Source organism: Zychaea mexicana (genome assembly GCF_025766255.1).
Source record: "Zychaea mexicana strain RSA 1403 chromosome Unknown BDB00scaffold_3, whole genome shotgun sequence".
NCBI lineage: Eukaryota > Fungi > Mucoromycota > Mucoromycetes > Mucorales > Lichtheimiaceae > Zychaea > Zychaea mexicana.
In genome coordinates, this window is record NW_026516666.1 from 363,477 (window position 1) to 631,371 (window position 267,895).

General features: G+C 43.4%; 69 protein-coding genes across 69 annotated transcripts in view; 29 read left to right on the forward strand and 40 right to left on the reverse strand.

The window, feature by feature from the left end:
* Positions 1–3,019: 3,019 nt before the first annotated feature.
* BDB00DRAFT_783541 (uncharacterized protein) lies at positions 3,020–4,301 on the forward strand (the record flags this gene model as incomplete). The annotated part of the gene is made up of 4 exons (XM_053120388.1): positions 3,020–3,113; positions 3,236–3,764; positions 3,851–4,008; positions 4,138–4,301. The coding sequence occupies 4 exons, from the start codon at positions 3,020–3,022 to the stop codon at positions 4,299–4,301; spliced, it is 945 nt and encodes a 314-aa protein (XP_052985193.1).
* A 1,126-nt stretch (positions 4,302–5,427) lies between these two features.
* Positions 5,428–6,107, reverse strand: BDB00DRAFT_326325 (uncharacterized protein). The gene has a single exon (XM_053116954.1). The coding sequence runs from the start codon at positions 5,984–5,986 to the stop codon at positions 5,561–5,563; it is 426 nt and encodes a 141-aa protein (XP_052985194.1). The 5' UTR covers positions 5,987–6,107; the 3' UTR covers positions 5,428–5,560.
* Positions 6,108–6,681: 574 nt separating this feature from the next.
* BDB00DRAFT_326343 (uncharacterized protein) lies at positions 6,682–10,233 on the reverse strand. Its single transcript, XM_053116955.1, has 12 exons — positions 9,730–10,233; positions 9,578–9,654; positions 9,407–9,511; positions 9,008–9,319; positions 8,534–8,910; positions 8,358–8,378; positions 8,110–8,269; positions 7,835–7,972; positions 7,592–7,735; positions 7,369–7,501; positions 7,153–7,261; positions 6,682–7,043 (listed from the first exon to the last, which is right to left on the reverse strand). Exons 1-12 carry the CDS (start codon positions 10,178–10,180, stop codon positions 6,869–6,871), a joined length of 2,202 nt encoding a protein of 733 aa, XP_052985195.1. The 5' UTR covers positions 10,181–10,233; the 3' UTR covers positions 6,682–6,868.
* A 3,930-nt stretch (positions 10,234–14,163) lies between these two features.
* On the reverse strand, positions 14,164–15,520 carry BDB00DRAFT_797369 (uncharacterized protein). The gene is made up of 5 exons (XM_053121541.1): positions 15,442–15,520; positions 15,281–15,331; positions 15,137–15,199; positions 14,834–15,072; positions 14,164–14,723 (listed from the first exon to the last, which is right to left on the reverse strand). Exons 1-5 carry the CDS (start codon positions 15,475–15,477, stop codon positions 14,324–14,326), a joined length of 789 nt encoding a protein of 262 aa, XP_052985196.1. The 5' UTR covers positions 15,478–15,520; the 3' UTR covers positions 14,164–14,323.
* A 538-nt stretch (positions 15,521–16,058) lies between these two features.
* On the reverse strand, positions 16,059–18,441 carry BDB00DRAFT_783545 (uncharacterized protein; the record flags this gene model as incomplete). The annotated part of the gene is made up of 5 exons (XM_053120389.1): positions 16,059–16,100; positions 16,194–16,254; positions 16,335–17,454; positions 17,716–18,103; positions 18,376–18,441. 5 exons carry the CDS (start codon positions 18,439–18,441, stop codon positions 16,059–16,061), a joined length of 1,677 nt encoding a protein of 558 aa, XP_052985197.1.
* Positions 18,442–18,538: 97 nt separating this feature from the next.
* On the reverse strand, positions 18,539–20,331 carry BDB00DRAFT_797374 (uncharacterized protein). Its single transcript, XM_053121542.1, has 4 exons — positions 19,899–20,331; positions 19,458–19,734; positions 19,018–19,280; positions 18,539–18,942 (listed from the first exon to the last, which is right to left on the reverse strand). The coding sequence occupies exons 1-4, from the start codon at positions 20,055–20,057 to the stop codon at positions 18,598–18,600; spliced, it is 1,044 nt and encodes a 347-aa protein (XP_052985198.1). The 5' UTR covers positions 20,058–20,331; the 3' UTR covers positions 18,539–18,597.
* Positions 20,332–29,169: 8,838 nt separating this feature from the next.
* On the forward strand, positions 29,170–30,228 carry BDB00DRAFT_745825 (kinase-like domain-containing protein; the record flags this gene model as incomplete). The annotated part of the gene is made up of 2 exons (XM_053118537.1): positions 29,170–29,472; positions 29,563–30,228. Coding segments are annotated over 2 exons (969 nt in total), but the record flags the coding sequence as incomplete, so codon positions are not given.
* A 1,083-nt stretch (positions 30,229–31,311) lies between these two features.
* On the reverse strand, positions 31,312–32,055 carry BDB00DRAFT_797408 (uncharacterized protein). Its single transcript, XM_053121543.1, has 4 exons — positions 31,837–32,055; positions 31,655–31,729; positions 31,508–31,550; positions 31,312–31,416 (listed from the first exon to the last, which is right to left on the reverse strand). Exons 1-4 carry the CDS (start codon positions 31,957–31,959, stop codon positions 31,343–31,345), a joined length of 315 nt encoding a protein of 104 aa, XP_052985200.1. The 5' UTR covers positions 31,960–32,055; the 3' UTR covers positions 31,312–31,342.
* A 5,395-nt stretch (positions 32,056–37,450) lies between these two features.
* BDB00DRAFT_797415 (uncharacterized protein) lies at positions 37,451–38,904 on the reverse strand. Its single transcript, XM_053121544.1, has 5 exons — positions 38,882–38,904; positions 38,519–38,801; positions 38,317–38,393; positions 37,987–38,234; positions 37,451–37,875 (listed from the first exon to the last, which is right to left on the reverse strand). The coding sequence occupies exons 2-5, from the start codon at positions 38,634–38,636 to the stop codon at positions 37,554–37,556; spliced, it is 765 nt and encodes a 254-aa protein (XP_052985201.1). The 5' UTR covers positions 38,637–38,801; positions 38,882–38,904; the 3' UTR covers positions 37,451–37,553.
* Positions 38,905–43,673: 4,769 nt separating this feature from the next.
* BDB00DRAFT_797442 (glycoside hydrolase superfamily) lies at positions 43,674–46,572 on the reverse strand. The gene is made up of 6 exons (XM_053121545.1): positions 46,006–46,572; positions 45,729–45,866; positions 44,892–45,659; positions 44,578–44,825; positions 44,264–44,480; positions 43,674–44,186 (listed from the first exon to the last, which is right to left on the reverse strand). Exons 1-6 carry the CDS (start codon positions 46,462–46,464, stop codon positions 43,845–43,847), a joined length of 2,172 nt encoding a protein of 723 aa, XP_052985202.1. The 5' UTR covers positions 46,465–46,572; the 3' UTR covers positions 43,674–43,844.
* A 5,236-nt stretch (positions 46,573–51,808) lies between these two features.
* BDB00DRAFT_783550 (uncharacterized protein) lies at positions 51,809–52,871 on the forward strand (the record flags this gene model as incomplete). The annotated part of the gene is made up of 6 exons (XM_053120390.1): positions 51,809–51,818; positions 51,922–52,044; positions 52,260–52,376; positions 52,467–52,528; positions 52,612–52,701; positions 52,782–52,871. The coding sequence occupies 6 exons, from the start codon at positions 51,809–51,811 to the stop codon at positions 52,869–52,871; spliced, it is 492 nt and encodes a 163-aa protein (XP_052985203.1).
* Positions 52,872–53,164: 293 nt separating this feature from the next.
* On the forward strand, positions 53,165–54,389 carry BDB00DRAFT_783551 (integral membrane protein DUF92-domain-containing protein; the record flags this gene model as incomplete). Its single annotated transcript, XM_053120391.1, has 6 exons — positions 53,165–53,353; positions 53,463–53,653; positions 53,722–53,749; positions 53,818–54,054; positions 54,122–54,244; positions 54,324–54,389. The coding sequence occupies 6 exons, from the start codon at positions 53,165–53,167 to the stop codon at positions 54,387–54,389; spliced, it is 834 nt and encodes a 277-aa protein (XP_052985204.1).
* A 41-nt stretch (positions 54,390–54,430) lies between these two features.
* Positions 54,431–55,670, reverse strand: BDB00DRAFT_797471 (proteasome subunit alpha type-4). The gene is made up of 4 exons (XM_053121546.1): positions 55,580–55,670; positions 55,273–55,435; positions 54,734–55,152; positions 54,431–54,613 (listed from the first exon to the last, which is right to left on the reverse strand). Exons 1-4 carry the CDS (start codon positions 55,623–55,625, stop codon positions 54,489–54,491), a joined length of 753 nt encoding a protein of 250 aa, XP_052985205.1. The 5' UTR covers positions 55,626–55,670; the 3' UTR covers positions 54,431–54,488.
* Positions 55,671–57,854: 2,184 nt separating this feature from the next.
* On the forward strand, positions 57,855–65,815 carry BDB00DRAFT_867011 (uncharacterized protein; the record flags this gene model as incomplete). Its single annotated transcript, XM_053126291.1, has 6 exons — positions 57,855–58,617; positions 58,735–58,805; positions 58,907–59,410; positions 59,504–59,576; positions 59,643–61,497; positions 61,555–65,815. The coding sequence occupies 6 exons, from the start codon at positions 57,855–57,857 to the stop codon at positions 65,813–65,815; spliced, it is 7,527 nt and encodes a 2,508-aa protein (XP_052985206.1).
* A 641-nt stretch (positions 65,816–66,456) lies between these two features.
* Positions 66,457–68,903, forward strand: BDB00DRAFT_935199 (uncharacterized protein; the record flags this gene model as incomplete). The annotated part of the gene is made up of 4 exons (XM_053129183.1): positions 66,457–66,664; positions 67,320–67,640; positions 67,860–68,525; positions 68,854–68,903. The coding sequence occupies 4 exons, from the start codon at positions 66,457–66,459 to the stop codon at positions 68,901–68,903; spliced, it is 1,245 nt and encodes a 414-aa protein (XP_052985207.1).
* A 1,015-nt stretch (positions 68,904–69,918) lies between these two features.
* Positions 69,919–70,682, reverse strand: BDB00DRAFT_867013 (ATP synthase complex subunit H-domain-containing protein; the record flags this gene model as incomplete). Its single annotated transcript, XM_053126292.1, has 5 exons — positions 69,919–69,993; positions 70,100–70,153; positions 70,274–70,329; positions 70,452–70,515; positions 70,638–70,682. 5 exons carry the CDS (start codon positions 70,680–70,682, stop codon positions 69,919–69,921), a joined length of 294 nt encoding a protein of 97 aa, XP_052985208.1.
* Positions 70,683–71,339: 657 nt separating this feature from the next.
* On the forward strand, positions 71,340–72,927 carry BDB00DRAFT_797479 (DHS-like NAD/FAD-binding domain-containing protein). Its single transcript, XM_053121547.1, has 4 exons — positions 71,340–71,673; positions 71,786–71,829; positions 71,901–71,987; positions 72,068–72,927. The coding sequence occupies exons 1-4, from the start codon at positions 71,451–71,453 to the stop codon at positions 72,758–72,760; spliced, it is 1,047 nt and encodes a 348-aa protein (XP_052985209.1). The 5' UTR covers positions 71,340–71,450; the 3' UTR covers positions 72,761–72,927.
* A 231-nt stretch (positions 72,928–73,158) lies between these two features.
* BDB00DRAFT_783556 (PLU-1-like protein-domain-containing protein) lies at positions 73,159–78,477 on the forward strand (the record flags this gene model as incomplete). The annotated part of the gene is made up of 7 exons (XM_053120392.1): positions 73,159–73,649; positions 73,759–73,945; positions 74,059–74,266; positions 74,338–74,737; positions 74,919–75,375; positions 75,479–75,853; positions 75,928–78,477. 7 exons carry the CDS (start codon positions 73,159–73,161, stop codon positions 78,475–78,477), a joined length of 4,668 nt encoding a protein of 1,555 aa, XP_052985210.1.
* Positions 78,478–79,690: 1,213 nt separating this feature from the next.
* On the forward strand, positions 79,691–84,679 carry BDB00DRAFT_327152 (uncharacterized protein). The gene is made up of 9 exons (XM_053116956.1): positions 79,691–79,840; positions 79,922–80,017; positions 80,139–80,202; positions 80,291–82,295; positions 82,361–82,484; positions 82,594–83,424; positions 83,533–84,129; positions 84,242–84,409; positions 84,455–84,679. Exons 1-9 carry the CDS (start codon positions 79,783–79,785, stop codon positions 84,502–84,504), a joined length of 3,993 nt encoding a protein of 1,330 aa, XP_052985211.1. The 5' UTR covers positions 79,691–79,782; the 3' UTR covers positions 84,505–84,679.
* A 1,571-nt stretch (positions 84,680–86,250) lies between these two features.
* BDB00DRAFT_797499 (transcription factor IIA, alpha/beta subunit) lies at positions 86,251–88,136 on the forward strand. The gene is made up of 6 exons (XM_053121548.1): positions 86,251–86,352; positions 86,482–86,622; positions 86,691–87,050; positions 87,131–87,346; positions 87,452–87,553; positions 87,641–88,136. The coding sequence occupies exons 1-6, from the start codon at positions 86,314–86,316 to the stop codon at positions 87,746–87,748; spliced, it is 966 nt and encodes a 321-aa protein (XP_052985212.1). The 5' UTR covers positions 86,251–86,313; the 3' UTR covers positions 87,749–88,136.
* A 250-nt stretch (positions 88,137–88,386) lies between these two features.
* BDB00DRAFT_753864 (26S protease regulatory subunit 10B) lies at positions 88,387–90,102 on the forward strand (the record flags this gene model as incomplete). Its single annotated transcript, XM_053118717.1, has 6 exons — positions 88,387–88,504; positions 88,610–88,729; positions 88,849–89,301; positions 89,402–89,520; positions 89,610–89,811; positions 89,912–90,102. The coding sequence occupies 6 exons, from the start codon at positions 88,387–88,389 to the stop codon at positions 90,100–90,102; spliced, it is 1,203 nt and encodes a 400-aa protein (XP_052985213.1).
* A 966-nt stretch (positions 90,103–91,068) lies between these two features.
* On the reverse strand, positions 91,069–92,801 carry BDB00DRAFT_327331 (uncharacterized protein). Its single transcript, XM_053116957.1, has 2 exons — positions 92,444–92,801; positions 91,069–92,329 (listed from the first exon to the last, which is right to left on the reverse strand). The coding sequence occupies exons 1-2, from the start codon at positions 92,707–92,709 to the stop codon at positions 91,378–91,380; spliced, it is 1,218 nt and encodes a 405-aa protein (XP_052985214.1). The 5' UTR covers positions 92,710–92,801; the 3' UTR covers positions 91,069–91,377.
* Positions 92,802–97,287: 4,486 nt separating this feature from the next.
* On the reverse strand, positions 97,288–98,141 carry BDB00DRAFT_327342 (uncharacterized protein). Its single transcript, XM_053116958.1, has 2 exons — positions 97,475–98,141; positions 97,288–97,396 (listed from the first exon to the last, which is right to left on the reverse strand). The coding sequence occupies exon 1, from the start codon at positions 98,135–98,137 to the stop codon at positions 97,481–97,483; it is 657 nt and encodes a 218-aa protein (XP_052985215.1). The 5' UTR covers positions 98,138–98,141; the 3' UTR covers positions 97,288–97,396; positions 97,475–97,480.
* Positions 98,142–99,219: 1,078 nt separating this feature from the next.
* Positions 99,220–99,901, reverse strand: BDB00DRAFT_924746 (uncharacterized protein; the record flags this gene model as incomplete). Its single annotated transcript, XM_053128786.1, has 2 exons — positions 99,220–99,823; positions 99,881–99,901. 2 exons carry the CDS (start codon positions 99,899–99,901, stop codon positions 99,515–99,517), a joined length of 330 nt encoding a protein of 109 aa, XP_052985216.1. The 3' UTR covers positions 99,220–99,514.
* Positions 99,902–101,769: 1,868 nt separating this feature from the next.
* Positions 101,770–103,823, reverse strand: BDB00DRAFT_783561 (uncharacterized protein; the record flags this gene model as incomplete). The annotated part of the gene is made up of 4 exons (XM_053120393.1): positions 101,770–101,858; positions 102,107–102,304; positions 102,552–102,761; positions 103,736–103,823. The coding sequence occupies 4 exons, from the start codon at positions 103,821–103,823 to the stop codon at positions 101,770–101,772; spliced, it is 585 nt and encodes a 194-aa protein (XP_052985217.1).
* A 262-nt stretch (positions 103,824–104,085) lies between these two features.
* Positions 104,086–104,586, reverse strand: BDB00DRAFT_327477 (uncharacterized protein). The gene has a single exon (XM_053116959.1). It carries the CDS (start codon positions 104,504–104,506, stop codon positions 104,231–104,233), a length of 276 nt encoding a protein of 91 aa, XP_052985218.1. The 5' UTR covers positions 104,507–104,586; the 3' UTR covers positions 104,086–104,230.
* A 2,822-nt stretch (positions 104,587–107,408) lies between these two features.
* Positions 107,409–113,213, reverse strand: BDB00DRAFT_754139 (male sterility protein-domain-containing protein; the record flags this gene model as incomplete). Its single annotated transcript, XM_053118738.1, has 14 exons — positions 107,409–107,759; positions 107,868–108,338; positions 108,449–108,601; positions 108,690–108,847; positions 108,931–109,002; positions 109,062–109,459; positions 109,517–109,925; positions 110,065–110,194; positions 110,290–110,466; positions 110,548–111,678; positions 111,779–111,981; positions 112,069–112,203; positions 112,283–112,547; positions 112,656–113,213. The coding sequence occupies 14 exons, from the start codon at positions 113,211–113,213 to the stop codon at positions 107,409–107,411; spliced, it is 4,611 nt and encodes a 1,536-aa protein (XP_052985219.1).
* Positions 113,214–113,516: 303 nt separating this feature from the next.
* BDB00DRAFT_797552 (histone acetyltransferase subunit NuA4-domain-containing protein) lies at positions 113,517–115,107 on the forward strand. The gene is made up of 5 exons (XM_053121549.1): positions 113,517–113,539; positions 113,620–113,981; positions 114,056–114,442; positions 114,518–114,694; positions 114,777–115,107. The coding sequence occupies exons 2-5, from the start codon at positions 113,955–113,957 to the stop codon at positions 114,975–114,977; spliced, it is 792 nt and encodes a 263-aa protein (XP_052985220.1). The 5' UTR covers positions 113,517–113,539; positions 113,620–113,954; the 3' UTR covers positions 114,978–115,107.
* Positions 115,108–116,437: 1,330 nt separating this feature from the next.
* On the forward strand, positions 116,438–119,238 carry BDB00DRAFT_797553 (glycoside hydrolase). The gene is made up of 6 exons (XM_053121550.1): positions 116,438–116,645; positions 116,765–117,732; positions 117,797–117,861; positions 118,047–118,548; positions 118,694–118,823; positions 118,915–119,238. Exons 1-6 carry the CDS (start codon positions 116,556–116,558, stop codon positions 119,035–119,037), a joined length of 1,878 nt encoding a protein of 625 aa, XP_052985221.1. The 5' UTR covers positions 116,438–116,555; the 3' UTR covers positions 119,038–119,238.
* Positions 119,233–121,375, forward strand: BDB00DRAFT_797555 (casein kinase II alpha subunit). The gene is made up of 7 exons (XM_053121551.1): positions 119,233–119,432; positions 119,602–119,815; positions 119,931–120,041; positions 120,122–120,205; positions 120,326–120,639; positions 120,755–120,903; positions 120,979–121,375. Exons 1-7 carry the CDS (start codon positions 119,326–119,328, stop codon positions 121,026–121,028), a joined length of 1,029 nt encoding a protein of 342 aa, XP_052985222.1. The 5' UTR covers positions 119,233–119,325; the 3' UTR covers positions 121,029–121,375.
* A 1,830-nt stretch (positions 121,376–123,205) lies between these two features.
* Positions 123,206–123,761, reverse strand: BDB00DRAFT_754222 (uncharacterized protein; the record flags this gene model as incomplete). The annotated part of the gene is made up of 2 exons (XM_053118747.1): positions 123,206–123,360; positions 123,551–123,761. The coding sequence occupies 2 exons, from the start codon at positions 123,759–123,761 to the stop codon at positions 123,206–123,208; spliced, it is 366 nt and encodes a 121-aa protein (XP_052985223.1).
* Positions 123,762–127,570: 3,809 nt separating this feature from the next.
* On the reverse strand, positions 127,571–128,572 carry BDB00DRAFT_797560 (uncharacterized protein). Its single transcript, XM_053121552.1, has 2 exons — positions 128,336–128,572; positions 127,571–128,266 (listed from the first exon to the last, which is right to left on the reverse strand). The coding sequence occupies exon 2, from the start codon at positions 128,138–128,140 to the stop codon at positions 127,763–127,765; it is 378 nt and encodes a 125-aa protein (XP_052985224.1). The 5' UTR covers positions 128,141–128,266; positions 128,336–128,572; the 3' UTR covers positions 127,571–127,762.
* Positions 128,573–129,625: 1,053 nt separating this feature from the next.
* Positions 129,626–132,824, reverse strand: BDB00DRAFT_797561 (10 TM acyl transferase domain found in Cas1p-domain-containing protein). Its single transcript, XM_053121553.1, has 2 exons — positions 131,771–132,824; positions 129,626–131,614 (listed from the first exon to the last, which is right to left on the reverse strand). Exons 1-2 carry the CDS (start codon positions 132,618–132,620, stop codon positions 130,068–130,070), a joined length of 2,397 nt encoding a protein of 798 aa, XP_052985225.1. The 5' UTR covers positions 132,621–132,824; the 3' UTR covers positions 129,626–130,067.
* A 724-nt stretch (positions 132,825–133,548) lies between these two features.
* BDB00DRAFT_327915 (exocyst complex component Sec10-like protein) lies at positions 133,549–138,262 on the reverse strand. The gene is made up of 16 exons (XM_053116960.1): positions 138,127–138,262; positions 137,915–137,993; positions 137,676–137,842; positions 137,375–137,587; positions 137,232–137,291; positions 137,019–137,117; positions 136,764–136,891; positions 136,488–136,662; positions 135,977–136,297; positions 135,457–135,848; positions 135,304–135,381; positions 135,097–135,208; positions 134,810–135,022; positions 134,604–134,716; positions 134,421–134,483; positions 133,549–134,256 (listed from the first exon to the last, which is right to left on the reverse strand). Exons 1-16 carry the CDS (start codon positions 138,214–138,216, stop codon positions 133,875–133,877), a joined length of 2,685 nt encoding a protein of 894 aa, XP_052985226.1. The 5' UTR covers positions 138,217–138,262; the 3' UTR covers positions 133,549–133,874.
* Positions 138,263–139,214: 952 nt separating this feature from the next.
* Positions 139,215–139,928, reverse strand: BDB00DRAFT_754155 (uncharacterized protein; the record flags this gene model as incomplete). The annotated part of the gene is made up of 1 exon (XM_053118740.1): positions 139,215–139,928. The coding sequence occupies one exon, from the start codon at positions 139,926–139,928 to the stop codon at positions 139,215–139,217; it is 714 nt and encodes a 237-aa protein (XP_052985227.1).
* Positions 139,929–141,956: 2,028 nt separating this feature from the next.
* BDB00DRAFT_741588 (uncharacterized protein) lies at positions 141,957–143,126 on the reverse strand (the record flags this gene model as incomplete). Its single annotated transcript, XM_053118463.1, has 1 exon — positions 141,957–143,126. A coding segment is annotated over one exon (1,170 nt), but the record flags the coding sequence as incomplete, so codon positions are not given.
* A 1,096-nt stretch (positions 143,127–144,222) lies between these two features.
* BDB00DRAFT_935217 (uncharacterized protein) lies at positions 144,223–145,403 on the reverse strand. Its single transcript, XM_053129184.1, has 2 exons — positions 144,367–145,403; positions 144,223–144,298 (listed from the first exon to the last, which is right to left on the reverse strand). The coding sequence occupies exon 1, from the start codon at positions 145,345–145,347 to the stop codon at positions 144,454–144,456; it is 894 nt and encodes a 297-aa protein (XP_052985229.1). The 5' UTR covers positions 145,348–145,403; the 3' UTR covers positions 144,223–144,298; positions 144,367–144,453.
* Positions 145,404–153,534: 8,131 nt separating this feature from the next.
* Positions 153,535–154,430, reverse strand: BDB00DRAFT_797579 (uncharacterized protein). Its single transcript, XM_053121554.1, has 2 exons — positions 153,890–154,430; positions 153,535–153,782 (listed from the first exon to the last, which is right to left on the reverse strand). The coding sequence occupies exons 1-2, from the start codon at positions 154,278–154,280 to the stop codon at positions 153,655–153,657; spliced, it is 519 nt and encodes a 172-aa protein (XP_052985230.1). The 5' UTR covers positions 154,281–154,430; the 3' UTR covers positions 153,535–153,654.
* Positions 154,431–163,297: 8,867 nt separating this feature from the next.
* Positions 163,298–164,998, forward strand: BDB00DRAFT_881055 (60S ribosomal protein L35; the record flags this gene model as incomplete). Its single annotated transcript, XM_053128049.1, has 3 exons — positions 163,298–163,312; positions 164,516–164,652; positions 164,767–164,998. The coding sequence occupies 3 exons, from the start codon at positions 163,298–163,300 to the stop codon at positions 164,996–164,998; spliced, it is 384 nt and encodes a 127-aa protein (XP_052985231.1).
* A 597-nt stretch (positions 164,999–165,595) lies between these two features.
* BDB00DRAFT_797589 (uncharacterized protein) lies at positions 165,596–167,057 on the forward strand. Its single transcript, XM_053121555.1, has 2 exons — positions 165,596–166,242; positions 166,336–167,057. The coding sequence occupies exons 1-2, from the start codon at positions 165,848–165,850 to the stop codon at positions 166,856–166,858; spliced, it is 918 nt and encodes a 305-aa protein (XP_052985232.1). The 5' UTR covers positions 165,596–165,847; the 3' UTR covers positions 166,859–167,057.
* A 68-nt stretch (positions 167,058–167,125) lies between these two features.
* Positions 167,126–169,561, forward strand: BDB00DRAFT_754193 (heat shock protein 90-1; the record flags this gene model as incomplete). Its single annotated transcript, XM_053118744.1, has 3 exons — positions 167,126–167,212; positions 167,416–167,877; positions 168,005–169,561. 3 exons carry the CDS (start codon positions 167,126–167,128, stop codon positions 169,559–169,561), a joined length of 2,106 nt encoding a protein of 701 aa, XP_052985233.1.
* A 1,496-nt stretch (positions 169,562–171,057) lies between these two features.
* Positions 171,058–176,978, forward strand: BDB00DRAFT_867040 (SNF2 family N-terminal domain-containing protein; the record flags this gene model as incomplete). The annotated part of the gene is made up of 20 exons (XM_053126293.1): positions 171,058–171,852; positions 171,962–172,203; positions 172,287–172,551; positions 172,625–172,682; positions 172,774–172,841; positions 172,940–173,437; positions 173,505–173,595; positions 173,698–174,170; positions 174,275–174,518; positions 174,596–174,630; positions 174,697–174,760; positions 174,847–174,914; positions 174,986–175,203; positions 175,288–175,569; positions 175,663–175,672; positions 175,758–175,851; positions 175,944–176,081; positions 176,178–176,412; positions 176,526–176,637; positions 176,751–176,978. The coding sequence occupies 20 exons, from the start codon at positions 171,058–171,060 to the stop codon at positions 176,976–176,978; spliced, it is 4,218 nt and encodes a 1,405-aa protein (XP_052985234.1).
* Positions 176,979–177,171: 193 nt separating this feature from the next.
* On the reverse strand, positions 177,172–178,972 carry BDB00DRAFT_754026 (Metallo-dependent phosphatase-like protein; the record flags this gene model as incomplete). Its single annotated transcript, XM_053118728.1, has 5 exons — positions 177,172–177,637; positions 177,756–178,254; positions 178,329–178,410; positions 178,560–178,760; positions 178,844–178,972. The coding sequence occupies 5 exons, from the start codon at positions 178,970–178,972 to the stop codon at positions 177,172–177,174; spliced, it is 1,377 nt and encodes a 458-aa protein (XP_052985235.1).
* Positions 178,973–179,385: 413 nt separating this feature from the next.
* BDB00DRAFT_328666 (uncharacterized protein) lies at positions 179,386–182,591 on the reverse strand. The gene has a single exon (XM_053116961.1). The coding sequence runs from the start codon at positions 182,270–182,272 to the stop codon at positions 179,579–179,581; it is 2,694 nt and encodes an 897-aa protein (XP_052985236.1). The 5' UTR covers positions 182,273–182,591; the 3' UTR covers positions 179,386–179,578.
* Positions 182,592–186,291: 3,700 nt separating this feature from the next.
* BDB00DRAFT_935222 (uncharacterized protein) lies at positions 186,292–187,663 on the reverse strand (the record flags this gene model as incomplete). The annotated part of the gene is made up of 3 exons (XM_053129185.1): positions 186,826–187,663; positions 186,459–186,727; positions 186,292–186,365 (listed from the first exon to the last, which is right to left on the reverse strand). Exons 1-3 carry the CDS (start codon positions 187,611–187,613, stop codon positions 186,292–186,294), a joined length of 1,131 nt encoding a protein of 376 aa, XP_052985237.1. The 5' UTR covers positions 187,614–187,663.
* A 472-nt stretch (positions 187,664–188,135) lies between these two features.
* On the reverse strand, positions 188,136–188,887 carry BDB00DRAFT_328847 (Ctf8-domain-containing protein). Its single transcript, XM_053116962.1, has 2 exons — positions 188,667–188,887; positions 188,136–188,542 (listed from the first exon to the last, which is right to left on the reverse strand). Exons 1-2 carry the CDS (start codon positions 188,802–188,804, stop codon positions 188,285–188,287), a joined length of 396 nt encoding a protein of 131 aa, XP_052985238.1. The 5' UTR covers positions 188,805–188,887; the 3' UTR covers positions 188,136–188,284.
* Positions 188,888–189,794: 907 nt separating this feature from the next.
* On the forward strand, positions 189,795–191,974 carry BDB00DRAFT_797613 (WD40-repeat-containing domain protein). Its single transcript, XM_053121556.1, has 9 exons — positions 189,795–190,082; positions 190,214–190,324; positions 190,399–190,479; positions 190,557–190,633; positions 190,726–190,846; positions 190,917–190,997; positions 191,085–191,307; positions 191,402–191,557; positions 191,631–191,974. Exons 1-9 carry the CDS (start codon positions 189,938–189,940, stop codon positions 191,908–191,910), a joined length of 1,275 nt encoding a protein of 424 aa, XP_052985239.1. The 5' UTR covers positions 189,795–189,937; the 3' UTR covers positions 191,911–191,974.
* Positions 191,975–192,370: 396 nt separating this feature from the next.
* Positions 192,371–194,765, reverse strand: BDB00DRAFT_867046 (PSP1 C-terminal conserved region-domain-containing protein; the record flags this gene model as incomplete). The annotated part of the gene is made up of 6 exons (XM_053126294.1): positions 192,371–192,404; positions 192,469–192,570; positions 192,696–193,604; positions 193,754–194,481; positions 194,634–194,681; positions 194,757–194,765. 6 exons carry the CDS (start codon positions 194,763–194,765, stop codon positions 192,371–192,373), a joined length of 1,830 nt encoding a protein of 609 aa, XP_052985240.1.
* Positions 194,766–197,007: 2,242 nt separating this feature from the next.
* On the forward strand, positions 197,008–197,268 carry BDB00DRAFT_867047 (uncharacterized protein; the record flags this gene model as incomplete). The annotated part of the gene is made up of 2 exons (XM_053126295.1): positions 197,008–197,025; positions 197,107–197,268. 2 exons carry the CDS (start codon positions 197,008–197,010, stop codon positions 197,266–197,268), a joined length of 180 nt encoding a protein of 59 aa, XP_052985241.1.
* Positions 197,269–199,290: 2,022 nt separating this feature from the next.
* Positions 199,291–201,209, forward strand: BDB00DRAFT_329058 (WD40-repeat-containing domain protein). The gene is made up of 7 exons (XM_053116963.1): positions 199,291–199,446; positions 199,512–199,548; positions 199,639–199,726; positions 199,805–199,890; positions 199,993–200,231; positions 200,306–200,399; positions 200,488–201,209. The coding sequence occupies exons 1-7, from the start codon at positions 199,381–199,383 to the stop codon at positions 200,856–200,858; spliced, it is 981 nt and encodes a 326-aa protein (XP_052985242.1). The 5' UTR covers positions 199,291–199,380; the 3' UTR covers positions 200,859–201,209.
* Positions 201,210–202,141: 932 nt separating this feature from the next.
* On the reverse strand, positions 202,142–203,131 carry BDB00DRAFT_867049 (uncharacterized protein; the record flags this gene model as incomplete). Its single annotated transcript, XM_053126296.1, has 2 exons — positions 202,142–202,222; positions 202,331–203,131. The coding sequence occupies 2 exons, from the start codon at positions 203,129–203,131 to the stop codon at positions 202,142–202,144; spliced, it is 882 nt and encodes a 293-aa protein (XP_052985243.1).
* A 1,275-nt stretch (positions 203,132–204,406) lies between these two features.
* BDB00DRAFT_797628 (uncharacterized protein) lies at positions 204,407–205,845 on the reverse strand. The gene is made up of 2 exons (XM_053121557.1): positions 204,965–205,845; positions 204,407–204,872 (listed from the first exon to the last, which is right to left on the reverse strand). The coding sequence occupies exons 1-2, from the start codon at positions 205,763–205,765 to the stop codon at positions 204,837–204,839; spliced, it is 837 nt and encodes a 278-aa protein (XP_052985244.1). The 5' UTR covers positions 205,766–205,845; the 3' UTR covers positions 204,407–204,836.
* A 1,778-nt stretch (positions 205,846–207,623) lies between these two features.
* On the reverse strand, positions 207,624–209,377 carry BDB00DRAFT_797630 (uncharacterized protein). Its single transcript, XM_053121558.1, has 2 exons — positions 208,051–209,377; positions 207,624–207,948 (listed from the first exon to the last, which is right to left on the reverse strand). The coding sequence occupies exons 1-2, from the start codon at positions 209,356–209,358 to the stop codon at positions 207,841–207,843; spliced, it is 1,416 nt and encodes a 471-aa protein (XP_052985245.1). The 5' UTR covers positions 209,359–209,377; the 3' UTR covers positions 207,624–207,840.
* Positions 209,378–210,185: 808 nt separating this feature from the next.
* On the reverse strand, positions 210,186–216,328 carry BDB00DRAFT_867052 (uncharacterized protein; the record flags this gene model as incomplete). Its single annotated transcript, XM_053126297.1, has 14 exons — positions 210,186–210,537; positions 210,609–210,775; positions 210,909–211,067; positions 211,150–211,319; positions 211,454–212,717; positions 212,805–213,090; positions 213,180–213,337; positions 213,438–213,842; positions 213,944–214,020; positions 214,087–214,216; positions 214,306–214,392; positions 214,477–215,152; positions 215,310–216,170; positions 216,291–216,328. 14 exons carry the CDS (start codon positions 216,326–216,328, stop codon positions 210,186–210,188), a joined length of 4,830 nt encoding a protein of 1,609 aa, XP_052985246.1.
* A 267-nt stretch (positions 216,329–216,595) lies between these two features.
* BDB00DRAFT_944207 (hydroxyacid oxidase 1-like protein) lies at positions 216,596–218,369 on the reverse strand. The gene is made up of 7 exons (XM_053129485.1): positions 218,163–218,369; positions 217,920–218,071; positions 217,778–217,833; positions 217,271–217,711; positions 217,026–217,187; positions 216,877–216,946; positions 216,596–216,779 (listed from the first exon to the last, which is right to left on the reverse strand). The coding sequence occupies exons 1-7, from the start codon at positions 218,297–218,299 to the stop codon at positions 216,694–216,696; spliced, it is 1,104 nt and encodes a 367-aa protein (XP_052985247.1). The 5' UTR covers positions 218,300–218,369; the 3' UTR covers positions 216,596–216,693.
* Positions 218,370–220,266: 1,897 nt separating this feature from the next.
* On the forward strand, positions 220,267–220,982 carry BDB00DRAFT_797639 (uncharacterized protein). The gene is made up of 2 exons (XM_053121559.1): positions 220,267–220,499; positions 220,629–220,982. The coding sequence occupies exons 1-2, from the start codon at positions 220,343–220,345 to the stop codon at positions 220,682–220,684; spliced, it is 213 nt and encodes a 70-aa protein (XP_052985248.1). The 5' UTR covers positions 220,267–220,342; the 3' UTR covers positions 220,685–220,982.
* A 751-nt stretch (positions 220,983–221,733) lies between these two features.
* On the forward strand, positions 221,734–222,393 carry BDB00DRAFT_753966 (protein tyrosine phosphatase type IVA 3; the record flags this gene model as incomplete). Its single annotated transcript, XM_053118726.1, has 2 exons — positions 221,734–221,979; positions 222,124–222,393. The coding sequence occupies 2 exons, from the start codon at positions 221,734–221,736 to the stop codon at positions 222,391–222,393; spliced, it is 516 nt and encodes a 171-aa protein (XP_052985249.1).
* A 678-nt stretch (positions 222,394–223,071) lies between these two features.
* On the forward strand, positions 223,072–223,749 carry BDB00DRAFT_797644 (uncharacterized protein). The gene has a single exon (XM_053121560.1). The coding sequence runs from the start codon at positions 223,095–223,097 to the stop codon at positions 223,416–223,418; it is 324 nt and encodes a 107-aa protein (XP_052985250.1). The 5' UTR covers positions 223,072–223,094; the 3' UTR covers positions 223,419–223,749.
* Positions 223,750–224,253: 504 nt separating this feature from the next.
* BDB00DRAFT_924775 (uncharacterized protein) lies at positions 224,254–227,606 on the reverse strand (the record flags this gene model as incomplete). Its single annotated transcript, XM_053128787.1, has 8 exons — positions 224,254–224,338; positions 224,459–225,348; positions 225,416–225,454; positions 225,585–225,848; positions 225,915–225,931; positions 226,018–226,644; positions 226,714–227,304; positions 227,372–227,606. 8 exons carry the CDS (start codon positions 227,604–227,606, stop codon positions 224,254–224,256), a joined length of 2,748 nt encoding a protein of 915 aa, XP_052985251.1.
* An 873-nt stretch (positions 227,607–228,479) lies between these two features.
* Positions 228,480–229,443, forward strand: BDB00DRAFT_329278 (uncharacterized protein). The gene is made up of 2 exons (XM_053116964.1): positions 228,480–228,946; positions 229,096–229,443. The coding sequence occupies exons 1-2, from the start codon at positions 228,665–228,667 to the stop codon at positions 229,399–229,401; spliced, it is 588 nt and encodes a 195-aa protein (XP_052985252.1). The 5' UTR covers positions 228,480–228,664; the 3' UTR covers positions 229,402–229,443.
* Positions 229,444–231,556: 2,113 nt separating this feature from the next.
* On the forward strand, positions 231,557–233,613 carry BDB00DRAFT_797654 (Extradiol ring-cleavage dioxygenase, class III enzyme, subunit B). The gene is made up of 7 exons (XM_053121561.1): positions 231,557–231,689; positions 231,760–231,900; positions 231,991–232,118; positions 232,241–232,410; positions 232,500–232,713; positions 232,824–232,968; positions 233,120–233,613. The coding sequence occupies exons 1-7, from the start codon at positions 231,656–231,658 to the stop codon at positions 233,263–233,265; spliced, it is 978 nt and encodes a 325-aa protein (XP_052985253.1). The 5' UTR covers positions 231,557–231,655; the 3' UTR covers positions 233,266–233,613.
* A 627-nt stretch (positions 233,614–234,240) lies between these two features.
* BDB00DRAFT_949498 (chitin synthase-domain-containing protein) lies at positions 234,241–239,819 on the forward strand. Its single transcript, XM_053129569.1, has 5 exons — positions 234,241–234,325; positions 234,475–236,314; positions 236,384–236,528; positions 236,616–239,146; positions 239,227–239,819. Exons 2-5 carry the CDS (start codon positions 234,503–234,505, stop codon positions 239,812–239,814), a joined length of 5,076 nt encoding a protein of 1,691 aa, XP_052985254.1. The 5' UTR covers positions 234,241–234,325; positions 234,475–234,502; the 3' UTR covers positions 239,815–239,819.
* A 438-nt stretch (positions 239,820–240,257) lies between these two features.
* On the reverse strand, positions 240,258–240,644 carry BDB00DRAFT_742358 (RlpA-like double-psi beta-barrel-protein domain-containing protein-containing protein; the record flags this gene model as incomplete). Its single annotated transcript, XM_053118475.1, has 2 exons — positions 240,258–240,328; positions 240,419–240,644. Coding segments are annotated over 2 exons (297 nt in total), but the record flags the coding sequence as incomplete, so codon positions are not given.
* Positions 240,645–244,403: 3,759 nt separating this feature from the next.
* On the reverse strand, positions 244,404–246,164 carry BDB00DRAFT_797671 (uncharacterized protein). Its single transcript, XM_053121562.1, has 2 exons — positions 245,919–246,164; positions 244,404–245,757 (listed from the first exon to the last, which is right to left on the reverse strand). The coding sequence occupies exons 1-2, from the start codon at positions 246,030–246,032 to the stop codon at positions 244,696–244,698; spliced, it is 1,176 nt and encodes a 391-aa protein (XP_052985256.1). The 5' UTR covers positions 246,033–246,164; the 3' UTR covers positions 244,404–244,695.
* Positions 246,165–248,695: 2,531 nt separating this feature from the next.
* Positions 248,696–253,118, reverse strand: BDB00DRAFT_867061 (uncharacterized protein; the record flags this gene model as incomplete). Its single annotated transcript, XM_053126298.1, has 7 exons — positions 248,696–248,874; positions 248,955–249,087; positions 249,168–249,392; positions 249,470–250,232; positions 250,353–251,416; positions 251,553–252,519; positions 252,616–253,118. 7 exons carry the CDS (start codon positions 253,116–253,118, stop codon positions 248,696–248,698), a joined length of 3,834 nt encoding a protein of 1,277 aa, XP_052985257.1.
* A 1,673-nt stretch (positions 253,119–254,791) lies between these two features.
* On the reverse strand, positions 254,792–256,649 carry BDB00DRAFT_329478 (uncharacterized protein). Its single transcript, XM_053116965.1, has 5 exons — positions 256,187–256,649; positions 255,989–256,097; positions 255,652–255,839; positions 255,427–255,544; positions 254,792–255,354 (listed from the first exon to the last, which is right to left on the reverse strand). Exons 1-5 carry the CDS (start codon positions 256,356–256,358, stop codon positions 255,063–255,065), a joined length of 879 nt encoding a protein of 292 aa, XP_052985258.1. The 5' UTR covers positions 256,359–256,649; the 3' UTR covers positions 254,792–255,062.
* BDB00DRAFT_329483 (uncharacterized protein) lies at positions 256,610–258,277 on the forward strand. The gene is made up of 4 exons (XM_053116966.1): positions 256,610–256,745; positions 256,969–257,654; positions 257,801–257,889; positions 258,028–258,277. Exons 2-4 carry the CDS (start codon positions 256,983–256,985, stop codon positions 258,176–258,178), a joined length of 912 nt encoding a protein of 303 aa, XP_052985259.1. The 5' UTR covers positions 256,610–256,745; positions 256,969–256,982; the 3' UTR covers positions 258,179–258,277.
* Positions 258,278–258,855: 578 nt separating this feature from the next.
* Positions 258,856–261,553, reverse strand: BDB00DRAFT_867064 (uncharacterized protein; the record flags this gene model as incomplete). Its single annotated transcript, XM_053126299.1, has 14 exons — positions 258,856–258,990; positions 259,098–259,244; positions 259,321–259,421; positions 259,501–259,610; positions 259,705–259,803; positions 259,890–260,019; positions 260,112–260,234; positions 260,310–260,358; positions 260,500–260,681; positions 260,762–260,778; positions 260,853–261,080; positions 261,151–261,185; positions 261,280–261,374; positions 261,448–261,553. 14 exons carry the CDS (start codon positions 261,551–261,553, stop codon positions 258,856–258,858), a joined length of 1,557 nt encoding a protein of 518 aa, XP_052985260.1.
* A 1,278-nt stretch (positions 261,554–262,831) lies between these two features.
* Positions 262,832–267,895, forward strand: part of BDB00DRAFT_753869 (uncharacterized protein) — a gene marked incomplete at both ends in the record, with an annotated part of 8,305 nt that continues 3,241 nt past the window's right edge. Inside the window, 10 exons of the mRNA XM_053118718.1 lie at positions 262,832–264,077; positions 264,204–264,739; positions 264,986–265,373; positions 265,458–265,613; positions 265,743–266,435; positions 266,501–266,633; positions 266,735–266,864; positions 266,976–267,287; positions 267,393–267,552; positions 267,724–267,842. Coding sequence (XP_052985261.1) covers positions 262,832–264,077; positions 264,204–264,739; positions 264,986–265,373; positions 265,458–265,613; positions 265,743–266,435; positions 266,501–266,633; positions 266,735–266,864; positions 266,976–267,287; positions 267,393–267,552; positions 267,724–267,842 — 3,873 coding nt within the window. The remainder of the gene's footprint in view (positions 264,078–264,203; positions 264,740–264,985; positions 265,374–265,457; positions 265,614–265,742; positions 266,436–266,500; positions 266,634–266,734; positions 266,865–266,975; positions 267,288–267,392; positions 267,553–267,723; positions 267,843–267,895) is intronic.

The following is a 267,895-nucleotide window of genomic DNA, read 5'->3' on the forward strand; positions in this document are numbered from 1 at the left end:
TCCGCAGAGTTTAATGTTGTTGCTGTCTGTTGATGATGACTACAACGCCAAGTCTGTCATGCGCGCCATATGTGATACACCCACGTCTGTGATTTCGGTAGCGTCAACTCGAGCACTCGCAAGTTGACACATGGTTGAGCAAGGTGATAGCAATACCTTTGATACCGCTAACGTTAGACAAGGTGATGAGTGATGAATCGAGGTATTAAGTGCGTGGCTGTTCGCAGCGAAAGCGTGTCGCGTCCGACTAAGGTGACAGCGCCATGAGCAGCACCAATCCTTTCATGAATGACTTGTTGCGCGATTCTTTTTCACCGATCGCACGAACTATGTCCAGTACAAACGGATCGAGTGGACTGTCACTTCATTCAATAATGTACCCGGCGTGATCAGCAACTGTTCCTAAACAGATAGTGTAAAGTGTTTGCATAAAAGAAAAACAGTTGGCAGGAGAGAGAATAATGATAGGAATGCCACATTGAGAGAGCGCAGTATGCACTGTTACAACTCTGCATGTGGGGAGAAAGAGCGAAAGAGTGATAGGTTGGTGGGATTTACGGTGTCACACCCACTGCAGAGAGAGATGGGGGCTCGAGCATTACTTTTTCATCGCGCAGGCGCCTCTCAAAAAAAACTCAATGACTCGGATACTGTTCCGAAAAAGAAAAGCAAAAAGATCGGAGCATAGCACAGTGTCGTGCAAGAAAAAAAAAGGTTGGCAGTGTAAAAGGATACCATCTCCGCTTTTTAACAACACCTTCCACCGTATCATCGTGCAAAGAATTCCACGGTGTGTGAATCCGCAGTGTTATAAACGCGCTTGTTGTAAGAAGATGTTGCACTCGTCACCCCCAAAGAAGATTTGATAGGTGGGTGATTGATGATAGAGAAAGCGATCACGTCCCCTTACTTGAAAAACCTTACTTATTAAACTACCTACTAACTGATGACGTTGTTAGTAGTCTTCTATTCTACGCTGTTTCATGGGAACGCAGGTCTTCTCGACCTAATTTGATAGAAATATACTTTTACTGATATCGTGTACATATATAGCATACATATAAGGTGCAACAATGGATATTATACACTTCGTTCTCGCATGTGTTCACGATCGATATTACGCACCTATATTATATGTATCTGACTAATACACGTGCCATTCCCTGACGATAGGCATAGGAGCCGGTAGTTTATTTTAGTGGCAACTTATTATCCGTCTACTCGTAATTACCAGAAGTGTCATAAAAGGATTAAAGACGGTACACAGCAACAGTGTAATCTCAGCGTCTTGCGTCGTCCGAAATTGTGGAGCCGGTACGTCGATGTTCAACTACAGCATAACAGTAGCTCTTGTTTTGTCTCTTTGCTAGATCGGGGCTCCGTGACAACTTTTAAATCTGTTGTCTTTTTTTGTGTAGTAGCAAGGTATGATGTGTGAAGTTTTTTGCATAATAGCTGGAAGAAAGAGCCAGACATTCATGTACTATCACATCATCAAAATGTTCTCATGGAATACTAGAAAAGGCACCAGCGCAGGAAACGGAGAGTTGTCCATCATACACTGCTACTATCCATGTACTTACCGCTATTACCCTGCTTCTCCTAGGCTAACTCTTCTCCTTATCATTTCTCTACCCGAAGAAAGGGAACTTTAGCAGAAGAAGCTCCGCTGATAAGCGACGATTTAAGAAGAGCGAAAGACGACAGGCACAAAACGGACATAACATGAGGAAAAACAATAAGAGAAGAGAAATAAGCATTGATATTGGATATTAGCAAAGGGTAAACAAATTGACGATCCCATTGCTGACTTTTTTTTCGATGATTGCTTCTTTCATGCTTTTACATATCATATAGTGACGACGCGCGCGGGCGGGATGATAGTTGTGAACCTTTAACAAAAAGGAACTTACACATCACAGGCATAGTAACCCTCCTTAATTCACAATTATTTCTGGGGAAAACTTTTTCTGGAAAAGGGGGTGGATATGATTTAAGTAATAATCTCTCTTGCTTACACATACACAACTTACCAAAAGGCCAAGGAATAGAGAGAGAGAGCGAGACAAAAAATTTAAAGTTCTCTGGCTATGTACAGGCGCGGAAGAATTGGTTATGGTTACACTTTGGGGGCTCGGACCGATTACAAAAAAGAGAACGGCAGAGGGCGAGCGAAGAGAGTAAAAAGGGGGATACAGTGTATATATCGAGATAGGCGGAGGGGAACAAGTTTCTCTTTACTGTAACATTATTCATAAGAGTCTCACATAACGTATTGGATAGTAAAATAATTAGCCATGTCGGTTTCGGTGGCATAAGTAGCGCACACACGCACACAACACATACTCTCTTTTGGGAGGTCAAAAGAGGACACTATCTCGCAGAGAGACCTACTATCCATAGTCTATGAAATGTCATGGAACCAGGTTCCGGGGCGGACTTGAAGGGTCGGAACCCAACCGTTGCACTTGTAGAACCTCACTGACGAATGTCGGTGCATGAGAAAATACAGACCGTCCCTTTAAAAGTGAAGCACTTTTTTCCCTTTCCTTGCTTGCTAGTAACGTACACATCTGCGTTAGTTAAAATAAATAGCTGCACTGCACTACAGAGAGCGTAGCACTCGCCGTAGCACATTTTTTTTTTGCCCGTCCAACACCCACTCACACACACATCACATCACTTCACATCACACCCACAGCACACATAACAGTAAGCATCATCAGGAAATCCTTTTCACTTCATTCTCTTTCCTTTATCCTTACCTTTTTACACACTCACACTCTCCCCAAACCGAAAACCGCATCGGCGAACCCTTCTTCTCTTACCTTCCCGCCTCTGTCTTCCTTCTCTTCCTCTCTCCTCCAACAAACAACAGAGCAGCAGCAAACCCACTCTTTTCCCTTCACTTTCGAATACATTGAAACCTTTTCGCAAAACATCTTTATACACAAACACATCTTCATCGTTTCGTCTCCACCTCCTTTAGAACATCTTTCCCCCTTTTGATCGTATAAAGATGAACAACCTTGTCTTGAATTCCGAGTATATGAGCGACTACCATCAACACTATCATAAAATGACGACGGATCAGCCCATCATGTATCATCCAGGTAAAGAAAAAGAAAGAAATATAGGTTACTATGTTGAACCGGGAGGAGCGTTGCTATGATGATACCCCAGATCGATGTAGTAACCATGGCAACCTATTATATATCTATTTCTGTATGTAAAGGCTCTCCTTCGTTTTACATGCATCCAATGACGACGACAACCGCTACTTCGTCGCCCCAGTCTATTGCCACTGCCCATACTGGTGCAGCGGGACCAATGTACTACGATCAAGCGGTGATGGGAAGTCCAGACTCGTTCATGTCCGGCATGTCACCATCGACCCCGCCGTCATCGATGCAACCGTCGTCATCCGCCTTATCGCACAAGCCTGCCGAACCCCCCATGCTGGTGGCTTCGTCTTCGTCGTCGACGACTGCCTCTTCATCATCGTCCTCGGCGTACTTGAATCAGACCATTGCCAAAGCGGCATCGCTTCCGGAATCATTTTATCCCGAGTTCTTGCAGTACTCAAAAGAGTCGTTCGAGCAGCCCCAATGTTCCGTGCAGAATCGTAAAAAGCGACGCTGTATGGAAGAAGGAGATGGTTCCGAGTCGCCTCGGTCCGATGAAGACTCACAGCAGCAGCTTGAGCACGCAGTAGATCAACATGAACAGCATCAACAAGCTGTTATTGATGACGAGGCAGCTGCGTATGTACTTTATTTTCCACGTTTCTCAACTTACTTGAGGAGGGGATTTTTTTCCCATGCTAACAAATTAGAAACATAATGTATAGTCAGGGCAACATGTCAACTGCCGAGATGCGACGACAGATTCACATCCAATCTGAACAGAAACGCCGTGCCCAAATCAAAGACGGCTTTGAGGATTTGCGAAACGAACTTCCTGCTTGTCTCAACAAGAAGATGAGCAAAGTAGCGTTATTGCATCGCAGTAAGTCATTTTCCATTTTTAAACAAGGGGATTTCTCTCTTAAAGAAGGGCATAATCGATCTATTTGTTACCACTTTTCATCATGCTTACCATACACAATCATGACCGGCTCTCTTTTTTTTTTGCTAGCTGTCCAACACATCCAGCATCTCAAGAGCACGCAGATGACCATCTTGGCCGAGCTTGAGCGATTAGTGCACGAGAATGAGCAACTGCGCAAGTTTCAAGAAAGCGTGTTGCAAAAGCAGGCCTTGGAGAACATGAACATGTACTCCTCCATGGGCAATATGTAAATTATATATCATGCACAAAAACACTTTTTTGTTATTTCCACCCTCACATTGTAAACCCTTTTCCCCACCATAACCTTGCATTTTTTCCGCTATCTTCTTTTCAAATATTGGAAGAAACCTATCACACCATAACACACCCACACAATTCCACAAGCACTTTTCTATTTTTACTCTATATCCATCTCTCATGCCCCCCTCTCTCAACTTTTTTATATAGCAAAAACAACCCATATCACACACACTCAAGCACCTTGTCACAGTTTTTTTCCCGCCGATGATAACCACTATTTTACTATCATCTAAGCAAGCTCAAACATTCAACGCCCTCCACCCCAACAAGTACTTTTATTTTATTTTCTTTTCTTGTTTTTATAGATCCCCCTTTTCTTTTTCTTCTCCCAAGATATTCTTCTTTCTCTCTAAAATCTGAGAGAAAGGAAAAGTAAGATTGAAGCATTTTGCTATTGTTTTTTCTCTGACTCCCTTTTCCACACTATCCCCTCTTCCCTCCCCTCGCCCCTAATTTAAGTTGGACATAGTACCATTTTCTTACGCATTTTCTTTTTTGATTACAGAATAAAATGGAACTTTTTTTCTCGCAGAAAGAGAAATTCTTACTCAGTTCTTTGTGTGTGTGTGTGCGTCGCGTGGTAGTTGGTATTACATATATCGTATGGGAAATATGTGGATTGACTGGTTGGTCAGGTTTGCTAATTGACTATTGCTGGTGACACCTAGAAAGTAGTAGAAGCTGTTTGACAATCAACATCCTCTCCTCTATAAGCTTACAATTCTATTTCGCGCTCCGTTGATTACTTGTCATTACGACTTACTTTATATATATACTCTATGCTACTTTATAATTAACATTTTATCATCCGTCTATATCGGTTCCACCGAGAAAAGAAAGCTACTGCTGCTAATTACTCGGGCTTCTAGTCGGAAAAAGAAGAAAAAAGAAGAGCGAAACTTGGCTAGTTCATTTACTATTTAGAGTGGCGGGCAAGTAAAATTGGTATATAATACGCATGCATTATAAATACTACTATAACCATCAATATTGCATCAATTATAGCGTCCCCCAACCTGCCCAAGGTACTGATATACGTACAAAGTGTCCTCCTTAGTTACCCGTCTAACAGGTCCAGTTTATTTTGGGAGTCAATTGATCGTTTTCATTTAGCTTGTCTCTTTGAGCACCCATCATGGGATTAGTATCATACTTATTAACATTGATCCAAACGAGCAAGGTATAAGCATTATAGTGCTATGTTAGTCCACTTTTTAGAGTCATGGTTACCAATCAATGTGCTAATGTTTATACTTCTGATATATCTTACTGACACGTATACGAGTTTTACTAACGCGAAAAGGTCAAAGAAAATCATCGTTACGCGTCGTAATTGCGACATATTGATTGATTCCTCGGGCGATTGCGCAATCAGTAATGATTTCGAATAGTTTTCATATCCGAGCTCGTATAGAAGGCTCTTTGTGGGCAACAGGAATATACCCAAGTTTAAACATGTAAGTAAAAAAAGTATTTGGTCATTCGCTACCTTGGGAATATCTGTACCAATGTAATATAAGAGCATCACAAAAAATAGCTGAAGCATTGTTCGGCAATGATAAATGGCGTTGATGTAGACACGCACGAATAGTAAAGGTATGTTACACCTGGCCATCCAGGCAGGTATATTAAAACGATTGTACGATGTTGGCTAATCACCAGACATTTAATATAAAGGTGGTTAAAGAAACATATAAAGCAACCGATTCTTAACTCGCAAATATTCAAGTACTCTGAAGAAATCACAACCGTATGTGCTCGGAAGGCGTCTTATACTCTGAATGTCTGATGCGCCAACCAGAAATTCTCTTGGTAAGCATATCCCTGATTACCTACGACAATCTGTCAGAGCACACATCATATCATACTGTCATGTTGCTCTCGTCGCATACAGCATAAAAGTTGAAACAATGTATGTACAATGATCTCTGAAAGCCAGTAAAAAGATAATAATGAACGAACATACACAGGACGTGGCGCTAAGGACAGACAGACAGACCAAACCCTGAAGGCATTTCTTAAAGTCCAGTAAATCACGCCTAAAAAGGAGGTGGCAAAAACCTTAAAAAGAAGTAGATGATGACTGCATGCTCTGCAGCAGTAGTACCAATGAGAGAATATCATATGATCAGCGAGCTACTTTCTTTTTTGGATGTTCTAGATAATTTACGATCGTCTCAAGCATCCATTACTGGCAAATGTACATATCTCAAGGGGAGCATGGAAAAAGGAAATATATCGAGTAATCCCGTAAAATACAACAGCAACAATATCCTGTCGTCCATTCAATAACGAAGTCTTAAACCCTCGATTCGGTATTGATACATAGTCTCACCTCCACATATATATATATATAGAGGACATCAAGCACCACAGCATATGGGCAGCAAAAAATAACCAACAAAGAAATCTTTTTTCCTCATATATTCAATATGTACCGCTATCATTAACTTTTTTACAGGATCCATGTACGTGTTGTTGTTATTTTCTTTTTCGGCTACATCACGCTAACTGTACCAGACGAAGAAGGGCCATCAGCGGCTGCTGTATTGTTTTCGTGCATCAAAGCACGCAAGTTGTGGATCAAGTTCAGCATATGTTCAGTGACAAGTGGAAGGTTCGCTCGTGATGAGGCAATAACCTTATCCATCCGCGCATCGAAATCTGAATCACTTTTAAAAAACGATATAACAAAAATATAAACATCGGTGAATCAGTATGATAAATATATATAAAAATGCCAAGTTAGAAGAATGGATATTACTATTATGATAGACCTACGTTTTGGAGCCAGTTTTGAATTGGAGTACCAGATTGGTCATTTGCTCAACGATTTCTCCAGGCAAGATGTCACTTGAAAGAATGGTATATGAACAAGCGAATGGAATAGCTGCTTGTTGTTATTGGACCATGTGTCATTAGTATCATTTGAGAAAAATCAGAGTATAGTAAGTAAAGCTCGATTTATGGGTCGACAATAAAAAAGGGAATACTTACGTTGGTTCTTTTGGTTTTGATCAATATGAACATATTGTATTCGCGAAATGTCACCACCGTCAAAAGTAAATGAAGGGTTTACAATGATACCAATGAATGGCTCAATGCCTGTTGTTTCATCTCGGAAAAGTGTCTAAAAACAATGTTAACAAACAAGTCATGTCATGTTTCTCTCTCTCTCACTTCTTATCCTTCAAAAAATATGCCATCGTTCATGTATTACTTGATAGAGTCGTTGGTATTCGATATCGCGGACGCTTGGATTGGGTTCAAAGGTTGGATGGGAATGGTACCACCCGACGACAGAGAGACCTTTTTGTGCAAACATTTCTCGTGCTTTCATTTCTGATTCTGGATCCATTTCGCACTAAATCATAGCATGATCGAAGATATAGCAGTAAAAGATATGAGTACATCGTATAATGAGATAAATCTGGAAAACTTCTCTCTAGAAAATAGACATTACCTCAATATCCGTGCTACTGGTTCCTCGACAAGGAAAGACGCAATCCACGTAAAGTTTCCGTTCGTCATGCACATAGCGACCTCCGAGCAAGCCAATAATTTCAGTATAGGACAAGTGTGAATGGAAGTCCATCACAAACTGCGTGGTTATCAGAGAGGGGATGGGAGAAAGAAGAAAGAAGATGAGTACTAGTCATAATGAAAATGGATTTACTACACAAGAGCAGCTAATACCAATGCATTGCTAGCAATATCAACATGGAACGGTGGCTCCACGTCAACATAATCCTCCACAGGCACTAGGCAGAATGGGTCATCAGGATCGCGCGTGTCTTCGTCATAGTAATGCTGTGGTTTCTTGGTAACTCGTTTCGGACGCGGTCTGTTTTTGCGGTTGCCACCTTTACTACTATGTCCATCATAGTCATCGTCGGGTCTAGAAAAGTATGCAGTGGAAGAAAGTGTTTGGCAACATATCTAAGCAATTTCTTCTTTTGCAAAGGAAAGGGACCGAACCTACTAACCTTGATTTACGCTTCTGGGTACTATGCACATAACAAACGAAGTATATTAAGAGATATGTCATTATCTTGCAGCGGAAAAAAAAAGAAGTATATTCATGACAACACATAGCACGGCACATAGACACACACAGAAACGCACGCACGCAAAATAAACAAACAATACAAAATTCTCTTACGTTTCAACATTTTCATCGTCGTCGCTTTCTTGGTAGTAAAAGTAGCTGCGCCGCGATGATGATGTTGATGGTGCGCGTCTCGTTGCAGGTGCTCGTGGTTTAGCAGGTGGACAGCCAACATTGATTGCTTTGGCTTGTTCCAAATATGCGTGTACGCGCCCAACAGCGTTGACATCACCACAGTCTTTCAATCCTCGGCGTGCAGCGGTTTTCGTCATATATTCTGGCTTGTAGACATTGTGCCAAGTGTCCAGAATATGATTGCGGATTTTCATGTAACGTTCAGGCGATTTGGCGATCGATTTCGAGTCACAAAACCATTCAGGGTTGTGTTTTTTTTCATCGTCTGTGATAACGTCTCTGTCAAAGTGTTTGCACTATATACGTATCATATTAGCATTATACGCTTTAAGTGCAACTAGGGTGAAGGAAGCGGAAGTACGTGCTATAAATGAAAAGAGAACCTCAACGTACATCATCTTCGGTTGTAGCTGTTGGGGCAGTAGTAGCAGTGTCTGCCGGCACAACAGAGGCAACATCGTTGTCAGTGACTGTAGCAAAGTGCTGTTGATCGGCTGGTGTTGGATGAGGATTGAAGAAAGACGCAGGCTGAGGGGAAGGTGGTTGACTGGATTCCGTCATCATCATTGCTGTGTCTGAGGGAGATTTGACGCTTCTTGCTACTGCTTGTTTTTGCTCTCCTTGCTGTTCATCTTTCGCGGGAGTCTCGTCTTCAACAGTGCCGGGTTTTGTTATTGTTGGTTGATTTTGTACATTTTCATCCATCTTTCAGTAAAGGGAAAAGAAAGGAAAGGAGGAAAAAAAGGTTGTTAGCCAGCATCCATCGTAAAGTAGTCAGGTGCAACTCTTTACCTTGTCGGTCAAAAGCCAGTGACGCGCATGGTTTTTACATTGGAGCGAGTTTCGCGTTTTGACAAGCTCAGAAATAGCTTTCCATTTCCCATACCCGAACTTTAACTATAAATTAAACGTGTTTTTAAAAGTCAAGCGAGAGGTTTATCGCAACAACAGCACCCTGCTTACAAGTCCTATGCGCAAAAGTTCGTCTTCTTCATCCGTCCAGCGCATGTTGTGAGAAGGAAGTGACACTGACGATGTTTCTAGTATGTTATCATATGAGGTCAACTGGCGTTAAAAGAAGTGTGTATGATGCGTGGTATATGTTGTAAGGCTACCTTGCTGTTTCCTACCCCCTGGAAGCCTCTCTTCAAATGGTTCCTGCTGCTGACTTGACGATGACGTCGGCGACTCTGTTGTTACTGTCGCTATTGTGCTGCCGGTAGGTGTCGGGTGAACAACATGCTCGGGACGCTGGTGCAGATGCTGTGGGTGCTGTGGTACTAGCGGCATTGGTGGTTCAGGAGGAGGCGGGGGTGGAGGATAAAATATATGGTTCATAGAGGGGACAGTAGCAACTGGCACGTCGTCAACCATGGGAGGAGCCATAGTAGATGACGGCGGTGGTGGTGGCATCTCTATATTAGCTATTTGTGGAGACGATAGCTTCGTAGGGCCGGGCATCATAGCTGCTGTGGGAGGGTGTGGGTGTGATAGAAGGTCCTGCACACTAGAACAGCAGTAACTGTGGTCTTCCATTATGTGGGTAAAAGGGTCGGTGTTCTCCATAGTGTTTTACAGCGAGTAAAAAAAAGTTTTGTTGCAGAGAGAAAAGAGAAGAGGGAAAGGGTGTTTGACAGTAACAGAGGGCAAAAGGTCTTTTTTTTTACTGTGGACAGGGTAGTACAATGCATACAACAATGGGGTCTAGGCAAATCATCTGGCGCATATACCAATCATAGGCACAACACCATTTACAAAAAAAACCTGTTTCCGCCAATGAGCATTGAAACAAACAAACAGGGCTCACACTCTGAAGCAATGTGTGTACAACAACAACAACAACTGTTGCGCCCAGCAGCAGCGTTTGTTTACCCAATTTCTTTTGCAACCACCGTCGTCTCCTTCTGCTGTTGGCCAAATACAACTATCCAGCTTTGTGCAAGACTAGACCTGTCGAATAACCCACCATTTTATCAAAAAAAAAAGGTGCGTCTATACAAAAAAAAATAGTTACCGCAGTATTAGATCATTGTACCAGCACTTCAAAAGACTTGATTTCTGCCTGCTTTTGGATCCGAATTATGTCATGCTTGATGCAGGCTCCGGCTCTGCCAATATCAGCCTGGTGCGAATTGTTCCGGTGATCTGGATCAACACTGAAACAAAAAAGCGAATAGCATACACTGCTCGGTGAATATTCTTGTTGCTGCTACAATAGGCGCCCCATGTCCCATGTTTGTTTTTTAATTTTCCTTTAATCTCTTTTCTTCAATAGTTTTTCGCTCGATCCTAAAGAACAATAGAAAGTCCACATGTCGGGCGATCCCGAGAAAGAAAACACACGACCAGTATACGATAGTAGCGACCAACATCCGCGCGAATCGACTGAAACGAACACGCCTACGTTAGGATCCGCCAACAATCAGCCCAATGGTGGTTCAGATAACAATGCGAAGCAGTCGCTCAATGAGAAGTTGGCAGGCGGTGGAGGTGCAGTAAACGGTGCTAACGGCAACTTTGCACCGCTGAAGGATATCCCTATCGATGAGCTTTACAATCACGAGCACTATGACTTATCCACAATGGAAGCAACGCAGATCTTTCGTCTTTTAGAGTAAGTTACAGCTCGCTCTTTGCATTAATGTTTGCAATCAACAAAGCACAGTGAGATATGTCCTAACCTACGGGTATCTGCCATTTAGGACAAACACAGATGGATTGACTACGACAGAAGCTGAAGCACGCATACAGCATTTCGGTCCTAATAGTATCCAACACAAGGAGCAGAACCCCATCCTTCAATTCTTGGGATTCATGTGGAATCCGCTTTCATGGGTCATGGAAGCTGCCGCTATCGTTGCCATTGCTTTGTCCAACGGTGAAGGCCGGCCTCCGGACTGGCCCGATTTCGTCGGTATCATTGTGCTACTGCTCGCCAACTCAATCATTGGATTTCTGGAAGAACGACAAGCCGGCAATGCTGTAAAGGCCTTGATGGATTCCTTGGCTCCAGAATCCAAAGTGAAACGCGATGGTGAATGGAAAACGATCGAGGCATCAGAACTAGTCCCTGGCGACATCATCTCAATCAAACTGGGTGATGTCATTCCTGCCGACGGTCGACTGGTCCGTGCACATGGTGAAGTATCGATTGACCAAGCTGCATTGACGGGTGAATCATTGCCTGTTACAAAAGACGCCGGCGACGAAGTCTTCTCCGGGTCTACCATGAAACAAGGTGAAGCAGAGGCGGTTGTCATTGGCACCGGCTCAAACACATTTTTCGGTCGCGCTGCACGACTTGTAGGCGAAGCTGGCGAAGGCATGGGCCATTTGCAGCAGATCCTTGCCAAGATTGGTAATTTCTGTTTGTGCAGCATTGGTATTTTCTTGGTAGTCGAAATTTTGGTCATGTACGCCGCGTTTAGATACAGATACAGACGAGGCATCGACAATCTTTTGGTGTTGCTCATTGGCGGTATCCCTATTGCCATGCCCACTGTCTTATCTGTCACCCTCGCCATTGGTGCCAAGCAATTGGCTGAACACAAGGCTATCGTCACGCGTATCACTGCTATTGAAGAAATGGCAGCTGTCACTATCCTCTGTTCCGACAAGACTGGCACATTGACGCTCAACAAACTGATTGTCGACCAGCCGACCCTGCGAACCTATTCAGATGAGTACAGTATCGATGACGTGATGCGTATTGCCGCCTATGCCTCGCGCATGGAAAATCAAGACGCCATTGACCTGTGTATCGTCAATGCTCTCAAGGATCCCAAAGCCGCGCGCCAGGGCATCGATGAACTCGAATTCAAGCCGTTCAATCCAGTCATCAAGCGCACAGAGATCACATATAAACGCGAAGATGATGGCAAAGTATATCGCGCCACCAAGGGCATGTCACATTTTATTCTGGACTTGTGCACGCGCGGCAAAACAGAGGAGCAAATCAAGGCATTAAACGACGACGTAGACGAGTTCGCCAGACGTGGTCTTCGAGCCCTTGCTGTCGCTATAGACGAAGTGCCATCCGGTCGAGTTGAAGACGAAGGCCTTGGCTTCCAGCTTATTGGTTTACTTCCTATTTATGACCCGCCCCGATCCGACACTAAGGAAACCATTGACCGCGCTATTGAATTGGGTGTTCAAGTTAAAATGATTACGGGTGATCAGCTTGCTATTGCCAAAGAAACCGGTCGTCGACTTGGTATGGGTGACAACATGTTTCTCTCAACTACGCTCAAGGATGGTCCGCCACCTGGCAGCGGTTATTCCGGTGTCGATGAGCTGGTAATGGGTGCTGATGGCTTCGCAGGCGTGTATCCAGAACACAAGTACGAGATTGTCGAGCGATTGCAAGGCATGGGCCACATGGTGGCCATGACGGGTGATGGTGTCAACGATGCTCCTGCTCTTTCCAAAGCCAACGTGGGTGTTGCCGTCGCCGATGCCTCTGATGCTGCTCGTTCGGCTGCTGATATCGTCTTGACTGAGCCGGGTCTATCCGTCATCATTGAAGCCTTGATCAACTCGCGTCAGATTTTCCAGCGTGCACGAAATTACTCCATGTACACCTGTTCGGTAACTATTCGTATCGTTGTAGGCTTTGCCATCATGGTGTTTGCCTTCCAATTCGACTTTCCGCCATTCATGGTTCTGATATTGGCTATTTTGAACGACGGCACGATCATGACGATCTCCAAGGACCGGGTCAGACCATCACCACATCCAGACCAGTGGAACCTCTTTGAAATTTTTTCGTATGCCATCGTTTATGGCCTGTATCTCGCTGCATCTACGATTTCCTTTTTCGCTGTCATCTACAAGACTACCTTCTTTAACCGCAAGTTTGGCCTGCAGACATTCACCGATCCGAATCATCCAATCCTTCACTCGGTTATTTATCTCCAAGTCTCAACAATATCGCAAGCATTGATTTTTATTACACGATCTCACAGCTGGTTCTTTATGGAACGGCCGTCCGTAATTTTGATGTGTGCGTTTATCGTAGCTCAATTGGTGGCGACGTTCATTGCCGTGTATGCCAACTGGGGATTCACTAACATTCAAGGCTGCGGATGGCAGTGGGCCGGTGCTGCTTGGGTATGGAACTTTATCTGGTTCGCTCCTTTGGATCTGATCAAGTTTGGTATGCAGCGTGTCTTTGACCGAAGAAAAGCCGGTCCTGCAGAACCAGGTCGTCCACCCTCGCGTCGTTCTTCAATGGTATCGACAACGACCTCTTCCCGCTACTATGCTGGCCGCTTGCGCTCTCTGGCCAACCTTGAACGACCGCGCTTGTCCAAGGAACAGACGCGTCGACTCAGTCGACAGATCAGTAGCCGTAGTGGTGTACCTCGCGTCCCGCAAAACAAACAAGGAACAATGTCGGCACAACCTGCACAGGCGGGTCAACGTCAAAGCATTTCCGCTTTAACTTAAAGGATCATAACGAATGACGACATATACCAACAGCGCAACTGATGGGTACACACAACTGCTCTGTTTTATATTGTAGTAGCTGCAAAAATTATAGGTTTTTGGTTCATAATTATGAATAGAGATATTTTCACGATACATAAAATATGTCTTTTTTATTTTATTTTATTCTTCCAGTGATGATTGGAGGAGGCAAAATGAGGGTAATCAAAAGAAAAAACGGTAGTTGGATTATACAATTACAAAAACAAGGTTGCAGCCGATTTAAAGGTTGGCGGAGACAGCAGCACCACCGTCAACAGTGATGACAGCACCATTGGTATATTGACCAGCACGAGAAGCCAAGTAGATACATGTGCCAGCAATATCCTCAGGCGAACCAATGCGACGGACGGGGATCTTAGACTTGATGATATCTCCAAAAGCATCCAAAGTGGCCTTCATCATCTTGGACTGGAAAGCACCGGGGGCAATAGCATTAACCAGAATACCGTCGCCACCCAACTTGCCGGCCATATGGCGGGTTAAATGATGCAAGCCGGCCTTGGAGGCAGAGTAGGCATAGGTGTCCTGAGGGGGAACACGGATACCATCGATCGAGCCAATGTTGATGACCGAGGAGGGGTTTGCGTTAGACGCCTTGGCTGACAACAAGGGCAAGCAGCTAGTATTGTGAGATATGTAAGCTCCCCATTATAATTGTGTCCGTCTGCATATAACATTTGCATTCGCATTGTGTAATATTCTGTATCTATAAACCCATAGTAGACTTACGCTTGCGACAAGGTAAAGATACGCTTCAAGTTCAAGCTGATAACCTTGTCAAAGGCTTCGTCAGGGTAGTCATGGAAACTGCCGTTCCAGTTGGCACCGGCATTGTTGACAAGCACATCCAAGTGGGAGTCCTGCTTGCTGATCTCGGCTACCAAACGCTTGATTTCGTCAACGCTCTGCAAGTCGGCTGGAATGGGAACACATTGACCGGGACCACGTGCATTCAGTTCTTTAGCGACCTATACATTCAAGTTAGGGCCGTGCAAATGGAGGGTACGTTTTATGCATTGCGAAACAATATACCTTGTCACAAGCGTCGGCCGATCGGCTGGTAATGTACACTTTGGCACCACCGCTGACAAAGCCCTAATACAATTCGTCCTACCCCCATTAGCTTATAGCCCTTCCTAAGATTCCGTTCATCCTTATTCAACAAGAAAAACTAACCGTTGCAATCATTTCGCCAATACCACGAGAGCCACCTGTCACTAGGACGACCTAGGTGTCACATACAGTAACCAAACCATACAACAGCAACGATTAAAACCGGGCACTTTTTGTCTTTTTTGTCAATGATATGAGTGCGTATAATGCCCTTGTATGTTTACCTTGCCATTCACGTTGAATAGGTTCTTCAAATCCATTTCAACTCTGAATATTAATAAAAGGAAAAAGGGTGAAACGAAGATTTGGTAATCCCTTCAATTTAAAAAGGAAATTCACGTATGCGCTGACAAAGTGACAATACTTTCGGGGTTTAGTGCTTGTTCGCGGGGTAACGGCTATTGGGGTTTATATAATACACATTTATCCAACAGAGTACTGCGACGTGCTGCCATACCATCCACATCATTTCAGACTCGAGCGCTGTATGCAGCGACTTACACTCAAAACTACTGTATATCCTCTTCCTGCTACAAAACAGTAATACATAAGCGCTGTGTTCATTATCGTCTGCTGCAAGCACACTAGATGTCAATATAGCTTTCCGCCATAACTTAGCTATCATGTACATGAAGGATATCTTCGATGTGTTGACCAATCTCACGTTATGGTTCCGTGCGTACATGCTCTATGATTACACAAAAGTCGACTTTGACGTGCACCCCTAGATTTGATCACATGTTTACTACAAATACAGTATATATAATGTTTCGGTGTTTTATTCACTTCTTAAAAGACACCTTTCTTTTTCGACATGTACAATTTCGAGTGGATTATCCTACTACACCACAAACTTCAATGACTTTTCGTAAAAATCAATCAGCTATTACACATATAGCAACATGTAGATATTAGAATTGAGTAAAGTTCATTTTGTCTTGTAGCAGTAGATCATGTTAGCATAAATAATATTTACCTGACTTGGACAATGTTTCCGAGCATTTTCATTTGGATGCAACGACAAGACATCATTGGCCCTATTCCCATACATCATCAGTAAAAAAACACCAATACACTTTATATGTTCAGAAAAGCGCACAGAATCATTTAAACATACCATCGAACTACAACATATAAGTCGCCATCCAAGCCATCATCATCTGGGACTCGTGTAACCGTAGCCACTTCTTTCACATTCACCCAATCCTCTGGGCTCGCAGGGAAATTGGCATCATAGATCACCTCGTCTGTGTTGAGTTCAGTAAGCCCTTTCACGTTGCTGTCGTAAGGTGAGATATGGCTCAAAAGCTTATCATCACCACCTCTGAGCATGTCTGTGTCCTTTTCCAAAACACGAGGTGGTATCTTATCCTCAGTCATAGAACGGCCCTTGTTCTCCTTATTTGCTGCTGCTGCTGCTGCTAATGATGTGGTGCTCAATCCTGCAGTTGTTGTGCTACTGTTCCCATTGTCATACGCGGGACTTATATCAGATGACTGCTCTTCGTTTTCGTCATCCAACATATCCAATAGCAACGTCGCATCTGCCAATGTCGTCGGTGATGCAGCAGGTTTATCCATTACATCGTCCATGAAAAGATCTTCGTCATCTTGAGTGATGCCTGCATTTTCTTTTTCAGCGACAGACGTTCGTTTTTGTCCTTTTGTAGCTTCGGTAGTAATAGTAGTAGCAACAGCAGTATCGAGATCATTTGCGATGTCACTAATTGACGAGTTCCGCTTTGTTGTGGGATCAGAATCAACAATTGTGGCGCTGATTGGTGTGTCTTTTCTTGCTGATAGCCGTCCTTCTGTAGTAGCTGCTGCTGCTGCTGCTTCTCCCATCCCGATGTCCGTTGAGGCATCAGTGATGGTATCGCCAAGGATAGCAGTAGGAGCAGGTAGAGAGCTGGTTGATGTCCGAGTGCCATCATTTGCTCCGTCAGTTACTGCTAGTTTGTCGTTGTCCTTCGATAGCGGCAATGACGAAGAAGATGATGATGGCGATGGGGCAGAAACAGCAGCGACAACCTTATTTTGTTGCTGTTCTGTTGTGTCGACTTCAACCTGTGTGGAACTGATCTCGTCTGCAATGGCATCCGTGGCATTGATTGTCGCATCCAGCTGAGACAGTACTGATGAAGATGCCGTTGCGTCGACCTCAGCAGCGGGTGTATCCTTTCCCATGATCGTCGTGCTTTCTGTTGCAATTTCGGTTTCTTTCAGCACTTCATCCTCTTCCATTGCATCGGTTATAGGCACCAACACTTTGGTCACTTTTTCTGCTGTTGCTGTTGCAGCTGATGATGATGATGGTTGCAATGATTGCGATGAAGTTAGAGAAGATGCTGGTGATGTCGATTGCTTTTGGGTATCTTTTGCTGCTGGTGTTGTTGTTGTAGCCAATGACGTTAGTGAAGGCGCTAAAAACAACTTTAATTTCGGGTTTCCCATTGCTGCAAGTTTCACAGTACAACTATTAAATGTCAAGACCTTACCTTTGTCGGTTTCACTTGGCAAGCGTGCACGTTTGGACGAGTCGTTATCGCTAAATTCCATATAAGTCTCGAGATTTCTGTCGCGTTTGGTTGGTACCGAAGATAATGATTTTGATGATGATGCGGGTGATGATGAATTTGACGCCACGGATGCTGGTTGCTGCTTTTTGTTTATTTCTTTGACATGCGATTTGCTGCTGCTGCTGCTGCTACCAGTGGCCGCCGTGTTACTATTTTTCTTGGTGTCCTTCTTTGCAGGTTTCAACTTGTTTAACTTTTTGCTATTGCGTGCAGCTTCCAAAGCTTCGCTTCCACCATGGTTGTCCCAATATGCGTCAACCAAGTTTGACGCGAATCTATACAATTTATGAGTATATTGGAATCGGTGCTACCATTTAGCTTGCATAAATTCATTCCACAGTCGATCGCTCTATAAGTTTTACAAGGTGAAATAAGCCTTACACGTTGGTTTCGGATTCCCAAGTATTATCTTCATCGTTGTAATCTTTCCACTTAATCAAGTATTGTAGCTATAAATCATTCCAAAGAAAAAGAGTTAGACGTTTTCAACTTGAATTCACTCCTTTTATTTCGAGACGTGTTTGTACGCGACTTTATCGTCGAAAATAAAATAAAAACATCACTGTTGGTGAAACTAACTTTCCCGGTCACATTACGGTGCTTCACAATGCGTTCCACCTCGTATTCCTCTTCGGAAGATGACATTGTAGGTGCTTGTATAGATAGTTGGAGGGGAAAGAGAGAAAGAGGATTTTAAAAAAGACAATAAATTTTGGCGCAGTTTCGTTTCCCACTCCTAGCTTTCTTTGTGTGTTTCAAGATAAATGGCAAACGTATTTTATTAAAATTAGGTTATCATCTTTAAGCTTTGGTGGCGGCGTTATTTAGAGAAATGTTAGCGACACCATTGTTGATATCAGAGGAGGCGCTAGGTGCAATGCTTTCTTCTTCGTCATCAGAATCTTTGCGCTCGTACATGGACAGATCCAACGCATCATCATCCTCGTCTTCATCAAGAGCCAAGTCAGGGTTAAAGTCAAACAGATCTCTACCAGACATGCCTTGAGATCGGCCAGCCTTCACACGGTTCTCCTTTGCCTTGCGGTCTGCTGCTTCTGCAGCATCCTTCTTTGCCACACGGTTCTTCTTCCATTGGTTGAAAGACTCAAGAGTAACCGGCGTCAGATTTGGTCCAAGTTTATGACGCTATAAATATATATCGGATTAGTAAAAAAAAGCTAGCTAAAGAGACCCAAGAATGTATAATGCTTTTCTTTTTACCTCTGTGTCTAAAAATTCTTCCAGCGAAATCTCCTGTTTGTCGTCTGTCTTGGCCTTCTTCGACTTCAATACGAAACCAGGTGGCAGAGCATGGCGGTATTTACAGTTCACACCGCCATTTGGACATTCCCAGAACCAACCATACTTGTTGGACTCGATCGCTTCCAAAAAGTACTTGCACACAATATCGGTAGGTGGCTGCTTGCCTGCTTTGCTCTGGACCACTTCTTCCAGCTTCTTTTGATCCCAACTCTCCATTGTGTCTATAATGTCGTGTTACGTTAGTTATAGAGCGACACATATAGCTTTTTTCCTGGATACGGGTGCTTATGTATGTATGTACCTGAATATATATTACAGCAGGTAGATGCACACATACATAAAGAAACACATTATCCCGTCATTGTTATTGTGAGCACTAAAGAGAGATAGACACTCACCGTTTGTTTTGTCCTCTCGAGCATCCGTATACACATCCTTCTTTTGCGACTTGCGCTCAATGTTCAGATCGTGAGAGAATTTACACTTGGCTCCTCGCTCACAGTGACCAGCCTTGAAATACTGACAGATCACAGACTTTGGATCAGTGCCAAAAGGTACCTTCTGTGGTACTTGCACTGGTTTGAACAGCTCCTCCAATTCCAATTTTCGCTTCGCTTCGGCAGCCTTCTTTGCAGCGAGTTCTTCCTTGGCTTTTGCCTTGGCCTTTTCTTTGTCCTATTCATTAAGTGATTTAGTAAGTAATGATATACATCTTCGGGGCATATATCCATTCACCAACAGGCACACTCCTTTGCACTATTCCCCAGCCCACACATGCATATACCCGCCCTCACTGGTTATAAGAAAAAAATATTGCTGCGTCTCTTTGAGATATTTACAGTTTGGGAAGCATTGTGTTGAGCTTGGTGCGTTACTTGTTGAACATAACGTTGAACCTTTGCTGATTTGTTCTTGTTCTTCATGCCAAAGGTTTTATCATCGGCGGCCTTTTGAGCCTTCTTTTTGTCACCCTTTGTCTTTTGCTGTTTTGGTGGCATTGCGTCGTTATAGTTTTTCTTTTGTTTGCTGTTGGAGTTATGGAAACAAAAAAAAAGGCTAGCAATAAAATAAAGATATACGTAGCAGCAGAGATGGCTTTTATGGCGGGAAAAAAATGAGTGTGTGTGATTTTCCCAAATGCTTTAAGAGATGGATTCAGTAGAACAATTTCTTCTCTTGTTAAAAAACACACCAAAAAAACGGAAAACGGCTTTTAGCTCTAGTGACTGCGGCAAGACTTTATGTCGGATCATTGATTTTTCAAAAATGGAGGTCAAAGAAGCTCAGACAGACAGTTTTTCGTTCGGGAACCAAACTCAACAAAGCAGTAGCATATGCAAAAATGATCTGTTCATAGTAAAGAAACATCACAAAACGTGCGTACCTAACATGCAAAAACCGCTGGCTTGATGATCCTTTCTCTCATTAATTGTGCTTGGAAAATCATATTCGGGAAGTCTGCCGCTGTTGTCAACCCGCAGTAGTGGTAGTGATAATGTTTAAGTTATCCGCTGCTTAGCAGCTTATAAATGTAAACCAACAGAGTAGACTTGTCATTCCTTTTTTTCGCTAATCGAGAGACACTAACAAAAGCTCTCGAGTACGGCATAATCATAGGAGTATCCATTTTCTTCTTCATGGTTACTGAGGTATTATTATCGTTGACGTCTTGGCAATCGTAAATGGTAAAGCGGGCAGTGGTAATAATGACAGTACGGAAGATAGGTACTGGCGAAGGCAGACAATAACTTTAGTTATCGAAAACATAAAAAGCTCTGCATACTCGACAAAGCTGATATTATCTATCGTGGCAGGGATGTTTTGTTAGTTCAGTAACGAGCTACGATGTGCTGTCGGTTCTTTCGGAACCAGCAGCAGAATCAATCAACGGACCGCACATCAGTTTTCGCAGCATATAAAACTGATATCAAAAAATTAAAGAAAGTACTTTTGTATTTTTGACCGTTCGATTTTTAGCATTCTCGCTATGATTAATCACAAGATAGATGGCAGGCGCCAAAACTAGCAAATTTATTCAACAGGACATGTATCGCAGTCAACCGAACACTCACCTTGCTTCTTACCCGAGTGTACTAGCGAGCCAATGTAAGCATCTTGCTCTTGTCCTGCCACAGTAGACGTTTGATACACTGTCACGTATATACCGGCCTCCGTATAGCTAACCCCGGTTTTTTGCAACCTTTGGTTTTACAATAACTCACACATACTGTAAACTGTAATCTAAGTAAATCCTGGTTCTCCTTTCCAATATAGCTAAGTTCTTTCGGCTTCTTGTTGTTGATATAAATGCATGTGAATACGTTTCTAGTCACTCTGCAAATATTCCATATACCACTAATATTTGAGAGCTGATATATTGTTTCCGTTCAGGCTCTTCATCAATTTCATTGATGTTGTAGATTGTTACAGTAATGTTACTATATAACGCAGCACAAGTTCAGCGCTAGCTGCCTGTCAGGCGTATGAAACACATTATCGGTATCAGCCATCTGTGGCTGGAGGATATAATTGTGGCCTAGAAGTATACTCAACCTGCAGATGAGCTTTATGCTGCCTTCATGTCGACACACGAGTAGAGCTAGACACGGTGGGCTTTTCTTGAAGAACTGAAGCGCAGATTTTACGAAAGTAGTCGTCCGTTCCAGTGGCTCAAGGGCTCGATCAGTACCTTAACATCTCAAAGAACGAGAAATCGATGAAGAAGCAGCTGAAGGAGACATGCAGGAAAAAGACGTAAGTCTTTAAGAAATAATAGAACTAAAGCTTGACTCATATACACTATTGTCTTGTAAATATCTGCAGTTTTGTTTGAAAACTTCAAAATTCGCACATGTGCAACTTGCAAATAGGTTTTACGATCTGCACGCTATCATATCGAGGTGAAAACAGCTTTTGCTTTTGTGATATCAACTGACAGAAGCATGCTTTGCGTCTTATTGAGATATAGAATGACGTGGTTACTGTAAGATGAATATTTAAGAAAATATATAGAAGTGAAATAAAAAAAGTTACAAACTGGTAGTTGAATGGCCAGTAGAATGGGGAAACACCGAAACCTATGTTGAGAGATTATTTCCAGGGAATGTATCGTACATCATCTCTGACAGATAAATTACGAAGCAGTACTATGTACAGGATGACCTCAAATGTTTATGTGAAACAAAGCCTGTTAGTTGCAAATCCTCACTTTTTGCAAATAGGAATCGGTAATACCTCGGTCGCAAAAAACCGGGGTACAACTGCAGTCAATAGACGATTAGTCAATCAAGCAAATGATGCATTCAAAAGAGTATCAAAAGAATGTGGGAGCGTAATTGGGTTGGTTTTCAGAAGCAAGAGAATTAATTAACATGTCATCACAAAATGCTGGAGGATTCGTTCACGTCTTGTTCCCATTGGATCGCATTCAAAACTCATCATGCAGTGCAAAAAGATATGCCGCATCCATTGGGGTGGGGGAAGGCTACGTGAAATCTTCCGTGAAAGGAATCCAGGGTGCAGGGAAACGATGTTTGAATCATAAAACAACAAGCGCAAATCCAGCTACTCTATATTGCGTTCCTCGAAATTACGCTCGGTGGGAAGTAGTAAGAGCGCTCGAATTAGCAAGAAATGTCTATGGATATGATCTCAGCTTTTGTTACTCACCATATCACACACCACTTACATGTCTCGAATCCCTGCTAGTGCCGCAGAAGAATATTTGAATACACAGTTGTTGAAATAAATGCATCATTGCTCCCCGCCCATTGAAAAAGTATTGGTGTTTTGCAATTCTGTGTGAGAGGAACAATACCTAATGCTTGTTACAAATTTATCATCAGTAACAAACAAATATTCTAAACGATAAGAACGGATACAATGAAAGCATCCGAGTCTGATACGTCTCTTTTATTGGCATACAACAAAGAAATATTTTGAAATCGACCTCTTCTTTGGTGTTCTTGCAAAATTAGCGAAAAACCTTCAGATACTGCGTAATCGTATCTGCGCTTCTGGTGAATGCTTCACTCATCATTCCTTTACCATTGAAGCAACGTTCAAAAATTATGTAGCGCAATCATGATGCTGTGAAGTATGCATATTATCGATAAATAGCTCGAATCTAAGAAGAACACATAGTGCGTAGGATTGTTTACTATGCTCCATGAAAAGAGCATGATTAACCGTGTCATTTTACATCACGACTCCGAGTTGTTTCATCAATTACCGCTCAAGTCGATTTCTCAAAATGTCTTGGCCCGCAACTGACTATTCTCACCGATAATAAACGCGAATAAAGTAAATGTCGCTCAGGTGATTGTGCACATGTTACGTCAAAAACGAACAGAGAGAAAGAGAGTAATTACTGCTCATTGCTACAACAGCATCTCTAATGTTTCTATCATAAAACTGCTATATCCATTTAGAGAAGAAGAAGAGTGTGCTAGTTAGAGGAAGCCGCGGAAAACGGATGCCAAGTTTTTGTGCTCTCCCGAAAGAGGATGATCGGGTTCACACCTCCACCCATCCATATCTGGAGCACAAAAGCTTATTGTGAAATCGTGTAACGGTATCACTATATTTACGTGTAATGAGAGTGGAGTTTTTCTTGTAGCGATCTCATTATATATAGTAACAGCCAAGTAATGTAGTAGTAGGTGGGAGTATTATATAGAACACTATTATAACATCAGCAACAGCAACACAAATTCTTGGCACAGGTGATGAGTCGTCTGCTACTCCAGATGCTTCAGGGAAAACCGTAATGATACATAGGTATATAGAAGGATTTTTTCGGAGGGGGGGGGTTCTGTATCATATATCAACTGCTAATTTTGAGCTTTTTCTTCTTTCCGTAAAATGCTCAACCGCTGTGGATGGCATTTCGATGGGAATAAAAGTTTTTTTCAGGTAACCAGAGGAACATGTGTCTTGAGAATGTGAGCTAGCTAACAACACATCAGAAATATGCTTCTATACTAGAATCCCTAAATAAGATGGTCTGCACATCAACAAACGACACAACTGCTGAAAAACTTATCCTTAATCTGTTCTCATCAAATGATATGGTTAATATACGCACAATCATAGGTGACATGCATGCTTCCTTTCTATAACATAGATACAGCTCAGGAAAGCGAGGTGTCGGGGTTGCAGCATCTTGCAGTTATCAGCTTCCCACTTCAAACGTTTGATCGACGGGTTATGTACATTAAGTGAATAAGCCGAATCGCATGGGTTCCCGGTAATTTTCTTTGTTGGGGGAGGAAGGGCTGCAAAGGGGCTGTGATAAGAGGAGGATAAAAATAAGGAATCTAATGCACGTCGTAAACGCGGATCTTTTAGGAATACGAGGGAGAGAAACTGCTAGCTATATACAAGTTTTTTGCATTGTATAGTACATTACATTTACATACATGAATTAAGATGCCAAGCAAAACTCAGAGAGAAATATGTCAAGATCTTTCCTTTGACCACCGCTTCCTACCCTATCTCTCATGCTTTTTCGTCAACAAGTATGCATAAGCGATCCGAAAGAGTTTCTTAGAGTCCGCCTTACCCATCCTTGTGATCCGGTTGTTTTGTTTTGTAATCTGCACACAAGAGAGTTGTCATTCCGATGTCATGTAGATATCAGATCGACGATCACACTATGTAAGCTGGAAATGGCATCAAGTCATTGTGTCTCAGGTATTACGACTTGTTATTGACTTGAGAGCTGGATAAACTATTCTTCTTCTTTGGATATTCTGTTATGCACTATAATTATCGTTCCAAAGAGGAGGGATAATCTGCGCCACGTATAAGATGTACGATATCCGATGATGAAATATATCATTGCTGTCCTCTTCATTCTTTGCCAAGACAAACTGCTCACCGATGAGAGCAAAATACAGTAGTGGTCATATTAGGCATAAACGGTCATTGTGTTTTCTTGGCAACAAAAACGCACGATTAGTAATAAGACAGAGAAGAAAGGTAAGTCATGGTGCACATTCTTTCTTGGCAAAAACATAGAACCAACTGTTGTTGTTGCAGTAATGCCGATTTTTTCTTGATTTTAAATAATGAAAGAGCAGACAAATCCGAAATTGGTAGAGCCAATACAATGTTCTCGCATGATGTGATGATGATCTTCATCACGTTTTCCTGTATGTACATATGTAATAGTCAGAAAATCATTTCTATAATTTTTTTTTGAGGTTAAAACTACACACACCACAAAAAGTTTACATTATGCCTCTAGTACAAAAGGTTATTCAATTCTGGACTAACCGTTATAATAATGCAAATATGTTTCCCTGCCTGCTCTGTTGCTGTTGTTATCTGCAATGGCGATCATATCTAGAAGCGAGTTGGTGGGGTGGGGGAGGGAAGGCCATTGGAACGGCAAGAACTTTCTATTCCCACAAAGCAATGAGTGATGAAAAGCTTTTTGCTCTTTCCAAAGCTCTAAGCAATATGATTAGCTGAAAATAATACTAGCAATATAACGCCTTGACATACTAATCAAGATCTCCTTTCCTCCCGTGCTTATTGACCTGACAATTTATCCTAGTTGTTTGCTTGCATGGAACATTTGATTTTTAGTTATTAGGCAGGGGGAGGAAACATGATGCGTCGTCACTGAGTAACTTTCGTGATACATCAAAAGATATAATTAGGGACAAAACCAGCAAGTTGAATCAAAATAAATGAATATTTATAGTAACAACTTTAATGCAACGAGAACCTTGCAAGTGCGATAGGTATGTATGTGCAAGAAAACTTGAAGGCCCGAAAGTACCGAATTTCGATTATTGTTTGGTGCTGTATTTCTGTACATTAGTAGCTGGTTTCTTAAAGGAGGACACAGACGTTGTCCGGCCTTTGTGTGCTACGATATATGTAATTACATACACACGCGCGCCATGTTGTGGGGCACTGGGTAGGAAACGAACAATAATGACAAGAAGAAAAAAAAAGTAGCAGCGAGGGTTATGAAATTGTCAACTAGCGAGTGGATAGGTCAATTGGGGAGATTGCCAAGAGAAGAGAAGTATCTTTTATGTTCATGCATCCATCTTTCATCTTCCTTGATAGACAGGAACAGCATGTCTTTATTACTGTGTATAGCCGGGCAGAAAGAAGATGTAACAGAAGGATTCCTGTTTACCCTTGAAATTGAAAACAAATTCACACACTCTATCTTGGATACACAGTTTTTTTGTATCACCACAACAATCGTTCCAGCGGAAACAAGAATTCCATATTTCTTCTTTCAAGAAATAAACTAGGAACATGATGATACATGCTGGTAGCAGGCATGTAGCAGAAGAAGCACGCGAATGATTTATTGGTATTAAAGTGAGAGCATTACACGATGATGAAAGGAGCTACTAATAATCTAAAGAGGCGGCTTGCGGAATCGAAGAACATCTGGTACGTAACAAGAAAATGTGCACAGTGCGCCCCTTTTTTCTTTTGTAGAAACTTCAGATTTCTATCTCATGGCACCATCTTCCTCCGTGTTTTGGTTTATCAGCAGCAGCAACAACAACAACAGAGATAAAGGCCCTGAATTCTGTAGCCGTCATTCGAAACGACGGCGATCTTCCAAGTGTCGCTGCTTTTTAAAGCTCGAGCATCGCCATTCTTGTGAAACCATAGCGATGCACTTTACAGCAACCGTGCCATAGCAACCGTTGCCTAGTTACGTGACCGTAAGTTACCTAGCTCATATACTCTTCACGGTTACCCTCAATGGAAAATCTTCTCCTTGCTTCCAACTGCTTCACGGAGATGATACTGATGATTGATGATTATTGATTATGGGGTGGGATGAGGTGGGGGGGGGGGGACAAGACAAGTATGTACATGTTGGTGCAATGGTACGTAATGTAAGGGTGCTAAGTTACAAAACTCCCTTTTCAAGTTTGGACCACAGTTCAGACGGGTAATATTGCTGGAAATCAAATTTTGTGGAGTTGTCGGGTAACTTTACTGCAAATGATGTCGTTGTCGGTAAATTATAGTAGTGGTGTCGTCGTCGTCGTCGTCCTTGAAGTGGGGGCATGTGGTGGAGGGTTACCATATACGCTCTTTTGAGTGTGTGTTGTCATGAGTTGTTAAAATTCCCCGTCTCTTCTTTATAAAAAAAATTACCCGCAAACGGAGAAGAGTTTCATTGTAAACGTATACCCGCTTTTTTAGTTGCATGTATATTCATCCTATGGACAAAGCGGTATTAATTGGGTAGTAATAAGAATGGATAAAAAGGATATTTGCATATTATGCATAGTAATGATGAAACATCCATGAACTGTTCTTTTCTTTTTTTGCTACGTTTTATTTGATAAATAAACATATCATTTGCCTCTATTTCTCTCTCATAAAATTACATTGATTCTCTTGCCCCCCCCCCCAAAATAAAAGAATTTCTTGTGATAAATTGCGTCGTTTCTCCCTTTTGATCAGCAGCAGCGGTAGCAGCAAGTAGCAATAAAGTTTTCCTTTGGATCGATATAGAATTGTTTATTGAATGTCGGGGTAAAGAGTGGGGGAGGGGCATTGGTTTGATCAGAATCCATACTACAGAGTGCGACAGAGAGCACGGAAAGGCAGAATTATATATATGCGGGTATACAGAGCAGGGCACGTGGTTGGCGCTGACGGCTTGGTGGTTGGTTCACAGACAGGCAGGAACCCAGAGCGAAAAAAAATTGTAATGTAAAACCCCATCAGATATCATGAGTGGTTTTGGCTGAGCCAACCAACCAAAAGCCTTTGGTCCCTTTCTTCTCTTTCTCACTTTTGAAAGGGAACCCAAAAGGAAAAAAGTTTTTCTTTGGACGTCGAGTCCGGTTTGTGGAAGAGCGAAGCAAAAAGCGCTTCCCGGTTGACGTCCGTATTTGGGATGACACTAAATGCGCTGGGCAGAGCTAATTATAACAACCCTTGTGGCATCGTGATGGACGTCATTCATTCGGGCAAAGGCGACCCTCACCCACCCACCCACCCACCCACCCCCAGAAAATCCCCGCATGGCAATGGAAAGCGAAAAGAAAAAAAAAAGTTTCGAAACTCAGAGAGACACCCACACAGTCCAAAAGCAGATGGGTTTTTTCTTCTTTCTTTCCCTTGTGTCGCCACACACACTGGTTCTCCCTCTCTCCTCTCCTCTCCTCTCCTCTCCCCCCCCTTGCTTTGCTAGCGCATAGATTATCACACACACACACACACACACCCTCTCTTGCCTAGTACAAAAAGTCATTCGCCACACCTTGAATCTGTTCGACAATAGTTTCTTTTTTCTTATATAAACAGACTCTTTTTTTGACTTCTCCTTCTCCCCTTTTTTCCTTCTTATCTCAAGCTTGATCTTATACCCCCCCTTCCCTTTCCCCACTCCATCCATTACATGTACTATTGAATATGTCGGTTATCTCACACAAGTACTCTGACGATGGGAATTGGCTGATGATCCCTCGTTCCAGCTCACCCGAAGCCATCGATCCCCTGCACAACGACGACAACCGTCCACCCGGTCTGTCTTCCTCCATCTCCACAGGCGATACCAGGAGCAGCAGCTGCTCGTCTGTGTCTACAACTGCTGGTGCTAACGCACACCAAGTACCGCTCTCATCACCACAGTCACCGCAATCACAACAAGACCATCATCATCAACAACAACAACAACAACAACAACAACAACAAAAGCATCAACCGCAACAGCAACAACCCGTAGTGGCCGAGCCGATGAAAAAGTCGCATGGCCGCTTTCACAACATGCTGCACCATGCCGGTGGCCATATCCGAGCCGGTCTTCGCATGACACCCTTGGCCCACCATCATCAAACCAGCAAAGACAACAGTGATGATGAGGACCGCAAACGACGAGCCAGTGCAGCATCCACCAAGAGTCGACGCAGCAGTGCATCGAGCAGCTTACACAGCTACGGCAGCTCAGTGAGCAGCACTTGGAACAAGTTCTCGTCGTCATGGAAACAGCATACTATGACTACTGGCAGCAGCAGCAGCAACAACAGCTACTACAGCGACAGCCCGACCTCGCCGTCCTCACCCTCGTCCTCCACCTCTCAGCTGCAGCAAAAGAAATACGCAAAGCTGGCAGACAAGTACGGACCCTATGTGAAGCCTGAGCACAGCTGCAAAGGCATGGGCGCCACTTCTAAAAAAAATGTAGCCAGCGGTGCTACAGCGGTGATCCGACTGGTGCGCGCCAATGGCCAAATCCTCGCTGTGAAAGAATTCAAGAAACGTGACAAGAGCGAATCGGAATGTGATTACAATAAGCGGATGCAGAACGAATACTGCATCAGCAAGACCGTTTCTGGTCATACAAATGTGATTGACACGCTAGATCTCGTGAAAGACGAGCACGATCGATGGTGTGCTGTTATGGAATACGTGAGTTTCCCTCTTTTTTAATATTCACACGTTAGACTATCATTTTAAGAAAAGAAAAATACTGATATGTGTGTGTCTTTATCTAATAAGTGCTCTGGGGGCGATCTCTTCAACCTCCTGCAAGAACGACCCTCCATGTCGCTCAACGAACAAGGCTGCTTGTTCAAACAACTCTTACTGGGTCTACAGCACATCCATCAACTCGGCATCGCGCACCGCGATATCAAGCCTGAGAATCTTGTTCTTTCACAGGGTGGAACGCTCAAGGTTGCCGACTTTGGCACGGCAGATGTCGTACAGAGCTGCTTCGAGTCTGGCTCTCGTCCTTCCCACAAATGGTGCGGCTCTGAACCCTTCTGGTCTCCTGAAATGTGGCAGCTCAAAGACGAGAACGATGGCTACGACGGCCGTGCATTCGACGTATGGAGCGCAGCCGTCACTTACTTTTGCATCCGCACCCAAATGTTGCCGTTCCGTGCAGCGTTTTATCGCGCTAAACCTGTGAACGGTGCAAAGCCCGGCTCGCCGGCTGATGTGGCCGCTCATGCCAAAGATGGCGGCGACGAGGAGTTCGGTCTGTACTGCCAACAGCGCCACGATAACAGCAACCACCTAGAATGCCAGGTCTTTAAAGATCTCACTGCGCCAGAAATTGAATGTCTGTCCGGTATGCTCGACCCTAACCCAGACACGCGATATACCGTTGCTCAGGCACTAGAGACTCCGTGGATGAAGTCCATGGAAATGTGCAACGACGGTGAATTGGATAATGGCTGGCGCCACTACCATTGTCGTCCCAAGCAGCACAAGAAGAACAAAAAATAGACAGTAAATAATATATTACACCAACACCAATAACGTATATACACTATATCCCATTTTTCCTCTCTCCTCCTATTCAATTCCCTTACTCACACACACACACACACTCTCTCTCTTCGTCCAACACTGTACAATAGTCTCAACTTCTTCCTATGTCTTTTTCACTCTCACACTCTCGCTATTTCTACTATATATCTGTATTTTGTATATTTTAAAAACTCTTCTAGACAAACACTTCTTTCAAACTAAAAATATATATCTATTATCGAAAGGATCTTTTTAAACAAAACCCTGAAAGCTGTCTTTGTTTGTATCTCTTTCTCCCTCTTTCTCTCATGCACACGTTCCGAATCACGCCTCTTTGTTGTTTGTTGAAAATATTAACCTTGTGCCATGTGGCTATCATGACCTGAAAACTGGGGGAGAGAAAACAAAAAGAAAAAGACGCACGTTATCATGGTGCCACAAAAGAGTGGGTGGAACCTTTTCCCGCAACAACACATCTCATCCCGCGCGTGCATCCATTTCATCTTCGATGAGACGAACAGCCAAAGGAACAAGTTACACCCGGACAAACGACCATAATAGGCGATAAGACCTCGCTATATTGTACACTTGTGATATTGGTTACTGCTGCTACTTATCCACGTGTGGCGTGCTGCTGTGCTGAGTACGCAGTAGCATGCACCGACATATCTTCCTCTATCTCTCTACTTATCAGTTAACCAACCCTCCGTATCAGGTGCCTTCCATACCACCTCTAGTATCTAATCTTTGGTGAAACGTTATACCATTCGTTACATATTTCCTTAATATCCCTCCCACACACACTCTCTTTCTCTCCCTCACTCGGTGCGCAATTTCTCACTCAATGCCCGAATAGTTAAAGACGAAAAAATAAAGCAGCAAATTCAATGAACATATAATGAAACACCCTGCAGGTGTATTAACAAGATTGTGTGCATGCTTTGCTGCCGCTGCTTCTCTGCTTGCTGCACGGCCATTTCAAAATCATACGATTCCTTTTCTGCAATCCCCTTATTTTATTTTATGCATAGAGTTTCCATTTATACTTTAATCCTCCTCTAATCTCTACTGGTTTGCCGTTTTCCATCGTTCGACCTAGGAAGTGTATTGGGGATAATTAGTACTCTATCTAAATGAAGAAATTTTCCATCTTTTTCCCTTTGATTATCTAGTACAAATCAAATACCTTTCAGGACTTGAACGCCCCATGCGCGGCCGTGCTTCAATCCCTGGCAAAATACATATTCGATATCAGATCAAATGACAAAAAAGTATAATCATCATATTGTTATTATTAAGGGCCGCCACCACAAACCACTCGTATTGAACCTACAGGTTTCAAATGGACTTTGGTCACTTCATAAAAGCTTTCGTTTAAAGTTGGGTTGTTGGCGATTTTAGTTGGTGTCTAAAGTGGGGTGTTAAAGTTCGCCGAGGGAGAAAGAGATCATTTGATCGTTAAAAGTCTTAACATTTTTGACATGCGTGGAAAAAAAACTAAAGTAAGACCATTACCACGCGACTTCCAACACCAAATTCCGGAAGCACACTTAAAACTTCATAAAGATTTTTGCCGCCTTTTGAGAATACAGAGGGCTTTGGTGTCAATTTGGACAATGCTTCCCGAGCGACATTCATTTTAAGGTGTGTATGTGTGTGGTGTATATAGGGAGTCCACAGAAAAACGCAGACAAAAACAAATCCAGGCAGCGGAGTTTCACTCACCAGAGTGTATGTAGTTGAATATAAGCCGTCTACTAGCAACAACACAAATAGGTATGAAAATTAGTACACGGGCTGTAGTAATCAGCCCGCTTTGTTAATGTGAAGGGCTCGAGCACTACGCGGGCTGAATGGTCATATCCATTTCTGTGACATATTCCTTATTTTATAGTAGAATATGTAGCACCTATTCACGCTTACTTAAAGTGTGTGTCCTATGTCCAGCAACTCTGATTTGATAGTACATCTCTTATTATTCAATAATTCTCAATGGAATGCACAGCCAGAACGCTCAATATATGTTACGCTAGATAAATAATGTATGTTTAGAGATAAATCTGATGGCTCGTAAAGTACTGGCATCGAGTAACACCACAGTAGGTTCAAATTAACGAATGTAATCATACACCAGCACCTAACGTCTCCTTCATTACTCTTCTTTCGTATGTCCCTTTTCAATTAAGTCTTGATCGACCGCTAAACGCTCATTACATATTGGCATTTTTCTTTTCTCTGATGAACTTGATCACTGTTGATACGATTAAATTGCTCCAGTTAGAAGTGCAGTGGCTAAGTATGTACTGGATGCATTCACTGCCAAATGTCACATTCAGCTGGTCATCGCGATGCTTCTTTATTAAAAGATTGCTCTCATTAATAAAATTACATTGGCCAAGTAGAATTACTGTTGGCCATCCACTACTTTTTTTATAAGCTTGCTCTCATTGCTATTACGGTGGCCCAGACCAGAATCGCTTTGGCCACATAAATTTGTCCTTTGCATGACTGTAAGCAATAAGCTTATTTTAATTGAGATATATATCTGTATCACATATCAAGGTGGTGTAGCTTGAAGACAATACATCATATATAAGATCCTTCAGCCCGCGTAGTGCTCGAGCCCTTCACATTAACAAAGCGGGCTGAATACTACTAAAATGCCAGAAATTTTTCAGTCCGTCTGTTCTCAATTTTTCAGCCCGCGTACTAATTCTCATAGGTATTGTTAATACCTGATACGGACTACCATTTTATAGCTACACTCATTGACTACAATGTGCTTAAAGAGCAGAGCTTTTGCTGCTGGTAATTTATTAGCATATTAACAACTGGTAGCAAGTACAGTTTGGTGAAGATACTAACCATTTCGTTAAAGAGTAGTAAAAATAAATTTTCACAAAAACGAAAGGGGAGAGGGTCCTTGTTGTTCGTCAAGAGGGAACATGGTACGGCTATGCTAGTGTTAATTTCCATGTTTCTATTACATCTTTGAGCCTCCAAAAAGTTTTGAGAAAGCTGTTAGAAGTAAATCCACTTTTACTGCAGTTTTATATGACTCGTGGAATACAGTACCCGCTCGTTAAACCGATCACCTCTGTTTTTCGAGAAAGTGATCGGTTTAACAAATGATCGGTTTAAAGATTGAGGGTCCACTATATGACATACATACTGCTTACCAAGCCGGTATTTTGGGGAAGTGGTTGGTTTAACGAAATATCGGTTTAAAGGTGATCGGTTTAACGAGCGGGTACTGTATAGGAAACATTTTGACGACAATCTCTTTAGCAGCATCAAATTACCTACCCCGAAAAATTGTTTTGAGCACTGATAATAACATCAAGAAACAGCATCTCGGAGCGTGCATGTTAATTGAGTCTTTGTGATCTCCAGTTTCTGTCTAGGCGAGTAGCAAAAGGTACCGTACATCATCTTTGCCTTTTTGTCGGAGGATCCAATATGTAGATAATGTAAATCGAAATTTAACCAGCAGCGTATCATAGAAATTCATGACACAATTTCTTACTATTCCCGAATGTTTACTTCCACACATAACCATGATTATACTGTGATAGACCTTTTATGTGCGCGTGGTCAAGCTCTACTCCCTACGCTGCAGTAACCAATTATATAGCTAAACATGCTTGCGTCTTAAATTGTAGAAAGCTATCATATCTCAACTCGATCCAACTTGTTTATTGATCCATGGGCTACTGTTTTAGGTAAAGTGTATATGTATATAAAAGTGCTTCTCGGTTTCCGATCTGTATCTATATCATGCTGTAGATGTTGCTACTGCAATACTTATCCAAAAGACGGCTACAACAACATGATCATCATCTTCATTACCCGATGAACGAATCGTCCATATTTGTGATCTTGCCTGTTTTAAAGTTGTTTTTATATTTTTTAATGCACCCTCACATCACAATTACTAAGAAAGGAAGAGATGGTGAAATAGAGAGAAAGAAGTGGGGGAGCTTTCTTTGTTTGACTGCCTCATCTGACCCGAACTTTCTGATTTCGTGGTCCACTATGTGAAATTTGGACTAGCAGGTGACCTCACTAGTACTTTGTAGGTAATACGATCAAATTTATACTATACCCTTTCCATCCATCTTCAGGGACAACAGAAAGAGGCGTTCTCATTTGTTCAGGTTCTAAAAGACCCACATAATCACACTGCATAAATTACCGATGAAACGTACATATCTATCATCCGATACAAACAAAACGTTATATCTGTGTAAGATATAACCTGCCTGTTTAAGCTTAAGTATTGTACATATACAACAGCAACACACAAACAGATCATCATAAAGATAAACACATATTCTATCACTCATCTTTCTGATTCACAATATAAGCAGAATAGCTGTATCGCTCGTTTTGTTTCCATATGCATCCTCAATTTTCGTAATTGCATTCAGCTGATGACATACTATTATATAAACGCGTGAACGTGGTGTTTGTCAGACATTTGATTGATTCTCTACTGTGTGAGATTTCGCTCCTTTCCGAGTCGATGGTTCCGAAGTGTACATGTGAACCCACACCTGAAAGTAGTCAAGTTTTATGGTTATGATGGAAAGAAGACGATGGTAAAGGCGCCACGAGTGTTACCCGACAACATGAGTGAGAAATTTTCAATAAATCACAACACAAAAGCCTGAAGGATCATGATTTTTCTCCTTCGTTCTCACACTGTCCGCAGAGAAAAAAAGGCTGTTGTGACCAAGCTTCTTTCTAGTATTTCTGACGCCGTTGCCAAAGTGTATTTAAGGTTTGATGTAACGAAAGAAGTTCTTTTTGAGTATAGTTCTCATAATTGTCATCCCTACAGCAGTACAAATTTCTCACGAAGTTAAGAAAAAAGCTGTTTGGTATTACGCGCATAATACAGGAAAAACAATACCAACTAGATATGCATGCAAGTTAAACATGTTGCGTTCTGTTGTGTACCATTTAAAAATGTCATATTTACTACATTTCTGCTTTCAACCTGCGTGCAACTACGCTTTTGCTGTTAAAGCATCATTACTGTCGATCTTTGACTTGTGTAAAGCGCAGTAGTATTATCTTGATGCTGAATATATGTAACAGATCATCCTGTAGTACGGACAACAGCAGTAGTAAGTTTTTTCGAAATTCAGTTGATGCCGACGAGACCGTTAATATGCAAGCTCTTTTTTTTAAGTAACTGCATGTATACCTTACATTATCATCGTAAGCTTTTTGATTTATATTGATGAAGTCCCATATGACATGCATGCTAACTGACCGCCGCGGACGTGGTAAGGAAGGAGCCTCATCGGCAGCTGAGGGTATATATACGACTACATATTCAGCAGAATGTATAGCCTTCGACAAAAAAAAAGCTACATAGTGTTCGTATGATGATAAAACAAAGCGAGCGCCCTCCGTGCCAATAGAATGGACAACCAAATTTGCTTCATGGCTCCATCCTGATATACCGAGAGACAAAAGATCACACTCAGTATAATAGCTTATTAGGCGTATGATTACCACAAAAGTGATTTGGCTGCCACTTTGTATCAATTACTTGACTACTGTAGTTTACTCTGAGCATCACCGCGCCAATAACCGAAGGCCGTATGCTGTTGCAGACCAATCGACCTGAACCAAGCGCGCAATCCAACTTTCATAGTCAATGAAGACCGGTAATCCTGTTCCTGCATATTATAGCTATTGACATGACTTGTTTGTCACTATTGGCTGTACATGCTGCTGCGACACGCTGCGATTGATTGTTGTAAAAAGCTCCACATTTCTCGACTGATTTGAACGTTGGCTTTTTTAGTCACCTACTAGAACCTCTTCCTTAGTCTCCGCATCGTTTCACAAAGAAGGAATATCTCACGTCGCAAATTTTAGCAGTTTCCATGTTTATAAAGACAGACGCCATTTGGCAAAATCCAAAGCTTCTTTCTCTCTCTCTCTCTCTCTCTCTCTCTCTCTCTCTCTCTCTCTCTCTCTCTCTCAGTGTTTCATAACGACTTGTAGTTCACTTTTGGTTTTCCTCAGATGTTTATCGCCCCATCCGGAAATGAACATGCAACGTTTAAGCGCCAATAGCTTCTTACCACGCACGGAAGTAATGGTATTACAAAGCTTTTTACACACCATCATCCTGTTATACTTATATGTTGCCAGGCATATAACTATAATTATGTTAATGAAAAAAAGAAGCATTGCATCTGGAAAAGTTACTAACTTCCATGTCAGCTATATGATCGGTTGACTTTAAGTAGTAAAACCTTTTACTCTCATTATGACAGTCGCGACAACAGCATTGTTAAACCAGTTAGTGCTTCGTGGACCCGGTCAAGGATCCAGCCAAGTTGACCACAAGGTCAAGCTGCATTACATTCCTCAATACAGTCCAACCAAGTCAAGTCCAACTGATTTTCTCGCAGTCTATAACAATTCCGAGGAGAGGTCTCTGCTGAGTGATGAATACTCTGGGTTTATCCCTCGGGTAGCACATGAGGTATTCCGAAACGCAATCGTTGAAGAGTCAAGAGACTTATTTCCTAACATCAAGACTATTTTTAATAGTTAATGCCCTTATCTGTGTCAAATTGCTTCGCGCTTTTCAAAGAGGTATATACATATAACATCAAACAGTAACACTTTCGAGCCTTTTCTTTTATTAACGATTATGGGTATTAGAGTTGATGATATTTTACTAGACAACGCTCAAGGGGAGAGGGGAGCAAAGTATGAATGTAATACATCCGGCGCCTCCCCTCTCCTATATTGGACACCTTTTCGATATATATGATATTCGATAACCAGTTTTCCAGTACATAGTGATTCTTGATGTCAATTCCTTATGAAAATAGCAGCGTTGATTTGCGAAAACAACTTGAACATACAGTATGGAAAGAGTGTCGCTGTTGCTACCACTTCATATATCATTACTTTTCTTCAGTGGGTGGCGCGTATAGACTTTTTTTACGAAGCTTGTGGAACAGCATTTTGTACTGACGAAGCTACTAGCTTTTCTATTCGCTGCTTTTAACATCCTAAGCTACCGGTAATGCGATCATGTTTGCCGTCATATCTATATTGAAAAACACTGCTTAAAAATAGCACACGTTCGGTCGACGTATTGCGCCAAAGTATGTAAACATTTATTGAACAGAAACTTTTGGAATCAAACATAGAGGGAGAAGGGAGAAAGAAAAAACTGTGTGTAAGCTCTTTTCCTAAAAACCATCGTTGAGCAGGTCAACCTTATTGAACGACTTTGTCGGATCGCCATGGAAACTGGACTTTACTGTTAGTTGTTCCAATGCCTTTAAAAGCCTCTCCTTACACAGGAGAAGATCGTGATAGAAAGCTATGAACTCATCGCTTGTCAAATCACCAATTTTCTTCATGTCGATGAATTCTGTAAAACAACAAATTTCGTCTCCCAAAATATCCGCCACCCGTAGGATGCGTTCCCGCTTCTTTGGCACGAACGGAGCAAACAAGTCAAAAAACTCATTGTCAGTTGTAATACCAAATGCGTTTTTAGCGTGAATGCTATAAGATGGAAGTAGAAGTGTTACATATGCTATCTAACTGACAACTTATTCAGGCGCACGCTTTTTCTGCTCCACTATTTTTATGTTTATACAAAACGAGTTTACTTACGACCATTTAACTTTCTCAGCTGCTTCCATTATGATCTTTCGGCGTAATTGTTCTTCATAGTGCTCTTTAAACTCTCTTTGAAAGCGCACTTCGGCAAGTTTCATTCTCCTGCAAAGGTCGACGAGCACCCAGTTGTAGTAGGGTAAGCACGAGGAACGCACTGAGTGCACTTGAGGATTGCGGATACGTATAATATTGATGATGCTGTTGCTCAAATCGGCTGTCGTCAGGTTTTGGAGCTCCTTTTGCTACGAGAAGTTAGATAAAGTTTCCAGTCAGCATGAGCATCCATGCAATATCAATACACGGTAAAAATGAATATGCACATACAGTTGTCACGGTAGAGAGCTGCATTGGTTTAATTTGCCCTTTCTCTGCTTCAACTTTTTCCATTCTTTTTTTCATCTCTTGTGCAGAGCATAAGAATATATGTATATTTGACCGGAATGCTACTTCAGCTATAATATATCATGTATGTGTACATCGCCGATGACTTTCTTTCTTGAAAAATTCGGATCATTAAAGTGCTCACCTCTTGCTGATCCATTGTCAGTAGTATTCCCATCGTCTCTTCCGCTATGAGTGGCAGGTGGACTACTATCTTTCAGCGATAAACCATTAAAGTCTACATATATAATATATACGCTCATATCAGGAACTACTTTTCATATTTGATAGAACTAAAGAGCTTGTATTGTTGTCACCTGCGCAAGGAGGAGGGCGGGTTGCTGGCGAGTCCAGTTCGCTGTCAAGCGTTGGCATCTTGTACCAGCTTCCATTTTGCAAACTGTCAATGTCAGACATAATCTCGTTATCTGTTATGACAATCAGTAGAAATTATTTGAAAATGTAACGCAAAATCTTATTGGAGTATATTGAAAACGTACACGCGTACCTGTATTGTTTGTCATGGCTCTTCTGTAAAAAAAGAGAGGGCAATAAGGAGCGCGGTTTTTCCTGCTGCTGTTTGCTGTCTGCATTACGAACAGGCCACCCATATTTGGAATCATCGCACAAAATTACGTCAACCATGACGCGGACCGAAGGTACGTAGAGCAAGGACAAGCAGATAAATTAACTTCATACACCATCCCCTTCCTCCCCACAAATCGGAAGCAAGAAATGATAAATATCAGACAGGCTGCTACAGACTCACAACGAACATTCTGGTTGAGAGGATCTCATCGTCCTCTACACTTTTTGGTCGTCGCTATCCTGCTTCTTTATTTGTTTTCTCGTTGAGGTTTCAATGGCATTACCTTGTGAAAGGGGGTTACAGAGTCACTTTTGCCAAACACGGAACGAACAGTTTCCATCCGAGGTGTTAGGGATGTTAGACTAAGTTCCAAGTCATGCAAGAATTCTTCGAACTATTGCCCCTCCGTATCGCCAACTGCCTTCAATTCACTGGATTCAGTGAAAAAGTGAATTTTGCCACCACAACGATTCACAATGTCAAGGAGACGCAGTTTTTTGCTTCAACAAAAGGGGTGAAATAATTGGCGTATTCACCGGCGTCGGTTTTGGCCAATATGGTTTTTGGACTACCCGCAGTGATACTATCATAGTTTCAAACAATAATAGTAGAAAAAAAATCTCAAATTATTAGCTCCTTGTTTACAGATATGGTATAGGTACAGCTCAAGTACTTACCCAGCAATGCATTCGTTGTACATAGTACAAGTTCTCGATTACATTGAAAAGCAGTTTTATCTCTGCATTGCGGCTACCATAGTGTCCGATAGCACGTTGTTGCAGTATGTTTAAACGACGGCAGGAATCCACAATAATGCAGTTGTAGAATGCAGGTGATTTGATGCGGTTGGCTGTTAAATGTGGGGTTGTTGCCACAAATATTTCTTGATGCTATCGATGAGATTTACAGTCATGATATTGTTCAGTTGAGATATGATACCTATGACTAGGAGGTTTACTTACCAAAAGAACCAACAGGGAGGAGTATGTGTGTACACCAACTCTTACAAATGTAGCAGTTTAAATCTGATGGGACGTCACTTGTCACATTTTACCAAATATTAGCGGTGCTTCGCTCGGATGAATGAGCCCCTCCGCTTCGCTCCGTGTCATTCAACGGAAAACCCCCCTATGGAGCGAGGTTGCATCATTGTTTTAATATTACATAGATGCTTATTGTCTGTTTTCAAATTCAAAAGCAAGATCATTGTGCAGTGAGAAGTAGCCTATCATAGAAAGTCGTCAAAGTTGAACACTTAACTATCTCCAGTTTAGAATGCAATGCGAAAAGAAGTGTTGACAAAAATGATGTAGTGATATTGATAAAGAAGAGAATAGGTGATAATAAAGAGAATAGAAGATAAAAAGAATTAGAGAAGGACTTCATGGAAAACAACATTTCGGGTGTTTTAGCCTTGCTGACCCGCGATACTTAAGTTCACGGGAACTAACTTGATTCTGATGGATGAAGGGGTGCGGACGCGTGATATGGCTACATGAAGTAGACCGTGGGTGAAAGGAGGTTTAGGCAAGTAGAGGCCAACAGTGTTGAAACCCTGTGCCTTATTGATGGTCATTGCAAATGCCAGGCGAACAGGGAATTGCGTGTTTTTAAATTGGATGGAGGAGCGTGTCTGTGAAGGTGTGAGTGTTATGCGGGGGATCAAGACGATGTTGCCTGCTTGAGGTCCAGTGGCTATTTCAATTTCAAGTACATATTGTTGGAAAGAGCGTACAATCAGCCGTGTCCTATTGCAGAGACCACTTTGGGTGTGTAAGTTCCGCAAAAGCATGATTGGGCAGCCGACTTTGGGTTTCAGCGAGTGTGGTGGAAGGTCGGATGGATTCATTATCTTTAGAAGCTGTGGTGGGTATGTGATTTGATCTTCTACATCGTCCACTGTACCAGCGCTCTGGAATTCATGTATGGTACCTGAAAAATGGTCGAGTATCAATTCGTTGATTGCTGTAACGTCGACATTCTTTGGAGTCATATAGAGCGATTCATGAGGTATCCACGATCTACGTGTGATGCGTTGAGATCGCCGTAAATAGTTGTTATGAGCTCGTACATGTTGTAATATGACATGAGGATTCGATCTGGAAGCCGGACTTTGTCATCAGTGGTTGGCACGAACAGCCCAGCACCATCACCAATGCGAAATTAAAATATTGCGCAAACTCGCGAAGCTCATTTGCATCATTGGTGTTGGCAGCTTGTTGGACGCGCATATTGAAGGTGGTGGATGGTGACGCTGGGCCAAATGGATGAGCGATTTAAACACTACTGTACGATTTGCGAGCGCGACGCATTTGGTATCACAGGAAGGATCTATTATCATATACTTTACTGTGAGTACTACCGCTTAATAGTATAAAACATGCAAAGTAGAAGAGAGGATACAATGTTGGATACCTGGCGAAAGTCACTACCAAAGACCATGATCTTTCCACCAAATGGAACATTGGCAAGTGTGGGATGATCATGTCTCATGAGATCTTAGATACTCTTGTATACGTTGATACTTGTATTGATACTTTTATTTAACGTGTTTGAAGCGATGGCACTTCTCAGATGATGAAGGGATTGAAGTGAGCTTCATCGTGTTAATGACGGTTATCCCCTTGAGTCTTTCCTCGATGCAATATCCGTCTACTCACAAAGTCGTACATTCATGTAGAATAAATTCTCTGATCTGGAGGAGCCACACACCTCGGCGCGTCATAATAGTGAGAGAGTAACCCGATTGGATAGAATGAACTGGCTCAAATGCCGCGTAGCATGTGTGTTCATGACTACTATATAACCGCGCGGCCGCAGCAACCATGCCGCTCTTCTTCCTGCTCGTCAACTTTTCTAAACCAAAGCTATTCAATGTGAGTGTCATTGGAACGGATTAGAGAATCGGGGAGTGTATGGTTATAGTTGTGAGTGAGAGGAGCGTATGCAACCGGTTGTGAGTACATACCAAGTTCCGTTAAATCATTTTCTTTCTCGTCTTAACCTGGTCCATATCCCCCTCACGTTGGCTCTCAAAGCACAGATGCAAGAGTAAGTACAATATGGAAAGTGTGAAGTGTAATTTGAGGCTTTGCATGTGGATTTGATATACGAAAGAAGATCTGAATTTCGACGTGTCTAAAGAAGTGTATGTACAGCATACGGCCGCTAATGTTATCCTCCTTTCTTCTCTGCTACTACTGTAGGATTCTGACTTTTTGAAATGGTTAGTTCGGTTTGGTGTTTGCACCCCACCCTTAAGCACAAGCAACAACTGTAAGTACGGTAGGGAGTGAAATGTGAGCATGAGCTGGAGAGAAGTCGAGTGTCTGTTGGAGGTGCTGATGCCATGACGTGTCAAAAGTAGCTGCATCTTTAGAACTGCCTGCTTATGATCTTTCCTACTTCGGGTTCCGCTTTATGCTGGTTGGGTTGATCGTGTCCGACGGACAAGTAACATATAGTAAGGATAAGCAAAAGGGGACTTGAACATTGGTATGATAGGTGAGTAGGATGGCCTGGGTGCTGGAGATGACGTGTCAAAGGTGTGCAGTGTGTACAGCAGCGTGACGGGAAAGGGTTCCTGACCATGACGTGTGCAGTATGGAACCAGGAAGATGTGTGCCGTGACATGTCAAAAAGTGTATGCAGCTGCTCATAGATGTTTTCTTTTTTCTATTAGAGGATGGCTCTGCGGTAATCTGTTTGGACTTGGATTGGCTTAGACCCCATCTCTCTCTGTCTATAACTTTGCTGTAAAAGACAAAACAAATGTAAGTCAGCTTGGGATGGAGGAGAATGGTTATGCCGTGTCAAATATAAAGATAGCACAGTGGGTGCAGTCCTCTAATGATCTTTTTTTTCTCAGCTAGAAGAAGTGTTTCTATCTTGGATGCGATTCTCTGCTCTGCTCTGGCCGTGTGTTCGGTTCTCCTGTGTCTCATCGTAAAAGTATGGGTAAGTATAGCACGATAGAATTTTTTGTGTGCGTGTGTGTGTGTTTTACTAACTCCCCATTATCTGTTCGTCTCTTTTGTTTCTCGGAATGGCGATAGCGCACAAACACATCCACGCTGGTCAAAATCGATGCTCTGCTGTCATCCCGCTTAAAGAAGCCGACCTGTCAAGTAGCCCATCGGCTGTGGTCAAGATCTATCCATCCATCTCGACGGTGGCGTGTGCTTTTTGCTTTGAATGGACCTGGAGGAAGTCGTTAAAAGCCTCATATTCTTCTTGCGTTGTTATATATATCCTCCCCTCCCCTTCCCCTTGCTCTGACCCAGGAAGTCGTTAAAAGCGTCTATTGCGTTCTTTATATAGTTTATCCCCCTCCTCTCCCCTCCCCCTTTGCTTTTCTCTTACAGTTCCAAGTAGCCTCTGTCTCGACCCATCTTCGGATGTTGCATCGTTTCACGCGAACGGCTGTTTTTTTACTCAGGCAGCCTCCGGGCGTAAGTCCTGCTTCATCTTCAACTTCCCCGCGCCCACGGGTAAAAAGTGCGGCCGAGGTCCCCATGAATTTGGGAATGCTTTGCGTAAGTATTTACTTTCTCTTTTTCTGTCTGTGAATTTACATGGATGAGAGTTTCCTTTTTTGGATTTTTCAGCTAACTTTTAAAGATTTTAATAATAAAGATCTGTGAATTTACATGGATGAGAGTTTCCTTTTTTGGATTTTTCAGCTAACTTTTAAAGATTTTAATAATAAAGAAGATTAAGATGGCCAAAGTCCCTGGCAACAACTGGAGTAGATTCCATGCGTCATTTGAAGAATTTATGCATAGTAGTAATGACAGCTAGTGGATATATAGTATGTGTATCCATATAAAGACAGCAGATGGTTACAAATACACATAGCACAAAAAATTATTACACTCTATGTTTACATGACGGTGCAATTGAAGCTGTTATTAGCATTGCTTTTCATTGCTTCAGCACTGTTTATACGGATCGTAATGGATTTTTCACCACCGTTGGAGCTATCGTAACGGTGATATAGCGATTGCGTTTCTGGATTGTACTCCCAGGTGCCTGCCGAGGCGTCGACTTGTAAATTCGCCTTGGTCGATCCATAATGATAGTGGGGTATGTAAAGCTCCGTAGTAGTTGTTCTGGCACGATCTTCCTGTTTCTTGAATGGCTTGAACGCAAACACGTATTCAAGCGTATCTATATTAAATTCTGATTTTTCGGGTGTACCTGCCACCTTAGATGCATAGGGCCGCTATATATGACCGGTATAATTTAGTGCTAGTTCTATGGATGATGCCGCGCTTATTCTAGTTTAGACATTTTACTTACAATAGCAGCTTTCAATACGCGACCTCCATCATGCAAACGGCCAATATCATCACACAGGGTATTTGGAGACTCATCCGTATCCAGCGATGCTAAATCCTCCTTCTTTTCTTCGCTTGCTATAGCTGCCGCGATCAACTTGGGCGAGAAAATAGAAAAATTTTCACCATTCCAGTGATCGCCATATTCGTCGTCGTTGCAAATATCGTAGTTCCATAGCCTAAATAAAAAAGAAGTAATTGTAATTACAAAACCGTGTCATCGTTTTTGCACCCAAAACACATAGTTTAGGTGTAGGATATAGTCCAATGACTTACGTAAAGTTAACAAGATTCACTTCTAAGGCATTAATCATGGCATCCATAAAGTGGATATGGTTCGTGTAGTCACCACTCATAAACGCAGCCCGCTGGTTTAGATCCATAGGAATACCCACTTCACCAAGAACACAAGGTTTTTGCCCCATATTATTTAAGCCGCTCTTTTTGATATTCTTGATTTGCCCTCGATAGTTCTTTTTGGCACCATTGCGGCCGAAATACGTGGCGCTAATGACATTGACACCCTAGATCCATTGTGTCAACTGTCAGAAATTTGATTATTATGCCCTATTCTCGGACTTCATGCTTACATTCTGCAATGCCTGAACATCATGGGTAATACGGCCATCAAATTTCTTGTAAAAGACACAATTCAAATCATACCAATGTGGAGCAAATACCATATTGTGATGATGATCCGTATCCGAATACACAGGCGATGCCTCATTCGCCAATGGTTCCACAAAACAAAACCAGTCAGGATTGACTTTTTGAATCGCCTGCGCGTACTTGTTGACAAACGGCACGTAGAAATCTCGGTAAAAATCAACCTTGTTTCCAGTTTTTGGGTCCTTGGAAAAATATGAGGAGTTTTTCAGAATTGGTTTGCCCTTATTATTTATGTCCCACACGCCATGCTGACGCCATATGCATGATGTTCCTGACAACCAGGCACTCCGCTTGTTCTCATTTATCACGCGCATATGTGACTTTTTGGTAGGGAATGGCCATGACTTGATATATACACCGACTTTTTGTGGAACGCCCTCACCTAGGGCAAAGCATTGTAGAGGCGTTGGCGAGTCGCCAAAGATCAAGTTGACTATGGGATCGAATGCTTTGAGTGTATCCAGACCAATATAGCCTGGATGCGGCTCGTTCATGAATTCGAATCCAATCACCGCTTCAAGATCCACAAGACGTGAGGCCAAATGTTGGAAAGCGTTTATAAAGGAGTTGGTCAGAAATTGCTGAATCGATTCGCCTTGGTATGTGTGTTTGGGAGCAAAGGTATCACCGGCAAAGAACAGGGTAAACATAGTACAGCTTGCAAGCTTGGTATAATTGGTTGGCCAGACCTTTATGCAGTTGTTATTGTCTTGTTGTTAGCCGTATCATCATTATTCTCTATTGATCTCTCTACATACCATGGGTAGTGGATCGCCAGGAACAGCATTCGTATTGTGAACATAAGCCGCACCGGTTTCTTTGAATGCACGTATATCCATCCCTGCTATTTCAAATGTCCATCCTGGCGCACCGGATCCACCAGAAAATCGTGACCACTATGTAAGTAAATACAAGTCAACAGATCAGTAATTTGGATAAATCACTTCTCTTTCTCCTTTTCCTTTTCCTTTGTCCTTTCTGCTAAGCGCAGCAAACAACAAACAATTACGTGCATATTTCTTATATTTTGCTTACCGTATCCTGATGCGGATCAATGAAGCATTTGATACCATATGCAGGCATCATCCCGATCAGTTCTCGCAGGTAGTCGATATATTCTTCATCGTATTCGCCAGGATTAGCGTGCTCAATACTTTCCCAAGGGATCAACAATCGAACCAGGGTCAGGCCCCAGGCACGCAGGCGCGCAAAATGCATAGGCGCGTCGTTTAGTGGAAACGGTCGTCCGACAAAGCTGACACCACGATGATCCCAAAACAACTTTTCATCGTACAAATGGGTTGACCCAGGATAAGGCCGCGTAGGCAACTTTGATGATCCGCATAAATTCACGCCGCGCATCAAGAGTGTTCGACCATGCTCATCTGTGAACCATTGAGCATCGTGTGTAATGTTACTTGTCCATTCATGTGCTGCTGCTGCCGCTTCAGTTGAACGCACTTTGGGATCTTCTTCCAAGTGGGTGGTGACCATGGAGACGTGTTTGTTTTGAATTAAAGTATAGTGGAGGAAGGTGGAGAAGGGAAGGCTGCGTTTATAGTCTTTACGGAGCTTTTGGGAGGAGGAGGAGGAGGAGGAGAGGGTTTTATATAGTACTAGAAAGTTTGATAGATATGTGCCGAAAAAATTGGTACCTGTCCCTGAATAATCCTGAACTAGACCAATTGCTATGGTCACACGCGAGCTATTTATCGCCTGAAAAACGTACTACGCATTTGCATTCCAGTTGGGCGTTCCTAAATAACGGCTTACTCTAATCATGATGTATCCATATAGCCCTCTCTTAAAATATAGCCATGAAGAACTAACAAACAGTTGAATGCTTTCCTTCATCAATGCGCTGGTGTGTACTCATGGATATAACGCTTGTATATCTCGAGAATTGATTTACTTAGTAACAGTAGTCATCGACATATATCTCTACTTGCTAACGATGAATGTAACTTATGCCAAGATGTAGAGTATGGGTAATCAAGGGTCGATGAGTAGCATATGTATGGTGCTGCAATGATTCCTGGAAGAAAAAAAAGTTGCTGTCATATCACGTTACAGGTTATGCAGGTTGCTTCGACAGAGCAATGTGAGAATAATACAAGATTGTATAGTTGAAGGCAAACGTATATATGTCGCAATGAAATACAAGGTATGATCTGCTCACTATGTCAGCTATCATAGCCGTTTTAGCAGCTGATGCAAGTTCCCTTGCCCTGCGCATGTTTATTACTACAAATGCGATTTCATGCGAAAGACGGAAGAAAGTCATGTATAGCAGCAAAATAGAAGGATCACGTTCTTTACAAGGAACCAAGGTGACCGACTTATCAAATAGATTTTACATGCAATGAAAAAGGCAACTATCTAACTTTGCATTTCAACAGAGACGTCCATTAAGTGTATATAGATAATCAGCTGATAGTATATCGTTACTGTGAGTCACTTCTTGCGATTTGTTGCTCAATACTACCCACAGCGACAGCCGAAGGTACATATCATAGCGTCAAAAGATATGTCCATCCTAATTGCGACTGTATATTGGAGTTTGACAATAACGTCATAATTAGAAAGTTACTTCCTGTTGTAGCAATTGGTTGTCGTTCCTAACCCAATCGTGGTTGCCTCCATTCCGTCCTCAGATGTGGTTGGTTAACGCTCTTCTAGCCGCGCTTTTATTCTCAGATAAACAATAAAAGAAAATTCATTCTACAATCTAGTACTTTAGTTCTTTCTAAGCCGCGCATTCGTGGTAAATGAGTTCAAATGAAGAAACCTACGCACAAAGACTCCAAGTACTTGAAGAATTGGAGCAACGCCTTCGCACAAAACTCGAGGAACGCGACCGAGGAGACAGACCAGAGTTGCCCATCGACATTAGAAGTGAACTCGACGACTCGACCCAACTTGACTTGGACGACAATTTCAAGATTTTCAAGAGAGACCTCATTAAGTATGACGGCGATAAATGGACCCGATCAGGTGCTGTCAACAAAGTATTTGTCCACGAACTCAAAAAAGCGACGTTGGACGCCAATCAAACAATCAATGGCAAGTACAAGGACGCAGACCGGATGCGAAACGCGGCTCGAGCTGCAACAGAGATCTTTGACAACTTGCAACAACTTATCGAGCGAGGTGGTAGCGACAACGATGAACAAGACCTTAGGCAGATCATGGAAAAAGCTAGACGACTTGCAGTTTATGGTTTCGCGACAGGAAAACAGCAAGAGCGAGAGGCAAGAACAGCAGTTTCAAAAGCCCTCAAGTTACCAGCAAGTGTCCGGTATATGGAGGAAGACGACGAAGCAGGCAAAGACCTGGCGTTCAGTCAAGACATGGTGCAAAAAATTGAACAAGCCAGATACGATCAACAAATTATCAGAGCAGCCATCAACAGAAACCGCAATGGATATAACGGATATAACAATGGTGGAGGCCGAGGCCGGGGCCGCGGATTCAGCAACTTCGGCAGGGGTGGCTACAAGTCCAGCTCTTTTTTTGGCAGACCGAAACCCAACAACAACTACAGCCAAAACAACACCAATCAGACCAATCCCGATCCCAGACAGTAGTGCCGCCGTTGACGGAACAACACTACACAATTCCCCCCGATGGTATTCCACCGGGGGCGCGCCTATTATATTTTGCCGATCAATGGAAGAAGATAACGAACCATCCATGGCCTTTGTCTATCGTCCAAGAGGGCTACAAAATTCAATTTCAAACGCAACCACAACCATGGTTTTCCAAGAGGGTGACACAGGATGCGGCAGCACAGACCAGGATCGACCAGGCCGTGGCACAGTTTCAAGTAGCACAAGTGATAGAGAGATCACCTACCCAAGACCGCCGGTTTTTGTCGACATTGTTTACCATCCAAGAACCTACGAAGATTCGACCGATTATTGATGGCCGCAAGATAAACCGATTCATCCAGTATCAGAAATTTCGGATGGAAGGTTTGCCAGCCCTACGGGATTTGATCGAAGCCAAGGATTTTATCTGCAAAATCGATATGAGAGATGCGTACACGGTGGTTCCGATCCACCCCGATTCGCGAGACTTTTTGACATTCGAGACCAAAGATGGTGTAGTGATGCGGTACAGGTCGCTCCCCTTTGGGGCAAGCATGGCGCCACGAGTGTGGTCGAAACTACTTCGATATGCCCTAGAACCACTCAGACGCCAGGGGATGCGCTTTTGCTACTACATCGACGACGTGTGTCTATTGAATCAATCGGCAACCAGCTTGAAACAAGATTGCGAGAAAATGATCAACCATCTCACGTCCTTGGGTTTCATCATCAACCACAAGAAGAGCGACCTCAAACCGAAACAAGTACAAGAATTCTTGGGTTTTCAATTCAACACGATCACGGGACTTATCCAAGTGCCAACACACAAACTGAACAAGCTGGTGCGACGCATCAAGCAAGCCAAAAACCAAGTGTTCTCGTGCCGATGGATCGCCGGATTACTTGGCAAGATGACAGCGATGATTCCAGCAATTGGCGATGCCCTACTCCATATACGACACATACAGCGTGCATTGACCACAACATTGCAACAGACACGACAAGGGTGGGAGGCTCCATGCCAATTAACCACACTGGCAATACAGGATTTGAATTGGTGGCTCACCCTCGCAGAGAGCCGGAATGGCTTACCTATCCATCGACCACCACCAGAATTACCGGCAGTAACCATCCATACAGATGCGGCGGCGTCTGGGTGGGGAATAGCATCCGAACTAGGCGAATTCGCAGGATATTGGCGCACCGACGAAGAATCCGAATCGATAAATGTTCGAGAACTAGCAACGATCAAGATAGCGTTGGAGATCCATGCAAAACGGTTTGCAAACTCAACAATACACATCTACACCGACAACATAACAGCGCTAAAATATGCAAGCAAGGCAGGCGGTACGGCATCCATATCACTGCAGCAACTCGCCTTAGACATTCAAGATATATGTCTCGATTACAACCTCACAGTCAGATTCTCTCATATTGCGGGCGTGAAGAACGTGGCGGCGGATCGGCTCAGACAGCGCAAACCAATTTACGAATGGACGTTGCCGTACAACAAATTCTACAAGATTCTACAGCAATGGGGACCGCTAACGATCGACGCTTTTGCAGGGAGGCACAACAATCGACTTCCGACGTATTGGGCGAGACAACCGGATGGCAATCAAGCAGCAGTAGACGCTTTCCAACAACCATGGCCGAAACGCGGATTGTACCTTCATCCACCATGGCAACTGATTCCGAAAGTCATCCGCAAATTCAATCAAGATCGAGTGCAACAAGCCGTGTTGGTCACTCCGATGTGGCCAACCCAGTTTTGGTGGCCGATGATTTTGAACCAAGTACGGGACCCACCATTAATAATGCCGATCAACCAACGAATCAACCTAGTCGCATGGCGATTATTGAACGCACATGGCACAAAGAAGGCTATAGCAAGGAAACGAAAAAATTTTTAACAAAAGCCACCCGTTCATCAACAAGAAGGAAATACAATCATTATTGGATTCGTTATGCCAAATGGTGTCGTGATCAGGTTCCTATTCAAGACCCGGAACAATATAATCCCAAGATGCTGGTAGAGTTCCTGGAAGCCAACGTAGACTTAGGATATGATTCCCTCAATGGAATGCGATCATCGATTGCGTCAGTGTTTGGCGTCACACATCCATGGCGACAGCCCATTGCTGAGCACCCAGACGTCAAACGGTTCTTTGCTGCTAAAAGACGCACAACATTCAAGATGCCTAATATTAGTCAAGAAATTTGGGATACGGACAAGGTGATAACCTTACTGAAGGAATGGGGCCCAACGGAGCAACTGCCGATGGACAAACTCCAAAAGAAAACCATCATGTTACTGTGTTTGGCAACCATGTGGCGCACAAGATCGGACATTGGACGCTTGCAACTACGAGACGTGCATATACAATATGACAACGGAGAATGTATTGGCATGACCCTCATTGCTCGAGAACCAAAAGAGAGCCAAGTCAAAGATTCAAAAATTGGTGTCATTGCAGACCAATCCATATGCCCTGTCCGCACCTTACACACTTGGATGAAGAAATCACAACCGTTGCGCTGCAATTTACCTACAGATCAAACACTCTTTTTAGCCAACATTTACAAGACTCCAAGAGTAGCAAGTCCTGTAACCGTTGCGAACTGGGTTACTAAGGTCATGGCCGAGGCAGGCATTGATACTACCATTTTTAAGGCACATTCCACGCGTTCGGCGGCGAGTACAAAGGCTGCTGAAAAAGGCATAGACGTTGATATGATCAAGGAACATGGCCATTGGAGCAAGAAGAGCGAGACGTTTGAACATTATTATTATCGCCCTCGCGACCAACATGCACGTGGCAGACAAGTAGTTACGACAATTTTTTCGTCCACGGAGAACACACCAACCACATCTGAGGACGGAATGGAGGCAACCACGATTGGGTTAGGAACGACAACCAATAGGCTAGTTGCCGGAATGGAGTCCGATGATGTGGTGGGGACCCGCCCTTGGTATCAACGCTTGATTTGGCCCTTCCCATAATATCATATACTTAGACAAAAAAATTGTAATACATAGCTTAGAAAGAACTAAAGTACTAGATTGTAGAATGAATTTTCTTTTATTGTTTATCTGAGAATAAAAGCGCGGCTAGAAGAGCGTTAACCAACCACATCATCGGACTCCATTCCGGCAACTAGCCTATTCAAGCACCTCGGAGGTTGTGGCAAAAATTGGACAAAGGCGTCTCCAAATTTTCCTTCTCTCTCTTGTGAATTTTCTCATGGGTGATCGTAAAGGTGCCAATGCCTTGTATTGAGGCTATCCCACACTCATAATTCTGCTTACGAAGCTTATGTACTAAATTAGTGCGTGTGTATACCTTGTTTCCTATAGAACATTCTTCACGCAGCGATCGCCATAAGAGAAGTCGTAGTCGATCGCCGCGTCCTCGATCGGAAAGCACCCGTTCAACGTCGCATCGACGGCACGAAAGCCCTGACAGCAAGGACAGACATAGTAAGAGAAGAAAAAGTGGTATGTTACCCCAAGCGTTATGCTGTCAAAAAAGCAAATGGCATCTCCTTATACGTTGTCTTTTTTTTTCTTTTTTATTGGCCTTTATCATTTTCCATTGTCATGGGGGTAAACCAAACCCACCTCGACCAACCAACCACTACACAACAACGCCATGGAACGTGGGGTATGGGTTGTGTGGGGATCTGAATGTGTAGATCGGCGCTCGAGATCACCATCACATCGTCGTTATCATAGCAACCGCCACCGATCTCCTTCACCATCTTCAGAATCTTCTTCAGAAGACGAAAGCAGTTCAGCTTCAGAGTCAGAAGGTATTTTATTCTTGTATTTGTATGTGTATGGTATGCTAGATCACATGGAAGAGTTATTAATTCCATTCGCTTTCTTTTTGCCTCTTATAGATGAAAAGCGACGACGACGAAAGTCCAAGAAACAGCATCGAAGCAAAAAGCATAAGAAAAGCGTAAGTTTGATCGAAAATGATATATGCTAAAGAGTGTGTGGCGGTGTAGGCTAACAATGAGAGGTTTAATGCTATACTTAAAGAAAAAACATCGAAAGAGTCGGAGGAGTAGCGATGATGTTGGAAGCAGTGATGAGGACGCTAAAAGAAGAAGCGCAATCACTGGTAAAAAGGTAATAAATGATTTGTAAATAGAGGATGAGAAGAAGAATGAAGCATAGAAAAGGGTGGTTAAACAGGAATTGTATCATAGATCAAGCTTAAGGTCCACAAGTCTTCAGATGACAAAGTGCGTGACGAAAACCGCTCAAACTTGTTGCACTTTCTGAACTCTGCGTTCTAAAGCGCACAAAATATATCGCATTATCTTCCAATGTACTGGGGTCTTTTCTAATGAGTGCATATTGCTGCTTGGATGCTTTTATAAACTGTAGCAATAGTGTCAGATTGCCGCGCAAACTAGAAGAAGTTTGAGCATCATTACGCCCTGCGCATAAGTTTCGTTCTGATACTCGATCCTGTGAAACCTGGTAACTAGCGGGTCAAAATCCTTACTGTCGATCCACTCCTTTTCTTTTCTTTGTTTGCATATTTCACGTAGAAAAGAGGGGGCGAACAAAAAAAAGAAGAAGCACCATGCCAAATTATCTGTTTGCTCTTGGGTTATCTATACTTTTAGTGATTCACTCTCGACGTAAAAAGTCATTGTCGCCTAATGGCGCTGCTGGTGCGTTCATTCTTGGGATGGCCACTTTTACGTCAACGTATGCGTACTTTACAGTCGTGCTTTTGACATTTTTCCTCGCGAGTTCAAAGTTGACGAAGGTAATTAGCACTACACTTGCTGTAATTCGCTCGGCAAAAATCAGTGTTTGCACCAACAATTCTGTTAAAAAAATTGCCATCATGTCTCTCTCTAACTTTTCGTGTCTAGTTTAAAGCAGAACGGAAGCGATTGTTGGAGGCAGACTATGACCATTCAAGCGAACGAACGCTGATTCAGGTCGCATGCAACGGATTGACTGGTGGTATTATTGCCGCGCTATTTCAAGTTCTGTATGAAGGCAACTTGTCGTGTTTCGATCAAGACCGAAATAGTTTGATACTGTTTTGGGCATACATGGGGTAAGCTTTAGATATTGCATGAGCAAGAGTAAGGATGTGCTGACCTAATATTATTTGATGAAAATAAGTCATTACGGCTGTTGTGCAGGCGATACGGTACGTAACAATATAAGAGAAGATCCGCGGTGGTGATCCTGGTGACTCACTGAATATTGCGTATATAGTGGGCAAGTGAATTGGGTATCCTGAATCGATCCTGGCCTATCTCAATTATCCGGTTCAAAAAAGTGCCTCCAGGAACAAACGGCGGCGTGTCGCCATTGGGCCTGGCCGCATCTATTGCTGGGGGCGCGGCTGTTGGATTGGCCGGTGCCATCACATTGTGGATTCAGCAACCGTGTCATGGCACTCCATGGGATATTGTGCTTTTGGGTGCTTTGGCTGGTCTCGGCGGTTCTTTGGTTCGTATATTGAGTAACGTCATCGTGTAAGATGTTGAATCGGCATAAACTGACTTTCGAAACACAGATCGATTCCATTCTCGGCGCAACTGTTCAACGAACCTTATACTCTGAGAAGCAAAAAATGGTCGTAGAAGATGAAAAGGATGCCTCAGTGATTAGCGGCTTGAACATTTTGGATAACCACCAGGTAAGTAACATGTCTACTGCTGTACAAGCATTAATCTATCTTTACGCAAATTGACAAACTTTACTGCCCCATCATATAGGTGAACTTTGTCTCCTCGGTTCTTACATCTGCAATTTGTGGTGCAGCAGCATATTACATGCACTAGATACCTCTTCCACCTTCATGTAATATCTGTTGTTTTTGCCCCCTCGTGATGTTTTTTTAATTGATATATATAAAGTTGCTTTGTATATCAACATGAATATTATTGACCCTCCTCCATTGCTTCGCTTCCTACATTCTGCTCCTTCAACAATGCATTGATTTCTTCAGGTTTGTAAAGATCGTACTTGATTTTGCTGTCCACCATACGGATGGTAGCAAATTCCACTAAATAGAGCACGCAGGTTCATATATGAGTTTCTTTCATTTTCCTTTCAATTGTCGCCGCCATATCTATGACTCAAAACTACCAAAACTCAAGTTCAAATGAAATTATAAGGAACTTACGTTTCTCGCTATTCAGAGTAGTGCTATCCATGGTCTTGCTCAAAACCTTGATAGCCAAAGCCTTGGCCTCTTCCACGGTCATATCCTCCTTGTGATCCTGCTTCAGAATACTTTGTGCGGTCGCATTGTTGGCACCGATACACGTTGCCTTCCAACCGCCATAGTTGCCAGAAGGATCGGAATGGTACAGCTGGAATCCGTAGTGGTCGTCATAACCAGCAAAGATAAATGAAACACCGAATGGACGCAAACCACCATACTGTGTGTAGCCTTGTTTCAAATCGCACAGACGCTGGACGAGCTGTTCGACAGGCATCTCTTCGTTATAAGTGAACAAGTATCGTTGTGCGCTTGACCGAGCCCAGTTGATTAGAATATTTGCGTCTGCTGTCATACCAGCTACACCACAAATCATGCGGCTATAATTTGTTTGATAGATACATGTTGGATAACGTCAAAAACACTGTTTGCATGGTCGAACGTATTGCCATTGTCATACAGAGAAAGATTATAGGGCGTAAAGATAAACAGGTGCTTACTCGTTGAGCTTGTAGATCTTTTCGGCGGATGCAGATTGTTCCAACAGTTTGGACGTCACTTTCTTTTCGGCAGCAATAACAATACCGTCTTTTGCGAGAATGCCTAGCGCAATGCCGGCATGCGAAATGGCTTCCATGGCATATTCGACTTGGTATAAGCGCCCTGTATATATGTGTCAATGGTTGGTTGCGTAATGGACCGAAGAAAAAAAATATTTAATATTTGTCAGTAAGTAAATCTCAAAGTATGAATTCCTTTAGAAGAATGATGCCCAATTGTCTCTCTCCTTTGCGCATGCTTTAATACCTTCGGGCGAAAAGATGGTTGTCCGTGAATCGTATCTTCGAGCCATTGTTAAAGTAGTAAAAACGTAAAGAACGAAAAAGTCGCGTACCTGTCTGGCGCGGCAGGAAAAGGAGATTGCGTGAGCGGGGAGCCCATTACGTTCATGGCATTTTTAGGGTCTCGCTATGTCACTGACTGTTGTAAAGGGAGCACTTGGGTGTCCAATTAAGGTAATTCTTATTAAAGTTATTTTACTTGACACTAATTCGATAATTATCGGTCATGAAAGGAATAGATACAGGCAAAATTTTGAAGCTGTTGAAATGTAAGTAATAGGAAGAGTAACAGGCTCTAAAAAGACACAACTATCGTAATAGTCGCGACAGTAATCAACGTAAATAACTTCCAAAGAGGCATTGAAATGTGCTTTTCGATAGTCGTTCACTTAGTTAGAGCAACCACCAAAAACAATACAAAGAGGATGTAACTTTTGCCGTTTTCTACCCATAACCCTCATTGCATAGAAGGCCACAGACTGTAAAACGTGTGCTAGGCATTGATTGTGTAGCATAACTATTGATCAGCGATCGTCTTACTCGGGATGGAGGATTTTACTTTAGCAGCAGCAGCAGCGCCACATAGTATATATGCGCATAGAATGTTGAACGACGACGATGAGAGTTGCCGGAGTAGAAGGGTGCTTCGTCCGTTAGTTCGAAGGATTGCTTTATCTACTGCACTATTTATCCGTTGCCCGCCTCTTGACGTAGAAAATGGGATGCTGCTTCATTGCAGCAAATGGTTGTCAGATCGAAGCCAATTTGTGGTCCTAGAAACACCTCAACAGTGTGAGTTTCTTGGAAAGTATCGCATCTCCGTCGTCGTTGTTGTACGAGGATCATGTTAATGGTATCATCGACTGCTGAACAAGTCACAAAGTGATTGTCTGTCATTGTTCTGATCCGCGTTAGGTCGTGATCGCTTGCCATGATTCGAGAACAAGAAGTGAGCTTATATTTGCAGTTATCTGTGTGTTTGATAGAGTGTCAATTGCAGCTTTAAATAACACCGTTCTGAACAAAGATGCGACCAACGGGTAAACGCGTTGGGCCTAGTCTATAGTGCATACTCATCGTCTCCGCATCAATATCACTAATCTCTTGATAACAATGCCGGGTATATACAATATGTAATACCGACAAAGCTGTCGAATGCCGCATAACGGTCGGTTTACCTCGGGATCTTGGCATTATGAAACGCGGCTCCATCATGCAAATAGAGTACGCGTTTCGTTCGCCTCCTTTTTATTTAATAAACTGGCTAGTTTTATTTTCTATTATATAAGCGTACTTTTTGAATACCCTGCGTTCTTTCCTCCGAAAGTTGATCGTTGCTTCTTCTAGGCAGCCACTAAAGACGTACGCGTTGGCGATTGTTTCGACCGCGTCATCTAGTCTGAAACGGCTGTTAATTAGTGTTTCTTTTTGAATGCACTGATTGGTTTAAACGGCTGACAGTATTGAGCTGCGATAGAGAAAGTGATGTCAAGTCCATTGAGTTACTTCAAAAAAAAAAGTCGAAAATGCGTATTGTGTGAAAAGTGAGCACAGGTTGTCGAACAAAGTTGCTATTGAAAATGTAAAACTTTCCGAGAATATGCGGCGGGACCTGAAGGGTCGCAAAACACCGTTTAGGGATAGTTATGGAAAATGCGAGGTAGTGATACGCGAAATCTAGCAAAATACAGTGCATGACTTATAGAGTTTAGATGTGTGATGTGGACCTAATAGCACGGCTTACTGTATCGATCCTAGCAAGGAGTGCATGAGTATAAGAAGCTTATCATGCGCATGTATGTACTGATGCAAATCAAATTTGAAACACAAACGGAATCAGATAGCTAGCATATGCGTCCGTTCCAACCGGTCCTCTATTTCTACAGTCCATGGAAAGAACCCGTTTGTTAGATCTTCTGAGCCTCCATAACTCATAAATATAAGGACTACCACGATGAACAACGCCAACAAGAAGGGCGTTTTCCGTTTTTGCCACATAGAGTCGGAGTGTGCGTCATAGAAAGGGAAATTTGATCCTTTTAGGCAAAAAAAAGATAGTTGGCAACTCTTTACTTCTTTTTTCGACTTTGCTGATCTCTTCTAATAAAAGAAAAGAGTGGGATAATAGTAACAGGTAATAATACCCGGCTCACATTGCACAGAGGGTACCAATAATTCTTTGTTATTAACAAGCACCGATTGCACTGTTTTAGTAGTTTGGCAATAAATCCCGCAATACCATGTCGAACGACCATAGGGGCAATGGAAGTTCAACCTCACCACCACCACCACCACCCTCTTCACAGTCGCCATCTCCCGTCGCGTCTCAGCCCAGGTTATTGCCACCACTACGCAATGCATCACTTCATCACAGAAACAATCACCAGCAGTCTGATGGAAGTCGACCGTCTATGCCAGCGACAGCAACTGCAGCAGCTGTCGCTGTACGTCTAGGTCGCGGACACAATCTGTTTTTGCGGAATCAGCCGAGTACCAGCAGTAGCAGCACGACCAACAGTAGCTATATGACACAGCCCACAAGTGTGGTACCGAGTACGAATGGCAGCTCTGCTGGTGGCGGTGGCGGATATCACCGGCAGCATTTACGCGCGCGAGGCGGTATCTATGCAACAACCACGACGGCCCAACAGGATATCGTGCGCCTCGAACGTGATCTCGAGAAAATACTGCTACGACCGCATGGACGCCACCGCCAAGCGAGCTTCTCTGGGTCACACAACACGCCGGATACAAATGAGGAGACGACAGCGACGGGCGGAGGTGTTAAACGGAACTTGTTTATGCGATACTCGAGAGCCGACTTGATGAGCGACAATAATGGTCCCATCAATGAAGACATGCGGACTGATCAGAGCCGAATAGCCGCCATAATGAGCTCTATAATGGAAGTTGTGGAACGACACAAGCTAGCGACACAATTGCCTTTTGCCGGCGATATTCTAGGCGTTTTATCCGTTCCTTTTAGTCAATCGCCTGTCAATGGTAAATCGAAAAAAGAAAGTGAAAGAGAAGCGTGGGACATACTGTATAAGAATACATCTCGCATACACTCTAGATAATAAGGCTCACTAACTCAAAAAACTCTTCCTGTTTCTAAAGTGAGCGACTGTCAGCAGGCCCTGGATATTTTTGATTATATTCGCGAGCGCTTCAAACATTTGGATCCCATCGTAAGTCCCCTTTTTATGCTTCGTTTGTGTGTGCCTTACAGTCGGCTAAAAGGGATATCTTTCGTCTTTCAAATCAATAACTTACTATTGCATTTACAAAGGACAACTTTGAGCAAATCATGTTTTGCTGTAGACTATTGAAACTGGGCCAACTCAAACTCAAAATGCGGCTCATATCTACGTTGAAGCTGATGCTGGCACCTTGCATGGGCAATCCGAACTTTTTACCCTCGTCGTTTGCGGCGTTCCATGCTCTTGTATATACCCTCGTGGATGCTCTAGCATCTGCCTCCACCTTTTCAGCAAACGCCACATTTGAACGCCCACATTCGCGACATGAAGAAGAGTTTGACCATATTCAGTCTAGCATATTGGATTTGTTGGATAAATTGGCAAACGGTAATCTCATTCCGCTCGTCGGCGGTACGGATTGGGACCGATACTTTATACCCAATGGCGATAGCGGCACGGTTCCTGTTCAAGTTGCACGATACTGCGTCGTCGAAGCTCTTTGCAAATCGCTCATGCCTAATACACATACCGACAAATTGGATCCACTGTCAAAAGCTGCGGTTGGAAAGCTCGTTATCCAAAAATTACTGCCAGTAAGTGCTCAATACATCATTCAAATTAAATATCGCGTTTTGTGGCACCTAGCAATTTCTGAAGTCTTTGTGTTACCTTCTGTGTTTCTATAGCGCTACTGGCAAGAGCCGGATACTCAATTAGCACCTGCTTATACCATTGTATTATATGTTTTATCAGAAAGTGGTAAGTCTATACTAAAAAAAGGCGTAAGAGTGGGAAAAATTTACTGAAAAAATGAGATAATTATAGCCACGGACTGGTTTGTAAATGCATCCGACGAGGATCTTCGACTGTCATCATCTGCGGTATCCCTACTACTGACATTTGTGCAGGAAAAGCTGACTGCATCTGGCTTGCAGACATTCTTACCTGACTGGCACGACAACAGCAACCAGCGATCCGTATATGCAAACACAGTCAGCATGCTTCTTTCCGTCATGGCTGTGACGAGCTTCAAAGAACCGCAGCCCAGCAGCCGCCGTTCGTCACCTTATCACAGCCCACGGCCATCGTCCGCTTATAATTTTAATGAAGTGTGGCCCGAGGACTTGCGTGACCAGCTAAGCACACAGAGCGGTAGTATTGGTGGGGGAGGCGACAAATCGGACATGCTCGCATGGCGACATACCGTCAGCACATTCAAATCATACTTTGAAAGTTTCTGGAACTCGCCTCTCAACGACCTTGTTGTTCACGTCATCACTGAAACCATTAGCGATGGCAACTGGACTCAGATCACGCAAATGTACGAGAACTTGTCGCTCAACATGGACGACGACATTAGCAATAAAATCGTTACAGCCACATTACCCGCACTCATTGATAGACTGGTGAAAAGCTACCCGCCGCCTACGCCAGCACTATCTCAACTTTTGTTTCGATTATCCCAGGCGTATCGTACCGTATTCTATCGGCTAGTAATTGCATGCGCAGCCTCGGACGACGAGCACAAAGTTTCGACTAAACTAACCATGATCAGCTGCTTGCGAAAATACCTCTCTGGTGTACAATTCTGGATGCATGATGCAGAAATGATCAATGTGGTTCTGCTGAGTGATCTGGGCAGCAAGAAGGCTAAGGAAAAGGCAAGCGAGATGGATGACGGTGAGATCAAATGGGGAAGCAGCACAATCGGCCAATGTGCAATTGCCATGGAGTTCATGTGGGCCATCAAGGAGCTTCGCGAAAAGCAATCGGATCCAAGCCGCAACATGGAAGAGGACGAGATTGCCAAAAAGTTTTTAATTGACCTGGAACGACGCTTGGCCGTGTTCATGACTGCCAAAGAGAAACTTGTCCTGATCCCTATTCCACTGCGCGTGATTCTGTGTAACATCTTTCTCGACGCACGATTCTTCTGCAACACGACGCACAGACCAGGCTGGCTGTCACGAGCTCTCGACTGGGCAACACAGCCGGTCGCCACCTCTGAATTTTTTCGCGATGCTAACAGTAACAACAACAATGACGATGCATCGTCTGAAAAGAAGGCCACAGCACGCACATCAACCATCTTGCATCACCACTTCCTTGACGATGTCACGCTCATGTTCCAGCGGATACGTATTACCTATGCCATGACGGTCGACCAACTCGAAAATGAAACGAATGAGGTCACGGATTTCGGTGATCGTCCAGTATCTACGCTCGCACGGCCATCGCCGCCCACATCTTCTTCTCCAACGGAGGACTTGATCGAAATCCTGGCCACTGAAGACAACAGCAACAGCAACTTTCCAGTTCATACCAAGCGACGGCAATGCATGGCAGAGATGTATCCCATCAGTCGAGCTGCTGCTGCATCTCTTGATTTAAATCCGCCCCAGTCACCCAACATTGTCCTGGCCTCAAAATTAGCAAAGAAACGGCTCGAAGAAATGCCGTCGGTCCATCAAGACCCGTTTGGTGCGATTTTTTCGCTATTGGTCGCCGTTTTCACGTCGCTGACGACTCAAGAGTTTTCCCGCCTCGTTTATCCGTTATGGGAGCGATTCATTGACGATCGAAACCCACGCGCCTTTGTACCTGCTGCGTTCCTTCTGATGCAATGTGCTGAAAAGGTTCCCAAGTCTGTCGTCGAGACTTTTACACACGATTTCTATAGGTAAGATGGTGGATTATGTATAAAAGATTAGTACACGAATACTTACAAATTCTATAGCAGCGATCCATTCCGGCGACTCTCAGCAGTTGAAAAACAGGCTTCTCTTGCTGGATACCGCTTCAACATCCTTGCCCAAGAGTATATTCAAACATCCTCTCGCAAGCGTCCTTTTCGAGGCGATGGTGGTGCATTCTCAACGCCATTCGTGCCGACAGATCTGGGAAGCAACCGGTTTACTCTGGACGAGCCACGGTGGATGGCCAAGTTGAAGCACGCTAGCAACTTTCCTATTGAATTGAAGCGGCAGATCCAGGAGTTGGGATGGGACGATGACGATCAAGGGGAAGAGCACGAGGCCCTGAAGAAAGTGCTTACTCCCTTGGCCCTCCTGCCATCTCTGTACTTGGAGGAGGAGGAAGAGCCCATGAACGATGGTGGTGATGGCACAGGCCTGGGACGCGGTGGCGAGAACGATTCAAGACACATCAGTGTTAGCAAAATTATTGCGCGTCGCAAACGAGCTGCCACTGTCCACGCACTCACAGCTGCAAATCTCAGCATGGTCGATCTACTTGGCGACGATTTCGGTGGTGTTTCAAGTGCTCTACGTGAATTGCTGGAAACTTTCCTCCGAGACGATCCAGCACTCTTTTTGCGACCCTTTCTGGGTGATTTGGGCAAGTCGAAAATCAACCATCAGCGCGAGCTGCTCACACGTCTTCGGTACCTCGTCGATCTACGCTCTAAACTCCCCCCTGGCTTCAGCTACATTCTATTTAACTACCTGTCCGGCATGCTGAAATGGCTTACCCGCGAAAGCAAAGAGGATGGCCTTGTCCTGATGACCTTGATACATCCTATCCTGGCCGAGCTAGCAATGTCGACCAACGAGTTATCAACCCGAGATTTACGCAAACACAAAATTGAACACTTGCTGGTGAGCACGGGTCGCTTCTGGTTCACGAATGAACAGCCTGCAAGCATGTTCCCGCGCGGATTGACCGATGCGAAAACGCCATTCAGTATCCTCGATATTCCCTGGGAGATTTTTAGCGTCGCCATGCTACGTATCAGCCATATCCAATTCTTGACCAACTTTTTGGCACGGTATCCTCGAGAAGTGTATGCCGTCAAAAAGACGCTTCAGGACTATGAGCCTTTGTCATCTCAAGGACCCAAAAAACGATCTTCGTTCCAACCGGGAGCTTTCGAAACCTATTTTCCCGATGTGAGCTTCCGCATGCGTCGAGACACAACATTTGTTTTTGAAGAAGTGAAACGACAAGAGAACGAGGACATTGGCGGTTTGAAGCCAACACCACGGAAATCGCAGCAAGAAGAAGATGTTGCCATGTTGTCTGCATTGCGGGCCCGTGTGTGGCTACGATTTATCGACACACTCCTCCTTGGTTTGAACAAAAACTACAACGACCGCAGTGAGCTTGAGCGGATCCTCAAGGGAGTCAATATGATCATCATGGAGCACAATATGGACTTTGAAATAATCGGACAAGCACTGATATTATACACGCGCATCGTAACTCGGTTCAAACGCCTGTTCCTTGGCAACCGTGGCCATGGTATCTTCTTGCCTGCTTTATTCAAGGTCTTTTGCGAAGTCGAGCGGTTCCCTCATGTGCGGTCAGCCATTACGTTTGCCTGGTGTCGGTTCTATGCTGTGCATGAAGAGACTTTTGTTTTCCAAATGCTGGGTACCTTAGTGCCTATCATCCTCAACGCCTACACAAGATCCACCTCCTTGGGCGCTTGGATGACCGACAACTTATTTGGCCTGATGCAAGCCATGCACCATCCTCCCCGTCTGGGTGCCACGTCAGACGTGTTGGGTCTTCAGCTTCAAGTCGAACTGGACGACCACGAAAGGAGTATACAAGAGCGAATCGATGCTGCCAGCAACCCCATGGCAATGCCCCTGTCAACCACCATCTTGAAGCCTCTGACCAGAAGTGTCACTGCGCCCATTGTTCCACTCGTGATCAGCGACTATGACAACCGGCCGTTTTTTCTGCAAAACTTTGTTAAACTGTTCTTAACGATTATTGCCTATGACCCCGGCTCGCTACGCGCAGAACAATTTGTCAAGATGATGCGCCACATGTTACCCCGCTTCTGTGTTCTCGGCAATCTGACCGGCCTTGTATCTGAAGGCATTGCTGCTCTGATCGAAGTATTTGCCAAATTTAGCAAGAATGCCAAACCGGCAGCGGCAACGGCCAACACAGGCGGCCATTCGGGTGCACCGCATATCAACATCACGATTCCGCACCTGTTTGACGATCGTGGTAACAATCTGAATGACGAGGGAAACCCTACGGTGGGAAACAGTAGAACAGAATCCACCCAGCATGCATACGGAAAACAGTGGCAACAGAACGATCGATTGACAATCAAGAAAGAGTTTGTTCTCCTCGTGAACGAATTCTTCAAATGCCATGGCGTGCTCAGCGAAGCCAACCACGAAAAAATGGCCAACATTATCCGTATCATTATGCGTGATTATGCATCGATTCGCGGTGCCATCTGTCCAACAGACTGGATCAAGAGTTATTTGGTGGACTCACTGCAATCGATGGTCGACATGCGCAACTACACCAGGCCCTTCAAGACGATGCTGCTCCAAATTTACAGCCAGCTGCGCACTCAGTGGAAAACAGCAGAGATTGCAGACCTGTATGAAGGTTTTGCGATTATGCTGGAGAACGGTCAAGGCAAGGCAATCAATATGAACGATATTGCTGGCTTGATGGTGGAACGCTATGTTGCCTTTGGCATGTCTATTGCCACGCGTCTCTCAGACTGGGAATCCAGTCAGGACGCACACACCAAGTTTTGCAATGCTCTGGTGCGGCTTATTGTGGCGATCATGGAGAATTCGACCCAAGACGTACTCCGAGAACTCGAGCAGATGCAGCCTTCTGTACTTTTGATAGGCAAGATCCTTATACCCATGTGCTTGCAGTATGATTTGCGTCGGGACTACAACCCCATTTCTGTCGTACGAAGATATCGACCTGAGCCAACAGCCAATTGGATGCGATTGATGGCCTACGTCTCAAAGTGTTGCAGTCAGGCTTCATTGTTAAAGTCCAAATCCAGCGGATTCTCCTTGTCGGCACTGACGTCTAACATTGGCCAAAATGCAGGCGGCGGTTCGGGACAAGACGGGACGGCGGCAGAAATGGGTGAAGTTCTCTCTGATCCAAAAGACAAGAAGCAGCAAACGCCAACCGCGATAGCACATTTATTTTCGCTCAGCATCGTCGCCATGAAAATCATTTTGTTACGTGGAGCGAAATCGCTGGACAAGGTCAAAGGCTCGTGGGTTCAGGTTGCCTATTTTATTAAAGGCGCATTAATATTTGGTCAAACGTTGAAAACACTAAAGCCGCGCACATCCGGTCGATCCTCACCTCGAGTGCCTTCTTCGCCAGGATTAAGTCCACCGAACCAAAACTTTAATCCGCCTGCAAGTCCCTTGACGCCCGATTCCGGCCATACAACTTTTCTTCAACAAAGCAGTAGCAACGGTTTGCCGCTTTCGACAGCTGTCCTTTATGACTATGCAACTTGGTGCTTCCTCGAGTTTGTCGTTTGCTACAAAAGCCCATTAATACTGTTTCTGCACAGTTTCCTGGACGAGAAGCTTAGTGAAATGGGTGGTCATGTCTCACCCTCAGGTGCTCGGTCACATTCGATGCTGAACACACCATCAAGCATGGGTAGCCGACGATCACGATGGAGAAGTTGGCGTCAGGATACAGGTGAATCTTCTGCAGAGCAGCAGCAACAGCAGCAAGCTGAAGGTAGCTCGCCCACATGCGGCCTTGGTTTACATATACCCAACAACAACAACAGCAATGCACATCCACCACCAGCATCCCCGTCTTTATCTATACATCCGCCTAGCATTGATCTATCCTTTGACTCTCCTAAAGAAGGATTTGGATCGCCACGTTCTTCACGCCGAGGATCCAACCAGCAGCAGCAGCAGCAAAGACAACGTCCAACTTCAGGTGGAGCTCCGGCATCGACGGAATTACATGTAATTCATGCAGAAACGATCACGGCCTTGATGAATATCCAGAACACGTTAGGATACAAGACAACGTTGCCTTGGGGCACTGACCATTTGCAAAGTCATTCGCAGCAGCAGCCGAGACCATGGACTTACCGATCCGCTGTAAGCAAAGTAACATATGAATGGCGGCTGATTATGCAGTTGTATTACCAGTTGGTGGATGCTTCAAGTGCCAATAACATTAACAAAATACCTACCACGCCGACCACGACCAATTAAAAATTGTGCCTGTATAAAGAAACCCCCCTTCCTCGCTTCTAGTCTTCTTTTCTCTTTTATTCGCTCTCCTTGTTCCTGTACATACATATACATAAAAGAACGTTTTTTAATATTCCTGACGTTTGTTCTGTTGCTTGTCAAGCCAGTTACTGAGTATTGAGGACTTACAGTAGCGCATCTTTAAAATAGGCATCGGAAAGACTCTTGTGTTTATGGCACAGGGAAGGTGGAACGCCTGGATCAAGGCGGTGGAACGCTTATATGTATATGATGCTTGGCTTTGCAGAGAATTTCATAAGATGTTGCCAAGCTTTTTTTACTTCAGTAAGGTGCCACCTACAATCTCTTAGTCTCACTTAATCAATGATACATCAAACACAATGAATGGTTGCCTTTTAGAGCCTTCTTTGGTTGTATGCTATGTACGCTACGTGCGTGATATACTGCTATTGACGACATCTTCATCCTCTTAAGTATATCGTTTTGTCATTGTTGCTAGACACCGATCTATTTCTCTGCATGCTATCATAGTCTATAAATACGAGACAGAATCTCCACTGTTTCTTTCTTTTTCACTAATTCTTTTCACCATCTTATTCACTGATATCGACAAGACGCTACGCGCCGCAACATAGATACTCATGAAAGAAGCCACATTGAATACACCACCGACATATCCTACCGATTTACTACATTACTTCCAATGGCTCGTCGGACAACTCAACAGTGCCATGGCCGTGCGAAACTTCGAAGATGCAGTCATATACGCATCTGCTGCGGTGGATCATATGTCTCACCAGCAATTTGTTGTCTTTAACGACATCCGCGCATACGCTTATGCCAAACAAGGTAGATTCTTGAAAGCCATTGGCGAGGCAGATAAGATGATAACATCTGCACCAGCCTCTCCTTCTGGGACCCTTCGAAAAGGCAACATACTTGCGCTATATGGATACCAACGCCAAGCAATTGAAGAGTATACGCGAGGCCTTGAAAAAGTGACAACGGTGATTCCTCAATCTCAGCTCCACCAATTACTCAAAGCAAGGAGAATGGCAATAGCAAAAAGTCAAAAGCGCATCGATATCATTGTGTCCCTTCCAATTGAAATTGCCAATGACATTCTGATACGCCTTTCACAAGTAGACCACGTTGCATGCTTGCATGTTTCGACACAATGGCGTCAACGAGCCTTGGGGTGCGCTGCCCGTATATGGAATAACATGGAACTTGCCAACAACCACGAGGGAGCCAGAATATTGAGCGTAGCGCGATATACGGGTTCTTATATCAAGCATCTAACTATTAACTCACACATGGACGCGGTTCTCGGCCCCTGTTTAGAGGGCATACAGAAAGGATATCTCAATAGCATCCAGTCGCTCAAGTCTACCGGTAGATACATATGTTTCATAGTAATTCTACTATGTCTAATCTTTTCTATCTTAAATTGCACTGTCATTATGTTAACGTTGCTAAATTTCTTTTATGACATTTTTCAAAGGGCTCTCGACCAGAAATCCATTCTTGCTATTTGAAATGGTACCGGGACTTTTTCATAGTGCCTCAAAATTGAGACGCATTGACCTTGATTTGGGTACCACGGCTCCCGTATTTACAATTGTCGACATTCTCGAAGCATGCAACAATTTAACCGAGTTGGCTCTTTCATCCGCTGTGACCATCAATTCGATAGCAGGGAACTTCTCAAGAAGATCCCGTCCTTATCAATTGAGCAAACTACAGCTCACGTTCAGCAATATCTCAGCACAGTACGTTCGGAATTTTTTATGCTCATGCCCACATTTACGACGCCTGGCCATCAGTACGTGCGACAGCTCCATTTTTACGCCTGTATATCAACACGGATACAACTTGAAAATACTTGCATGCAACGTCCCAAATGATGAGATTCGATTTTGGGAACGACGCCTATTGGAGCGAGGAAGGAGAAACAGTAGAACAGCAACAATGCAGTCAACCCCAGCAAACCGAGGGTTAGAAATGCTCGTAGCGAAAGGTGCTACAAATGCGCCGACTTTAGACGTTATACCCCTTTTATACAAGAACATGGGGACACTCAAAGTGCTTCGCATGGATATGCCGCTGTTCTCAGGAAGTCAAGCATTGCATGTATCCTATCCACAGTTCAACTTGAGCAATCTAGACAAGTTGAGCATTACCTTGACTTCCGATACACAGTCGTTTATGCTAGATGCTATCCGAAATGCATCCAATCTGGAGAGCTTTTTCGTGGTCAACCCACCCGACACGAATCTTTTGGTCAACACCATTCTGACGAGGAGTCCGAGGTTTCCTCTTCGAAAATTCGGTATTACCTATGAGCAATCCTACCACGAAGCAACAGCAGCCTCTAACCTACACCAACCCAACAATTGCGTACAACTGCTCACATACTATGCACAAACATGCAGAAACTTACTGTCGTCTACGTCTCCACCTTTGCTAAAATCTGTGTGCTTTCGCCGTTATCCGGGAGTAACCGATGCCACACTTGCAGCATTGACGAAAATTGAAACATTACAGCACGTTGAATTTCAGTATTTGACCAATGTATCACCCTCGGGCATTTACTCGTTTATTACTTCCTCGGTTGTTGGCAACGGTCTGTCAATGATCGACCTCGTAGGACTTGATCAAATTACAAGCAAAATTGCTGGATCTCTTGGGTTGCTTAATAATGTGAAAAGTATAAAACTCCAAGATTTACCTGGAGTGGGCGATGAAGGCATACGCGAACTCGTCACTAACCAAACTAAAATTAAGGGGAAGCTGGAATATTTTAGGATTAGAAATTGTACCTTAGTTAGTGAAGCATGTATACTTTATGCAAGACAAAAAATAAAGAGAGTTTTTACATAATCATTGATGGTAAGTAATAATATGACTGTAGTTTATATACAATTGTATGCTTGTTTTTGAAATTCGTGTATAATAATGGATATATGAGTCAGTCTTTTATCGCTGCAGTATGTTGTCGATCTCTGCAAAATGTGTACGATGGACATGATACATAGGGCATGTGATACCAGGTTTTCGATTTTTAAAAGAACCTGTCAAGAAGTAATTTCTTTTTTTTCTGTGGGTACAGTGCATATAACCGGCAATAATCTTGCATAACGTAGTTCTATATATGAGTAAAATCATAAGGAATGAAGGACATAAATAAGATATACACTTAGTATACCATAACGAGATCATTCGATAAGCTATCATATCACAAGTGCTACCCAAACGAAAGTTTGCAAAACACCTTTCCTTTATTCGCTTGTTCAGTGTTTCAAAAAGAGGTAGATTATCGCTTACTCGGCAGCGGGGCGTATAGATATATGCTATAAACTACCAGGTGTCAGTCCATACTGTACAGTTCCTATGTTGTAACTGTACTAGTTTGAATATGTAGCGGCCTAGAGGTGGTCTTCACCAATACATGCAAATCGGGTAATGAGAAACAATATTGCTGTGGACAGCCAAGCGAATAACTACACAGAGAGAATTGTTGGCTGATATCATTCACATTTGAAGAGATGTGCCTCTACAGACCTAAATGCTATAGCCAGTGCGCAAACCAGTAATAACTTCATGACAAGATGTTTGCCCATGAACATACCGATGTAGCCTTACAGGGTAATACCGTAAGTGTTCACTTTACTTATAGGAGCACCGTTGTTAAACCGCTATCGTGTACACATGATATTTATGCTTGTCGACAAAGTTTGCTTCAAATCAAAGCTCTACTCAAATAACTTGTTAAGACAATTTTTTTTACTGCTTGATAGCGTTTCCTACTTGAACCATCACTCGCTTAAACTTCTCCTCGTATACAGTAGAGCTCCTGCAGCGTTTCTTTATGTGCATGTAAACCAGCCCCATCCCCATCCCTCTGTTCACCGATATCCAATATCAAAAAAATAATAATAAATCCGTGTTCCTCCCACCAAAACTGACAACCATCCAATATCCATAAGCACGCAATTCACCCCATAGTTAAATGTGTGAAACAAAAGAGATAAACCATGCACTTTTTTTTAAATGATTGTATCTAATAAAACAAACTGTTCATATAATGTTTTGTGGTTGTTTTACTGGGTAGCCTCCTCGGGTTCAGCATCGTACTTGGCCAATTGCTCAGCAAGGTCAGCATCGACAGAAGGGGCCTATATACAAATATACTGTTAGTTAACAAAGAACACCCTCTATTCTCTTTCTCTCTTTTTTTTTTCTATCAAAACACTCAATGAAAATTTTCATAGTATTAATTACCTGAGGAGCAGCGGGAAGCTTCAATTCCTTGACCTGAGACTCATCAGCCTGGGACTAAATATTACACAAAAAAAAGAATTTTGATTAGTTTTGATTTCATTACCACTGCTCATGCTCGTTCGAGACTCTTTTTTTTTTTTTTCGAGAATGTAATTGATAGAACCAATAACTTACAGCAGGAGCGGGCTTGTAACCCTTCAACTCCTTGAGGTACAATTCTTGAACAACGTCTAAATAACAAAGGGGTGGGGTATGAGTGACTCATTTCTCGAAAATGCATCGTGTATAATAAAAGACGCGGAAAAAGGGTGGCGAAGAATGGGTAAGTACGATCAATGGAAACACTATTTACCCTTCTGCATGACAGCAGAGGTGGCGACGCCACGAGCAGCCATGGCACGGACGGTGAAAGGAGCCTACATGACAATGTAATTTTAGTTTTCTTTTCTCGGTATAACCAATATAAGCCCGAGGCATATATTCTTTCGTTTGTCCAAGGTCACAACAAAGAAGAACATATAAGAAAGTTAGATATTACCTTGGAGGCAATAGAGCCGAGAGCAATGCGGGCGACCGACGACATGTCAAATATAGTGCAAAGGGTTATATTGGAAGCTGGGGTGTGGTTTCCGATGGCAAAAAAACACAAAGCGGTGCTTTCTGAATGGGGGTGACATCACCCTGGACCCGAATTTTTTTTTCTTTTCTTTCTGAGAGGAGGGGATCCTTGTAAGCCAATCAGGTCCGAGTCTAATTTATTACCCGAATAAACTTCGTTATTTTTTTTTGAAGCATCCGCTGTACGCTTTGATGCTTGACATTGTATCTCGTATGTTGTGTCATTAGATAGTGCCAGTATCTGGTTATAAGGGGTCAGGAAAGAAAAGCGCAAGTAGTGAATTTACATCTACATTACGTTAAATGATACGAGATTTTGTTCAAGCTTTGAGAGTGAGTAAAAACGTTCTTGTATGAATAAATGCTATCAGAACGCCCAGTTTGACAAAAGGGAAGAACAGCTTGGGAATTAGCAAGTCTTTAGTTTGTATAACCAAGTGTCCTCGTGAGCAGCTGCATAAATTTAAGCAGTTGCTGTATAACAGCAACGGTATAACAACGCCGTTGTATAGTAACTAATTATTCGTTTAAAGCCATAGCAATAGTTGGTAGAAAATAAACTTAGTTACGGCATACACCTAGCTTACTTGCTCGTCTATATGTCTATTGTATATTTGTCCATAAAAAGTACAGAACTCAGTCCTATATAAACGAAGGCAGGAGACGGGACTACCCGATTTTCTGCTCGTTATAGACCAATATACACACATACATATATAGATAATACCACTTTATGGTGCGTGCTTCACCATTAACCCTTTTCCAACGCTGTTTAGCAGTTCATGGTGCTGCAGCTAATAAAGTATGGACGGCTACTATCAAAATACCGGAATTAAAAGAAACAGTAGTATCGTCCTCCATTCCGGACATTCGTGAAAACTTGGACGAAGCTGCTCGATTAGTTGCCGATTACCTCAAAATGTATAAAGGGCGAACATTGGTGATCACAGGTGCAGGTAAAATAAAAACAACAAAATGCGATATGGCCCGAACATAATAAAAGAATGGCGTAATGTAATTGAATTGAGCTAATTAACAATAAGAGTCTGCTATTGATTAATATTATAGGCGTATCGACGGATTCCGGCATACCGGATTATCGTGGTGATGAGGTGCGTGGTGTACATTGACCAGCAACTTTTGAAGCAAACAATGTTGTTCAAACTAAACTCATTACAACTAGGGAACTTATATAAAAAACCCCAAACATCGTCCTATCCTTTTTCAAGAACTTGTGTCGTCGGATATGTTTCGCAGGAGATACTGGGCTGTGAGTTTTAGGCAACAGTAGGGCATACTGCGTATCTGTGGCGCTGACTCGCTGTGTATCATTGCGATTATTGTTGATAGAGAGCATTTATGGGATGGGGAGAAATGGCCAAAGCACGGCCGAATCCAACACACGATATCCTTGCATGGCTCATGCAACACAATTACGTCCCAGACCTTATAACACAAAACGTAGACTACTTACATCGACGAGCAGCAGCAGCAGCAGCACTCGAGCATAGCAAAGAACGTAGCGACCGTATTGTAGAGCTACACGGCACATTGTTCCGTGTCGAATGTCTCGACTGTCACAACATGGTGGATCGACAGGATTACCAACGCCGACTGTTTTCACGCAATCCATCGTGGGCAACACTGTTGACCAGTGGCGAAAAGCTCAAGGTCAATCCAGACGGCGACGTGGAATTATCAGATAGCATGTCGTATGCCGATTTCGATATCCCACCTTGCACAAGCTGCGCCAGCCGTCGCATGAAGCCTCAGGTTGTGTTTTTCGGTGAGAATATCAAGCCGCATGTCACAAGTGCAGCCGAAGCGATGGTGCGGCAGTCGGACGCCGTATTCATCGTTGGGTCGTCGTTGGCAACGTATTCGTCGTATCGATTGGTGCGTCTGGCAAGTGAACTGCAGAAGCCAGTGGGCATTCTTTGTAAAGGCAGCACTCGAGCGGATGCCCTGGCTGCTTGGAAAGTCGGCATGGGGTGCACGCCGGTGTTGCAACGAGTGCAACAGCTATTAAAAGAGCAGGAATAAAGAAAATAGACCTTTGTTTTGGGGCCATTGAGAGGATGATACACGCACACACACAATAAAAAAAGTAGCGAGCTGCAAGCCCTTAAATTCGATTGGGCGGAAGTTTGAGGTTGAGTGGATGAGAGAGAAAGCGAGTGAGTGAGTGCGAGTGAGTGAGTGAGTGAGTGGAATAAGTTCGTTCGAATAACGGGCGAACACATCCAAAATCTCTGTCTCTCTCTCTCTCTTTTTTTCTTCTTTTCTCTCTTCCACTCTTTCACACTCTTTTTTTCAATTTTTATATTCGGCTAACCCTGCTGGTCTCAACAACTGGGAATTTCGCTTGCTACATTTGCGTCTACGAATTTTATTGCAATCTTTCTCTTCTCTTTCTCACTTTCTCTCCTGTGTGATGCGCAATGAAGTCCATCAGCAGCAACAACCACCACCAGCACGATATTCTTTATAATACCAAGACAGCACCACCAGCTGCTGCCACTAGAAATGCAGCAGCAGCAGCAGCACAAGCAACAGCACAAACACTAAAAGCACCAACCACGGGTGCTGCTGCTGCTGCTGCTGCTGCCAATAGTGATCATCGCAAAGGCATTGCGCTTGATCTCAAGACTGTCAAAACCACGTCCGAAGAACCCGAACGCACTCGCTCACGTATCTTTGGACTTCAGGAAGCCCCTACCTACTATCCCTCAGAAGAAGAGTTCAAAGAACCCATCAAATACATCCAGCAGATAAGACCAGAGGCTGAAAAATTTGGCATCGTCAAGATTGTTCCGCCAAAGAGCTACAATCCAGCCTTTAGTTTGAATACAGAGGCAAGTGGTCTTGAACATACATACCGTCTCTCTCTCTCTCTCTCCCCTCATTTCGCAATGCTGTTTGCGATTAGCCTGTATGTCCTACATGTTTTGGTCAAACTAAATTTTTCTTTCATCTTTGTTTATCTTAAAAATAATCCCCCACCCATCATTTTCCCCATTTTACCAGGAGTTCCGGTTTAGAACTCGCATTCAGAAGCTCAACAGTATGGAAGGCGAAACAAGGGCCAATGTGAATTATCTGGAACAGCTCTACAAGTTTCATCGACTCCATGGCCATCCGGTGAACAAAGTGCCTCAGCTGGACAAGCGACCCATTGACCTCTTTAAACTGAAAAAGGAGGTTGCCCAGCGGGGAGGCTACCACATTGTACGTTTGTGTGTGGAAATTTTTATATGAGAGAAAAAAAATCGCCTGACAATTTTCCGTTTCTCTCCATATCTTACATACTTCTTCCTACTGTTTATTGTTGCTTGTTCTAGGTTACCCAGCAGAAGAAATGGGCAGAGATCGGACGTATCCTTGGATACACGCGCAAACAATGCACGTCCATGTCCAATGCACTCAAGTCGGCTTACAACAAGGTGATCTTGCCCTATGAGGTGTGGCTTGCCCAGCACAAGCAAGACAGCGGCAAGCAGCCATCATCCTCTAGCGTTGGTATGCGACGACAACCGTCTGATCAAGAAGGTACGAATGCCAGCAGCTAGACGCAATGACACGAAATAATATACAGGTTGACTAATCTCACTAATAAATAGAAGCATCCGCTTCGTCTCCTAGCAATGGCGGTCAAGCCTGTGAAATTTGCAACAGTGGCGAGAACGAAGAGGAAATCCTGCTTTGCGACGGATGCGACCGTGGCTATCATATGTACTGTCTGACGCCAGCGCTCAACGCCGTTCCGAAATCAGATTGGTACTGTTTCAAATGTCTGACAGCCGCGGGCGGTGACTATGGCTTTGAAGACGGCGAAGAGTACACGCTCCAGGCTTTCCAAAAGGTGTGTGACAAGTTCAAGAGCGAATGGTTTGGCTCCAAGGGCCAGCACCCTACCTCCGAAGAAGACTGTGAGGAAGAGTTCTGGCGGCTTGTCGAAAATCCCCATGAAACTTGTGAAGTCGAGTACGGCGCAGATCTTCATAGCACTCAGCACGGCAGGTAAAATGGTGCCCCCTTTCCACTACACCCCCACACCCCCTCCCCTTCTCCCCCCCCCCCAGGAAACACAAAATTCAGCTCAGTGTAACCTGTTTTGGCAAAAGTCGTCACACACACACACACACACACACACACACACACACACACACACAAACACTCACTCACTCACGTTCTATCCTAGTGGATTTGCGCCACTGGAAAGACGGCCGGATGGTCGATTTGTCAATGAACCGTGGAACCTGAACATGATCCCGATCCTGCCCCAGTCGCTGTTCACGCACATCAAGACAGACATCAGCGGCATGATGGTGCCTTGGCTGTACATCGGCATGTGCTTTTCGGCGTTTTGCTGGCACAATGAGGACCACTACACCTATTCCATCAACTACATGCATTGGGGCGAGACAAAGACATGGTACGGCGTACCTGGAAGCGACACTGCCCAGTTTGAAGAGACAATGAAGGCCGCAGTGCCCGAATTATTCGAGCAACAGCCAGATCTGTTGTTCCAACTCGTGACCATGTTGAGCCCTGAGCGCCTGTTGAAAGAGAACGTCAATGTTTATGCAGTGGATCAGCGTCCTGGCCAGTTTGTGGTCACTTTTCCGAAAGCATATCATTCCGGTTTCAACCATGGTGTAAGTTTTTAACTGTAGCTGTTCCTGCTTCGTACTGCATCCATCCATCGATCGATCACGCTTGTACTCATCCATCGTCGTTGTCTTTTCTCCAATGGAATAGTTTAATTTCTGTGAGGCCGTCAACTTTGCCCCAATGGAATGGGTCGACTCCGGTCTGGAATGTGCGAAACGCTATCAGCAGTACCGCCGCCAACCATGCTTCTCGCACGACGAATTGTTGGTGACAGCCATGCGTGAAGACCACTCTATCGAAACTGCTAGCTGGCTCAAGGACGCGCTCGTAGACATGCAGCAGCGAGAAATGGCATTGCGTAATAAATTATTGAAAAAGTATCCCAAGATCCACACCATCATAGAAGACGTCGAATTACCCGAAGACCAGCAGCAGTGCGTCTTTTGTAACGCGTATGCGTACCTGTCGCATATTACTTGTGAATGCACGAACAAAGTCTCATGTCTTGAGCATCTTACTGATGTAAGTTTTCCCTTGTGTTACCGATCTCTAAAACACAAAAAAGTTTAATTCCTTACTTGTTCTATAAACAACAGCTGTGCACGTGCGACCCGTCAAAGAAAACACTCTGCCTTCGCTTCTCGGAAGATCAGCTGAACGAGATGGTCCAAACAACTGCCAGTCGTGCATGTGTTCCCTCCGCTTGGAGTGACAAAGTGCGGGAAACGTTGAGCACCCAATCTGCACCCACATTGAAAACCCTTCGACAATTCGTGACCGAAGCCGAAAAATTATCTGTCCCGAACGAGGAAGCACGCTGGCTTCGCGAGTTTTTGACTCAGGTCACCCATTGGTTGGAAGAGGCTAGCAAGTACATTATCCGTAAGCACCAGCATCGACGCCGTGACAGCAGAGACCACAACAACAACAACAACAACAACACAAAACTCTACACCGGCGAAAAGTACAACCGTATCAAGCATCTTCTCGAACAAGTGTCAAAAATGTCATTTGACGCACCCGAGATCGGCATGCTTGAAGATACGCTCAAGACCCTGACGGATGCAAAGAATACGGCAACGCATGTACTCAACGACCCTTCTGCATCGCTGAAAGATTTCAAGGAGGCGTATGAGTTTGGACACAATCTTGGTGCTGATTTCCCTGAGATGCAGCAGCTAGAGTTGAACGTGAAACGGCGTGAATGGAACGAACGTGCGCCTGCAGCGGTCAACAATCCTGCGACAGAGTATACTGAGTTAACAGAGCTGATCGAACAAGCGAAGCAATGTCATGTGGCCGAGAACGATCCCACGTATCTCGCTTTGGTTGCCAAGGAAAAGCGCGGCATGGAATGGATCCAGCAAGCCGAACCTTTGTTGAAAGCGTCCAAGACAACCATCACCATGGAAAGCATTCAAGATGTAATGCATGCTGCGCATCAAAACGACGTTCCCCGCGTACCGCATCTGTACAGCGCAGTACACGACCTTGCCACGCGAGCAACCGATACTGTCAAAGATGTCAATCGGCTTTTGGAACGCGCCCGCACAGCACTGACACTAAGCGAACGACCCTCAGCAACGGAACTGCACCGTCTATTGAAATCAATCCGCACGCTCCCTATTCGTGTTGACGGTGCTGAAACATTACAGGCTGAAGCCGCCAAGATCGATGCGTGGCTGGTGCAGGTCAAGAAATCGTTCAACATGACGTCGCGCACGCAACAAAAGAACTCCTTGGAGCCCCTGTTGGACGATATTCTAGAAAACGTCGAAACGATCACTGACAACAAGGAAAATGACGTGTACTGCCTATGCCGCACGCCCGAATCAGGTCTGATGATTGAATGTGACTTGTGTCATGAATGGTACCATGGTCCGTGCGTCAAAGTGTCACGTCGTGAAGCCAAGGCACAAACTTCATATGTGTGTCCCGTTTGCGACGGCAGCCAGACAATTCCCCATGCATCCAAGGAACGTGCTCGATTAGAAGATGTGTTGCAATTGCTTGAAGAAGCTGGGAAACTGTTGTTTGTGCCCAAGGCACATGCCATCTTGGCCGATATTGCCAGTCGCATGCAGGCTTTCCGAAGCAAGGTTCAGGCATTCTGTCGATCCAAGACGCACCTAGGTATAGAAGATATTGACATGATCAAGAAGCATCTGCGTGAACTCGAAGGTCTTGAGATTGTGTTGCAGGATGAAACCGAGTTTTTGCGGCGCAAGGTACAATCATTATCGCCCGTGTCACCTCAGTCGTCGTCGATATCGTCTTCTTCATCATCACCCGTGGTACAGCGTGTGCCATCCTTGACAGCTGCAAGCTGGACAAATGGCTCAACAACAACAACAACGACGACGACGACATCTATGGAAATTGACACCCAGGATCACGATCGCACAGTACCGTCGGCGACCTCATCACCAACAGCAGCAACAACAGTTGCATCGCCGTCATTAGCACGACCCTCACCTCAACCCGATGCCGTGTATTGCATCTGTCGACAGCCAGCTACGAACTCTCAAATGATTGCTTGTGACACCTGTCATGATTGGTTCCATCTCGGCTGTGTCAACTTGACAAGCTCTATGCTACCCAACATTGATCGTTACGCATGTCCAAACTGCATTGCCAACAAACGATCCAGTAATGGCAGCAGCAACGGCAGTAGGCCTATTATTAAACTGACCGTCAAACCACCAGCGCCCCCATCGCCAACCAAACAAAAGCGCAAGTTGACAGCTATCACGAGTGGTAATGCTGCAGCACCTTGTGAGAATGGACGATCACCAAAGCAACAAAAGCGAAGGTCTGTTAGCGTTGATTTGCTGCCTCAACAGCAACAACAACAGCAGCAGCAACAACAACAATTGCAACCACAGCCTCAGCCATCACCATCACCACAACCGCAGCATCGTAATCATAACCATCATCCACACCATCCCCATCACCATAGTCGCAATCATTACAACAACCTATATCAATCGTCACCAGCACCAGCATCGGCTGTACCGACCCCTATAGCAGCTGCTGTTACACAATCCTCAGTACCACAACCATCCTCAACAGAGCAACAACAACAACAACATGCTGCATGGCTTGCTTCAAGCATACCATCAGCCTCTACGCTGGCCGAACAATAAAAGCCTTAGTAGCCTATATAAAACCCTCCAACCAAAAAAAAAAATTAATAGTTCCTGTCTCTCTCCCTCACTTATTTTTTCCTCGTACTACTAAAATCTTCTTCCTCAGTCACTCTCCCTCCTCTCTTGTGTTTTTTTTTGTCCCTCTCGTCCACTCTTTTCTTATACTGTTCTATCCCTTTCTTCTTTGTTTTTGTTGTCTCTGTATATACGTAGTAGTTTTCTATAATCCGGTGTTGGCGGTCTCTTTTGGAATAATTTACCTTGACGTTTGGGTCTTTTAACAACATGATACTTCATATAAATGTAAAATGGGTTTTATTTTGCAAAGCTCGTTCAGACATACTAAATCCTTCATAATAATGGTACATATAGTGAATATTATTGGCAAAGATAGATCCAGAAATAGTGGCTTTTGGCTACATGTTTCGATACAAATGATGCCGTCCATATGTAGCATGTGGCCCAAAAATGATATAGACATCATACTGTACTATCGTACCCGCTAGTCTGAAATGTCTTATGGACTTTTACTGCACTCAAAGGTTAAGCTTATCACTGATAAAAACCAACAACTGATCCTCCCGCGACACAGTTGTAAGTAAATAAGCTTATCTGTAGCAAAGCCTGAACAGCCTGTTGTTAATACATACTGGCACTTTACAAAAGAAAATCTTAGAGAATTACCATTCACTGATTCTCTACTACATATCTGATTGTGCAATCAGTATATTAACAGTATATACACGGTCTTTTACTATGTAGCCGTACTAAGAGAGTCGACGCCAAGTTCGAAATATACGATCGTTCTCGGAAAAGCAAAGCCATTACTATTATGACTCAACCGAGACATGACCAAGCATGATGTTTTTAAGAGTTGACTGAATAAATCAGCGGTGAACAAGCACCTGCATACTTTACGTTGCACAAAACAACGACAAATTTGCGCAACAATAAAACGGAAACACAATGATCATGCTCTGGACCGTGCACCACATCAGTTTATTGTCACTAGAAATCATTCATTAGAATGATAGCTGATGGCAACAAGCTACTTCAAAAGTATAAACACAAGTTATGTCTTCTCTAGTGTGGTTATCGTGTACTGTGACCGATGCTAATGTAGCAACGTGGTCCTCACCACTATAAACTAATAAGTAAGAACCTTTGCAGCAGGCCCCAACTCCAAATGCGGAAATTCAACATGCTGTGCTAATAATCTTGCACTAACTCCATCGCATTTCTCTAATAGCAGTAGTCTTTTTTATTTTCGCTTTTTATTCTTTCCTGTCAAAAGAATATACAATGTATACCACAATGGGGCAATCTGCCCCTACCATGGGCGCATCTAATCCTTCCGGAGGTTTCCAATCGTTCCTACAACTTTCTTTTTTTCTTGATACAGCTGTATGTTTTTTTCTAAACTAACGGCCACTGAATGTAGGAATCCGCCTTAGCTTCATTAACCCTGCCGACCAAGCAAAGTTCGAAGACCTGTTTACTCGTGCAGCAGCATCCTCCGGAGGCAACAATTTGCCCGGTAAGTGGGTTATTGTAGTTTGGACGCAATCTCCAAGTTCTGCTTTTCAGTTTATGGTTTCCTCGTACGTCTCGTTTTTTTTTAAAGCTCATCATCTTTTTTTTTATTGGGTTAATACCAGCCATGGCTGCACGCGACATTCTTACTCGATCGAGACTCGACAATGACTCCCTCGCCAAAATTTGGTAATTACGCCATTATGATTCTTAAACATCCTTTTTGAGATGTCCGGTGATAAAGCGTGAATTAAGAAACTGAACGTGGGGTTAATAGGGATTTGTGCTCGATTGCGAATGCGCCGCACTTGACGTTTCCTGAGTTCGCAGTAGCAATGTACTTGACGTCCGAAAAGCTTAGGGGGAAGCTAGTTCCGAACGCGCTTCCACCTGCTATCCGTGAAGAAACCGAACTGGCCATGGCAACACTTGCATCCAAGCAAGGTTCTACTCCATCGACACCACAACAAATCCAACCGCTACATACTTCGTTCATGCAGCCACAGCAGCCTATGATGACAGGCATGCCACCGCCACAACCACAACAGTCCATGATGACCGGTATGCCACCACAGCATCAACAACAACAACAACAACAACAACAGCAACCATTTTCCAACGCGTCGTTCCAGAACCTGATGCACCCATCCAATTTGTCGGTACCGCTTCAAACGCCACTTCGCACTGGTATTGCACCTCCAATGCACAGCAACAACAACACACCAAGACTTGGAAACCAGGACTTTGCGAGCAAAATGATGCCCAATCAATCGGGTGGTCTGCCCAACTTCCTGGGTGGACGGTCCTCAGCATCAGGGTTTTCATGGAAAATCAGTCCAGAGGAGAAGCAACGTTACCGCGAGATTTTCCGGGCATGGGTTGTTCCTGGAGAAGACTACATGTCGGGCGAAGCTGCAAGAGGTGCATTGATGCAGTCGCAGCTTCCGGAACAGGATCTGATGAGAATCTGGGGATTGGTGGACAAGGATAACAATGGCAGTTTGGACGAGGACGAGTTTGCGATTGCTATGCATTTGATCTATCGCAGATTGAATGGTTTTGATATCCCTTCGGTATTACCCACCGAACTCGCGCCCCCATCAAGCGTTTTGAAAAAGTTTGTCTTGGGTCGTCAAGTGAATCGCCCAGCCCCGTCATTTTCGCGTGATTCACCTCAAGAACAGCAACAACAACAACGCTCTCCAGCAACTTCGCCACAGCAAGATCGTGATGGTGGCCAGGGTGGATATGTCTCCAGTGCACGTAGAAAGGGCCCTGCCAGCCGCTTTATGTCTTCCGCCGCAGCGCGTCCAAGAATGCAGTCGTATGATGAAGAAGACGAGGATGATTACAGAGAACAAGAGGACCCAGCATTGGAGGAGCTGCGTCACCAAATTGCAGAAACGAAGGTGGCATTGGATAGAGCGACGCGATCTAAGGCATCACGGCAACAGGAGTATTCGAGCAGCCGGTACTCGACCGAGGAACTGAAAGAAAAGATCCGCAAGACGCAGGAGGAACTTACTCGGGCATCAAGATCTAACCCCAAATACTTTGAGAACCAAGAGATTTTGCTGGATTTGTTGGAGTCACAAAAGACTCTTCAGGACGAGATTCAATACCTGTGCAACCGTGACATTCCGGTGCTAGCACGACAGCTTCGTGGCGCTACGGCCGAACTCCGTGATACAAAGGTACGCTATGCCCGCAAGAACGACGGGTCCCAGGATTTCATGGCTTTTGTCGAGCCTACAGGCCCTGGTGGCATTGTCACCGAAAGTGATCGTGTGCGTGCCAAGGCCAAGGCGATGATGGCGGCCCGCAGAGCCGGTACTTCCAGCACCAAGGATACGCAGTTTGAATTGCGTAAGGCTGAGCAAGAAAAAGAAGACTACGATCGCCAAGCCGATACGTATGAACGTGATATGGAACGAGCCCGTGATTCACTCCGTGATCTGCGTGGCGATTTGCGTTATCTCAATACGTTGGTCGAATCGAAAACCGTTGTGAATAAGAAGCGTTTTGACAAGGGACATGAGCTGCCTTATGAACTTCGACGTTTTGTTGAGCAATTGGAACGCGACTCTGCTTTGGATATCGCTACTTCGCCACGATTCACGCCTTCAACGGCTAGTTATGGTGGTGGTGGTGGTAGCAGCTCCCACATTAAGTCAGCCGCCAGCCCTGCTGCCAGTAACCCGTCTACAGCGTCACGGAGTATGAGCAGCCCCAAACCAGCAGCTCCTGCTAAGCCAAGAACGGCTGAAGAAATTAAAAAAGAGGTAAATTGATGCTGAACGGGAGGGAAAAACGTCAAGTTTGCTAAGACTGAAACATATGTTTGCAGGCTGAACGACGTGTGCAAGAGCGTCTGGCTGCATTACAAGCAAAGAGATCCCCATCGCGCTCGCCCAGACCTTCCGCGGCTAGCACCCCGTCACAAGCCAACGAGGATGCGTTGGCTGCGCAGAGTAAGTTGGTTTTATTTCCCGTATGAGATCCTATGATCCCATCAACATAAGGGGTGTATTCTATCGTGTAAAAATTCATTCGATTGCTATGTTTTTGTATGGATAATAGGACGGTTACGTGATGCAGAGCAACAAGCACAGGCCAAGATCCGTGAAGGTGAATCGAGACGGGATGAAACCGAACGACAGCCTCGGGATTATGAGCGTGAGGCACGCGAAGCCGAAATGCAGCGTGTACAAGCTGAACGTGAGCAAGACGAGCGACGCATCCAGGAAGAGCGAGATTATGAGCAGCGAAGAATTGAAGAAGAAAAGGAGCTTGAAGCTCGACGACAGGCAGTGCTCCAGAAGGAGGAGCAAGATCGACTGGCCCGTCATGCTGCTATTCAAAAGGCCGAAGAGGAACGTGAAGAGCAACGACGACGCGAACAGGAAGCGGAAAAGAAGGCTATGGATCCTCCTGCTGCGCCTTCAGCATCGATCCCCACACCACCTCCCCCACCTCCCCCAGTTGCTCAAGAATCATCGATACCACCTCCACCTCCACCTCCACCTGCACCCGAGGCACCTGCCACTGATGCAGCCGCAGCAGCTGCTGCTGCTGCCAACAAGATGAGCAGCAACAACCCATTTGCTAAACTACAGGGCCAACAGCAAACAGATAAGCAACCCGAAGAGGACAAGAAGGAAGAAGCCGCACCAGTAGTAGCAGACGAGCCAGAAAAGCAGCCAAAATCCAAGCGAATCAGCTATAATCCATTCGCCGCCTTTTCTGCATTTTCTGCTACCAAGGCCAATGATGACGAGAGCGACTCTGATGATGATGACGGCTGGGACGTTGTTCATCATGACGATACGGATGACGAAAACGAATTCCCTGCCGCAGGCAGCGCAAAGAACCTCGCTGGTATGCTGTTTAATGCCATGAGCCAGCGCAAGAGTAAGTTACAGTTAAGCAGTAATAGCGATGGTGACAGATCCAGTGCTTGGTGGGTAATAACAACGCAACATTGTCAATTAACAAACACAAACAAACCATTTTATTTAGGTCCAATGATGCAGCCACGCGAAATAGCATCGCCTGCAGCACCAACAACTCCACCTGCACCTGCACCTCCAGCCGCTTCTGCTGCTGCTGCTGCTGCTGCTGATGTTCCTCCTCCACCTCCTCCTCCACCAGCTGTCGGCGGTGTTCCTGCTGCACCTCCACCACCTCCCGCACCTGCTGCACCATCAGCACCTGCTGCGCCACCAGCACCTCCTCCATCGTCCGATATTCCAGAGCCATCTACAGGACGCGGTGCTTTGCTTAGCCAGATCCAAATGGGTACAAAGCTACGAAAAGCGGCTACTAATGATCGAAGTGCTGCATCTGTATCTGGAAAAGTAATTGGTGGCGGCGGCGGCGATTCATCTCCAGCTCCATCCTCAGCCCCATCACAACCACCAATTTCTCAGCAACCGTCGTCTCCTACGCCTCCACCCGCTGCAACACCAAGCAGCAACTTCCTTGCCGAATTACAAGCACGCACAGGCGGTGGTAGTCCTGCTCCAGCAGCAACAGAAGCAGCTCCTGCCCCCGTTGCTGCCCCTGTTGCTGCCCCCGTCGCTGAGCCTGTTCAACAACAGGCGCAAGAAGGCAAAGGTATAGATGGAATAGAAGGATTTGGGATGGAAAGATTCAGTGGAAAGCCTTTTTATATGAGTGTTTAGCGTAAACAACATCATTCCAACCTTTCTAACCAACCTGTATATAGAATACATTGCACAGTGGGCATACACTGGCCAAGGAGATGGTGACTTATCATTTGAACAAGACGCTACCATTGTCGTTCTCAATGATTCTGATCCGGACTGGTGGTACGGAAGTGTGAAGGGCTCGAACGAAACAGGTTATTTCCCTAAAGCCTATGTTCAGGAACCAGGTAAGAAGAACAGGAAGAGATAAACCAACTTGAAATCCTAAAAAGCTGTTGTTGTTGTTGTTGTTACTACTATTAGGTGCAGCAGCTGTTGCTGATGCTGCCATTTCTGCCGAACCAGCGGATAAAGTACGATTGCCTGCCAAGGCACTATATGATTTTGAAGGACCTGCAGGACAAGAAGATTGTTTAAGTTTTGAAGCTGGTGCGTCGTTGGTTGTTCTTGACAAAGATTCGGACGATTGGTGGCGAGCCGAGTTAGCAAGCACAGGCAAGAAAGGCCTTGTACCCGCCAACTATGTACAACTCGATTAGATCGGAGAAACGAAAAGACCCATCATTGATTTCCTTGCTTTTATTCTCTCACAAACACACACACACACACACCTAACCAACCTCGCCCACATTATTTCACTTTTCAAAAAAAAAAAAAAAACTCGCACATTCTCACAAACACGCACAGTAATAATACATATTCCCAGCAATCGTTCTAAAGTCCCTTATTGCTGTGTTGTCAGCGAGCCACAAGGATGCGCTCAGGTCTCGTGGGGAAGGGGAGAATGAATATGAAATGAGGGAGGGAACAAAGGCAGAAGAATACTTATTCATGAAGGGACGGGTATAAGATGATAGTGTAACGTCGTAGTGGATATCAAGGTAGTGATACAGGGTCATAAAGAATGAGACGTCAATACAAACTAATAATCACATGCAACAGCAAAAACAAATAGAAACGGCAATGCATTCAATGCAAACAGGCCAAACAATACGTGAACTACAGAGGAAAGAATTGCGCTCTAGTCTATTTCTTGAGTGAGTTTGGTTTATATACAGTAGTATCGTGAGCGACTCTTTATGTTGCACACACTAGATGGTAGAAATATCTGAGATAATATCAAGTTTTGCAGGTATTAAATGCCTAGAAAATGTCTCCTGCCTAACCAAGAATTGACATACTCATTCTGCCGTCATGAAATGACTTTGAGTCGTTAAAATCATATGAAAACATTGGTAATAGTCTTCGTCGCTGTCTTGGATATTGGTGTGAATAAGAAGACCTTGCCTCTCGGCTTGGTCACAATTATCAAGCACCTACCGTCTATGCTTAATGGTTTGATCGCAGATTATTTTTTCGCGCTCTGTATAGCGGTCGGTGCATGCTCAGTCAATAATATATCATAGATAGAAGAGAGAAGTGTTGGTGGGTGTTTCGAGGCGTCAGATTGCAAGAGAAAGAAAGTTTACGCTTATTGGTTGAATTTCGCAGTCACTTTGGTATAAATAGGAATTTTGGTAAAACCAGCAGTATAAAAGCAGCGCTTCTTTTACCGCTAAACTTCTTTCAAGGTGAGCTTACAAATGGCCCTTCTCTTCTTCTTGTGTTTTTGTTATTAGTATCCTAGTACACCCTTTTGCCATTAGAGTAGTATAGCAACAAAAAGAAAAGAGTTTTTATGTGTTTATGTACACATAACATGTATTTGTTGTATTTATTCAATCGGTCACTAACAATGATATTTATTTTATATTCTATGAATAACGAATATGGGTCTTTTTTTTATCTTCTTTTTTTAATATCTTTCATATGTTGAACCTGATTCGTGGGGTACTATTATACTACTCCATGTACGACAAACTACCATCTTTTTGGAATCCTCAACGATTATGCATCATTTAGCTCCAATAAACGCCTCCATCATTTATATTTCCAACCATATTAATCATCAGCCAAAATGTCTAATGCCATTGTGGTGAGTTTCTCAGTTTATTTTGAGGGTGTTTTCTCTGTTTTATACGTACTCACATATCGTTCTGTGCTTTTAATTTTTCTTAAAAAAATGAAGTCGAATGTATACCGTTACGTAATTGACGAGGTCATCAGTCAAGTGCGTGGTGAGTTTGAAGACATGGGCATTGACGAGGCGGTTTTGCAAGAATTACAACGGGTAAGAAAATGAGAGAAGAGGGTGGGGGGGGTTGGGGAAACGACAGGGAGAAGCGATTTTTACCATATCACCCAAAAAAACCCCCTCCATTCGAACAGCTGACAAATCCATTTTGATAAAATGAAATAGTCTTGGGAAGCCAAGGTAGCTCGGTCACGAGTAGCAAACTTTGGTTTCAGCGATGAGGCATATTATGATGAAGACGGGGAGGAGCAACACAATATAAATATGGCAGCTGGAGGTGACAACGCACAACTTCAGTACCCTACCGTAAGTCTTTTCATTTTTATTTTTCCGTGCTCCTGTTTTCCTGCTCACTAAAGGAGCGTCCACCTTAGCCTTACGCACAAGGCGCTACAGCAAGCTTGCCTGCTTTAGCTGCTGGTGGTATTCGGCAACAACTTCCTCAACAACAGCAGCAGCAGCCGCAAATGTCTCAACCGCAACAATCACAACTAACACAACAGCAAGCTGACTCGTACAATCCATCCACGTTAAACGCGAATGGCCAACAGCAGCAACAGCAGTATACTTTGATGCAACCCAACACAACCCAAGCACAACAAACAAAATCCACTAATGCTAACACCCAGGATATCCAGCTGCCTGGTGGTGGTGGTGGTGCTGCTGCTGCTAACAATTCACGACCCAATATCCCTCAAAATGATGGCTCAGCCGATGCAGATATGACTACTGAGGTATATTTAAAATCCTGTATTACAAAGGTGACATTCAAGAGGGTTCAGAGAAACTTACGTTTTTGTTTTCTACTATTTAGCAAATCGATGCACAGATCGCCGATATGTGCAAGAACGCTGACGCGTCCAGCTTGTCATTCACAGCCACTTCTTCCGCAGGAAACTCCATACCACTGAACGCTTTACCTGACGATGTTAAAGTCCTTATGCGTGACGCACGGGATCGTGCTGTGAAAGCCGGTGCCATCAAGCCAAACACACGGATTCCGCAACTTGACGGTGAAGGCGACACAGGGGTAAGAGAGGCCGTCGTTTTTGCTATTAGTACTGTCTATATAATGAGAAGGTTTAGCTGTTTTTCTAACTTGAACTGTGGTTGTTGTTGTTGTTGTTGTTTGTAGGATGACGATATTAATTCCGATCTTGACGATTCAGATGATGCTGATGATGACGCTGATGGTGGAGAGGAAATCGAGCATATCATTCTGTGCTTGTATGATAAGGTAAAGAAGAGAGCTACACGCAATTTTACTATGTACTTGCGTTTGAACTTTTTATTTTTGCTGACCATTTTGCATCCCACACAATAGGTCACTCGTACAAAGAACAAGTGGAAGTGTGTGTTGAAGGATGGCATCATGCTTGTAAACGGAAGAGACTATTTGTTCCACCGTGCCAGCGGCGACTTTGAATGGTAATAGCATCACAAAGAAAAACGACGTTTGATTCAAGGAAGTGACGAGAATGAAGGGAAGGATCATGACGCTGCTCCCTTTGAAACGAAAAACACCACCAAAATCTCTATGTATTCCTGTATACAATTTCGTACTCTTGTTCTCTCTCTCAAGATTAGCATAATAATCAACTTTTATCTACCTCAACAAACAAACAATTAACCAATCTCCCATTTGCTCTTCGTATATATAAACACAAATACTACACTCTGTTAAAAACCGCATATAAAATGTTCATGTTACTATGTGACACAACGTATACATAGCAACGGCAAAGCACGGGGCAACAATCTAAAGAACTTAAGCTTCTCTTTTACAAGAACAAGGCCACCAGATATAAAATCCAATAATGCTCGAATAAGTGCTGTTGATGGCTATAAGGTCACTAAGAAACCAGCGTTTTGAAGGTGTACGTGTATGCCAAAGCATGTCACCAGCACCAATAGCAAGGCGGAGTTGCCTTATTGCGATAAAAAAATTGGGTCGGTGACGTTGCGGAAAGGACCTAAGATTAAGCAGGACGCGTATACGTCTCTTTCTTCCAACCTCTATTTCTTTTCTATATACAACGCAACGCTATTGCCAATAAGCAATAAGAAAAAATGACATCAGTACAAGGTTCTTCTTCACAACCCGAAGCAGATCCTAAGGCACGAGCTCTCAGTGGTTACAAGCGACGATTGCTGGAGCATCGCGAACTGGATGCAAAACTCAAAGATAGTACGTCACCTAAATAACCTGTCTCGCCCTCTATGAGTCATCCATTCCAAGGAACATGAAAGATGTAAGGGGGACTTATTTTAATGACTCGTAATCATTGTATAGTGCGTCTCGGATTGCGATCGCTTGAAAAAGAATACGACCGTTCAGAAGATGACATTAAAGCATTACAAAGTGTCGGCCAAGTCATTGGCGAAGTGTTGAAACAACTCGACGAAGAACGATGTAAGGCAAACAAGCAAAGGAAAAGGGGAAATTCAAGGGATGGGAAGTTGTGAATTTAGTGAATATCGAATTAAATGAGCTGCTTCTTGACATTGGTATATTTTTCGAATGCTATATAGTTATTGTAAAAAACACGAGTGGACCACGATATGTTGTTGGCTGTCGTAACACAGTGGATAAAGACAAGCTCAAGCAAGGTGCACGTGTGGCATTGGATATGACGACTCTCACAATTATGCGCATCTTACCTCGTGAGGTGGACCCACTTGTATACAACATGTCAATGGAGGACGCAGGCTCTGTCAGCTTTGCTGGTATCGGTGGTTTAGGAGAACAAATCAGAGAATTGAGAGAAGTGATTGAACTGCCCTTGTTGAACCCTGAGTTGTTCTTACGTGTTGGCGTCAAGCCTCCCAAGGGTGTGCTTCTTTATGGTCCTCCTGGTACTGGTAAAACTCTCCTCGCAAAGGCAGTGGCAAGCACATTGTCCGTCAACTTTTTAAAGGTGGTGTCAAGTGCAATCGTCGATAAATACATTGGTGAAAGTGCTCGATTAATCCGTGAAATGTTTGGTAAGTTTCATTTTGGGTGTTTGGAGATAAAGGTTAACTTCATTCAGGTACCAAATGGAGAGATTGATTTCTAATGCTTTGAGTGCACGATTGTATATAGGCTATGCAAAGGAACATGAGCCTTGTATTATCTTCATGGACGAAATCGATGCTATTGGTGGCCGTCGTTTCTCTGAAGGCACTTCTGCAGATCGTGAAATTCAGCGTACTTTAATGGAGGTAAAAAAAAAAGAACGATGATTAACAAAGAAATAAAGCAAGGTGATAAAAATCTTGAGGTGAAAAGAAAAACTAAACATGGTTTGTAGCTCTTAAATCAAATGGATGGCTTCGACTATCTCGGACAAACCAAGCTGATTATGGCAACCAACCGTCCTGACACGTTGGACCCTGCATTGTTGCGACCAGGTCGTCTTGATCGTAAGATTGAAATTCCTTTGCCCAACGAACAAGGTCGCTTGGAAATTCTCAAGATTCATGCTGGCCATATTACGAAGCATGGCGAAATAGGTAAAAAAAATTATTATTTAGAAAGGGAGGATGGTATTTTCTTACTAGCTACGTGTTACTTGATAACTCATTTTGACATACTGGTAAACCACTGTTACAGATTATGAAGCTATTGTCAAGTTATCAGATGGATTCAACGGTGCTGATTTGAGAAACGTCTGTACGGAAGCTGGTATGTTTGCCATTCGAGAAGAACGTGATTACTGCATCCAAGAAGATTTTATGAAGGCCGTTCGTAAGGTCGCAGATGCGAAGAAATTGGAAACCAAGCTGGACTACGAAAAGATATAAAACAATACACGGATACATTTCTACTATTACCACACCAACCACACCCCCAACCTTTTTTCTTCTTTTTGTTTACCATCAAAAACAAGCACTTTCCTCGAACGCACTTTTCAGAAGCAACCCATAAAAATATAATAAAGTATGTAAAAGAAAAAAGAAAAAGAAAAGCGGAAATGGTGAGAAGGAAAGAAGGATGGTGAGTGTTAAGAGTACAGCGTTGGTAGTTTTGAAAGTTGGCAAACTAGAGAGTTTTTTAAAGATATCCAATAACGGTTCGAGATTGTCAAAGATATGCATAGATGCTATCCACACGCTTGACTACCGATATATTGACGTAGGATGGTTTTGCTGCTGCTGCTAATAGTTTAGTAAAATTATCGCATCTCGGAAGCTGAGAATTTGGGGAACTGTTTCGCGAGACTTCTTATATCGACCGGGCACATTCAACGAGAGATATTCGAACCCAAGAACCATCATGTCGTGAAAACTATTCAAACTTCTTTTCCTTGGCTATTAAAAGCTGCTAAGAACATCCAATCAAGACATATACGAAGCTATCTTTACCTGGTTTTAGGACAACAAATGCTCTTGGTTGATTTGCGTCTAAGTTAGCGCTGAGCAGAGAACATGGTCCCTTGCGAATATAGTCTCTACTGCTCTGTCGCTTTTCAGAAAGCGAAAGATTCTCGAATAGCTTGATACTTCAACGTCGTGATCGACACACTTCTTCTCCACTAAAACTCGGGTTGTGTTACCTTACAAATTCAAATGTTAATAGGGCCAATTCTATTGAGAATAAACAGATTATCATAGGTATTTGCGCTCTCATATGTATAACATATATATATTGCCCTCACATGTTAGTAAAGAGGTGTACATAACCAAATTCCAGTGGTTCCCCGTTTAATTCCATTCATAATAAAATCAACCTTCCGTTATTTCAACATTCTTAGTTTACCCTATTACCTCATATATCATACATACTGATGCTTAAAACTCTCTCATTTCACGTAAATCTTCAGCTCTTTTAACGCAGCACCTCTTTTCGGTTCGAATTAAGTGAAGAATACTGTATACACAAGAGCGAGCCCAACATCGTGAGTATCAACAAATGAATGCTATCGACATAAACAAAACTGGGAACTGGCGTGAACCAAGATATTTGCGTAGAAAAGAGCTGGTGGCTAAGACGATTTTGAAGTCAAGTGGGTACGAGTCATTGGTACAATTCCATGTCTTGTTTTTACTTTACACGGTCAAAGCCAACGCTGTAAATTATTATGAGTTACTCCTATTACGATTATGGTTCATTCTTTCACGGAGATGCCGTGCTTTTCGAACACTCCGTGGTTCTTGACTAGGATATGTACTTAATTTCCAGTCGGCCGCACGATATACCATCCAAGACCCTTCCAAAACCAGGTAACTGACAACAATCTCGACGACCAAGCCGCCCCAACCAGGGAAAAATGCCTTCCATCCGCCTTCCATCCAAGTTTGTTTGACGCAGTCAAAGAACCCAGTATAGTATGTAGGAATTGGCTGCATTCCAGTGTCTTGAAGCATCAGCTTAAATACGACCGTGTCGACGGGGAAACTTATGGCTCGTGTGATAATGCTGCTTGCTATACCGGACACCATTTCTGGATAAAATGTCCGTAATAGTTTGGCGTCTTCTCGTCTTCGTCCACTACTGCTACCACCGCTCGAAGAAGAAGTTGCAGCAACAGCAGCAGCGGCTGCTGCTGATGATGGATTGACAATGTTACCACTACCACCAACAACACCCGTTGGATCGAGATCGGCGAGTAAAGTCGATTCCAAGGCGATCCTTGAATCTTCTACCGCGTGGCGTCGTGATCTACGGTGATGATGATTTTGTTGCTGCTGTTGAAGTAATCGTGACCGTCGCGATGACCACGAATTGAATGGTTTTCGAAAGGAGACAAAGGGGTAAATCCGTTGGTATAAGAAAAGCAATAGTTTTTCGGTCAAAATCTGGGTCAGACAGGACGGTATAAAGACAGACAAGATATGTAGAGGTTGTTGTTGTTGTTGTTGAGAATGGCTGATGCGTCGAAAAGTGAAAAAGCGTGCAAGGCAATGTGTATATGAAAAAATGAAATCCTTGACACCTCGTATTAACTTGTGAGTGCCCGCTGCCTGGACTCGAACGATTAATGCACTTCGATAAAATGGATATAACAGGACAAACAATCCTGTTCCTAGACTACATCATTCCATTCCATCATAATTTCGTATACCAAACCAGTGTTAGCAAATATCCGTGAGTTTTTTTCTACCATATCCTTGTTTTTTTTCCCTCCATCGCTCGTCCTCGTACCATGTCTTTGTTACAAATGGAAGAATCCCAGTCCCCCGGGGTTTGCCATAATACGAATCATATGCGCCTGTAACTGCCTGGCTGAGGAGACCGAAACCAATACCCGAATACATTGATGGAAGGCCTCGTGTACGATACATGCGTCGAAATGAACATACAAACGCCAGTGGCGAGTCACTACGTCCTGGTATTGGGAAAGCTTGTAATCGGTGTCGCGCAACGACGATCGGGAAACACAAAATGTAGTTGGCCACCATAGTGCCCATGGTCAAACTTACAGCCACTGTACTCTCTCGTGCCTCTATAAGGATACGATCGGGTGAGGAAGAGACCAATCAGCCTTCGAGTCTTGTCTGTAATGTTGTGCCGGTGTATGAAGAGTACCTTTTTCTTCTGCAGGGGCACTGTGCTGACTGACGGCATTAACAACGTCGACTTGAGCACGCGACAATGCTGAATCCATCCGGCATAAATGATACACCTGTTCCTCGCGTTCAAAGCTGTCACTGCTCGACCGTCGTTGAATGCTGCTTCCGAGTGATAATAGACTCAAGTATGCCGTCAACGTCATGTCGCAATAGCAAAATGTTTGATATAGTTACAACTGGTCTTAAATAGAGACAACATTAATTTAATTTTTTTAAAATAGCACCAGTTGCTGTGTATAAAGTATAGGCCATCAATAATGCAACCTTTAAATTCTGCCTTTTCAAGACGCGTTACAACTTACGAAGAACAAGAAGAAATACGAGCGCAAGTGTACCTAGTAATATTGGTACCCATTCCCTTTACGTCAACACTCTGAAATTACGAATAATAAGAAGCGATCAAAAGAAACCGTGATAGACATAGTTCTCCCCTTTGTTCTTTCATTGCACCTAAACTTCTATCTGCAGAAGAGTACCCTATTTTCCTCTAAGGCTTATGGTTTTTTTCAACCAGTCATTGTGGAAAATTAGACTTTAGCGCATATGCGATTGTCATGCAAGCGCTCGCATGATATACAAAATCGAAAAGGCATTAAAGCTTAACCCAGTCAAAGAAGAGGCGATCCTCCCAGTAAAATATTTCACGCTTAAAAAAACGATCTTCTATTAAATTGGAATGTAATCCGTTCCTTCTTCCTAATACGATCTACATTATCTCTGACACAACTACGGCAATTATAATATGACGTATGGGAGAGTGCAGATTCGGCGGGTATATTACCTGTGGCGAAGAGCAAGTGCACACGTGTTTAGTATCGCTTGTTATCTAGTGACAGTAAGCTCGGGTATATATGCTGGAGAACTTTGAGCTCGTCGATGATCGATCTAAGGTATGAGCGAAGCTTCTTGGCCTTGTTAGATATAACGGCGACTTGAAACATGTTGACATCTTTGGTATTTAAACGGGTGAAAGTGTTAACAATAATGAAGAAGCAACGACCCAATAGCAGTCATGCATTTATAAAAAGACATTATTGAGGGTCAATCCAGATTAACAAGGTATATGATTGTCATTGAATTGGTATTGAGTAAAATGGTTGAAAACCATGTCGGCGTATAACACCAAGGCAACATCGTGTATCCTTCGAAAAGGCTCTTGCGAAGATATGCCTTAGGCAGAGCCATTTTTAAATCTCTGTTGACTACATAGTAATTGGTGGCGGTATAACGTCCTCTCCCCAATAGAATCAAATGACAGTGTCGCGGCAACGAGACCGCTGACCGGGAGCATTTCGAAAATGAATAAAGGTGCCGGGCGCTTGATTATATCGTCAATGGATTGCTTACATTCCGGATAATACGGAGGGGCATCGAGCAGAAGAGAGCTGCCGTCGTAGCTGGTGGTATATGTCTTGGGTCGTACCAGGTAATTATTGGTAATAGCGTTTCTCTAACAATATAGATAAAGTAACTCTTTTTATGACCGTCTTCTCTTTTACAAGCCTTTTTCTTTCATATATTCGCATTGGCGAGTCGCCCGACTTTGTCATGGTATTTCCTTGGCAAATTCCGGAAATTAACAATATGTCAAGGAGATCCAAGGATGCTTTCTCTGCTGGGGCTTGACTCGGGCTTTTTTTTCTCATGGGTAAAGGTGTAGTTAAGGTGCCTTGAATAGCTAATTTCCTAGTAGAAAACTTGCTATTACTTGATGGTCGTTTTTTTTGAAGAGTCTTTTTATTATATACTCAAAGTTGCTGCAGAGGCAGGCTGACACAGTGAGGATTTGATGTCACATTTTCTGATAATAACGGTTGCTGCTGGCATAAGTCCGTTTGCGGGCGCGTTTGATCTTGTTACTGCTAAAGTCAGATGCAACGCGACGTGTAGTCAGTGTCTGGCTACTCGACAACTGTTGCTGAACTCCAGCGACCTGCATACGCGCCGTTACGAATTGCCGCTTAATCAAGAAAACACCATAGAACTGGTAAATACAACTGCGTCTATCATACAAAAAAATAGACGCTCTCTGCTCTTGATCTTATTTCCAGAATACAGTACTATTGCTGTGCCTTCTAATTCTGAAGGCTCTAAAACCGACTTGCTGCTGCTATTTACAGTCAATAAGTTATATCAAGCAACGCATTGATGCATTATCACTTTAGCCAGCGTGGCGCATATACCATACACACATAGGTTTTAAGTCAATACTGGCACTTTATATCTCAAATACTGTATCTCAGGTACAGCCAAAAGTAAAAATGTAAGTGAAATAAGAGAAAACAGAATTTTTGTTATGCAATGCTTTATTATTAAAAATGAAATGTAATGCATCGCGGAGCAGGCGGACATGACCAAAGGTATTCATGTTGTAGTATTTATGACTATGAACGTTTGCAGTAAAAAAAAGATGGTATGTTAGTCGCTTCCATCCAACATTTTTCAGCAGACTCTGTATTCGCAATCCATACGTACCTTTTGTATATGCTGCATCTCACTATGCGGTGTTTGGGAGGGTAATATCATGGATTGGAAAATCACACTGTAAATCTGTCGGTGATTCCATCCTATTGGATCGTAAAGCCGCACTGTATATGCGTCGGCAGCTCCATCCTTTTCTGTTTTTTGTTTGTTTGTTGTTTTCCCCTACAAGATTAATACAAACATAGCGTTAGATGATCAGTCAATCGAAACTTAAAGTGGCGTTAAACAATGCAGAAAGTGACTTACCACTGATATTGTTTGTAGAAGGTGTTGATAATGTGATGCATAATATGATTGATGTTAAAGAGATTTCCTTGGTTCATGTCCGCTGCTCATTCAAGTATCGCAATTGTATGGTATGGTATTTCTTTTGCTAAATGCTCGACCGCAATCAGCGACGCGATCCTTGGTTGTGTTCTCAGAGAGTGGCACCATGAGACCACCGACCCGAAGAATATAAACTCGCTGCCTTCACCAGAATAGCACACGCGTGCTACACTGGGCTTGTGGGCCACCATACACCCACCCATGGCCTGCAAGGCCATCATAGGCGCCCCAGCAGATGACCTCTAAGGCACATGGCAAGTGTTGCGGTGGTGAGCATTGGCATTGACGTTTGTGCTGTATGCATCTCAGCGTGTCTTTGAACTGTGCGGTAAGTGCATGGCAGTGGAGATATTGACGGTGTCATTTGGGAACTGTGTCCTGCAGAGAGAGTTGAGGGGTGTGAGAACAATGCGGCTTGGATCTGAGGGGGTTGGGGCAGTGGAAGGCAATGTGATCTGGTGTGGTTATCTGGGCTTTGGGATGCAACATCATCTGTTTTTGTAGGTAGTCCAAGACCGGGAATCGGGAAAAATCTACACATGGCTAGAATGGCTTGAACATCCTAGCCAGAACACTCATCCCTTATAACGACTTTTTTTTCCCGAGCTTCAGCTGCGAAGAAAGAAGAGCCGCTATAAGGGATGCTTCCAGAACATCTATCGTTAGTGATTTCTGAATGTAATACCGATAATAGTACAGATCCACACGTTTTTCTATAGTTACCAACCAAACAAATAAGTCTGTACATACCATCATTGTCGCCAAAGGACTGTCTTGTATATCTCTGCTGTTCTTCTTATCTTGGACTACCTACAAAAACAGATGATGTTGCATCCCAAAGCGCAGATAACCACACCAGATCACATTCCCTTCCACTGCCCCAACCCCCTTAGATCCAAGTCGCATTGTTCTCACACCCCTCAACTCTCTCTGCAGGACACAGTTCCCAAATGACACCGTCAATATCTCCACTGCCATGCACTTACCGCACAGACACGCTGAGATGCATACAGCACAAACGCCAATGCCAATGCTCACCACCGAAACACTTGCCATGTGTCTTAGAGAATCAACTACTGAGACGCCCGTACTGCGCCGCACACTGGTCGGCCACCGCTGCTCCTATATAGAGTACAAAGAGTGAAGGGTGAGGAAACTATTATGAAGCGATGTTCTGGTATATTGAAATTTGAAAAATATATACCTCACACCATCAAAACTTCAAAACTTGTCTTTGCCACTTGAAGACGCTTCTCGTCTAATGAAAAAATGATATGGCAAACATTAGCTATTCATCTCTTGTAATCATACCAGGTAACAACGGAGTGTATCGGATGTACGTACCTTATTCTGGGCATGGAGTCCAGCTAAAGCGCACGAAGGCGCTTTGTCAAATAAATAGGGCGGAAACGGAGGAAGTTTTGATCATGGCGGAGGCAGAGTGGCGGTAAAAAGGACAAAAGGGGAATGACCTGTCAAAGTCAACGAAACGCAGTCAGTACCCATGATACACGCTATTACGCGCCACAGCCAATAAATTAAGTGTGAGAGATAAGCTTACCAGTATTTTTTATGTTTTTAAAATGTTTTTGTGTTTTTGCTTTTGTGGTTTTTTTTCAGAGGTTTTGTAATGCTTTTTTGCTTTTTTTTTCGGGTTTTCTGGTGTTTTCTCGTCGTACGGCACTGCAATAAAAAAAGAAAAGAGGAAAAGAGCCTAAAAGAGTCAACAATTAGTTTATAACAGGTACTCGTCAATCTAACCAAGACTGATAAAACAAGGTCAAGTACTTACTTTTTTTTACCACGAATAAACCGGCCAGTAGATTACCTTGAGGGGCGGGGTGGGTTCCCACTCCATCTCATCTCCTTCACCGGTCTTCCACTCCGTATCCACCGACTGCTCCTCAACGTCTTCCATTTCAACATCTTCGTTGAAATCAAGCAAGGTGGGAACATATTGTTCCTCCTTCTGCTGTTGCTGCGGTGGTATTGTTGGCAGAACATCCTCCATTTCAACATCTTCGTCGAAATAAGGCTGTTGCTGCGGTGGTGGTGTTGGTGTGGGAGGGGAAGGGGAGAGTGGCGGTGGCGAGACATGCAACCATTGTTGCTGCACCTGCTGTATTTTCTCAATCCGCAACTGCTTGCGCTCACTTTCCTGTTCATTTCTCTTTGCCATCAACTTTCCAAGCACGGTATTGATTGGCGTTGGGGCAGCCGAGGGCTCCTCACGCTTTGCGGGAGCTGCAGGTGCTGATGGAACTGCAGGTGGTGGGGTAATTGCGGGTGCGAGTGATGTAGGAGGTGGCTGCAATGATGCCGTTAATGCTCCATGTCGAGCTCGATTGAAGCGTCTGACAGGCTTTTTAAAGACTCTGTCAGTCATGCTTTGCGGTTGGGGTTGCTGCTGTTGCGGTTCCTTGTGGATGAGTTGTAGCTTTGTGGGCGGGAACATTATGGTAGCGAGCTAAAGAAGAAGAAAAAAAGAGGCACGCGTCAATCTCGAAATTTATTGCCCCGCTGTTTGGGCAGACGGAGCTTCAACCCTTTTTTTCTTGCGCATTACCATTACCTCACGCTCCCTAATGTGTTCTCTGTAAGAGCTATTTTGCGACACTGAGCTCCCTTGTCTATGCTGTATACGTAAAGTAAGCTAGTCACTGGTACATAATTAGCAGCTCATTGAGTTCTCCACATCACAAGGCGAAATGGTGCCTTTTTTTCTTTTTGCGCGGCGATGATATCTTTTGTCCAATGAAAGTTCCGTTCATGCAAACGGAGGTTGGACCTGCAGTAACATAATGATAAGATACTCTCGACATATAGACTAGCCAAGAATACAAGGCCGTGTATCTCAAAGATATGGCCCAAGGTCTATGTTATATTTGGACAGTGAAGGCTTAGGAATGGGATCGCGACAGTTTAGCTAATAGCGCAACTTGGGCTATGCGAGATAATGCTGTGATAAACTACACTACTTTGAGATTGATTCGGACAACTCAACACTGTAGGAAAATTCTTGTGAATTTTAAATTCTTGTAAACACTAAGTAAAGTAACAAGAATTCTTGTGGATTCTTGTGAATTTAAATTAGCGATAAAGCGGTCACGCGTTCACAAGAAAATCAAAGCGGTCACACGTTCACAAGAAAATCACAAAACGTTTTGTGGAATACCAAAGCGGTCACACGTTCACAGGAAAATCACAAAACATTTTTGTGGAATATTCATTATATAGATTTTAAAAAATAGCTTTATTCAATTACATGATACTAGCTAAGGTTTATTGATTGATGGAATACTGGTCGAGCGTATACAGATGAAAACCACCCCTTTCTCTCTCTCTATATATCACATACACTCTCGCTATATATATACGTGTATGTGTGTGTGTTTATACAATAATCAACTTTCTGATACTTTAACTTACCTTTTAATTATGTATATTTTTGTGGGGGGAGCAGCTCCGAGCCGCTTTGTCGTACGGCGTCGTTTGGTAGACTGCGTGGACTGGGCAGGAGCAGGGGCAGGAAGAAAAGCAGAAGCAGAAGCAGGAAGAAAAGCAGAAGCGGAAACAGGAAGAAAAGCAGAAGCAGGAAGAGAAGCAGAGACAGGAATAGCAGAAGCCGGTTCTTGTTGTCTACCTGATAGTTAATATATATTTGATTGTGGTTGCTCTAGTGTAGTAGTTATCATACCTAGAAACCGCTCTCGACTTGCTGGATCTGCCGTAGTTATGCCAGCATTCCTGGAGGATATGGCGAGCTGCCCACTGGCCCTGGCAGACAGCAAAACCAATGCCCTGCTTTTTTGCCAGGTTCATGAAAAGGCTATTAGCCCAGTTGCCTATCTTTGCTTTGTAGCTTAGCAAAGTAGTGGGTCACGCTGTTGTCAGCACGATTCTGCAATCTTTTCACCAGATCGACCACAACACGTTCGCTAATGTGCTTGATGTCGGTCTGGGCTTTGATCAAGGCACCTCCTTCATAATGGTGGTAGCCTTGAAGGAGAAGGCGCTCAACATCATCCTTGCTCGCTTTCTTTACCATCTTCCCCTTGGCATTTAGAGTCATTGGGTGGGGAATGAGGGAAACCGTCTCAGCAAGTTCTGCTTCATCGACAACTGGTACCTCGACTAGGGACTACGCCGTTAGCAGTTGGTCGAGCTTCTCCAGAATGACTGCTTGATTTGTCTCTACATTAATAAGACGATGCTCCATACGAGTGAAGACTTAGGAGATTAAGGTTAGCGTTGGGAGGTGTTTGGTTAGTATTTGCGAAGAAAAGAAAGAAAAAAAACTTTTGCGGTAATATAAAAGTATTTGTCACCCTGGTTAACCAGGTGGTTATAACAAGAGAGTACTGTTTAATCACAAGAATCCACAAGAATCCACAAGAACCACCAAAAAAAAAATTGGCGACCAGAGCAGGCAGTGACAGACGTCACAAATTTACAAGAAATCCACAAGAATCCACAAGAATGAGGCCGGCGGGGTCCAAATTCACAAGAAATCCACAAGAATCCACAAAAACCAGGCGACCCAGAGCAGGCAGTGACAGACGTCACAAATTTACAAGAAATTCACAAGAAATCCACAAGAACCACAAGAATGAGGCCAGCGGGGGTCCAAATTCACAAGAAATTCACAAGAACCACAAGAATTTTCCTACAGTGTCAACACACTTCGCCGCGTTCATAAATATTAATGTGTTTTTGTGGATTCAGGGATTTCGCAGTACCGCCTCACTTTCAATTTGAATCTACCCTTATTCTACATCCATTTCTATATTATCTCTTATTTTCTTCCTACACCAAAACACCTCTGTCCTCTCTAAAGTTTACTTATATTATTTCTTATATTTCTCTGCTTACCGTTCATACCTGGTTACTTTTATTGTTCTTGCAGTGCCCATATGCTTATTCAAACTCTCTAACTAGCTCTTTTGATCCATATAAGCCTTTCTATCAGTTTTATCCATATCATTTATACCCGTTCTCTCTTTTATAACCGTCAAACAGCCATCTTTTGGTGAGTATTTTATCCTTATCATCATTTTAAAACTATGACCTAACCTTTGTCATAAAGACGGTTTTTTAATATATATACAGTAAATGCTTTTCACAAGTGTGGGTTGATTCAGTCATGGTTGCCTTTTGCATATTACTTTTCAATAATTCGTTTGCATCTCTTTTTTTCTTTCTTTGAAAGTAAGGAAGACTGAACTAGCTTTTGCTCTCTATGTTGCTATTGCCAGGATGACTTTAGTTATATAATCTAGACATCCTGAATGCTGTTGTTTATTCGTTACCGCATCTGCAGGGTATTACAATGCTATCCAATCCATTGAGCGGAGTTGGGATCCAGGAAGCTTACTAGGGTGATGTTTATATCTTGGTTGACAGCACACAGTAGCACTCCAGCGTCTTGTATCAGGCTTGCCTTTTCTCTGGCGTTTTGAGCTTGCTATCGTATTGTTGTTCGTTTGGTAAGCATCAAGCTTAAGACACTGGGTTCATTTACTGAACAACTGCTCATGAGTTTGTTACATATAGAGTTTAAACAGACAAAGTACTGTAGTTAGAATTTGCCCAGAAAATATGAGGAACACTTTCCGGGAATCGCTATATTTCAAGATGTTCTTGATCCCGTATATATCCTAGCATGTGGAAGATGATAATGTTCCCGCTTACCATAAATATTGACCTTTGTCAGTAAACTTGACTCCAATAAGTCCTCTGCGTAGTATAACTCTCAAAGCGGTTCGAGTATAGTTGCAGCAGCACGTTGGCCAATGAAATCCAAATACCGGGCATTAAAAATCCACTGCCCGACATGAACAGGAACGCGCGTATGCGCATACATACAGCATACAGACTGCTTTTTTTTGGTCATAAAGGGAGAGGGGAGGAGGCGACGATGGTCTTTCTATTCAACAACGGAAGAAAGAATATTCTCACTTCATTTTTTTTTCTCTCTTCTGTCACAGAGACTATATCATATAGAGTGCGAGGTGATCCCTTTTGTGACGAAAAGAGGTACACAAGCATTTCTGATATATAAGGAAAGCATAGGGTAACCAAAAAAAATTAGTCTGTGCTTTCGCTCAGGTTTGAAAGGGCACCAGACTCGCTGCCGACCAGATCCATATCGTGCTGCCTTTCCATCAATCCTGGATCTAGTAAGTGTATATGTAAACATTTCAAATCGATGCTTGACTATACAGATATCACAACAATCCAACCTGGAAAACTGATTAATTAAACATGCTGCCAATATTGTTTATCAGCTCATTATAGATAAAAGTACAAGCCAGACTGCAAATATCACCGCAATGGTACTCAATTATTAAAAATATGTTGTATGGCATACGAAGATCATCTGTCCGAGATAATCCTGAACACCCCACGACTTCAATCTTTTTACTAGATCCTTCAATGATACGAAAAGCATTGATGCCTGCATTGGTGAGACTATAGATCCGTGAAACACGCAATAGCACCAAGCTTTCGACTTGTTCAAAATGCTCAAGGACAGCACCAGTAACACCTTTCACGGCTGTCAGTTCCAGATTCAGTATTTTGGTTTCCTCAAGTCGTTGTGCCCACACAATCCATCCTGCCTCTGTGAGAAAGTCGTCGACACTATTACTGTACGGTGATGTGCGGGTTCAAGCTTAATCTCCTGACTAGTGGGTGCTGTGATGGTTCGCACAACTGCATTAGACCTTGGTTGTCGATGGGTATGTTCGTGAGACGCATTTTTTCAAGCTGTTGCAAACGTCGAAGCGGAGTAAGATCGCAAAGAGGATTCTCGCTGAACATGTGAAGGAAATTTCGCAAGGAAAGTATACGGAGCCGTTGCAGCGTACCGATGGTTGCGATAATGCTGTTCAGATACTGCGTTATTCCAGCGCGATTTCCAACTTCCAAGATCTCATTTTGTTGCTGCATGAGCAAAATCTGGGACCAATCTTCGCTTGACATACCAGTGATGTCCGTCAACCCCAAACTTGTCAGCTGTGTGAATTGGTTGCGTGCCAAGACATCCCAGCAATGAATATCAGAAAGACCACAGGCGACTATACGTAAATGTTCTAGTATCGGCTGCGATTTTACTACTATTGGCATGATCCTCTCGTGTCCCTTGCCGTTGAATAGCAGTTCATAAGCCATACTGCCTTCCTCGCCATCATTCGATGCTTTCCTTTCAGTTACTTAATATAAGCACTCGTGCTTCTTGATAGTGAAATCCATCTGTCTGCTATGACTGGTTCGCTGCATTCCCACATAATGTAGCGTAATAGAGGGCACAGCTCATAAGCTGTATAGATGTTGGTTGGAGATACGTTGTTGAATCGTGAGTAAGGCGATAATATCAAGTACTTGATGTGGGAGCAACGCTGCAATAAGGGACGGATCCGGTATTTAAAACTGAGAACACCGTCCAGTCTTAAGAAGATAATGTTGTGTATCGGTGGCCTTTTGTGTCTGCTTCTGCCATCAACTTGTTCAAGAGTAGCGTCTGATAAGTTAGTGCGGCCATCAAACATCACTGAAAGATGCGTTAATGACGGCAAGAAGTCCAGTAGCATTGGCAGCGAGATATCGCAAGTGTGAAATAAATCGTCAGAGCAGTTAGCGTATGCGAGAAATATCCGATGATACCTGGCAGTAACGTGCTACTGTCGAAAATAGGTTGTAATTGTTTGCTATGCACATGGTTGCTAATGTCTTATTGAAAACAAAGAAAAAGCTTTAGTATATCTTTTGCGCATAAGCAGTAGTAAGTACTACCGAATACGCGATCCTCTTAACGCAAAAAAAAAGAGTATCGTTTTACTTCACCAAGGAAGCGAATGCTGTATCTTCGCCAAGCAAGTCGTTCCAGTACTTTATACGTGGCTTGAGATTTGATGTATACTGATTCGACTTGTTGTCCCAAACATTGAAGCATCGCGTCGCTCCTTTTGTTCCATGCATCAGGCGAGATTCCCACCAGTGTCCACAGGGCTGTCTGGTAAGTGGGGATCGCGTATAACCAGCGGCGACATACTTTCACACATTCGACACAGCCCGCTGTCCGATAAACGAGAAGATGTACTGAATGATTCGGGAGGCAAAATCGAGATCAAATCAGTCATATTACGTGTATGTGAAAGGGGACGCGCGAAAAGAAATTTGGCACGAGGCTTTTAATCGAACAAAGCCTGTATAACATAATCCGGACTCGTGAATAGTATGTCCGACAAAGGAGAAGCGAGTCGAACCAGGTAGCTCACCTGAATTTTATGCTATCATAGCGATACGCAGATACACATTAGAACAGGGCTCTTTCTAAAAGCATCGACTTCTCGATACGAAGCAAAAGGCTTCAGTGAACACTCGCGTTTATTGTTTACAAACCGCAAAAGTCATATATGAGTAACGAATCGCTTGGCCTGGAAAACACAGCATCCCTGTGTGTGTGGGTGCGTGCATGTTTTGGTAGAGCAAATATATCATATCTTCAACAGGTCCCCCTGATATCTTTGGTGAGCGATCATCACTTTCAAATAGGTAACGCATACCTTGAAAATATGTAACGAAGTAAAGTTAAATAAGAAAAGGAAGAGAGAAGTGAAGGTGTAAGGGGAGGGAAAGAGCTGTTACAAGAATCACGCTTTAAAAGCAGGCACATCGGAAAGATCAGTGCAAGCTTTTCGATCCAGGTAAAACCCAAAATGATAAGAAAATTGTGTTGTGATAAGCTACGTGCAGGAAGAGTGAGAGAGACGAACAGCTGAAAAAAAAAACTTTCCAATTTACAGATCTGGCAATTATACATGTCTGCTGGCGTATGCTCTAGCGTTGTCTCTTATAAAATAACCTCTTTCTAAAGGAGGGTCCTCGGTAACAATTTTTTTCTTGACAGTTACTTTGGCAATTTAGGCGAACACAGAAGGTGAAAAAGAGTGCCAAAGCATTGTGATCGTGTTACTTTCGGCTACGATACAGAGCCACTGTCACTGTTCCCCGCTTTGGTTTAGCACGGAGCTGTGAATGGATGGAGGGGGGAGTAATTAGCTTTTTGTTCGCGAAAAAAGAAAAAGGAACTTGTCGTGCACATAAAAAAAAGGCGAGGCAAAAGCGGTAAAACGTTTATGCGGAAAGTGCGAAAAAGAAAAATATATTTTTTATTTGTTTATCATTTTCTTATTTGTGTGTAATAAATAATAATAAAAAAGTTCGTTTCAATTATCCCAACATATACCGTTGGCATCACATGCACCCGAAGGTTCACGATCGGCTGCCGGAGTATATGACCACATTCCCACTGGTATATATTGCAAATTTTCTTCAGGGCGCGGACCACTGAATCTGCCGATCATCAGAAGAATTATGACAATAGCCAGCACAAGCAATGACCCGATCATGGCACAGAGCAGTGCATCTGTACTACAGACCAAAGCTGTACCAAAACGAACTGAAGAGAAGAGAAAAAAGAAAGGCGAAATTGCTCGCTTTATATAGACATTTTTCTCGTTCGGGACTTCAAATCCCCGTGAATTCTCATTGGCCCAGATAACGGGTTGCGTATCAACTTGTGGGTTGCCTACTATGGCATAACAAAAGATACAGCACCAAAGGAAATGAAAGGAGGAGTGGTACCTGATGGTCAAGTAGACAAGCGTGCTTCGGCGGTAGTGGTACGTGTCTCTCACCATGGGCTGCTGTACCTCCGATGCTGTCGCCGCTTGGTTGTGAGGGGGGCCGTGCACGGCACCGTGTCAAGCGAAAACAAAGACACGAATGTGAATGAGCATGTAGATTCACGGAAGAAATGCTTTTCTGTGAGCAATCAAATGGCAATATAGAATTGTCTGACAAGGTAAACAACTTAACAGATTCTACGGCATCAGTTGCTTAGTAAATATCAAGGACACGATCCTCCCAGCAGCCAGTTTCCATTTCACCCAACAAGATAAACAGTATAAAGCGTAGTCCACAGACGATTCCATTTTGCTAGTATCTTTTGACTGCATGTGCGGTGTGCGGGAATAGATACAACACACACTTGACTCCAACGCTGCAGTGTATCAAAGATCGTTATCTTTTATTGTGAAGCGTGCTTGTCTACTGTTGCTTTATAATTTTCGCCATCCGCCAACAGTTCTCTGAACTACGCCGTGTAACCTCCCTCCATCCATTCCGAATTCATACTCTATCCAAGTATGTATGTGCTGCCGCAGATAAGCTGTCCGCTCATGGTAAGTATACGCTGCCGCTAGTGAAACTGACTCACCCTTCATTGATTTTCATTGCTGCTGATAAAGTTAATCGGTTCGTTTGTTTTTGTGCGATTCTACGTTCTTTTGAGCAGCTTTCAAGATCCATTGGGACGATCAGAAGAATAACACCATAAACGATGACTTCCTACTGTACATCTTTTGACCCTTTTGCGCGTAACTCGTTGCTCCATTGATCACCTTGTTCACCCGCCATTCCTTTGTGCACTTTGAGTACCAAGTAAATTGGCCAAGCGTTGCGTAACAACAATGCGCTTTCACTCTACGGAGTTTTCATTTCAAGGGAAAGCTGTTGGAACGTTCGAGGTTTGACACACGCATCACTTGTCACTATCCAAAGAAGAAAGATCTGTGTTGCGCTCTTCCTGAGCTCCTCGTTCCTAGACTACCTTTGCTTCCTGCTGACTCACGTCAGTAGGTATTTCTCACGGATCAGTATTATAGTGAAGTAGAGCGAGCACCACACACACGGATGAGCCAATATCGTTAATTCATGGACAGCACCATAACAATAAAGTCTCAAGAATAAATTGCAAGTTGAGAATACTGTATGTACACGGTTTACGATTAAAGGCTTTTCAAACTTATAAATACAAGAAAGCTTTACCGATTGAAACGGCATTGATATACAGTAGCACTATACAGTCTCGCTTGCTGTGTATTATCAATTACATCTATTGCGCTCACTTTCCATCCTTGTTGCAAGGGTATCTACCGCATGGGGAACAGTAAGCATACTTATCGTGTCTCTTCAAGATTTACACAGGTTGCATGTCCACATTGAGAAGACGAGATAATTCATTAGAGAAGCAAAGAGAATAAGAAACGAAAAGAAAACAGACATGGTCATATACAAAAAGATGCTGTATATACGCGAAAACGGAAGTATCTTTATTAACCTACCAAACAACGCATTTCCAAATATATAGTATACAAGCAGTAAACCAGAGATCACCGCCCAAAGAATCAAGTTAGAATTGTTCCTGTTTGTCTTCTGATGTTTAATGTCGATATCAAAGGAAAAGTAGTTCGTTCATGCCGAAAGAGCCATACAAGTGGAAGATGTCCGTATGGTCGTGTCTGATTATTTGCATCCAAAAGAAAAAGACATCGAGTTATGTTTATTCACAGTGGGTGATAGTATCAGTATGAAGACCTTGGCCCTATAAAAAGTGGAAACAGTGAATTATGAAGACATCGATGCTTATTGTATACATAATACGGTTGGCACTTAGCACCAGCAATAATCATATAACCGAATTTTTTGGCGAAGGAGATAACATGAGGCATGTGTAAAGTTATCTGAGAATATGTGCATATTTTCTTTACCCGTCTTTTCTTTTTGTGTTTATACGCAACGTATATTATACAATAACAACAAATATGAGAAGAATAACATATTTAGCAAGAAAAATTCATATACAAATACAACAGCAATTACTAGTTTTTGGGGCTATTTAGTAGATTGTATGCTTCCGAAACACGCCTGGGATTACGTGATGCTGGAACACCGCCGGTACGCTCAACTCCTGATGCTGCAGTTTTTAAAGAGTAGACGAGCTGGATCATTTGATCCTCATCCTTGCTGAGATCCATACCATGGATGGTTGCATAGCTCTTTCCGCCAGAACGCAAGATCGTACGGATCTGGTTTTGGCACTTGTCAAACACTTGCGCATTACTGCTCCGATATGCCTCTAATTGTGCTGTCGTGCCAAACCGATGTTTTTCAATGTTGTGGCATAATGATGCAATATCTTCCAATCGGCCCAGCATATCACCGTCGTCACACTATATAAATAAAAACAATACGACATCAATAAATAAACTTTATAGCCTCTTGTCCTCTCCTCTCTTGCTCATGGATATCAATATTAAGCCATGTTTTTTTTCCTTTACCTCTGCATTTTCCTGACTTTTTCGGCGAGGAGCCACCATGACCAGATCCTCGTTGGTTGTTACACCGAGTTCCAAGAGCAAAATTTGCGCATCAGGGGATAACTTTGTCTTTGGGTGCACTGCTTCAATGAAGCCAATGGCCAAAAAGTTGTCAACGGCATTCTGACTTGCTTCAGTGGATAGAACTTCGCGATAAATGGTGCGACGGCCGCTGATCAAGTGTGCTGCAATCCATTGCGCGAGAACAGGAACAATCTTGCGAGGCATGTAAGGGAGATCCCGCAGGGCTGAAAGAGAACAAGAAGTGATCCAATATGCGTCGAGAGTAGGATAAAGAAGGGATGCCAAAAGACAGATATGGGTATATGTGGTGGGGTCGTTTTTGAGTGTTGCTCTTTTCACAAATGTGTCGCTGCCGGTTTCAACGAGATGGCCCTTTTGTAGGAATCGACTTAGGAGTTGAGAGAATTTCTATATGGCAATAAAGTGAAATATATTAGAAAGAACATTAGCGACAGTTGTTTACCCCAGAGACAATCCCGATTTATGTAATGCTGCAGTCATGATCTTTGTTTCTGTACCTCTTGTTGATCCCATGGATAAATAAACTCGTCCTTGAATAGCTGAATCAAAAATTTGAAGCTTCCATACAACTCATGCCTTGAAACCTCGTCAGTGCCCGTGGAAAAGTAACTGATGGCAAACAACGCGTCTGGTAGGAGCATTTCAACCAGCTAAAAGAAAGCATAACGTTCGAAAATAAGTGTAAGTCCCATGAAAGAGGTAGTACTAGGGGATAAAAGAAATTGAGCTTATAATTACCGCATTGGCCATGTAAGACAATGCCATCACATTGTCAGCATGTTCAACTACACGAACGTTAGAGTATTCAGTAACGCGTTTTCCCTCAATAGTGATATTTTGTCGTGCGTCAAGCAGATTCAATGAATAGGCGACCATAGCATCCACATCTTCATCATCTAATGCAGAAAAAAATAAAGATAGGCGTAAGTTCTTCGCGCATCTCTCATGATGATGTTTACTAAATAATCTATTGGCTTACCCTGCCAGTCAAGAGGAATGCTTTTGGACTTGAGCTCATCGCGGAACCATGTGACATGTTCATAGATAGCACCTAGAGAGTCTAATATGAGATACGTGTCATACGTAGACACTCGTGTTATTACAACTTACCCATCGTGATTCCGTTGGATGTACGACCGAATAGCACGACGGCTGCCACCAATGATACTGGACTGACTGCAGAAGCTTCATGGTGTCGCTTTTGAATAGTTCGTGCCACCGTGTTTGCAAACTCATGCTGATTTTCGTCCTCATCTCTAGAATTTAAAATATATGAGTTGGCATATGGTTTCCGAAAGAAAAAGAGATGGGATACACACCTTTCCTCCGCCATCTTCCTGACGTCAATGACGTTACTAATACCAATGTATACTCGGCCATATTTGCCCTTATCGTTGACACCGTTGTCTTTATTTGCTGTTCGTCCTGCCATAGAAGCACTTGGTCGCAAAAAGGATGATGATCGAGCAAGCGTCGACATGGTACGCTGTGGTCCAGATTCCGAAGGTCTTGCCTGCTGTTGCTGTTGTTGTTGTTGCTGCTGCTGTTGTTGTTGAGATGCTGACTGTGAATGGTGCTTTTGATCAAGGACTTGGTCTATGAGCATGTGTAATTCTGGAATTTTCTCATAGGTGATGTTGAGTGGCACAAAAACTGTGTCTTTTCGAACTTTTTGAGACAGACTATTGCGGGTTTTAGATGTTGGTGTTGATGGGGCAGACGGCTGATGTTTTTCAAGGCTTGCGTCCAACACCATATCTATCAATCCATCCGAATATGCATTGTGCAATCTTCCAGTCCGAGAACGCGTCTTTTCAATCAGCATGGATAGCGCTCCGTGGTCGTGCAACATGGCTTCGGTATAGGCTGCTGTAACGGCGGTACTAAGAGGAGATCGTGTGGTCTGATCGCGTCGTACAAAGTACGCTCCAGCAATTCGGAATATGTCTGAAATTGGACCAAGTAATGCCAAGGCTTTTTGTATAGTAAACAAGTTATTGTCATGTTAGCACGGTTTTCGTTATTGGTGTTGTCACACATTGTAAAATACAGAGAAACAGATGTTTGGAGGAGAAGACAATAGGCGTTATAAGTTCCTAACAATAAGTGTTACCTTCGTCACAGATAATGGCTGGCATCGGCAAATGGTACCGCAAACAAACGTACCAGACTAAAAGCTGGTCTAGGATCGTTCTAGAAACCGGAACGTATACGACATTTTTTCCACGAATTTGATCTTTTAGCTAAGATGATGAAAGACAGTACGTTAGTCAAATATTCTTAGCATGAGAGAAGAATGGGAGGGAAAAAAAGTTGATTTTCGTTGACAGACGCTAACCTTATTTAGATCGCTTTCCTGTATCCGGATGCTTGTAAATAATCGCTTAAATAAACAATCCAGGAAAGCGCCAGCGAACCACACATATGGCAATTGTGTGCGTTCGCGCATGCGTTGCAGGAGCTTCATTGCTTCACCCACGACCGTTCCCTGAGGAACTCCAGAAGAGCTGATAATCTGTTATCAAACCCAATAAACAGCGCATTGTCAAAACAAAAAAAAAATAATTTCATCACATTGTTTCGAGAAGAACCTTACCTGCTCCACACTATCTCGGACTCGCTTATCATTAAGCACAACCACCTTGATGGCCTCATCATTTTCTCCCAACACCTTTGACCAACGACCGAGTAGAGCTTCCGCGTTTGCATCCCTCAGAATCTGTGTATCATCGTGGCACCAATCATCCAAACTAGCGTCGAAATCATTAATCCATTCTTCATTCTTCTTTTTATCGCGAGGATTGTACGAGTTTGGTTTTTCCAACGTCTCGATAAGTTGTGTGAGCATGCGTTCTGTGCGCTTCTGGATATCTGAGATGCTAAACACGACCGATTCAATTTGCTTTTCAATGATCGAGTCCCGGATCACCTGGTTCTTAGAGTACAGCGCACAGTCGCAACCGGGAGGAACCACAATATTGCGTAGCCCCAGCGGACATTGTGCAATGTAAAGATGTGTACCGTAACTATAGTTCACCATGTACGAAGCCCAATCAATGTGCTTGTAGGGTGACAGCCGGAACACTGGATCGCTCTCGAGATCATGGGCAAGCATCCGTACGTTCTGGTGATCGAAAACCCATCGGTGCCGTAAGAAGGGCTGGTTGGCTTCTACGATACGTGATGCAAGTTCGATTGTTCGGTTCGTAGGTCGAGACATGTTGCGTGTTCCGTACGGGCTGACATTGTTGTTGTTTTGAGCGTTGCCGCTGATGGTCGTCGTTACAGATGATAGTGAGTTGGAAAACTGGTTCTTCATGAATAATCGGGCCTTGAGCAGCGCTCTATTGTTTACAAAGTATTCCTGTCCGGTGGGTAGCGCAATTTTCGTGTTTCTGACCCAATAGTGGCGGACGGCTTCATAGACCTCGCGCCACGTGGCCATCTTTAAGCTGCTGCCAGAGACTTGGTATACGATCGGGAAGCAAGCAACAATTGGCTGTGGTAATGGACTGGCAATTTCGTCTTCCTCCGTGATTATTTCATTATATGGCAAAAGGAACCGCGTCCCCGGTGCCTTGGCCACAGCAGCACTACTGATAATAATACGAGCAAGATAATCAACGGGTATAATATCCGCAGGCATATGTCCAATATCAGTTTGAAGTACTTGTATTCCATGACCCAGCAAGAAGACTGCTCCGTTCGTTCCTGTGACACCATCAACCTGCATAAACAAGGATGCAACAGAATTAGCGAGAAGAGAAGATCATGCAAAGCTACCTGCATGCTGGTTACATAAAGTAAAGAGTGAATCTTATTGTTACCCATCCAGGAAGCGGCTCAAATGCGCCAGCGCCTACTTGAGTAGCTCGAACAATTGACACCGGCCATTGTTTTTTGCCACCCTGAGCCTCCTCCACACGGTTATAATCAACACGCTTCAAGATTAAATGTTCGGTCAGGAACTTTGTAAATGTGTATGTGTTTGGATACGAAGCCATGACGCGCTGTGTCATTTTTGGGATGTCTGTTATAATATATATTTAGCCTTTTAGCCTACTCAAAACATCTAGCCTTTCTCCCGTCATTGTATAGTTGAACAAACACTGTTTACCTTGGAGTTCCAGCCCCACAATTTCTTTTAAAAGGTCCTCAGGGTCGCCGATTTCCATTGGATATACCCGTTCCTGAACATAACCATCCGGCAAGTTTGCGTTAAAGTAACTTACAGACATGTGCACAAACGATACTATTCTCATTTTTGAAACATACGTTAGAAGATTCGCTCTCTTCATTTCATCCATTAGGGCAAAAACAAGAACACTTACACATGTTCTCGCATTCATCTGCCAAATCCATCAACCGCAAAGTGCCCAGCGTATTTGTTTCCAAAGCCAAATCCAATCGTTCATGATAATCCAAAGTAGCAGCACAATGGATTACGACCTGCACTTCCTTGACAACGGTTTCGCGATCTTGATCTGATAATGACAGATCGGGTGAAATGATATCTCCAGCGATAGGTACAATTTTCTCTTGCATAATACTGTCGAATGTTGCTTCACCCATTGAGGTCCGCAATGCCAAGAATGCCTAATAAAATGCAGGTCAATATTTGGAAATAAGTGATGTCTCTCTAACTCAGTCTCTAATTATCTCATGTGCTTCATATTACTTTCTGAAAACCAGTCTAGGATTTACCTTGTTGCTCAATATCTCGCTCTTGATGCGATCGGCTGGTCTTCCAATCTTACTCCGCTTATTACTTCCATTTCGTATGAGTAGATATATTTTGCCGAGGCTGGGTCCAAGCGACTGAACTAGTTTCCATAACACAGCCTTGCCGACGAATCCGGTAGCACCTGTTAAAAGGATTGTTTTTCCGCGATAGAATTCGGTCACGGGGCTTAGTTGAACAGCTGCAGGCTCTGGCCTGGGCTGCGGTTGTTGTGGTGGTGGTTGTACAGGTGAGTCAGTAAGCGTTATTGGTTCGTGAATGATGGGCACTACCGGTGGCGGTGGTGCTGGCGATGCCTCTTCCTGTTCCTTTTCTTGTTCATTATCCGAGTTCTGCTGCTGCTGCTGTTGTTCCTGTTCTGCCTTTGATTCTATTTCTGGTTCTGGTTCTCGTACTTGTGGCTGTTCCTGCTGCTGAACCTGTTGTCCCTGGTGTTCCTCTTCAGGAGAGGAGACCAGTTCAACTGAATCGTCGCTTGCAGGCGCAGGCGTTTCTGGGGATGAAGGTGGTGAAGGCGACATGGCTGGTTGAGCATAATCGCCAGCGTCGTCGTCGCCTTGATTGATAACAATCGTCGGAATGGCCATTTTTGGCTTGTCTACTACTGCAGCTGGTTTCGAGATGTCGTGGTCTTTGTCCTCGTCGTCGTCGTGGTTGTCGGGATCAGCGTTTTCTAATAAGCTGCTGTTGATCTTTTCCACGTTATTGTTGTCAGTAACAGGTGCATCGCCCCCTGGCGTAATTGTGTGCTCTTCTTGTTGCAACGACATTGCGTGTGTCGATGCTGAACAGGAAATAACGAGTACTACCCGATTCAAAGGTTGGAAGAAGAGAGAGTAAAAAAAAGCTAAAAATGGATGCGGATATAGAGAGGGTCCAGATTAGTTCTAGCAGCAACGGCTGAAAGTGAACTAAGTACATACTTACTGTTCGTGTCACACAACACTCTTGCCAAATCAAGAAGCCCGCCCTATAGAAGCTTATATATTGCTTATAGATAGTGAAATAGAGTAAGTGAGTGAGTACAAAACAGTGGTATACAATCAATTCATTAAAAGCAAGGTAAACATGCGGCAGATGTAATCAGCTGCAGTGGAAATATTTTAATTGATCTATCAAACAAGTATTGCTGGTTCGCGCGGTGGTCGTAGCGATAGACTCATTAAAGATTGTGTTGGGCTTGCTTAGCATACGGATAAATTTTATTCCTCTGAACGCAACTCTCCGTTTTCAACTTACACATTTGACAAATTACCAAGATCATGGTGGAAGAAAGCACTCCTACAAAGGTGATTATTTTAGCATGTAAAGCTTGAGGAACTTGTTCATTTACCAATTCTGGTACGGCACTCCCTATATATAGACACAGCATGAGCAATCGTTACAGCATTCTTCGTCACCGCAGCCACCCACAAACACAAAAGCAGCAGGATCTAATTCAGCAGAGACAAGTACTACAGATGCATCTTCAATCTCAAATACAAAAGCAGCCGAATCAATAGGATCAGCGTCAGCAGCCGTGGGCTCATCGGCTCCTGCTGCTTCCTCAACCAACAACACCACAACGAATACCACTAACACTGGTACCACCACTACAGCTACTCCTGCTCCAGCCCCACAAGCGCCCACATCAGCAACAGCAGCAGCAGCACCTATTGAACCACCTCAAGTGACACGGCAAAAATATGAAGAAGCAAAACTGGAACTGCAAGCTCTGCTGAGCCGCAAGAAACAAGTCGATACCAACCTGGTAAATTACAATCCATAGATATGTTACAGTATAGTCTGGTTGATTTACATTTGCTTCTTTTTTTTATATAAATAGATCAATCTCGAACACGCTATCTATCTTTTTGAAGGCTCGTATTTGGAGGATACACAGCAAAATGGAAATATAATTCGCGGATTCGAAGGCTATCTGACAAACCGGCCGGATAAACGCAAACAAAAGTTCACAGAATTGGATCGGCTTTTCTCATTATCATCATCAACGTATCAAAAGGTAAATTATACATCAATACTCAATGAGGTTTTTTGCGTATTAAGTTTTATGTAATTACTTTCTACTTGGCTTTTGTGAACAGGCATTGGCACAAAAGGAAGACAAAGAAGAATCTAGCCAAGATGATCGCTCAACACAAAGTTCTGCAGGCTCATTATCGATGCGAAAGGAGAAGAAGAGAAAGTTAAAGATGATCGGAGGTAGTAGCGACCCTATGCGAAAGAAGAAACGATTAAGCTCTGCTGGGAGAGAGACGGAGGAAGAGTTCGACTATGGACATTGATAAAGTGAGCGAGCAACCATATATTTTAGCCCCATCCTTGTCCAAAGCATAACATCACACTCATCATCCTCATCACTACCTCAATATACAAATAAATATCAAACCAGTGCTACATTACGCTCCAGTTGATAACGTTACATACAACTACATTGTTCAAGTTTTTAAACCGTCCGCCGGGATGACTGTTTTATAAAACTTATTAGACTACGCAAATCAGTGCTAGTATATACAATACTGTCGTTGAAACTGATAAATGTAGCAAACATTGTCCAGAGGTATATATACTGATAGCAAAGTAACGTCATTGGTTTTACATATCATATATTTTTGCAGGATATTGGATAGTGGCTCGTTAGTCTCTCCCTCAAGGAAACCTTAAAGTGGTTGACGCCATTGCTAGCGGCTAGGGTTAAATATACCATAGCCACACGTTGTGGTTCACTGTGTATATCCCCATTTAGGATGCCACTATCCAGAGTTGATGTTTATCTCGTAAAAAGTGCCATTGATAGTATATGTTGCATAAAATCTTCTCGGACCGCTTTTTGGAAGGGTTAATGGGGGTTCTTTAAAAAAAATTCCATAATAGTACCGAATTCGTCTAACTGAAGTATTACATAGCAAAGCACCAGGTCCTTGAACAGATCGGATCCACAAAACGTCATGTTTACATGCATCCTTTAGACCGCTCTTGTAGATTATGTATCGTTCTTCGTATCTAGGCTAGACCCTATCAAACCAATCGTGATGTTGATAATGAGTGACGAATGCTTCGTGCAATAACCATAGGTGATTATGTGTGTCATTGTAGACCAGAATCAAACTATCGTGTACGATTAGCCACAGCTGATGATACCGACAGTTTTTTGTCGTTGCAGTAAACCTCATGACAAACGACTAGGTCAACTTTGTATACTGCTGTGGCGAAATGAAGAGGGTGGTGTAGCAACTCAGATTAGAGATATCGTCAGAAAGCTTTGGCGTACATACAGCTGGAGAAGAAGATGACTAACTCTTGTAGATGGTCGAATAGAGGTAGCTGCAAGTCGTTGTTGCCTGTATTCAACGTTGGGGATGATGCACTTCTTCAATCCAAATTTTCACTTGCTGGCTAAACCGGTATTCGTTAAAGAACCAGCTTTGATTATGGTTGCCGCAAAACTGCTTTAGTAAGCCCTTTGCGGTATGGCAGCACCAAACGAGCCATGAATATAAGCCTTTTTTACAGTTGGTTGCGTATATATGGTGAAGACTTTCAAGGTTATCATAGAGAAAAATTGTTGAGAAAATAGAAAAAGTCATTCAGGCACAGCATAAAGTGGCAGCCCAGCTTCTTATTGTATCAAAGATAATGTGCATAGACAAAAAACCGAATGTTGGGCAAAGAGAACAGCAGTATAAAGGACCTTAGCACAACATAAATTCTCTATGCATGTGACATAACATACCACGAGAGTGGACGTGGACGTGGCAGTCGCTCTTTTCCTTCTGACATCAAATTCGACCTAGAAAAATTCCTCTTGCAGTTGAATCGAATACAATAGCCGAACGCCAAAGTCGTTTCGGACCTATCTTAGTATGCTGCCTGTGCATCGTCTTAGTAGTATGCCTAATGACTACAACGATGACAAGTATCGTAAGCACGGTCGACATTGGAGTATAAAAATGGTTAGGAAGAAAAGGGCGAGTGCACTTCGAAAGGGGGAAAAGGGAGTGGGGCGGAAGGCAGTTCAACCCCTTCCCGACATGAAGACGAAAAGACGCTGTGGCTCAACGCAATTACAAAGTTCCTGTCAGGTTTATGGACTCGCCGGAGATCTGGCGTGTTAATTTGCTTGTTTTTAAGCTTCTTGGCGATTTATACATTACTAGTGCACGATCGACCATTAAGCGATGAAGTATTGGACACAAAAGCAGTGACAGACGAATACCAAGCGCCTCCGCCTCTTGCGCCGCCCATAGACGACAACCGGCCTAACGAGATCGTGATTCAAGACGGAAGCAGTACTAGCGATGACCGTTCTGGGAACAACGATAGCAACAGAGACGAAAACATTAGCGAGGGCAAAGATGACACTAGCGACACATCATTTTTGTTCACACAGATACCACCGCCCAAACAACTGAAACCAGCGGACGACAAAGAAACAGCGTATCGACAAGAACAGGTCGTAGAAGCATACCGTCATGCTTGGAAAGGATATGTACAAGATGCATTTGGTATGGATGAATATGAACCATTAACACACCAAGGTCGCGACTGGGCGCCTGGAGGCCTTGGCTTGATGATTGTGGATGCATTGGATACGATGCTACTGATGAACTTGACGGAGGAATATACAATGGCGCGAGAATGGGTGGCAACCAAGCTGGATTTCGACAAGGATCAGAATGTGAATGTATTTGAGACGACGATCCGGGTGCTAGGCGGACTCCTGTCGGCGTATCATCTGTCAGGCAATGACCCGGTTTATTTGGATAAGGCAACGGATCTGGGTAATCGGCTGCTTGGTGCGTTTCAGACGGAATCAGGAATTCCGTATGCCAGTGTCGTGTTGTCGACGGGATTGCCGTTCACGTTTCATGTCCCGAGCAGCACGGCCGAGGTCGCTACGATTCAGCTAGAATTCAAATATCTCAGCCATCTGACGGGTGATCCTAAATATTGGACTGCAGCCGAACGGGTCATGGTCAAGCTGAAGCAATTGGTGGACCAAGGACATACCGTGGATGGTCTTGTCCCCATCTTGATCCAGTAAATATTTACTATTACATTTTTGTTGTTGTTTTTACTAATTGCGCCGCAAAAATCTTCATAGTCCACAGACTGGCATGTTCAACACAAGAGAGATCCGTCTTGGTTCACGCGGTGATAGTTATTATGGTAAATTATATAAAACAGTGTGTGATGGGGGGGGAAGACATACATACCTATGGCACATAAGAGAAAGTTTATTTGTTGTTTACTTCTGCTGTTAGTAATGTTTGTCAATGCTCGCAGCTTATTGTTTATGCATTGATATATTCAAGTGCTAACGCTCATCTTTTGAATTAACCACAAATTTTAAGAATACCTAATCAAGCAATATCTGCAAACAGAAAAGACGGAGCCAATATATTTGGACATGTATCGACAGACGGTGCATGCCATCCAGAAGCATCTGATGAGCAGGAGCCACCCGAACAATCTACTCTACATTGGCGAGCTATTGAATGGAGTGCCTGGCACCGTTCATCCGAAAATGGACCATCTCGTCTGCTTTATCGGTGGTTCATTTGCGCTAGGTGCTACACAAGGTCTGACATTGGCGCAGGCACCATTGATGACAGACGAAGATCGAGACGATCTCCAAATGGGCAAGGAAATCACGCGGACGTGTTGGGAAATGTACAGCTCGACAGCCACGGGTCTGGCAAGCGAGATTGTTTACTTTAACACGAACAGCAATAATCAGGGGGGTAACGGCAACGATATCTTTATCCAGCCGCGCGACCGACACAACTTACTGCGACCAGAGACTGTGGAAAGTTTGTTTATCTTGTGGAGAATTACGGGAGATCCTATTTATAGGTAAATATTAACTTTTTTAGGAAGAGATAGAGTGGGGGGGGTGTTCGAACGAAACCAGGGAAACGATAGTCAGTGTGTGTTTGTGCGCATACCCATTTGATGGCAACAGACATATTAAGTCGCTTCCGGTGTTGCCGATTGCTAGGGAATGGGGTTGGCAAATTTTCGAATCGTTTGAAAAATATACCAAGCTGCCGAATGGTGGCTACGCCGCGTTGAAAGACGTTACCCAGATACCGCCACCACAAGACGATCGCATGGATACTTTCTTTTTGGTAAAAGCAAAAATCAACATTTATTCCAACCAACACCTTCAAAAAGCAGTGAGAAGACTATGCTAACAACATTGAACAATCATCTTACTAGGCCGAAACACTGAAATACCTTTATCTACTGTTTTCACCGGATGATTTCATCCCATTAGATAAATACGTGTTCAATAGCGAGGCCCATCCATTGCCTATGTTTCAACCTGGCAACAATCGATAGTGACAGCAGTGTAGTTTCTAATAAATGCTCCTTTTCCCATTTTTCCACAGTGTCACTGTCATTGTTGTCTAGCAATAAGTGAGAAATTCTTGAGAAATGGTGGCGAATGGTTGGTGGTGGCTGGAAATAGAGACCAGAGAGCAGCACAGCGTGACCACGCTCTATCAATTTTGAATTCCTGCTAGCGAGTTTGTTCCTGGCTTCACCACCACCACACAAAAAAGTACCCTTACTAGATATATTCTTTGCACTCACACACACACATATATATATTCGATCTTATCTCATATGGATACAGCAATGCAAGGAACGAGCATTGCTCGGGTATATGCCAGTGTCAATCTGCAACAACCCAAAGAATACTATGATTACGACTCACTCCAAGTTACGTGGGGGTAAGTTACCACTTTTTCTTTTTTTTGCTTGGCCTCTCGAAACCTCAAGATATAACACACTACAACTTTATTTCTCTCTCTCTCTCTTGGAACATTTGAGCTGTTTGTCGTTATGGATACACGTAAAGCAAATCTCTGAAAACATTTTGAAATCTTTTGTTTATTCTAGTGATCAAGATCATTATGAAATCTTTCGCAAGATTGGACGTGGCAAATACTCGGAAGTGTTTGAAGGTGTCAATACGCTGAATGGACAAAAGTGCGTCCTCAAGGTTCTGAAGCCAGTAAAAAAGAAAAAGATCAAGCGTGAAATCAAGATTCTGCAAAACTTGACGGGTGGACCGAATATCGTGGGGCTTCTGGATATTGTTCGAGACCCACAGGTTAATATGAACGAGCTTATAAAAGAGGGGAGGGAAAACGTCAATAAGGACAAGGACAATACCATGTGCTAACGAAGAAAATGGGTGGAAACACAATGTATTTTTATATACATAGTCGAGAGTACCTTCTTTGATCTTCGAGTCTGTCAACAACACCGAGTTCAAGATCCTCTATCCACGTTTTTCGGATTACGATGTGCGATACTACATGCATGAGCTGTTAAAGGTATGTTTTACAAAGAGGCGGTACGATACATCTTCTTATGATTAATATTTATATGTATTACTTTTGGGGGAACGTATTAGGCTATTGAGTACAGTCATAGTCGAGGTATCATGCACCGTGATGTGAAGCCACACAATGTCATGATTGATCACGAGAAGCGACAGGTAATAACAACAGTGACTCATTATCGACGATAAGGCGGTATAGGATGGATCGGTAAAGAGGGGTTATTCGATAATTCACGAATACATGTATATAAACGCGTCATCATGTTTCTTTTCTAGCTTCGATTGATCGATTGGGGCTTGGCAGATTTCTATCATCCGGGCACTGAATACAACGTCCGAGTTGCCTCCAGGTGCTTCAAGGGTCCCGAATTACTCGTTGACTTCCAGCTCTACGACTACAGTTTGGATTTGTGGAGTTTCGGGTGCATGTTGGCTGGTATGGTATTCCGTAAGGAACCCTTCTTCAATGGTCAAGACAACTATGACCAACTTGTCAAAATTGCAAGAGTGCTTGGCACCAGCAAATTGTATGAATACTTGAATAAATACAATTTGCAGTTGGACCCTCACTTTGACAAAATCATGGGAAGGTAAACAAAAAAGAATATACACACACAGAGAGAGAGAGAAAGAGTTTGTGTGTGTGGCAATATGAAGGAATGTTCCTTTGTTAATGACAACTTATTTTACGTCGATAATATATAGATACGCACCAAAACCTTGGTCCAAGTTTGTGAATCTATCTAACCAGCGTTATATGTCGGATGAGCTGTTTGATCTCCTGGATAATTTATTACGATACGATCATCAAGAACGACTAACAGCACAGGAAGCCATGGCGCATCCATACTTTGGTAAGTGGAAAGATTACACTGTTTTTGCCTGAAGGTTTTAAACTTTGACTCATATCCTTAAAATAATATGTTTAGCTCCTATTCGTGAAGCTGCTGCTGCTGCTGTTGCGGCAGAGGAGAAATAGAAAAGGCCAATTCATTTGCTTTTTTACCTTTAATTACAACAACGCGAGCACACACACATTCTCTCTCTTTCTCTCGACCTATTTTTCAACCCTCGCCGTATTTTTTATCTCATAAATGTAAAGTAGTACCTTACGTCCTCCCTGTCTTTTATTTTCCCGCAATATCTCTCTTTATTTTCATACCATTTTTTTGTCTTTATTTTTTGCATTTGTTTTATCGCGTCATAGTCTTAAGTATGTCTCTACTGGGTTGTATCTCATAGTTTCATTTTTTAAAAATGAAGATTCTATGACGCGGAAACCGACGACGCGTTTTCTTATGAGAAACAATAAAAATCTGGTTGAAGCTTTCTCTTTCTAATTTTTATATCGTCTCTCTCTCTGTGACTATGCTGTATTTGATAATGCAACAATAATCTCGGGGCTAGGAAGAAAAGCTATTTACATGTTATGAAAAGTAAGATACAGTATGTAATATGTCGATCATAAGTGATACATAACTCGATGACAACTTTCTTAAACATAATGGTATATGTACATGCACATGAACAACGAAGGATTACATACATATATGCTCTTTTTACATTTGAGTAAAGCCCACATCACAACGTACATGTACCTCAAGAATACAGTAGAAACACGGGATAAGAAAGATATGTACGTACATATAAAACTTGTTTTATTATATACAGATCAAACCATGCTCAACGTTGCTTAAATAGGATATGGTATGATGATGATGATGTATGTATATATATTGACATGTAAGCCAATGGGAACGGGAGTACAGAATCATTCTTTTGTGGAGTTCCCTGGCGGTGTTGCATGTTCATGAAGATCAAAGCATATTATACAATCTGGCGTTACCAGTAGCGTTATGCTAGCTTTTGCTTCTGTTTTACTGGTCTTTCATATGTAAGCAGCAATAGTAGCACCATCATCGGTTATTCTTACGAGCTGATCATGATACATCTTGTACATACAGACTATCAATAGTAAACGTGTGGATTTCTTTTAAAAAGAGGATTAGCCTTCTCTATCTCTTCAGCCCACTCCTAGCTAGACATACTGTACATGTTCATACATATGTACGTAACAGACCATATCTAATAGTAGATGAGACAAACTCGTTGTATGTATTTGTCGTCATTACCGCTAAGTCGTTTTTCTGCGGATAATGTACCTAACAACAGATACTATGATGAAAGATAAATATCAATTATTCAACTGCTTGCTGCAAAGCACATCAATTTTCTATGATCAGCAAACTTGATCAATTATAGAGCCCTCTAATTAATCTTATTTCGCGAGGGGGTGATAATAGGCTAAAGAAACTGTTGCTTAATGACAACTAGAGTCTGTTCCTCTGGCAAATAGAAGGAAACGAAAAAGAAAGCGACTTTTCGTGATGATAACATACACTATGCAAGCCCCCGGAATCCTTTTTGTTTGCCAGGAAGCAGCAGTACTTATTGGCGCACCTAGTGAGCAGCCCTATCCAACAACCCCTGAATTTTTGATGTCGGCTTTTGATGAGCAAGAAAGAACAAAGGATCATGGGACGCTCTTAATCACATCAAATCAAATATGAGTATTTAACTACCTTAAATAACTGCTGTAATAATAAATATGATAATACTAAATATAATATATATGTGTGTGTGTGTGTGTGTGTAAGAAATACGCAAAAAAGAAAAAGAATATAGAATATAGCAAATTAATTATATATAATGAATGAGTTTAAATAATATGCGTTAATATGTGCAAGCACAAACAACACTATACTACTACGGGGGAAGTGACGTTTGAGCTAAAGAACACACAAAAAAATAAGAGAGAGGTGGGGGGAGGGCAGTGGAAGTTGATAATAACCCACAGAAGGGAATAGAAAAGGTCAATAGCTTAATTATGTTACAAGTTGAAAGAAAGCGAAGTAAAAAGAAGGAAGCGGGTTAGAAGGAGGGTAGGAGGAGGAGGAGTTAGCAGCAGCAGCAACATAGGGGCAGATGTTTTTCGTTTTCCTTTTTTTTTTAATGGCGGCAGTAGTCAATTAGTGTGTTCAGATATGTGGATGAGCGAAAACAGCGCACAACGACTTGTCTGCCTCATCCTGACGAAAAACTGTTCCCCTTCTCCTCTGCTTCCCACCCCTTATTTTCTTTTATCGCTTCCATAGATCAAGATGTTGTTGAGGCAGTAGCAGTAGTAGTAGTAGAAGGCTGCTGTTGCTGTTGCCGTTGCTGTTGCTTCTTCTTTCTACGCCCAGGATGTGCTGCTCCTTCCACGATACGTCGAACCAAGACGAACACACCTTCTGACGAAACAACAATATCTATGTAATGCCAATAGATGGTCAATTTCATTATCTCTTCTTTTTTACTAACGTGAATTCCCTTCTAAAATCCACGAAAAAGGGAACCCCCCATATAACGTACACACCAGTCCTTGTTGTTTTGTGCTTTTTTTTTTGCACACCCATCCTCCTTTTGCCAATAATTATAATGATAATGATAATAACTCACTTTGATGCATATCTGCCATGCAATATCCACCCAAATTGGCCTGCCAAAAGTAAAAGTCGGGGATACGGCTGCCTGTCTGATGAAGATTTTCGAGATCACGTTGATGCTTCAGCGTAAGTGGATGGAAATCTTGTTCTTTCAGTACTCCCCATTCAGGATGATATTGCTTTGATGGATCCATGTCTGGCGCTGATGATGGGGGCTCGGCCATAGAGCCTGTTGATGATGCTGCTGTCGCCGTCGATGTTTTCGTTGTTGTTGTTGAAGATGTTGATGGTGGTGGTGATACTGTTGATGATACCATGGATGGGATTGGAGCGGCAGGAGTGACTGGTGCCGGATGTACTGGAGCAGCAGGCTGCCAGTGATGAGGATGATGATGGTGAATTTGATGATGATGATGATGATGGGAAGATGTAATAGATGAAGTCGAAGACAGCAGAGGAGGTGGATGCATCAACCCATATCCTTGACCTGACATGGTAGCACTACTGCCATTGTCATCACCGTTGTCATACGTCATTGCAGTCGTATGTGACATTTTGGTTGGAACTAGCTGAGATGTATTATTAAGTATTATGAAATATTAAAAGAAAGAGAGAAGTAGAAGAGAAAGAGGAGCGGGGGAAGAAGGAAGGGGTTGCGAAACCACCTTTATATAACAAAGCCGACAGATCATGAAGGGTTGGATGTAAGGACTTTTTTTTATGCATGTACGTTACAGGTAACTACTACTACGCTATGTAGCATTGGCGTGCCTCTCACTCTTCTTTTATTGCTCCCCACGTATACGCAACTTACTGGGCATACCCTGTTTTCTAAACTGCTAAGAGAGGAGATGATAGAGTAAATTAACAAAGATTATATAAGGTTATGATGTGCTCCATGATATATACATTTAACGTTCGTTATCATGAGAATGGGATGGACCGTGCTTGTGCTGCGCGCGATCAGCTTCAAGAAAGACACACCCAGTACAGTGAGAAAAGTTGTTGGTATGTGTGTCGTGTCGATCTCTATTAGAATATTAAAGCCAGGTGCCTTTCGCTCTCTCTCTCTCTCTCTCTCTCTCTCTCCATATATTTCTTTAAGTATGTGTGTGCGTGCGTGTATATGGTCCGTTGTTGGACATACTAGGGGTGTGTACGTGTGGGGGTGGGGGTGGGGAATGCAATTATCAACACTCCTCGTCTCTCTATCTAACACACCCCTTTCCAACCCATCCACCCCCCTTATTTTTATTCGCATCATAGATTATTATCTCTGGACCAATCTCTTTGAAAACGTATGTGCACACCAAAGCAGTCAGCTTGTTATAATTAAGAGCATCAGTAATTTTCATTGTCGGGTATATCAACGACCGACAGGTGTGGTTGTCATACGTCCTCTCTCTCTCTCTTTCTCTCTCTTTTCCCTATTTCTTTTATACATGCTAAACGTACAAATTCGATGCGAGGTAGCACGGTTGCGACAGTTCCGGGTCACACAACGATGACGCAGCACAGATTTTTATATTCTAACAATGTACTCTGGAAACAAAAAAAAAAAAAGAGATCAGTGAATATCCTCCATGTCAAGAAAACTTGATCGCTTCCAATCATTCAAAAAGTGAATTGGCGTTGTCAATGCAGCCAGGAGGGAAATAACCTTGTAACGCTAACTTGTCATAGAAAGTAAACTCAATTCGTAAGCTCAAAAGTACTACCAAGTTCCAACCACTTTCGGGGCACTTTCCAACATAACACCCCCCCCCACCCGCGGAAAACGTGGACTGCATGCGCGCTGTTGTTATACTCAGCCCTCTCTTTTATATTCTCTTTGCCTGACGAAAAACAATATACGTGAGTGCACCGGAAACGAGAAAAGGGCAAAGTAAAGCCGGGGAAGTATAGTAATAGGGCGACATTCCAACATCAACAATGTATATACAATACTGCTGTTGAGTGCAGCGGTATACATGCAGTAGTATGTATAGTTTATAGCTGCGGCTGTGCACAACACATCCGAAGTAGCATCTACTCACGACGTTCTGGAACACAACACTATGGAGTGGGGAGGTTAAGCGCGCTCATTAGCTTGTCGAAACGCCTGATTGCATTCACGTCATCTATCGACAGCGAGACCAGCCTGACCTCAATCAAAGATACTACATACCCGTAAAATCAAGGGAGATGAGGAGGTGTCGCTCCGATATTGTATGTAGTAATTAAGATGCTTGTAATAATCGTCCTCACAAGCTAACCCCCTCCCTCTCGTTCTTCTTTGCCTATTTGTACCCCACAGTACAAATCCAAAGAATGGGGAGACAGGTTGGAATGAAGCATTAAATTCTTTAATTGAAGTTTATCCTTTCTACAAGTCTATCTTTAACCATCAGTTGTCGGCCTATCGAGTTTCAAGTAGTCGATTGATTTCTTGACATTATTATGTATCGTAAAAAAACTAATGCAATTGTCTCCCAAAGCCGCCCATTCATTGTCATGGACCTTGGAAAGCCTTGAAAGAGCATCAAACGGTGGCTGAGTGACATGTCAAGTTGAGCTGCACGAAGTCGACGATGTCATTAAAGAAGGGAGAAAGAGGCTACGCATAATAGCGATGGATATACATAGTACATATATACGGCAGCAGGGAGAAAAAAGAACATGATGCTGTTTTTTTATATGCACGCATCCATCAGTAGTGTCGTTCTGTTTCTACATAAAGTGGATGTGGTGTGATAAAGAACTCACGCCGATGCATGTGTATGCCCTCCGCGAAGCAATTTTTGCTGCTGTCGTGATGACAGCACAAAATATAATAATACGGTGAAGCACTATTTACTACTATTATGCTTTATACAAACTGGATCTTAGATCGAAAAGCGCCCGAAGGTCGTGCAAACTATTTTTTTACCTAACAGCAGCAACAGGCGCCAAGCTCGTCCTACTCATTATTAAAGATCTACAGACGCTCTGTCTATCCATCCCACTATTATCGGCGCGTCAATAAGTGCAGTAAAAAGAAAGGGAGGGGCGACACTACGTATGTATCCACTTGAATTAAAAAGACTACTAATATGCTATGCTATGTACTGTATACGGCACCATACTTATGTACATACCAGCTGCTAATCCACACAGTAGCAGCAAAAACACACACTTGCCTTTCACCCTTCTACATAACTCTGTGTATGCAATATTCCCGCTTCATACAAGGGGATGATAATGATGCCCAGTATACATATCCAATCAATGTGTAGTACGCCCGAGCGAAAGCATAAGAAAACAAGGTTGTTCACGGGGCCTTCTGTGGCTGTTGTCTACACTACTACCAGGATGCACTAGTAATAAGAAGGGGTATACAGTTTTTGAAAAGACCAAAAAAGCTTGTACTCGTTACATCAAAGTATGACAAACGCGCGTTTTGACACGTCATACACACGTAAAACAACAACATCAGCACCATGTGCAACACAAACGAACGAGCAAAAAAAAAAAAAGAGGACATGTTCATGATCATCTTGTCCGAGTATCACATTGACTACTGTAACAGCTATGGTGCAACGTCAACAGGCCAAAGTTTGTGCCATATTTCTGGTCCGCGCAATCGGCTTTTTCTCTTTTTTAAAACAACAAAAGACGGAATGCATGAGAGACGGATCACAGGGCTCGAGATGAACTTGTTATGGTGCATCTTCGCCAATTGTACACAATACAAACAGTTGTTGTTGTTGTTGTGGGCGTCTCGGTGCATACTTAAATTGGCACTCCTCCCTCCCTCTCTCTCTCTCTCCAAACCCCCAACCACATATCGCCTTTCTATTATACGACCGAACCCCCCAATGAAAAAAAAACTCTCTTTTGCACGCATCCGTCATCTTTGTTCGTCGATCTGACCCCGTGGTATCAAATAAAGTGTTTGTGTGTGTGCTCACTTGCTTGCTGCTGATGTACACTTGGGTGTTTAGTGATAATTTGCGAGCTTAGCCATTTAGAGCAATCCTATTTGTTTAGAGCTATATGACCATGCTTTAGTAGTGATAGTACAAAGAAGAAGCTTTTTTTATTATATATATAATTCTTTAAGTTGCGTTTTTTTAACAGTACATAATACAGATAAAAGAAATGTGAGGGGTTGACAACTTTTAGGAAATGGATGGATTTTTGTGTATATATCATAGTGAAGTAGTATGTAATTTTTGCTTTTTGTTCGTGGTTTTATACAATGGGTTTATATGTAGAGAGATAGAGAGAAAGAGCCGTATAAAAGAAAAAGGAAAAGCATGATGAAACGAAAAGAAACGTACTTTTTGGAGAGATAGAGCGAGAAGAATGATGAATGGATGATGCGTATATACAAGGAAAAGAAAGCATGAGGGAAGAGAGCGAGAGCGAGAAAGGCGGTTGCAGCTGCAAAAGAAAAAGAAATGATGGATGAGGTAAGGTAGTGGATATAGTGCCAAGCAGTTATACATGAGAAAACGAAAGAGATTGAAAGAGAAGAGCAAAATATAAAACAAAAGCAAGTTAGACCTTCATTCTCCCCGAGACAGAAGAGCGAGAGAGGGCGGAATTGGTAGAGCACAAAGCATGAGCGATTAAGCATCATGGTTGTGGTTGTAATAATAGCATTGCTGTAGTTTGTTAGCCGGCCAACAAAAAGAGAAAGAGACGGGGAAATCACTTGAGATAAGGACACACTTTGTGCTGATGTCCGTATTTGCCACACCAGGTGCTAAAAATGTAAGGATTAGTACTTGGTAATCATGTACACATACGCGAAAAGAGGTAGAGTAAGACATACCACTGACCACCTTTTAAATCTAGCGGCGGGATTCTTGGATACATGCTGATGCTTTCGAAACGGAGATTACTGACGACGCGTTGGGTGTGTGATGTGTGTTCTCGAGTTGGGAGAAAGTGAGGCCAGCTATGTTGTGTGTGTTCCAGAAGAGTAAGATTCAGCACAAGACCAAGACAAAAAAGAAGAGAGAAAAGGCGAGGAGATAGAAAGCTCTTTTATATTAGAGTTGACCGATCCGATTGTATTACGGAATGTCACAATAAGGTTCATGTCCCCCATCCATCCTCTCTCTCTCTCTCTCTCTCGCTATCTCTCACTGTGCGTGCGTTGTGTGTCAACAATGTGCCGGGCTAAAAAGAAGGTTGATGGGTTGGTTGTGTGTTCCCGACATACTGGGGATGAAATGGGAAGCGAAGTTATTTAAGAGCTAGTTTGATTGATTGACTTATTCAAGGTTGCAGCAGGCGCTAATGGCTGCTAATCTCACTTGTCCATTCGGTTCCGGTCATGGGTTCCCGGTGTGGTTGGCGGTGGGGGAGAGAATGAAGGTTCAGTTGTTGCTCAACAGTCTTTGAAAAGAGGGAGGGGAGGTTGTCGATGTATAATATAAAGGGTGGGAGTTGGGGGTTAGGGAGGGTAGAGCGAAGGAAAGAACAATTCTTCTTTGACAGCCGAAATGGCACACGCGCTACTACTACTACAACAACAAAAAGCGCCATTTAGTCGAATAAAGGAAAAGTGTATATTTAGCAAGTGTCAGAGGTTAAGATTGCCTTTCATGGTGTAACGGCCTTCTTGAAGTTTCACTTGACGAGCATTAATACTATTTGTGCGTTTTTTTTGTTGCTGTAATAGTAGTAGTGTGTGTTGTGTGCTAGGTGGGACGCTTGAAAGTTCAAAGGCTGGATAGATGGAATGAATCAACCCAACAAAAGACTAGCTGTTCGATTTTTTAATGAGGAAGGGCGAAGATCGATCCGGGTGTTATGCGTATACATTTTTATTTACAACCCCACCGCAACTCAACAACCTTCAACCCCCAATTCGCTTTGCGTCTTGCCGAACCGGTTCCGGAGGAGTTATTTGTCGGGGGGGGGGTGTTGATTACGGACTAAATAAAGAGAAGAACAAGTTTGTTATCACCGCTCCACGCGTTGTGCTACACACATTGTCCTGAAAATTGCTATGAGCACGAACCTAAAAAGCCTTTGCGTCTTCCAGAACAAAAAGCAAACACGAACGCAAATGGGCGCCGCCAAAAGCAAAGATAAAAAAACAACAGCCCGGGTCCGTGCTCCGTGAAATGCCAAAGCGAATTTTGTTTATTGTTTACTAACTCTGTGTTGCATGCGAATTGGTGTGTCAAAGAAAGAAAGAAAAAGGAAATAGCGAGCTGGGAGAGAGAGAGAAGGCTGTGGGTTGATGTCACAAGGAAGAGTGGGTTACGTGCACTCAAAGTAGGTTGGTGTGTGTGGTAATGGGGGTGGTGCTGTTGTGTGTATGTCAAGCGTACGTATGTGCGTGCGTGCGTGTGAATAAAGTAGAATGTTGATGTGCGGGATAGAGAGACAGATATGTGTGGTTGTGTGTATGCGCGTTTTTCAAGTAGTTTGATAGTAGGGAGATAATGGCAGCGCGAGGTTAGGATGTTCGGGAACGTATTTAAAAAGTAAAAGAGAAAATGATAATAAAAAAAAGACTATATATGAAGAATTCTAGAACAAAAGTAAAATTAACAGAACCGGTTGATGATGCCCATACATGCGAGGAACACGACTGTTTTGAGTCGAAGGTCGCCGCAAACACAACCGATCCATCGTCGCCATCGCGATTGTTGACCCGTGCCCGACGCTGCTCCCCATGCCTCTTCGTCGTCATGGTGACCGATGAGTGACGTCTGTTCCGGTTTGCCGTCATCGTTGCTGATTTCCTGGTTACTGCTCGCCGAGGATGTCGGGAGGAGCGGTACATCCTGTTCGTCGTTAGGATGTTGCTGGTGTTCCTGCTGCGGTAAGCGCACAGGTGCACTTTCGTTCTTGTTGGATGAAGACGACGTGACGATCCATTTTGTAATGTCACCTGTCGTTTGGTTAAGATAATAGCAAACAAACAAGAACAGACAGCTGGACACTGCCAAATTGAACCACCAGCCGAGTCCTTGAGCCCACGTAGGATCCGTCAACACAATCAACAGACCCTTGGTATCTGCAGCCAGCCACATGTGGAATTGGCCGATAAATGTTTCCAACGAGCATTTGCCGATAAATTCGTAAAATCTCGAGGTCGTGTTTCGCAGTCGTACGGTTGCGTTGCGCAGCGTGACAAATGCCAAGATAGGGATCCATGAAATGTAGGGTTGGTACGCAGTGTAGGCCTTCTTGTTGGGCTGCGACAATTCAAAGTTGAAATACCAGACCATGGCCAGGAACGAAATGATCACTGCGACGATCTTAAAGATCGGCCACAATCGGTGCTCGTGGAGCTTGTGTTCCGAAAACTTGATCGTGGCCAGCGCAAAGATCATGCCGCCATAGACAATCCAAGCATCCAGTGCCAGTCGGAAACGCCAGTCGACCGCATCCCAGTGGATGTTGAACAAAAACTCGAGCACATCAAATGTACCCTCCAGAACGCCAGGCAAATGGATAAACACGCCAGTAAGAACGCCCATGATGGCAATCTTGAGCAGCACAAACCAGACAATCTTGTTGGCCCCATGACCAATGTACATTGTAACCCAGATCACGCCAAACCAGAATGTCACGAGCGGCGTAAAGTAGTAGCTGAGATAGTTGGTGTCCATTACATACATCAAGACAAACGTCAACAGGTTGAGGCGGACCATCACGTTCAGGACACGGACAAGGCCAAAATCACTCTTCTTGTAAAAGAAAAAGAAATGGCCATAGCCTGTCTGGAACAGGTAGGCAGCAACGAGGACACGCATCACATTGTAGATACCAGCCGTTTGCGATGCACCCAAGAAATGATACACCAAAATGATGATCTGCATCCATCCCTTCCATTCGTCGGTCTGGGCACGGTTCAGGAAGCCTTGGTCGCCTTCCTTCTTGGAACGCAATGAGACAAGGCCGCCGAGTAAGGTGGCAATCATCAGCCATGTAAACTGGTCGGCGTTGAACGATTTCATCACCTTGCCAAACAAATGGGTGCGATCGCCAAAGTACATGTACACTACACCCAAACCGAATATAAACAGGGAAGCAAGCACCGGAGTTTCGGATGGGTAGAATCGGCGCATGAATTTCAGATGCGATCCTGAAATGATTGGACTTTTTAGCGTCTATTGCAATTCATCATCCGCACACTGCCCACATCACTTGCACTTGCCCCACTCTTTCTATTCTAGCCTAGAGAGGAGTCACGCTGTATGCCAAACAACACCCCTCAGAGAGCCCACAAAAGATAACTTACCATTGCTAAGCACATAGAAGCCAATAGGCACCCAGAGCAAAAAGAACAGTAGGATCGTGTTTTGATACCAAGCGGGAACCGGATAATGTGTGCAACACGTATTCTCCATGGGGAAATGCTTCGGAAGCAGATCATTGCAGCGGTAGTTGAGAGCCAAAGAGGCCTGGACCGCAGTGACACCGGGCTTATAGTGAAGACCATCATCGGTGATATTGACCGTACTCGAACAAATCTCGTTCCAAGCAAAAGGAATGACAAAAGGTGTTTGAGGCGACAACGTAGGTTCCTTGGCCTTGAGATAGTTGTTCATTTTGGTGATTTTGTCCATGGTCATTGTTTCACGACGCACATCATTGAGGAGATCAAACTGTGGGATTTCGACAGGCGAAAGCATGACGGCGTCGGCCACTTGATTGGATGCCTGAACGGCGGTCATGACTCGATCGACGACAACCCGCCATTCATCAAAGTAGTGTTCCTTCAGATGACGCATGTACCACACACCACTGCCAATAACCAGCAAGCTCGGCCGGTTTATCGGGTCGGTAGCGTTCAGCATTTCCCAGGTACGGGTCGAGTTGATGTAGGGATCCCACCAAAATTCATACGACATATCCAGTTCTTTCGAGTGGTATTTCCGGTCAATGTGCAAGGGGCCCTTGGTTTCGATGCCCTGCACAAACTTGGTCATCGAGTAGAACTGCTCTCGCATGATCGAGTCGCCAATATACAGCACTCGCGAGTGGTTCAGGCAGTTGGAAATCTCTTGTGGTGCGTATGTGTGTGGCATACAGCCAGATGGCTGCCATTTGGTATAATTCTCTTCGAGCCACCAGCCATCGTTTAGCATACCGTGGCATCGAGTTCGGTCGCGGGGTTCTGTTGTTGCGTTAATGTGGTAGTAGTTATAAATATACGGTTGACGTGGTGTAATGCGTAGAAAGTGTGTTTGTTAGACAACAGGTTTTTTTATAGGAACTCTTTGTTTGCTTTTGCAAAAACCGGGTAATAGGATTTTCTCTTCTTTAATAAATGCTATTTTTGCCTTACCTAGGACATAGCGACCAACGGCAGATAGGAGGACAAGGGAGAGTGTAAAGCCGGTAATAACCTGTATTACCTTTGAACGAGTGGAAGTTGTGGCGGCCGCGCCCATTGCGATTGTGCAATGAAGGTGTAGCAAATGGGAGATGAAAGAAGAAGAAGAAAGGGAAAAAAGAGGGTGTTGGAGAGCAAATGATTAGAACGGTTGGATTTGTTGGTAAATTGGATCTTGCTATTTTTTCTCTCTCCGTTTCTTTTGGTGCTTGACTTATTTAGTAGATCAAAACGGCTCTCTCTGTACTGTGAGTTGATTCTCAGTGGTCTCGTGTCGATCTCTTTTTTGTTATTTTTGAATTTCGTCACTCTCTTTATTTTTACGTTTTGTGGTCGTCGGTTGATTTTCTTCTCTATCTTTTAGTCTTCCTTTTGCTGGAAAACACAACAAATTTGGGGACCGAGACAAATTTGGTTTCATCTTATTGTTTGCTTGGTAACGGCCGATCAGTTGCCATGGTCTCGTTAATTTCTTTTTCTTTACCGGGTTGTCATGGAGATGCATATATACTACTGCTATACATGTACTTCTTAAAAACACTTGCACGGGCATGCATAGAGCAAGAGAGAGAACGAGATGCAGAGAGTACATGAGTGCCTAACAGCTTTTGGCAGGTCGTGTGCTGTAATCGAAATTGGACAATGTATGACAGAAAACGAGAGGGATCGCCGTGTAACTCTAAACCCAATATCAAATTACTCCGCTGGAATTTTCCATGCTGACTCGGGGATCTTTTTCACAGGCAATACGCACATATATATATCCAGGGGTTGATAACCTTGGCACACACACTAAGTGGCGTTAAGAGATGCTTTGAAATTGGTAGAAAAAATAAAGGAGGCTTTTTGTTATATGCAAAAAAGAAAGAAAGAGTAAGAAATAGGGGGAGGGATAGGTGTGCATGTGCAGCACCGGTTATGCACAGAAAAAATAAAAAAAGATGGTAACTAGCGTAGCATCTATTCCATTATAGTTGGTTGGTGCGATTAATAAGGCCTTTGCTATTTAGCTTTTAAAAGCTGCAATGAATTCCTGGTTCAAAAAGTCGCGGTTGTAGTTTTTGCGCATTTCCTTGAGCACTGTGTTTTCATTGACAAAGAGCGATCGTCGTTGTGCCTTGCTGTCTGCTGGTGCAGCCGTAGCAGCATTTTCGTCGACAACACCCAGAATGCGATCCAGCTTGGCACTCTTAAAGTCCACACGCTTTTCCAGGTACGGATAGAGCATGCTGGGATCTAGGCGGGCTAGATACCCCTCCGAAAGAATCGAGCGGAGAATCTCGGGCTTCACTAAAAAGATATTGCCAAGTTGTCGTAGCATCTCAAACAAGTCGTTGAGGGCGGGTATCTTGAACATCTGGATGACTTCTTCATACTTGGAGATATCTCTAATTTTAACCATCGTCATTTATTAGAAAGTAGATTTGAGTATTGTGCGAGCGAGCCTCGTAATATGTACATGCTAATGTAATTTATATTACTTTTTTCCCGTCGACTCGCTCTTTTTTCTTTTTTTACCCGTTTTGGAAAGGAAAGTAGAACTAGAACTTACTTGGACACCAAAAGACCTCCCGTCGGTGTGACGTAAAATTTCTTGAAATGATCAAGCAGCATTCTAATCCGCGTGGATAAGACAGTCATATTTAAGACTAGCTCTCTTTTTTTTTACACGAGTGTGTGGCATGATCTCTTTTGCTTAAAATGCTCGAGAGTATATATGAATACTTAAACTTACAGATGGAGCTTTTGACCGATATTGAACAAGAACGTTTCGAGGTTTTTGCCTTGTAGTGATTTACATGCGGCGCGGTAGATACGCGTTATGAAGTCAACAGTTTGAACACAAGGCTGGTAATAAGAGAGAATAATGTCAATAAGTGTTATATTCACGAGTAAAAAGTATTCTAGCTTACTAACTCACTAAATGCTTTATAGCCTTACCTGTGTTCCCATGCTCATCATTATTACATCTTCGTCCTTGGGCCTGAAATCATTTCGTTTTTGAAGCGATAAAAGTTCCTTAAGCCATGATGTTATGCTTTCCAGTTCCTTTCGTAGCACATCATTGGCCTTGTTTTCTAAAGCTGCCATGAATTTGTTTTTGCTTCCAAGTACATTTCGATGGACAGATGGTGTTCCCACCACGAGTGGAAGCTACATGGCAATATAGAATTATGTCATTCATATAGAAGCTAGTTTTCTCTCTCTCCCATCATATTCTGACATACCACTGCAGTTTGGAAATGCTTTTGCATTAATTGCATCACTTTAGTAGTCGTGGAAACTACTGCAAAACAGCTTGTATCGGGTTCCGCCTTGCTTCCGAGTTCTTCAATGACACTACCGTTGGAGTATAAATTAGCCTTTTTTGCCCCTCCAATGTATAATAGATGGTGCCACAAGCTAGCGCAATTATTACTATCACTATTACATACTCATCCAAAGCAATATCAAGGTATTTCGTGCCAATAAAATCGAGTAACACGCTGTATAGGAATAAGATGGATGTCGGCCTAAAAAAGGATTAGCTTAGCTCCTGTCCCTCTCTCTCTCGTCTACTTTAATTTTGAGTAACAAAGCTAGCATACAAATCTTGTGTATCTGAAAGCTCCATACAACGCACGATGGCTTCCGCGTGAATGTTTAGCATCCGCATGATAGCATCGCGTGAAAGTAGTTTAAACCCATCGTCATCGACCGTAATCAGATTGCCGCTGTCAGCAGCAGCCACACCGCCCATCATGCCTCCATTACCAGCACCACCAGCGGCGGCATTTCGTCCCCCGTTTTCGGTAAAGCCCGGTGATCCTCCGTCAAAACCGCGCTCGAACGGATTGGTCGACGTTGCCGCCGCTGGTTGGTCCGAAGGCGTGGATGGTGAAGTTGGATATAACATTGCACCTGAAGTGGATGCTGATATTTGGTTGAGCGTACGTGTTAACACAGATTGGTTTCGCGCAGAGTTCTTTTTGCGTTCTTGCTGTATGATGGATATTTTGAGAACGTCGATGGTCATGGGACCAGTTAATATTCTTTTTCCTTATAAAACGAACGAGCGTGCGTGTGCATGCACAGTCCTTCTCCCCCCGGAAAGTTTCTTAACTTTACCATGTAGTTTAAGAACTCTGCGATAATTCGACCAAACAGCTCGTTCAGTGCCTGTTTTTCGCGTGTCAAGTAGCGATCGGCTTCGGTATAGGGCACAAACAAGTCGCCCATACAGCGATCCAGCGCTTCCTCAGGCGATGCCGATGTAAGTAGCCCGCTTGCATCAGCAGCATCTGTCAACTTTGCTTCCTTGTCGCAGTAAAACTTGAGGTTATCTATCAGACGTTTGGTCTCTGCATGAGTGGATGCCAATGTTCTCAAATACGCCAGATGGGAATAGCGTTCTGCTCGTGAGAGTAGTAGTTCGACGTGGTTTAGGATCTATACGGATACAGATGGATGATGGCAACAAACAATAAACATATCCATCAGTACATTGCAATAAAGGTAATACTACTAGTGCCGCGTTGTAACTTGAGGCTATTTACTGTGGCCATTCATCAAATGAAGGAAAAGACGTCATTCTGGTACACAGAGAGGTCGATGAGTAAACAAAAGCATAAAAACTTACAGATTGAGCAAAAATGCGTTGGAGAAAAACTTGCATGACTGTGGCAGGCTGAGGGAACACGGCTGAAATGATGTTTGCCTCTTTACGCACGGTAATACGGATATCATCGTATAGTTTCACTAAACTTGTATCAACCTCGGGAGGTGGGATATTCGGATTTGACAGATCGAAATTACTATATAGCACAAAAATAAATAGAATTAGGTCTTCTCAATTCATCACATGCTGCTAAATAATAGTTATTGTTTATGTTGATGTGTTTGCGCTAAGACTTACTCTTCGGATCTCCGTAGTTCCTCCATTTCCTCAATCTTTTTATTGGATATGAAAAATTCGTGCTGATTGACATAGGTCTGCACGCAAGAAGCGCCACCATTGAACTCGAATAAAACCTTTGCCCGATGCTGAGTCCCGGATTATAAAGAAAAGATAAAAGACAGGTTAGCTATGTAAACGGATATTCGCATTGTCGTTGTTGTTGCCTGATGTCCGAGACAGACAGACAAACAAACACAAACAAAGCCAACTTACTGCCATGACACGCGGATCGCCTTCTTTGTATGCCCGATCAAAATCTTCGAGCATCTCCTTTTCAAAGCTTTCACAAAACTTCTCGATGCCTATACGAGCCTTAAAAATAATAAAAAGTTATGAACAAAGTTAAAAGCTGTCAGATTCTCATATTCACTTGAATCTTTTAGAGTCAGTAGCTAATCACACGAGGTTTGATTCTTAGAGTATTACCTTCACATCATTATCCACCTCCTTGGCAACAGCATTGAGACGTCGGCAGATGATTGCAGCCTATATACCCCCTTACTCACCAATTAGTTTATCAAGACTTATGGATGCTAATTGTGTTGTTGACATCCCCCAGCCAACATTACCTTAAGCTGACCCTCATCGCCACCTTCACATAGCAGACTTAATCGTTCGGAATTGCCTTCTTGGAACTCCATAAAGTATTCGATAATGTCGCGACTTTCGGATGCTCTTGACCGTTGTTTATCGATTGTCTCGAGCTGTTCACCAATCCGAATTGCTGTGTTTCCAACGTCACCGATATGACTTTCTAAACTATCGTATGAGCGATAAACATCCTATATTTTGTTTTCACCGTGGAAAGCAATATGTTAACGGTACAATTCCTCTCTTTTCACTCTCTTCGCTGGTAATCTGACTTTTTACCTCGAACGCGCTTTGCATATCCGCAATATCTTGTTTATATTGATGCTCAACAATTTGTGTTGAATTTTCTAGTTCGTCGCACTGCTCCTGTACTCGTGTCCGAAGCTGTACTAGTTCTTCAAGCACATTCTCAAAGGTTCGAACGAACGGTTTTGGATCGAATGCAGCTAGAGGAAAGGCAAGTCTTCAGTTTTGACACTTTTTTGTTGAGTTCTTTTTAAGATAAGATGTGTACGAACCTGCACCAGCTTGATCTTTCAACTGGCTCACTAAGTCGCTCGATATTTTTTCCATAAAGTCATCGGTTGACACATTTCCCTTTATTTTCAAATGTAATTAATTGTTAGCATAAATAGTTTTTTTCATCCACCATCCGACACAAGTTTTCAGTCTAGTCACTTTTTGCTTTACAATAGCACTCAGTAGTAATTTAGCAGTAACAATTGTATACCTTAAATGTGTCAATCGTCAAGAGTTTCTTGACATCGGAAGAAAGGTCGAATAGTCGGGCACCACCTCTCGACCGTGATGAAGCTGACATTTTCCCGTATATGCAAAGTAGAGGAAAACGTTGGGATTCGTCGAGGCACACACAAAGTCTGGCGGAGTTGCTTGGCAGGATATCACACAAATGGAAAGGAGTTTGTGTGACCTCGCGATCTTTTTGATTAAACTGACAGCGGGGGTGTGAGGACAAACTTTTTTTCCTTACTACGTACAGGTACTGGTACTTTAGTTCATAGTTCCATATTGAAGACATATCAATAAGTCCTAAAAACATATGAAGAAAAGGCCCTATCATTATTGATGATAAATGTTGCTAATTTGGCATATTGATAAGCGCTGTTTCCATGGCAACCGACTAGACCCACCATAGGGTTTATCCTTATTCAGCGTCTATAGCATCAGATTGAGCTTCCAAACACTTACTTGCCACAAGCATAATCTATTTATTTCAACCCAGCAAGGTGGAAGTCATCGGCATCATAATGATATTTATGACACGGAGATCGGTTAATGTTTGTACTATGCCACATCACAGTCGTAGCGACTAGTTTTAGCACTAGTAAACACATGTAAAATGTGCTGTGAGCTTGATTAATGGTATGTGGAAGCTATGCTCAAGATTTCAAAAAAGAGATGCTCTTGCTTCCAATGCTACCACAAGTTGAATAAAGCGAGCGAGAAGATCCGCTACCCCGCCTGGTTGGCGTACAAAAAGCTCTTTACCCAATGAGGCCCGATAGCTTGAATGGTTGTTTTGGCTCCGGCTCTGTCGGCGCTCGTAGCTATCTGTTCAACACTCGCTTCAGAGACTATCATGGTCGTCTTCACACTGTCGGTTCCGGCTTTCTTTTTGCTTGAAAAAGTTGATTGATGTACACGGGTCAACAGTACTATAAACCGATCGAAATTTCTATTATTTCAAATTTTTTATATTTTTACAAAGAAAATGACAAAAAGAATGTATATTTATATACAATGATCATGAAGGAGAGGGGTTGCTCTATCGATTTATATTTAAGCTTAATCTTGTATCTAGTTAGATTTACTATCGTTGTTTCTACGAAGTTCATGGACCTTTTGTACGAGCGGTTGCCAAATGTTGTGAGGACCGTAATGCATATAGTACAAGCCTATACCGGCACCCGCCAAATGTGCGTAATGATCAAACCTCCGCCATCCCAACAAAATACCAGCAAAGTCAAAGCCCACCATGGCTGGCAGCGCATAGCCCATCTTGATCGGTATAAACGGCAAGAATATCAGTGAAACGCTTGAATTGGGGTAGAGATAAGCTGTACCAGCGAGCAAGCCATAGATAGCGCCACTTGCACCAAGGCTGGGCATCACCGGACGGAAACGACGCGTGGCGAGACCCAGGACATGGCTGGCAACATTGGCACCGATACCTGTTGCTAGATAGGATGCAACAAACTGTTCCCGTCCGAGATGTTGATGAATGACCATACCAAACGAATAAAGACCCATCATGTTGAGCATCAAATGGAACACCTCTTGGTGTGAAAAGCAGCTTGTCACCATTGTGATGGAGGAGGTTAACGAGTTTCGATTTGCTGGGTTATGTGTAAACCACTTGGTCATGAACGGTAGCATGCGAAAGGATTGCCAGCAGCCAAACACAGCTACATTGATACCGATCAGTGTCCACAGCGTTTTTTCTGCCTCGGTTAATGAGGTCAACTTGTCAACGACGATCAAATATGCCCGCACAACGTCTCGTGGTAACATGTCTAGTTGTTCAAGTCGTTGTCGTGCTTTCTCAAGCATTTCTTGTCGTCGTTCGCGCATCCATGCTTGCTTGGCTTGAATGAACTCACCCAGTGTTAGTTCCTCGTTGTTGCCAAACCAGGACGATCGTTGTCGTAGTCGCTGCCAGAAAGTAACTTGATTTCGATCGTAAATGACTGCTGCGACTATGAATGCAGCAGTTGAAGCTGTAAGGCCAAAGAGAGCTGGTCCCAGGTATCGAACAGGTGGATCAAAGCCATTTCCAGCTGTACGGTTAGGAGAAACAGAAAAGACAATGGGGTCCGGTCGTTTACGTGTGCTGCCGCGTAGTCGAGAGTATACACGTATCCCTTGTTGCTGATGCTGCAGTCGTTGGCATGATGATGGCCGAAAACAAGATCCAGCTGATGGCAGTAATTGTGTGGATCCTCGCTTAAGCAACGTTGTTGGTATCATGAATATACGCGAAGCTTGTCGGGGAAGAAAGCGAGAAAAAGTGAGAAGTTGTTTACCAGTTTCGTAAAGGACAAATGTTTTGCCGCTTGCCAACAGCCGGAATAGGAGCTGAGAGAAAACACAATAACAAAATTCTTGACGAGTAGGTGGCGGCAATCATTTCTCTTTTTAATATCTCGCAACCAATAGTAGAATAGGTAACACAACATTTACTCGATTTTCCAAGTTTATTATCAGAAGAGGCACTGTCAGGAGGGAATATACCGACCAAGCTGCCGTGCTTGATGCTGCAATCAAAGTCAATTTAAATAGTCTTATATGTCGCGTCTATATAAAAGCGTATCTGGAAACAATTGTGCCCGCTTGATATCTCGCGGATGGTATCTTTATAAATGCAGATGCTGTCCACTCGAGTATAGGGGAAGAACAAAGAAAGTGCACACAAAGCCCAGTTACTAAAATATCTCCTGCATTGTATGATAAATCATTTTTACATATATGATATGAGGAGCAGGGCAATGATAGTAAACTGTTTATGTGTAAGAGACAGCAATTTAAAATATGTATTGAGTAACTTAAGACTGTCTTGCCGAACTATGATACGTCATTTGAGTTGGTGGCACCAATGATAAATTTGATGACTAGTAAAAAGAGCAAAGAAGCCTGGTGGGACATCATATAATACTGTGTTGGAAAAAAAAGAAAGAGGCGGGCAATATATAAAGAGGAGAGATATATAGAGAAAGGAAGAGAGCAAATCAAATGTACAATACAAAAAGAAGTAGGAAAAGAGAAAAGTGGAGGGATGCTTTTTTTGTTTTGAGATTTTGACAGTTGGGTAGAGTTTCTGGCACTTTTGGATGAGTTGGTCGGTGGATATGATGTATTAAATGGAAGAAGTACCAAAGGCGGAATTTGCAGAGAAGGTGTAGCTGCCGTTTGGTTAGCTGGTGGATGGAGGTCGCATGTACGTATGTTTGTGGCCCTATGTATGAGCAAACATCAGGTAGGGAGAATGGATCTCGAAGTATAATGATGCTTGTTCAAAATATGTGTTTTTCAAGCTTCCATTGGACTGTCCGGCCGAGCATCATCATCATCATCGTCGTCGTCGTCGTCGTCGCGCTCGTCATCCGAGTTTCTATGATGGCTTCCATTGCGCGAATCCATGGCAATACTTCCACCACCGTAACCACCAACCAAAATGGCATTCACTGGTGTTTCATCCCATATTTGGCACAGGACATCATGGGGTAAGCTTCGGAATGCTTGTGTCCGCACCACCGAACCAAACCGTTCAAACATGAAATGCAGCGCGTTTTGCTGTAATCCTCGCTGACCAGCCATTCCAGCACAATGAAATATCTTGCTGACGCTTTCCGTATCCATATCGCTGTGCAGCCGTCGAACGCACAGGGCCAAGAGTCGAGGAAGTAGGTACAGATTGGCCATTACCAACAGGTCGGCGATCAGCTCTGCGGGTAAAAAGTCATCCAATGTGTCTGTGTATAGGAACCGAACAAACGCCTCCAAGACAAAGAATGGTTCGGGGAGTGTGAGCGTGTCGGATATGGATTCTGCCATGCCCGAACTCAGTAAATGTGCGAAATGTGGCCAACGTGCCAGTAGGACCAGTCGATGTGCCCGGATGTATCGCCCGCCGTCTTCGTCTTTGGATGATCGTATAGAAAAATCCGCGCTTTGGGATTGTTGGATCAGCAGTCCGACCAGATCTGTGCCGAGCTGAGGAGGCGGCACTGGCATGATCCCATACTCTTTCAAATCGACGCGAAGCAAGTACGCATAGTAATCGTCGGGTTCTTCGTCAATATCGTTGCCGCATAGGTAAAACGACGTGTCGTGTTCGGCCATGGCAAAACTTAGCCAGTTGTAGCCTTCAAAGACGGAGCCCATGTCTCGATGCTGCCACTGCATCGACGTCAGATCCAAACTCCACAATCCTGTAGCAGGGATATCACCAGCCACTGTTGACTGCGAGTGGGTAACAGCCACAACCAGCTGATCGCCACAGATCTGGGAAAACCGTTGGCCCGTCAAGGATGGCGCAGAGGGAGAGTCGATTTCGAGATGGGTGACGCCGTGTCGGTCAACGTCGATGAAGGATAAATGGTTGGATCGGCTCATGTCTTCTTCAAATCCACCAAACAGGTAAAGCCGTTTGTTGTACATGAAACTGATATGTTGCGAGCGACGGACAAAGGGTATAGGAGCTTGCCATTCCCAAGTATTGAGATCCAGCACGAGCAAGGTGTCGGCAAAGGTGCCCTCGGTTGCCGATAATCCACCGGCGATATAGAGCTTGTCGTCATAAATGGTCGCCGAGTGGCGCATGCGTCCATCAGGTCGGATGCCGTATGTTTCAGGCTGCCACCATGTCAACGAATCCAGGTCGAGCACTGCAACGTCATCAAAAAATCTTCCATCCTCTTCGCCGTTACCACCAAACACAACCAGCTTGTTTCGGTTTTTCCACAGCGTCGTCGTATGGTCGTTGCGCTTTGCAGGCAGTCGGCCTTTGGTGTAGATGACGCGAGACCATTGATGGGTTTTCAACGAGAGTTTGTAGAGGGCGTTAAAGACGTCGTCGGTGTACTGGTCAAAGCCGCCAAAGATATAGATGCTATCGCCGACCACGGACAGCGAAGCACCTACTAAAGACCCCAAGGACTCGCCCGTGGTTCGAAAAGGTTTGGTGGAGCTTTTTACAGATAAACCGTTAGTACCGTTGCTCCCGCCGCCGTTGCCGCTACCTCCTCCGTTAGTTAATGATGACGGCGTCAGTTCGCGCGTCGGGCTATGCGTCGAACGAGGTGTGCCAGGTGCGGAGCTATTCATGATCGTTCTTTTTTATGCTTCTTTAAAAAAAAAAGTGGCTTGACCGAAAAAAGTCGCACCCCTTTTTTCCCGTTATATTAAAGTTGCTTCTATATTTTTCTTCTTCCGATTCCTTTGTATACGCGGAGGGGGGGGGAGGGGATTTTACTGAATTATACAAAGAGGCAACAAGGAGTGTGTATTTGTGGTTTGAGCGATCGGCTTTTGTTGTCGGGGGTGCAGGTTAAATTTAGAAAAATGGAAATTTGTTGTGGATGAACAAAGAAATCAGGTGTGAAGCGCGAGTGAGGAAACAATGGTGAATATTTCCACTGTTACTAGCACTCAATGACAAATGTTGTGAATTGTATCAAAGAAGAGATCGCTTGATAATGATCACTTCACACAAGTTGAGCGGGCCTTTTTTCTTTTTTGTCTGCAGCTGTGCCGTGGTTCCAACTCTCCCAATCATTTTAACTCAGACCAAGGATGTTATCGTCATCGAACCAATCGGTTGATTGTTTAACCTTTTTTGCTGTCCTCATTCGGCATAGCATTCCATACACTAGAATATCCTGCCTACGGATTACTCATTACTATCATACTATACACTCAGTGAAAGGGTCTATCTTTGGCGTTAGATTTCCCATTAATCCAACACATATCACGTTGTAGATGGACTCACTTTCCAATGGAGCTCCTCCACCCATCCGATCACAGTGTACCACATATCTATCGCTTTGATATCCTGCTGTAGATGCATGCGCCACAACGGTTCTGCTTCTTGTTCAATAAGGACAATAACACTTTCCTTAAAAGGATTAGCCAACCCGTAAGCGAACTTTATCAGTGCATTCAAAGCTCTCCTCCGTTTCCATCCTCCATTTAAATATAGCGGGCACCCTCTCTCTATGAATGATTTCAATAACGATCAATAATAAAAACTAAACATAATACTCATTCCAAATTTTAGCAGATTTTTGAAAAAGTGAAATGTACAGATGGATGATAGAGTAGGCCTATTAGTAGATATATTTGAGGATGGCACCGCTTTTTTTACACGGAGGAGATGATATCATCTGCCGTTTGTTAGAAAGCTGATTAGTATCTCGTTTCAATCCATTATAACATGTCCGTTACAACTTACTATCAATCGGGTACCCACGAATGTTTGGAGACTTGTTGTGGCTGGAGAAAAGTGCTGTCGTGGAGGCTGGTATTGCTGCTGTAGCGTCTAAACCGGTTGCTTCTGCTTCTGGTCCTGTTGCTGAGTGTTTCCAATCTCACTATTATTATTATTATTGTTGTAGTTGTTGTTGTTGACTTCCCCAATGTTGCTGTCATTATACGAAGGCGCGGTTGACGAGAGTTTGAATTGGTACTGGACCTCGGTTCCTTTAACATGTGGCAACCAAAACCGTGGGAACGCCACCAGGACCAATATCAAAATAAACACTGCACAAAATTTGATCAGCCCAACTGTGACAATGGTCTGGGCAAGTTCGCGACCACCAAAGTACGCTAGGGAAAAGACAGCCAACAAGAACGATCCGAGCGTGTTACAAGCCAACAGGACCGCGAATGCCCAAAAAGGACGACCGTACAAGGGTCGGATGTCTTGTGTACCGCGATCGTACAGCCATAGTAAAAAGAACCCAAAGTATACCAAGACGGCAAAGTTCAAAAGGGTCAAGCCAGGATAAACGTCGACAAGCACTCCCAAGATGACGCAAGCGGTTGTAATTAATACAATGCCGAGTAGATACCATCGACCTCTTTGAAGCGTCATTTGTGCGCCAAACAAACCGGTTTCATTTTCGTCTCGCAGGCGTCGATAGGATACTTGGCCGAGAAGATCAATCATAATCCACCATGTGAACAGCGGTAATGCGTCGTCGAGATAAGTTGCTGATGCTTCAAGATCGTATCCAATTGCTGTAGTACTGTAATGTGCGGCAATCGGGAGAACCGACGCAATGATTATGACGAGTGCTGTAATGATGATGTTTGGGTATACTCTTTGATGCGAATCGGATTTGAACCACATAATAGCTGCGCCTATTGTTGCTCCGCAAGCGAGAGCAATTAATGTGACATTAATCCCAAGTACGGTGCTTGTTGCGGGCATTCGTATAGTCAGATAACAGTACGCGGTATCAACCAAAGATATAAATTGAAAAGAAGTTGAACAACCTGAACGTTCCAAAAAAAAATTCCATCTTTTTTTCATTGCTTCTTGCATGCAGTCGACGTTGGCTCGTGTAAGTGGACACAAGTAGCAAGGTGTAACGCTGAAAATAGCTGCGCACATGTAAAAGGGATGCGATAGCATTTCTCTATCTGCTCAAGCAGTAACTGTAGACGTTTTGTGTTACCATCACACGTACATATTGTAGTAAGTAACATAACTGCATGGTACATAGTGGAACAATAAAAAGTTTTTTTTTCTTGCAGACAGTAGTGACACATTCTAGTTATACTGTACAAGAAGAGAAAATTACTGCTGAAAACCACACGCTCATGTCCACGCATTCTGAGAATGTGATGCTTCTTTTTTTTTGTGGAATGCACTGCATTGAGCAAGGTGGTATATTTAATCATAATATGCTACCCCTGGTGCCGCCCTTTGTGCTTGCGCAACCATTGGTTATAATTTATCCGAAATAAAGCCTACTTCAGAAGACAGGCAGAACAAGAGTTTTCTCTATGGTGAGCCAAATTACACGGAACATACAGCAGGTAAAGTAAGAAATTCGTTTTTTCTTGTATATTGTATATGTGGTTTTCTGTTATACATATACATGTAGTAAGTAGTAACATTGTAATTTTAAAAACAAAATAAACTTCTACTATACTACTATACTATAATGTTTTTAGAATTCGTCATAGTTATTACCATTCAGCTCATTGATGATTCTAGCTTTCATCGCTGCAGTACATAGAGATGTTAAACACATCGAGCTGTGGGTCAATTTCAGCCGGAAAATATTGTGACGATACGCATGACCGGATGATGAATGGTTGATACTGGAGCATACCCTGATCCAAGTGACGCATGAGTTTCGACGTCAGATAACGATGTTTGCTTAATTTGTGGGTGTTTTTTTTCAACACAGACATTGTTGGTTGGGGTTGATATCAAAAACGTCCTGTACCCGTATTGGACGACGCTGGACAGTGCCGATTATGTCATCAAGAAATGCGGTGATGGGTCTGCAGCTAGGCTCCATAATGTCCAATATATGCATTTGCAGAACGGTAGCAGTCGATAATTATGTTTTGGTAGAGGGATGAAAGGATAAGAAATCAATTGTGTCACATACTCTTCGAAGCGTGGAAACCTTCTTAGTTATCCCCGTTGGTCGGAGAGCCCGAGAGAGTAACCCCCATGGCTGGGTCGCCGTGACAGCCCATATCTTGGACGACAGCTAGTAACCACTTGTGTGCGAAGGAGTGGTGGGAATGATCTAGAGTGAATATAGGCTGACACCATCTCAATTGGAGGGCATATTGTTGTGCTGCTGGGTGGAGTATCGAAAGACCACCATGTTTACGTTTCGAGTTGGAATGAAACCTTTGGTCACATCCTACTAGTCAAGAAAGGTTGGCATTTCGAGCGGATTTTATCCAATATGTGCGCAGGTGCAGGGCAAGCTCGTACGACATACCAGAGTTCTGATAGTAACAATACATTCAAAATGGTAGCTCGTCCTCGTATAGACAGGGATCGTAATAAATGTAGCTAACACCCAGTATTAATTTTGCTGACGATCTTACCAGTATTGATCGCGCTGCCGTGGGTTGTGATAAAGGGGAAAGCCGAGACATATAAATGCATGGACATGCTGTTGGCATACCAGGAGAAAAAAATGTATCCAGCTAGATGTTGTTGCCATTGCGGCGAATGCTGGCCGGAGAGCGATAGGGCGTGTGTTTTTTCGGTGTTGATCTTAGCATTAGAGGCCGCTGAGTAAATATAAAGTAGGCTCACTATGTGCTGTAGATCTTGACAATAGTGTAGGAGTATGTAGCGAGCAATCATCCGCTATGTGAGGACTTTTAGAGTAAGCTGTTGGGTGGGACCTGCCACCTGCTGAGATGGGATCTGATAGCCTGTTATCTGAGGGTGCTGTGAAACGCTTACTATTAGTGGTTAGAGGGATAATTTGAAGAGAACCGGTGAGATGGGGTCGCCTTGACGCACACCACGGGTTTGTTGTATTAGTTCTGAGATGGCTCCATTAATATTGATGACGAGATTTTCAAGATATGGTTGGCAGACCCGGTCGTACGCCTTGGCCATGTCCAGAGCCAGTGCTATCCCGGGAGAGCGATTGTGTTGTGCATGTTCAATTGTTAGTCTGGCTGCAAGCCCATTGTTACCTATATAGCGACCATGTAGAGACCCAGTTTGATATTCGTTGATGATTCGTTGACTGACTTCCACAACTTATGCATTGAGAAGCCTGGTGAGTATTTTGACATCCGTGTTTAGATACTGTAAGTCTCCAATTTGACAAGGAGGTCAAATCCCCTTGCTTCGGGAGGAGGCACAAACACGTTTCTGACCAAGACCGAGAAAATATGGCATGATGTAGGCGGCGTTGTAGACGTTGGTGATGAAATCGAAAAGTCGTCATAGTGGAAGAGGAGAGATAAGATGTTGTACGGGAGGCCTTCAGTGGCTAGGCTACTTTGTTTTAGGCATCTTATTTATAGAGACAAATCAAATGTCGTTTGAGATTAATAAGTTAATTTGTTTGGCTGATTCAGAAGATAGTTCATAGACATTAAATACAAATGTTTTACTTTCTTTTATAATATAAATATAAAGAAATATTTTATTATTAAATTGATATTTTCTATTTTCTCATATGGATATTTTATTTCTAATATTTTATTTCTATTATAGGCCAATAATACCTCGTCAGAAGAACTAAAATGCAACAAAGATAACATCAATCTTCAGGTTATTGACATTCTCATAAATATGTAAGTTGGCATGAATTATTAGCTAATTACATTTTTCATATATACTACCTCACATTAATTCATTGATTGTTTTTATTATTTGTAGATGTTATACAGTGCTCCAAATGTGAGCAAATGGGGCTAAGAAAAAGGAGCTACTCAAGTTGATTGGACACATTGCTTAGTATCAATACATGATATATTGCTCCATGATACCGACTTGAGTATCAGAATGTTTGTTATCAAATATAAATTGGGAAGGAATCATGGCGTCAAAAAGCTACTTATAAAACTAATATCTCCAAAAGAATCTCCACCGGCACGCCAGAGATCGCACTTCTGGTTGTATAATCACTGAATGGATCGCTCTGTTCACGGAACCACACCGGTAAATGCACAATTCATAATTTTCATTCATAGAGAGGCTGGTCTCGTTTTCTGCAGCAAGCTGCTCCTCGAAAAGCATTTATTATAAATAGTCAATTGATCAGCCCATGCTCAGGATAGTTACAAACACTTCTTCAAGAGAGTAGAAACGAAATCAATAAAATTTATTGTACACAAAGACAGAAGAAGACACGTTTTTTATCGTTGCTTGCAAATGACCGGCTTGTATATGAATCCTTCGTTCCTCAAAGGAGAGGTTGCTCTCCCTTGGTCTCCACAAGCCTCAGTTCCAAAGGAACCTACACCTCCCAATAACAAATCACTACAAATAGAAGAAGATGGGTGAGAGTAGTTTGTCAAGGGGGGAATTACGTGTATACTTACTTTGTGAGTGCACAGCGGTAAAGAACTTTACGGCTTGTAGTGCGCTCACCTACACCTCCCAATAACAAATCACTACAAATAGAAGAAGATGGGTGAGAGTAGTTTGTCAAGGGGGGAATTACGTGTATACTTACTTTGTGAGTGCACAGCGGTAAAGAACTTTACGGCTTGTAGTGCGCTCACGGATAGGGCTCGCTGCAATAGCGACTCGTGCACTGCGCCACAAAGATCCTAATGAAAATCGCAAATGTACGCCGAAAACAATAACGAATACTGATTCTGCACGTACACCCACTCGGATCAAGTAGCAGAAGGCAACCCTTCAATAAAGAAGCTGAAAAGTGGTTTTTATTGGTATCGTTCAATGAAGTGGAAAAGGTGGAAAAGATCTTTCGACAGTGAGGAAGAAGAAAGAGAAAGGGAAATGCGCAGTCGAGTCCAGTTCTTTTGTAGGCGTCACAGTTTGACCTGTTTGACCATCCGATGTTGCACAAGGATCGCGAACAATGGATGACAATCTCTCAAGGGCCATGCTTCACACCGATAACACCTGCACATTGTAGACGCTCCAGGCTCCATGCACACACTCGTCCCATCTCGCTACTTGGCGATCACGATGAGTTTCGTTCTTTTCTGTTCACTGAAGCTTGCCTCTTATCGGTGTACCATATGCATGAGGGGCAAGAGTCGAGTGGGAACATTTCCGAAAGTGTGAGTAACACCAAAAATCTCTTATGATTTCATGCATGAACGGTGCTTCGGAAAGTTTTTCCAGGGCACCAATTCAGATACCATGGAAATCGCTACAAGTTCACTCCAAGTAAGTCAAAATATGCCACAGCGGCCGATTCAAAGAAAGAAGTGGCAGTGACGGCCAAGGGGCACAGCCGCAACAACCAGGTTGTCGATGAACAGAAGGAGTAGAAAGGAGAGTAGGAGCAATGTGACGTTTAAAAGAAATTATAGAGCGCGTCGTCACCTGACATTGCTCTTGTCGGCATGAGTTGTTCCTTACATCCACTACTCGAAATATGTAATTAGCAAGCATGACTTTAGCTTTTGTTTGAAATGTGAAGATAGCAGTCAGGGTATACAGGATGATTGGCAGCACATATGTAGGCAGTAGCACGGACGGCAAAAAAGTTTTATGTCTACTGTGACTCGTATTACGTCCTATGTTTAAGATCGTAACCTGATGTTTTTTGAAGCCTTCGAAAGCCTTGGAAAGCTTTCCAGAGCATTTAAAGATTTCAGAAAGCGAACATGAATTTCCGTCGTAAGGCTACCCATGAACGTGCGTCAGACCTACAACATCTGGTCTTTATCGTAGGCGGTCGAGTAGCTGTACTGTACCAGCCAATGTCCTTAACAAAGATGTCCTCGCTTTTCGCGCTCCATGAAACCCCTTCTTTGGTAAGGCTTATGAGTTTGCTTTACTGACAACCAATTGCTGTTGCTGCTGTTGTCGGCTGCGGAGACATTTTGGTATAATGAATGGTGTCGTAGCATTTTCCCGCCCGAGGAATCCCGGTATCCTTATACCACTCTACTACTGAGCGTTGAATTTTGCAGTTGGTGGCATTCCATACGTAGTAGTGGTATTAAACGCGTCTCCTCGTTCATTTTTTGATTTATCCTGAGCGTCGTAAGATGTAAATCCAATGTGGAAAGCACGGCAACAAGCCTTGTGCATCTTAGCCATGACATTCGGAATGATTTCTCGAGTAATGCATCTACTACTGGCCGCGACGAGGCCAAACCAACGAATATACGCGATAATCCCTTGTATCCATCGGACACTCCAACGGTCTTCACCACCAATGAATGCTTTAGTCAGCACGTCACAACAGTTGGGAAGCGACTTTAGCGTCTAATAATCATATCCTGTGCCTGAGTCCCCATAGTTCTCGTGGGCCCATTCGCATGCCTGATGACTTAAGTTACTGAAAAACACACTCAAAAACACACACACGGGTACGTAACAGCAGAAATACGGCGACGTATCTTTTGATTTTATACAGCGCAATACTGCCTTTTTTTTAAAAAAAAATATGCTTTTATTAATCTACATACTGCTACTACTACATACCGCTGCCACTGCCACTGCCACTGCCACTGCCACTGCCACTGCTGCTACTGCTGCTACTGCTGCTACTGCTACTGCTGCTGCCACTGCCACTGTCACTGCTACTACTGCTACTGCTGCTACTGCTGCTACTGCTACTGCTGCTGCCACTGCCACTGTCACTGCTGCTGCCACTGCTTCTGCCACTGCTGCTACGGGTAGTCCTGGCTGAGACGACAAACTTTTGGACGCGGCCATCCCGGTTCATCGTTATGCTCGTCGACACTGTGCACGGGTACTTTTTTGCATTCGAAATCTTGGTCACAATTTTCATGATTTTAAAGAAAAGAAAGAGAGAGAGAGAGAGAGAGAGAGGGAGGAGCAAAGTAGCAGAAATTATTTCCATGCAGTGCTTTTATATCTTATCTGTTCGCTTGGGCAGCTGATCCAAAAAAGGAAAAAAAGAAAATTGACAGCGTCACTTGCCAGCCCAGGTGATGCCATGTTACACCGACAAGCACACTCTGGACACGCCAAACTATGGGTCTGTCGTCTCCCGAGGCATTCGGAATGCAACCTCACTGACATTCCCCTTTGCAATGTGCACTCTCCAGGCTACACGTACACACTAGTCTCGTCTTTCTACAAGGCTCTCATCAAGTGTCTACTTAATTGACGCGCTTTTCTTTTACTCGACACTGAGGTTACACAAGGTCTAGGCTATCGATAAGGGCGCATGACGGGGGCATTGTCTTTTGGAAAGCTATACCGGCGATCCGTGATTCCAAGTGGCAATCGGAACAATGCTTACAGAAGCCCCACTACGCTTTGTATTCTTCCGCGCGTTTGAAAGTACAGGCGCGTGTGACATCCAGGAGATTAGCAGACTCTCGCTGTCTATGTCCCTGCGTTTTTGTACTCTGGCGGTGCATCTGCATTGTCTCTAGGATGATCGTCCAAAAAGAACTCTTCATTCTTGTCGCTGTTGCGGCTGCTGCTGTTGACGCTACGGCCATCGTTCTGGTGGTGTTGTTGGTACATTGCTTATCTACAGGTCACCTTCGTTACGCGTCTGCTAGTGCTTGTCGTTACCTTTGTTGGTGACGTTCGTTCCCTAAAAGAGAAGTGGGAGTGAGAAACGAAGTGCTTTATGTGGACGAGGAGAAGAGACGGAAGAGAGTGGTTTTGATCGGGAAGCAATATAAATCAAGTCTCTCTTTTCTTGTTTAAATAGCACAGAGCAGCTCGCATTAAAACATCGATGCTCGACCGGGTTGCACGCAGTCTGTAAGGTCTCATAATGCATGTGCACACACCAGGAACATCAAGATGGCCATCATAGAGGAAAGCGGATGTGCGTTTAGCGTCATTGATAGTGGCGTCTATGTATTAGTTTTCTCTCTGTCTCTCAACGACATATACCTACATTTTAATATTGTACAGCCAATTTAAATTTGAAATCCGCATTAAAATACTATATTAGCTACCAAGGCCAGGCCCGCATATATTACTGCCACACATAGGGTTGCATTGCTAGCCATGAGCTGTTGGATCTATGATAATGTTTCCCACGAGAGTTACATTCATGCTAAGCGTCATATGTAATTCCAGGTTGATCCTTTTACTGAGCCCCTTGGTGGGGTGATTTTCTATACTGTAAAACACCAAGTACCTCTGTATTCTACAACTACGTGGACGTCATCACTCCTTGCCTGCATTCGTTCACGTCAATCATGATGTTTTTCGACCCTCGCTCGGGAAACTGATGACTCTAATAAATGCACATATAGGTCAAACTCTTTATTTAAGATCCTCGACATTTGCAATACTTGTGGTAAACCACATTAATACACTGCTTAAGATATCAACAATAAGATATTCGGTTAAACATTATAGCACACACGTATGAACACTACGGCATTCCGGCTAAACACTATTGAATAAAATCTCTTACTCGGATGATTCACCTTACGTGAACAGGACAATGAACCTATCAACAGGTACCTCGGCCATTACATCAGCTAACGCCGGTTTCAAAGATGTGCCCGATTGACATAACGACTTCAGGAGAAGTTCTGATACGTCCTTGATCCATCCTCTATCACATAGTTTATCCATCAGTCGGATGAATTGATATCGCCGTCTTAATAGCTAGAATATAAAAGAGCTTTATCTTTTGTTGGAATAAAACATCATCTCAAAGATACTTAATCTTGTCCCTTATTATCTTTATTAAAGCTCTATCATCACAATACTCATATGCTCTCTCTTCTTTTTAGATGCAACGCTAAATAGCGGTACAACTACTATATTCTATTCAAAGATGTTCTTGATCCTAGGATGGAACGCCACTTCTCCAGTTTCCATGTCATGCCGTTGCATTGAGAGTATGCCGATCTTCGCGCACAGATAGACACTCACATAGAGGGAGAAAGGAAGGTATGAGAGAATTACAAAGAGCATCTCCACTAGACATTCATCTGTAACGCCTTTTTAATTATTCAACAACCCCAAATCATCTAATCTCCTCTCTCAATGCGTTCACCCATTCTGCTTGCCCATGACCACCTCAATTACTGCCTCCATGGCCATTCGGTTGATTCTTTACCGTAACAATTTCGGATTGAACTAGCCTTCTTCTTGCACTAGTGTGCTCGAGCCCTTGACTTCCACAACCACATCACGCATGACTCTGTTGATGGCTCGTCGAAGGCGTCCCCAATTCGCCGAAAATTGAGCCGTAAACACCGTTTTGCCTTTTAGTCATTAATATCCACGAGTACACCTCTCTTTCTCTCTCACATTCTACACGGTCGTTTTCCAAAAAAAAAGAAAGAAAGTAAAAATAGAGATGTAATAATACCTTGATCACCCATCACTGTTTCGATCGCATCTATTGTGATAGAACGGGTCCAATTAGACTGTTCCAACTCCACCAAGGCCTTGCGCACCACGTCAGCATGGCTCAACACAATCACACGCTTTGGGATCAATTTAACAGTATATATGCTAGTCTGTAATTTTTTCGACCAATCCGTCAGGGCGAGACAGCTATGAAAACGGAAAGCTTTATATCCTTTCCAGTAGAACGGCAAATTGGAAGGGCTCGGTGCCCATGGTGATTTGGATGTACCATTCTCGTTCTTGCCGTCCCATAAATAGACGTGTGCGATTTGGGTGATGAAAAAACCAACAGACACTCTACCTACAAATGTGACTATGGCCGATGTTACGGTGTCCCAGCTTATTGACATAGTTAACTTGTATTATATATACTTAGAAGAAGACTTTATTATATATAAGTTGGAGAGCCAAAAAAAGGAATATCTAAGTGTGAAAGAGAAATAAAAAAAAGAAAGAATTCTTTATCGTATAATGGTATGTGAGTATACTTGATGTGCGGCATTTGTGTTGTTGTCCCAGAGAACACAAAAAAATATGCTTTTTCATGTAGTATTTGTACAAATATGTACTGTATAGACCAAACTGCCAAAATTGGGGTTTGGGAAAGCCCTTATCATTTTATTGACGAACTTGAATCAAGTGTACTTCCAATCCCAGCATCTTGAAATCTTCATTGCTGCCAACTTTGTCGATTTAAGCTATAGTGCACATCTCTTTTCTGCTCTTGTCGGCTGAAATTTGATATTATCATAGGAGCTAGTTTATTTTGCTTGCGGTCGTGCATATAGTCAAACAATCTAAAAGGAACTAAGGACGACATTGAACGGGCTATGTGTCAGTGAAGGGTAGCTGATCCCAAGAAGGTGCTTAAAGTAGAAGTCGCTCAGTGATTGCAGTCAAAAGATTACGCACATGCGCTATTTAGCCAAGTCTATAAGCTTTAGAATATTAACAAATCAAAGTATATATACTCAAGATATACGAAAGAAAATCCAAGAGTGAACAGTTGTATATTTTAATTGCTGGAAGGCCACATAGAAACAATAAAAGTTGAAAACTCGAAAAAACAAGGCCAAAGCCAAGTGACCATGTTCTATCCTCAATGGGCTACGACGATGGCCAGGCCGCTACGTATCGACCAATTTCTGGATCAAAATGTGCCCTAAGATAGCCATTACCGGATAAGCATATTACACAAAGGATAGAATTAAGAAATATCTCTCCACAGAAGTAATTGTCCCTTAAGTTTATGAAATAATAGAGGACGTTGATAACGAGCCAATTCATTCACGACGAATATACGCGAAAGTAAAAGCTTACGTTAAATCTTGCAGAAAATATGCGCAGTAAAATTGGCCTCAATGTGATATACTGTACGCTTCTAAATGTTAAAGTTGTTTGCAACGAAAGTTACTATGTGCAAAACAGGTGTACAATCTGTCAACGAAATGATGATCGTTATTAAATTGCTTCCACATTGAATCCTGTTTTCTTCTATCCAGTAAAGGGTATAAGCCTTACCATATATATTCATAACTATCTAGCCGTGTACGATTAATAGATTTGAAAGTTTTTAAGTAATATCTCGACAAATAATGTTTCCAATCAGGTGTTGGTTTTAGGCGATAAATAAGCTTTCTGAAGTGCTTAGTTTCAGGAATAAGTACTAGCCGAGTTTTTACACCACCGTTTCGCAAGTAATTATAAAGGTCGAAAGCCAATTGATTATGTGTCGCGTATTTCGCACATACGCCTAACAGAGGCTGAGCAGATAGACCTACACTTCATCCTCCATTATGATAATGGGCCATATTCACAAGTGGAATCTCCTAACTACATGTGTATAACAGTATAGCATAAATAGATCCAAAACAAAGCATAGGGTGGTAAACTTCGTATCACGTACTCGCTTGACGGATATACCACGGAAAGTTGTAATCAAAGCAGATAGCAGCACCGACACGTCCGAACTCTGGCGTATCCATGATGATGATGGATGGCGCCTTTTTAAAGCTCTTTTACATTGAAACAGAATAAAGTTGGATGCACTGTGGTCAGCAAATTTTTAAAAAGAATCTCCACCGGCACGCCAGAGATCGCACTTCTGGTTGTATAATCACTGAATGGATCGCTCTGTTCACGGAACCACACCGGTAAATGCACAATTCATAATTTTCATTCATAGAGAGGCTGGTCTCGTTTTCTGCAGCAAGCTGCTCCTCGAAAAGCATTTATTATAAATAGTCAATTGATCAGCCCATGCTCAGGATAGTTACAAACACTTCTTCAAGAGAGTAGAAACGAAATCAATAAAATTTATTGTACACAAAGACAGAAGAAGACACGTTTTTTATCGTTGCTTGCAAATGACCGGCTTGTATATGAATCCTTCGTTCCTCAAAGGAGAGGTTGCTCTCCCTTGGTCTCCACAAGCCTCAGTTCCAAAGGAACCTACACCTCCCAATAACAAATCACTACAAATAGAAGAAGATGGGTGAGAGTAGTTTGTCAAGGGGGGAATTACGTGTATACTTACTTTGTGAGTGCACAGCGGTAAAGAACTTTACGGCTTGTAGTGCGCTCACCTACACCTCCCAATAACAAATCACTACAAATAGAAGAAGATGGGTGAGAGTAGTTTGTCAAGGGGGGAATTACGTGTATACTTACTTTGTGAGTGCACAGCGGTAAAGAACTTTACGGCTTGTAGTGCGCTCACGGATAGGGCTCGCTGCAATAGCGACTCGTGCACTGCGCCACAAAGATCCTAATGAAAATCGCAAATGTACGCCGAAAACAATAACGAATACTGATTCTGCACGTACACCCACTCGGATCAAGTAGCAGAAGGCAACCCTTCAATAAAGAAGCTGAAAAGTGGTTTTTATTGGTATCGTTCAATGAAGTGGAAAAGGTGGAAAAGATCTTTCGACAGTGAGGAAGAAGAAAGAGAAAGGGAAATGCGCAGTCGAGTCCAGTTCTTTTGTAGGCGTCACAGTTTGACCTGTTTGACCATCCGATGTTGCACAAGGATCGCGACAATCTCTCAAGGGCCATGCTTCACACCGATAACACCTGCACATTGTAGACGCTCCAGGCTCCATGCACACACTCGTCCCATCTCGCTACTTGGCGATCACGATGAGTTTCGTTCTTTTCTGTTCACTGAAGCTTGCCTCTTATCGGTGTACCATATGCATGAGGGGCAAGAGTCGAGTGGGAACATTTCCGAAAGTGTGAGTAACACCAAAAATCTCTTATGATTTCATGCATGAACGGTGCTTCGGAAAGTTTTTCCAGGGCACCAATTCAGATACCATGGAAATCGCTACAAGTTCACTCCAAGTAAGTCAAAATATGCCACAGCGGCCGATTCAAAGAAAGAAGTGGCAGTGACGGCCAAGGGGCACAGCCGCAACAACCAGGTTGTCGATGAACAGAAGGAGTAGAAAGGAGAGTAGGAGCAATGTGACGTTTAAAAGAAATTATAGAGCGCGTCGTCACCTGACATTGCTCTTGTCGGCATGAGTTGTTCCTTACATCCACTACTCGAAATATGTAATTAGCAAGCATGACTTTAGCTTTTGTTTGAAATGTGAAGATAGCAGTCAGGGTATACAGGATGATTGGCAGCACATATGTAGGCAGTAGCACGGACGGCAAAAAAGTTTTATGTCTACTGTGACTCGTATTACGTCCTATGTTTAAGATCGTAACCTGATGTTTTTTGAAGCCTTCGAAAGCCTTGGAAAGCTTTCCAGAGCATTTAAAGATTTCAGAAAGCGAACATGAATTTCCGTCGTAAGGCTACCCATGAACGTGCGTCAGACCTACAACATCTGGTCTTTATCGTAGGCGGTCGAGTAGCTGTACTGTACCAGCCAATGTCCTTAACAAAGATGTCCTCGCTTTTCGCGCTCCATGAAACCCCTTCTTTGGTAAGGCTTATGAGTTTGCTTTACTGACAACCAATTGCTGTTGCTGCTGTTGTCGGCTGCGGAGACATTTTGGTATAATGAATGGTGTCGTAGCATTTTCCCGCCCGAGGAATCCCGGTATCCTTATACCACTCTACTACTGAGCGTTGAATTTTGCAGTTGGTGGCATTCCATACGTAGTAGTGGTATTAAACGCGTCTCCTCGTTCATTTTTTGATTTATCCTGAGCGTCGTAAGATGTAAATCCAATGTGGAAAGCACGGCAACAAGCCTTGTGCATCTTAGCCATGACATTCGGAATGATTTCTCGAGTAATGCATCTACTACTGGCCGCGACGAGGCCAAACCAACGAATATACGCGATAATCCCTTGTATCCATCGGACACTCCAACGGTCTTCACCACCAATGAATGCTTTAGTCAGCACGTCACAACAGTTGGGAAGCGACTTTAGCGTCTAATAATCATATCCTGTGCCTGAGTCCCCATAGTTCTCGTGGGCCCATTCGCATGCCTGATGACTTAAGTTACTGAAAAACACACTCAAAAACACACACACGGGTACGTAACAGCAGAAATACGGCGACGTATCTTTTGATTTTATACAGCGCAATACTGCCTTTTTTTTAAAAAAAAATATGCTTTTATTAATCTACATACTGCTACTACTACATACCGCTGCCACTGCCACTGCCACTGCCACTGCCACTGCCACTGCTGCTACTGCTGCTACTGCTGCTACTGCTACTGCTGCTGCCACTGCCACTGTCACTGCTACTACTGCTACTGCTGCTACTGCTGCTACTGCTACTGCTGCTGCCACTGCCACTGTCACTGCTGCTGCCACTGCTTCTGCCACTGCTGCTACGGGTAGTCCTGGCTGAGACGACAAACTTTTGGACGCGGCCATCCCGGTTCATCGTTATGCTCGTCGACACTGTGCACGGGTACTTTTTTGCATTCGAAATCTTGGTCACAATTTTCATGATTTTAAAGAAAAGAAAGAGAGAGAGAGAGAGAGAGAGAGGGAGGAGCAAAGTAGCAGAAATTATTTCCATGCAGTGCTTTTATATCTTATCTGTTCGCTTGGGCAGCTGATCCAAAAAAGGAAAAAAAGAAAATTGACAGCGTCACTTGCCAGCCCAGGTGATGCCATGTTACACCGACAAGCACACTCTGGACACGCCAAACTATGGGTCTGTCGTCTCCCGAGGCATTCGGAATGCAACCTCACTGACATTCCCCTTTGCAATGTGCACTCTCCAGGCTACACGTACACACTAGTCTCGTCTTTCTACAAGGCTCTCATCAAGTGTCTACTTAATTGACGCGCTTTTCTTTTACTCGACACTGAGGTTACACAAGGTCTAGGCTATCGATAAGGGCGCATGACGGGGGCATTGTCTTTTGGAAAGCTATACCGGCGATCCGTGATTCCAAGTGGCAATCGGAACAATGCTTACAGAAGCCCCACTACGCTTTGTATTCTTCCGCGCGTTTGAAAGTACAGGCGCGTGTGACATCCAGGAGATTAGCAGACTCTCGCTGTCTATGTCCCTGCGTTTTTGTACTCTGGCGGTGCATCTGCATTGTCTCTAGGATGATCGTCCAAAAAGAACTCTTCATTCTTGTCGCTGTTGCGGCTGCTGCTGTTGACGCTACGGCCATCGTTCTGGTGGTGTTGTTGGTACATTGCTTATCTACAGGTCACCTTCGTTACGCGTCTGCTAGTGCTTGTCGTTACCTTTGTTGGTGACGTTCGTTCCCTAAAAGAGAAGTGGGAGTGAGAAACGAAGTGCTTTATGTGGACGAGGAGAAGAGACGGAAGAGAGTGGTTTTGATCGGGAAGCAATATAAATCAAGTCTCTCTTTTCTTGTTTAAATAGCACAGAGCAGCTCGCATTAAAACATCGATGCTCGACCGGGTTGCACGCAGTCTGTAAGGTCTCATAATGCATGTGCACACACCAGGAACATCAAGATGGCCATCATAGAGGAAAGCGGATGTGCGTTTAGCGTCATTGATAGTGGCGTCTATGTATTAGTTTTCTCTCTGTCTCTCAACGACATATACCTACATTTTAATATTGTACAGCCAATCTAAATTTGAAATCCGCATTAAATTACTTTTTTTTTCAAGGGGTGAAAAGTGTAGCATAGCCACAAAAGTTGTTCGCCAGTCAAATGAACATACCTTTGGCGATAAGGAGAAGGTGTCAAGTACCATGAGCTGTAAAATTGATGTAATTGTTGAACATGACGAATTTGAGCTTTCTGCCTCTGAACGGAGATCGGCTGGGGCAGATGATGGCTTGCAAGACAAACAATTAACAAAAACCTTCGGGTGAATGCCTGCGTCCTCCTCCAAATGCTCCGATTACCGTTTGATGCAAAAGAAGAAGCCAAGGATGATATCTCCATTTTATCCATGGAATGGACAGGTAAATAAACAAATTTATACTTTTTTTTGCTATAATAAAAGGTCTTGAGTCCTCAATTAATTATCTTTTTTAGGGGCGGAAGGAAAAATTATCTCGATCAGACGATATGATGGATGTTTTGTTTCTTGTCCTATTGGCAACGTGTACCTCCCAACAACATTGGATGATATAGAGGATTTTCACAAAACACTCGGATTACTGGTTTACTGGAAGGTGAGGGCATTTTTGGTTACTGTGGCACTGTCTCAAGGGATGACAGAGACTAATTATATGTTAAACAATTAGAATGAGCACCTCAGATTACGAAATTTGATCCGGGTCCCGTTGTGAAGAAGAAGGAGAGAAGACCGTGCACAAACAAATGGCACCTCACACATAAGCACCTCAGCAACCTCAGACCCAGATGTTTTTTTTACACCTACGCGAGATAAATCATCCAAATAACATTGATCTCTACGATAACCCACTCGATGCCTATTCCATCTTACTGCATATATTCTCCTTCCCTGTCATAACAACCTTTATTATCATTATATACTGCTATATACTTGTTGATAATATTACATCGTATATATGCCAAAATACTCTATAGTCTATTCACAGTGTATTCCCAAGATTTAAAATAAGTATATAGTATCTATGCGTTTAAAAGTTCATTTGATATACAGTAGTGCGGCGCTTCATGTTTTAACATGCTTTGCGTAGTGTGTTAGATTACTCCTATGGTCAAAGAGAAAAGGAGAGAGGGAAGAAATATAATACACGATTGAAAACAAGAGCTACGGATTGATATTTACTGTCAGGAGTGTTGTAATATATTCAGATAATCTAATGGTTCTTCGAGGCGAATTATACGTAATTGGTTTCGTTGACATGGCCATGATCTCGAAAGATTACTGTATGCTGTGTGTTATGCATCTTAGACATAAAGTGATTTTAACATTACGTAGGATTCGTAAATAATGATATCCACGTAAGGAATATGACAACATCATCCATAACAAAGTGATCTTTTATTCATGTAATAGAGTTCAACAATATATATATTGCTTCGCGTGAGCCATGGACGATCTTCTATACAACTTGGTCTGAGTGTAGGCTATCTTGTCACACAAGTGCTGTAGTCCTTATTAATAGAGAATGATTACTTTATACAGCTACGTCATTTCAATACAATTGTTACTTGCTGAAGAAGTCATCGATACACTTTTCCAGTTACAGTCCTCTCATCCAGAGTGATTGTTAATCTTTATACAGATAAATAATAAAAAAGGTGGGAGGGGAATACAATGACTGCAATAGCGGTGTACAAGAAGAGAACGCGTCAAACAGAGTTATTATGATGGCTATCTCTGGCATTCAATCTTGTCAGATTCGTATGAGGCTTCATTACAAAGTCTTTGGTCTGTAGGATGATAGGATATATTGATTTCTTGCTCTATTGCGTATACAATAAAAGTATTAGCTTTAGATCGGTCATCAATGTTAGGTGTTAGAAATTTGATGCGCTTATTTACTATAAACCACCAAAAACCCCTAACAAACTATCACTACCATCCTCCCTTCATTGTATCTATTAAAATATAAACATTCGACCTTTTATTTACCTATTCAACACAACACGCATCAGCAAAAGAACCATACGAGAAGGCAAGATCAATTCGACGACTACCAAGCACAAGGCAACAGCAAACAAAGATTTTTGCTACCACCGCCAGGTGGAGGAATTTGTCATGGCACGGATAGTCAACAAGTCCACCTGAATTGCTCGCGACAGCTTAAAGCCACATCCTTTCAAGGTCCCTGGAATGCGGGAAAGCTTTTAAATCTTTTATCGAGAATTGTGTCGCATTTGACAATGCAGGTTCTTTTTTTGTGAAATAGATTGAAAAGTGTCTGTCAAAATATAAAGATGCAATATTATTATATGATGGAATAAATACTTTTATAAGCATAGAATAATACGTACCAGGGGAAAAACAATCCGAACACTAAGACATCGTTGATCAATCAACTGGGAAAAGGATTCATTTAAATTAAATTAAATAAAATGAATGAATTACTGACTAAATATTCCAAAAGGCCATATCCAAAAATAATGTTCATGTATCGCCAGCAACAAAAGAAAATTCACAGAAAAAAAGGGTTGATTCAATAGCATTACTATTTGCGTATACTTGAAACGATGGGAGTGTTGAAACTTGTTAATTGCCGAATAGGAGAATTGCTTTGAGCAGCGTTACCCATTATTCCCATAGGTTCGACTAAGTAGTAAAACCTTAGTACGCAAAGTTTTGGCTCTTGGCGTGATAAACAACTGCATGCACTGCAATCGTTTTCTCGTAGCAACAGCCTCCTCTCGCTTACAGCGATTAAATAATTATGTGCTACTACTTGCAATCATAGTATGCACAATCTTTGAGAAACCTACTGTCGCCTTCGTCATCCTCATCTACGCCTTCGCTAAAGACCGTGATCCGGGAGTAAATGACGCTATATTTGCAATAATGACGAAAATAGAAACGTTACGACACGTTGATTTTCAACATTTGACCATTGTATCATCCTCGGGTATTCACTGAACTATTTATCACTTCCCATATTGTTGGCAACCGTCTGTTGATGATCGGCCTCGTAGCACTCAGACAAATTTTTGGGTCTTTTGGATTGGTAAATGACATAAAACTACAAGATATACCAAGAGTGGGCGATGAAGGCATACGCGTACTCGTCACCAACCAAAATTGAATTCACGGAAAGCTGGAGAACTTTAGAAATAGAAGTTTTGCTTTAGCTAGTGAGAGAGTTTTTGCTATGTACATGATTATTGGTACCTACAGTGTAAATTAGGTAACACTTAAACCGATAGCTATTGTTCTAAAAAAAAGCGCGTTTATAAACAAGATGCAATACAAAACGTAAGCCTGCATATAGATAGTGCCAGTGGGCACATCTTATATGCATATCAATGCATATGTCGTAGAGAATATGACGCGAAACAGGGTCGTTACGGCGACAGCGCATCTGTCTTCAGCACATAGCAAAGCTCATTCTCGGAGATTAAGTTGGTGGTGGTGGCTCTTCCTTTGAATTGTTTGTCAGATCAACAGCAAGCTACTCACGAGCAGCAATGGCTATATGATTGATACGTACAGCTATAATTTTATTCAATTATGGTAACAGATCAAAGCTGAAATTTCTTTTACTTGGTAAAGAATATTAAAATGATGGTGACAACCGATCTCCAGTAGTACTGAGCTGTACAAGTTCTGCTTCACTCTCTTCAACATCGTCGCCATTTACACCATTACAAGATGGCAATTATAAGCATCTACTGTTGCCCTATCGCTTCTCCGCCCATCATCAGCATCATTTTGATAATAGAGACCTTCAGCTCTTTAATTGTGGGGCTTCCAGAGCTCCAGGAAAGCGAACAGGGTCAAAAGCATTGCAGTAACGTTCAGCAAGCTTGATCAATATTACTAGTATAATGGATCGTATCGTTTCCCAAATGCTATGCACGCGGCAAGACCTGTTAATGCCTTGAATGATCGTCCACATGGACGTGCGTTGTCAGTTATGAAAATAATACGGATACTGTTATAACAAAGTATAACGGCACGAGGATATGTAATGATTGTGACAGCTAATAATTCCTGTTCTCGCTGTCACCATCTTCTTCACTAAATCGTAGTGGTTGCTCGTGTAATTGTTGAGATGGATATATTATTGGATGATCGATTATAAAATTCTAGATTAAGATCTGCACTATGTTCAATTAATCACTTTGAGAAAGATATACGGCATGTAAATGTATTTGATCTTTCTACACAGTTTATGCGTGCATTAAATTAGCGACTTGTCAAAATTAAACTTCAGACAGAACTCCTTGTAGCAGTCTGTCCTCTTCTTGCCTTAATCCAATCCAATGGTGCGTATATGATCCATCCATCCGTTCGAAATAGCCATCCATCCGTCTATCTACAGATGTCTTCGTTCTGTCCCACTCAATCTATCGACACATACGATAAACGATGAATATACGACCCTTTTTTTCCTTCCTCACGACGACATTCGACATTTTGAGATTGGGAGGGATGGCTGTTTGAATGGATGTGGAGGCCTCCGAAAATTATGCACGAGATTTGCAGTCAATTCGAAGGAGATTAATGCTCATTCTTTATTGTTGTATCAATGACAAATTAGGCTGCCGTCAAAGCATACGAACTTCGCAACAAGAACAAGGCCGAGCTCTTGAAGACTCTTGACGAGCAAAAGCAGGAACTCGCTTCCCTGCGTGTTCAAAAGGTCGCTGGCGGTTCTGCTTCCAAGCTTCACCAAATGTAAGAATTCATTTGTCTCTTTATATCTCCTCGTTGGATATACACATGAAAAAGCAAGGTTATGCGTGCACATATATAAAAAGAGGATGTTAACATGGCTTTTAATATGTGTAGTGGATTGGCCCGCAAGAACATTGCCCGTACGTTGACCGTCATCAACCAGACCCAGCGCGAACAGCTCCGTCTCTTCTACCAAAAGAAGAAGTACATCCCCATCGACCTTCGCGTCAAGAAGACCCGTGCCATGCGTCGTGCATTGACTCCTTTTGAACGCAAGCTCAAGACCGAGAAGCAGCAGAAGAAGTTGAACCACTTCCCCCTTCGCAAGTATGCTGTCAAGGCCTAAAAAAAGAAATAAAATGAACGGGATTATTTTACCTCACGCATAACCAAAAGCGAAAAAAAAGGGGGGAGGGGATGCAAAGCGTGTATCTACTTTTAACATTCATTGTTTCTCTTCCTCTCTTTTCCTATCGTTTCCTAGTTATTTTTATAAAAGAAAAAGTACAATGTGCTCATATTAATGCATAAATGCATGCTTGTCAAAGTTCAGAAATAGTTTCTTTCTCTCTTCTGCATCCACGCCCCCCCCCCCTCCGAGGATCACTTCCTTTGCGAATTTCTTTTTTAATTTTCTGCTGGGAAAAAGCTGTTGCGGAACGGATCTGCTACTTGGTGGCGGGAAAATGAAAAAAAGGTTATGCCATGTGCGCTTAACCATCTATCACTATGAAAACAATGAAGGGGGCTAGCAATGTATTATTTATATAATTCATTTAATTACGTACCCTGTCTCTCATATAGCGACAACGGCGACAACGATATCGACGACGCTAAGGATAACTCGCAGGCGCAATTATGGATCAACAAAGAGGTCAGTTGTTCTCATTTTTTATATAAAAGGATCAAACGAGCTTTCAGCGTTTTTGCCTCCATCCCAACCCGTTCCTCTCGTTTATCATCTATCTTATAGACATTTCCATTCCAATCCTTTATCTTTATTAACATCCATATACTTATTCCTTATATACAATATCCCAATATCCCAATATCGCGTTGCATAGACATTCGATTCATACTTATCCAACCCAGGTTCATTATCTGTACATAACATCCTCGCATTCTATATCTTACATCCAACATACCAGTCGCAGTACAACACCACCTAATAATATCAGCAACAGTAATAACAATAATGTCATCACCCACGCCCTCATCATCCTCGTCCGTCTCAACGTTGTCTTCCGCACCAGCATCACCAATGCCTCTCCACGAAACGCTTACGCCTGCTCAGCAGCAGGATTTGGCCACTCTTGCCGCGATTACCGAGACGCGCCGTAGACTGCGCGTTCGTGCTAGACCGCCTCGTCCAGCCCAGAAGAAAAAGGACACCGGACGTATTCCGCGTCCTGTGAACTGCTTCATGGCCTATCGATTGGAGAAACAAAAAACGATCGCCGACTTATTGCCAGGGGCTAATCATCGGGATATTTCCAAACTTGTGGCGAACTGGTGGCGTGACGAGCCCGAGTACATCAAGGAAAAGTACCGTGCGCAGGCGGAAAAGACGAAAGAGGAGCATTCGCAAAAGTAAGTAGATTCAATTCGGAGTATGCGATCTCATACCAAGAGAGGAAGGGAGATCGGTCGTTGCAAGTGCTCACAATCAATCGTTCTTTCAAGATATCCTGACTACAAGTATGCTCCCATACGAAAGCGTGCCTATAACATCAAGCGGCGTGTTGCTGTCCCTGATTCATCTGAGGATGAACAGTCTTCGGATACAAGTAGCCCAGCTTCGTTGTCGTATCCATCCTGTCAGTTGCATCTGTCGCACTCGCCGCTTTTACAATCGCAGGAGTACCATCATCATCAGCAGCAGCAACACCAGTACCATCATCGCCAACAGCCAGTTGAGCCGTCGTATCAATGGACCATACCTCCCTTGCCAGCGCTTTATCCCAACGCCTGGTTGTGGAACCCCAGCAACAACAGCAGTGATCCAATGCTCGGTGGGGATGATGGTAGTATGAGCACCTACTGCACTCCTTCGTACGGGCCAGCAAGAGCGTCCGTGCTCAGCCACGACACACTGCCGCCAGCAGGAGAAGGACCAATCGGATCAAACTACACGTACTATAGCGACTTTATGCTTATGGATGGTAGTGGTAGTAGCGTTGGTCAAGAAGCTAGTGGTTTCTTCTAGAAGTCGTTGAGGATATATTGAAAAAAGTAAAACCCGGGCTGTTGATTGGTTATTTGATTTTGGTCGTTCTTGATTCGCGAGGGGTGGGTGAAGGAAAGCCGATGGAACCTGCTGGAAAGAGGTGACTTGTATATCTGTATTGTAAAGTAGCTGGATTTAAAAATGTTTTTTTTGTTGTGCCGCTGCCATAAAAGCAACGTATTCTTTGGTTTACTTTCTGCTTCTCCCCTTTTTTTTTTTCTTCTTCCAACAACCTCTTCTTCAACCATGAGCGCTGAAACCGAAACCTTCTCTTTCCAAGCTGAGATCTCTCAGTTGATGAGCTTGATCATCAACACCTTCTACTCTAACAAGGTATAATATCATCCAGAGAAAGTGGGGGAGTGGGGAGCGTTATTATAGGTGACGCGTCAACAAGTGTTGTTGTTGTTGTTATTGATGCTGTTCGGGGAACTGCTGCGTGTGAAAGGAAGCGACAAGTAGAAGGGTTGATTGCCAGGGAGGAGAACAGGAGCGGACAGGATTTGTCAATACTGACTTTTTTTTTTTTGCCATAGGAAATCTTCTTGCGTGAGTTGATCTCCAACTCCTCGGATGCTATTGACAAGATCCGTTACCAGTCGTTGACCGATTCCTCCGTGCTTGAGGCTGAGAAGGAATTGTTCGTTCGCATCATCCCTGACCGCGAGAACAACATTTTGTCCATCCGTGACTCTGGTATTGGTATGACCAAGGCCGATTTGGTCAACAACTTGGGTACCATCGCCAAGTCTGGTACCAAGACCTTCATGGAAGCCCTTTCCTCCGGTGCTGATATCTCCATGATTGGTCAGTTCGGTGTCGGTTTCTACTCTGCCTACTTGGTTGCCGACAAGGTCCAGGTCATCACCAAGCACAACGATGACGAGCAGTACATCTGGGAGTCCTCTGCTGGTGGCTCGTTCACCATCACCCGTGATGAGGTCAACCCCTCGCTCGGCCGTGGTACTGAGATGCGTCTCTTCTTGAAGGAAGACCAGGTAAGGTTCTATATCCTGTGTACGCACGCGTACCGGGGGGGGGGAAGGGTGATGGAATCAAAGAGAAGGACAAAGATTTTTGTATCAGAAGCTTACGCTGTATTCTGTTTTTTTTTTGACAAAATAGCTCGAATACCTTGAGGAGCGCAAGATCAAGGACATCGTCAAGAAGCACTCTGAATTCATCTCGTACCCCATCCAGCTCGTCGTCGAGAAGGAAGTCGAGAAGGAGGTCAGCGATGACGAAGAGGGCGAAGAAGTCAAGGAGGGTGAAGAAAAGCCCAAGATCGAAGAAGTCGAAGACGAGGAAGACAAGAAGGACGAAAAGAAGAAGAAGACCATCAAGGAAAAGACCACCGACACTGAAGAGTTGAACAAGACCAAGCCCTTGTGGACCCGCAACCCTGATGATGTCAAGAGCGAAGAATATGCTCAGTTCTACAAGGCCTTGACCAACGACTGGGAAGACCACTTGTCGGTCAAGCACTTCTCCGTTGAAGGTCAGCTCGAGTTCCGCGCCATCCTGTTCATTCCCAAGCGTGCTCCCTTCGACTTGTTCGAAACCAAGAAGAAGCGCAACAACATCAAGCTCTACGTCCGCCGTGTCTTCATCATGGACGACTGTGACGAACTGATCCCCGAATGGCTCAACTTTGTCAAGGGTGTTGTCGACTCTGAGGACTTGCCCTTGAACATTTCGCGTGAAATGCTCCAGCAGAACAAGATCTTGAAGGTCATCCGCAAGAACTTGGTCAAGAAGTGCTTGGAAATGTTCGCCGAGATCGCCGAAGACAAGGAGAACTTTGACAAGTTCTACGAGTCGTTCTCCAAGAACCTCAAGCTCGGTATCCACGAAGACACCCAGAACCGCCAAAAGTTGGCCGACTTGCTCCGCTACAACTCGACCAAGTCTGGCGACGAGTTGACCTCGCTCAAGGACTACGTCACCCGCATGCCCGAGAAGCAGAAGAACATCTACTACATCACCGGCGAGTCCCGCGCTGCCATTGAGAACTCTCCCTTCTTGGAAGGTTTCAAGAAGAAGGGCATTGAAGTCTTGTTGATGACCGACCCCATTGACGAATACTCGACCACCCAGCTCAAGGAATACGACGACAAGAAGCTCGTCTGTATCACCAAGGAAGGTGTTGAGATCGAAGAAGATGAAGAAGAGAAGGCTGCCCGTGAGGCCGAAGAAAAGGCACACGAGGATCTCTGCAAGTCGGTCAAGGACATCTTGGGCGAGCGCGTCGAGAAGGTCGTTGTCTCCAACAAGCTCACCGATTCTCCCTGTGTTCTCACCACCGGCCAGTTCGGTTGGTCTGCCAACATGGAGCGTATCATGAAGGCCCAGGCCCTCCGCGACAACAGCATGTCGTCCTACATGGCCTCCAAGAAGACCTTGGAATTGAACCCCAGCCACGCCATCATCAAGAACTTGAAGGACAAGATTGCTGCTGATGCCGGTGACCGCACCGTCAAGGACTTGACCACCTTGTTGTTCGAGACCGCCTTATTGACCTCTGGTTTCTCCTTGGACGAGCCCAGCACCTTCGCTTCCCGCATCCATCGCATGGTTGCCTTGGGTCTGTCGATCGATGAGGATGAAGTTGCTGATGAGCCCGCCTCGTCTGCACCCGTCGAGGAAGTCGTCGAGACCTCCAAGATGGAGGAAGTCGACTAAATACCTGTACCGTCACACCCCTTCTCTATCTTCCTACCTCTTACAGCATCCAGCAAAAAGAAAAAGAATCTGTCATTATCACACAACAACAACAACAACTCTGTAAAGCCCTTTTTTCCAAATATCTCCATCGCTTGTTTGGCTTGAATATCATTGCGCTTCCTTAATGTGTACATTCCACTCGTATATATTTCTTTTTTTCTCTTTTCCTTTCAACCAAACCATTTCTTCATCCTTTTTTTCCCGCTCTCTAAAAAACATCATGTTCTTACTTTGTTATTGTCCCAAAAATAAAAAATAAACGTGCGATGGTACTTTTGGTAAATTGAACCCCTGTCCACTTTTGTCCTTTTTTGCCTCATTCCAGCTTTTCGGATGATCAAAGGTTATACTTTCCTATAAAGCTTCAAGTCCCTCTTTTTGGATAATATCTATGCAAATAACCCATGCTATTCCCCATGGGTACAAATCAAAGGTAACCAATTAATAGCATCATTCTCTTCTATCACCTCCTCGCGCCAGGAGAACTGCAGCACCGATGGTTTTACGTATAAGTATGATGATGATATGGGATGTTTAGTTGCTGGTAGTGAAGTTTAAAGGCTACAATGCACTTATATACTCGCGTCATTATACTGTTCTTTTCTATGTTTATACTTTGATATAAACGAGCCGAGGAATAACGCGAAAGCACACGCGAAGATGTTCACCGGTATTGTCAATTAGATGTATGCATTCTGACATAAAGTAGAAAGAACAGCTCCACAACTCTATATGATATTGCAACTTAATCGCATGGCGACCATAGCGATACAAAAGAAGTCAAATCAAATAACAACACGTACATTTCTACTTTTTATCAATAAATCTGGCGACCATTGTTGGGATGTGGAGTTCAAAGGAATAAAGACGTACGACGTAAAGTTGATACAGAAATGACGGGCGTGATAATCTGGGTGGGATGTTCGACGAATCAATTCATAATGAAGGTATGAAGGTGGAAAACCATACTTTGATGCATATTGTGTAAACATTTGTTCTATTATACAGTCAATCAGTCATGTTTTTGACCTTTCTACAAGCTGTTATGAAGACGTTGTTTCCTGTGCATGCATATCATCATTCAATAAATCTTCGATGACTTCCTCTCGAATTGTCACTATACTTGAAAGTATAATATAGAGCGCAGGTGATAGTACTACGGCTACTATACAAGTCGTCAACAAAAAAATCTGTCAAGATAACATGCACGCGTTGTGCTTTTGTATCGAAAGCAATAAAATTAGCAGAACAAAGTAGCTTTTCAGTAAAACACACCTCATGAGGAATTGTTGTCAGTATACGTTTTTAGTTCCTGTGAATTGTTTAGTGTGTGTCACTTGCTAGCCAATCGGTTCGCATGAATGTTTTAACCCGATCCTGATTGTTTAATCATACAGCCGCAGCAAAAGCAAAACCTTCTTTCTAACCTTTGGTTTTTTACAGCGCTTGTTCCAATGCAGATCGATGGTACCGTTGCACGTGAAGCATTAGTTCAACTATTGTTTGAAAATCGAACAGAAGATTCGACGATCGACAATGTCACTGAACGACAGACGCCGCAAACCAAACGACGCAAAGTGGCACCACGAATCGATCTACTTGACATTACCTTTCCAATCCAGATCGGTTCAGCCTGGTCCGATTTGCTCAATGATTGTGGACCCTTGAGCGTTTTTGAAAATCAACTGAACACACTTTGGTCGGTCGAACCCTTCACCATTGCCGATGAGCGTTTCATTAAAGCCCAGCTGACGTTTGCCTCATTGAACGGCGACGACGGTGACAATGACCAACGAGCTACTGCCATTGCGGATAATGAAGTGTTGGTATATGCGGCACAGCCAACGGCCAATGGTAATAATAGCGACAGCAACAACAACAACAACAACAACAACAACAACAACAACAACAACAACAACAACAACAACAACGTGTTTCTGGAGCTTGCGCGTGCTTGTCATTCTCAAGTAGTGCATACGTCGGTTCGTATCCATGTCAACGGCATGCATGTCGAAGCGCGTATGAGCGTGTATGCGGAACTTGACAGCCGAGTGCTAGGCAGCAAGGCATTTTTCAATCTCTTTGACCTCCTTTATCCGTCCAAAATTGCTGCGCCTACCAGCACAACCGTAGACGATTTCTTCCGCCATTTACAGCCGCAAATTTGCAACGAGTTTCTTCCTGCGTATCAACCAGAAGCACTGCTTGCTAAACTGGCACCTTTCCAAACCCAGAATTTGCAGTGGATGGTTCGTTTTTGTTGGGTTTTTTTATCCCAGGAGGAGAGAAAAGTTTGGGAAAATGCTCATGTGTGGCTGACTATCTTTTATTGTGTCCCGGTCACTCGTATTTGTTTAGGTCGAACGTGAAGGGCACAAAGCTGTCAATGGTCAGATCCGTACGCTTGAGGAAAACAATGCGCATGAAATATTGCCATTTTTATGGGAAGAGGTTACCCTTCATTCTGGTCAAACAGTTTTTGTCAATCGACTTTCACGCGAACTACTTGCCGAACCAACGCCTGCTTTTGCGTTTGCCAAATCATTGACCAGAAGTGGTGGTGTACTGGCTGATGAAATGGGTCTAGGCAAAACAGTATGGTATGTATCATAGAACTTCCTGCGCGACTATTATTATCACGCGATCAATCATTAAATCATATCAATCTTTTGTGAATTTCCAGTGCTATCGCGCTTATTCTCCTGCACAAACACAATCGATTTGATCCAAAACATCCAAAGGATGACAGTGTCGAGGGACTGATCACATCGGGCGCCACATTGATTATTACTCCATCAGCCATTATCCGTCAATGGGAATCTGAAATTAACAAGCATGCACCCTCACTTCGTGTAAAAACGTATAAGGGCATCAAAGCTTCTGGCGATAGACAAACGGTCACTGCAAATGAGCTGGCTCAATATGATGTAGTATTGACTGACTACAATGTATGTCATGTTTTCATCAAAGGCTGATTTTTTACCCATTCATGGATTTTATCTAAACCCATTAATTTTCTAGGTCTTGAAAGAAGAAATACATCACGCCCGAGCAATTCCTGATCGTGCACGAAGACATGGTATGTGCAAAGACGATAAACTACCTGTGTACGATGACGCAATCATTCTGACAATGTTGGAGTTTTGACATTTTCTTAAACATCTATATAGCTGCGAAGTATCCTCCCAAACGAAGTCCACTCGTAGAGATTTTGTGGTTCCGAGTCATGTTGGATGAGGTAAAAAATATCAATCAGCATTATCTCTCATAGCAACATATCAGACTAAATGCAAAGAGATCGTACATATCATTTAATAACCCTTCACGATTCTAAAGGCACAAATGGTAGAGTCCACAACGGCTATGGTGGGCCAAATGGCACGGATTATTCCACGATGGTATTCCTGGGGAGTGACTGGCACACCCATGAAAACCAACTACGATGACCTGGTTGGATTACTTTTGTTCCTTGGTTTTACACCAAGTATCCAGAAACCAAAAGGCTTTAAAGAGCTGTGTGCACCAAATGCTCCAAACTGGGTTAAAGGATTGTTCTGGCAATTCAGTAAAACAATCCTACGAAGAAACATCAAGGCAGCCTTGATTGACCAGATCTATATACCTTCACAGCACCGACATATTGTCAAATTGACATTTTCTGCTATCGAACAGCATTATTATCAGAGTCTTTGGGAACAGTGTGCGAGAAGTACTAATTTACGACACCTTGATGCGGTCAATTGGACGCCTACTACTTCTGATGACGACGCTGCGACTAATTTTGAAACGTCTGCAGCAGAGTTTCAGCGAACTTATGCAAAATTACGATCATGGGTAAGCAGAAATTGAAGTACACACTTTATCAAGAGGAAGAAGAAGAATCATTAATTTTACGTACTAGCTACTGGCGCTACGTCAAGCATGTGATCATCCTGCTGTAGGAGCCTCAAAGAAAAGAATGATTACTCAAACCGTTCGTACACTTGATGAAGGTAAATAAGAGAAGGAGATAATAAGCTGAACATCACAAAAGTCTCTTTCTTAATGAGGTATTCTAAACGAAATTCGTACCTTTACTATTCATTTACGAGTAGTATTAAATGCACTGCTCGCACAAGCAAGAGACGACGTCGACAACACATCTTCGACTCTTGTAAATTCCCAGCTGCGACGAGGTGGTATGTCTGAAATCCAGAAAAAGTGGCAAGAGGCGCTTGACATATACCTTGGAGCTGTATCACGAGCGTTGGAAATGCTTGATATGGTCAACAATAGAATATCTGAAGCAAAGTCACGACAAGAACAAGAAGAAAAGGAAAATGAAAAAACAGCACCCATTCAACAAGACGATGCTGTAGCAACACATCGATCTACCATCACAACGAAAACCAGCACGACAGTAGAGGGATTGATGCAGCGACATATGAAATGGCTATCTTATTTGCATCGATTTTACTTTTTCGTCGCTGGTATCTACCATGAACTCGAGAAAGGAAAAGAGGAATCAACGTATTATGATAAGGCAGCAGACGTACGACGTCAAATCCTCAGCCGTGCTGAAGACCGGGTAAGTGATAGAAATAAATTATCATTATGCACTCTATGTAACCGTCTTATACTCTTGATCAAATTGTCTCCTTTCTTTATAATTCCCATGGTCGCCGTTATTAGGTCACCATGTCCAAGCGTGAAATACCTAGAATTGCAGTTCCTTTTAACATGATGATTGGTCAAGGCCATCAGGAAGAAACGTTGATCATGTCCTTTGATCGGCTGGATCGAATCAATACTCTATGTGATACCCTGGACTCGCAACTGGAGTATATCAACAAGTGGCGTACAGCCTTGTCTGAATTGCTTTGTTCAAATTTGGTTGATCAAGGAGGAGGAGAGGGAGAAAATAGAGATGTTACAGGTCTGTGTATTTGCCATTCTTTGATAAAAAGATAAAGCAATTTCAAGCTATTAACACTTGCTGTCTTTTTTAACCAGGTGACGAGTATGAGACATCTTTAATGACTCAGGAGGTATGTATATCTCTAAGGCTGACTGGCTTTGTTATGTAAAGCTAAAAGTGCTTAAAAATTGTGTAGAAACTTGATCTATACCAGGATGCGTATCAAGCAATGCTCCGTGATCGAAACTTTTGGGTGAACGGTAACTACAATTTTTTTTTTTGCTAGAGGCATATGTATTGAAGATGAACATCGAATCTGACTATTGCTATTGTCCACCAAACTAAGGTGTCTGGGCAACTGGACTGCAATCAGCCGAGCTATTCAATGACCTTGCGAGCAGTACAGAAGCCAATGTAAGTAATAATGTTTTCACACTATTCATGTAATGTGCTTGCTTTGCTTGATGTTCTAAAGAAATTCATAGGAGATTGTAGTTCTCAAGGCAGAGCTCAGTAGAATCCGTCAAGAATATATGCCCAAAGCACATACACAAGATACTTTGCGAACGGTTGTGACTGAATTAAAAGGATATCTCTCGCGGCCCCATATAAATGAGGTGGAAAAGAGCTTACTGCGGGACGAATACAACCGTCTCTATAAAGCCGCTGCTAAACAAAGAGAGCTTCAAGAGCGTTTAGAAATGTAAGTCATTGCGTAACTACAAAGAAGAAATATACATACTGCTGTTGAACGGACTCTAATGGATCAAGGTATTCCCATCATCAGTGAATATCGACGCTTCACTCAACTTTACAACCATCGAATCGAATACTATCGCAGTTTGCAAGATTTGTCTGATCATGTTCGGGCGTGGGAAAGTCCTCACCCGGCCATCGAAGCACAACGGTTATTCTATGAAGAAGGACATCACGAGAAAAAGATTAAGGAACACTCGGCGCGTTGTCGATATTTGGAAAATCTTGTCAAGGAGAAGAACCACGAGGACAAAAAAGAGCGCAACTGTTTGATCTGTCAATCTGATTTTTCCAAAGGATTGATGACTTATTGGTAAGCAGTATACATAAATATGGATTGTGCTCATGGAGTTCTGGTTCTATCGATACTCAAAGCGCTTTCTCCCTCCCTGGTTATGCTATGTAGCGGCCATATGGTAAGAGTATCATCTAATAGAAAAGCAGTCGTACGTAGCAAACTAGATGGATTTGTATGCTCTAACAAACTATTTAATTATCTAGTTCTGTCAAGAGTGTGCTACAACATGGTTCCGTTTGCATCATCGGTGTCCTCAATGTAATTCACCGGTGAAGTTATCCGAGTGCTATGCTATAGGTAACCATGACGGCTAAAACGTATATGTCAAAGTTTGCTAAAACCAAACCCCTTACTAACGTATATATAAATATGTGATTATTTTTGTGTAGCTTGGGATACTTCGAATGAAGGCAAATCAACTGATTCAACTGAAGATGAACAGAATAAAGGAAACTTGGATGTGGACCGTGAAATATCAAACGAGCTTCTAGCAAAAATTAGTCAATGTGCAATCGAAGAAGGTTTAGGTAAGAAGTTGTATGTCTGGTTAATGAGTAGACATGTTGTTGTAGAGAGACAGAGTCGAAAAAAGATACTTATGGTCTATCTTATTCTTGTTCTAGGCGCCAAATTGGATAGCATCATACGACACATCAAACACATCATTAACACAACCAATGGCAAATCCGTCGTATTTTCTCAGTGGAAAGATGTGCTCAATCTTTTGGCTGATGGGCTGAAAAAGAATGGTATCAATTTTGTACAAGTGGATAATACGGTACGCGACGATCGCATCAAAAATTTCATTGAAGATCCTAGTATCCATGTTATCCTGCTACATTCACGTAGTCAGTCCAGGTATATTTATTTATGGCATTTTTTTTCTCTCTCCCATCCGTTCATTCTCGTTGAACAACACTCTAACTTTTGTGTTTACATGGACTCTACCTTTCAAAACGTTTTCAACATAGTGGCTTGACATTGATTTGTGCCGAAACTGTTTTTATTGTTGAACCAGTCTTGAATGAAGCTCTTGAACGACAAGCTATCAGTCGTGTTCATCGTATTGGACAAATGAAAGAAGTAAGTCATAACACGACGATGAACGTGTGTTTCTTCCCCACGTTCTGTCGACACCTTTTTTCTTTCTTTATCCATGAATTAAGTATGTTTGCTAAACAGAAAGATACATTTAGACAAACGTTTACTGGTATATCATTCAAGAGACAATCGAGGAACGAATCCATGCCATATATAGTGCGAGACATAAAAGAAAGATCCGAATGGAACAAGAAGGAAGAGACGATGTGCTAGATGAAACAGTGCCACTTGCTACACAATCCGAAGGTGGAGGTGAACGAGTCACTGATCAAGATTTACAACGGTGCTTCACTAGTAATGAATCATGGATTCTGAATTTGTAAAAAAAAAAAATAGTACATAGTGCGTATGACATTTGTGTCTTTCCCCCCCCGAACCTCTGTAAGAATTACAGAGGAAATTTACATACAAACAAAAACAAAAATTGGGTGACAGAGGAGCTGGGGATGGTGGGTAGGGGGTAACACATGGTTTTCCTTTTTGACACACACACAGCCATTTTTTTTTTTTACAAGATTATGGTATAATCTGATGACGGTGATGATGCATAGAACAAGATATGGAAGATCTTCCGCTGGAATAAGCAGCAGTGGTTTCGTCTTCTTCGTTATCGAAAGCATAATTAGTGGATGCTGCAGCATTACTACTGCATCGTAAACGACGACCGTTGGTATATCTTGGCTTGCGTACAATAACACGGTCCACCATGCGGCCCAAAGCACCATCCTTGGGCAAGCTTTGATGATGTGAGATCTGTAGTTTTGTAGGAGACACCTTGATTGTTGAGAATCCATAGCCTTCATAGCGCAGCGCGGACCAGTCGGCGATCGGCACACTGGCATTCTCAAACGAGTCTGTGCCTTGGAAGTTTCCAGCGTTACCCACAATAAGCTGGAAAAAGGAAGGTGGTTGATAGTATGACGTGGCCATTCGCTTGTTGTGTGCAAGAGGATATGTTCGTTCATAATTATGGCGATGACCACTAAATAAAAATATAAACACACACACAATGAGTGTTGGTGCGGCGGATTATTTTTTTAAAACATGAAAAGCGGGGTAGTAGTAAACGATCTGATAAAACAAAAAAAAAAAAACTTTACCAGATATAGATATCTACGCGATGCTTTAAAAACAAAGCCTCCAGACCACCAAAGTCAGTCTCTTTGAGCCCATTGCGCATAATGTCCGCCTTGTCGGTACAGTCTTCGGATTCAGAGGGCGAACAATACAATGGGCGATGGGCAAATACCATGATCCAGGGCCTGATGTGACGGTTGGCGTTTGCCTTGGCCAAATCTTGATCCAACCATTGCAACGCGGTTTGGATCTGCTCGGGCGATCCTTCGTCAAAAAACACTTCGGATGAAAAGGAGACGAGGTGCAACGACTTGTAATCGAGCGAGTACATGGTCGGGTCATCGAACCCAGATTCAGCATAGGGATTGATGCTGAATCGGTTCTTGTAGTGTGAAAAATTGTACGTGTTCTCGTGGTTGCCTGGCGCGGCCATGACCGGGATCGTGGCGTAAATGTCTTGCACAAAGTTCATGTATTCGTCGCCCTTGGTTCCGTTAAAGTCAGCCATGTCATAGGCTTGATCTGATGATGTTTATTTTTAATACCCTATATACTGCTTTTGTTTATTTTTGACAGAAAACCCAGAAAGTTGTTACCTCCAGCAAACGCAATAAAGTCATAGCGATGTTGATTTGCTACTCGTAGCAAATTTGGCATGGAAACTGCATTAGATGTGCCCTGAATATGATATATAAACAAAACGGGGCGCGGGGTGGGTTGGGTTGGGGGGGAGATGCGCCCAGTGTATATGTGTTTATGGTTACACGCCACGTCCTTTTACTATCACGACTGTTATTGTTAGCTGTTTATATGCAATCAATATATACCATGTCACCAGTCGCGACAAATTCAAATGTGTCACCCGAAGATGGCGTATGAAACTTGTAAACGTCCGACCACAACGTTGCGCTGCCCTTGACCGACCCCACTTGGTACATGTACAAAGTATCCTTTTTCAAAAGTTTTGATTCAAGATTATGCAGATGCATCGTGTGGTGTGCTTTACCACCATCCACAAATGCCCATCCCTAACACACCATACAGTAGTGGTTAGTACATCATGCTTTTACAAATCAAATAAGAAGGAGAATTAATAGGGTTATACATCAACGCGCTTCACGATTGTGGTAGTCAAATCTTTATCGTCATCTTCAGGCCAATATTGCAACATGGCATCATCGATTTCGTCGTAGGTGGCAAATTGAATACGACAACCTTTGCCATCTGAGATCCATGCCATGTGGATTTGTTGAGGTTCGGTGGGGCCGTAGGTTCGGTTCCAGATCCCGTTCGCATTGAATGTATCTTGAATAGCACGCGTGCCTGGACTTCCTGGCAACGGGACGGCTGTTGTCATGACAACAACAACCATCAACGCAGTGATGACACATAAAAGATAGGTCATGGCTCGCAGGGTGAATTTTTTTTTTTTTTTCTGTTATGTAACAGAAAAAAAAGGCAGGGTAGGAAAGGGGGAGAAAGAAGGTACACACTATACGCCTTTTTTAAATAGTTAGAGAAAAAAAGGGCACATACCATCATGCTGATGATGATGATGATGATGATGTTTATGTATACAATCTGATTTGAAACGGTTACATCGTTTCTGTAGAAAACAAAAAACAATAAAGCATAAGAGAGGCATTCCGTTTGGCTTTTTTTATTTCCAGTAACAGAAGGACATGTGTTCTTTATATTTTTTCTTTATTTTGTTCTTAATGTTTCTGCAAAACATACACTTTTCATTGGTACTCAGACTTGTTTCAAACTAAACATGACTAGTACGTTACATACACACATGTACAAAGATAATTACTACTACTACTACTGCTGCTGCTGCTACTGTTTATCGCAAATCATCATCTTCCTCGCTGCCACCAATATCGATCTCCTCGTCTTCATCGTCTTCTTGGATCGTTGCAAGAACATCGGTTCCAGAGGTTTTTGGTGATGCTGATGATGGAGCTGCATCTGGTGCTTGCGACGGAGCTGGGGGTGATGGTGATGCTGCTGTCGAGGCAGTACTAGTAGGAGTAACCGTAGTGGTAGTATTAATGGTATTAGCAGGTGTTGTAGTAGTAGCAGTAGTAACCGTGTCAGCATGACTTGTTGTTGCCGTCGTCGTCGTCGATGATGATGATGATGATGATGTAGTGATTGCAGGGGTATGTTCTACCACACGATTCGCCAACAACTCGTCTGCCGCGGTATGTTGTCGCAACTTGCTTGGCCGTGTGCTATGCTTTTTGTTGTGTAATTTTTTGGTAGGCACCACGACACGTAACGGTGATGTCAGGCTGCCGCTCCACGAGGCGGATTTTTTGAGTGCCGATGGTGCGATCTTGCCACCTATGCTACGACCGCCAGGACCCTGAGGTCGTCGTCGTGCAGTTGCTTTGCCATGACGCCGCATCGATGATGATGATGACCCTCCAGCTAAAGGTGACGATGAAAAGCCAGTGGTGGTCGTAGTACTGAGTCGATTGCCTGTCGTTGCATGTTGCGCTGCTGCCGCTGCTGCCGCTGCCGCTGCTGCTCGACGTGGGTTCTCCATGATCGGACTACTGGCGCGTCGCAACAGTTCTTCCAAATCAATCGAACTGCCACTCTCCATGGCATCGATGGCAGCATCGCGCATCCGTTTCATACGCAACCGTACTTCTTCCACATCGGTATCCGTGTCTGTGTCCGCATCTTCGTCATCATCGTCTTCATCGACATCAATGTCAACGTCCTCTTCCTCTTCTTGACAACGGTCATCCGAGTCACTACTGTTGACAATATCAACATCGCTTGACTCGTCGTCCTCTTGCTCTTGTTTCTTCTTTTTCTTGGTTTCCTTCAGAGACTGTTTCCGCTTGCGTTTATTGTTGCTCGTTTTTGCTCCGAGGGTGGTGATGACAGGGACAGGTTTGGCGGAACGATCAATAACAGAGATGGTGCGCTTGTCTTCTACATCATCATCGTCGTCGTCTTCAAATGTACCCAACAGTGGCGCTTTTTGTGCAAACTCGACAAATTTGCGTGGATTGTTACTGAGCAAGAACTGATGGAGTTGCGCGGCTGATGTTGTCTGACTGGGTGGTGATAGTGAACGTGGCAACAACACTTTACCGTTCTTGTTGTTGTTGTTGTTGTTGCTGTCGTCATCGTCATGACCATTATCTGCAGTAGCTGTTGTTGTATCATCTGAACCACCACTATGACTGCCATCAGGAGTAGCAGTATTCGGAGAAGCACCATGATGACTGTTTGCCCGCAGAGCCTGCAACGTGAGAGACGCCAATCGACTATCCTTGGTAGGTGGAAACGGAGATGTGATTGCCGTTCCCGCTGGGGGTGCTACTGTCGTTCGACGAGGCGTCATCATGATGGGCACATTGATCGGCAAAGGAGACGGGAAATAAGACTCGATCGAATCACTCAAGAACGGACCAAGACGATGTTGAATTGAACAAGTGACCGCCAACTCTTGTGCACGGCGCAATGGGATCCAAGTACCATACAACTCACTCTTTTTCCTCGGCATACGTCGTCGTTCCATCTCGAAACTGAGAATCATGCTTCGCTCGCTTTCAGTGTCGATGCCACCGGCCGTCAACAGTTTGGTGCCATTAATGTAGCCCGAGTCCAGTCGACGCATGATGCGACATTCCGGGAGTACGCTGTCGGTCGGCGCCAGCACCGCCACACACACGGGAATGTTGTCGACAATGGTTATGTACATGGGTGGGTTGGTCGGCATCGTCGTATGAACAATCTGTTGATGATGTGGGTCTGTAATAAGAGTATTTACAAAAGTAGAAGTCGTCGTTGATGTCGGTGTCGGTGTTGGTGTAGACGTGATGATGGATGGTGTTGGATTGTTGTTGTTGTTGTTGTTGTTAGCAGTAGTGGATGTGGGTGATGATGTTGTGGAAGGATCTTTTCGCAGCAATAGAGTTTCCAAAGCCGGGAATCGGGCCAATGCTGCTTTGAAATCGGATGCAAAGTTGGGTGACGGTGTGGTGGAAGAAGAGGACGATGACGAGGGTGTGGATGAAGAAGACGAAGACGAGGATGATGATGATGGCTTGTTGAGCGATTGCAAGTATGCTGCAAGTGTTTTTGCTAGATCGAATGTGGATGATAAATGTGCCAGGCCCGGAATGGCGGCTGTCAATTGCTGCAGTGCTGCAATATTTAAATTGGGTATGCTCAGTGCTTTCAAAAGATCCAACGGTGATGGCACATCGGCGGAAGAACCAGCGGGTTTGTCGCTACCAGTCGCCATCTTTGCTGCTTGCTGCTGTAACTGCTGTTGCAATTGTTGCTGCTGTTGTGGATGTTGCAGAATCGACAGTGTGGGCGTAAGGAGTGTGTTGATGCCAACTGACTCGGTCGTCTTTTTGCTGTTAGGTGGCGGTGGTGTTTCCTCGTCGTCTTCAAACTTGACAAAGGATTCATCGTCATCCACTTCAACAGCACTTGCGCTCAGTGCAGCTTGTGTTTGTTTCGGCGTTAGAGGGGCTGTTGTTGTTGTTGTTGTTGTTGTCGCCATCGTAGCCAGTGACGGTGGGTGCACCTCTTCTTGTTGTAATTGTGCTACACCCTTTCCATTATCTGATTACAAGAATGAAAGAGAAAGGTCAATGATAAGCCCGAAATGAAAGAGACTATCCTAAAAATGGCATACCAAGCGCGTGATCGTCACCTTGCTTTGAATGGTTGCCATCACCATCACTACCACTGACTCCGTCTTCGTCGCCTCCGTCTTCATCATCCAGCGGATCATCAGTCAACAGCTTGGACAATCCCGGTGAGCTCTCTATCTCAAATTCTTCTACCAGCTCGCGAGCACGACTCAATGGTACCCTTATATACACACAATCAGGACATTTAGTTTCCAATTTTTTTTAAAAAAAAAAGAAAAAGACAAAAGATAACTTACCATGCTCCTCGACATTCAAGTGGACCTTTCGTCAGTGTCACCACCACACGACCGTCCTCGGCTTCTGCGGCAGCATCAAACGAACCTTTGCCCAACACCGGCCGTGCGGCCTTGCGCAACTGTGTGGCATTCACGTACCCCTCATCGAGATAAAAATGCTGACTGTTGCGTCTGTCTTTTGCGCTATCAGCTGCATGACGCGTGCGTAACGCCACATGCTCTGTCGCGCCATCCGTAGAAGCAATGAATCGCAGCACCTTGGTATCGGGTATATCGTCAGGCGAATCGAGCTGATAACATTCGAGTGGACCCAAAGTCTTTTTGATGATTGAATATTTTTGCTGCTGCTGCTGTTTTTCTCGTTGTCGAGAAGTTGTTTCTTCTCCTTCTTCATTGTCGTCGACCACGCCTTGTTGTAAAGTTGACGGTGATGCCTCCTTTTCATCTTTTTCCAAAGCAGGCTCCTCTTTGTCATTTGCAGGTAACGATGGCTGTTGTTGCTGCTGCTGCTGGTCGTTCATGCTATCTTCCTCGCCTCCTTCTCCGTCCTCGTCCGCCAACAGATTAGCACCCGAGGTTGTGCTTTCATCGGGCCACGACTTTCGCCGGGGCCGTGTGACAATCTCTTGCTCATCGACTTCTTCGAGATCACCTGCCTCTGAGGAGGAAGCGACCGCAGCAGCCGCTTCGGCCATTCCCCGTGCCGTGCTTGCAAGAAGTGCTCGTTGCAATAACGATGTTTCTTTGCATCCCATCATGGCTGAAAAGCTTTTCCGCGATGTTGTACGAGCTGCTGATGGGATATATCCGTGGCTGTTGTTGTTTGGGTCTGAGGAGGACGAGGAAGGCGGTTGTTGTTGTTGTTGAGAGGGTGGAGACGAAGAGGGTGAAGATGACGATGCGCCATTGTTATCGCCGCCAAAGTAGGCTTCCAGTTCTGCAACAGAGACGGATTCGGGAGTGGCAATGTTGAATGGAAGTTGATGTGCAGTGGATGAATCAAGGAATACCGGAGCATCAAAGTCTTGTTGTTCGTAATTGGTATGACTGTTCACGTTCCACATGTCGTCGCCCATTAACGAAAATGACTGTCGTCTGGCAGTGAGTCGCGGTGATTCTGCTGCGCCATTGGCTACTGCTACTGCTGTTGCTGCTGACTGGTTGTTGTGATTGTTACTACTATTACTATTATTGATCACTGCTGCTGCTGCTAATCGTTGCTGCTGTTGTTGAAGCAATTGCTGATGCTGATGTGTGTGCTGTTCGGTAGGTACAGCCATAGCTTGAGCTATACTCGGTCGTCGCGTCACGCTCAGTGAGGATCTCCGGCGTGTTTCGACATCAGCCAATGCTTCTTCGCCTTTAAGCATTTCCTCATGATAGTCAGAGTATTCGGCCTCACTTTCGTCTTCTTCTTCTTCAGAAGCATCCATTGCACCGGCTTGTGGTGATGGCGGTAGCGGAGATGACACGGGCGGTGTTGCTGTTGTTGTTGTTGCTGCTGCTGCTGCTGTTTTTGTTGATGTAGTAGCTGCAGCTGTAACAATCGGTTCATGCAGATGCTTTTGTTTGGCAGCAGCCCCGTTGATTGAAGATGGCGGAGAATAAGATGAAAAGCTAGAAGAGGAAGAGGAAGTCGCGGTAACGGGAGAAAGTGGTAAATGATGATGCTGAGTATAATGCTGATGATGATGATGCCTTCGTATCCGCTTGATATGTCGTTCTTCGTCCTCATCTTCGTCCTCCTCATCCTCCTCGTCTTCTTCTTCTTCTTCGAGTTCATCTGATGCATCGTCAGCGTCTTGTTCGCCACCGACAAAACCTTCTTCCTCTGAATCTGACTCTACTGGTGCTACAGTGGCAGCAGCAGCAGCAGCAGCCGCAGCAGCCTTTTCTTTTTCTTGTTTTACACGTTTCTTCCATCGTCGGTCCTCTTTTTCTCGTTCACGACGTGTTCGACGGCGTGAGGAGCGACTCTCACCACCACCACCAGCAGCAGCATTGGACGTGGATTCGGATGATGGCTGTTGTAGACGCAAAGTTGTATCATCTTCAGAAGATAATTCTGACAACTGTTGCTGCGCGAGTTGTCGTCGTTGTCGTTTTGATTGGCGCAGTGGATGTTGTTGTTGAGGCTGTGCTGTTGCTATTTCTGCTGCTGCTGCTGCTGCTGCTGCTGTTGTTGTTGTTGGTTGTGATAATGGCGGAGAGGGAGGTTCGTGACCAGAAGGAGAAGAAGAAGAAGAGGGTGGTTGTTGTTGTGGTGAGGATGGAGGCTCAGTAGCCAGCGAGTAGTTGATTTTTCGTGAATGGTGTTCGTCGAAATGCTTTGCAAGCAGTGGTGGACGAGGAGGATTGTGTTCCGCAGCTCTTTTAAAGTGTTGTGATATACGTGAAGAGACCGTGGCAAACGGTGTCGCGCCTCTATTACAAAGATTCAATCAAACAAATCCAAATCAATCAAAACCTCTGTACTACTATAACCGCCTTGTTCTTTTTTTCTTTCTTTCTTTTACCCTAACGTGGCGTATTTATATTTGACAATGACATTGGCGAGTTCTTTGGGCGAGCTCGGTTTGTTGCCCATTTTCAAAAGCGCTTTGAGAATGGCGGTAAAGACCTTGTCTTTGGCATCGTCTGGGTGAATAGGCACAGGTAGACCTTGCTTGTTGGTCTGCTGCTTTGTTGTATGCGGTACAGCCTTTGACGCTTCACCGCCTTGTTGCTCATGTTCAGACGATGTGGTCAATGCTGCTTTATCTGACATTGGGTGTGTTTGCTTTGTAAAAAAAAAAGAAGTGTGTCTGTGTGTGTGTGTTGATGAGAGAAGTTGAATGGTAGCAGTCTGTATGTCGGAGCGGCAATGTCGACTAACTCTCTCTCTGGTCGTAGAAACAAGGGTGTCTGTGTGTGTGTGGGGGGGAAGAGACGGGTTTGCGCGAAAGGGTATGTGCGGTGATAGAGACAGAGAGAGAGAGAGAGAGAAGGAGGGAAAGAAGTGGGTGGTTTGAAAGTGATAGAATAAAAAAAGTAGAACAGAGTGAGTGACAGACAGACAGCACACAAAAAAAAGAGCGAGAGAGAGAGAGAGAGAGAGAGGAGACACCCCGGAAGCTAAAGTTGCCACACACACACGCACACACACACTCTCTCTCTCGCTCTCTCGCGCTGTCTGGTGTCTGCTATGCACTCTGTGCTCTCTTGAGGGTTTTCCATCATCCATGGCTGTCCATCCTTTTGTCTCAGAGCGGAGTTGGCTTTAAACGTTTTTTTTTTTTATTTGATCGAACTGTGTTACCCTACTTTAGAAGCAGTAACTAAAGTAAGGAAAGGAGAGACACTCATGAAAAGCGCTTGTCTTTATGGACACCGGGCAATGCACTCCAAGACACAGTATCGTTTACAGAAAAAGAATAAAAGCTTTACTTATCTCACTGCATCGAACTGACTGACTGACTGACTGACTGATTGACCGAAACAAATTTTTTTCTTCCAGTTATGTTGTCAGCATGTCATTTTATTGGATGAAAGAAGACAAATCATGCGGCGTTCAGAATATTTTGGGTCGGCTTTTAAGTAGAACTACTATTACTAACTACTACTGCTACTACTACTAATATACATTTGGTTTAATTGGATGATGCTGCTGACATGGATATTGGTAGTGATACCATTGCTGTTGTAGACCGTGCACATCGATCACCTATTTGAGTGAAAATAAAGGTAGTAAATCATCTATCAGTTGAATTGACAGGAAATTTATGCAAACATAAGAAATTGTAGATTGAAGACTTACACAAGATTTCTTTGGATTGACGTCCTGCTCGCTGCTGTTGTTTCTTGTTGCTGTTGCTGCTGCTGTTATTGTCAAGGGTGTTTTCATCAGCAGCAGCAACGACATTGAAAAGCGTACGCTCATGCCAGCGCTTGGCCGTGTGGACTGCGCATCGAGAGCATTGTTGTTTTTGGTCTTCTTGCTGCTGACCGTTCAAAGCGCCGCGTGAAATTTTGGTTTTACCATCGGGCTGTATTGTCACTACCCGACGTTTTCGGCTTACTTTTTCACTATTGACAAATTGGATATTAGCGTTTTGGTGTCGTCATTTCCCCCCCCCCGGGAAGGGTAACGGGTAGTAGTGGTAGTGGTAGTGCTAGCAACTTACTAGAGGCCACAGGCATTGCACAAGAGCCATCGGGTTACTGGGCCACGTCGCCATGTTGGCGTCTTTGTTGCTCCACAGTTGGCACATTTCTTCTTGTCCTTGGGCTTGTCCGCTCGCTTTGACTTGCGCTTGATGATGAGGCTTGATGATGCCCTAGTAGGAGCAGTGACAGTAGCAGAAGGAGGAGGAGGAGGAGGAGCACGACCGAGAAGAAGAGTAGTAGTAGTCGGAGGCGGCATGCATGGATAGACGGATGGCAATGGAGGAGGCATTAATCCAGGTGCAAAGAAACCAGGCATCGCTGTAGGATCAGGCGGAGTTGGGGGCATGGACGAAGAAGACGAAGAATAAGCGCATGACGGTGGTAGTGGTAGTGTTGGCTCACACCAAGACGTTTGCTGGTGTTGGTGTTGTTCTGCTACTGCTGATGTCACAATCACCGCCGCTGCAGCAGGAGAGTTGCAGGATGGCATAAGAGGAGGCGTGTGTGGATGATCTGAAAAGACAGAAGGAGGGCCTTCGGCAAACACGGTGTCGATGGACATATCGCCACCAGCAGCAGAAGCAGCAGCATGAGCAGCAGCATGAGTGCCCGATGGTGTAAAAGTACCACTGGTGCTTGGAGCACTGTCGCAATAGGGCGGCGTATCCACTCGGTCGAGCATGGGGCTCATGTCATATCCGGTGCTGTGATGGTAGGGACTTGGATACGGTGTAGTATCCATCCAGTTGGGATAAGGGCAGTATGATGGGGAACCGACATGGTTGTGATGGTGGCTAGTGTCCATGATCCTTTGGTCGTTGTTGTTGTTGTTGTTGCTGTTGTTGTAAGGTAGAGAAGAAGAAGAAGAAGAAGGAGAAAGGTTACTTTTCCTCGAACCCTTCCCTTCCACAATTTATACAGTGGTGTGGTACGCGCAGACTTAGCAAAAGAATTCATGCGAACTGGAGAGAGTTCCATGCTATTCATTGTTGTTGTTGTTGTTGTCTCAGGTAGAGACATATGCGAGATGCACACACAGACAGACATAGCACACATTCTATGACTCCCTCTCTTACTCCTGAGCCAAAAGGCGCTAACAAGACCCCCACGAATTTATCAATATTGCTTTGTTTTTTGTTTATGCCTACCTACCCCTCTGGCCCCCCAGTACAGAAAAGAGGGTGTCTCCTTTAAATGTTGACACAACCCTTCTTTTCCATCATCATCATCATCATCGTTGGTGCCGGTGATTCAGCCAGACCTTTTTTTCTTCATCCGAGATAGCGTCGTCTCCTGACAACCCCCCCCCCGAGAAACACTTTACGTCCGCATATGATCGGCCATGCATGATAGCACGCTAAAAAGGAATTAGAATTGACACTATGTAGCTTTTTCTTATGCTTTTGACCCCAAGAAGGGTGAGGGGGGTGGTGGGTATATCTATATTTCTTCTACATATGAGTTTTGGGGACCTTGTTAATTTATCCCACCAATACGCGTTAGACCACGTAAACTCTCTTGCACCACCAGACCCGGTCGTAGAGAAAACACATATTTCTCCCGCAGGATCGTCACTGTATCATACTTGACAGCTGCTACTGGGGTGTCATCGGTCGTCGTATCCATTGCTGTCTGATCGTCTTGCTGCCGTTTCCGTATCACTGCAAATGGTTTGGCCAACTTGACTTTTTTGCCTTCCAATCGATGGTGTCCTACAACAACGGTTGCTTTGTCCTTTTTTTTTTTAGATGAATTCGAGGGGTGGGGGGTGTGGGGGTAACGGGTTGGGGAAAAAGGGGATAAGGTGTATGTTAGGTCTATCGTTCAAAACGAGTGGGTTCATATGGCACTTTATTACATTGGTCATTGTAAGGTCACCCATTTTGAGACTTTGGACTTGGGACTCGGAACTTTGGAAATGGCCTTGGAATTCGAGCAAGACGAGACTTGGTTCTTTCTGAGAAGACTGTAATGGACAAATGACAGCGCAGACCATTGTAGTAGTAGTAGTAGTAGTAGTAGCAGTATGTATGTCACTTGACCTGGGGCGAAAAAAAGGAACAGCGGAGGTTACATGAATAGGGTTGTTGTACCCGAAAAGAAAAAAAAACGCGAAAAGTGGGAATAGACGCGTCTTTTTGGATTCTTTCGGAGTAAATGTAATTAAAACTGTTTACGTGCATCAGCACGTGCTTTCTCTCTCTCTCTCTCTCTCTCTCGTTCTAAACATAACTCTTGTCGCCGCATGGTAAAACATATAGTAATCCTTCTTTCTTTCTCTCTTCTCCTTTTTGCGTGCTAGAAATATAGTTTAATTAAAAAACAACGCGGAATCATCCCGAACAAAACTGCTTTTTATATTAAGCTCACGAAATATAAGGAGGAAACGATCGTTGTTCTTTTTCTTTTTTGATGCATAAACGTCGTGGATGGCACAGAAATAATCGTAACCTCTTGCATGAAAACCAAAACCAACCTTTTTTCCTGTGCAAGTGATGCATCCTATCCTATCTTATTAAAAAGGAGTTTTTTTTTTTCTCGAGGCATGCTTTTACATTGCTCAAGAAGAACCTGATACTGACATGCTTAGAGTAAATAGACACACGCTGTGTTGCTCCACGGGGAAAAGAGCAGCAGCAGTTGCAGTTGCAGTTGCATTCATCTGGATAATTCTGTCGGGAATGTGTGGTCCGTGTGATGTATCATGCTTCCCATTGTTTAGATATTTAGTACTTGAAAATGCGAGCATAAAAAAAAGGGTAAAGCAAACCTGTTTTTTTCTTCAATCGTTAATGCTTGTTGTGTGGCCCCCCCCCCCAAATTATGCGATTTGCACAAATGACGACACTTATAAAGTTAGGGATGGTTATCACGGGGACTGATTAAATGGGCAAGTCAGGGAAGGAGGGGGGAGGCTCTTTCAACGGTGGTTGGGCCACGGCGGGAAAAAAAAAAGAAAAAAGTAAAAATTGAATTTACGCGCACGCGACGCGTTCGCGCTTTCTCTGTTCATTGTCTTCTCCTTGTTACGCCTTGCCTCCCCTTTTTCCTTTACCTCGTACCCCCAGAAAAATCAATAACTATAAAGCGTTTTTATTATACCCTCCCTCTCTCTTTGAATCCCCTAAAATGACAAAACGAAAATACAGTGACGATGAGGCCGTGTCTCTGGAACACTATCGAAACCATACCGATCCACGAACATGGAGCGTTCACAAAGCTTTACGAATGCGTGCCATGCACGGTCGACGTTATAACGGGCATCCCATCAATAGTAATATCCACACCCACACACTCTCTTTTATTTCGAAAGTCTTTTCGAAAATTACTAATTCTCGGTGATTGGGGGATCTGCAACACCATGGATCGTGTGTTTGTGTGGTCCATTATACATATAAATAACAGTTCCAGGACGACAGTTACTCGAGCGATTTACTTGTCAAGATAAAGATATTTATCGATTCTACTATCCCAATGGACAGAAATGCACTCCGTTTGTTTGTGCTTATAGTCATTGTAAGTTGTGTTGCCAAGAGAAAAGAAAGAGTGGAGAGGGGGGGCGAATATCTAAATGATGATATGCTATCTAGATCGACCCATATTAGCAGTGGGTGACGAAGAACGACGCGTAGCATTAATTCAAACCGCCAAGGATAATACAGTTGAAAGCGGTAAATAGAGTGTTACCCCTTCCCATCTTCTACCACTTGAAAGTGTGTTACTCACCCCAAGTTTGAGAACATATTAGCACGTTTTCACAAGGCATTTTATACCCATACTGATGCTGTTCTCGATGTCAAGTGGAGCAACGACGATCAACTCCTTGTACGTTATCATGCATTGACAGGCAACAACAAGAAGAAGAAGAAGGGGCACATTGATGTTAAAATTCGGATATCTTTTTTTGTATATTTCAGTTGACGGCTTCGGGAGATGCAATAATACGGCTTTGGGACGTTGAACACCAAACATGTGTGGCAACATTAAAAGGACATAAGCATAGCATACGATCTGTCAATTTCCATCCAAGCAACCCACGTAAGCTCTCTTTTTGTTTCCTTTTGTTGGATGGGGAAAAATAGATTGCTGATTCATCCTTTTTTTGTAGATTTGATGATATCAGCCAGTAAAGATGGCGCGTTTTGTATTTGGGACACGCGATATCGACTCTTACAACAAAATGATCCAGGTACGAACGTTATTTTTTTTGTTGAGCAATCGAATGGTGGAGGAAAAAAGGGAAAAACTTACGGTGTTGCTGATGGTTTTCCAAAAGATGTACAGGATGGTATAGGCGAGGATGCACCCGTCTATGGCCCGATCAAAACAACACCTTATGCACATGACGATCCCAAATCGCAAAGAAAGGCAAGGTCAGGCAAAATAGCAGCAACAGCAGCAGGAGGATATTCACGCGTGATGCCAGACCGATCTGTCACGTGTGCACTGTTTGTCCCACACCATGAAACCAAGATTGTATCTTCTGGCAGTTATGATGGGTAATACACATCTTGACAAAAAGGAGCGGGTGGAAATGTCCTACAGATATGATTGACACACCGGGGGGGGGGGGGTCTATGATGATAAATGTAGTAAAATCAAGATATGGGATTGTCGAGCAGGACGTGATGCACACGCAATTGACGAATGGGGTGCGTATGACGACTCGCTGGCACGAGTACGTGGCATCACAGATATGAAAATAGACAGCACTGGCACACGATTATACAGCTTGTCAGTGGATCACAGGTACAGAAAAAAAAAAAAGGAAACGTTGATACTGGTATCTATACTAAGGATAGATCATCCATTTTAAATTCAGGATCAACATGCATTATCTGAATAATTTGACACAACCAGCTCGACGCTTTGTCAACTCGAACCAAAAGCTACACACATTCTATGTCAAGATGAGTCTTTCGGCAGACGATCGCTATCTCCTGTGTGGATCAACCAACAAATCGGTGTATGCTTGGGATGTGGAACGGCCGCAATCGGGACCCGTGTTGTTTGATGGTCATGAAGGTGAAACAACGTCCATGTCATGGTGTAGTAACACCTCAGAGGTAAGCAAGAATGATGGGTTTTTGGGGAAACCGTAGGTCTGAGAATTCACCCGCGTGTCTCTCTACATGTATGCGATAGTTTGCAAGTTGCTCTGACGACGGATCTGTACGAATATGGAAATATCGATGATATATCCGAGAAAAATATTTTGTTGCTAAAACGCTTCAATGTAAAATTATTGTGTACAATAAATCAAGGTGGAGGGGTGAGGAAGGGACACGGGGGAGGCTGATGTTTGGGCAAAAATTATGCGATTATTGTTCATCGGTATTTTGGGTAGAATTATTGGTGTGTGTGCGCCAAAAAAGAAAAAATAAAGGTATGGTGAGAACAAAAACAAAACGTGGATTGGGGATGGAATTTCCTATGAGTGTGAGTGTGTGTGGGCCTATACACCAATACGTGTGATATGTAGATTATGTGCAATTATGTAGAAAGCTCTCTTTTTTCCAAGTGTAAGTTCCCCCCCCCCCTTTAGCACCCTCTTTTTGTCTCTCAGTTTACATTGCTACCAGGATTCACAGCACACCTAGAAATTTTGTACCCGATGTTAGACAATCTCTCAAATTACCCCCCTCTCGTCTGGTACTTACATCCAAATCCGGGTTTTGTAAATCTTGAACAACTCGCGGACTAATTCTCGAAAATCAATGCGTCGTTCCGCAATGAAATAAAACGTCAACTTGCGTCGATCCCTGTATAGTTTACATTTTCTTTCCCTGTAAGTGTACATTTCTCTTTTTTTTTCTAATGAACAAAACACCTCCCTCTCTGTCTTTTATCATTACTCCAGCTAAATGATTGAAAACCACCACTTTACCACTGGTATTCTGCATCCACCACTTCCATTGGTAAGTTGCGCTGCTTTGTCTTTTGTTGACACATTGAGAGCGCACGCTGCTCGTCTTGGCTTTTCAGCATCAAGACAGAAATCTCATCCGGCAATGCTTGTCGATAGATACGTTTGATTTGAATATCGGACGGTTTGATATCTGTTGTTGCAGATGCTACGGGTGATGATGATGCTGCTGCTGCTGCTGCTGCTGCTGCTGTTGCTGCTGCCTCAGCTGAAGATCGGGGCGATGAGGATGGGTGGCTACTATGTTCATTATTATCTTCTGTCGTGGTGGTGGTGGTAGTAGAAGGGGAATCATGTTGTTGTTGTTGTTGTTGTTGTTTTTTCAAATTCAAAATTTCTTCATGGGTTAGATTCTCCAAAGCAACTTTGCCAAGATCTTTACCACGGTCAGCTTCAACAATGACTAGATCGCCGAGACGGGGTGGTGGTTGCAGAGTGTTCGGCATGACGTAAAAAAAGTCCGTGCGACCTGCCTTAAACTCGATCATGTACAACAGGGTTTTTGTGGGTAGCTGGTGTAACGCTACACCTTTTCCTTCTTGGTACACGCGAGAATCGACCGTCGTTGTTGTGGCGGTAGACGTGTCATTGTGCTGTGGTTGGGGGTGATGAGGATGATGATGATGATGATGGTGGTGGTGTTGATCAGGATAATAAGGGGTTCCTGCTGCTGCTGCTGCTGCCGCTGCTGTTGGGTGATGAAGGTGGTGATGATGAGGCGCAGGAGGATGAGGATGGGAATACATTTCTGGATGAGGAGGAATAGGCATGGGATACGAGGTGGGCATAGTGTTGTACCCGGATTGCTGTTGTTGAAGTTGCATAGCTTCAATCTGCTCTGCTAGTCGTAACACAGGGTCTGTGGTTGCACTAATAGTTCGTTTGTAGCTATCAAGTTAGTCCTTACGTCCATCTCTACACTCTACCAAAAGACATGATCACTCCGGGAAATGAAATGCAAAAGGGCCAAGAGAGCACACACAGTTAAGCCCCGTCCCTCTTTCTTTTTTTTTATATACCTGTTCATGTGACCCTGTGAGCCTGACGATGAAGATGCAGCAACGTTGCAAAGCCGCTGCTGATCGGATGGAACCTGTCCCTCATCCTGTTGTTTTCCGGCCGATCCACGGCGCATAGAACGATTCACTAGATATCCCTGCTGGGAGGACGACAACATGCTCAGGGCCGCTCCCGACGACTTTGACCGCGTCCGGCAAGGATTAAACTCCATTTCGTCATCCTCGTTGTCATTTTGCGCATCATCTACCTCGTCATCCTCCTCCTCTGTCATTGTTTCAAGCGAGTTTTTGTACGTGTGGCTGTTGGGCATCATCCGTGTGGATGCTTTTGTGGTGTCACTCGGTATATTATCATCGTCATCGCTGTAATCATTGTAGCCGAAAAATGTAGGATCCTGTCCCATTGAGAAGGACAGACTGCGGTGCTGACGATAAATGGGTTCCATGGAGACGCCCGGTAACATGGGGACAGCCAACACGTCGTTGCTGTTGGTACCGTCGTCCTTTCCATGAATGTCGTTATTCATGTTGTGTCTGCTATTTCCATCAATCATATCAGGTGGTATCACTTCATGCGCCGGCGCATGATCACCGTTGTTGTTGTTGTTGTTGCTGTTGTTGTTTTTGTTGTCGTCGAATATCGATGGTCCTTCCCATTGGAATCCAGAGTCATTTGTGCTGTTATCTGGCCATGTATTGTTGCTGTTGTTCTCGTCTGCTCGAGATTCCTATCATCGTCGTTGTTGGTAGGTATTATCGATCAAAGGTTCCCGCATACATATAGAGACATGTTCAATATTAGTCCTAATGATTATATTCTTTTCCCACACTATTGCATTCCCCCGTCCTCCCAAGAGCTACCATCATCCGTCATCATTACCTTTTTCCGCGACTTGGCTGCCTGCGCAGTAGTACTTTGGTTGTGTTGCTGTTTACGTTTGAGAACATACTGTGAGCCATTCACGCTATTTGTGCCCCCGCATAACACACACTGTTATTATACCTTTGCCATGCTTATACCGCGTTTGGATTAACTAGAGTAGGATGGTCAGCTTGTTATTGTCGGTGGTAAGAACTATGTACTACCACGTTGAGTTATGTGTTTTGCTGGGTTGTCCCACCTAACCTGCAACGAGAGCCCATCCTTCTTTTCTGTTAGAGAAAGAGAGAGAGTGTGTGTGGGTTTACCTTTTGTCGTTTTTCGTGAAATAGAAATTTGGTATATAGAGAGGATACGTTTGTATATATATTACAAGGTCGGTGCGTTGGGTACTCTTCTTTTTCTATCAAAACACATACAAGCCGTATAAATATTACCAGGTACGAAATAACAACAACAGACCGCGAGACACGAGCAAAACACAGCCCTTGCCGCCCTCGTCCGCGTTTCTTTTTTCCTGTATCTGTAACTCGCTTTTTACCTTTTTAAGAAAACACACGTTCAAGCACACAAAAATAAAAAGCCGATTGCCAAAGGAGACAAAAAAATTACAAGGTGGAGCTCGCAATGGTGTGAGTGTGTTGAAGTAGTAGTAGTAGTAGTAGTAGTAGTAGTAGTAGTGGAGAGGAAAGAATTGCAGAATGCCGACAAACGGGGTGAACAAAAATATAAAAAAGAAAAGAAGAAGCTCTTGTCGGGGTTACTTGAAGACCGTGGAGTTAATATTTATTTATTTTTCTGCTGGTCTGGTGGGGGTGGTTTTGTGTATAAGTCAAGTGTTGTAGTAGATAGTTGTAGCCGTTGGTGGAGGGGTGGGGGGCCGGGTTTAAGCAGGTAATTCAAAAGGGTTGGCTGAACTCATTCGTACCTTGGCTAGACTCAGCGGATAAACAACAAACAGATGGCTCTCCCATCCCACGACGACCAACCCCTCCCCCCCGCTTTTCTTTTTGTTTGCAATATATCCAATTTCAAGTAATGTGCATAGACACACTGTGAGATGAGGGACCCAGTCTGTTAATTATCCTAAAGAAAGATATATGGAATAATAAACCAACGGAAACACACGCTGTTTACAATGAGCTGTGAGCGAAGGGTAGTAGCGGTGAGAGAGGGGGGCTGAATATATGCTATGAGTATCGTAGCTGTTAGTAAACTTTGTTTACCACACCGCTTCGTCGTCATCAGCATTATGGCTGTCACTTGCAGAAACATGCACACGCCCCGGAACGGCGACTGCGGAAATCAAATAGGCCATTTCCCGATTCCCTGAAAATTTTGTGCGACGACGCCTCTGGAGCATTCTTTTTTTCCCAAATTCGGGGTGGTTTTACACAGCGTACAAGAAAGATCCGGATTCATAGTACGTGGTAGTAATGTACACATTGCTCGACGTCCATCAAACATTCAGTAATACTTACAAAAAAGAAGTGACTAAAAAGATTTATATTTTGACAATATTTTTTAAGTTGGAGGAAGATGGTTACAAATAGGGTTGCTATCTATATATAACTCGGCACCTTCTTCTTCCAAAGAATGTTCATGTTGCTCATATTCAATGTCAGTGTTGTACCATCCTTCTCCATTATGTTCACTCCACAAAACTAAGCTCAAGCTTTCGATCCGTTTCACAAACTCTCAAAGCCGCTTTTCAACATCGTGCTGCCTTGGATTGTTCTCTTTCTTCGTAACACTTTGGAGCTTGCAACACAACACATTTGGGCATTTAGGTTAATTGTCGGTTTTATAGTGTTGGAAGAAGACTGGATTGACCAGTGCCTTAAGGCAATTACGGCTGCATCCTTGCGGTAACGGAAATATTGATGCATAGAAGGTGTTGTTACAGAGAGAGAGGGAGGCGTAAGTAAAGTTAGGGAAATATCTTATATGGAGGTAACGCAACGAATTGGAAATTATTACCCATGTTACAGGTTTTTTTTACGACATTGTAGAAGAGATGATCCTTTTTGCTGTGACCTTATTGAATACCGCTTCCCCCATCCGAGTTATGACGCAGGCATCATGAGCATCCCCATTCGTTGTAACATGATTTGATTGCAGATATTTACGCTTCGCGTATATTGTATCGTTCAAAAGAAGAAAATTGTCGTTTTGATGAAATTTCATCATTTGCCCATAGTCGACTCACAGGAGAGAACAAGCCTTCGTGGTGCAGTTGAACGAAGGAACAATGTTATATCTTTACAGAAAATTTGATACTGTCCAGGATAGGATGTAACTCACTTTCCATACTTTTATCCGCTCCTTGATAGCAAAGAAAAAAGAATAGGAAAGTGAGCGTAAGCAGTTGCGGATGGAGAAAGTACAGCAGGTACAGCAACAACTGTTGCCTGTCTCGCCACCGCTACTCTCTCCTTCTTCCTTCTCCTCCCTCATAACACCACCACCACAGCAACAGCATTATCTCGACGAAGACATTGAAATGGAAGATGTTGTACCAACAGTACCACTGCAGCAACAGCAGAAGGAGGAACAATATGTTCCAACCTTGCTTGATTTCAACGAAGATGTTGAAATGGAAGACGTTGAGGAGCAGTCGGTGGATACGGAGTAGAAGACCGGTGAAGGAGATGAGATGGAGTAGGAACCCACCCCGCCCCTCAAGGTAATTTACTGGCTAGGTTATTTATGGTAAAAAAAAGTAAGTACTTGACCTTGTTTTATCAGTCTTAGTTACATTGACGAGTACCTGGTTATAAACTAATCGTTTACTCTTTTAGGCTCTCTTCCTCTTTTCTTTTTTATTGCAGTGCCGTACATCGAGAAATCACCCAGAAAAACGGAAAAAAAGCAAAAAAGCATCACAAAAAACATTTAAAAAACATAAAAAATACTGGTAAGCTTACCTCTCCCACTTATACAGTAACAGATAAACTTTTTAAATTTGAAAAACCTGTTACACTAGACTTCCTCAATCTAAGTAATGGTGGTATTACTTGTATCTAGGCATAACCATGCTATCTGCTGTAGGAACTGAATGCGCACTTCAATGAGGCCACGACAATGCGTTGTCTGGACTTGCTACGGTGCTGGTACAGTCGACCCTTCTAACAAAGCATCAGAAACTTATTCATCTTATGCTACAGTACCTAAGCTCGCCTCCTAGCCAACTACAATATAGCGACTTTAGTATTAAAGTCCCAATGTATATAAAAGTACGGATTTCAACCTTCATCATCACTCGATCGCAGTAAGTCATTATGCATTTTCCAAACCCTTTGGTGCTGCAGCGCTTTCAGCGCTCACATTTATAAGTGGAGACATTGCGACCGATGATGAAGCACAATACAGCAAGTGTTTTTACCTGGAGACACTGTTTATAACACAGGACAGTGCTGCTCGCAGTTGGTCGAACGAAGATATCCCATCGTACATTGTGACTGTGACTGAACCGACGAGAATGAAGGCGTTGACAAGAACGCATTCTATCATGCTGCCTCGATGAAGATACTTCCGATCTTGACACGTACAATTTTGAATGCAAGTCTACCTATAGTCCCTATTTCCCACAAATGCTTCTACGAATGTCCAGAAGGAAGCACTGCTGGCGATATACAAGTACGCCGCGAGCAATTTGGTTATAATATCCTTGAAGACATCCCAAAATGTATCGTCCGGGATACTGACAGTTTACTCCACGTGAACAAAAGCAATTCTTGTCTTGCTGTATCGGCGAGCAAAATCCAGATCTCGATACTTACCAATATGTATACAAGGTTACCAACTAGATGTCATAAGACTTAGTGCACCGGTCTTGTAAGGAGTTATTCTACCAGTATTGTGTCAATATAATTATGTGCTACTATACACGATCTTCTTTCCTCTACCCTTTTTAGTATTCATATTTTACTCACGCGTCTTCATTTTATACAAAATCGCCTCCTCACACATACGGTGTATAAAGCTACATTTCGTTGCGTGTGCTTATACTTATTATTGATATATACATTTCATAACTTCACGAAATAAATTATGCATATGTCATGACGCTTGCAACACACGGTCTCATACAACTTAAGTGGTTTTATCAAGTTGTAAGAAGTCCATCTCACTTTCATATGTTAACTTCTCCGTGAGCATAGTAAAGTGAAAAGCAGCATTCTGCATCACACAACGAATAAAGAAACAATGTCTATTTCGTATCATACCATATATTAGAAACCAGATAAATAGAATGCTGCTAAAGGCGAAGTAGTTCACACTGATTTCCATGTGAATTGCTCCGTATATACGCAGACCGCTCATCCAGACGATATCATCACTACGTGTCATTAGGTTCAGAGCAACAATAGCTCGCTGACGACCTATGAAAAACCACAACTACGGCTGATAATTGGAGTCGGTATCCTGCAAAAAGTGATGTGAATCGCGGTGATGTTGCTGTACCTGCTTCTCGTAATGATATTTATAGGATCGATCTACCGGTTGTTGGTTTACGTACGAAGTAGGTTCTGTAATAGCACCTTTGACTTAAAATTACTACTATTATTTTACCATAAAGAGAAAGGCAATTATTTAGGAAAGTTATAAAAGAGCAGCAGTAGTAGCTCATCATGAAGCTTCCACCCGCTTGTATGTTTCTGCAGCTAAACGAGCTTTTGAATAACATCTTTGGTATGGAAAGGTCGCTTGCCGCCAACCCAGCGTAGTAGCCTTGATTCGGCAAATGAAAGCCCGGTTCCTCGCCCTCGCTGCGCGCTTGACACTTTCTTGCCTTTTGTATTTAAACATGGTGAGTCTCTGCAACAAGCAGCAGGAACACATGCTAGAAATGATTGCTCAATACGTTTTTTTCAGCCCACAACATATATTCCTACAGTTGTTGTTGACGATGGTAAACAAAAAAATACTCTTTATAAAACTCATATAACCGGAAAGATCTTGCTGACACTTGCTTTTTGCCCTTTTAATTTTAAAAACGCAGCGCATCAGGACGACATTTGGGATGTTGCGTGGTCCAAAAACACTAATTGCGTCGTCACTGGTGCTTCAGACAGCAGTGTTAAATGTTGGTATGTCTCTACATGGGAAGAAAAGTACGCTGAAAGTAAAGAGGCTGACGCGTTTATTTTTGCAATTGCACAACGCAGGGATGGATCTTCGGGCGAGTTAAAGTACGATTTAGACGGGCACGTCTTGTCTGTTGTTTCAGTCGATACTAACAGCACTGGTACACGTAAGTAATGAATATCATACTATGTCTGTGCTCAAGGTTTTGCAGTCTTTGGATAGATACGTATGTATGTCTGCCATGCTTATACATGATTGCAAATGATAGGTGCTGTATCTGCTTCCATCGATTCGACACTCTGTATTTGGGATCTTGAAAACGACGGTGCACTTTTGAAGACGATCAACGCTACACCTGTTGAGGCATGGAAAGCCAAGTTTAGTCCTGATGGCGAGTTTATTGCATGTGGCTCACATAACGGCGATATCAATTTGTACAGCGTTGAATCTGGCGACAAAGTTTCTTCGTTTGCAACTAAACAAAAGTTTGTTACCACCACTACTTATGTACGTATAACACATTGGATTGATATTCATAACTGATAAATGTAGCTGATCCATTTGTATACATGCTTATATAGAGCCCAGATGGCAAGTATGTTGCAGGTGCTGCAGAAGATGGATCGATTTATGTATTTAATATCGAAACAAATCAATTGGCGCACACTTTGTCAGGTACATGAGGAAAGGGACTTTGTATAGTGGATTGAAAACGTTTAGGATTCTTTTGCTAATACGAGCTTGATGGACTGGATAAATATAGGACATGCCAGAGCTGTTCGCGATTTGACATTTGCTCCGGATAACCGCACATTGATCAGTGGAAGTGATGACAAGTGTATTCATGTGTACGATGTAGAGCATGGTCAACTCGCCTCGGTACTCACGGGTCATACCAGTTGGGTCTTGGGTGTCGATGCAAACCCAGATATCAGCAAACAGCAACTCGCAAGCTCATCAGCAGATCGCAAGGTTAAAATATGGGATTTGGGTATGCGATCCGTTTTGGAAACCCACGAAGTTCATAGTGAAGAAGTATGGAGTGTGGCATGGAATCCTGAAGGCACAAAACTCGTTTCCGTGTCCGAGGATAGATCCATCAAATGGTTTGCCAGTAGCGGATCATCCGTTTAAAAGAGAAGTGCAAAGCATTGTTGCAAGAGCCTTCTGTCATTTCTCAAGTTAGCACACAAGAGCACCTAATCATATACACAAAAGAAAAAGAAGGAAAGTTTTAATGATGATCATCAACTCTTCCCATGTAAATAAACTGTGTTTTTTCTCTTTGATACTTGTATATAGTTCTTTGATACTATGTAATATTTCGCTAGTTCGTACATGATCAAATTCAAGTATTATGTATGCAATACGCTCTAAATAAAAGCAAGAGAGGCGGTCTTGCCTTCATTATTAATAGCTCACGGATGTGTTGATATTGCATAACAACAAACAAAGGCTTCTAGTAGAACTTGAAGTGTTTGTAGTAAGTACACATCAAAAACATGTCGATATTACTAGAAAATAATTGAAGACCGCTTACATACTGACATCTTTGCTTCTGTTATCGTTCATCTTATAAGATGTGGCAAGAAGTACCGTGCTCGATGGCCCACGAAGTACGCAACCTCTGTCGCTGTTGCTTCCAGTGTGGACAAAGTACTGATGATGTATTTATCTGCTCTTGACTGCCTTTCGTCCAAGATTTAAGATACATTAATATAGTCTATGTTTTACTTTTCGTCCTGTGTCTGTTGGCAACGTGATCGTAAAGTATAGCTTGGCTTGACGAACAATACAATGGCACTTGGAACAAAAGGCTGACAAACTATTGCCAACGTTAGGCCAGCGAGCATACATCGTATCGTAGTATCGGCAATTATAAATACATACCAGATGCGGCGACATGGTGGCTCTTTTGATCAGTCGTACGTAAAACATTCAAAAGTAAGTTCGATCTTACAAGCGAATCTAGTTTCTCCTTTTCGTATTATTCTACCAACACTGTTTCTGGAACAGAAATCAAAGTTTTTGGTGTTACAGCTTTTTCTGAACCGATACCAAAGAATTTCAGATATAAATAATGCTTTCCTGCGCCACCTCCCTCGCTGTGCAACTACAGGCGATGAATCATAATACATATTAACGGTACCATATTACTCAGGGTCCATGCTTTTTTCAGCAGCTGAATCAAAGGCACGACAAAGAGCAATTGTGGTTTTCAAACGGTTCGTTTCTGGTGGTGAGTTTACTAAGAGGGTGTAAATACAACAATACAGTTATAGACAGGCGATAATATACCTAGTGGATATCTAAATGGGTTGCAGAGTCAAATGATATGTACAAAAAAGCTGCTCTCGATAATACAGTACTACTAAAGTAATCTTTGCATATCTTTAAAAAACCATGCGGCCTTCTGTTTATCTCTTTGAATAAGGTGGAGGTGGGGCTTCAACGTCATCGTAGTAGCCTGGGACATTATGGCTGCCATTGTCTTCTAGCTAACGTCATCGTCATTTTTAACGAGGTTAAATTTTTTTAGTTAGCGATTAAATGCTTCAATTGATTTCCTACAGTCTTTTTCGTTCTTGACACATATTATCACTTACCATTGGAGACGATAGCTCAGAGTGCTGCTGCTCTTGTTGCTGCGATGTGCTGTTGTTGACTTCTTCCACAGCTAGGGCACCTTGCGTACGTGTAAACCGAGAATAAGGAAATACCGTGACAAGTATAATCAGAGCCAAGCAAGGAGCGTACTTTATTGTAATTGCTGAAACGCGTGTCTCAAGGTCAATGAAATCATTCCAGCGTCCATTGCTACTGATTTGCGCAACAAACAGAATGACAGAACCAACGATGCCCAAAATTAGAAGCACAGCAAAAATGATAAAGGATACATTGAAGGCAAGGATATCTGGAGGCCATCGGAGTATCCACATGATAAAGACGAGCAAATACACCACAGTAGAGACGCGAAGCACGGCTCTGCCAAGGGGCCCACCAAAAAGGACTGTCAGAACTATGCTGGCTATTATTGTACCCACGCCATAGGCATACGTCCAAAATCGAAAGGGAATACGGCTTGCCCCAAAGCAGCTCTTCTTATTGTTGCTGCTGTTTTTACTGGACTGTCGTCGCGCAACTGCAAGGATCTCAAACGTGAGAACCCATGTCATAATGGTAAACGCGCCTTCGAAAAAGTGGGCTACAATGAACCCGACATCAGTTTCGTATTTTTGTAGTACGGCCGCCATCATGATGCTTGTCGTCAGCAGTGCAGCTTCAGCGAGAAGAAAAGCAATCTTCACCCACATGGGACATTTCTGATAGAATCCGTTGAAGAAAGGCCATATAAGCGTTGCAATGCTGAGAAGAATAAGTGGTATATTGACCCCAGGATCGATCATAGTGAATATGTTGCTGAATAATGGTGCTGCACAAGGATGGTGGAAAAAGAAGAGAAAAGAAGATAAAAGAAAGAGGGCTAGGAAGAAACAACTGTGTTGCTTTGATCTTTAAATCATATTTAAGCTCATCATTATACTGTATTAATGTGGGCTCAGCAAACTGTTGAATATCTGAGAGATGCTCATCTCAGTGTAACTTTCGTGCCACTGATTTAATCCATAATGTTTAGTCTCGGTATCCGCATGAACCACATTTTATAGGCTGACTACATGACAATATCATTAGTGGTAGCATGCTCATTTGTGTATTTGCGTCTGCCACTCTTTTTCTTTAGGTGCTACTTTTGCTTCTCGCCAATATTTAAGTAAATACAATGAGGTAGACCTCGTCAAATAAAGGTAGGAGACTACCACTAATCAGCTATAAAATTTTGCAGAAAATTGCCGCTTGTGGTACAACAAAAAGCTACTCGAAAGAATAGCATCGAAGGCGATTTCTTCGTACGCAGAAGAAAATCAAAAAAATAAGGCTATACTTGCCATTCAGAAAGCCCTTTTGTATCTTCTATTTCTTCTGGTCTCAAGAGATATTTAGCAAGCAAAAGTGTTAGACAAAAGCTAGTGTTATATTAAAGTAACACGATTGAATTTATAGATCCTGCGCCACTCTATTTTCAGAAATTTCGGTTTAGAAAATGAGCATACATTCAAATGCGTAATGAGAAACTTCACTCTATTCAGCGTATGATGTAGAGTTCCTTCTATACAGATAATGTGCCTTCTGTCGGTTATTGACCGTATGAAGGTTGTAGTAGCAAACGGGATTTTTCATTTTTGGTGCGCGTGAGAATAATCATTAACATATAGGCCGCTTGCTTGCTAGCTGTCGTACTCTGCTTCTTGAGAAGTAAAATCATGTATACTTCGCGAACATGTAACACAACCTTTCCATATGTAGCGACAAGAGAAGTGTGTGATACTCCAATTTCCTGTTTTCTGCACCCTGATCATCGCTATGACCGCATCATCAGTGACTTATATCCTCCTCCGCCACATTGTATGTATACTTCGAAGTCCAATTTCTAAAAGTTTTTAGTAGCTCAAAAAAGAAGTGCAAATTAGATTATGCCTTATTTACAGAGACAGAGAACCTTCAGTAGGAAGAATAGAAAAAAAGTGAAATATAAAAGCACACAAATTATATAAGAGCAGTAGTAGTAATTAAGGAAGCATAAAAGACCAACAAAGCGACAATACAGTAGTAACACTACATATCTAGCTGTCACTATTACTAATTACATGTGCGTTTGAGTATACAGAATTTCCGTGCAATCTCTCTCATATTTTACGAAAACAGAGACAGTAGTGATAATACAACAAAACTGCATGAAAATCAGGCTGCCCATAATAAGATTGAAAGACTTAAACACCCTCCTGAACTGACACCTGACGAAAACCGTTTCAGTTCTAATGCATACATCATAATGTATCATAGATCCACAAATAAAAGCAAAACCATTAAGCAGAACTTGACAAAGCATCACTGAGCCTAAGATACAAATTGGTAGTAGAATCGCTTCATGAAAAAGTTCTCAAGATATCATAATAAGAAAGAAAGAAGCGATAGGACATGCGGTTTATTTATTTTTCTTCCTTCTGGGGGCCGCACCGGGAAAACGGGGAGAGAATTAGATAGCATGCTGGCTCACTTTGTGCTTTCTTCTTCATCATTGGGCTGCTTCTTTGGCCGTCACCGATATGAGAATGGATAGTTGTTAGTACCTTATTATATGTACATTCTTTTTATTTCTTATTTTACTGGTATCTACGTACCATATAAGAGGATGGCAGAAGAGAGTAGCCTGAGCCTCGTTGTTGCGATGGGCTTTCATCACCGATGGCTATAGCACCTTCCCGTGGAAAGTGCAATTGGGAAATCGTCGTAACAAGGATAAGCAGGGCCAAACAACCGCTAAATTTGATCGCACCTGCCGAAATTGCTGACTCGAGGACTATAAAGTTGCTCCAACTTCTATACATTACGAGTTGTAGCACGAACAGAACAACAGATCCAATGACGCTCAGCATCAAAAAAATAGCGAACGCTATAAAGTGCACGCCAAAAACGCGGATATCTTGTGGCCATTTGAGAGTCCATACGAAAAAGGCGAGCAAATAGACGACAGTAGAGGCACGAAGCACAGCTCTGCCAAGACCGCCACCAAAGATTATTGTCAAGATAACACTAGCTGTTATTTCACCAACGCCGTAGGCATACACCCATAACCGGACGGGGTATGGGCCCAGCCCAAAGTAGGACTTGTTATTGTTCCTATCGTCGATGCTTGATTCTTTTTGTCGTGCAACTGCAAGAATTTCAAACATGAGGATCCAAGTCATTATAGTAAACGCGCCTTGAAGGACATTAGCTGCGATAAACCCGCCATCACTTTCGTATGGTGCCGGTACAACTATCATAATAGTGCAAGATGCAACCAAAGCCGCTTCGGACAGGAGAAAAGCAGTATACAGCCATTTGGTGGGGCAATTCTTGTGAAACCCGTTGAAGAACCCGTATACGATAGTTGCTAAAGCAATAAAAATAAATGAGATGTTGATTCCAGCATCCGTCATAGTAATTGCAATTACTGTGTGATGGATTATGGAGGTAGAGAAAGAAAATAAAAGAAAGCAAGGAAGATAAGAAGAGGTCGTGAACTTTCGATTTGAATATGAAATTAAGCGCCCTTTTAAGCTGGTGCTGAGCAGTTTCGCACGTTCGCATAATTGGCTTTATAATAAGTACTGAAATACACTAGAAAAGCAATTAAAAATATAAACTACCACTACTATGCTATTTCATCTATTAACATATAGCATACAGACATCGTTGCAGTAGTAGTAGCAGTTATCGACAGTATAGCTATGCAATATATAGTGATACTGTAGTTACTTGCAGCTTTCTATTCAACGGTTCCATATATAATATGCCGGCATTTAAAAGGCACAATAAGATGCGGGGACTTCAACACTTTACTTGTAAACGGACTCATTTATACTGTGTATATGATATACCGCTTTGCTCTATCTATTCTTACACCCAATTGAAACTATAACTCTTCATTTCTTCTCATATAAATACGATGTAGTGCTTTGGAATGCTTTATACATGGCTACTGTATAATTATATCCGTTACCTTGAAAAGCAGCCAAACAAAAAAAACATCGGTTGCATGGCCGTGTAACATAGTTAAACAACAAATATCCCGAGTCCCAATAACGTCGCTATTGGAAATAACCTACCTTTTACGAACAACCTCAACGTGCCCAATGCCAAGGAGCCAAGGAGTCAAGGATGCCGAGAATTTCTTAGCAGATATGTACACCTTCCTTTTCAGAGACGGAGCAAACTCTAACTTTTTGAATGCTGCAACATTAAATCAGCGCACCTACATGTAAAGATGTGTGGTGCAATCATATGGTTTGATTGCTTAAGTGAGAGAAAAAAACTTCTTCCTTACATAAATACTCTGTTTGTCTTGATTGCCTGTGTTGCATTCAATTGGTGTCTATCTTAAAATTATCGGTAACAAGAGCTGCTTCACATACCTTCGCTTCTAATCGATGTTGAAGCCTCTTTTGTGAACAGCAAAGAACACTACTGATTTTACTACAAGTCAGCACCATTTCGAATTCTACCCATCGTATCGATAATGGCTTCCTACTGTATATAACCTTGTTGGTAATGCTCACAGCTGTATTACTCATGGCTGCATATTGTAAACTTATGTAAAAGAAATCTCATTTGCTCAAAGAGTTTCTGCGAATGAGCTGTTATTATTGCACAAGCGCCAAAGCTTCTCTAAGCAGAACGTGGCTATACCAAGGCATTCAGTTCCGTTAATTGTAGTACCAAGATCATGATATACATTTGTACTATACCAACAATTAAATATCTAAAAGTTTAAATTTTGGAGCATAACCCGTAGACGAACTGTGATTATGTACAGTATAGAGAGCGGACACCTGCACGCTAAGTATGTAACAAGCAAACATAATATAGGACCAAAGACACTACACTACACGACTATGGATTTCATTTGGCATGCGCGACGAAAACGTTTCATGCAAGTATTAGCATGTTGGAGTGATCTGTAGACATGAATTTAACCATGAGTATCTAGACTCTCTTATTTGATGACACATTTGTATGAGGAAAGACAGAGGTTTGTATGTACGTAGAGAAAGGAAAACTGGGTAAATGCTATCTGTCAGGCAACGTAAATTCAAGTGGCTCAGAAACATTGCAATCCAAAATTCCGCGTTACATTATTTCGAGTACTCTCTGTTCGCTCTACATGACCCTGAGCACAGACGCACTCTCAGGCCGCTCGCCTCTTTTACCTATGAGTAAATCACCACATCATTTGACACTTTGCAATTCATTGTCTAGTAGTAGTAATATCTAACGAAAAAACCTGCATATTGTTATTTTTGATATGCGTTCCTTCTATCATACATAATCGACAACAAGTAAGCAATGCTTTCAATTTACACAAATTTAAAGATAAGTTTATTTTCCTTCATCTATATACATATATACATTCATTAGCGTACATATAGTGTGAGCTATATTACAGGTGTACATACAAAAATACTAATAGCTAGCCGATCGACCATAAAAATGAGATTATTTAGAGTGATGGTTTCTATAACCTAGAATATGGTGGTGGTGGTGGTAAATCGATGTCAACATGGTAATATGTTGGTAGATCATCTCCGTTGGCAAAATCATTGTTGCTGCTATAGTCAGAGAGCTGCTTGTCGGGCACAAACGATTGTTGTAATAGTGATATTATTAGTTGAGCGGCACACTACAGTAGAGACTAGTCGTCTTTATAAATAGTGATTTTGCTTACCATGGGAGTAAATGAGGAGGATAAGGATTGGCGTTGCCTACTACCCCGTTGTTGACGTTCACGGTTCTCGTTGCTGCTGGTTATGGAGCTGTCTCTGTTGTTCGCCGGTATTTGGATCTCGTAAATTCTGGATCCTACTTGCACTCGATTTACTTGTTCGCCAGCCTGACGTTCCCGTAGTAGCTGAAGCTGACGTTCCCGTAGTAGCTGAAGCTGACGTTCCCGTCTATTGTGTTCTGCTGTGATCATGCGATTTCTTGCTAGTACTTCTGCTCTTCTGCTCTCCAAGTTATGATTTATGCTGATTCTGCCTCTTTCTCTGTCCTCGTTTATTGTCTGATACTCTTGTTGCTGTTGCTGACGATTCTGTTCATGTCGCCGATCAACCATATATATTCTTGCTCCTACTTGTATTCTGACCATCTGTTCCTCGTTCTGTTGCTCCCGTTGCCCTTGTTGCTGAGAATTTTCTGTGTTTCGCGTAGCGATAAGGACGTTTCTTGTGGCTACTTGTGCTCGCCCGACTGATGTTCCTTGGTGTTGTACTGTAGCTTGAGTGGAAGCTTTCATACTCGGAAACCAGGATCTAGGATACGCCCAAACGACCAATGCTAACGCAACAGCGCCAGCATACTTGATTAAAATTGCTGAAAGGATCAGCTGAACCGTCACTGGGGCCAATATGAAAGAGAGGATCGAGTTAATGATGTTGCAGAGCACCAGAGCCACGAAAAAGTTGAAAGACCAGCCGAGCGGACGTATGTATTTGTATCGACGAAACACCCATACGAGAAAGACAAGAAAATGAACAAAGATGGCACAGCAAAGTACGATAATGGCGCCATAGAAAAGGCCTTTTAACCACGTAATAATACCACCAAGTACGCAAACTACCGCAAAAGGATACGTATAAAACCGGATGTACCGCATACTGTAGTACTTTAAATAAACGTCGTGTGAGCCTTTCTCTGCGTCGGCATCATCGCTATTTCGCGTTCGTATAGGTCGTAATGGTGAAAGAATATCGAACATGTGGACCCAAATCAGTATGGCAAACACACACCCCAGAAACTGGTCCACGTTATGCGGCAAAGAATCGTTGTTTTCGCTGAAATATCCTGGAGGTGTAGCAATCGCGTAACAGGACGTGGCTACCAGCAATGATGTAGATAAAAGGAAAGAGGCGCATATCCCAGGTACGCAATGCTCTCCAGCAAAGAATTTGGATCTGAGCGCGTATAATATGGTGCTGCAAGCAATTACAAGCACTGGGATATGGATAGCAAGAGTGACTGCATCTACAGGCATTTGAAAGTAAAAGCAAAATAGACGAAAGAAACGGAGAAGCGTGATTTTATACAAATGACTGACTTTATATACAATGTAGCACATGCTCAGCATTCAGCGTACAGAAATATATGCTGTAGCTTTTGTGTTACAATGCTTTGTCCTTTTTGTGAAGTGTTTTTCGCAAGCGCAAGTGCATATAAAATACTTATGCCAATGCTGTTTTTTTTTTGACTACTCGCAACTTTGAAGATCCCCAAGAGTCCTTTTCTATTTATAAACAAGATAGATCAAGTGTAACATTTTCTGTGGCTGGTAAACGACGGCCTGTGGCATACTTTGTGTAACGCATGTCTATATAAGGAGTTTTTAACAGAAGACTGCGCACTTGCAAACGTCATCTTGGCCCTCTTCGTTCACAGATCTTAGTTTTTCCGGTGCTAACGGATCACAGAACAAAAAAATTGCACTTGGAAGTCCATCGTGCCATCAATGGTTTTTTCTTCAGCCTCTCGTTCATGTAGCACCAACCCAGTCACCATAAAACATCCTTGATCTAATGCAGGTGATACTTTATAAACAATAGAGACTTGGTAGCATTTTTTGACTTGACATGTATTATTATATTTTGAGCTAAACTATACTATTAGAAATGCGAAGGGAAGGTTTTTGAGTTGTTTGTTTTGCTTGGTTAGCTGATTGCTCTGCCGTTGTTGCGTGTATGTGTTGCGTGTATATGTGTAATTGTGTGTACTATGTGCGTGTGCTTGGATGGTTTGACAGGAATATAGGAAGTGTTATAGAGAGAGAGAGAGAAAAGATGAACAGAACAAAATGAAATCTCATGTTTACTGTGTTAACCGCTTGAGAGCAGCTGCTTCCATTGAATTGTATGCTTCATCGGATTCAATATCCCTTGACCAGCCAGTGGATCGTGACTCCAACCAGTGATGCCACTTTTTCGTCCGTTCTTGTTCTATCTTGCTCTTTGCCGCTACTTGATCGTCACCAGCAGCAGCAGCATCATCATCATTCTTGTCGTCAGCACTGCTAGTGGCAGAAGAAGAGATGGGTGGTCGTATAAAGGCATCTTCTGAGCCAATGATGTAGTACATGTGGTAGTTTTCTTGAGAGATCTTGTACTGTAAACGAGACCGGACAAATATCTTGCTCAAGTGTCGATCATGTGGCTTCCAATTGCTAAAGAAAAGAATCGCCATTAGCTGGCTATCTACACACATAGCGTACACAACTACAGAGTTCAGACATACCGTTTTAAAAATGTAGGATGCATCTTGGACGTATCAATTCCATCCGTACAATTTGCCCAATCCATGTAGCTTGCCACATAGTTCTCGTAATAATCTTGTGATGAAGGTTCAAGCATATCGTCATCTTTATCCAAAAGCTGAATCGACATTTTGTGTGTCTCAGTGTTCTAATAACAAATAAATAAAAGACAACAACAGCAATCAGAATCAGATCCCCCAGTATTTGAATCATGGTATGTCCATAACGAACGATTAGAGCGCGAAATCATCATTCAAGATGCTGCTTTTTGTTGAACTTACAAAGTTTACTTTGTACAGGTTCTCATCAGAACCCACCGTTTCCTCTGCACGTAGTCTGTATACTGACAAGATGCGGGGACAGGTGGAGTCCAAATTCTGGTCACTTCGGAAGAGTTCCACCAGTTCGACGCACTTTTCATCCAAGGTCAGCGACTGGATCTATTGACAATATATCATCATAAAGGGTTTTCAGTAAGAATGGCCACTTTTGAGGGAAAAAAGGTTATATGTAATCTTTTACCTGTTTGATAATGGATTGAACCAACTTGTCAATGGTAAACAGGACGTGAGCGTCAGTGACAAAGATGTAACGCGACTTTTCCTCAAATGCAGTTTGATCCATTTCACCATCGAAAAAACGATCGATCAAATCGAGCAAAGCGGTGTAATAGCCGTTCGATAGATTGATATCTAAGGATTGAAAAGAGAAAGATAGGATTGTTAGTCATTGCCTTCAACCCCCTTACCCCTGAAACTTGAGCCCGGATCAATTCACCCGTTTACATATTAATAATCATTGGCTCGTTCAGATATCGATATCCTACCTTCAAAACGGCTAGTATACAGACCCAACTCGGTAGCAACCTTGTTGACCTTTTTGCCCTTATCAAGATCGGCCTTCATCTGTGCATCCAAGGCCTTCATCTTGCGCATGCGCTCATATGTCATCTGGTATAATCGGAAGAAGCTATAGAACGGCGTGTTGCAGAAAAAGCTGTAGACCGTTCGCTTATGAAGGCCAGGAGCGGTAGCAGCGGCTGCAGCAGCAAACAAACGGTTGCCTTCAGGATGATTGCTGTAATTGTTGTTGTTATTGTTGCTCTTGGTGGATCGATCGTCGTCTTCAACAGCCTGAGAACCTCCCGTCGTAGCATCACCCGCATTACTTGGTTGATCATCCACATCCATCGGTTGAGGTGACGATGACAGTCCTTCTCCTGCATTGGCTGTGGCAGCAACAGCGGCACTGCTTTCACGCTCATCAGCTGAGGACTGTTCTTCGGTCTTGATTGGTTTATCTTCGTACGAACCATCGCGAATGTTATTGTTTGCTGTTGCAGCAGCAGCAGCAGACTCAGGCTCTTCGCCTTCAGTATCATCTTCTGGAGCAGGCGTAGCTGATAGATCGCGTAGGGCTGATGGCGACTTGTCGAAGCTGCTGTCATTATCATCAGCGGGCGTACTTTTGTTATTTTTGGTCAACACGTCGCGCAATAGATCGGCTGACGGATCGGCATCATCGGTCCGATTCCGACCGTTCCGTCGTCGAGTTGTGGTTCCAACAGCAGCAGCAGCAGCTGGAGTTCCGCTCGGTGATCGGCTTCTACGGTCCCGTGGTGATCGACTTGAACCATCCGCATCTACATCAGAATCTTCGGTATTGATCGATTGGCCTTCATCATCCTCGTCCGCCGTCAGGTCTTCTTCATCTTCGGATAAGACAGCAAACCCTTCAGGAACCACGTCATCGACATGGAAAAACAGAGGAATAAAGATGTTGACAAATGTTCGGATTTTGCTGCGGTCGCTGCTACTGAATCCGTTTTGTTTCTCAATGAAGGAAAAGATGAGTCGCGTGACGTCCTTGAAGACCTGCTTGTCGTCAAATGTGAATCTGAGTGGGTATAGATCGCGGATGTTTCCCTTTTCGCCCTCCCGCGCCTCGTCGTGTAAATTCTCAATCTCGTTAACAAGGGCCTTGGCTGCTATCGCCTTGCGGTCATTGCTCTTGAAGGTCATGCCTTGGTAATCCAGAGCGCGGTAGAAGTTTTTGGCATCCATCTCACGCCAAGCCTTGTTCCATTCATGCTATCAATAACACATCCAAGGGTCAGCATTCCATTTCTTTGCTTCGTGCCACGTAATAACAGCCTTTTCTCCAGCAAACTATTGTACCTGAGCCTTTCGCCATTCTTCATCCTTCTGTGACAAACGTTTCAACAAGACCGGCACAACTCGAGCAGGATGCTTGTACAGCAAATCGATCACTTCCTTGCCGCGGTCCTCTTCGTACACCTTTTTCACTATGCGCTCGTAGATGGTAACAGATTGACCACCCAATCCAGGACCCAAACGGAACGCTGCTTTCTCTTCAGGAGTCATCATTTCGAGCTTTTTTGCAATGGGCTCGAGCAGAGCAATTGTGTTCAAGTTGGCATCAATGTTGAGATCATAGTCGTATCTATTATAATACAGAAAGCAAGAGCATTTAGCAACATGGATTACGCTTCACTGTTTCCCTTTATTCACGGCGTTTACATGATCACATACCTCTCTTCCTCACAGCGATGCATGGCTTCTTCATATTGATTCTTTTTGGAAGCGACGAAACCGCTATCCTCACTGGCCCAGATGGGATGGGAGACATACTCGTCGTTAAGGACCTCCCAGCACAGTTGGTCACGACCAGAGCATGGTTGGTTTTGCCACTATGTATGTGTGCACGTTGAAAAGTTACAGAAAATTCAATAATCGTGCATATCCAAAAATAAGCCATAGAGGAAGATGGAAAGAGAAAAAAAAACTTACTTCTTTTGGCACCAAGCGATAACTAGGACTGTTTTCGGTCGCTTTGCAGTGGTTCAAATCAGGTTTGGGAATGATGGCAGCTGGCCGGTCGATCACTTGGTCCTTCAGATCCACGGCTACCACTGTCTTGAACCAATCAAACAAATCACGGTCGTTGCCCAAAAATCCTTCCACTTGTTTCATCAACACATCGGCATCAATGATCTGTTGCGTGTACAAGTTGAGCGTCTTTAGGAATTCTTCATAGGATGGCTTGTTGCCAATATGTTTTCGGATCTGTTCGAATAGATCGACTTCTTCGGGCGATATAGTAGGTCGTGCGGGGTCAAAGTATGAAGAGGCAGGATAACCGGCAATCATGTCTTCTTCCATGCCCATCTTTTGTCCCTTGGTTCGCTTTGGCTGCTTTTTATTTAGAATAAAGGGAAGAGAAAGAGACATTTAGTTATTATCCTTTTCCAGTTCTTTTCATTGTATAAAAAAAAGTTGTCAAATAATGTACTCACTCCCGTACGCTTTGCCTTTTTACCCGGTGGCAAATAACCCGAAGTTTGAGGCGGTGTGCCATAGAGTCGCTTGGAGCCTGTAATTTGGGCAAACGTTTAGTATGTTTGTGATACGTAGAGGTGAGATGATAAATGGAATTTACCCATATAAGCAGGCTCGAGTTCGTCCAGAAAGTCAGGCGCCGGCTGGCCAGTAATCTCCGGCAGAAATTGTTTGAACTCGATTAGGAGATCCGGAGCACCGTTGAATAGATACTGGACATGCTGGTACACCTAATAAATACACACAGACTATATCAAACCCGCTATTCCTATCCCTCAGAGACATCACATAACACTCTAGTACTTATAAAAAAGTGTACCTCTTGGATGGGCTTCCGTTCTTTTTGATATGTCTGCAATATTTCCAAGAATTGTTTATAGGTTTCGGGATCTCCGGCATAGCGGTTCTATGTTTAACCGAATGAGTTAGCATGGTTCTCGCTCTTGGAAAGCACAGACACAACAATTTCCAGAGAAAGAGCGCACAATACCTTGATTTTGTTCACGTAATTGATCGCATGGTTAAACTCAACCGGGGCCCTTCGAGTGCCCCCGCTTCCATTCATATGTGAATGCTCCTGCTGTTCATGAGGCGGCGGTGGTGGAGGCGGTCGCCGTGAGCTGCTTGGTGCTGGGATATATGAGCCATGCGATGGCGGATGCATTGGATGCGACATCGGTGGCGGCAACGACTGTGGAGGTGGAAGCGAGGATGATGTCGGTGGTGGAGGTGGTGGCGGAGGATGGTGGGGCATATGACCATAAGGAGTTGTGTAATAAGAACCAGCGGCAGAGGGTGGAGGCGGTTGGGGAGGCACGCCAGCCATGTTGCTCCCATGGATCATATCCTCTCGCCCACCTCGTTGTGATGATGAAGGAGGCGGCGGCGGCGGTGGTGGTGGTGGTAGACCTCCACCAGGTGGGCCAGCAGCATTGGGCGGTCCGGGCGGACCTCCTGCTGCACCTGGTCCTGTCATGACAGGCCGTGATGTTCGTTTGTGCGTTATACCAGAAGGAGTGGTGACCTTGATAATGTCTGGTTCATTAGGATCACTGGAGCATTCGATACGATAACCAGGAGGCAAGAAAGTATTGAAGCCAGAAATCAGATCTGGGTGGCCGTTAAACAGGATTGACACGCGTTCAATCACACCAGGTGTGTCGATTCTAAACAATCATGTCAGTCCATTTGTAGGATTTCGGATATATTTTTTCTTTCTTTTCTCTTGTGTATAGCGTAGGGAAAAGGACGTAGAGGGAAGAGGAAAGGAAGGGTGGGGGGAGAGGATTTCTCATTTTAAATAAGGAAAAGAAAAAAACTTACGCTTGACTTTTAAAGTCCTTCATGATATCCAAAAACTGGTTGTATACATCCGGATGCGCTGAGAATTGAACCTTGACCTGGTCAAGATACGTGAGCGCATCCCGTACGTTCAATGGTCGATATCCTGCATTGGCGTTGCTGTTGCTAGTGTTGTTGCTAGAACTGTTATTGCTACCGGTGCTAGTGTTGTTGTTTGCAGTGGATGTCTGCTGCTGCTGTTGTTGTTGTTGTTGTGATTGTCTAGAAGAAGTAGCAGCAGTAGTGGTTGTAGGAGGTGGTGGTGGTTGTGGCTGCTGCTGTTGTTGTTGTTGAGTCAAAAGCGAAGGAGGTCCAGGTGGACTTGCTGCTTGTGCTCTTGATGGCAGTGGTATTGAATGAGCAGGAATACCACTCTCTGAGAAAGACGACGACGATGGCGGTGGGGGGAGGGACGGCGCGCCGCCGCGCGAAGGAATAGGCGGTAATGACGGTTTGGAAGTAGCGGTGCTACTACTACTGCTATTATTGTTGCTGTTACTATTACTTCTCGTCGATCCAGGGAATGTGCTTGGTGATGGCAGGCTAGGCATAGATTGCTGCTGTGGGACAATGGCGTACGATGGTCCTGAGGTCATTGGTGAAGACATGGACGGACTGCTGCTGCTATGGTGCGAAGACGGCAGCGGCGGTGGAGGGTGGTGAGGGTGGTGATACTGCGGCATGTCGCCACCCATGCCAGGAGGAGGTGGAAGCGGACGAGACGTGGTTGTGCTTGCAAGCGATGACGGTGGTCGTGTTGATCCACTGCTGCTTGTAATTGGAGGCGGTGGAAGTTGTTGGACAAATGACGGCGACGAAGCTGGCGGACCAGAATTCGGTGGCCTAGGAAACAGAAACGTAGAAAAAGTAGCGTTAGGCCTTAGAACAAACAATGTCGCGACTGTGGTGTGTCACAACAATAGGTAAAAAGAGGAGAATGATAAGCAAGAAAAAGCTTTTTACCGTATGTTTGGTAACGGCGGCTGCTTTGGTGAAGACATGGAGTGAAGGAGGGAGGGGGGGGAGAGAGAAGGTGGGTGAATGAACTTGTACTTTCAGCAACCGCTTCTCCACTCAGTGTGCTGTGGGAGAGGTCCGGACCGTCATATCGTGACTGCGACACTCTTCTTGCAGCCCTCAAAGCGGGATGTGAATTCAAAGACAAGCTTCTTCAACGGCTTTCGATTTCAGGTACACAAAAACGCTTGATTGGTTCGATTTCTTGGCTTGTTGCATAAACCGATAAAAGATCAATTTATAAAATAGGTGTTTTATTTATTTCAAGTTGTTCAGCAGGAAATCACTTTGAGCAATGAATAACAGTAGCTAAGGTTATAGCCTACAGCGACTTTATGGGACTGAGTATCTACAATTTGGCAAGGGTTCGGGTAAACGAATACCTTTCTACCGGGGCGACGTAACTCTTGTCAATTTGTTGAACATTGGCACATCCTAAAACAATAAACAGTTTTAGAAGAACACAGAGGCGAAATCATGAATCCATGACTCGTACTTGGCCGAGTTGACGATAAATGACCAGCATACATACCTGACAAGGTCATTGTTAAGCGGAATTCATAATTTAACATGTCGAGAACCTGTTTCACGCCGTTTTCTCCCTACGTATCGTTAGATATCGATGTTAGATCACTTTGGCTACAAGGATAAAACAAAAGGTATCTCATGGAAGAAGATTACCTGATACGCCAAACCCCACAATGCTGGACGACCAATAAACACAGCGCGTGCACCAATGGCCAATGCTTTGAAAACATCGGTGCCTGTACGGATGCCTCCATCCACATACACTTCAACGCGCGTTCCCTTGCAAGCTGCGACAATTTCCGGCAAAACCTCAATCTAAGCGGACGTGTTATGATAAAAAGCTTTACGGCTGGCGGGTAGTAATAGCCATGCCCTTATAAATCTGATGGAATACTTACTGTGGCAGGACATGAATCCAGCTGTCGTCCCCCATGATTCGAAACAATGATAGCATCCACGTCATTCTCAGCAGCCAGCTTGGCGTCCTCTTCACGGAAAATGCCCTTTACCACAATTGGCAACTTGGTGATCGACTTTATGAACTTGATGTCTTTCCACGTCATCCCGGGATACATCTCGCCGTGGTAATAGCTATCGGATCCATCATTGTCCTGATCTTCATAAAAGTTGGCTCTTGACAAGTGCTTCGGTAATGTGAAGCCGCTTTTCAGAACATGCAATCGTTTTCCCAGTCGAGGTCGATCTAGTGTCACCACCAATGCCTTGAATCCGGCCTTTTCACAATCCTTGATTAGCCGTTTGGTCACGTCCTCTTCTTCTTGCACGTAGATCTGGAACCATCGGAGTGCTTCTTTGGGTACACTCGATGCTACTTGATCCTAGACATGACACGATGATAAGGCTATGTGGCAGTGGTCGCTAGCTTTTCTTCCTGTGTTTCTTACCATGGTGTAGTTGCTGTTGGTAGATTGACAGAAGCATGTACCGACAGCTGCACAAGCTAGTTTAAAAGTTACCCAAAAAAAAAAGTTAAAAGTTCTGTCAATAAAGCACGTTGGGGGGGATAGAGGAAGATTATGGACTTACCCCGTGCTGTAGCCTTTTCCCCGTCATGATGCGCAAGTGCATGGTACGCTGTGGGCGCAACGCAAATGGGCGAAGTGATTTTTTCTCCCAGAATTGTTGTGGCAATACTGACTTTTTCAACGTCAACCATCACCTTGGGTCTCAACAGCAGACTGTTGAAAGAAGAAAAGAAGGGTAGTTGAAGGTTGCTGTGGTTAACAAAGGATTGTAGTTATGTAGCGGGGTGAGTACTTATGTACACACCTGTTGTAAGCTTCCAGGTTGCGACGCAACGTGATCTCCGAGTCAGCTCCTCCGACGTAAAAGCCAAAGGCGCCCGGATTCATTGTTTGCCGGGCATATGTTTCGAAATCAGCTATTGAGGCAGGTATGTTATTCATCGCGTTAAAGGGGGGCGGTGGTGTTGCCCTCGCTCAGTATGCTTGAAGAAGAGAAGAAGGGGGAAAAAAGGGCACATCAAAAAGCAGTTCTCCCGAGGTGAGATGATCACAAGACACTCTTCAAACTGCAAAAAGCTTTGTGTAGCCCGAGAATGATTTTAGTACAAAGTCGGTGAAAACGCCCGCATATTGTTCCTTGTGGGGAAACCTGAAACCTTCTTTTTTCCACGTCAATAGGATTACCCGCTAAAGTACTATCGATAAATCTATGCATGATTATTATCCTCACTAATCAGTGAGTACAGTATGAATATAAAATATCACATGTGTGTCATTCTGCTACATTCTGATACAAACGAAGCTTACATAATCAAGTAAACAGGTAATGGATTCGAAAGCCCTTTGTCGTCGTTTCGGATCTTAACCTGAAGTCTCCTATGAGATTTCCCCGCGGATAGGTTGTACAAATCCTTGTATGATGTTGGTCAAACGAGAAAACACAAATGAATCGTCGACATAGTATTAGTGCATTCTGAAGAGAAAAGAGGCATGGATGAGGTTGCTCCAGATGAAGACTATCGAAAGAAAGCAACATACAGAATTGCTTTTATTCTTTGATAAGTGAATGAAGGTGAATCAAGTTCTTACAAGGAGACAAACTGAAAACACGAAAGCGCAAGAAGCTCTTCGTAAAAATGATGCGCTCTGAAGCGCACGCACAGACTATGGCGATCAAGGAAAAGATGGCGCTCCTAGCAGGGAGAGAACCTGGCTCATGTTTAGAATCACATAAACTGGCTTGTCTGGACATGGATAGCTGTCGTCGACATATTCAAGCGTTATAACGTTGCTGTTAAGAAAGGAGAGCCAATTGAAAACTGACTTTTAGTTCTGTGGACAAAAGCTGTGAAAGGTATAAATAGAGGCACCCTATCCAGCAAAATTCTTTTTTTCCTTTTCTTTGACACGTTGTACTTTTGTAGTACCCCTGTAACTACTCCACACAATGGGGACATTGCAGAGGATATTATCATGGGTCCCGCATAGAATCGACACAGATCGCTTGGGTTGGATGGCTTGGAGCAACCTTTTGCAATAACAAGGAACATAAATTTTCATTTGTATTGCTCAAATAAAAAAAAAACCGCGTGCAATGTCATGCCTTCTTTTCATCCCTGCAGTGCCTTTTTTCTGGGGAAGATGGAAGAAGTATGTAAGTGCCATAAAAGTCAACCACTGCCGTCACCGTCTAGAAGGTACTTAGTAGCATATTCGACATCGACTGATGTAGTAACGCGTTTTTGTTCTTGTTGTGTCTGCACGGCTTCATAAAAAGACCTAGAGTATAGTTTGCCTTGGCAAAATTTCATCGTTGACAGTAATAGAATGTGTGTCCTTACTCTGCGCTAGCAAATTCATGGTAAGCCTTTATTTGAACCTCGTGCGCCGAACGCGTGAATCGCAAGGTCTTTCTCTTTTTATAGCTGTCTTGGCTGCCTTATATTGACGGATCGCCGATCGTGTCAAATTCGATTTTGTCTGGCATAACTTTGCAGCTTTTCACCCTGTAATTCTCACGATGCAGATAGAAAACACTACCCATCATGTGTAATAATAGCGTAATGTGAATCAGAATTTGCTGGTGCCTTTTTAGCTTCCACCAAGCTTCCGAGAAATGATCCACGAATATCAAGTCAGCGAGTCGCCGGCCGCTTATATGCCAAAGTGCTGTAGAGCGGATCGAGAACCACACTTTCAAGTGAAGATAACCCATGAGGAGCGCAATATACAACAGTGCCGAATTTCCAATTGTTGCTTTATGCCTGGACTTGTTAGAAGTCTACCGTACTTATTATTGGGATCCGTCCGTATAAGGTGTACTCACACGTAATCAGGTATTGCTAACAATTGTCTTACGAATGATAGTGAAATACTACTTGTTGCGCTAACAAAGAAACCCCTGATTTATTCCACGTCACCCACCGAGGGTGATTTTCGACTAGGATCTTTCATTTGCTTTTGAAATTTCCACGTGTCACGTTAATGGCACTTTCGCTTCTTTTCGCGGCCACATCTGGCAGCCTATACTGCTATAAACAATACCTTTTCATTCGGAAACATACGAGTCTGATGTATCCCCGCTGTACTGATACAGATATGCATCAGAAAATAATGGCAGAACGCACGGGTACATGTAGAGGTGTGCATTATGCATATGATTTTTAGTGCATTACTGAGAGCTTTACAGTAGGTAGTACAAGAGGGTAGTAAATCTTGGATTGAGCAGCGCTAACTGTGACATGTTTATTATTGCTGACATTTTATATAGAATACATACTATGTACTGTAGACGTTACTAGTAGGAATAACAGGATAAGCGAATAATGTGCTATAGCATGATGCTGGTGTATACAAATGCAATTAATCGAGATACCGACCTTTTTCTTCTATTGACTAGTTTTACTATTCTACTCCGTATTTTACCCTTTTATCAAACTGTTTCGCCTTTGTCAAGCTTTCTAACAAGCACATTCAAAATAAGATGTATTGTATTAGAGCCTGTAGTAGTAGCATGAATCTATTTTTATCACTCGTTGTCGTCATTGTCGGTTGTAGTAAAAATACAACTGGGGATGACGACGATGAGGGTGTGAATTTAATTGTTAGCGAGAAAGTATATTTGTTACATAGCAGCCCCTTGATCGATCGTATTTTCCTCTTTGTTCTGAACTTTCTCGGACTCTACGACAATAGCTGATTGGGAGGGCGGGGGACAAGAAGCTCACTATGATGTGTTGCTGCAGGGGACATGGGTAGTATGTACACTTTTATATTGCTGTGTTACTACTATTAGTACCACTATCACTACTATGTACTATCATTTATGGAAGAAAGGAAACGAGCGGATGCGGTGGTTTCCGAACCCTGCCCTGAACTCCTTCAAAGATGGGTACCTCCGGATATAGTAGTACGTGGTGGTATCAAAACTTCATCAGGAAGCGGAGATTGCTGGGTCAAGGACGAAAAAAAAAAAAAAAAAAAAAGTTCTTTTTCTCAAGGAAAAGCGCTACGCTATTCTCTTTTCCCTCCACCCAACCACCCTCAAACTCTCTATGCACGCTTTTGATCCAAAGCCTGATCAAAACCTCTTCGACCCTATTGCTGGCACCCTTTTGCGACGACGGCAGCTTTTCATTGTTTTTCCCTAAATATCCCTGTCCTCTGTTCTATCACACAAAACTGTTCTTTGGCTTGTTTCTAATCTCTACCATTTACTAGTACTCTTTTCTTTCTTGCGTTCTTCTTTACCTATACTCCCTCATTAACCTACCCTTTTTTTGGCTCACACACCCTCTCTCACTCTTTCTCTTCATATCGTCCTTCTTTTTAATTCTGTGTGAATGGTCAACATTAGCGACAAGCGCTTCACTCCCATGGCAACACGCAACGGATCATCACCTCTTGGGCGCATGCTCTCCGTCATTGACTGCCCACACTCGTCTCTTCGCTTTTTAATTCTTGATTGTCCTACCGAATCAACACTCGATTTCTACATGGAACAGTTCAATCGACTCAATGTCGCTGCAGTGGTACGATGCTGCCAACCCACATATAATGCGAATCGTTTAATGGAACGTGATATTCAAGTTATTGATCTTCCTTTCAAGGACGGTGGGCTGGTAAGTTCATGTGAGAGTGAGAGAGAGAGAGAGAGAGAAAAGAAAAAGAAAACTCCTCCTTTTGCCTCGTGCCACTTCCAAATAAAGGAATGATTCTGGGGATGATGGATATTGATGGACAGCAATACTCTTTCTTGTATACAGCCCCCGCCGGTCATCGTGCGCGAGTGGTTATCGCTCGTAGAAAAGACCAAAGAAAAAGACCCCACTCCAACCATTGCAGTGCACTGTGTTGCTGGCCTTGGTCGAGCGCCCGTGCTTGTCGCGATTGCCCTGATTGAAATGGGCATGAAGCCGCTGGATTCTATCGAGCATATCCGAGCGAAGAGACGCGGGGCTTTTAACAAACCTCAGATTGCATACCTGGTAAGTTTCCAAGAAGGGGGGTTTCTTTCATGCATTTCGACGAGTTGATCATTCCAAACGTGATTGTTCTTGTATATTAGGATACCTACAAACGAGTACTTAAATCGTCGAGCAGCACCCACTCGTCACTACGATCGTCGCTGGGCAGAATGTTCCGAATTGGCGGGAGCAAAACCAACAGCGCCAATAGCAGCAGCACCACATTGCAACAACAAACGTGACTATATGGCAGCCCCCGATTGCCTGCTTTACTACTGGCAGTGGTGTTGCTGTTACTTGAACGACAAAAGAATATCATTAATCACATGAATAATAATAAAAACAGCGACAGCAGCAATTTTGCATGTATGCGAGAAAGTTTCGATAAGGGAAAAGGAGGAGAAAAGAAGTGGTGAAGCATAATTTTATATTGCTGGGGAAGAAGAAGAAGAAGATCTCAAAAGATGTTAATATGTAAAGTATTATCATTGATGTATTATTATTATTATTATTACAGACATGCTATATGTATAATGTGTGTGTTTTTCTATGGTACATGATGGTGTTGCTGTTGCTGAGGATGGTGTTCTTCAGAAGGAGTATATGCGGGAGGCGGTGGATGACAGCAACAATGAGCAACTGCCGGTGGATGGCACACGGATGACGATGACGACACATAGGCTGAATCATCATTGAATACCTCCTTTGCCGGTGGTGCCGATGGTCCTGGCCCGTCATCGTCTAGCTGTGAAGCCGGGGGAGATGACGCAATGGCGCTTAGTTTGTTAGGTTCAGCGACGGCTGCAGTAGCTGCTGCTGCTGCTTCTGCTTCTACTCCTGCTCCTACTCCTGCTACTTCTGCTGTTGCGCTTGCTGTACTAGTAACAGCGATAAGAGCAGGCGGCGGTGGCGCTGGAGGGTGTGGCGGTGGCACGACGATGATATCTGGTGCGACAAGTTCGTCACCACTACCGATATCATTATTATCATTGATATTTTCCATCGCATCTTGCCGTCTTGCAGCCTCCTTGTCCAATTGCAATTTTCGTCTTTTCCGTCTTCTTCGCTGTCGATATTGTCGCCAGTGCCAGTAGAGACAGATGCCGGCTCCAAGCGCGAATGGAATCACGAGTCCGCCCGCCAAAGATAGAATAACGACCAGAGCACGCAAATGCTGCTCATCGGATCGGATTTTGAGAACCAAGCCTTCGTCGTTGGCAGCAACAAGATGCTGTTGAAAGATGTATGCGGTTACAATTAAAGCACCATAGTTGTAGTGCATCTGCGGAGTTAAAGAGACCAATATAACATTCGCTTGTTGTTGTTGTTGATGTTGAATATTTCTGCGTTAGGTTGAGTGTTCTTTTGTTCTGTATGTGTTTTTGCTGGCTATTGGCTAATGGAGCGATGTAATAAAAAGAAAAGAGGACCAAAGAGAGAGAGAGAGAGGAAGAAATGAAAAAAGTACGGCGTAAGGGGTTCTAAAAGAAAGAGTGGAAAGAGGTTCTCCCTCCCCTTCATTCTGGCCATGCATAACAATTTCGCATTTTGCCACTTATTGTTCAAACAAAACAGAACGCACCATGCAGCACCATGCATCGTCCTGGTAATAGCGAACAGAAGAGAGCGTGTGCAAGTCCGTCGCTTTCTATTCTCTTTATGAAGCCACCAGATCAAAAAAGGCTGCAGGGATTGTCATCATACCATCATGGCTTTTATATCCCTTTCTGATCTTTTATTTGTGATAGCTACTTTACTAGTGTATATACTCAGTGTGTGTGTGATGTATTGTACCTAGTATATAGTCAATATAGAACACACAACTTTCTCTTGTCATTGTGGATAGGCTATCTCCTTAAAAAGTTTTATTATTAATGAATTACTATTGTACAGAATAGGATAGGATAGGCCTTGTCTTTGAAAATGTATTCAGGGTGATTTGATACTGTTGGAGAGTGAGGGCGAGGAGGATGCTACGCTGATCCGGTCTTCAATATCGGCTCGACATAGTGGGCTAGAAAAGAGATTAGATAAATTCAGAATTAGAATTTCACGAGATACTTGAAATACAAGCTATCTTTATGAAGTTCTGAGAGGGAGAGGAGGGAGAGAGAGAGAGAGTGAGATCGCTTACCACATGTCAAGTGCATCCGCACAGCGTCCACCCCAGCCGGTATGCCGACAGGGCAGCAGCATGACATTTTTAGGTTCCGAGAAACAGATCGTGCAAAGTGGCCCGTCCCATTCATAGCTGCTGCTGCTACTGTTACTGACTGCATCAACATCCACGACCACTCCTGCTGTCGCTCTTTTTCCTCCTCCTACTCCTTCTTGGTGTTGGTGTTTCTGCTGCTGTAATGTATGAGGTTGCTGTTGTTGTTGCTGCTGCTGCCGATGAGAGACAGATGCAGATGTAGTGGTCGTCGTCGTTGTGGTGGTGATTGAAGTGGCCTGAGATTTGCATCGTGGCTTACTGCGTTTCTGCACATAGTGTAGCACTCGGTTTTTAAAATGTTCATCGAGCTTTCCGGCCTCACTGATTCCCTTGTACTTGACCGAGACAGGGGGTGGATACATCCATGGTCGATCGCCAAAGTTGAGCAAGACGTGCTGGTGCGTCGTAAGACTGACGGCGGGGTACAGCCCCAGACTTACTGATTTGTTGTCATTGCTGTTACTGCTGCGACTCTTGCTCTTTCTGCTGCTGCTACTCGTACTCGCTCTCGCTGCTTCATTTTGAAAGTTGCTGTTCCCACTGTTGTTGTTGTTGTTGTTGTTGTTATCACTGCTGTTGAATGGTGGGGGTGGAAGCATGGGTGATGCAGATATGCCCTCAACGTCATCGTCTTCAGAAACGCAATGCTGACGCGCAGGGTGCTCGAACTCAACAGTAAGACCCAGGTCACATCCGTTGATGAAGAAGGTGCAGAGACCATTGTCTAGATCCAAGAAGCTGCCAAGCACGTCGCCTGCGCGACAATGGACGTTGCTATGCGACTGGGGGTACACTGCAGATCCATCCGCCTGTTCCATGAAAAGAAAAGAATACGTGTTTTAGTAAACAGTTTACACGCCCAATACAGCAACTTACCCATACAGCAGTGCGATACGTATCAAAGGCAAAGCCGTTCTATTTTAGACAAGGTATTATGTAATGCAACGATAAATAAGTTAGCCTGTTCTGCCTTTCCAAATGGAAAATTCCCGCATTTGGGGGTGGGATTGATAGTGTGTGGGGGTGTTCTAAGTGCCAAACATACGCAGTCATCACCAACGCCATATCCTTCTTCTGGTGTAAACCGACAACGACTCGTGGCCCAACCAAGCTGCATAATGCCGTTTGTCAATAGTAATGTCTCATAATACCATTTTCCCTTTTTCACACACGCTGTTGCACGTATGGATTCGAAATGGGGTCTGTCATTGCGCAGTTCCAGACCATTACCGCCTAGTTTCCAATGGGCAGTGGCGTCAAACAGGTTCATGATGGCTTTCAAGTGGGAAAGATCCCATGAGCAAGCGAGCTAACGTTGGTGGTCTTTGAGTAAGTAAACACTTTAGAATTTGCTTTAGCATGATGCTCTTTTTACCTGTTGTTCATCGTCGCCTATAGAAGAAAGAGTAAAACGGAAAGTTTAGTTATCCGTATACATGTATCATGGAAGCCTGTAGCTAATAACAAAAACCACCTACCAAAGACATTGTCCAGTGCCCATCGTGAACAATGGGCGAGCTGTACGTAGCGGGTCCAATCATCACGCAACTTTCCTTCAGGTGGTATAAATCCTGTATCAAAGCTGTTGAGATGTGACATGAACTCGGGCCGACTTGGAGGCGAAGCGCGTTGCTTGATATGATCTGACAGCATGGACGACGCGCTTGTTCCGGTGAAAGAATGCACGCTGTTGTTGGTACCCACATGATTGCTATCTGCTTCTGATGATTTGTCAAGATGTCCATCGAGTGACCAGCCGTCGTCAAAACCATCAACGTCGACGTCCTCGTTACATTTTCCTTTGTGCTTTCGGTGAAACAGACGCACCAAATGCATCTTGGTGTCGCGCCACATGGTCTCTAAGCAATACTTGACTCTGCCTGCTTTGAACAATGCTTGGGGATGTAATGCTGCAGGGGCCTTGTTGCTCGTCATGTCGAGTTCTGCTGGATCATTGTTGGAGCTATTGTGAGATAGTGATGAGACGGGCGAGCAGGGCGACATGAGAAATATATGATGGTTGGCTTCTTCGCATTCGTGGATCACTGCAAGTAGAATCGCACGGATATTGCATGGATGTGCTATGATGGCTTCCTTGACGATGCCTAATACACATAAAACTCTGATAAGTACATTTCCAACTTTCTGTGACCCCCAATACAAAAATGCATTACCTGTCAATGCAAATTTTTCCAAAGCATTCAATGCGAAGATACGAACGCGCAAATCCTCTTCTGGATCAGCAAGAAAATGCAACAACAGATCGCCGACTTGATCCGTCCACAATTCCTGGCACAAGTCACCTGCAAACTTTTCTGCCAAAAGCGACCACAGTGCAGCTGAATTGAGCTTGAGGAGTGTACTGGGACCAGCATAGCGTTTCTTTTTCTTGGGCTTTTTCTTTTGTTGCTGTTGGTGGTGTTCTGTGGCTGGATCACGGCATTGTGGACACGGCCGTTTCCATTGCTGGATGGTCACGGGTTGACGACGATAGCGGCGTAATTTGGATGTTGTTGTTGACGGAGCAGCCGTAGTGAAAGAGGATGGTGCTAATGCGAATGGTGTCACCAAAGAAGTCAACACACTGTACAGATGATGCGTGGGTTTGTTGAGCCGCGACAGGATGACAGGTGATACAGCAGCCATGGTTTCGCGTGATGGAAGTGCCGCGCGGTCCACAATGTGGCTGAGGAATGCCATGGCCACTGGGCTTTCCGGCTCAAGTGCCGATGTGATGGTTGCTATGAATGCAAGGTATCCAGAGCCTGACAAGTGGGCAAGCGTAAGTTTCTTTCTCTATTGAAAACGTCTACACTTTGAAGAGAAACTAACCTTCGTATGCCAATTGAAACAGCGTGTCAAGTGCATGAACCATGCGTCGTTCCCGGTCGTAGAATTCTTGGGATGCGCGTTGCTCATCGTCATTTGGTGCAGCATTGTTGTTGTTGTTGTTATAGTCGCTGCTGTCAGTAACGGTAGTGCCGGTGTTGCTTTCGCCTTGGTGATGGTATTCATGGATGTGATTCTGTGCGATAGTAAGAATATGTCGCCATGAACTTTCAACCATGCGGCTGGTATACTCGAACGACGCCGGATTGCTTGCGACTTCACCTAACACTGGCATCTCTTTTTAATTTATCGCAGAAAAAGATTTTGCTTTTTCGGGGCTTCTTTCTTCCAGTAATAAAGTGTTGTTTGTGTAAGGTAGCGCAGTTGCTGTTGCACACGTCTCTCTGTTCTTTTTTAAACGTATATTGTATCAAGGGTCTGATTTTCCAAAGCAGTCTGAAGAAGAGATAAGAAAAAGCGAGAGAAAAGAGGAGAATAGTCCACCAAACCCCCTCGGTGGGTTGCCACAGCGTTCAATTGTTCTCGCTCGTTTCGATACTCTAAACAACCTGAAAACGCCCTTGACTCAATTGAAAAAGCAAATAAAAAAAAAATTGAGCTTCTGCGGTTCGTTGGTGTTTTCTATTGTTTGAGCTTCGCAAAAAACAGTTCTCACAATGGCTGCTGTTTACTGAAAAGATGATAGCAGTTTGTTTGTTTGGTCGATCCTTTTTTTTTTTTGTAATGGGTTGATTATAACAGCGGCAGTGTTGTTTGTACTGTTTGCCACTACCAACCACATGGTCATGATGATACAAATACGCATCTACGATCAGTAAAGAAAACGCCGCCACCTTCTCTCCTCCCTGCCTTCATAGTAGTCATCAAAGACGAACAAAAGTGGCAAACCTCTGATCTTGTCAACAACCAAGGCCCTGGGTTCCCATGATGTAGTAGATGATGACCGTGATGTTGACACACGCATTTTTTCTCCTTTGTTTCTAAAACATTCTGTTGACGGAACGCTTAGTACCACCATCTCATTTACGCACTCACGAATAAAAGCTAAAAAATATTATATCCCGCCGTGGCCGTGTGGAAACACAAACGTTGTATAAGCCCCCTCCTCCTCCTTCTCGAAACCATCATCACCACCCCTCCTTCCATTGTGCCCCGCGTCGTTATCTAACTAGGATTAAAAAGAACCCATTTTAATCTTTTCTTTCTTTTTCTCTTCAATCTTGTTTTTTTTCTACTCTTCCACCATTACTTTTCACACACACACTCGATATACAGATGGCTTGTAACAATATCAAAAACCAAATAATATCACTGGTGGACGAAGACGCTATCGATGAACGTTTGTTTGTTGATGATTACCAACACATATCACCGAGCCGGAGCCGGAGCATCAGCACCAGGTGCCAGCACCAAAACAATATTAATCCAAAACCCAGAAGATGCACTTCATTCACGACGACGACGACGACAAAGAAGACAACAGCTACAACAGCAATTACGGAAACAGCATACAAGAATGATGATGTTCGTCCGGGCCCGGACAGTGTTAATCAGAAGGTAATACTATAGATTTTCTCACACGGGCTCTATCTTAGAATTATACTTATATCCAACATAATCAATTCTGTTTCTTGCTGTATAATTTTCTTTAACTTTCCTGTGTCACCCTGCCAGCTGTAACTGACGCACAGATCTTTTTTCCCCAGACTTTGTCTAGTGCTATTTCGTCATTGCCGACTATTCTAATCACAGACTATGACATTGAGTCCAGCAGCATGTCCGAAATAATCACATCCGAAGATTATTTACCTTCACGCCGCTACTATTATTGCCATAAGAAGAATATAACTGTCGCTTCTACGGATACTACCACCCCATTCTCCCCCTCCTTACTACTCGCTCTCCCTCCCACCTCTTTATCAAATTATCACGCTGGACTGATCGAACGATACCGACATGATTTGTCAGCATTATTACAAAACAGTACCAATAATAGTAGTAACAATAGTTAATTGAATCAATCAGACTGCTGTCATGTATATATAATGTACTGCATCGTAATCAATAGATTATTACTGTATTGTTCTGACCCTGAAAGGCTGTTAGAAAACAAGTGTCAGTAGTTAGAAAACAACGGGAGATATAAACAGAAGAATGCTATTCCTTATTGCAACGTTCAAGCGAGCATTGGATGCCAGTGATGAAGGATTGCGCAGAAGTATAAGCGGAACGATGATAAAAAATAATTGGTTGTATACTTTGAACTGCCTGTTCGACTTGATATGGACTGCTTAACACATGTACTCGCTTCTGTGTGGCAACAACGATGGTGCTTATTTATGATCATCACACACAACCATTCCAGCTGATTTTTGCGTAGTATCATTGATGTATCCTTCGCTCACTTGCTCATAAAAATCGCTAATCACAACGCTCAAGTTGTGCAAAATGTAACAGCACTTTAATAACTTATCGTGACAGAGAACTGTAAAAGAAAAACGCCAAAAGAAGTGGCAATATTGAATTGGGCGTTTTAAAAAGGGCCTGTAGATCGTGCGTTTCTTGTGAATCTCAACCAGTCTGGCGTATCATAACATTGTATACATAAACATGTTAAGCTCCCTTTGAAAGATGGTGCCCAGCAAACCATAAATTTTGGGCATACAATGCAGTGGCAGCATTGTTCAGTTGAAAGGTGTCGCTTAATAAAATCTGTACATAATGATTGCAATCAGGAACTAAGCGTTTTTATGACAGTGCAAGCAGTACGTGCTCATTGAATGCTAGTCTATTCACTTTTCAGTATAATGCTCTGAAAGAATACAAGGCGGCAATCCTTTCTTTTCTATGGAGGCACGCAACTTCACAGTCGCCCTTCTTTATTTCCGCCAATGTACTGCCATGCATCGTTATATGCAGGTAGGCCGATCAAAAGGTGACAGACGGTTTTTTAGGCTCTAAAGGACTCTGGAAGGTTCCGGAAAACCCACTGCAATCGGCTCTGATGAGCTTTGGTGATTATCTTTGCCGAGACAAACTCCTTCTGTAGGTGGTGGTAGTTAATGCTCTCAATCGCAATGACTTTATAATTCTATACGCATTTCCCGGTTAAGATCATAGAGAACCGGGACGGTTCCAGTTCGATTCATTCATGAAACCGACTCGTCATGAACCGACCAGACTCGACGTTTTTCTCGGTTCCTCAGAAGTAGGCTCTAAATAACAGGGATATAAATGTCACCCATCACAAAATAAACAAGACATACAATGAGTCCCTTCTTTCGCATGTTTAACCAAATGACCTCATCGATCCAGCCGACGCATTAGCTCTGATTATTTACCAATGCATATGTTATACCCATTTATCAAGTAGATAAATGGTAACATTGTCATCCAACAATTCACATTACACTGTAAACAGCTCCTTGCTGTAACAATACTGTACTGTAAACAAATAATTATTATGTTGCAACTTCTACTAGATGAGTAAGCACCACATCCACACGTATATTAAAATCAGATACTGCAAACACTGATTTTGCCTCTCGTCGTACTCACTTAAATGCATATAATAAGATTAAGCTATCGTGCGGACAATTATTAGAGGAGCAACCTGAAAATGTGGATGTCAGCGGTGTATATGTTAAAATGAGCGGCTTGCTAGAACTGGCGAGAGAGTTATCGACTGTTGATCGAGACAGTAGCCTGAAAATTCGCCCTTTTCTTCATTAATCGAGTAATTGGTAAATTCTCATCTGTTATTCAACGCTACTGAACTCCTCTCGCTCTCCCGCTGTACTAAATTGCTATTGTATGTCTACTAAATTACCACTGCCACGCCACATAGGCACTCAAGTCTTGACTATTTGGCCACATTGACCACACCACACGACCACATTTCACATAGGTTAAAATCAAGAGTCATAAGAAATGAACCTTGGGTTGGTGATAGACAGCTCGCAATCTCGTGATACTAGTTTTTTTTACTGATTTATTGACGATGGTAGTGTTGTAACACCATATGCGATGTTGCGGTAGAAGGGGACTATTTTTTGTAAGCAATGACTGATGTCATGGGCTTAAATATTGTTCCGTCTCGGTAGTTCCCCGCCCTCGTCCGTATATATGTGGGAAGACTCAGATTGCAAACTATTTTTAATGCTCAAAGCGTTTGGTCGTTACTCTTCAGTTTTAGCTACAGCCACTTTAAGTAGTACTGTTGCCTTTTACACTTACTCAACAACTACCACTGCACAAGCTACAACTATGCGCGCTCCCGTCTTTTTCATCTCTCATGGAGGTAAAGGCAAAGATAACAGCTATTCATGCATAGATTGTATTTATGTCTCACAAACAACATGGTTCCCCAGGTCCAAATCTTCTAGAAGATAAAGAAAAGCCAGGCGACTTTTATACTTGGTTTGGCAAGTACTTGAAGAAAGAACTGAAACCCAAGGCTATCGTTCTTATCAGTGCGCATTGGCAAGGCACAGGCAAAAACGGCATATATGGTAAACCATCACAGCCCTTTTCCTCTCTAAAGGTTTATTAAGTACAACTGCTGAAGACCTTTTTTTTCTTGTGTCATTTCGTAAAAACAGTTGACAATTCAGAAAAGCCAAAATTGATCTACGATTTCTACAATTTCCCTCAACGCTACTATGAACAAACGTGGGATCAGCAAGGTTCGCCTGAATTAGCTGAAAAAGTCATTGGCTTGTTGAAAAAGGTATGGAGTTTTCCTATACCTCTTTCTTTTTCTCTGTTTGTTGCACTGTTATAAATATGACGTACTCTTGTGATATGAGGCCTACTGATTTGTTTTGATTTATATTTAAATCATATATTCAGTCAGGAATTAATGCTTCTGGTCAACGCTATGGAGCGGATCATGGTCTCTGGGTGCCAATGAAACGCGCCATGAAGTCCAACAAGGATATTCCGATTATTGAAATATCAACATTCGGTCATGAAGATATGGCCATGCATACGAAAATGGGTGAAGCGCTTGCACCACTAAGGTATATATATAAGAACGATGTATGGCTCAACAGTATTACCCTGTGATACTAAGAGACAAAAAATGTGTGCGTATGTGTTGTTACCATAGAGATGAAGGTGTTGTCATTATTGGTAGTGGTAGCGCAGTGCACAACTTACGGCTGCTATGGTCCAATATGGACAAGCCATCGCCTCAATTCGTCGTGGATTTCGATAAGGATATGGAGAAGATAGCAGTTGGGTCGACAGGTCAAGCACGAAAAGAGGCTGCCAATCAACTGAGCCAACATGGGGCGTTCCGACAATGCCATCCCACAGCAGAGGTAATGTTGATAGCCGGGAGTAAAAAGAAAAGATTCTGTTCGTGGGATCAAAAGGACAATATTAATTGACAACTTCACTATCTAACATTGTTTCTTATATATTCGAACAGCACCTGGTACCTTTCCATGTGGCGTTAGGAGCTGCAGGCAGCGACGCAGGTGTAAAGCTTCTAGAGGACTACATCGCAACTTTGGCATGGGGATCTTATGGTTTTGGATTGAGCAAGGATACGGTGATGCCCACTTACAAAAATGGTACAACTTTGTTTGCTGCTGCTCGAGACGAATTATAGTGTGTTAGTCGGCGATTTTTTTGTACATATCAACCAGCTGAAACGTCAATTTGTTTATTATCATTAACAAAATAAACACGTAATACCCACATATATTATACATGTATACTTAGTAAACAAGATGGTGAACAACACTACTACTAGTACTAGTACGACAAGAGCAGCGACAACGACACCTGCTGGCGGCTTACCTCCGGTGCCCCTGGTTTTTCTCTTTGTGATAATACTCGCGTTTGTCATAGCCCAATGGAGAAGCTAGTATTATAAAATGATGCTGGTTGTCATGATTTTTAAGGAAAAGGAGACTTCTTCTTCTCTCTTATATTATGTCGGGGCCATTAATAAGGGGTTGGGAAGAGGAGGGGTGATTTGCTGGTTTAGCGAAGAAGTAATACAGCACGTTGGATTAGAGAGTCAGAAACAGGAGTGTGCAAGATTGAAGAGGGGTAGAAAGATTATTGGAAGGAGTTGGTGATGTTTTTTTAGCCTAGCTTGTTAGAAGCATGGCTCAAACCACACACTGTGTTCACTCTCCACAGACATGCCCTTCTCTTATTTTCGTATGTGCGTGTGCGTGTGCGTGGTGTGTGCTTGTGTGTGTGTGTGTACAGTAAAAAAGAGCTGTGCCTAAGTATTGAGGGGAAGTTCGGGAGGGGTGGATTTCTTGCAACTCATCTGGTTTATCCTCTTTCTTTTTCTTTTTTTCCTCTTTTCTCTGCTCCCTTCTTTCATACACACATTCTGTCTATTTACTATTTACATTATTATTACTGGACCCTCTACGCCCTCGTTCATTTGTAACGCTGTAATTTCAAGTCAGGCCCAAATATATACGTTCAGCAGTAGCAGCAACAGTACCTCCTCGAACTTGGGCTGACACAATATCCTCCAATCGTTACCGACACATAATTTAATATACATTACTTAATAATACATATACGACGCATATAACGGCAAACGGTTATTATGATGACGACGGGATCCAGCAATGCTGTCAGCATAAATGATCTAACGGGCATCAACAACCTCACAGAGGACTCACTTGTTACAACAATACGGACAAGATTCCTGCAGGATAAGATCTTCACCCGCATACGCAATTCTACATTGATCGTTGTAAATCCATACAAGGATCTTCTCACTGCATCCATCCGTGAAACGAGCGAAAAATACCTAGCAGAATACAAGGAACCGGCTAGAGAAAATACTCAAGAAGAACAGCAAGCGCCACGGCAATTGGATCCGCATATATTCCAGCATGTCAACCAAGCCTATTTCCACCTACGTCGAACAGGTCAGGATCAATCCATCATCTTCAGGTAAATTTACGGAAAGAGATCTGACATAATTTAGACAGAGAAAGAGGCAAAGGGAGAGGAATTGGATAATATTTGTCATAACATATAGAAAATAAAAACTAAACTATATATCATTGACTTGACGTCGTTATTGTTGCGCATCCTAACAGAGGATTGAGCGGTAGTGGGAAATCAAGTATGCGGGTTGCAGCCTTAGAACACTTGATGACTCTCAGTGGAGGCAACAAAAAGACTAGTCGAGTACAGCAACACGTCCAACGAGCGTTTGCTATTCTTGGAACCTTTGGACACTGTCGAACGCTAGGCAACAATAACGCATCACGTTTCGGTAGCCACGTCGAAATTCAGTTCAACGAACGCGGACGCATGATTGGCGCTAAGTTTTTGGACTATTTGCTCGAACGTTCACGCATCACCGAACCAGGCGACGAGTCGATGTCGAATTTCCAAGTCCTGTACTACCTCGTGCATGACAAGACGTTGCAACTTGGCGACAGCAATGGATCCCAGTTCCGATATCTGTACAAAACCAAAGACACTCCGCTATTCAACAGCACACAAGAAGACCTCTTGGAACTCAAATCCGATCTAAAGTCGCTTGGTGTCGACAAGACGGTCTGGCACAACATGGCACAGATCCTTGCAGCCATTTTGCACCTTGGCAATCTTCAATTTATAGGTGGAGCGTCTATGCCGGGCAGTAATAATAACAAGGAGACAAGTATCAAAAATCCTGCCACATTGGAGCTCGTGGCATTGTTTTTGGGCGTCGAACCAAAAGCTATAGAAAATGTACTATTGTATCAAACCAAAATGATCCAACGCGACATGACAACAGTCGTATTGGATGCCGAACAAGCATCAAAGCAGCGCGATTTACTTGCACAAACCTTGTATTCGTTGCTGTTTACATTTGTGGTCGAGGCCATCAACAAAAAGCTGTGCAAGTCGACATTTGAAAATTTCATTAGCTTGACGGATTTCCCTGGATTCGAGGCGGCAGCAAAGAATAATGGGCCGGCAATTTCAGCAACGTCATTTGATCAGTTTCAGCTCAATTTTGCAAATGAAAAATGGCACCAGTTCATGTTACAGCATACGTTTAATCACAATATCGAAGTATATCGTGAACAAGCCATTGATCGCGATCCGGCCACATACCAATCTACCAGTGCTCAATGTATTGCACTGATGTTGGAAGCAGCAACAACAGCAACAGCAGTAGCACCAGAAACAGCGCCATCATCGGCAAAACCAAGAACAAAAACCATGGAGCCATTCATCAATAAAAACAAGCAGCATCCTTGTCTCACCATCAAACGACCCGATACATTCACGATCCAACATTTTACAGCTCCATCAACGTACAACCGCAGTCAATTCTTGGACAAATGCAATGAGCCAACGCTCAATGCCGATTTTGTCTCCCTGTTCCGAAGCGATGACTGCAGGAATGCACTGGCACAACAATTATTTTTACAGAAAACTGTCAATACCGAGTTAAAAGGACAAGCAATCGTAGCTGCTGAGCAGTCGTCAAAACCACGTCGATCGCCATCAATGAAACGCAAGAGCAACAATAACAAACCAGCAGCAGCAGCATCTGAAGAGCAGCAACAGCAAAAGAAGCAGCAGAATGGTCCACTGCAGCCGTTGGATGACGCCATGGACGAGCTTTTTAAAACATTACAAGAAACCGAAGTATGGTGGGTCCTGTGTCTCGACCCAAACGATTTGCACCTACCAAGCTCGTGCGATGGGAAAAAGATTGCTTCCCAAGTGCACATGTTTAATATTCTAGACTTGGCAATACGTGCACGACACGAATACAAGATCAAGATGGCGATTACAGAGTTTGGAGAACGATACGCCGACATTATCCAGCAAAGCACCTGTGCTGATTTGAATGCTGATCTACGTGATATGTGTGTTGCTGTCATGGGCTCGTATAACTGGAATACAAAGATGATGGTCGTTGGTGAAGAGCAGGTAAATACGGAAGAGAAGGAAGCTCACAGCAACTAGTAGCATTAACTTTGTTGTTAACTTTCAAAATAGATCTATCTTCATGGATACGCATGGATGGTTCTTGAGAACAGATTGAGAGCCATTGAAAAGCGGGAACAACGGCGGGCACGATGTTTAGCAAAAGGCGTTCCATTTGGTATTTTTATAAAATATATGTTGTATTTTATCCTATCATGTATATAGCTAATACGACCGTAACGGTGTATAGATGAAGATACTGGGGACGAAGCAATGTCAGGTTCTGCAGCAATGCTTGATACAGGCGATGCTGGCTCATGCGCCATGAAAGGTCCATCATCCATGATGGATGGAGGATCCATGTACTCGGACGATAACTGCTACACAAACTGCTATACCGACACAGGTTCTGTTTGCAGCGGATCACAAGCGTGCGATGACACAACGACTACCACATTGACCAAGACACCCAGCGACAAATCCATCAGTAACAATAAAAAGGATATCAACAAGAAAGATAATCGACGCAAGACATCCAAGGCGCGTGGCATCTGGGTGTTTTTGACATGGCTATCGACGTGGTGGATACCAGGCATCTTGTTGAGCTCCTTGGGTGGTATGCGACGGTCGGATATCCGCATGGCTTGGCGTGAAAAAGTGGCGCTATGTACATTGATTTTTATTCTATGCGGTGCCATGATTTGGTTTATTTGCTTTTTCGGTCAGCTGCTTTGTCAACATCAAGATCTGTACACGCAGTCGGAATTACAGGCGCATAGCGGCAAAGATAATGCATACGTAGCCATCCGCGGCGAGGTGTTTGATCTAACGTCTTTTGCCCCACGTCATTGGGCGAGCGAGGTAATTCCTGTGAATGCATTGACCCAGTACGCCGGCCAAGACGTCAGTGATCTGTTCCCAGTACAAGTCTCAGCACTGTGTGATGGCAACAATGCGCCTGTACCCAAAGAAGTGACGCTTGAAACACGGATCAATATCACCGATTCAAACGCTGCTTACCACGACTTTCGATATTTTCGCGATGACTATCGGCCCGACTGGTACTTTGAGCAAATGGTGTACATGCGCAAGAACTACCGTCTTGGTTTCATGGGATATGATACCGAGGATATCAAGAATCAAGCATCGTCACCAGTCCAAGTTGGTGGTATTAGCACAGAGCGTCGATGGGCTATCTTGCACAACAACGTTTATGATATGACCTCGTACATGATGGGCGGTCGCGGTATTCGAGGGCCAGATCAACAATCCGCGGACACAACGGCGGCGAGCAACAGTATCGGTGCCGACTTTATTGACAATTCAATTACGGAGCTATTTCGACAACTGGCGGGCACCGATATTTCTGCTCACTTTGATGCACTGCCACTCGACAAGGACAAACGGGATCGTCAACTGACGTGTATGAGAAACCTGTTTTTGGTGGGCAAGGTCGACACGAGAAACTCGCCGAAATGTCTGTTTTCTGAGTACTTGCTGCTGTTGATTACTGTCTTTTTATGCAGCGTCATTCTGTTCAAGTTTTTGGCAGCACTCTGTTTGACGCAAAGCAACAAGTATGATAACGACGAATACGACAAGTTCATTGTGTGCCAAGTGCCCTGCTATACAGAGGGCGAAGAGTCGCTACGCAAGACGATTGATTCAGTAGCTGCACTCAAGTACGACGACAAACGTAAGCTTTTGTTCCTGATTGCCGATGGTATGATTGTCGGTAGCGGTAACGACCGGTCAACGCCCCGCATTGTTTTGGATCTCCTTGGTGTCGACCACAGTTATGATCCTGAGCCCGTGTCGTTCTTGTCGTTGGGCCAAGGCCAGCAGCAGCATAATATGGCCAAGATCTATTCTGGATTGTACGAGTACGCAGGGCATGTCGTGCCTTATATCGTGGTTGTCAAAGTCGGCACTCCCAACGAGCGACACAAGTCCGGCAACCGTGGCAAGCGAGACTCGCAGATGGTTTTGATGCGGTTCTTGAACAAGGTGCATCACGATTCGCCCATGACACCCTTGGAACTGGGCATTTATCATGAACTCAAAAATGTCATTGGTGTCCATCCAAGCTTTTACGAGTTCGTCCTGATGATTGACGCGGATACCGAAGTCATGCCAAACGCACTAAGTCGGATGGTGGGCCATTTTGTCCGTGACCCAAAGATTGTTGGGCTATGTGGCGAGACCATGTTGTCCAACGAAAAGGATACATGGGTGACCATGATCCAGGTGTACGAGTACTACATCTCGCATTATTTGTCCAAGGCATTTGAGTCACTGTTCGGCTCTGTTACATGCTTGCCCGGCTGTTTCTGTATGTATCGCATTCGATCCACCAGCAACAAGCCATTGCTCGTGTCACATGCAGTCATCAACGACTATGCCGAGATTTACGTTGACACGCTGCACAAAAAGAATTTGCTCCACCTGGGCGAGGATCGCTACCTGACGACATTGATTTTGAAGCATTTCCCCAATTATAAGACGAAGTTCACGGCGGACGCAGCATGTATGACCAACGCTCCGGACGAGTGGCCAGTGTTACTATCCCAGCGCCGTCGCTGGATTAATTCAACCGTACACAACCTGGGCGAGCTCATGTTTCTCCCACAACTGTGTGGCTTTTGCTGTTTCTCCATGCGGTTCGTTGTGATGCTCGATTTGCTCAGCACGTTGGTGATGCCAGCTGTCGTGTGTTACCTCGGCTACCTGATCTACCAATTGAGCACGAGCACAAGTCAAGTACCACTTATTTCGATCATCACACTTGCAGGCGTGTACGGGTTACAAGCCATTATATTTATCTTACGACGCAAGGTAAGAAAAAAAATTAGTTTTTAGAAAAAAGAGAAAGAAAAAAAAGAAATTGTGTGCTAATAATTCCATAATCTGACTAGTGGGAACATATTGGCTGGATGATCGTGTATATTCTTGCGATACCTGTCTTTTCCTTTTTGGTACCTCTATACGCGTTTTGGCATTTTGACGACTTTTCCTGGGGTAACACACGTATTGTTCTGGGCGAACGAGGGCAAAAGAAAGCCGTGGGTCCAGAGGAAGGCGCATTTGATCCATCGACGGTCCCGACCAAGCGATGGTCTGAATATGAATGCGAAGAACAGCATTGGGAGAAGGATGACATGTCCTCGTATTGTCGCGGTAGCACCACAGACGGTCCTGGCAGTGTCGTTTCTTCCTCATCGTGTCGTTACACACAGGCAACGCCCTCACCTCCTGCCATTTCGTACACCCCTCGACAACGACGAAGCAATAATGGCAGCAACAATAATAGAAGTAGCAGTATAATACCTAGCGAATCCGAGATTGTGGAAGAAATCAAGCGGATATTGGACACAAACGATCTGATGCTTCTGACCAAGAAGCAAGTCCGTGACACGCTTTCAGATACGTTTGGCATGGATATGAACTACAAACGTGATTTTATCAACAAGAGTATCGAACAGTCGCTAGCCGAGCGACTTTAATTTCCATTGTATGATTAAAAAAACATAATTATTCTTTCATTTATTATTATTATTGTTGCTGTTGTTACTCCTATTGTTAAGATCTACTGGGCTTTTGGGTTCCAGACTTATCACTACCTGAATACGAGTGTCTTCTGTTGCACATGCATGTTGGAGCAAGAAGAAGACCATCCTATCTGCACATTGTTGCCATGCACAACACAGAGAGAGATCAGCGTGTCGTGATCCTTTGTATATTTAATTTATAAAGTAAATTGGAAAGGGGGAGAGAGTGAGAGAGTGAATAAAAATACAATAATAGAGTTGTTGCTGGTGAAGGTGTGTTTTGCAGATGGAAAACTCGGAATCACACTAAGACAAAAAAGAAATATAAGCTACATTTTATATGCTGTTGCTGCTGCTGCTGCTTTTGTATTTTTTTACTCTAATGTTATTTAGCTAATCCAGTCCCAAGAGATCTCCACACGGCCGTCATCGAACTCTGCAATCGCGCCAAAGGCAGCTGGACTCAAATCTATAATTGGGATGGTGCGTGTGTTTAATAAATTTCTTTTGTGTATCACCGTTCCTGAAAAGAAAAAGGGGGAGGACTACTAGTACTTACCAACATCACCCTGGGCACAGGTCGGGCAAGTGTCCGTGATTTCAACAGTGACGCTGCCGTTGGGACCGTTCACCTTGATCTTGCGACCACAGTTGGGGTTTTCGTTGGGGTTACCTTCGTTGGCCATGTCAATGTGGTTCATGGCAGCAATCAGGTCGCTGTCGGTGTTGGTAATGCCGCAGGAACCAAGGCCAGTGTTGTAGAAGGTACCTTCACCAGAGTGGGAGCCACTGCTGCTGCCGCCGCCACTGCTGCCGCCAGTTTCCTCTGCCTTTTCGGTCGTGGTTGTCGTGGTAGGCTTCTGGGTGGTGGTGGTGGTGGTGGTAGTGGTAGTAGGCTTCACGGTGGTGGTAGTGGTGGTAGGCTTCTTAGTGGTAGTGGTTGTAGTGGTCGTTTTAGTAGTGGTAGTAGTGGTAGTCGTTGGTTTCTCCTTACGAACGGTGGTGGTAGTAGGTTCGGGCTCTTCAGTCGTCGTTGTTTGCTTCTTGGCAGGAGTCGTGGTGGCTTTGGGAGCCTCGGTCGTCGTGGTGGTGGCAGATGGCTTTTGGTGAGCTTCCTTGGTGTTGTGGCTGGAATGATCCTGACCATGAGCGGGATGGCCAGCAGCAGCAGCCTCAGCATAGAAGGCCGATGCCTGAGCAGCAGCGACAGCGGATTGCGAAGCAAGAGCCTCCTGCTGCCACTCTTCGTTTTCGGCAGCCATCTGGTCAGCGACGGCCTGTTGGGAAGCAATAGCCTTACGTTGCCAGGCCTCGTGATCGTAGCGTTTCTCGGCGACTACGTTTCGCTTAACAAAGGATTCAGGAATGGGCATGGCGGTAACCAGCGTGGCTGCAACGAGCAACAACGTCGCCATGAAGATAACAAGTTGGTTTGTCATTTTTTATAAGATAAAAAGAAAGGAAGGGGGTTGTATAAAGGATTGATATGGGGGGTGAGGGTTAAAGAGAACCAAAGCTCTTTAAATCACAAAGGAAAGATATACGAAAAGAAGTTAGTAGAGAAGAAAGATGTGTGTTCAAAGAAGTTTAGCTTGAGCCTTTTATACCTCCACCTGGAATTGCTCGTTCTTTTTCTTGGACCGCAATTTAGCTTGTACGACATTTGCCTGCCCTTTCTTCTCTTTCTCGGCTCCATCTTGCGTTCCCGCTCAAGACACTTGCATGTGTGCACAGAGCTGTCTCTCTCTCTCTCTCATCTCCTTCCTTTTGCTGCTCTTAAATTAATGACACGCAGCAGGCAAGAACACCGGAATTTCCCATCCAACAGCTGCTCCCCACTGCCCGGATTAAGCTCCACTTGGTAACGTGGCATACATAAGAGCACCTGTCTCTGTTTAACTTCTTGACGGTTAAGCAATGTAAAAAAAGAAGAGGGCAAATATGCCTTTTGCGTAGAAAAGAGCGAACACCAAACAGCGATTTTGTGTGTGTGCAACACGATATGCAGTGTAATCGGTATATGATAATAATAGCAGTAGATGATGTAGTTGGCAGACAGCCTGGTCGATTTCTCTCCCTTTTCACCCTCCTCCTTTTACATAATGACCTATCTCTCCCTTATGTCATTTTAAATGTAGTAATAGTAGCGGCTACTTTAATACAGTTAAACTTTTCACTGGTGCTAAAATTATATGTGGCCCTGCATAAAAATTGAAACTATTCCAGCAAAGGGCCAGGTTGGACCCGTACTTTATGTAGTCTGTGCACCCATCATACAATAGCCATTTAGTGCTGCTTTATTGTTTGAAAGCTTGATTAGACCAGATGGCGGAATAAAAAGCATGCACGCATCTCACCTTACAAAAAGAAAACTCGGAGTTTTGCACGCTTTTGAGATCTAAAGTGGGAAAAAAGAGCATGGCGCGACGACAATAAACTGCATTTCTGCTTGCGTCCCGGTGGTGGCGGACCTTGGGCAGCATTCTCTTCACTGTACGACCCATCACAAAAGCGTCCGAACCATTTCTTCACCGCCATTACATATAAACACTAGCACACCATAGCAATTGTCATCATGTTGCTACGACTTATTATTACTATTTAATGATGATTATTAAAAAAATAAAGTCCATTACCTGGTTATCAAACTCACTTGATAGTTTCTAGCTATTACAGGAAGTAGACGCTCTATGTTTCTCAGCAACACGTTTGCAACGCTTGGCTTTTTAGTAAGTTTTGTTGCTGCATTTATTTCTTTAACAAGAAAGGGCACATCGGCCTCTTTACCACCCGACCGTTGCCGGTCTAATATTACGCCAAGTGTATGATGTAGCTGAAAATGAAAAGGGACTAAATTTAAACCAAGGTTGGGGAAGTGTATACTATGATACGACTTATCCGATCTGATGGTCCTTCTCATAGTGACATTCATAGTTCCTCTGGTATTATATTCTCAAACTAACCTTCAAGTTGTTTTATAATGAATCGAGTGATAGTTATCATGCTCGTGTACCGTATAACAACAGCTTAGATTATTCACGGTTTATCTGTTTGTAATCGTAGGCTTTGAGCACATTTGCTATGTCCCAAAGATAACAAGAAGCTCAACAGCGTTATAACAGTTACTCATTGATCGTTATAGCATAGAGTAAAGGTCACTGGTCATTAGAGGAAGAGAATATTACTTCCTGTCACGGTGATGCCTCGATTAGAAATCAAATCCTAAAGAAAGGAACTCCAAGATATGTTGTTCTGACACTTGCAGAGATTGTGCTAAGATACCGGAAGGTTTGGACATTTACGACACAGGTTATAAATGTCACCTATAAACACTATCGCAATGCTATATCGGTTGAACTGGAGTAACTATAGTGACTTACTGACTATTTTGTTTCTAACACTGCTTTGCTTGTAAGCTCGACTTTTAAGTAGAGTAGTTATAGGAGAGCTATCAATCGTCATTGCCAGCAACCGATGTATGATGCCAACCCCTGAGATAGTAGAGCGAGAGTACGCCTAATTAGTAGCCATTACTAGACCATTTATATTACGAATTCAAGTCTTTTTGAATAATAATGAGCTTCTTTACGAAAAGCTACAGGACACATACATCAATATGCTCCATCTCAAACTGCAGCCAAAGTAGCCATCGGAAACCATACGATTCAAGGGTAAAGAAGATACAGTACAATTGATAATTTCGGTGACTTTTAGATAGGAAGAGCCACAAATCAGACTAGACAACAGCGTTTGGCATTCCTCTCACCAGAGAAAAGAAAAGGGTGATGACATAAAAGATGCTCAAGAAACTTACCCACCTTGTGAACAGCAAACATTCAAAAATGTTCTTCTGGCAATTATAGAAAATGGCACGGGATTTTAAGCCGTGTACAAACTGGTCAGGTCTAAATGTGTCGGAACCTGTCGTGCCAGGGTCGGTTCGGACACACGTTGCAAAGGAAAGTCGGTGAAACTTAAGAACATTATTCAATTATGGCTAGTGTTCGTTAAGGTGGTTTTAGTGCTCGCAAGTAGAAGCAGATGGTGATGTTATTTACGGGCTCATGGCAAATTTATACGTTGCAGCAGATACAGTTCAAATCATGCGACTTGATGCATGCGCTTAGAACACGCTTGCTATGATTTAGAAAGGGTATCTTGTGTAATACAAGCAGAATCTGTACATAGCAAAAAATACTCGCGCGGCTGGAAATTACTACGTGATATATAGAGTCATTTATGACGTTGCTGCAGGATTCTGTTTTGCTCTCGAATATGCAGAGAATATGTTGGTGAGAGTATTTCATAAGCTATGTGCATGAGTGCTTCAAAGCAGAAATCACATACAAGGGTAATGAACTGGGTGATGAATGATCTATGACTGTAGTTATATTGAATACTACGTGGTTACAAAATTAGTTACTATCTCGAGCTTTGATGGAATATTAACTTGAAACGTGTATCAAACATGATCTAGTGCCGTTACACACACACACATATGCCGTATGCACAGACGCTGGTTATAACTGGCTTTTTTAAGGTTCATGCAATCTCAAGCGTATGTCTGAACGAGAAGATCAAGTAATTTATTCGTGGAATATGTACAAGACGTGTGTAAGTAAAAAAGGTATTACTTGAAAAAGAAAGAGAACAGAAAACAAAAGAAAAGAAAAAGTTAGGTAAGTAAACAGAGCGTGTGTGCGTGAATAGTGTGATGATGTACTTGTAGTTTAGTGAAAGAAGGTGACAATTGAGAATAATGACAATGTGGTGTTGTTTGATAGAGAGTGTATATGTAGAAGTAAGGAGGAGAAGGGGGGGGGTGCTGGGTTACATTCAATGATGATCGGTATGACTGTTGTTGTTGTTATGGTACACGCGGTCTTTGCTGCTTCTGGAGTAATGATCATTCACAAACATCATGATGGCATGGGCAGCAGCAGCAACCGGAGAGCTGGGCGGGCTGGGTTCATCACTTTCGGTTTCGCCTCCAGAAAATCGATCATCATTGGTAACACTGTGAAATGCTGAGGCCGGTTTCTTCTGCGTACGACCATCCCAATCGGGTCTTCGAAGTAGTGTGGTCCGTGTTTGACTACTGTTGCCACCGTCCCGCTCGTCGTCAAACTCATTGGGTTCAATGTTGCTGAGGTCAGGCTGAGGCTGCGACGACGAAGAACCAACCGCACTTAACCCACCTGTATCTTGATCGCCCTCTGTCATTGCAATCGCATACGACAAGAAGTCCAGCGAGCTCTTTGGTTGCTGTTGCTCTTGTTGTTCATGTTCCTCTTGCTCATGCTGAGGGCACATTCGTTCTTCTTCCGCCGTTGTAGTGCTTTCCATATCTTGTGTTTCATCCTCCTCTTCTTGTTCCTCGCTCTGTTCCCGTTCCAATCTCTCTTCAAGCGATGGTTGCTGCTCTTTCTGTGTATGATCGTGATCATAATAAGGTTGTTGCTGCTGCTCCACTCTCGTAGCTCGTTCTAAACGTTTTTGCTCCTTGTCACCAGGGTGGTAGAAGCGGTAGGGATCCCGTGGAGGTCGGGGCTGTATTTGACGCGGTCGTATCTCCATTGGCTGCGAAATAAGCTCGCGTCGTCGAGGCAACTGCTGGCTCTTTCGCTTCTTGTAGGTGTGATGCGCAGGTGGAGGTGATGGGGCGGATAGGGTACGCGTCAAACGCGCGCGTTTCGCTTTGCTGGTCCTCGCGGAAGGCACTTGTGCGCGTTTGTCGAGGATATCCTGTTGCGTGACGCGAGGCCTGGGGATCTCGCTGTACATTTGACGTTGCTTCTTCTTCCACATCATTTCGACGTCAAATAGTGTGCTGCTCTCCCATCCATGGTGCAGTTTGAAGCATGCAAAGTCGAGCCTTGTTTTTAATGACGCCAAGTGCTGTAACGGTTATTGATGTTGTCGATAAGCACGACGCGTAAATAATAAGGTTAGTTTTCGCTTCTTCTTAGCTTATATGCACTATTGCAAGCTCATGACTCCAACATGATGTTTTTTTCTGGATGGCCATGTTTCAGAACAACGGATAAAAAAAAGCTTACTCGAGACACGTCGGTAGGGGATGATGGTATATCGTCAAATGATTTTTCCTGGGACGACGGAGGGGTTACTGGAGCATCTGCTGGATGCAATATCGACGGTGGTGCGACTTGCATTTTAGTTAAGTCGTTGTTGAGTCGCTGGGTGGATTGAAGAGTGGGAAAAGGGAACTTAAGCTGAAAAAGGAACAAAAGAATAAAAGGTCAGGTTTTTCCACGCGCGGATGCAATAAAAAAAAAGGTTCAAAATCAACACGCGTTGCGGAAAAGAAAAGGGGCGCGTGTTTAAAATCCCGTCTCATGTTTTAGTGCGCGTTTCTGTAGTGTCTCCGCTTCCCCCTCACTCTCTCTCTCAGTCCTATACACTCAAGGACTCAAGCATAAACACGCTCCCACTGCCAATGATGCTTTTTCGCTTATTTAATAAATCATTTAATAATGGTGTCTGCCGCCGTAATAATATTATAATGGCACTTGATTGATCATTTTCCATCTTCTTGCAACGGGCACGTACACACAAATGGTCCCATGTTGATCACGAGTTATATCCTTCTATGGTCACCCACTATGTTGATTAATACGTCATCCCATTAACTCGCGTAAAGAGCATCTTTCTGCCGCGACATACACAAATGAAGGCATTAGACTGATGTATCCGCACAGTCTCTGGATGCAATGGTATCTACCGCTGCAAAATACGCGAAGCAAAAAAGAATAAACCTACTATGTCTGAATAGCATTTGGCTTAGTTTTTACACGCTATCGACATTGCTTAGTAGACATGATGATCATTTATTACGTCCAACTATACACAGATATACAATCTATTGATGCATGAGCACTGACGTTATTTGGATCGATAGATATATACAATAGATACGCAAACTAAGATAGTGCAGATTTCTTTGTACCCGCACTATTAGTTCTGTATTAATGCATCAGTTGTATAAGCATCGCGTTTATTGCAATCAAATCCACATGTCTGCACCCCTAAAACAGATAAATGCCTGCAAATATACACATATAAAGATGCTCTCTCTCTCTCTCTCTCCCGCTTGTACCTCTTTTTCCTTCCTGACCTCTTGCAGATCCATGATGCTACCCTTTTTTCCTCTTTGAACTAACCAACCTTTCCGCCATCTAATTGAAAGTTGCTGGCAGCAGAAAAAAGGTCCAAACTCAACGCAATTGAAACAGCAAACGAATAGATAGCTGGTGCCTATTTAACCTCTTCTTCGAGCACAGGACAACGATAGCTTAAAGAACCCGATGTCAATTTTAGCTTAACGATGGTGACCATGCCTACAAGGGAGGAGTCTTATTTCGTTGCTATGCAAATGGTTACACCACGGAAACCTTGGCAACGATACTTTTCCGTTGCTAGGCAATAAACAGCAAAGCCAGTAACGAAGGCGCTTATAAACGCACTGACCAATTGAAGAGAAGGCTTTCTCACAATAAGATAGTTTTTCACTTTCTCGCCGTCATATATATTATTTTTCGAGATTTGCACGACTGGCTTTTGCGTTTTTCTTGTTCAAAAAAATGTCAAGGATCAAATACATTACAAAAAAAAACCAATGGCCGTTGAGGAATCATGATGAGAACAATTACATGTGTTAATTAATGGTCAAAGTAGATGTTCCAATAGTAGCCTTCGCAGAATATCAAATATCGTGAATTTTTCATAACTTTAAAAAAGTCGCGGATAATGCGAGTTAAATTGCGCGACGCGTATGCGTGTATTCGATTCGGTTTGCGCGCTCTTGTGAATGTGGCGTAATCGAAAAAGTAAAAAAAATTCAGGGCGCGTTACGCGCGGGTCAAAAGTCCGAAGCGCGTATCAATTGAAAAGTAAAAAAAATGGTAGAAGTAAAAAAAAAGTAACAACGCGCTAGGATGTGCGTACCCGGGCCCCTAGTTCTAGGTTCCTCTCCGCCCATCTTTACCATCTGTGGGGTGAAGAAGAGAGAACAAAAAGGTTCGATGTGTTTCTTTTGCAGGTCAAGTATTTTATTCCATGTACTAGCACTAATTGATTTTTTCCTTGTGCGAACGTCCTTTTTATTAATGTACAACCTACATTCAATTGTATCGCGCTATCTGCTGTGCCAGTATTGAGGCAAACCGGTTATCATCCTTTGCTAAAAAAAAATAGACTCCGGCCATCGTCATCGTTCCATCTAGTTTTTGCATCCTCTGGCTGTTGTGGTCACTTTCGTTAAGAAAACACCGTTGTTCTCTCTTTCCCATTAGCTTTTACCAATTATATAGTGTGGCACAGCTCATCAGATTGTTGAATCAAACTGATACGGGTCGCATTTATTCCCGCGAAAATAAGCCATGCCTGGGATGAAGCCATCATATCTATTTTTAGGAACACCCACACAGAATTTTGGTGACCAGGACAACAGCCTGTATTAGTAACAACGACAATACCAATGGATTGCCATTTTCTTAAGGTTGATGTGGATAAGGGTATGTCTCTCTTCCATATTTTTTTTTACTTCATTTTATGATTGGTAATCAGCCGGAAGGAAATAAGGTCTTATGTTTTTGATTTACAGCATTTGCGTTTGAAAGTTGAAACTGTATATGCTAGAAGTCAAAGAGAAAAAGAAACGGAGAGGATGATCTGGTAGATACAAATGAGGAAAGAAATAAGAGGAAGCAAAAGATGAAATTACACTCGTTATGAAGAAAAAAAATGTGGGAAGAGAAGGAAGACTACTATATATAACATGCTACTACTACTAGCTTAAGAGCTACGATGTTCTCTCTTAATTATCAAAGTTGTGCAGTGTTCGACCAACCAGATAATTATCCTCACGCACTGTTTGTACCCACGTCTGCCCAAACTTTGCTCCTACTCGACACAAGCAATACACGCCTGCACCAGCTAGTGCGGCAGGATACATGATTTGAATCATTCTGATTTGTCGTCCTAGATCTTCTTCGCCTATAACAAAGAATCATGTTAGCCAACGGTATTGTTAGAAGTTCCTTCTATCTCTAACAACGTCCAAGATAGTATATTACCTAAAAGTTTGATGTTTGCCAGGGCCATTGAAAAGGGAAGGACCGTCATGAGGAGTGTCGCTGCAATGATAGGTGTGATGAATTTCGTTGTTATTTCTCGTATATTAATCGCTCGAACGTCGGGCTGGAAAATCTATTGAATTAAAATGAGTACCAAAAAAGTCTTACCATGTTATACCACTAGCATCTTTATAAACAAGTAGAAAAGCTTACCATATTCACATGATCGCGCCATGGGTTCTCTGGACCCAAATGTATCACTCCATGCATTGTACTCATACATGCAATACCCCTTGTCCACAGGGCAACAACTTCTACCGTCGGTGCTTGAGCTCCGTAGTTTTGCAAAGGCATGATAAAGTAGAGCTCTACAACCGCTCCCAGCATCAAAGGTACTATGATTCCAAGAGCCACACCTAGGTAGGTGACCTTGCCCATCTATGATAGAAAGATATTGATAAATGCATATTTCTATACACACTCCACTCAAGTATTAATAACGAAGGAAAACCTACCCAACGCAATGAGCCTGAAACATAATAGTAGATCCGTCCGAGTAGCAAGCTACTTGAAGCTTGGCGAGTCAAATCCAGTACTGCATCTGCCAATTTGCATATCGACACGATCCCGAGAAGCATCAATGTCGCACCAACGGAATAGGCGTATAAATCATGTACTTCGCCAGGCGCTTCCAGCCATCGCTCAAACACAATACGTCCAAGCGCAATTGGGAGCACAGTAAGTGTACAGATGAACACGCTACAAGAAAGCCACATGGCCAAAAGAAACAAGATCATGCGTTGCTTGAACCGAGGAGGAACGTAAACGATGCAAGTGTTTATCGGTAATAGATTCGGTCCGCCTGCAGCAGCGGGGTGGCCTAATCGTCGCTCGGTCGCATCGAGAATATGTAAAGTTTCGGGATGGACGGGGACCAGCATCCGACGTGTTGGATCAAAAGGAACTGCGTCATGTTTCGGCGCCAGGACAATTTGTCCGTCACGTATGAAAGCGGCTTCGCTGTACTCACCGACAAGTGGGTTCAGGTTGGCTGGTGGATGCAGCCATGCAGCCCATGTCTTGTAGTGCCAGACACCTTCTTCGGACGCGTGTCGTTCTCCGAACAAGAAGGATGTCAGTCGTAGTGTACGAGTAAGGAACCGCATCCATTGGACAGCTAGAGTTTTCAAGGCTCGCTTTGGCTCAAAGTATTTCACTAAGGCCGGGATTAGAATGTGGATTGCCAGAAAGTCGATCGGTAAGGTTGAGAGTGGTTGACTAAAAATGCCGTAATTGATTTAATCTTTCAATCCAAACTATTATACACGTTGCCGCTTGAAGGAAAAAAGCCTGATTTTTCTGCGATTAATAGCAGTAGCAGTAACCATAATTACTTACAGCATGTTCCAACGCAAGGGTAAAATACCTTTGCCTGCGTAACCAAGACACCAAACGAATCCACCCACACCAGCAACGATAACACATGCATATGTGATTCCACTGGCGCCAATCTTTTGCAGCTGGGTCAATACCGGCCGTTCAACGATCTCCTTGATAGGATGAAACTGGGGATCGTTCGGATCGCGAATAAACCAAAGGACACCCGGTCGAACAATTTCACGACACACTGTAACGAGGATAGCAAAGAAAAACATGAACGATGTGCCCAGGAACCAATGTAGAAAGACAGAAGCAAGTGGGTGGGATTGAAGATAGGCGAGTCTGCTGTCAACAGTGGCGTCTCGGAAGAGCGAAAGCGAGGACACATCCATAAGAATGCCACACACAATGGGGAATAATAGTAGCTCGATGGCGATGAACATGGCAACCTTAAGGATGATGCCTTGTTGTTGGACTACTTGGCGTGCAGATCGACCAAAGGTTGCATAGGCTACATGGGCTCGAGACAGGTACCACGAGCTGCCGGTGATGATCACTGCATAGCCTATAATAATACAAACGAAGCGATCGAACGCGGAGTGGCCAGTAGCAAAACCGTGGTATCGTATGAGGGCATCGTGAGCTGCTGGCTTGATATGTTGATCAATCAGTTGATTCATCGCTATTTGGGTATCGCTCCAGTTGGTTGGTATCTTTGCTGCTGTTGCTGAGAACAATTTGGACAATGCTATTTGAATTCCACCATCACTAAGAGCATTGCTCCCGGTTGCGATTGTCGATGAGCTGGTGGCTGCTGTGGTTGTGACGACAGTGCTATCAAAGGGGTATACTTGTTGGATCAGGCGTTGAGCCTTTGTCACACCATTGGCGATTGCTTCGTAAATGTAAGCCGTAGCCTCATGCTGGCCAAGTCTGTTAAATGAACGTTCTTGACTTTGAATAAAGCTCGATACGCATGGCCACAAATAACTCGTGCATATCGTAAAGACGGTGTCCAGGAGAGGATCCGTGACTTTGCGCACGAGCCAAAGCAAACTGTTGGCGGCTTCGAATGGTGTTGCCTGATTAATACCAACCAGTCAGTCAGCCAGCAATGGTTCATTTATCCGCCGTGTCCCTCTTCCGTTTGTGATTTTATTACACGCACGCACACAGATAAACGAGTGTGTAGAGGAGAGGGATGATAGAGTACTTTACCATGATAAATATAATGCCAACAACATAAGGTATCCATACTGCAGCACCGAGACATAGGCTGATTAATAGTGACATTAGTGCCGAATTTTGAGCCAGCGACACATAATTGCCATGCATGCCTATCGCCTCCAAAATTCCATCAATGTCATCACCAAAGTTATCTTCATCTACATCGTTGTCGTCGTTCTCAGCTGCTGGTGGATCATTATTGTTGTTTATGACATTGTTGTTTGGTTGCTGCTGCTGTGGTGGTGGTGGTTCATTGTGATGGTGATGACGATGATGATGGTCATCATCAGCTGGAGCAGGTAACAGCATATCATTATCGTTCACTTGTTCCTCAAACAACAAAGCACGTCGATGACCGGCGGCACGTATGTCAAAATGGTGATCGACATGTCGCATGATCGGAGCGTTAGGGGGTTCTCCACGTGCGACATTTGGGGTGGCAGCAGCTTCTTCGGTATCGCTCGTTTCACCTTCCGAGGAGTGGGAATAACCTGGTTCCATTGAGCGGCGTGTATCAGAGGAGGAGGATGCCGATGATGATGGTTTAGGGTATGGATCATCTACATCCATGACTTCGTCCACTCCACTATTGCCATTTTGTTGTTGTTGATCGAGATTATCATCATCACGATGGTCATTTTGTTGGTATAGCTCGTTTTGCTGTAGCTCATAGATGGCTTCTCTTCGTCGATCCAACGCTTCATCGGTAGGTGCATCGTGTTGTTGTTGTTGTTGTTGTTGTTGTTGTTGTTGTAGCTGATGATATTGCTGTTCATCTAATTCGTCAAGTTGAATTGTTTCGTCCATGGTTTCAACTCGCTCGTCTTCGTCTTCGTCGTCCTCAAGCTCTGCTGGTATATTTTGTATAATCCACTCGCGTAGAAGGAATGCGGCAACAAACGCAATGACGACGATGCAGGTAATAACTTGACCTTCGAAACAGTCTGCCAGAAATGCTCTATTTATATTTTTATAAAAGTCATGAGTTGATCTATCAGCCTACGCGCCACCTTCTAATTCATCCAACATGTCCTCCTCTCCTACAGAGACTTACTTTGAGTTGAAGCTTTCTAGCAACTTTTCGATATTTGCAGAGTGAGGAAACACGGTGGTGATAGATTGATGTGCGTCGTGGAATAAGTCTTGTGCTGCTGCTGTGATTGTTGCTGATGATGCGTCGGAAGTGATCGGTGACAAGGATGAAGAAGATGGCGATGATGATGATGATGCTGATGATGATATTAATGATGCTACTGTTGATGATGTTGTTGATGAGGATGAGAATGCTGCTTTTGCTGTTGCTGTTGCCGTTGCCGTGATTGTAGTTGTGGCGGTGTTAGTAGCATTAATGATGCTGATACTCTGAAAACGACTTAATCGATGTGCCAGATTTTCTCCACTCCACAGATAGAATCGCCAGGTCCATACTGTTAAATATGGCAATACAAGAAGCCAGACTGAGGAAACGATGGCGGCTCGAGCTGCTGTACAGGCAAGGAACACTAGCTTTATGTAGAACTGCTTGACGAACAACGTAGCCGGTAACGTGTCTGGCATATCGGATCGATATACTAAGATTGTTGATCCGAAGTACATTAGCTTCGTATTTTATATACTTTTAAAGATCGAGGCAACAGTAACGAACAGTATAGAAAAAGAAGCTCGCATATATTATTTAACGGCTTAACACATACCTGGAGTGAAAGAAAATGGGTGTTCGCAAAGCTCGCAATACCTACATGGCAATCTCTTTCAGTTTTTTTCCCTTATTTTTTTCTTTCTTCACCTTCTCCCTCTTTTGAGAAGCATTTCTCTTTTTTTGCTCATTACTTCTTTCGGCTGTGCGATAACCATTCTGTTAAGCTGCATAAGATACACATAAACTCAGTCAGTCAGTAACGTATGTGTGGGGTTACAACTGAATACCCGCGGGACCCATCGCCCAAAAGACCTTGAAAAGAAAAAAATGAGCTGTTTACAATTACCAATCCTGATGTACATGGCGAATACTGCCAGAGCATTTGCATGGGTGGAACAAAGGTTGCTCAGGCGTGGCGCCGCAGCGACAGACCCGACAGATTTCTGGTATAGCAAAAGAATAAAACGTGTAGACACCGTATGAAAGACAATGACAACAGTTAACGAAAAAGACAGAGTTCTCGTAAGCAGTCAAACATTTGTCAATGGCAAAGGTAGAAAGTGAGTAGCTGTTCAATTTGCTTCTTACCAGCATCCTCGTCCATGGAAGCTAGTAGTTGGTTAGGGTATGGAAATAAGGGGAGAGAGGGGCACGGGTTTTTTAAAGTCAAGAAAAGATTTGGTGCTGGCTTTAATTAGCAATCAAAATTGGAGATAGGAAAATAGACAGACATGCTACCAGTAGCAAACGAAAGTGAAATAAAGGAAGTGTTGTTATAGCTTTGCTATTTGAATAGGCATTATGAGGGCTGTGTTACAAATTCTTCTTTTTTTTCATGCTATGTGCAAACCAGTAGGTTTCTTCTGCTGTAAATCTAGAGGATGCATGACAGCAACAAACAGCGCACCGGACCTGTAACCACGACTTATTGGATTTGGATGCGCCTTCCTTTGACAGAAGAGCGTGATATTGTCGACTATATTAATAAAGCTCTCAGAAACGAGCACTAGAGGATCAAGTTCATGCTTCTGGACTTTGCTGCCTTTCGTCATGCTTAAAAAAGAAAGCTGTTGGTGTAGAGCATGGTAGCAGCAATCATTAAAGGGTCGATCTCTATTTTTCACACATAAGAGAAAAGAATCGATAAGATAAACTGTAATTTCTTTTATGATAAAGTAATAAGCTATATACAACAAACTACTAGCATCTTGTGATGCTGTACTATAGTAGTAAAAACAACGTAGCACAGCTTACGTCAGGATGATGATGGCCAAATTTTTCATCTATCATCTGTAAGAGTATAAAAACATCGACCATGCTCTAATGTACATAGGTATGCATTTGTAAGTTTATACTACAGCATGTATTTAAAAGTTTCGTAAGATCAGCCATTGTCAGAATGTTTCGACAATAAGGCCGCATCTAAAGAGCGCGCAGCATTAAGAGTTGGCAACAACTGCGCTACTTGACAGCGGACTGCTCTAAGTGTAAATCATGCACCAATACCTGGTGGGTGCGATCTCCTTGCACTTTACGCGTCAAACATTCAATATTGCAGCAGATGATCCTCGCAAGCTAACTAACAAAAAAGTTTTCTGTGTGGTTCTAAGAAATGTGTGATTTTACTCTAAACAAAACAAAAAATAGAGAGAGAGGAATATATACTGGGTGATATCATCAGTCGTATAGGTCTTTAGATATATAAAAGGATGGGTAATATATGTAGTAGATGATGATGGAAAATATAAAAACTTTTCTTTTTTGTGGTGTAGGCAGGGGGCAGGGAAAAGGGTCTTTTTGGAATAAGTAAACGAGTGTGTTTGTGTGTAATGAAAAAGAAGAGACGGGTATCGTTTGTTTGGTTAGTGATCTGGACCCGGATGCAGAAGTTCCGGAAACATGTCGACATGATCGGTCAATTCGCACAGGTTATGTAAGCATCGCATTGGGTATAAAAGATCAATGTAGGCCGAGATATTCGCCAGGATAAAGTCGTCGACGGTAACGTTCCCCATGATGTAATATAGCTCCATCACGAGGTATCCACAAAGGAGCAATGATAGTAGCATTGGGAGCAAAATCGTGATAGGGTCCATGTCGTACACACGCCGTAACCATGGTGAACTAATGCAGATCATCACTGCACTAACAAGACTAAACATTTTTGGACGTATCAGCTTATATGTTTGACTTGCTTCTTCTTCCTTTTCCATACGAGCAACTTACATAGGCTTGGTGCCTGAAAAGCTGTATTGTGATTGAAAAGTGTAGAGCAGGACACCACATAGACCGAAGATGGTCATAAAGATAACGAGGATGCCATCAACATAACATAATTTAGACACTGAATGTGTAATATATGCATGAGTACCGTGCTGTTGTCATCCTGGAAGAAGTACACCTTACTTTATCGCCTCTTCTCTACACCCCACACCCCATAAAAATCCCCACCGTCACAACCAAACAACCCGGAATACGAACCAATATCAGACACGATCGCCGCGATAAGTAGCGAAAAAACGAAAAGTAAACTGACTCGACCCGTGTGTGAGAGCTGAAAGTATCGCATCCATAGCTGCCATGCCAGGATAAACGCTACCAGAAATGTAGGAATTAATGGCATCCACCAAGCGTATTTGCTATGCATATATTATGCGTAGTTAATAATAAGGTTCATTAGGTCCAGTAGGACCAGTATACGTAGGAAAAAGAGAGAGGATAGACAGACAGACACGCTCGACAGCTTCTAGGTATAGAGATATGACCAATGCAAAACCTAAATTCTTACCTTCTTTGTAACCAGTGAAATATAGGGTCGATACGAACTAGGAGTGTTGCTAAGGACCCCATGGCAACGAACTGCACCGTCGTGATGCAGAATGACTTGCGCACGAATACTATGGAAACCCCCAAAAGCTCTGAGTTAGCTTTTCTAGTCCAACGGAGCCCCGGGCTTCAAAAAAGTAAAAGAAAGTTGTTGTTTTACTCATTTGTTTCGCGATGCTGCAGCGGTCTACTGCAATGCCAAAGACGTCAAGGTCATGACCCGAACCGTAACGCTGTATGGTCTCCGAAGATTGGTAATGATAAGTGCTCGGGACGGGTAGAGAGATGGCATTGTACTTGTTGTGGTTGTGGTTGTTGTTATTGCTGCTCATCGCCGCTCAGGGACGTTGGAGAGTTGGGGTGAAAGGTAGCGAGAGGTTGTATTGGTTAATTTTGTTGTCCTTCTTTTGTATTGCGCCCCAAGTAGTTTGAATATGCATAAAGAGGAAAGAGAAAAGAGGAAGAGAAAAAGATGGAAAGAGAAAAGGTGGAAGCTTTTTTTGTGTTTGTGTGTGTGTGTGTGTGTGCACCTTCCGGCATGCCTGCAAAAAAAAAAGCTTTGGTGCAACATTGACACACAGTATCGAGTGTTGAGCACATAGCATTGACGAAGATAGAGAGAGAGAGAGAAAAAAGGAACCTTTATTTATCTTGTCTATGAACTGCACTACGTATGAGATCATGAATACCAGCCAGTCGTCTCTGTCTTCTGTCTACCCGTATGTCCATGTCTATCTCTCTCCCTTTATACATAACATACTTTCTCTCTCTATGTATATTAGCTCTCCCAGACTCCTATTTTTTTTTGTCATGGTAGAAGCTATAGGCTGTCTTTTGAATTGTGTTGATAACGAGCTTCTTTTTTCCCTCTCTTCTTTTTAACTTTTATTATTACTTTTGCTTCACACATACACATGGGAACCCAACAACGACCCAGCACAGGACCTACGACATCAATGCTGAAACGCTGGCACAGCAAACGGATGGCCGGACTACACGAATTACCAACGCTAGAGCAAGTGCTGCGACGGCAAAGTCGGCCTCCGGTGTGTTTGTACAACTACTACATTGTTCTCCGCGACCGTCTCGAGCTCGAGACGCTGCTCGACTTTTGGCTGGATGTGCAGCAAGCGCGCGTATTGCATAGACGGTACTTGAAACAGCAACAGCAACAACTACAAAGCAAAAAGTCATTCATCACTCTATCGCCCACGCCATCGAACTTATCGCATGAACAGCAGTTGACCCACTCGCTATTGCTGGCATCATCGGCGCCATCCGTTGTCACCGAGACGCACATGGCGCAGGTGGTCGAGCGTATCTATTTGCGTTACATTGTGCCGAGTGCGGAAAAGGAACTTTTTCATCTTCCGTTGTCGATGCGCGATGCTATTACTGAAAAAGGTCTTGCAGATGACCCGGTCGTCTACAACCAGGCACAGAAGTATGTCTATCAATTGCTGCAGGCAACTTGGCCCCAATTTCTGCAATACAAGGTCTTTATGAACCTCACTCTGCATCAACAGCTCGGTCGCGTTGCCGTGGGTCTTGCAAGTCTGCTTATCGGCTTTTCCATCGAGTTCTCGTTGATCTTTTTGAATTTTCAACCTTGGCATTATCGACTATCGGTAAGCAGATAATTACGGAATGTTTTTTATGCTTTGTGCGAGGATGAGTCCGTCAAGAAATTGTTTAAGAGTCAAAGGTGGTGAGGGAATGCTAATAAAGAGAGAGAAGACCTGCACTCCTAACTATATAACACGGGGTAAAATAGGGCATCGTACCTATCTTGTTCGGAGTGTACTGCTTGATCTCGGGTTTGACAGGAGTAGATCCGATATGGGTGCTGGCGTTCAACGTCAGGTAATTAAGGAAGGATCTGATGATGTCTTACTGCTATTTGCCCCTCTCCTTGGACGTTTTACTAATATCGTGTCTTCTTTTTCTCCTCACATCTTCTTCACACCCCTGATGTTGATTACTGATAACGTGAATATATAGTGAGACAACCACATTTCATTTTAACCGGATACAACAGCCCAAGGTCAGAGAAATTCTGGTAGCTCGGTCTGTCATCGTGCTGAGTATATGTTTGCTTATCACGATCATATTACTGGTGTTATTTTGTGCAGTGCCAGGGAAACGACTGTAATAGCCTGACGTACCATAATACTTCACTGCATATATTCACAAACATCGTATACTCCTCGCAATGTTTTTTATTAACGTGCACATATACACCACACTATACACATCTCTTTTTAAACTTTCTATCTCTCTGCTAATATACTATTATCACCACCGTTTTTGTTGTTTTTTAAAATCAAACAAAAAGAGTATGCAAGGATCATTATTCATTACCTTCGATCTGTTGATAGCGTTGTAATACCACCTTCTGAAAAGCGTTAAAGACAGAAGTATTTACACTGCAGTAATTAATAGTGCTCATGCAAATAAAGGCTCTCCTAGCATGTACATAGTCAGACATCCGGATTTATTACTCGTTCGCATACGTGCCAATCTTCTCAGGAACAAAAAACACCGAGAAACACAACAATCCAAACGCATCGATAGCCAATAATACAAAGAAAAACGACAACCGTACAAGAGGACGACAACATCGTCGCCAAGGACAGAAACGACAAAATAGACCATCAGTGACAGCTCTCCTTCTTAATTACTTTTATTAGGCTTGCCTTCTGCAGAAGTACAAAACAGTCTCTGAAGGAGTGATTCATGATGCGCGGAGAAAAGGTAACTTCTGTGTGGATAGTAAACTAGCGCAAATAGACGAGATTAGTAGGGTACATATTACAACAAATTTATTAATTAACAGTTTCGCATGGATGGTTCGACCCAGGGTATGTCGATGATTTCAAACGCGTGTTCTTCTGTCTTGACAGGTATACGTTCTCGTGACGAATCCTTGTATATGCCTGAGCTCTTTACTGATAAGCCTTTTTCCTGTTGACAGAAAGAGCAACATCGTAACATATTAGAGCCAAAGAGAGATGAGAAGTGATGGATTTTAACACGAAGCAATCAAAGTACAGCAATGGTCGCCTTTTTACCTTTTTGGCATAATCTCTGAGAGATCGCTCAAACTGCTGAGAACCACTCCAACCCAAAACCGCACACGCATAATCATCAAGTGAAGTTACTATAAAGTCCACCTGTCTCAGAGTTTGTGTTGACGGCTGCAAGAATGCCGTAAAGCACTAGTTATCAGGCATAGTTAGTAGCGATTATAGGGTTGTTTGTATATCGCAGGAAAAAGAGAATGTAAATACACACCGTATCCAGTCTATCCATATCTCCACCACTACTGCTATAGTGAGTTCCAGAAGAGCCCTTGCTGGCTTTGTCCGAAATAAGAAGGACATGTTTAACGTAGCCTGTAGCATACATTTGCAGTTTGCTTAGTCACTCTTACGATCGTAAAAGAGTACCTCGCCCTGCCAGTATAATGCAAACCTTGTTCGATCATACGATCGACTATCTTCCGTATAAAGAGATCGGTACCGTGCTTCAAGTGATGACTAGCAATGACAATATCCAAATCGCCGTTTTCTTCTTTTCCTCGTCTAGTACGTTATTCAGCTCAGTACACCATATATCTGCTTCTCACTCAGTTTCAAATATAACAGAACAGAATGCTCAAATTCAAATTGCTTTTACCTGTAGCCACCCACAGGTGTAGCGAACGCTTTTGAATCGATTTCTTTGACTTCTTTCTCCACAATGTCGATAAGCTCTTTGACATCTTGTCGACTCATACTAGTATACATTGATACAGATTTTTGAAGAAAATAAACGTCAAATGAATTATGGGCTTGAGAAGGCTATTGAGTGTGAAAACTTACGGTTGCTCCAAATCAGGTAATAATTCGATTCCTAGCTTCACTACCTTAACCAATTTGGCTTCATTCAGCACATCTTGAAGCGTACGATACCCTTTAGCGTACCATAGGTTAGCAGTCGATGGACCCACGCCTATCAAAGGATATGTGCAATTTGTTCCAAAGTTAGGCTTGCATCGTCACATAAAAACAGACATGCACAGACTACACAACAAGAACAAGTACCAAACACTTTGTTAAAAAGAGTCAATGTGCGAAACTTTGTATCGCTCAACAGGCTTTCGGCATCTGGAATCGTGCCAGTCTTCAAATATATACGAATCAAATCAGAGATCTTTTTGCCGATGCCTAGATCATTTCAATACTATTAGGCACTAATTTGAGGAAACTTTTATCTACTACTTTTTTTTTTATTTTATTTACCAGTAATTTGCTTTGCCTCGTCAGCAGACTGTATCTTTCGTGGATATGCCTGTTGTTAGAGACCGAGCCGAAATAAAAATGACAAAACCAAAGAAATGAGTAAGTACTATGTTATAAGCCATTACTCACCCTTCAAAAGAGCCAGACATCCCTCCCTCCTGTTCACTGTTTAGAATGACAATTGTCATACCTTGATAGCCGCAATTGCATGCCTGTAGCTCAATGCATTCTTGTCTTGCATATCCATTAAGCGCTGACGTTCCAATAGTCGTAGTAAGAAAACAAGTTTTCCGTGATGTCGTGCATTAAGTGGTGTTTTTCGCAAACATTCGTATTTTGTATTTAAGAAACCTGAAGCAAGATCGCCGTCAACTTTGTAGTAATAATGTTTGTATGAATAATAGAAAATTTAATGGATTTGGAAGATAGAGAGAAAGAAATGTAGGTATTACCATGATTTTCTGAGGTTCTAAAGTATCAAAATGGTCAGTCAGTTCTAAAACGTAAAAACCATAAACACTAAGATAGACAGCTATAACTTACGCTTCGTCCTGTTCTTCTTCATTATCAAAGGATGGGAGCGGATCTGGAGGCATATGATCATATCGTCTGTTTAAAACTTCTTCTGACCGCGCAAGCCGAATTGATGGTTGCTCTTGTTGTTGCTGTTGTTGCTTGGAGGATTGAGTGTCATCCTTCTCATCCTTGGCTCCAGGGTGACCCATTTGGATCTGATATGTATTCATAGGTATGTACTCGTGTTTCTTCAGACTGCAGTGGAAGGTGGTTAGTAAGTCACAATGCAAAACCTTCTGTCAACCAAAGTATATAATCAAGTTACCATTCCTTTAGCCACTCGATTTTGACAACCGGTACCTGCGATGTAGTAGTAGCGTAGGTTAAAAGACGTTTATTGTGACCGATTGATCGTCGTAAGCTGTAAGGGAAAACTCTAAATCTATCCACTTACCGTATGGTTTTCCAGATGTCTTTTCACACGCGAAGCAGACGCTAGTGCTGTTAACATTACATTTGCGCTAGCTTGATCGATACACACTTCACCACCTGCATATGATGCAAAGATAACCCATGTATGAGGCCAGATCTTCTCTCGTCACACTAACCATGCTTTACGTACCAGATTTTTCTAGACCGTGCTTCAAGGATTCAATTTGGTATGGTTCTAGTTTCAACGGTAGAAAAAATGCTTTGATAGTAGCCAGCGAATCATTTTCACCACCCATGACTCTAATCTGTTCGCTTTTCGTTAGACGGCAAAGAAAAAAGTGGGGAAGAAAAGAAAAAGAACGAAAATTCTATTTCATGCAAATTCCGTGGATTCAAACCACTTGATTCTAAAGTCCGTACATGGATGTAGTTAACTGCATTCATCCCCCCCCTGACGAACCGGGCAATCAAGTTACGACATAGAAGATTACTTTCAGTTTGGTCAATGTTGATGTCATTTTTGCTGCTGGTAGAGAGAAATTACGTTCTCGGGGCATCTAGCAGATTCGGCTATGCAGCATATCTACCTGAATTGCTATACGCTCCGAAGACATTGCTTTATTATCTATCCAACTACTGCAGTGACATCGAACAGCCCTAAGGAAGAGAGACTGTGTGGTCCTTTTATGCAACCTAAGATTTGATACTGTAGAGAGTAAAGTCGATTTGTTTAGAGTTTCGTGAAACGTTATCAAATAAATGGGAAAAGTATACCTCGAAAAAAAAATAAAGAGGACTGGCGTGCCAGGTCTTCTCTTTCTCTTTTACTGCTTCCTTTTTTTCCCATGACACCGTCTTCGTCGGCCAGCGCGAGCGACGGAAACGCATTTGCTTGGCAGTTACTTCAGCATAGCGCGTCAGGTAAGATAAGTTGGTATTGAAGTCACCTCGGGCAATTTTTTGACAGCCCCACTACTGTCACATTCTACAGGTGGTGGTGAACCAAGAAGGCAGCACACAAACGCATATCATTATCAACGACAGCATTACCACCATTATCAGCAGCAACAAGGCACATCATACCATCAGATCCAACCGCAATACTCTAACGATCCGTCATATTATTCACCAAGCTACCATATTTATGGCGACTACTCGGTGAGAAAGATGAGAAAATGATTGCCCCAGAAATTTCAAGAAGAAGAAAAAATTTTGACAACTCACACTTGTTTATTTTGTTTCTATAAAAGCGACCATGTGACCAACAACAACAACAATACTGGTATCATTCTCACCCTGCAACTGGTACTGCTGGATATGCGACGTATGGATATGTACAGCACAATCAACTGCCACCAACAGAAGAGCCGCCGCCGCCTCCTCCTCCAAGTACTTTACCTAAAGATCCTGTGCCGCCTCCACCACCACCACCTCCTCCTCCTCCATTGTCTGAACCATCTTCGCCCGAATCCCGTTCCCCACAGTCCGCGGCTTGTGTTACTGGAAAAACCGGAACTCCTTCCCCGAAACCGGCGCCACAGCAGGAGCAGCCCTCGAAAAGGTTCGGCCGGTTCATGGGCAAATTGTTGCTCGTCAAAAGCAGTAGAAAAAAGCCAACAGCAGCCAGTGGGTCACCGGCATCTCAAAACAAGTCGCTCAATGGTTACTTTCGCACGCAAAAAGAATCGTCTACTGCTACTACTGCTACTGCTACTACAAAGACCGTAACAACAGGAGACGACGCCCGGAAGCCGTTGTGCGTTTCAGATTCAACTACCGATGGTGATCAGCATGAAAAACTTGTCTCACAGAACTGCATCAACGACGACGCCAATAGAACAGATGCGACTTTTTCGGTTGAAGCTAACAACAATAGAGACAATGTTATTTCCAAAGCTCTGCCGCTAATATTATCGTCATCACCATCATCAGCGATAGTACTGCCATTGTCGTTACCGTCACACCAACAACCACAACCGCATCAGTACACTAGCAACAGCCATGATAATGATGATCTGCTTTTACTCGAGGACGATGATCTCAGCTCGCTCAGCTCACTTCAAAGCGAAGATGACGTCTTGGGTCCGTGGAGTGAAGATATCACGCCCATGTGCACGGAATGTGAAGCGTCGAGGGACGAGACATCAGGACCTATTGAAACTGATTGGCTATGCTCCCATTGTAAGGACAAGTGGGTCGACCACACGAGCGCATGGCTTGGACGGATTGCCGAAAAGAAACGTTCCAGTAAAAGCGATACAGAAAAGAAGCAAAAGAAGCAGCAGCAGCAGCAGCGACTAGCGGCCATAGTGTCAGTCGTGCCTAAAACGGTACCTCGCCAACACAAAAAGCAGCGGCGTACAACAGCAACGAATGCTTCAGCTACTGGTCTTAAAAAAATTAAAAAAGTGAAAACGACGACAAAGACTGTTAAAAAGAAATTGGCACCTGCTCCACCACCGACCAAATCGCAGACAGAAAAGTATGTAACCACTGGTGCCTTCATGACGCGCAACACAGCCAAACAGCTTGCAGATCCGGAAAATGGATTTCATCCGAATCCATATGGATTTGCGCGGAATCAAAAAGTTGAGGTGCTCAATATCAACGGCCATTGGTATCGTGGCGTGCTTACAGTGATGAAGGCATCCAAAGTCAAAGTGTCCTATATGGACTGGCAAGATCAGGAAGAGTGGATCAACATGGGTAGCCGCCGAATTCGCATATATAGCGCTGCTGCCGAAGTTGAAAATAACGATGACGACGACGATGCGGAAGAAGAAACCGAGACCAATGTCGATCAAGAAAAAGCTAGAAAGAGTACAGGTACATTGTCTGGTGCTCAAGGTAATCTTATAAAGAGAAGCATATATACTACTACTCTACAGATTATTGAATGGGAATTATTTGTGCGTATATACAATCTTACAGAAAAAGAAGTTGAAGATGTTTATGGTGATCCTCTCTTACCGCAAGCCTCGAGTGGCGTTCGTGCCGACGACTATGTCAGCGCAACATTGGATAGAGATCCCCAGCAAATATTTAATGACAACGAGGTCTTTTTGACGCGTCGAATGGCGCGAGAACTGACAGACGAGCACGGATTTCGAGCCAATTCATTTGGTTATCGTTATAATCGTGCAGTTGCGGTGACATTCAAGGCTGCCCGGGGCCATAACAGGAAAATTGAGTATCTGGGATACTTGCGCGAAATGCGAGCGAGTCAAGTGCGTATATGGTATCCTACACTACGCCAATCGGATTGGCTGGTGGTCGGCAGTCGACGTCTACGTTTACTTAATAGTGAAGAAGAAGCGATGCTCAAGGAGCAGGCAATTTCATTACCTTCTCAGCCCGCTGAAGATTCCAGACCTGACGAGCATACAAAGCATATTATCTCCATCGAAGCAAGGCTTCATGAGAAATCCAAATTTATTGCTGCGCAAGGAGAAGCAATGCCAAGCAAAGACCCAGTCCCTAAAGTGCCAAAGATTGTACAAGTTGAAAAGTCAGGAGGAGCATCGAAGATTGTAGCAGAGCCACTACATAAAGTGCCATCACAGCCAGACGAGCGAGCTGTTCCAGAACAGCAGTCACCACTGGTAGAGACAGATGCATCAGTAGCACCAACCCTACCGCCTCCAAAACGGAAACGTGGCCGGCCTCGAAAGTATCCACTTCCAGATTCACTCGCGCAACAAGAACAGCCAGCAGCTCTAAAACAACAGAAACTGAAAATTCAAGAAACACCAGCTGCTAAAGCTACAGTTACCGAGCCAGCACAACGAGCAGAATATGAGGAAGATGAAAGCAGTGCAGCATCAACGGAATACGTGTTCAAGACAACAGGCGCGTTTGCCACACGCCGGGCGATGCGTCAGCTCAAGGATGAACACGGCTTTGTTCCAAATCCTTATGGTTACTCGTACAACCAACCAATCGAGATACTAAATACGCGTACGGCTAAAAACAAGCGATTTTGGGAGCGTGGACACCTTACTGCTATGCGACCAGGTCAGGTCAAAGTACGTTATGATGGATGGAACGAAATCTACGACGAATGGTTTATGGTCGGTAGTCGTCGAATTCGTCCTGTATCTCAAAGCGAATGTGTTAGTAGCAATACCAATACCAATACCGATACTGCTACTGAAGACTCGGCAACGGCATCAACAGCAGCGGAAGCATCGCCCACCGTAGCTGTACCAGCGACATCATCGGATCTTATGGCACCTGAGATGAACCCAGAACTCAAAGATCTGGCGAAAAAGAAACGCAGGCATCAAGTTCTCGGTCCAGAAGATTATATACAGCTGGGATATCTGATACCTACTGATGCACCAGTTCCACCACGACGTGGCCGACCGCCGAAACCGAAAGCTTTTGTTGCCACTACTGCAGATACTATCCTTAATTCAGAAAGAGCGTCTACCGAAAGTGCAACTTCGACTATGGCTGATATACAAGCAGCATCAGAATCATCAGAAAGTGAAGCTAGCGATTATGAACAAGATCAAACTGACGACGCCAATTTCGTACAGAAACAACAAAAGAGGAGAAAAAGACAGCAATTTACAACAGTTACCGCCAACCAAAAAAGGAGAAAGAAGAAACAACCGGCCAGCACCCTGAAAGTATTAGCCCAAAAACATGAAGAAGAGCTGCAGCAACAACAACAGCATAAACCTATATCACTGCGTCGTGGTGGTGGAGGTGGGCTGACAAGTGCGGACGATCATGGCTTTATTGCCAATGTTTATGGATACGATTATATGCAACACGTCCAAGTGCTCAATCTCGACAAAAAATGGTACGAAGCAAGACTTGTTCGGATGAGTAAGAATCGGGTTCTGATTCATTATTGCGGGTGGATCGACAAGTATGACGAGTACATACCGCTGGGAAGTCGACGCCTGCAGGTCATCGAGAATGCTCATGAGGTCCTATGTGCCGAGCCCGAGTACAAAGAGCGGTATGAGACGCTAATACTTGAAGCCAAACAACGACAACAGCAACATGAAGAAGGAGACGACTTAATCCAAGAAGGGCAACATCAGCAAACATCGGCAGCAGCAAGACGTAATAGCCGTCGACGAACCTTATCGGAGGGACCATTTGATGGATCCCTTGAAGAGATTGAATATCACAAAGAAGATGAAAATGGGCCTGGATTCGAAGGTATAGAAATAAAAAGCGTCCTTGCTGATACTTGGTTTAAGTGCAGGCCTATAATTAATATTTAGCAATAGAAATCGATGCATGGAAAGTATATTGCAACCAATGTAATGTTGTGATCAAACAATTCCGCTACTATTGCACGTATTGCGAGACGCCATCCGAAGGGTATGACTATGAAAGCTTTGAGCTATGTTTAAGGTATATACACTGCTTTTGTTCTCTTGCTATTTGTTTCGTAATGATAATAAGAATACCAGCTCTACTTACACTTTCCTTAATTTTGTTTAACAATAAACAAGATGCTTTGATCAAAACTTTCCATTTTGGCACGATCATCCTCGCTCCAGCTTTGCAGTCCAAGCGGTCATTAATGCCGAAATCGGACCCATGCCAATCAAGGGCGAGCTTGTTACTGTATGGGAAGAGGACGTGATAGACGTTGCTCCGACAAACGCCAACAGCAACAACGACAACCACGAGGATAACAGCGACAAGAATAGCGGCGATGGTGAAGGCAGCAACGGCACTGACAAACATCAGATTGTTGAAGAAGCTAGCAAGGTGTTTACAGGCGATGCATCCATAGAAATCGCCGAGCAAGGCTACAAATACTTGAAACGATGGCAACGACGTAAGGTGTGTGCATTTTGCAATGACGACGACGATACATCTAGTGAGCTTGGAAGCTTTATCGGACCATTTGTTATTGCAACATACAATAAAAATGGGGTCGAACGTAAGCGACAGTTCTGGGCTCACGATGCATGTGCACGCTATTCGCCCGAGGTATTCTGTACGCCCGAAGGCAAATGGTATAATGTAACTTTGGCACTACGTCGTGGTCGAGGCATGGTATGTAACGTATAAAAAAAAGAGAACTGATTAGCAAATGAGTATGTGTGTGGGTGACAAGTGGAGTGCAAAAACTCATCAGTTGAGCAAATTTGATTTGTATAGCGCTGCTATAGCTGCAAAGAAAAGGGTGCAACCATTGGCTGCTTTGATTCTCGATGCAACAAAAGTTTTCACTTGCCTTGTGCCCAAAAACCCGTTAGTTACTTCCGCAATGGTGTGATTTTCTGGTGCCCTACCCATGAAGCGTATTATAACAAAAAAGGTAATAAGGGATAGAGAAAAAAAGTGCTAATCCGCATCGGAAAAATTCGTTAGAAGAAGAGGGGAAGATGATGAAGAGCAGGTTCTCCGAGATTTCTGCGAATTCTCTGTTAATCCCTCGTTGCAAATGCGATCCTAAATTTGCCGAAAATTTGTTTCACTATGTCTTTAGATACATACGTAAATATTTTTAAATGCGATGGATGTAACAGGCAAATGGAGGATGAATCATGGTTTACATGCTTGCCATGTGCATCCGGTTATTTTTCGTCGTTCGATTTGTGTGCTGAGGTATGTGAAAGAGACCTAGAACAAAAACCACTTCTCTAATCGACCGAAAGCCA

Coding starts and splice junctions, on each gene's coding strand:
- BDB00DRAFT_329058 (XM_053116963.1), top strand. CDS start 199,381: ATGAAAGCCCGGTTCCTCGCCCTCGCTGCGCGCTTGACACTTTCTTGC. Junction 199,447..199,511: donor GCCTTTTGTATTTAAACATG/GTGAGTCTCTGC, acceptor CGTTTTTTTCAG/CCCACAACATATATTCCTAC. Junction 200,232..200,305: donor TTGTTACCACCACTACTTAT/GTACGTATAACA, acceptor ATGCTTATATAG/AGCCCAGATGGCAAGTATGT.
- BDB00DRAFT_327915 (XM_053116960.1), bottom strand. CDS start 138,216: ATGTCAGCTTCATCACGGTCGAGAGGTGGTGCCCGACTATTCGACCTT. Junction 137,994..138,126: donor TGACGATTGACACATTTAAG/GTATACAATTGT, acceptor TTGAAAATAAAG/GGAAATGTGTCAACCGATGA. Junction 136,892..137,018: donor GCGATCCGCGTGTCATGGCA/GTAAGTTGGCTT, acceptor TCCGGGACTCAG/CATCGGGCAAAGGTTTTATT.
- BDB00DRAFT_326343 (XM_053116955.1), bottom strand. CDS start 10,180: ATGGAGAACACCGACCCTTTTACCCACATAATGGAAGACCACAGTTAC. Junction 8,379..8,533: donor GACGATGAAAATGTTGAAAC/GTAAGAGAATTT, acceptor TTATGTGCATAG/TACCCAGAAGCGTAAATCAA. Junction 8,270..8,357: donor ACCCAGAAGCGTAAATCAAG/GTTAGTAGGTTC, acceptor ATACTTTTCTAG/ACCCGACGATGACTATGATG.
- BDB00DRAFT_797553 (XM_053121550.1), top strand. CDS start 116,556: ATGCTGCCTGTGCATCGTCTTAGTAGTATGCCTAATGACTACAACGAT. Junction 117,733..117,796: donor CTTGTCCCCATCTTGATCCA/GTAAATATTTAC, acceptor AAATCTTCATAG/TCCACAGACTGGCATGTTCA. Junction 118,824..118,914: donor GCATGGATACTTTCTTTTTG/GTAAAAGCAAAA, acceptor TCATCTTACTAG/GCCGAAACACTGAAATACCT.
- BDB00DRAFT_327342 (XM_053116958.1), bottom strand. CDS start 98,137: ATGTTCCCGCCCACAAAGCTACAACTCATCCACAAGGAACCGCAACAG.
- BDB00DRAFT_797671 (XM_053121562.1), bottom strand. CDS start 246,032: ATGCAAGTCGCACCACCGTCGATATTGCATCCAGCAGATGCTCCAGTA. Junction 245,758..245,918: donor CCCCTACCGACGTGTCTCGA/GTAAGCTTTTTT, acceptor TAACCGTTACAG/CACTTGGCGTCATTAAAAAC.
- BDB00DRAFT_949498 (XM_053129569.1), top strand. CDS start 234,503: ATGCGGGTTGCAGCCTTAGAACACTTGATGACTCTCAGTGGAGGCAAC. Junction 236,315..236,383: donor TGGTCGTTGGTGAAGAGCAG/GTAAATACGGAA, acceptor CTTTCAAAATAG/ATCTATCTTCATGGATACGC. Junction 236,529..236,615: donor GTTGTATTTTATCCTATCAT/GTATATAGCTAA, acceptor TGCTTGATACAG/GCGATGCTGGCTCATGCGCC.
- BDB00DRAFT_797561 (XM_053121553.1), bottom strand. CDS start 132,620: ATGCTAAACGATGGCTGGTGGCTCGAAGAGAATTATACCAAATGGCAG. Junction 131,615..131,770: donor CTTCTATGTGCTTAGCAATG/GTAAGTTATCTT, acceptor CAATCATTTCAG/GATCGCATCTGAAATTCATG.
- BDB00DRAFT_328666 (XM_053116961.1), bottom strand. CDS start 182,272: ATGGCGACAACAACAACAACAACAACAACAGCCCCTCTAACGCCGAAA.
- BDB00DRAFT_797560 (XM_053121552.1), bottom strand. CDS start 128,140: ATGATGCTTAATCGCTCATGCTTTGTGCTCTACCAATTCCGCCCTCTC.
- BDB00DRAFT_797479 (XM_053121547.1), top strand. CDS start 71,451: ATGGTGCGTGCTTCACCATTAACCCTTTTCCAACGCTGTTTAGCAGTT. Junction 71,830..71,900: donor CGGATTATCGTGGTGATGAG/GTGCGTGGTGTA, acceptor CATTACAACTAG/GGAACTTATATAAAAAACCC. Junction 71,988..72,067: donor TTCGCAGGAGATACTGGGCT/GTGAGTTTTAGG, acceptor TATTGTTGATAG/AGAGCATTTATGGGATGGGG.
- BDB00DRAFT_328847 (XM_053116962.1), bottom strand. CDS start 188,804: ATGGTCTGCGCTGTCATTTGTCCATTACAGTCTTCTCAGAAAGAACCA. Junction 188,543..188,666: donor GTGACCTTACAATGACCAAT/GTAATAAAGTGC, acceptor AAAAAAAAAAAG/GACAAAGCAACCGTTGTTGT.
- BDB00DRAFT_797630 (XM_053121558.1), bottom strand. CDS start 209,358: ATGCCTGTAGATGCAGTCACTCTTGCTATCCATATCCCAGTGCTTGTA. Junction 207,949..208,050: donor CCTCCTCATTTACTCCCATG/GTAAGCAAAATC, acceptor CCCGACAAGCAG/CTCTCTGACTATAGCAGCAA.
- BDB00DRAFT_327331 (XM_053116957.1), bottom strand. CDS start 92,709: ATGGGCACTATGGTGGCCAACTACATTTTGTGTTTCCCGATCGTCGTT. Junction 92,330..92,443: donor CCATTTGTAACAAAGACATG/GTACGAGGACGA, acceptor GGAATGATGTAG/TCTAGGAACAGGATTGTTTG.
- BDB00DRAFT_797654 (XM_053121561.1), top strand. CDS start 231,656: ATGCGCGCTCCCGTCTTTTTCATCTCTCATGGAG. Junction 232,119..232,240: donor TCATTGGCTTGTTGAAAAAG/GTATGGAGTTTT, acceptor TCATATATTCAG/TCAGGAATTAATGCTTCTGG. Junction 232,411..232,499: donor GAAGCGCTTGCACCACTAAG/GTATATATATAA, acceptor TTGTTACCATAG/AGATGAAGGTGTTGTCATTA.
- BDB00DRAFT_326325 (XM_053116954.1), bottom strand. CDS start 5,986: ATGGCCAGGTGTAACATACCTTTACTATTCGTGCGTGTCTACATCAAC.
- BDB00DRAFT_797415 (XM_053121544.1), bottom strand. CDS start 38,636: ATGAGCGTATATATTATATATGTAGACTTTAATGGTTTATCGCTGAAA. Junction 38,394..38,518: donor TGACAATGGATCAGCAAGAG/GTGAGCACTTTA, acceptor GCTCTGCACAAG/AGATGAAAAAAAGAATGGAA. Junction 38,235..38,316: donor AGCTCTCTACCGTGACAACT/GTATGTGCATAT, acceptor AACTTCTCGTAG/CAAAAGGAGCTCCAAAACCT.
- BDB00DRAFT_797442 (XM_053121545.1), bottom strand. CDS start 46,464: ATGGTCACCACCCACTTGGAAGAAGATCCCAAAGTGCGTTCAACTGAA. Junction 44,826..44,891: donor ATGTTCAGGCATTGCAGAAT/GTAAGCATGAAG, acceptor CAATGGATCTAG/GGTGTCAATGTCATTAGCGC. Junction 44,481..44,577: donor GTGAATCTTGTTAACTTTAC/GTAAGTCATTGG, acceptor TTTTTTATTTAG/GCTATGGAACTACGATATTT.
- BDB00DRAFT_935217 (XM_053129184.1), bottom strand. CDS start 145,347: ATGCCCGCAACAAGCACCGTACTTGGGATTAATGTCACATTAATTGCT.
- BDB00DRAFT_329278 (XM_053116964.1), top strand. CDS start 228,665: ATGGCTTGTAACAATATCAAAAACCAAATAATATCACTGGTGGACGAA. Junction 228,947..229,095: donor CGGACAGTGTTAATCAGAAG/GTAATACTATAG, acceptor TTTTTTCCCCAG/ACTTTGTCTAGTGCTATTTC.
- BDB00DRAFT_797628 (XM_053121557.1), bottom strand. CDS start 205,765: ATGACGGATGCTGGAATCAACATCTCATTTATTTTTATTGCTTTAGCA. Junction 204,873..204,964: donor TTCTGCCATCCTCTTATATG/GTACGTAGATAC, acceptor TGACGGCCAAAG/AAGCAGCCCAATGATGAAGA.
- BDB00DRAFT_329483 (XM_053116966.1), top strand. CDS start 256,983: ATGCTGAAACGCTGGCACAGCAAACGGATGGCCGGACTACACGAATTA. Junction 257,655..257,800: donor CTTGGCATTATCGACTATCG/GTAAGCAGATAA, acceptor GGGGTAAAATAG/GGCATCGTACCTATCTTGTT. Junction 257,890..258,027: donor GTGCTGGCGTTCAACGTCAG/GTAATTAAGGAA, acceptor GTGAATATATAG/TGAGACAACCACATTTCATT.
- BDB00DRAFT_797499 (XM_053121548.1), top strand. CDS start 86,314: ATGGGCATTGACGAGGCGGTTTTGCAAGAATTACAACGG. Junction 86,623..86,690: donor CACAACTTCAGTACCCTACC/GTAAGTCTTTTC, acceptor CGTCCACCTTAG/CCTTACGCACAAGGCGCTAC. Junction 87,051..87,130: donor ATGCAGATATGACTACTGAG/GTATATTTAAAA, acceptor TCTACTATTTAG/CAAATCGATGCACAGATCGC.
- BDB00DRAFT_944207 (XM_053129485.1), bottom strand. CDS start 218,299: ATGAATAACATACCTGCCTCAATAGCTGATTTCGAAACATATGCCCGG. Junction 217,834..217,919: donor GGAAAAGGCTACAGCACGGG/GTAAGTCCATAA, acceptor CTTTTAAACTAG/CTTGTGCAGCTGTCGGTACA. Junction 216,780..216,876: donor CTTAACAATGACCTTGTCAG/GTATGTATGCTG, acceptor TTATTGTTTTAG/GATGTGCCAATGTTCAACAA.
- BDB00DRAFT_797644 (XM_053121560.1), top strand. CDS start 223,095: ATGGCGCTTAGTTTGTTAGGTTCAGCGACGGCTGCAGTAGCTGCTGCT.
- BDB00DRAFT_327477 (XM_053116959.1), bottom strand. CDS start 104,506: ATGTATAATTGCCAGATCTGTAAATTGGAAAGTTTTTTTTTTCAGCTG.
- BDB00DRAFT_797471 (XM_053121546.1), bottom strand. CDS start 55,625: ATGGCTCGAAGATACGATTCACGGACAACCATCTTTTCGCCCGAAG. Junction 55,436..55,579: donor AACCATCTTTTCGCCCGAAG/GTATTAAAGCAT, acceptor ACATATATACAG/GGCGCTTATACCAAGTCGAA. Junction 55,153..55,272: donor AAGATCTACAAGCTCAACGA/GTAAGCACCTGT, acceptor AACAAATTATAG/CCGCATGATTTGTGGTGTAG.
- BDB00DRAFT_327152 (XM_053116956.1), top strand. CDS start 79,783: ATGTATACCACAATGGGGCAATCTGCCCCTACCATGGGCGCATCTAAT. Junction 80,018..80,138: donor CGGAGGCAACAATTTGCCCG/GTAAGTGGGTTA, acceptor GGTTAATACCAG/CCATGGCTGCACGCGACATT. Junction 84,410..84,454: donor AGCCTATGTTCAGGAACCAG/GTAAGAAGAACA, acceptor AATCCTAAAAAG/CTGTTGTTGTTGTTGTTGTT.
- BDB00DRAFT_797579 (XM_053121554.1), bottom strand. CDS start 154,280: ATGTCAATAAGCTGGGACACCGTAACATCGGCCATAGTCACATTTGTA. Junction 153,783..153,889: donor AACAGTGATGGGTGATCAAG/GTATTATTACAT, acceptor AATGACTAAAAG/GCAAAACGGTGTTTACGGCT.
- BDB00DRAFT_797552 (XM_053121549.1), top strand. CDS start 113,955: ATGGTGGAAGAAAGCACTCCTACAAAG. Junction 114,443..114,517: donor AACAAGTCGATACCAACCTG/GTAAATTACAAT, acceptor TTATATAAATAG/ATCAATCTCGAACACGCTAT. Junction 114,695..114,776: donor CATCATCAACGTATCAAAAG/GTAAATTATACA, acceptor TTTTGTGAACAG/GCATTGGCACAAAAGGAAGA.
- BDB00DRAFT_329478 (XM_053116965.1), bottom strand. CDS start 256,358: ATGAGCAGCAATAACAACAACCACAACCACAACAAGTACAATGCCATC. Junction 256,098..256,186: donor CAGCATCGCGAAACAAATGA/GTAAAACAACAA, acceptor GGGTTTCCATAG/TATTCGTGCGCAAGTCATTC. Junction 255,840..255,988: donor TTTCACTGGTTACAAAGAAG/GTAAGAATTTAG, acceptor ATATATGCATAG/CAAATACGCTTGGTGGATGC.
- BDB00DRAFT_797555 (XM_053121551.1), top strand. CDS start 119,326: ATGGATACAGCAATGCAAGGAACGAGCATTGCTCGGGTATATGCCAGT. Junction 119,433..119,601: donor TCACTCCAAGTTACGTGGGG/GTAAGTTACCAC, acceptor TGTTTATTCTAG/TGATCAAGATCATTATGAAA. Junction 120,206..120,325: donor TTGATCACGAGAAGCGACAG/GTAATAACAACA, acceptor TTTCTTTTCTAG/CTTCGATTGATCGATTGGGG.
- BDB00DRAFT_797369 (XM_053121541.1), bottom strand. CDS start 15,477: ATGGATTTGAAGAACCTATTCAACGTGAATGGCAAG. Junction 15,332..15,441: donor TATTCAACGTGAATGGCAAG/GTAAACATACAA, acceptor TGTGACACCTAG/GTCGTCCTAGTGACAGGTGG. Junction 14,724..14,833: donor ATCTTTACCTTGTCGCAAGC/GTAAGTCTACTA, acceptor TCACAATACTAG/CTGCTTGCCCTTGTTGTCAG.
- BDB00DRAFT_797374 (XM_053121542.1), bottom strand. CDS start 20,057: ATGCCACCAAAACAGCAAAAGACAAAGGGTGACAAAAAGAAGGCTCAA. Junction 19,735..19,898: donor AACACAATGCTTCCCAAACT/GTAAATATCTCA, acceptor CTTAATGAATAG/GACAAAGAAAAGGCCAAGGC. Junction 18,943..19,017: donor AAGAATTTTTAGACACAGAG/GTAAAAAGAAAA, acceptor ATATATTTATAG/CGTCATAAACTTGGACCAAA.
- BDB00DRAFT_797613 (XM_053121556.1), top strand. CDS start 189,938: ATGACAAAACGAAAATACAGTGACGATGAGGCCGTGTCTCTGGAACAC. Junction 190,083..190,213: donor TAACGGGCATCCCATCAATA/GTAATATCCACA, acceptor TATAAATAACAG/TTCCAGGACGACAGTTACTC. Junction 190,325..190,398: donor TGTTTGTGCTTATAGTCATT/GTAAGTTGTGTT, acceptor TATGCTATCTAG/ATCGACCCATATTAGCAGTG.
- BDB00DRAFT_797639 (XM_053121559.1), top strand. CDS start 220,343: ATGGCACTTTCGCTTCTTTTCGCGGCCACATCTGGCAGCCTATACTGC. Junction 220,500..220,628: donor ACGCACGGGTACATGTAGAG/GTGTGCATTATG, acceptor CATTTTATATAG/AATACATACTATGTACTGTA.
- BDB00DRAFT_797589 (XM_053121555.1), top strand. CDS start 165,848: ATGTCATCACCCACGCCCTCATCATCCTCGTCCGTCTCAACGTTGTCT. Junction 166,243..166,335: donor AAAGAGGAGCATTCGCAAAA/GTAAGTAGATTC, acceptor CGTTCTTTCAAG/ATATCCTGACTACAAGTATG.
- BDB00DRAFT_797408 (XM_053121543.1), bottom strand. CDS start 31,959: ATGAATGTCGCTCGGGAAGCATTGTCCAAATTGACACCAAAGCCCTCT. Junction 31,551..31,654: donor CCAAAGTCCATTTGAAACCT/GTAGGTTCAATA, acceptor GTATTTTGCCAG/GGATTGAAGCACGGCCGCGC. Junction 31,417..31,507: donor GGGCGTTCAAGTCCTGAAAG/GTATTTGATTTG, acceptor TACACTTCCTAG/GTCGAACGATGGAAAACGGC.